This window comes from Diorhabda carinulata, chromosome 4 (genome assembly GCF_026250575.1).
Source record: "Diorhabda carinulata isolate Delta chromosome 4, icDioCari1.1, whole genome shotgun sequence".
Classification (NCBI taxonomy): domain Eukaryota; kingdom Metazoa; phylum Arthropoda; class Insecta; order Coleoptera; family Chrysomelidae; genus Diorhabda; species Diorhabda carinulata.
Window position 1 is genome coordinate 32,465,184 of NC_079463.1, and position 226,234 is coordinate 32,691,417.

At 30.9% G+C, this 226,234-nt stretch overlaps 31 protein-coding genes across 55 annotated transcripts; 19 read left to right on the forward strand and 12 right to left on the reverse strand.

Annotated features, from left to right (window-relative positions):
- Positions 1 to 1,731: 1,731 nt before the first annotated feature.
- Positions 1,732 to 10,776, reverse strand: LOC130893144 (GATA zinc finger domain-containing protein 14). 5 transcript variants are annotated; one of them, XM_057799004.1, is made up of 14 exons: positions 10,665 to 10,776; positions 9,341 to 9,499; positions 7,706 to 7,819; positions 7,368 to 7,617; positions 7,130 to 7,306; positions 6,894 to 7,070; positions 6,445 to 6,666; positions 6,053 to 6,382; positions 5,231 to 5,308; positions 4,960 to 5,175; positions 3,561 to 3,965; positions 3,389 to 3,490; positions 3,221 to 3,331; positions 1,732 to 2,147 (listed from the first exon to the last, which is right to left on the reverse strand). In XM_057799004.1, exons 2-14 carry the CDS (start codon positions 9,446 to 9,448, stop codon positions 1,801 to 1,803), a joined length of 2,637 nt encoding a protein of 878 aa, XP_057654987.1. In that variant the 5' UTR covers positions 9,449 to 9,499; positions 10,665 to 10,776; the 3' UTR covers positions 1,732 to 1,800. The 5 variants fall into 5 exon arrangements, with proteins under 5 accessions (XP_057654987.1, XP_057654988.1, XP_057654990.1 ...); XM_057799005.1 differs by having other exon boundaries at positions 10,582 to 10,685; XM_057799007.1 differs by having other exon boundaries at positions 10,468 to 10,679.
- Positions 10,777 to 11,355: 579 nt separating this feature from the next.
- Positions 11,356 to 14,888, reverse strand: LOC130893164 (myotrophin). Its single transcript, XM_057799045.1, has 3 exons — positions 14,653 to 14,888; positions 14,487 to 14,597; positions 11,356 to 14,331 (listed from the first exon to the last, which is right to left on the reverse strand). The coding sequence occupies exons 1-3, from the start codon at positions 14,722 to 14,724 to the stop codon at positions 14,158 to 14,160; spliced, it is 357 nt and encodes a 118-aa protein (XP_057655028.1). The 5' UTR covers positions 14,725 to 14,888; the 3' UTR covers positions 11,356 to 14,157.
- Positions 14,889 to 14,912: 24 nt separating this feature from the next.
- Positions 14,913 to 15,525, forward strand: LOC130893166 (U6 snRNA-associated Sm-like protein LSm8). The gene is made up of 4 exons (XM_057799047.1): positions 14,913 to 15,046; positions 15,139 to 15,179; positions 15,235 to 15,362; positions 15,416 to 15,525. Exons 1-4 carry the CDS (start codon positions 15,016 to 15,018, stop codon positions 15,504 to 15,506), a joined length of 291 nt encoding a protein of 96 aa, XP_057655030.1. The 5' UTR covers positions 14,913 to 15,015; the 3' UTR covers positions 15,507 to 15,525.
- A 712-nt stretch (positions 15,526 to 16,237) lies between these two features.
- On the forward strand, positions 16,238 to 27,189 carry LOC130892853 (histone-lysine N-methyltransferase eggless). Of its 3 annotated transcripts, XM_057798527.1 has the most exons (18): positions 16,361 to 16,377; positions 16,636 to 16,979; positions 17,905 to 18,396; positions 18,451 to 18,612; positions 19,437 to 19,613; positions 19,706 to 20,036; positions 20,716 to 20,912; positions 20,971 to 21,152; positions 21,206 to 21,424; positions 22,179 to 22,533; positions 23,365 to 23,519; positions 23,850 to 23,992; positions 24,050 to 24,227; positions 24,512 to 24,577; positions 24,636 to 24,910; positions 24,974 to 25,173; positions 25,232 to 25,383; positions 25,579 to 27,189. In XM_057798527.1, the coding sequence occupies exons 2-18, from the start codon at positions 16,649 to 16,651 to the stop codon at positions 25,783 to 25,785; spliced, it is 3,822 nt and encodes a 1,273-aa protein (XP_057654510.1). In that variant the 5' UTR covers positions 16,361 to 16,377; positions 16,636 to 16,648; the 3' UTR covers positions 25,786 to 27,189. The 3 variants fall into 3 exon arrangements, with proteins under 3 accessions (XP_057654512.1, XP_057654510.1, XP_057654511.1); XM_057798529.1 differs by lacking the exon at positions 24,512 to 24,577 and having other exon boundaries at positions 16,238 to 16,377; XM_057798528.1 differs by lacking the exons at positions 16,361 to 16,377; positions 24,512 to 24,577 and having other exon boundaries at positions 16,493 to 16,979.
- Positions 27,190 to 27,258: 69 nt separating this feature from the next.
- Positions 27,259 to 39,076, reverse strand: LOC130892248 (uncharacterized). 4 transcript variants are annotated; one of them, XM_057797520.1, is made up of 16 exons: positions 38,774 to 39,076; positions 38,250 to 38,290; positions 36,120 to 36,558; positions 35,961 to 36,060; positions 34,070 to 34,375; positions 33,831 to 34,015; positions 33,620 to 33,773; positions 33,174 to 33,565; positions 32,765 to 32,907; positions 32,520 to 32,704; positions 32,292 to 32,460; positions 31,157 to 32,233; positions 29,942 to 31,101; positions 29,351 to 29,623; positions 28,819 to 28,911; positions 27,259 to 27,695 (listed from the first exon to the last, which is right to left on the reverse strand). In XM_057797520.1, exons 3-16 carry the CDS (start codon positions 36,149 to 36,151, stop codon positions 27,591 to 27,593), a joined length of 4,374 nt encoding a protein of 1,457 aa, XP_057653503.1. In that variant the 5' UTR covers positions 36,152 to 36,558; positions 38,250 to 38,290; positions 38,774 to 39,076; the 3' UTR covers positions 27,259 to 27,590. The 4 variants fall into 4 exon arrangements, with proteins under 4 accessions (XP_057653503.1, XP_057653504.1, XP_057653506.1 ...); XM_057797521.1 differs by lacking the exon at positions 38,250 to 38,290; XM_057797523.1 differs by lacking the exons at positions 38,250 to 38,290; positions 38,774 to 39,076 and having other exon boundaries at positions 28,759 to 28,911; positions 36,120 to 36,513.
- A 106-nt stretch (positions 39,077 to 39,182) lies between these two features.
- On the reverse strand, positions 39,183 to 41,430 carry LOC130892249 (PRA1 family protein 3). The gene is made up of 3 exons (XM_057797525.1): positions 41,083 to 41,430; positions 40,812 to 41,029; positions 39,183 to 40,748 (listed from the first exon to the last, which is right to left on the reverse strand). The coding sequence occupies exons 1-3, from the start codon at positions 41,277 to 41,279 to the stop codon at positions 40,612 to 40,614; spliced, it is 552 nt and encodes a 183-aa protein (XP_057653508.1). The 5' UTR covers positions 41,280 to 41,430; the 3' UTR covers positions 39,183 to 40,611.
- A 173-nt stretch (positions 41,431 to 41,603) lies between these two features.
- On the forward strand, positions 41,604 to 44,348 carry LOC130892599 (uncharacterized). Its single transcript, XM_057798077.1, has 5 exons — positions 41,604 to 42,026; positions 42,422 to 42,616; positions 42,773 to 42,892; positions 43,963 to 44,028; positions 44,085 to 44,348. The coding sequence occupies exons 1-5, from the start codon at positions 41,688 to 41,690 to the stop codon at positions 44,244 to 44,246; spliced, it is 882 nt and encodes a 293-aa protein (XP_057654060.1). The 5' UTR covers positions 41,604 to 41,687; the 3' UTR covers positions 44,247 to 44,348.
- Positions 44,349 to 45,325: 977 nt separating this feature from the next.
- Positions 45,326 to 60,121, forward strand: LOC130892866 (RING finger protein 207-like). Of its 3 annotated transcripts, none has more exons than XM_057798546.1 (16): positions 45,326 to 45,636; positions 45,692 to 45,880; positions 46,153 to 46,301; positions 46,578 to 46,681; positions 46,736 to 46,915; positions 46,968 to 47,172; positions 47,225 to 47,366; positions 47,640 to 47,752; positions 50,010 to 50,286; positions 50,346 to 50,496; positions 50,546 to 50,672; positions 54,561 to 54,747; positions 55,025 to 55,182; positions 57,343 to 57,557; positions 57,838 to 58,108; positions 58,167 to 60,121. In XM_057798546.1, exons 2-16 carry the CDS (start codon positions 45,708 to 45,710, stop codon positions 58,238 to 58,240), a joined length of 2,526 nt encoding a protein of 841 aa, XP_057654529.1. In that variant the 5' UTR covers positions 45,326 to 45,636; positions 45,692 to 45,707; the 3' UTR covers positions 58,241 to 60,121. The 3 variants fall into 3 exon arrangements, with proteins under 3 accessions (XP_057654529.1, XP_057654530.1, XP_057654531.1); XM_057798547.1 differs by having other exon boundaries at positions 50,346 to 50,493; XM_057798548.1 differs by lacking the exon at positions 45,326 to 45,636 and having other exon boundaries at positions 45,865 to 45,880; positions 46,153 to 46,339.
- An 844-nt stretch (positions 60,122 to 60,965) lies between these two features.
- LOC130893272 (calsyntenin-1) lies at positions 60,966 to 106,208 on the reverse strand. Its single transcript, XM_057799232.1, has 12 exons — positions 105,902 to 106,208; positions 88,958 to 89,234; positions 80,983 to 81,201; positions 77,685 to 77,951; positions 69,904 to 70,079; positions 68,618 to 68,767; positions 68,432 to 68,559; positions 68,191 to 68,367; positions 67,801 to 68,133; positions 66,251 to 66,676; positions 65,878 to 66,192; positions 60,966 to 64,906 (listed from the first exon to the last, which is right to left on the reverse strand). Exons 1-12 carry the CDS (start codon positions 105,993 to 105,995, stop codon positions 64,697 to 64,699), a joined length of 2,772 nt encoding a protein of 923 aa, XP_057655215.1. The 5' UTR covers positions 105,996 to 106,208; the 3' UTR covers positions 60,966 to 64,696.
- LOC130893274 (uncharacterized) lies at positions 70,665 to 75,457 on the forward strand. Of its 2 annotated transcripts, none has more exons than XM_057799237.1 (2): positions 70,665 to 70,815; positions 74,244 to 75,457. In XM_057799237.1, exon 2 carries the CDS (start codon positions 74,250 to 74,252, stop codon positions 75,423 to 75,425), a length of 1,176 nt encoding a protein of 391 aa, XP_057655220.1. In that variant the 5' UTR covers positions 70,665 to 70,815; positions 74,244 to 74,249; the 3' UTR covers positions 75,426 to 75,457. The 2 variants fall into 2 exon arrangements, with proteins under 2 accessions (XP_057655220.1, XP_057655219.1); XM_057799236.1 differs by lacking the exon at positions 70,665 to 70,815 and adding an exon at positions 71,475 to 72,271.
- On the forward strand, positions 95,302 to 105,211 carry LOC130893273 (glucose dehydrogenase [FAD, quinone]-like). 2 transcript variants are annotated; one of them, XM_057799233.1, is made up of 3 exons: positions 95,302 to 95,786; positions 96,155 to 96,370; positions 97,317 to 98,840. In XM_057799233.1, the coding sequence occupies exons 1-3, from the start codon at positions 95,594 to 95,596 to the stop codon at positions 98,786 to 98,788; spliced, it is 1,881 nt and encodes a 626-aa protein (XP_057655216.1). In that variant the 5' UTR covers positions 95,302 to 95,593; the 3' UTR covers positions 98,789 to 98,840. The 2 variants fall into 2 exon arrangements, with proteins under 2 accessions (XP_057655216.1, XP_057655217.1); XM_057799234.1 differs by lacking the exon at positions 97,317 to 98,840 and adding an exon at positions 103,078 to 105,211 and having other exon boundaries at positions 95,482 to 95,786.
- A 454-nt stretch (positions 106,209 to 106,662) lies between the features above and the next one.
- Positions 106,663 to 108,359, forward strand: LOC130892397 (60S ribosomal protein L22-like). Its single transcript, XM_057797815.1, has 4 exons — positions 106,663 to 106,731; positions 106,967 to 107,113; positions 107,762 to 107,904; positions 108,172 to 108,359. The coding sequence occupies exons 1-4, from the start codon at positions 106,723 to 106,725 to the stop codon at positions 108,317 to 108,319; spliced, it is 447 nt and encodes a 148-aa protein (XP_057653798.1). The 5' UTR covers positions 106,663 to 106,722; the 3' UTR covers positions 108,320 to 108,359.
- A 1,295-nt stretch (positions 108,360 to 109,654) lies between these two features.
- LOC130892291 (mitochondrial ribonuclease P catalytic subunit) lies at positions 109,655 to 112,365 on the reverse strand. Its single transcript, XM_057797645.1, has 4 exons — positions 111,468 to 112,365; positions 110,281 to 110,544; positions 109,895 to 110,226; positions 109,655 to 109,802 (listed from the first exon to the last, which is right to left on the reverse strand). The coding sequence occupies exons 1-4, from the start codon at positions 112,287 to 112,289 to the stop codon at positions 109,676 to 109,678; spliced, it is 1,545 nt and encodes a 514-aa protein (XP_057653628.1). The 5' UTR covers positions 112,290 to 112,365; the 3' UTR covers positions 109,655 to 109,675.
- A 252-nt stretch (positions 112,366 to 112,617) lies between these two features.
- LOC130893534 (uncharacterized) lies at positions 112,618 to 116,977 on the forward strand. Of its 2 annotated transcripts, XM_057799762.1 has the most exons (7): positions 112,618 to 113,073; positions 113,287 to 113,979; positions 114,065 to 114,328; positions 114,388 to 114,631; positions 114,790 to 115,058; positions 115,201 to 115,590; positions 116,806 to 116,977. In XM_057799762.1, exons 1-6 carry the CDS (start codon positions 112,777 to 112,779, stop codon positions 115,588 to 115,590), a joined length of 2,157 nt encoding a protein of 718 aa, XP_057655745.1. In that variant the 5' UTR covers positions 112,618 to 112,776; the 3' UTR covers positions 116,806 to 116,977. The 2 variants fall into 2 exon arrangements, with proteins under 2 accessions (XP_057655745.1, XP_057655746.1); XM_057799763.1 differs by lacking the exon at positions 115,201 to 115,590.
- A 510-nt stretch (positions 116,978 to 117,487) lies between these two features.
- On the reverse strand, positions 117,488 to 119,042 carry LOC130893538 (uncharacterized). Of its 2 annotated transcripts, none has more exons than XM_057799771.1 (3): positions 118,870 to 119,042; positions 117,972 to 118,745; positions 117,488 to 117,920 (listed from the first exon to the last, which is right to left on the reverse strand). In XM_057799771.1, the coding sequence occupies exons 2-3, from the start codon at positions 118,738 to 118,740 to the stop codon at positions 117,574 to 117,576; spliced, it is 1,116 nt and encodes a 371-aa protein (XP_057655754.1). In that variant the 5' UTR covers positions 118,741 to 118,745; positions 118,870 to 119,042; the 3' UTR covers positions 117,488 to 117,573. The 2 variants fall into 2 exon arrangements, with proteins under 2 accessions (XP_057655754.1, XP_057655753.1); XM_057799770.1 differs by having other exon boundaries at positions 118,878 to 119,032.
- Positions 119,043 to 119,372: 330 nt separating this feature from the next.
- Positions 119,373 to 122,326, forward strand: LOC130893536 (uncharacterized). Of its 4 annotated transcripts, none has more exons than XM_057799766.1 (3): positions 119,373 to 119,698; positions 120,019 to 120,795; positions 120,924 to 122,326. In XM_057799766.1, exons 2-3 carry the CDS (start codon positions 120,024 to 120,026, stop codon positions 121,283 to 121,285), a joined length of 1,134 nt encoding a protein of 377 aa, XP_057655749.1. In that variant the 5' UTR covers positions 119,373 to 119,698; positions 120,019 to 120,023; the 3' UTR covers positions 121,286 to 122,326. The 4 variants fall into 4 exon arrangements, with proteins under 4 accessions (XP_057655749.1, XP_057655750.1, XP_057655751.1 ...); XM_057799767.1 differs by having other exon boundaries at positions 120,022 to 120,795; XM_057799768.1 differs by having other exon boundaries at positions 119,690 to 119,780.
- A 935-nt stretch (positions 122,327 to 123,261) lies between these two features.
- Positions 123,262 to 145,441, reverse strand: LOC130893535 (bicaudal D-related protein homolog). 2 transcript variants are annotated; one of them, XM_057799765.1, is made up of 8 exons: positions 144,634 to 145,441; positions 143,013 to 143,323; positions 128,739 to 129,035; positions 128,400 to 128,649; positions 125,414 to 125,564; positions 125,053 to 125,221; positions 124,734 to 124,991; positions 123,262 to 124,330 (listed from the first exon to the last, which is right to left on the reverse strand). In XM_057799765.1, the coding sequence occupies exons 2-8, from the start codon at positions 143,232 to 143,234 to the stop codon at positions 124,199 to 124,201; spliced, it is 1,479 nt and encodes a 492-aa protein (XP_057655748.1). In that variant the 5' UTR covers positions 143,235 to 143,323; positions 144,634 to 145,441; the 3' UTR covers positions 123,262 to 124,198. The 2 variants fall into 2 exon arrangements, with proteins under 2 accessions (XP_057655748.1, XP_057655747.1); XM_057799764.1 differs by having other exon boundaries at positions 125,414 to 125,591; positions 144,634 to 144,884.
- On the forward strand, positions 133,633 to 135,760 carry LOC130893539 (uncharacterized). Its single transcript, XM_057799773.1, has 3 exons — positions 133,633 to 134,048; positions 134,796 to 135,060; positions 135,491 to 135,760. Exons 1-3 carry the CDS (start codon positions 133,712 to 133,714, stop codon positions 135,753 to 135,755), a joined length of 867 nt encoding a protein of 288 aa, XP_057655756.1. The 5' UTR covers positions 133,633 to 133,711; the 3' UTR covers positions 135,756 to 135,760.
- On the forward strand, positions 145,396 to 149,432 carry LOC130893050 (coiled-coil domain-containing protein 63-like). The gene is made up of 10 exons (XM_057798817.1): positions 145,396 to 145,482; positions 145,642 to 145,908; positions 145,957 to 146,150; positions 146,202 to 146,376; positions 146,924 to 147,106; positions 147,245 to 147,395; positions 147,447 to 147,538; positions 147,785 to 147,905; positions 149,113 to 149,216; positions 149,278 to 149,432. The coding sequence occupies exons 1-10, from the start codon at positions 145,396 to 145,398 to the stop codon at positions 149,332 to 149,334; spliced, it is 1,431 nt and encodes a 476-aa protein (XP_057654800.1). The 3' UTR covers positions 149,335 to 149,432.
- A 226-nt stretch (positions 149,433 to 149,658) lies between these two features.
- Positions 149,659 to 153,871, forward strand: LOC130892611 (coiled-coil domain-containing protein 63-like). Its single transcript, XM_057798093.1, has 9 exons — positions 149,659 to 149,787; positions 150,313 to 150,588; positions 150,646 to 150,824; positions 150,877 to 151,051; positions 151,993 to 152,175; positions 152,229 to 152,379; positions 152,445 to 152,657; positions 153,403 to 153,506; positions 153,568 to 153,871. Exons 1-9 carry the CDS (start codon positions 149,695 to 149,697, stop codon positions 153,859 to 153,861), a joined length of 1,668 nt encoding a protein of 555 aa, XP_057654076.1. The 5' UTR covers positions 149,659 to 149,694; the 3' UTR covers positions 153,862 to 153,871.
- Positions 153,872 to 154,432: 561 nt separating this feature from the next.
- LOC130893332 (60S ribosomal protein L10) lies at positions 154,433 to 155,640 on the forward strand. Its single transcript, XM_057799343.1, has 4 exons — positions 154,433 to 154,537; positions 154,672 to 154,700; positions 154,784 to 155,089; positions 155,271 to 155,640. Exons 2-4 carry the CDS (start codon positions 154,678 to 154,680, stop codon positions 155,596 to 155,598), a joined length of 657 nt encoding a protein of 218 aa, XP_057655326.1. The 5' UTR covers positions 154,433 to 154,537; positions 154,672 to 154,677; the 3' UTR covers positions 155,599 to 155,640.
- Positions 155,641 to 155,684: 44 nt separating this feature from the next.
- Positions 155,685 to 157,754, reverse strand: LOC130893330 (mitochondrial ribonuclease P protein 1 homolog). Its single transcript, XM_057799339.1, has 5 exons — positions 157,580 to 157,754; positions 157,283 to 157,524; positions 156,925 to 157,228; positions 156,100 to 156,332; positions 155,685 to 156,047 (listed from the first exon to the last, which is right to left on the reverse strand). Exons 1-5 carry the CDS (start codon positions 157,680 to 157,682, stop codon positions 155,706 to 155,708), a joined length of 1,224 nt encoding a protein of 407 aa, XP_057655322.1. The 5' UTR covers positions 157,683 to 157,754; the 3' UTR covers positions 155,685 to 155,705.
- Positions 157,755 to 157,992: 238 nt separating this feature from the next.
- On the forward strand, positions 157,993 to 164,551 carry LOC130893331 (CD63 antigen-like). 2 transcript variants are annotated; one of them, XM_057799342.1, is made up of 6 exons: positions 157,993 to 158,180; positions 158,235 to 158,318; positions 158,381 to 158,569; positions 158,625 to 158,795; positions 161,313 to 161,531; positions 162,433 to 164,551. In XM_057799342.1, the coding sequence occupies exons 2-6, from the start codon at positions 158,256 to 158,258 to the stop codon at positions 162,496 to 162,498; spliced, it is 708 nt and encodes a 235-aa protein (XP_057655325.1). In that variant the 5' UTR covers positions 157,993 to 158,180; positions 158,235 to 158,255; the 3' UTR covers positions 162,499 to 164,551. The 2 variants fall into 2 exon arrangements, with proteins under 2 accessions (XP_057655325.1, XP_057655323.1); XM_057799340.1 differs by having other exon boundaries at positions 157,993 to 158,175.
- Positions 164,552 to 165,665: 1,114 nt separating this feature from the next.
- LOC130893446 (ubiquitin-conjugating enzyme E2-24 kDa) lies at positions 165,666 to 172,216 on the reverse strand. 3 transcript variants are annotated; one of them, XM_057799577.1, is made up of 3 exons: positions 171,922 to 172,216; positions 168,010 to 168,480; positions 165,666 to 167,752 (listed from the first exon to the last, which is right to left on the reverse strand). In XM_057799577.1, exons 2-3 carry the CDS (start codon positions 168,470 to 168,472, stop codon positions 167,655 to 167,657), a joined length of 561 nt encoding a protein of 186 aa, XP_057655560.1. In that variant the 5' UTR covers positions 168,473 to 168,480; positions 171,922 to 172,216; the 3' UTR covers positions 165,666 to 167,654. The 3 variants fall into 3 exon arrangements, with proteins under 3 accessions (XP_057655560.1, XP_057655561.1, XP_057655559.1); XM_057799578.1 differs by lacking the exon at positions 171,922 to 172,216 and adding an exon at positions 169,229 to 169,510 and having other exon boundaries at positions 168,010 to 168,501; XM_057799576.1 differs by lacking the exon at positions 171,922 to 172,216 and adding an exon at positions 169,229 to 169,488.
- LOC130893445 (RING-type E3 ubiquitin-protein ligase PPIL2) lies at positions 169,565 to 171,852 on the forward strand. Its single transcript, XM_057799575.1, has 6 exons — positions 169,565 to 170,478; positions 170,861 to 171,009; positions 171,060 to 171,211; positions 171,268 to 171,457; positions 171,518 to 171,657; positions 171,713 to 171,852. The coding sequence occupies exons 1-6, from the start codon at positions 169,638 to 169,640 to the stop codon at positions 171,786 to 171,788; spliced, it is 1,548 nt and encodes a 515-aa protein (XP_057655558.1). The 5' UTR covers positions 169,565 to 169,637; the 3' UTR covers positions 171,789 to 171,852.
- An 848-nt stretch (positions 172,217 to 173,064) lies between the features above and the next one.
- On the forward strand, positions 173,065 to 176,615 carry LOC130892620 (CD63 antigen-like). Its single transcript, XM_057798120.1, has 5 exons — positions 173,065 to 173,297; positions 173,699 to 173,887; positions 174,699 to 174,875; positions 174,932 to 175,153; positions 176,184 to 176,615. Exons 1-5 carry the CDS (start codon positions 173,229 to 173,231, stop codon positions 176,247 to 176,249), a joined length of 723 nt encoding a protein of 240 aa, XP_057654103.1. The 5' UTR covers positions 173,065 to 173,228; the 3' UTR covers positions 176,250 to 176,615.
- An 828-nt stretch (positions 176,616 to 177,443) lies between these two features.
- Positions 177,444 to 186,057, reverse strand: LOC130892861 (tetratricopeptide repeat protein 37). The gene is made up of 3 exons (XM_057798538.1): positions 183,209 to 186,057; positions 178,550 to 178,779; positions 177,444 to 178,493 (listed from the first exon to the last, which is right to left on the reverse strand). Exons 1-3 carry the CDS (start codon positions 185,866 to 185,868, stop codon positions 177,538 to 177,540), a joined length of 3,846 nt encoding a protein of 1,281 aa, XP_057654521.1. The 5' UTR covers positions 185,869 to 186,057; the 3' UTR covers positions 177,444 to 177,537.
- A 293-nt stretch (positions 186,058 to 186,350) lies between these two features.
- Positions 186,351 to 192,420, forward strand: LOC130892223 (CD63 antigen). The gene is made up of 6 exons (XM_057797469.1): positions 186,351 to 186,730; positions 188,648 to 188,836; positions 188,909 to 189,082; positions 189,354 to 189,555; positions 190,451 to 190,590; positions 190,738 to 192,420. The coding sequence occupies exons 1-6, from the start codon at positions 186,665 to 186,667 to the stop codon at positions 190,801 to 190,803; spliced, it is 837 nt and encodes a 278-aa protein (XP_057653452.1). The 5' UTR covers positions 186,351 to 186,664; the 3' UTR covers positions 190,804 to 192,420.
- Positions 192,421 to 192,424: 4 nt separating this feature from the next.
- Positions 192,425 to 195,066, forward strand: LOC130892222 (cilia- and flagella-associated protein 161-like). The gene is made up of 6 exons (XM_057797468.1): positions 192,425 to 192,678; positions 192,751 to 192,975; positions 193,212 to 193,314; positions 193,391 to 193,570; positions 193,631 to 193,790; positions 194,896 to 195,066. Exons 1-6 carry the CDS (start codon positions 192,576 to 192,578, stop codon positions 195,037 to 195,039), a joined length of 915 nt encoding a protein of 304 aa, XP_057653451.1. The 5' UTR covers positions 192,425 to 192,575; the 3' UTR covers positions 195,040 to 195,066.
- Positions 195,067 to 195,552: 486 nt separating this feature from the next.
- LOC130892221 (vacuolar protein sorting-associated protein 54) lies at positions 195,553 to 201,854 on the reverse strand. Its single transcript, XM_057797466.1, has 7 exons — positions 201,352 to 201,854; positions 201,108 to 201,299; positions 200,842 to 201,054; positions 200,178 to 200,556; positions 199,633 to 200,115; positions 197,513 to 198,117; positions 195,553 to 196,811 (listed from the first exon to the last, which is right to left on the reverse strand). Exons 1-7 carry the CDS (start codon positions 201,715 to 201,717, stop codon positions 196,602 to 196,604), a joined length of 2,448 nt encoding a protein of 815 aa, XP_057653449.1. The 5' UTR covers positions 201,718 to 201,854; the 3' UTR covers positions 195,553 to 196,601.
- Positions 201,855 to 202,419: 565 nt separating this feature from the next.
- On the forward strand, positions 202,420 to 225,297 carry LOC130892523 (protein numb). 3 transcript variants are annotated; one of them, XM_057797973.1, is made up of 5 exons: positions 202,420 to 202,673; positions 217,380 to 217,613; positions 217,672 to 217,943; positions 218,016 to 218,249; positions 220,086 to 225,297. In XM_057797973.1, exons 2-5 carry the CDS (start codon positions 217,407 to 217,409, stop codon positions 220,744 to 220,746), a joined length of 1,374 nt encoding a protein of 457 aa, XP_057653956.1. In that variant the 5' UTR covers positions 202,420 to 202,673; positions 217,380 to 217,406; the 3' UTR covers positions 220,747 to 225,297. The 3 variants fall into 3 exon arrangements, with proteins under 3 accessions (XP_057653956.1, XP_057653957.1, XP_057653954.1); XM_057797974.1 differs by lacking the exon at positions 202,420 to 202,673 and adding an exon at positions 202,989 to 203,184; XM_057797971.1 differs by lacking the exon at positions 202,420 to 202,673 and adding an exon at positions 207,329 to 208,010.
- The last annotated feature ends 937 nt before the right edge of the window (positions 225,298 to 226,234 follow it).

The window sequence follows — 226,234 nt, forward strand, 5'->3', positions numbered from 1 at the left end:
AATCCCATGTCGAATTAAATTTTTTTGAACAAACCACTTGCTTTTAGTCCAAAAGAAGAGTTATAAATAACTAACCCACATATAGTTGAAGCTAATAAAAGCGTCATTTCATTGATGTACTTTAAAAGCGAGTTTTTAAAATGATACTACCCCTTCGCTGCTTATAATACCTACATCTCGTCGAAATTTACATTGAGCCGTAACGGCGTAGTTGGTGTAGGGGAAAAAAAGTTCAAACTACGATTTATATATTATATTTAGCTGTTTTTACGTCATATATAATTATATTAGTTTTCATTCCTCGTGTGTAGTTTGTGGCCAAACACTCACAATTCGATTTTACAACAGAATAAAGCTTTGTAGTAATTTTCGAATAAAACATTGTTAAATGAATTGGTATGGGCGATTCTCGCGAATATCTTTTAGCTAATACCCGAAAATTTTAAAAGTATTGCACTAACCGCAGGTAATAAATCTTCCCGTATCATATAAGTTACAACTACGATAATCTGTTAACATACATTTTCTCTATTTGTGCATAAAATTAAAATCTATTTCCACTATTTCACCTTCTCTATTGAAAAGTATGTTCCTTTTACCCGATCTGAACTTCTACACCCAATAATAAAAACGCACTTTTAACTACACTACATTATTTGGGAGTCAAGTGACAAAATTATAATAAATAATGATTAAAATCTGAATTTTTCGAAAAATGATAGTTAATTTGTTCCAATTAATTAGGAACAGCATAGAATCTGATTAATATCCGGCTCGAAGGACCAGATTATGTAATTGAGATGTTGGTTTAGTAGTAACAGATCTAATTCGTTATATTTGGAGTATGAGACATTTGAACTACCAAATTTTACTTTCATAAATTAAAAAATATTTTTTGTTGCATAAATTGCTTCAGAAACGAAATTCAAAATTATATTACTAATTAAAATATGTCGAATAATAATTTTATGCACAAAAACACTCAAAGTTTATCCTGATTTAGAAACTTTTTCAGAAAAATTTTTGCAATCAATTGTGTATTCAATAACGTATTAATAATTTTAAAAGATAACAGTTTTTTTTTTAATATTTAGTTATTTTTTATAATTCAGATCACAGTTGCGTTCTTTTTAATAGTCAAAGTCCAGTTACTTTTATCAGACACTTTCCCATCTCTATACAGACAACTAAAAGTACTTAGTAGTACCCTAAGGACCAATGTCGGTTTGATTTTGAAACAGAAACAGTCTCTAAAGACAAATAACAGTCTTTTTTTTAAGACAGAGAGTCTCTAAAGATAAATGACAGTTTATTTTACAAGGCAACAGTCTTTAGAGAGAAATGACAGTTTATTTTTCAATACAACAGTCTCTAAAGACAAATGTCAGCCTGTTTTTTAAAAAAACTGTCTCTAAGGACAAATGACAGTCTGTTTTTGAAGACAGAGAGTCTCTAAAGACAAATGACAGTTTATTTTACAAGACAACACTCTCTAAAGATAAATGACGGTTATTTTTTGGAAAAAAACAGTCTGTAATAACAATTGACGGTTCCCTTTTGAAATTCAACTATAATTTCCACCCTAATACCTGATCAAAGTGTAAAGTTGGTTTTTGGTAAAATTTATTCGACCCTCAACTGTTATCCTCAAAGTTATTAAATATTATGGAATAAACACAACGAATCTATGATCAAAATTGACACTGTTCAGTTTGAAAATTGAAATAAAAATGAGACCCATACGTTGCGTTTTATTATTATTATTTTTTCATGATAAAAAAAAAACAAAACAAAAATCGCTCAACACTCTTGCTGTTTGGTCGCCGGGTTATTTCTGAATCCGGGTGGACTGGATATTTGTGAATTTAAATCGTTGCTAAACCAATTCAGATTCTGTTGTGAATTCATATGTGAGAAATTATTGAAATTTGGCTGTAACTGTTGCGTAAAATTGGAGAATGCGTTATTTGTATATTCGTATGTTCGCAATGGGGGCGCACTCCCGTTCTGTATCTGTTGTTGTGTACCTATTTGTGATAAATTTGTATAATCTCTAAGTTGAGGCATATTTGCTAAGGGATAATGGCGGCTAGAGGACAAGATCGCCGGATCTAACACCTTCCAATCGTTACACGAGTTGCTTATATCTGAAAAATTTAAAATCATCATTAAATTATTTCCCGCAACAATATTTCAGTTCCATGACAATTTTTTTCCTTTGTCTCTAAAGATAAATCAGTTTTTGAAAAATATAATTTCTAAAGTTAAACAACGGTTCATTTTTGGAAAAAAACAGGCTCTCCAAACAAATGGAGCTTGATTTTTGGAAAAAACAATATCTAAAGACAAATAACAGTTTCCCGCAACAATATTCTAGTTCCATATCACTTTTTCCCTTTGTATTATTTCCTTATTTTCAATAACTAAATCCCTAAGCAACAATATGTGCAGATCAACTAAGATAGTATGATCAGGTTACAAGAATTGGAGGAGAAGAAACAATTAGAGGGTTTAAGAAGCAATAATAGCAAAAAAGAAGACTAAAAAAATACCAAGAAATATATAGAACGAAAAGCAGAGAAAAAAAACATTAAATGGAATTGAATAAGATTAGGAATACTTAATATTGCGTCAATAAGGGCAACAATAAGAATAAGAGGAGACAAAACGGTTAGAAAAGATTACGAAGGAAGAATTGCAAAAAAGAAATATATAGAATGAAAAATATAGCAGCACAAAGCAAAAAAAACAATGGAATGAGTAGGATATAAAAGAATGGAGGATAATTAGGGGGACTGAGGGTAGAAATACTTAATATCAAGTGAATATGAACAACTACAAGAATAAGAGGAAACAAAACGGTTAGAAGAGTATAAGAAGCAAAAACAGTAAAAAAGAATGACCAAGAAATATATAGAACGAAAAGCAGAGAAAAAACATTAAATGGAATAGAATAAGATTAGGAATACTCAATATTGAGTCAATAAGAGCAACAACAAGAATAAGAGGAGACAAAACGGTAAGTATAAGAGTATAAGAAGCAAAAATAGTAAAAAAGATGACAAGAAATATATAGAATGGACAAAGCAAGAAAACAATTCAGTGAGGAAGTTAAGAAAGCAGCACAAAAAAGAAATAGGATAACACAGAAAGTAGTGGATATGAAAGACTGGATAAGTAAGGTTAGAATTGAGTAAATAAGAAAAAAAAAATAACTTACTTTTCTGTTGTTGCGGTTGCGAATTATAATTACTAGGCCAATTATTTTGCGTCGAATTATTTATTTGTTGTTGACTATTAGACATATTTAGGAAAGGTAAAATTTTACTACCTAAAATAATATTCCGACAATAATATTTAAACGTAATTAAAATAAATAAAAACTCACCGAAAGAATTCATATGTGAGGAATTTGTTTGGACAAAACCGGGAGGCGGAGGCGGCACGTGGCCGTTCTGATTGAGATTTACCCCGTTAATTTGACTACGACCTAAAACGAACAAATTTTATTTTTATAAACGTACCCCAAAGGCGTAATCGACATGTAAATTATCGCTTACCTATATTACTATTGTGTGATTTTTGATTCTGTTCGGTGGCCATTAAATCCGCAAACGCTTTCTGTGTTTCTTGGAAAGGATCGAATCCTAATTCATCTTCCGTACTTCTATTATTCTGTTTAATATTTGATGAACTATTAAATAATGGCGGGTGTACGTTTCCGAATCCTCCGTTATCTTCGTTCATATATATTGGTGGATTCACACCGTTTTGATATACCGAATTTGAATTACTACCATACCTTTGTTTTAAACTAAGATTCAATAGTTGTTCTTCTAAATGTTTCTGTTGTAATAACATAACTCTATCCGAACTGTTTTGGATTCCAGAAAAATATCCTTGAATTCCTTGATGGACGCCGTTGAAACCGTTAAACTGATGCTGTTGACCCGCTGTACCTACATCTGTACAAAATAAAAGGGCTAATGGTGTTTACATAGCTATAAATATGAAATTAGAATAGTAAAACGCGTCTCATTACATCCCCGAACCAGTATTTAAAAAATTCACTGCCAAAATAGTTTCCTCCAATAGTAACACAATCACTATAACACTTATCCAACCGATATTTATTTAACGATTTCTATTCAGCTTCCGTTTCAGTATTGGCTTCCTTATTTGATTGATATTTCTCTCTTCGGAACATTTTCCATTGTACTTATTCTTATTTTTTCCTAAACATAATGAATCCAGATCCTTTAGTCACAATTAATCAACCGATTATGTCCTTTTCCATTCAAAAAGGCCTCCACTAGATCCACGATTCTCAGGGACTAAAATCACATCTTTTTCAGGGGTCGAAACAGCAATAATCGCACTGCAACACTCCTCTCAGTTGAACCCAGATCCTGTGGTCACAATTGATCAAAATATTGTGTTCTGTTCCTTCCAGAAAGGCTTTTACCAGGTCCTCTACACTCAAGTGAATCCAGATACTGATCACATTTTTTTCAGGGGTGAAAACAGCAATAGTCGTACTGCATCAGATCTGGAGAATGTTGTTCATCAGTTTTATCAACTTCTTGATTCATTCAGGCAAACTTTAACCAAATGAACTCAGATTCTAGGGTCAAAACTGATTAACCAATTGTGTTTTTGCTCCATTCAGAAGGGCTGTTACCAGATCCATTATTTTCAGATGAATCCAGATCCCATGGTAGCAATTGATGCAAGAAATTCATTTAATTTTGACTAAGCAGCAGTAGAATTGTGAAAAAATATGGCACAAGTATTTTTTTTGGTAATGGGACACATGTAATTAAAAAAAAATTGTTTCTATCCATTTTAAATAATTCTACCCGCCTATGGGGAAAGGAATGAGTTCAAAAATTAACAAACGTCTTTGAAACATAAAAAAAAAGTACAAAAAACGTGATATAAATCTATAATTATCTTCACCTTTATTATTTTTATGGAAATCCATGAAGAACTTTGACATATTTTGATCTAATCCGTTAATACCGTTGTGCGTATGGGCCGGAGGAACTGAAGGTTGTGATGGAGACGTTTTATAGCTTGGGAAAGTAGCGGGTGTTTTGCCTGAAAGCATTTCCAGAATGTTTTCTTGAATTTTCGGCGATATTTCATAAAGACCGTTGTTGTAGGACTCGACTCCTAAAAATAAACATTTTTGTTATCAATAAAAAATGATCAAACAATTTTATATTACCTTTACTGAATGCTGCATCGTTTATTACGCCGAAACTTTTTCTGAACGGATCTAATACATCTTTTTCTTCTAATTTTTCTGTAAACAAAATAAATCCAGTAGTTAGCACCAAGCACTCGTATCACTGAATCAAAATTGTAGCAAATCCCGTAGAAAACTTTATGGAATAGGCAAAAATAACAGATTCTCCTTAATTTGTGTTCCTGATCCTACAGGAACTGAAAGAAATGAAGAGGGTAAGAAATTTTCCAGGAAAAGAGTTTAAATACCCTAAAAAAGATTTGCGGAAGAAGCAAACCAAGCTAAATCACTCCAAAATGTTCCTTCACAACTTTGATATCACTATAACGAAAAGGTATTTAATCTCAGTAAAAATAGGTTACATCCCTCATTAGTTTCCTTAATGGACCCTGCTGTCTCAGAAAGCACCAGATGATTGAGTAGAAAATGTTGTGTACAGTACAGTTTATTTTCAAAGATAACAATCTCTAAAGACAAATGACAATTTATTTTTGAAGATAACAGTCTCTAGAGATAAATGACAGTTTATTTTTCAAGACAACAGTCTCTAAAAACAAATAACAGTCCGCTACAAACCATGAAAGACATCTGTGTAATGATAATATTTAATTTGAAATCATTCTGTTCAAACAGAGGTTATGTTTCCATAATGAAACAAAAACAACATTAAATGCGATTGTTAGAACTAAAAACGGATTTTTTTCAACCATCTAGATTCACCACTACGCATCTGGATCAAAACTACATTCATCCGAATGGACCGGACGTTGTTATGCGATTCAACAACACTAAATAACTCACCTAAATTATTTTCCGAATTTCTAGAGAATCCAAATGCCGCCGCCCAATCTTCAGTTGTATTTATATTTGGCAATGTGTCCGTTAATATACTAGATGGATGAGTTTCGCTTTCCGTTTCAGTTGCTTGTTCCGGCACTGAATTTTGATCAGATTCACTATTACTGGTGTGGGGTAATTTCTGGAAGGAATTTATAGAAAAGAAACTAGTATTATCATCTATTATGGATGCTGGAAGTTTGGAAAACGATATTTGGGGCTCCAGTAACGTCGGCGGTGAAGGTGTTGCCGTCTGTTCACTTAGGTGCGGCGATGAAGGTTTATCCTGTTTTACTAAATAAACAAAAAAAAAAAGTTTATCGTTTTCCTATTAAATTTCGAAATTATTCATTTACCTTCCGTTCTAAATCCACTATCACTTTTACCACTACTAAACGCCTCTTTCCTATCTCCTTTCCTAACACTAGTTTCACCTTTTCCCTTACTCTTTTTGCCTTTTTCTTTATCCTTTTTTTCCTTTTCCGTATTCAGGTGTGGCCAATTTTCTTTATTCGTTCCACTACTATTCGAAGTTGTACTACTACTGCTACTAACACTGCTCGATAGCGCAGTGTTATCTAAAATAGTAATAACAATAAGAAATAGCGATATAACAATTGAAAATACAATTAATAATGAAGAAAACGGAAAGATTGGAAAAAGAATATCAAAATAGAATGATTGAGTACAGAATTAAGAAACAAAAGGAAAATAATTGATGGGAATGTAAAAGAGGAAAAATAAATAGTATTATATAACAAAAAAATTGTGAATGAGTGAAATATGATCAACGTTTTTTACTAACCTTTGGAAGATGATTTAACTGTCGAGTTCGTTGTGGGTATAGGTAAAGAAGGTTTAGAATTTTCGCTGTTGTTATTGTTGGCGGTACGTAAAAGTAGGTTTTCGTGTAATTTCTTTTCATATTCCTGATGTTTACCGGCGTGCATCTGCTCCTTGGTGAAACTGGCCTCAGGATCACCTTCGATTACATAAATTAACTATCAAGACACTTTTTTTTGACATTTGTCAGTCACTTACCAAAATCATGAAGGTACATACAATCTGGCTTGGGACAAGTTTGATTTTTCATAAAATGGGAACAATATTTCGTAGTACCTAAGCTTGATTTTATCACTCTACCGTCTATAGTAATATTATTGACACTTTGAATGGCCCTTAAAGCGTCATCACTTTTCATGTAGGTTACATAGGCACCTAAAAAAAATAAATTTAGTTGTACAATACAATTTCATAAATAAATTCGCGTAATACTTACTTGCACTGGGCCCTTGCGAGCCAGCGTACGAAGTCGATTGGTTTATTACCACCTTATGTATTTTCCCAAATTTACCGAAATACTCATGCCTTTTAAGGACCTCCGGATCCGCCAATCTCATTGGTAGCCCAACGACAAAGACCAAGTTCCGTTGCACTACTCTAACACTAGCCAAATGCTTCCTGCTTTCAGTAAGCTTAGCTTTACGCTGTTGGTCGCGTTGACGTTTTTCAGCTTTTAGCTTAGCCATCTAACCGATAAATACAACAATTAAAAAGTTGTAAAACAATGTCGCCCTGGAATTATATGGAACAAATGTACAAACTTTACTGTCCTACCTGCTCCTGGGACAAAGGGATGAAATCAGCCGGATCCTCGGAGTAAGCCTTACGACAAGCTGGACACAGTCCATTTTCATCTGTTCTAATACGATGCCAGCAAAAACGACATATCTTAAAGAAAGTACATACATAGGAATTTTAAATCTGTTGATTTTAAACAATCATTTTTTATTAATCTCAACATATAATTCAATAAATTCTTGATATGATAAGAATCTAAATTGTAAACATGACTCATTTTTTGCTTATATAAATTATATAGTATTTTTTGAAGATTTAATGATTACAAATATATCAAAAATTTATGTTTCATACTTGTGTTTCGTATTTATTTCGTATTAATGACTTCTATAACGTAGTGGCTTGAAAAAATACCAAAATCAGATAAAATTTCAGTGCAATCTTTCTAAACATTGTATTTTTATAAAATAAAGGAAAAAACAATCGCCATTGTGTTGTTATTATGAATGATATATGAAATTAAACATTTAATAAAAAAAGCAGAGCAAAAATTGACCCATTTTGAAACTAAAACAAAATTTTACAAATCCTCTTCAACACAAACATATTGAATCGATGAGTCAAAATTCATTTGAAATAATACACGAAAAATTACAACTTGGTTACCAAGTCGACCTTTTTCCTACAAACATAGATTTTGGAAATCATGACAAACAATCACAAGTTTTGCATTTCCAAATTTAGGTATTAATAATGATCTTATATCAAAATGGCCCTAAATTCTATAGATTTTGAACAATTTTGAAAGCCCTTGTTCAAATATTTTACTTTCAAAATCATCAACTTTATGAGAATGACTAATACTTACTAATAGAGTCATGGAAATTTTTTGAGCTCACATTTTATTTACTCAAGCCATAGCCCAAACAAATATATTACAAAAAAGTGTTTACAGATACTAAAAGCTTTATAAAATTTGCATCCAAGCAATTACTCAACAGAAAAATGAAATGAAAGCACTTGGAAAATTATTATGATATAGAAAACTTCATAATACTTTCAAATGTACTTACAAAAACTTCTCAAAGACGTTTAAACACCAAAGGCCATTAATCTGTGCAATTTTACTAAAAATATGGTTCGTAGTGTCCCATTGATACGAAAAGATGAGATAAAATTGAAGTTTAATGTGGAACCAGTCAAAGAAACCCCAAAACATCAAACAAGAGAAGAATTATAGATGACAAGAGTTTTGGCATTAAGAGATATTTAATTAATACTTAAAACTAACCATTTTTTACCACCATTTCAATATACAAACAACCCAATAATTATGAGTAATGTTCAAAAAGAAAACAACACTAAAATTCACAAGACAAACACCAATGGACATTAATTTGTGCAGTTTTACTAGAAATATAGTTTGTAATGTCCCCTTGATATTAAAAGAAGAGATAAAATTGAATTTGAATGTTGAACCAGTCAAAGAAACCCCAGAACATCCAATAAGATGAAAATTATAAGATAATAAGGAATATTATATTAATACTTAAAACTAACCATTTTTTACAATTATTTCAAAATACAAACAACACAAACCCGTGTGAAATAAATTTCACAATTTGGGATGAAAAATTAAAAAAAATAACACTGTATATATAATTTTCTTACCTGATAACCACAGGTACAGGGAAAGAATGTAAGATCATCAACCTCGAGTGGTTCCATACAAAGAGGACACTCCACCTGCTCCTCACCACTTTGATTTAATACTGACATCTCGATAGTTTCAGCAGTGATTACTGTTTGAAGTTAAAAAGTTTAGTTTCCCTAAAATTAAATATAAAATCAATAAATAAAAGTAGTTTAAATCATATAAACATACTTTGTGCTTTAAACTAATAGAATCTTGAAATATCTATAGGATTAAGCATAAAATGAACAAGCAATTTTTTTATATTGAAGAAATTATTTTAAAAAAATGAAAATCATTGACATGACTACATCAAAACAGATATGTTATTTACTATCATGATAGATTGAGAAAATGGTCTAAAAATCCACTGAAATCAAATAAACCAAATGACTTGTTTACTAAATAAATTAAAAAAAATTACACTTACAAAATTTCATTAATCTGTGTTCCAAAAAAAGTTATTTAAATAATTAGTGTTAATGATCACATTTGATTCTGATGATAATAATACGTTAATAAAGTTTTATTTCAAGTAAAATTAACAATTTTCGATGTTACAACGTAGAAAACAAACTTTAAAAAATGTTATCAAGATATTTAAAAAATGTAAAACAATATGTTATGTATTGATATTCTGAATATCGTATTTATTGAAATCATATGATAACATAACTGTTAATAAAAAGTAGTATTTTCTCACTAATTAAAATTAACAGAACGATAAATTATAAATGGATAAACGAATTATATATTATATGAAATTAAAATACGGTAATATACAATGTTGATGTATCACCAATACTTCCTGGAATTTTTCTTTGTTACTGATACATCCTTAAAGCTGTCTTATGAAATAGTGACAAATAATATTAATGAATAAAGTAAATTGCAGCTTCTACTTACTTGGGAATTCTAGAGCAAGTCAGTTAACTGTTTCAATTCTATTAAATATTATAAATTAAAATGTCAAAAAAAAATTGGAACATCTGTCAAATAATTTGCCATGTAGCAATTTATATAGTAAAAACGTCCACAATATTTATTAAATCAACAATATTATATTTACGGATCGAATCGAATAAAGTAATAAATTGTTAACTACCTGCTCCAACACAAAAAATTTTTAGTTACTATTTTATGCAACAACTCGAAAGTCTTCAAGTGTTTTCTCTTATTAATTGACACTAATAAATAACTATATTTTACGTTTACTTACAAATAACTCAACGGACGAATAAAATGGGAGATGAAAAATAGGAAAAATTAAGTTAATACGTGGATAATCTTGTATTTACTTACTTAAATTTCCGAATTAGACAGTTACCAATATGGCGACTTTGATCTTAAATCTATGCGCAAAATCAGACGCAGAACAGTCTGATTACGGCAGGTTTACACCACACTAAATAATTGCCGCTTAAAAGTTTATCAATTTAAAAATAGAATGTGCTTTCTAAATTGAAACCTACAAAAAAGTAAATAATCCTACATAAACGTACGTTATTGCAAAATATTTTTATTAGTGTAATTAAATGACGATGTCTTGATGACGAAATGATAATTTTCAACATATTTACTAGAGAAATATTATAATTTAATACGTAAATAATATAAATATTCAGTGTAGGGAATAAATAGGTATACTATACATACATACATGAAATACCGAACAAGAATTCTTTATGAAATTATTAAATAAACGGCAAATCATGTTAAAAATATAAATTTCTTCAATATTGAATCGTTACTTCTCTAGTTTGTACGCAACAAGGATTATAGTGCCGCTAGCTTGGTTGCCTAGCTAGTTTAAATTAATTAATCTTTCTTCAGATATATTGTACGTGGAACTTAGGGGAGGAGCTTTATTCAGGTAATCATTGCCCCCTTATTACGTCCTTGTAACGTAACTTCATCACATCTGGTTTCGTACTTAAACAATGACACATGAGGAATTCCAAAGTTTTCATCAGATTTTTTTGAAATAAAACAATTTCTCTTCATACAAAAAGATTTTTAATAAAATAAATATTACATTTTTAAATCTACTGATCAACCAAAAAATAATTAAGCAGTCTAGCAATTTATGTTAAGTTTGTTCTTTGTAGGACACTAGAACAGCGTAACAGTTCAGATCGATACCTGACATCACGCTAGATCTATGGAATATGCATTCTTTTATGAGAAACAACATACATCACCGTGCAAAATGTGGTTTCAGAGTACACGAAAATCTCACGATTTAGGATCCTGTGCAAAAAAAGAACGTAGCTTGTTTTTAAATTATAACTGCAAAGAACAAACTAAAACATGTATATAATATACTAAGCAATATTTAAGATTTTGAATGACACGTTTCTGTTCCTCGTCTTCACAAGAAAATAAAATTTGGAACAAAAAAATAAGTAAAGTGAAAATTTATGTACGAGTCATACAATTTACATAAAAATCTTCAAAACCAGTTTTAAAATTAATGAAACCCATGGTAAGTAATATAAATTTTAGGTATAATTTTTTATTAACAAATATACAGTGTTGCGCAAAAGTATTTGGCTCCTTTTTGATTATATTTTAATTAAAAACAATTTTATTGTCTTGTCGATGGTCTCAGATGTATTTGGTCGTTAATTCACAAATAAAAAGAAAAATTATGAAAATGTAAAATATTGCCACATAAAATGTGGACTGTATTTGGCCCCTTGGGACCTGATTAGCTTCAGAATTCGCATTGATAAGTCAGTGAGCAAATGTTCTTTACTGTAGGAAGTATGTTTTGACCAAATAACAAATTTTAAAGCCAATTTTTGACGAATTTGGATGTAGAAAATTCATTTTTCAACCAAATTAGAATGTTAAAAGCCAATTTTTCACCAAATGAGACTTAGAAAATGCATTTTTTGGCGATATTAGACTGAGAAGTGGTCAGTTTTTGATAAATTCAGAAAGAAAAAGGAAAATGCCTTCTTTTGATCAAATAAAAAATAAATTAACTAAATTAGAAGGACAAAAACCAATTTTTCACCAAATTAGTCTTAAATAATGCACTTTTTGACCATTTTAGACTTAGAAACTAAACCTAAAGTTGATCCTATCAAATATTCCACATTAATTACCAGTTTCCAAGATAATTTTGAGGGCAGATAGCCTCTAGAAACTTAATTAGGTTAAGGATTCATATTTTAGGGATTCAATGATCCCAAATAAACACCAGGTGTTAAAAAAAGTGACCCGACCTCCATAGTCTTTCGACTAAGATGATATGCGGGTACGAAAATGTAGGAAGCCTTGAGGAATGGCAGAAGACAACAATTGAAAAATTACTAAGCTAAGGAAGGTGTTGTGAATACATAGATGAGTCTAATTTGATCGATAATCAAACTTTGGAAGACCAAATACTTTGTGCAGTAGTATATACAATTTTACCTATGATAAAATTTAGAAAAGACGAGGCAGGAATGTACATAATTCGAATTCCAGATTCCTACTTATTCGATTGGCACAAGTATTCCGGACATTTGTGCGTCTTAAAAATTTTGGACAAACATACATCGTTTATCTATGTTCTAAATACATGTAGAATCCAAAAACTAGAAAATAACCGCTGGAACGTGCAAAAAAATAGATGAAAGGCATCGAGATTGATTAAATAATACCCTACAACCAACACAGGTACATGGTACATTTGAGGTTTGGTATTATACAGAAAAATCTGCTCTTTCTCTAAGTGGTCTGCAACTAAAGACTTTGAAACAGCTAATTTTTGACCAATTAGAATTAAAAATGTCACCTCTTGACCAAATTAGATAGAGAAAAGCCACTTTTTGTCTATTTTTAAACCTATTTGGACGTAAATATGATTTCAAACCAAATTACAATAGGAAAAGCTTATTTTTTACCAAATTAGACTTAAAGAGGCATTCTTGGACCAGAACAGCTAATTTTGGGCCAAATTAGGAAAAGCCATTTTTAGGCAAAGTTAAGCCCATAATGCCAATTTTTAACAATTTTTGAGCCAAATTAGATTTGAAGAGGCATTTTTTGATAAAAAAAACCAATTATTACCCATTCTTGAGCCAAATTAAACCCAGAGAAAGTCTATTTTTGAGCAAATTAAACTAGGAAACGCCATTTTTCGACTAGATTATAGTATTTTTATAACCGTAATAGACTTTAACTATTTCTAGGTTAAGTTAAGCCACTTTTTGACCAAATTACACCAAGAAAAAGCTATTTTATGAACATACTAGACCAAATTCAACATCGAAAAATCCATTTTCACAAAATTGGGCTAAGAAAAGCTATTTTTGACCAAAGAGTCAATTTTTAACAAGAACAGACAAGAACCACCAATTCAAAGAACAAAATGTCAAGTATCAAGCATAGGTTGTAGGAAATCATATTTTTTAAAATTATGTATTATTTTCCATATAAAATTGATGACTTTTAAATTCACATTTTAAAAATATTATTGAGGAAATATCTTGATGCCAGTCATAAATACATATACAATGAAGCATAATCTCAATCCTGATAATAAATTGTGTGCAGCTAGAACATTCTCTTAGGGAAAAATCCAAATATTAAAAAATTTTGTAATAGATCTAGTGATAAACCTATAGCTTTAATTTAAAAATAATGCAAAAAATCTGTTGCAAACAATGATTTGTTGTTTTCTGCTTGTCTGGATAATTTTCAACTGCAAATAACCTATTCAACTCACTAGACTAGGTAATAAATTAAAAAAATAACTGATCTACTGAATTATTTGTCATGTTTGAAAAAATTTGGGAGCGTTTTAAGTTGACAACAGTTGTCGGATTTCACTGTTTTCTGTCGATTCCATATAAGTCTTTCCATCAGGAGCAACACCGTCTTTCCTAGCTCCTTTGTCTAACAGCAGCTTGACGCAATCCTTGTGACCTTCCCATATCGCCGCCAGGATGGCTGTTATACCAAATTTATCTTTAGTCTGGAATATAAAACAACTAAATCATAAATAAACTGGTATTACGAGAAAACAATAATACACAACCTAAATTGTTTCAAAATTAAAAATTATAATAGATGAATATAAATTAATCAAGATTACTAGAAATAAATTTTATATTTTTTATTGTCACTTACATTAACATCGGCTCCAGCTGAAATCAGATATTCTATAACATCTGCTTGTCCATAATCTGCAGCGTACAAAATAAGCGGTCGCCCCTGTACTTCTTCATTTACATTTACAGCCTGGAATAAGGAAAGTTATTGGATTTACATATTTACCACATAAACAACGGCAAACCTTTTTTTCTATTATATCTTTTACTTGTTCCAGATCGCCGTTTTTAATTGCCCATACGAAATCACTGCTCATCTTCAATTTCAATGGCTTATTTTATCGTAAAAAAACTTTTCTTTTGTGGAAACACTAATGACGATGATGACATATGCCGATACCGATCATATGCCGATGGGCGATGTCACGAAATTTTTTATTTCGTCTTCTTTTTCTCATTGTTCATTCGATCGATTTGACGTAAACTGTCATGGCGTTCTTCTTTTTCCCTACAAATTCTTATGCATACATAACCTCGTACTTTGTTTTGCTTGGTTTATATTTTATAATTTTTTAATATAATTATAGTATTCAAATAAATTATATGAAATGGCTTCTGGTTTGGATTCATTCGTTAACCGTATCCTTATAAAAAATATATTGCTTATGTTTTAAATACATATTTTTTCATATATCGTTCGTTACCTCTTTTTTTCCTTATAAAATGAATAGATACTGTTTCTATAATAACCACGGATGGAAGAAATTTCATTGTAAGTATTTTGTTTTAATATATATGTTTAAATATAAACGATAATTTTTTTTCAGGGTACTTTGAAGGGTTTTGATCAAACTATTAATATAATTTTGGATGAATCTCATGAACGAGTATATTCAACTTCAACGGGAGTAGAACAAGTAATGTTAGGATTACATATAATAAGAGGAGATAATGTGTAAGTAAATAATTTAAAATAAATGATTTAAATTATAATGTTTATCGTTTCAGGGCTCTAATCGGTTTAATTGATGAAGACATCGACAATAGACTCAATTTAGCAAACATTAAAGCAGAACCATTAAATCCTGTAGTACATTAAGAATAAAATCAAATTAATATATTGTGTTTTTATTTTAATATAAGTACATCTGAAAAATCATTTTTGGTTTGTTATTATGCAAAAGTATTACTTAAATATTAAATTATATTACTTTTGATTAGAGATGTTTATGCAAAAAAATCGATAATTTTTTCGATATATCCAAGTGTACCATCAATACTTTACGATATATCGTTAGAAACGTATCAGTATATCGAAAAAAAAATGTATGTTTCATATTTTGCTAATCAGTAATATTAATTATTTGACAAGGATCTGGTTGATCTAAGTAACAACAAGAATAGTAAATAAAAATCGACTTAAATTATTTTTAATTCCCAATAAATTTTTTTTAGACCTTGAATAAACAAAATTTTATTCACTCTTTTGGCTTGCAGTCGGCTCCTATAGGTAGTTATATAATAATATAGAGTTTTACATTTTATTTTTACACAAGTTACCAGTAAAAGTATGTTCTTCAATATTCGTTATATCGGATGAAATATATCGATAATATCCATAAATCTTTACTTCATGAACTTTTGATATATATTGTGCATTCCTACTTTTGATATTATGTGAAAATGCTAGGAAATTATCGTACGTCTGGCAACGCGCAGCTAGTAATAATCTCCAATATGGCCGATCTAACTATGGCCTTTTTTCTGAAGGTTATCAATCTCCTATTCAATTTTTTTAATATCAAATGAAGTTGAATAGCGATAGATTACCAATGGTCAAAATTGGTATTATTTGTAAAAGATACGCGGTAAAATAGACTCGTAGATTTATATGCTGGAGCTCAGTATAACTATCCTAAATTGGTTACATACTGATTCGGAATCTATTCTGAATTGACCCGCGAAAAAAGGTATTTATATGTGGTTAAATAAAATTATTAAAATTTTAATCTCCAGCACAATACAATTTTTTATTATATTTTTCCTATAACCTATGATGCTTAGTAGTCTATCCCCATCCCAATTGTTTCATCTATCAAATGTCAATTTATAACAAACACAAGTTGGCTTATAAACAAGTATTTCAATTCTTTTTCAATTTTTTTTTTTTCAAATCTTGATTAAGGTATAAATTTTAATTACGCTAATTCTTCCTTGTTATTGTTCAGAATATTAACGAAAATGGATGTTGACGAAGACGATTTTATGGAAATTGATGATTCAATTCCGGCAGCTCGTATAATCGAACGTAAAGCTGATGAATTCCCTACACCTCTACAACAAATCAACCATATAATAGATCCCAAAGTTTATCCAATCCCACAAAATACGTTAAAACAAAACGACGTTACGACTAAAGAATTAGCAGCTGAGATAATTAGTTCAAATGAGAATATAACAAATAACTTAATTGGTGATACACCGGTAGATAATACAACAGACAAACCAGTAGAGTCTGCCGTTGATGATGTTGTTGTTTTGGATGATGATGAGGAACCTATGAAGAAAGTTGGTAAGAAAAATTTGTTGTTTCAACACTCGATGATAAAAATACTTCAACCTACACCAGTTTCTGATAATTCAGGAAATTTTAAAATTTTTTAACAGTTTAACGTGTAGTAGACACTATACCAAAATTATTGTATGAACAAAAATGAACGAAGAACAATTTGAATTGCAATTTATCTGACAATGAAGTAGTGCCTTTGGTAAATCTTATTGATATTATATTCATCATCAACGTTGTCGTCGAGTTTATCAAATATAAAGTGTAAGTCTTGAATCATTTTCCCCAAAACCCTTTACAATGTGGTAAAAATGTGAACAATTTGAAAAAGTTGGTTTTGGATTCTCCGTTTCATGTTAAGCTGAAGTCTAAACCTCCTCCAGACTGCCAGTAACGTTTAAACAAAGTTTATCAGTAAACGCCGTCTATAAAATGTGATATCAGACATTTGAGGTTTGAACTTCACTTAGGGCCTAGGTCTACATGTCTGTTCCTTTTTGTCCCATATTTTTGATCATTTCTGAAGTTACTTTGATATATCCTGGTTCTTTTCCATTCTTTATGTTCTAATTCATTATTGAGTGATTTTTCTAACCACCTTTATATGATTTCCTCTTTCTTTTATAATAATATTTCTCCATTATGTTTTTCCATTCTCATATTTTTCACTGTTTTTTAGAGGGTTAGAGAACTTGTATTTTTCTAAAAATTTTTGTAATTTTGCTTTCTTCGATGTTTTAATAGTGCTTTGGTTTGCAACCTGGAGTGGTGTTCAAGCAAAAAAGGTTTTTAGAATAGTAACTTTAACCAGACTAAGGGATGGGAAAAATTACTGGATCTAGGGACGTCAAAATACCAAATCCTGCTCTGGATATGAATCATTATTTCACATCTAATAAATTATTTTAGTATTTAGTAATATTTTTTACAGAGGAACCAGTGGCAAACAATACTGCTGAAATAAATCCAGTAGAAGACATAATTGATTTAGTTGATAAACATAATAGCGTCCGGTGTTTGAACAGCAGTTGTGCTGGTACTGATTTCGATTTTATTCTGGCACCAGATTTCTGCTTATCTTATTACAGAGTAAAACGTTCTAAGAGTTTCAAAGAAGAGATTTGTCAAAATTGCTACTTCAAATCCATTCAGGACTTCGATAACCTCTGTACCCAGTTAAAAAATAAGGAATCAGTTCTTAAATGCGATTATCCTCTAATCAACGAAACTTTACAAATCGAAGATAGCGATGACGAGGAGGAAGAAGATAAAGAAAACGTCGAATATATAGATCAAGAAAAATTCGATTTTATCAGCGAAAATATTGATGATATTATTGAAAAGACTCTAGTTAATTACAGAGTTAAAAATCGATATAAAATGGAAACTGATTTTGTGAAATATGAAAACAAAAAATTAGAAAGTAAGTAAATTATTTTGGTTTTTATATTCTTATAAATAATTTTGATTATTTCAGAGGATTATGAGGAAATGTCGAAATCCGTTACCGAAATTAGATACTTCTTAGATCGGATACAATTGGATTTATATAATTACTTCCGGCCTGATTTTAAAATATTGAAAGGTCTTTCAATAACAGACGATCATACAATTTCTCCTAATATGACTATTCGCACTGGTAAGTAGAAATATATTTATTTAAAATTTATAATTTTTCTTTTTATTACTTACAGTAGCATTACTATGATATTTATTACTATAACTCATTACTTTCACTTGAATTTAACTCAATATTTGTTTATAATAAAAAATGAGGGTTCTTTATTCAACTTTAACTTAATCCTGATGCTTTTTTACTTTTTTTGATGCTATTTCTATGATTTTCCATTCCTGTGTCTTGTTTTATTTTCTACCATCTTATTCCTAATTTTTCTTCTGAATTTTTTTATTTCACCTGTGCAGCTCTTCCTGGTTCTTTCTTTTTTATATTTATAAGTTTGTACTTCCAAGAATTGTTTACTTTTCTATTTTTATTAGAAATTTCATTTCTATAATCTGTATTTTGCTTTTTGTTTCTGTACAAGTCAATATTTTTAATCCAAATGTTAACTTGACTACATTTTTCACATATTTCTGATTATTTCGGTATTTCCTTTTTGGTTACAACCGTGTCCTAATTGCATTGAAGAATCATCTGATCCTCTTGTTCCAGTTTTCCATGTTGTGTTAAAGTCACCTCAAGGTATTCAAAACTTTTTACCTTCTCTAATTTGATTTTTCCAATTTTATCTTATGTATCTTCTTCTTTCGGCTTATGATCATAATCTTAGTCTCTGTTTATTATTATATTAATTATCAGTAAACTGTCATTGTATATTTTAAAAATTTAATTGTTTCATCTTGTATCCAGTATATTAGTTTGTTTTCATTAAAATTTATCTGTTTCAACCATTCTCATATATAATAAGGGTTCTTACCTATCATGGTGTAACGATTTTTTAGAAGCAGCAGCTGATTTGAGCCCAAGGAAAAGTACCAGGTCTCACAAACCGGTATCTTATGTAGAATTGGACGATCTGGGGAATTCGAACAGTCCGAAAGTAGCACCACCCCAAGATATCGAAATACCAAAAGACTTACCACCAGCTTTACCAATCGAAAGAGTTGAACCGAAAATTGGTGAGTAATTTTTATTACCATCGATTCAAAAACTGTTTTAAATAGTTCTGATTTCGAAATGGGAAGTCTAAATAAGAAAATAATAATTTCAGGTGATATATTTTACATAGCGAGAGAAAATTCCCAGACTACTTGGGTAAAGGGACGTTTACAAACGATCATATTACCAGGTAGCATTTACAATGGCCAATCATACACGGCTACTTATTATAAATTAATTGAACTGAAACAACAAAAAGAACGTATAGTTAGCGGCAAAAATATAGCTTGGTTGCATTATTGCAAATACCGTTTACCTGTTGGTACAAGGGTAGTTTCGATATTTAAAGAAGTGGGTAATGTAGGAGAGGCTAAGAAACCCAGAAATGATCCTTACTACGCTGGAATCGTGGGAGAACAACCTTTCGAGGGAAATAGATTTAGGTAAGTTAAAATTTATCTTTCTGTATTTACAATGACCTTAGATATCCTCTTTGCTTTATCATCTACCCTCCAGTATCTGAGATCTCTTCAGTAGAACCTACATTCATTCTTACAACCCAACCTATTTAGATGCTTTCGGAAGTGAAAATGACCCAAGAAACTTTGGAGGAACTTTTCCTGGTGATCCAGTCTCTTTCAACTAAATTTGGCCTATCGGTCCCCTTGTTTCCTTTCCAGATTCATTACTAGAAATCTTTCGTTCGCAAGTATTTCTGTCTGAAAGACGTTTACAGAAAATATATAATTTAGTTAATTGTCAATTAAAAATTAGTTTTTGCCCTCAGTGGCAGTAGTTCAAATGTCTCCTTTGAAAAACTGTTTATATGTTGATATCCAACAAAAAACTTCCACTCACAATAGGCTGTTTCAGAACTAACCTCAAACCTTTCAAACTCTTGATATACAGTAAGAAAACTACTACTCACAATAGGATATTTCAGAACATAACCTCAATAGTCTTTCACAATTTATGGTAGTAGTTCAAATGTCTCCTTTGAAAAACTTGTTTTGTGATGATATGCAAAAAGAAAACTACCACACACATTAGGGTATTTTAGAACTAACTTCAATTAAAAAGTAGTTTTGCTTGATTTTCATGCTCAGTTTTACTATTTTTTAGATATTTAATATTTTTCGACATTGGTTATTCTCAATATGTGAGTTATTTGAGTGTAAACCTAGTTTTGGAAGCCAGTCAGAACGTTTGGGAAGACCTACACGTGGAATGTAGACCGTTCATAAAAAAATATTTAGAAAGTCAAGACAGACCTATGGTGAAATTAGCCAAAGATCAAACCGTGAAAGTTGAATATAAAGGTGAGTATTGAAAATTGTTTTTTGATGTTAATTTTTATTTTTAAACCAAAAATTTTAGGTAAATGGTGGTTGTGTACCGTGGTTAATGTGGATTGTTCGTTGGCACAAGTGTTCTTCGATGGTTTAAATAGAACCGAATGGATTTACAGGGGTTCCTCTAGGTTGAGTCCGTTATTTAGAGAAGAACAAGCCGCTACAAACCGACATACCGGAGTTCGAACTTCAAGGAAAATAGGACATGTTAGTAAAACTTACCATTCTAAAAATTTTTCTATATTTATTGTTTGTTGTAGAATGAATCTGCAACTGTTGTGCAATATACCAGAAACGACGACTACGTACCTACCAGTCAGGCTCAAAATCAAGAATCTCCAACGAATAACGTTAGAGCGGTAGCTAGGAAAAGTACCACTAGGCCACAAAATAACATACCGGTACCTAGTGCTGTACCATTCCTTCCACCGGTTAACAATACTCCCGTCAACATGACAGGACCAACCAGCAAAATCATGGTAAGCACGGTAAGATTTGTAGGATACAAAAATGAAAATTTCTAGGTTTAACAATTAATGAGAAGTATCTTTGAAGTTAATATTTTAATGTTAAATTATGAAAAGTTGCTGTATATTGTGAGTATCAAGTTAAATAATGCGTTTAAATTTTAATAATTTATTGGACAAGGTGTTATATGGAAAAAAACACTATACCGTGACCAAAAACACTTCTTTAACAACATTCTGGGAGCTTTGAAACAAAACTTAGTATACAGGATCTATGTTTGATGCAACTAAAGCCTCAAACTCTCAAACTTGTCTCAGTGTAGGAGAATAACTCAGAACGTAACCACAATTAGCTTCTACAGATTATGAAAGTAGTTCAAATGTCTTTTCTGAAACTTTTTACATGATGAACACTACTACTACAATAGGCTATTTCAGAACGTAACCTTCTACACTTGATAGTAGTTCAAATGTCTCCTTTAAAACTTTAGTTATGCACCAAGAAACGTACCTCCAATAAATTATTATAATGAACTATATAAGTTTTTTTTTTGTGAAAAAACACTTTTTTGTATTCTACATATCATACAAACTTTTACATAAATAACAAAAACACTTTTTAATTAATTTAGAATAGATAAGGGTATATGTAGGTATAGAAGAAGATCCCGAGGAGAAGAAAAAGAAGAAGAAGGAGCTCAATAGTACAGGGAATGTAACCTCTCGATACATACAAAATTATTTCAACAAATTATTATTTTTACAGTATTTCACACCACGGGACCAAGTAATAATAAAACGAGAATACAAACCGCACACTTGTTCCGTTAAATGCAAGGAGTTCCTTACACACAACTTTAGTCAACTTCGCGGACATAATCCTCTGTCTAAACCATTATTGTGTGGTTGGGGTCGGATGTCGATGAAAGGGAAAGGTAGAAAAGAGATTGTTTATAAAGCACCTTGCGGAAGACAGCTCAGAAATATAGCAGAAGTTCATTATTACCTTCGAGAGACCAAATGTGAAATGACAGTGGATTTATTCGATTTCAATCACATGGTTAGGTGTTTGGCGGAATTCAGCGTCGATTGTGTACCGGATCCAAAAGATCTATCTAGAGGTGATTATTAATATTTTTAGATTAGTTTATTTTCAACATTTCATGACAGTAGTTCAAATGTCTGATTTTAAAAACTTTTTACTTGATGATATGTAACGCACAGTAGGCTATTTCAGAATTAACCTCTGCAGGTTTCCATACTTTATGGCAGTAGTTCAAATGTCTCCTTTGAAAAACTTTATATAATGATATCCAACAAAAAAACTAATACTCATAATAGGCTATCTCAGAACTAACATTAATAAACTTCACCATTTTATGGCAGTAGTTCAAATTTCTTTTTAAAACTAATCGTAATCTCAAAAGTCATTTCTTTGTGTTTTAAATTTATATAGTTGTTTCTGTCTGTAGCCAACCAACATCACGAACCCCTAATCATAAATAGAAATTGTTAATGTTTATAAATTTAATTTTTTTGTTGATTCCGTTCTTAGTTAATAGTTTATTTCAGAACGTGACCTCAATTAGTTTCCACAGATTGTGAAAGTAGTTCAAATGAACTTTTTTTGTGTTTCAAATTTGTAGAATTGTTTCTTCTTGTTGATTCGATTTTAGTTAATTTGCTATTTCAGAACATAACCTCAATTAGCTTCTACAGATTATGAAAGTAGTTCAAATGTCTCTTATGAAACTTTCTACATGATGAAAAATATTATTTACAATAAGCTATTTCAGAACGTAACCTTGATGGGTTTCTACACTTGATAGTAGTTCAAATGTCTCTTTTAAAAACTTGAATAATTATCTCAAAAAGTTCTTAGGTTTTAAATTTATAAAGTTGTTTATTGTGTAGAGAATAGTTTCAATTTTAAATAAACATTTTTTTTATAGGAATGGAACAAGTCCCCATACCCGTTATCAACGGAATTAATAACGAAATGTTAGATTTCTGTAATTATTCCATAAAAAGAGTTCCCATGGAAGGTGTCCACATGAATTTAGACCAAGACTTTTTGTGCGGTTGTGATTGCGATGACGATTGTATAGTAAGTTTAATCGTATCAACTATATTCCTATTTATAAAGTGTTGATCAATATAATAGTTAAAACAAAATCTATTCACACATTTTGACCAAGGAATGAATTTTTATTAGTTCTACGGTAACCTCTATGATCCAAAGAATAGTTATTTTGAGATACCCCAGATAATTTGATATTTTCATGATGGATAGTAGTTCTAAAGACCCCAAATTTACCAAAAAAAAAAACACTAAAATGTATTCAGACAAAAATCAAACTATAAACTGTTATTTCCTGTCAAATTTGACAATTAATTTTTATTCATAACCCTGAGAATCTTTTTTTATTTTTTTAAGGACAAAACCAAATGTTCTTGTTGGAAATTAACATTGGAAGGTGCCAAATATATTGGTAAAGATATCGATCCAAATTCTGTTGGTTATATATACCGACGTTTACCGGAACAAGTAATTACAGGAATTTATGAATGTAACAGTAGGTACGTAGATAATTTAATTATTAATTGAAGTTTAAAATGAAAAATTTATATTTTCAGGTGTAGCTGTTCTTCTACTTGTCTAAATAGAGTAGTCCAGAATCCGATGAGTTTGAAACTTCAAGTTTTTCGAACTCACAATCGAGGTTGGGGCATTAGATGTTTGAATGACGTTCCGCAGGGTAGCTTCATTTGTATATACGCCGGTACAATCCATACAGAAGCCATGGCAAACGAAGTAAGTTCACAAAACGTTGCATTTCAACCACATCAACCATATTGGAGACTCTAAACACGCAATATTAAATAATGGGGTCACCTGACTTTCACCGTAGCAGGTTCCTACAGAAGACATCCCACAATTCTAATTTACATTTTTTGACAAACCCTGTATACGATTAAAAAAAATTTGATGGTTGTATGTATACTTTTTTCTTGAAAGGTTCCCATATGGTTCTGATTCAACTGGACACATTTTTTTTTAAACCAAAATATCAGTCTCATTTTGTTTTTATTATATAGGATGATGATGATGATAAAGATGATGATGAAAAACTCCCGTGTGGTTCAAAATCAAGTGGACACAATGTATATATGACAGTTTTTTGAAACAAGAATGTCAAGTCTCATTTTTTTTATTATATAGGATGGTATGGCATACGGAGACGAATATTTTGCCGAATTAGATTATATAGAAACAGTTGAAAAATACAAGGAAGATTATGAAGCCGAAGTAATAGAAGAAGAGGAAGAAGAAAGGTACAATCAAAGAAACACACCACCAGAAGACGAAGAAGAAGAAGAATCTTTTACCAGATTCAGTAATGGAAAATATAGGAGATACAACTATTCAGAAGATAACGATTTCACACCTAGTCATCCTGACAGGATAACGGCCAGAATGGCAGAAAATAGTATCAGGTGTGATTATTATTATTTATTTTTTGTGTTTATTTGATTCGATTACAATTTTCTTTTTACTAGGACAAGACTTAGAAGACGGAACGAAGAAGATGCAAAATTGGAAACAGAATCTAAAAAGGATGATAATAAAACCGAAACCAAGCAAGATTCATCGGTAAAAGTGAAACAGGAAATAGTAGAACCTAGAACTGATTTGAAAACAGCATTAGAAGGATTATCCGCAAATATTGAAACTGTTACAATTAGCGACGAAGAAGACGGTACGTTCCTCACATCAATTGGCAAACAATCCCTTATATATTTTTCGTATTTTTCTAGAGGGTAGAGAAGTTTTGAGTTTCAATCCCAAAGCGAGTGGTTTAGATGAAAAAGGACCTAAATACACGTCGGTTAGAGAATTATTTGGAGACGACGAATGCGTATACGTAATGGACGCCAAAAATGCCGGAAATATAGGGAGATTTTTAAATGTAAGTTTATCTAGAATAACACAGTTCAACTCGATTATTTGACTTTTATCTGTCGAATGTCACTAGAATATTCGATAACCGAGGCGCAATATAGTTAAACGGGAAAAGAAGAATAACATAACCCAACATCTTTACAATATGAATATCAATGAACGAATGTAGAGATTAAATTGTCGTTTTTTTTTTTTGTTGCAGCATTCCTGTTCGCCGAACGTATTCGTCCAAAACGTATTCGTCGATACTCACGATCCCCGTTACCCGTGGGTATCGTTCTTTTCGTCTCAGTTCATAAGAGCCGGTACTGAACTGACGTGGAATTATAATTATGATATCGGAAGCGTACCCGGCAGAGTTCTGTACTGCCATTGTGCTTCTTTAGAATGTAAAGGTCGTTTATTGTAGGTTATCATTGAAATTTGTTGAAATAATTAGTTCGATTCGATTAAATCGGTGGCAATGATCGGAATAATAGACACTCGTTTATTTGGCAAACCTTTCTTTCCATTTTATCTATTGTATGTTTCCTAAATGAACAAGAAACAGTTTTCCCATAGATTTCATGACTGTACAGACACAGTTTCCTACAGTATATTCAGATTCTTTTTAGTTTTCTTCTTTTTTGTCAGTTTTTCTTTAATTTTCTTCTTTATGTGTCAGTTTTTCTTTAATTTTCTTCTTTATTTGTCCGTTTTCCCAAGTTTCTTCAGCTTTTTTTATTTGCCATTGTTTGCTTTAGCTTCCTTTCAAGGTTTCTTCTCTATTAGACATTTTTTTATTTTTTATAGTTTTCCCTAGAAGAAATTCAGCGTCTTATTAGTTTTCTTCTCTATCGGTCAGTTTCTTTTCAGTTTTCTTCAGCTTCTCTTCAATTTTTTTCTCAATTAGGAATTTTTTGTAGCTTTTAATTTTTTTATTTTTTACAGTTTTCCCCAGCTTTTCATTATTTGTTAGTTTTTTCAGATTTTCTTCTATATTTGTCAGTTTCTTCCAGTTTCTCTGTAGTTTTCTTTATTTTTCAGTGTTTCCCTCAGTTTCTTTAACTTCTTTTTAGTTTTAGTTTTCTTTGTTTATCATTTTATTCAGCCTTTCTTAATTTTCTTCATTATTAGAAACTTTTTGCAGCTTCTTTATTTGATTTCGTTTCCCCCAGTTTAGTATCCTTCTTCATTTATCAGTTTTCCCCGTTTCTCCAACTTTTCCCCAGTCTTTTTAATACAGTTTCTTCTAGCATCTATTTTCCTTTTGATTTGGTTCAAGACTTCGGTTGTTGTAAAGAAACAAGATCAACCAGTGGGACATGAGATCCGGATGGTGATTTTAAGTCTATTTGGTCATTTTTCTTAGTTTCCTCTCTGATTTTACTACTGAATTCCGATAAAGAAATTGTCATGTTGTTGCTTCAGGTGATATCTGATATACTTGAATCATAATTTGGTACGAAAATACAGCTGAATGCCTCTACGAGGTTACTACGATTCTAATGAAAATGCTTCGGTGATTATGGACTTAACTATCCATTCCTTTATTTGTATTCCGGGATGATTTGTTACATATCTATCAATTGTGTTGCAAGATATTAAACCGAAAACGTGGAGATGCTGGAATTTATTACTGTTTGGAGTAACAGAATGTGTTAGAATGACCCAAACACTCCATTTAATCAGTTGTACCTTATATTTTCTATTAATTATTGTGTTTCGAGTGATTTTTGAAATTTTTTTCAGTTATCACTACTTTTTAATCCCTTTATTTGATTTAATTTTTTTTTTATTTATAAATATGTCTAATAAAAATATATATATATAGTGATATTGCGTTTTTTTTGTATTAAACTCATCGACATAGGGATGAAGGGAACGTATTAAAAGCAAAAGGTGGTTGCGGTGAGAACAATTTAATACTTTCGATATAATTGAAGCTATTTTACAATTCATCGTTTTTACAAGAAACTAAATTGACTAATTAGAATTTTTCTTTATATATACACTTGAAATAAATATCACACACACACTTATATGAAGACAATCATTTATTATCAAGGTCAGAATCGAATATAATAAATCGAATCTTTCTGAAACAAAGACAAGTGTAGTTTTTTTTTATTGAAAAAGTTCCTTTCACCATATTAATAAGGAATTTTGTAAAAAAGCGAATATTACTAAGTTGGAATTCAGTCTTCAAAACAAAATTTTAAAAATTACCTACAACTAGTCATTTTTATCAAATACTTTTCGTTTAACAGGCCTTTTATCAGGCAAAGTACGTTCCAAATCATACAGATGTTCCCGGTGATGCATATCGCTAGCGTACGACTGAAAATATTAAATAAATACATATTAGAACGTGTGTTACAAATTTTAGGAAAATAAATGAAAAAAACAATACGTATTACCTCAACCTACTACTACTAGTGACAGAAAAACAGAGTTGTGAGCCCCAATATTAGTTTATTCGGTCCCCAACAACTACCATCCGATTGATTTAGTCCTAGCCAAACCAAAGTTATAGAAAAATTCATCAACCAAGAAATCTATCATAAACATAGATTAACCAGGGATCTTCATTTGGAGTTCGGTTCCCAAAAATACCCTGAGGATACTCGAAGAGAACAATTCCACTTAAAAGCCATCTAGATTTAACCAGGACAACTTGGTGGCGCGACTCCAAGCGGACTGGAATCGACAAACTCACCAGCGGACCCAAAACCCTTCTACATCTCCAATTAAAAAGGAGCAAAATCTGATTAGTGATTGGACTTGGTCATCACAACCTGAGCATCATGGATTATCCAGAGTGACCCTGGCATATGGAGAATGAAACTGCAGACTCTATTAATTGGTACCATAAAGATAAAGATACGATTAGACATAAACCAGCTGTAGGCTAAGTGGAATTCAAGTACCCCGCAGGAGCAATATCCAGCATAACAGGGGGGAAGACCCTTTTCTTTATTCGTTAACCAATCCTATTACGACTGAGAAATAAATTTTATAAGGAAATATAATTTGTCGTTTAAATAAAAAATTGTTTAAATAAATTTTTTTTACAATTTGAACCAAATATAAACCTAATTATTTGTGGTTTAATATGATGTGTAGCAGGAGTATATTTTAAACAATTTTTTATTATAAAAAAAAAACGTCAACAACTCCATCTATCGCCACCAAAGCCACATCAGATTTTATATTGAAAAAAATATAAATTAAGGTCTACATTTGATCGTTCCATTATATTGAATTTATATCAAAGATTTTTAATCAAAATATTAAGGGGTATAAAAAATTTTCAATATAATGTAACGTATATCAAAAACACTACAAAAATAAAAATGGAATTAACCAAAAAAAAATTTAGTATAAATTTGGATATAATTACTTTAGGGAGATGATGGGGTCATTCGTCCTCTTTGGCTGTGAAATCAGAGCAACTACTCACCAATTTCGACAAAATTCGCTTTGGTATGGTTTCGGTTATACCAAAAATACTATCTTGTTGTAAGTGACACTTAGAATCGTCTTCGAATAAAACCTAAAATAATACAACATAGCTTGTTATTAAAATGAAAAATTTTTATAGGTTAGGTTTTTTATTTCAAACCGGAGAGCCGGTCCTGTTTCATTATTTTAATGGAATATAAAATTTGGCATTTTTGTTTACATTCTAGAAACCGAATTATCGAGAAATCCGTTTTGTATAAATAGGCGTTTATTTATTGGTTGATATGAGGATACCTAAGTCGATTAGGTTCTTTTGGGATGAACATAACTATTAGTGTGGTAAGATTTAACAAAAGTACGATATATAACAGTGCAGATTATGATTCTTCATTCAAAGTAGTACAGTTTCAATGAAAATAGTAGCTTTCGAGCAAATAGTCACCGTTGAGAAACCCTTTACGTAGTGTGGAGCCTCAACAATTATCTAATTACATTTTTATATACAATCGAATAAAAATAAATGAACTCACAGTGAAAATGTAGTTATCTACATTTCCCATGTAATCGGCGTCGTACGAATGCCCGTCTATCCATCTGATTTTCAATCTTTGACCCAAAACTGGATTCGGCATAGTTTCAAAACCGACTACGTCGCTTAATCTAACGTCTTTGGAAAAACTCTGATCTACCGGGAAAAAAACGCACAAGTTCGATTCGCACTTAATGTCTATCACTTTGGCCTGGTAGAATCTTCCATTTTTATGTTTCGCCCAAACTTTTTCGTTCACTTTTATCGGCTTATTCTACAACAACAAAATACAATAATAAACAACATTTATATTCTTAAAAACTCGATTATATAGACAGTGAAACCGGTCCTGTTCTGTTTATAAATAAGCATCAGTTATTAGCAGCTAAAGTCAGTAAACTAAATAGTATATTTAAATAAATTAGTAAATAGTTTAGTGTATTTAATTAGCTACAAGTAGTAGAAAGAGGAAGAGTAAAGGATGAGAAAAAGTGGAAAAAACGTATAAAAGAATAAAAACTGAAATTCCAGTACTATGACGTTCGGAAGGGCGTAAATAGTTCTAGATAAGAAGATATAAATATGAACTTACTTTTGGACCGATTTCGACATCTTTTGGTTCAAAAGATTCCGAATTTGTCAATTTAGAACATTCTTCTATGGGAATAGAACCGACGTTAAACAACGTCAAACCGGATTTCAAATAATCCTGAATGTCCTTACTGAAATTATCCAAAACATCTTTAGTGTCCACGTAACATTCAGCCGGTGTGAAATGAGCTTTTTTGTACATCAAATATTCGCTCAATTCTCCGTCTTTACAATTTTTTTTATTTGAAGGTAAACATTTTTTTTTACATAAATTCCTGAGTACTTGATACCGTATCTGATCGTTCTTTTTCGGCCTACCCTTTTTCTTTACGCCGAAAATAATTTCCGATAAGTACAATCTTGATTTGGAGTTACCCCGTTTTCCCTTCGTTTTACCAAATATTCTTGGAATAGCAGGTTTCTTTACGCGTCTAATTTGACGCGCACCACGTTTGGATTTTAGATTTTCTTTAATATCTTCGTCGGTATTTAAAGGTACTATTTCCTCGGTACTATTCAATTTTTTACATTTCTCGCAATCAGATTCACAATCACTGGAAGAAGAATCATCAGAAGAACCATCTTGATCAGAATACGTATTACCAGAAGATTGGATTTCGATTTCAGTTGCTATTTCATTCGAGATATCATTTTCTTGCACATAAATTCGCTCTTTTTCTTCTTCTTTCTCGATTACATCTTCATTTTCTTCTTCTTCTTCTTCCAGTGCTGTTATATTACTAGTTATTGTAGGAATCGGTTCTACTACTACTTTTTTATTACTATCTGACGGTATGGGAATCCCAGTCATGGGATAAAACCTATCGGCATTATCATAAACAGTTTCGCATCTAAAAGTTGTGTAATACTTGTGATTTGTCCATATTAAATTCGGTTTGAATTTTTTAGGTGGGGAATCTTCTTTTTCCAACGCAGGCGTCGCCGCCGTCTTTTCAATATTCACCGAATACATGTCCAGCAAGCCTTTAACGGCTTCTTCTCTGCGATCTAATTCAGATAGATTCACTTTCGTGGCTACAGCCGGGGATCCCAATTTAGGCATGTCTTCATAATCTGTAAACGATTCTGGAACAGATAACTGAGGCATTTGTTGAGTCAGTACGGGTAGTTCCATTTTTTGCATCGTTTGCAATACTGGACCTGCAATAAAAAACGTATTTTCATTTTATATAATTTTTTTTCAACAAATTTTTACCTGGAGTACTAGCAGGTGGCTCCGATTGGCAAGATTCTTCTGTACCCACATTAACGGTAGTGTTATTTACAGGTTGTACTTCTACCGGTGTGGTTAATGGATGAATATTACTGTTAACAACATTATTAGTCAATACCGGTTTTGAAAGAACCTGCTGATTGACTGACATAGTAGTTTTCACCTGTTGTTGATTATTTGCAACTGTCTTTGCTTGTATAGGGGATTTTAAAATTGTTCCAAGCATATTTGAACCGGATTGAGTTTGATTTAAGTTGTGTACAACACCGTTTGAAGGTAATTGGTGAGCTTGACACTGTTGGTTAAGAGAATTTGTTTGTACCCCGTTTATAGAAGCATGGGTGCTATTGGTGAATTTATTTTGTGGGGAATTTAAGTTTCCTTGCAATTTATTATTGACGGTATTCGATTGGATTGTTGTTGGAATCGAATTACTAGACACCGTAGAAGTTATTCTAATGTCTTTTGGAAGTGATGATATAGTTTTGGAAATATTTGTCTGTAAAACTTTAGGTTTATTGTACCTATCGAAATCGCTTCTTTTCGCTGGGGATTTCTTTGGAGCAATTGCATTATTTGTTTGTTTTTGTAAGAAATCTAAGAAAGCTACTTCATATTTATGAGAAACTGGAGCAAAAGGTTTCATCGTCGATTGTAGGGTATTAGAACTTGATAATGTCGGTTCCAACTTTGGTATTGGTTTAGGTATCACAGATTTCGGTTCGAGTACTGTTATAATACCTTTTGAAGTCCTTATAGTTTCAATTTTATTAGTAACCACCTTCGGCATTTCCTTTGGTCTTCTATAATTTTTCAGAAAACTGTTTGTTGTTGAAATTTGATTAACTTTTGGGGTCGGAGTTAATGGTTGTTCAATTATTGGAATCGGAGCTTCTTTGAGCAGTTTTTGTTCGTGTTCTTCTTCAGCTGCTCGTATAATATCATCAATATTCTTTTGTTCAGGATTTTCTTTTTGAATTGTTTCAACTGATTCGTTTTTGGATATCGATGCCCCTTCGGCTTCTTTATTATGCTCACTTTTTTCTTCGCGATGTTTACCTAAAATTACAAAAAAAAAATCAACATTTTGGTATATGAAATTGTTATTTCAACTTACGCTTCCTGTGTTTTTTATGTTCTGGGTCTTTTTCTTTTTTCTTGTCCTTATGTTTATGTTTTTTCGATTGTTTCATTAGAATTTCAGTTTCCTGTTGAATGAGACTTTTCACTAAATCGTCAGTATCCATTTGTTCATTGTTAATTGGTTTTACTATCTTCCCACAAACCTAAAATTTGAAAAAGAAAGCAATAAAACCGAATAAAAAAATCACAAGGCGGTTTGTACCTTTTTATCTTTGCTGTGACAAGGAGTGTAAAGTCCTGTTAATTCATCTGCTCTATATTCAGGATCTTTCTTTGGTCCCCACGAAGGATCGTCCAACTTTTTTCTACCACGACGTATTTTTTTCTGGAATCTACGTCCTTTCTTCACATTGTACCCGGCGTCACATATAGAAGCATCTTCAGCTTCTAAACGTAAAGAAATATAAGAAATTGATTTTTTTGTCAAATAAAATATTGTAATTTTACCGATTTCGCCTGCTTTCAACCAAATATCTTCCAATGCTTCCAATTGCTGTTCATCGGGTGGTAGTTCATCTGACCCAAACGCAAGATTATCTTCTTCCATCAATTCCAATTGTAACGCAGCAGGGAAATCCGCCATACTGAAACTTTTCATAGTAAAAATCTTAAAAAACCACCGATGATTCAAATGGGATGAGAAAAATAAAAAAAAATGATTTCTTGATAGAAAATTTGGAATTTGACAAAAAAATAGGTTACCACATCATAAATCGCAGTCATAAAATTCCAAACTTCTTCCTTTTTCATTATCTAACACATGATAACATTTATTTCGACCAACAAACAAAATTATCACCTAATTAAGTAATTAACGATAACAATGCGCTGAAATAAAAAAGTAAAAAATACTTACGGATTATAATTGGCCATCATTCTTCCTTTCTTCGATCCTTTCTGATGTTCCAAATAACTCTGGGGTAAAGTAGGATTATTTTTGTTACATAAAATATCCTGAGGCATAGGCAACGGTGCTGGAACCTTCTTATCTGGTTCTTCTGGATGTGGACCGATATCTTCACCTTTCAACCACATTTCATACCTATCCGGTTGGAATCTCTTGACGAATGTATCCATGGAAATTTTAACCATGTCTTTGCTGCAGGTGCATTGTGACGCGCGTTTCCCGTATTCAATCCACCTTTCCTGAGCAAAATTTGTAGATTCAGCACAATTGAAACCGTGGTTAAACCCAGCATGGTATCCATACGGAAATGTTATCATTATTTCACCAGCTTCTTGAGTTATCTGAGAAAAGTAATATTTTAAATCTAATATTTAACAATAAATGTTAAATAATACCTTGTTATATGGAATGGAGTACTGTTTTAAGATTTGAGGGGAAATCAACGTCATTTTGTGTCTCAGGAAAGCCTGACATGTCTTGTACGAACTTGGAAAAAATCCGTTTGCAAGTCTTTCCAATCTTCTACCATGTTCCGGTGGAATAGAGTACCTAAAACATTTTAATGTTAATGAAACAATCATTTTTATCATTAATTGAATCAATTACCAAGTTTTTGGTGCTCCGAAATGTAAATAGTTGATTGAGTAAAGGTCCATATCTTCTGTGTGCCAAGCAAATGTAGTTTTCCACATGCCGAAATATAAGTAAGCGGTATTAACACCTTCAATTGAAATACCATAATCTTCATTAACATAATCCAAAATGGTTCCCAATCGGTTTATATTCCATTCCTTTGAAAAATTGATATGTAGAAATATAAATTTGAGTACAAATGTTATACTCACATTAACATCTTCATCTGTTAAGCTACCAGAAACATCTGCACCATATATCGGGGCAACGTAAGTGATATTTTTCCAATATTTCCTTTCTAAGTCTTCATAATCAAAATGTTTTGGAGTGGCATATCTTTCAGATTCAGCCAGTTCTTTATATTGTTTCACGGTCATCGATTTTTTCTGTATATTAATTTGTTGGTAGAGTCCTTGTTTACCAGTGACTACTTGACAAATTGGAGCTGGGATTGTTAGATTTACGTCCTCGATTTTGTAGCCATTTTTGCGTGGTACCCACTCAGCAGGGGGTATAACCTAAATTCATAAACAATTGTACCGAATCCACAATTGAAGGAGCATTTTTATATAAATATGAGATAAAAATATAAAATATATATTACCAATTCAAAAATGATTGTTATTTTTTCACACAATGCAAGTGTGAATATTTGTAAATACAAAAATGGGGATTATGCTGATAATTTTCTAAGGAAATAATAAAGTAATTATTGAAATCCTTTCATGAGATGAAATGAATGCATTGGAAAACTAATATACTCATAAATAAATTAGAAAAATTATATTTTTTCACGAGAAATTAATTTGAATCAAACACAAAGAAGACAATTTTGAAATATTTTCCTGATAAGATTAGATTGCCGAAGTGTACATAATAAATTTTAAAAGAGAAATATGTACAAAAATGATTATATTTAAAACCTACACTACCAGTCAAAAGTTTTTGCCCACCATAGTTTACATGCCTTTCTTCAAAATACCTTCAATTTTTACCAGGTTTCCAGTCGCCCTACTCCCAAATATCCCCAAACCATCACTGAGCCTCTGCCATGTTTTACAGTTGGGATTACAATCATCCATTCTTCCTTTGTCCTGTGCACAAACAATCTTCTTTTAAACCCCATAAAATTGACTCATCACTCTTTATGGGTTCAATTTTTCTGTTCTTTAGTTCACTGCAACTGCTTAATTTTATTTTGACATCTTAAAAGTGGTTTCTTCATTGCCACCATCCAAAAAGGCCAGCTTCTTTCAATCTGTTTTTCACTGAACAAATACTCAAAGGCAGATCTCTAAATTCATTGACCTCAGCTATTATATCTTGGAGGTGAGCTCACTGATCAATGCAATACATTTATCATCAATGGTTGTGGTTTTTCGAGACCACCCTGAACATTTTCTGTTGCCAAAGCTCCTGGTGGATGCATATTTTTTTAGTGTAGTCCACAGTACGTCGAGGTATTTTTAATTCAGTAGCAATGGTACGGTTACTTTTGCCTAGACTATGAAGATTTGCGATTAACGCACGATATTTCATTGGTTTCACTCATTTTAAAGCCTACAAGTCTGAATTTGCGAGAACGAATTATTCGTACCAATAAGAATACCAAAAAATATGGTCAAAAAAGAATAAATCACAAGGTAATCTTTCATCTCACAAGGTTAATTATTATAAAATTTAATGAATGGATAATAAGGTGGGCAAAAATTTTAAACAGTAGTGTATATACTTATAAATAAATGAAAAAAATATATACTTCCATGAGGAATTAATTTAAATCGAATATAAAGAAGGTAGATTTGAAATATTCCCCGATTAAGTTATCAAAATGTAAAAATTAAATTTCAAAAGAGAAAAAATGAAAGCAATGTTCATAAATTTAAAAATTTTCTAATTCATATTTTAAAAAAGTTGTAAAATATAAAACTAACGCATTCTGTACATGAATGAACTAACTTCAATCAATTATAGAATATTATAATAAATATTTAATAGATAAATTGTCCTATTTTGCAAAAAAATTTCAAACACTACGAAAAACAAAATGGCTTGACAGGATTTGACCTTTGAAGTAAACAAATATAAAAATTCGTAACTTACCTTCGCTAAACCAGCTTTGTGTGCCATTTTCGACTCCATGTGTTGAATATATTTGGAAAAATCCTTAAATTCATCCCACGTCGGTCGGAAAACCATAATTCTGAAAGTGTGAAAGTGATACATATATATATGTAATTATAAAATATAAATTTGCCTTACTTTGGTATCCTTGGAGTATTTGGCTCTGCCATTTTCTTGAAAATCTATCAAACAACGATCTAATTGAACAAATGAAGCACACTAACTTATATTTTATTTATTTCATAATGTTGATCTTCAAATTTTTCGGTCGGCCATTATTGACACACTAACAATCACGTATAGATATTTTATTCATGTTCAGTTGAAAATTGATATTTTTGAAATAAATCGGGATGAAATTGTACACTAATCACTTCACTATGCACATTGATACTATTCCAGAAAGAATTGTTCGATATTTTTACATACTTTCACTATAAAAACATTTACTTGCTACTACAACGTCCCTTAACACATCCACAAAAATACATGCGCACAAGCACACCTTAAGTCAAATGTCAAATATCACTCAGCCTACTTTTGAAAAATAAACTTTCAAAATAGTATCGACTTGGAACTAGTCGGCGATTGGGCAGTGTAACAAAACTCAAATAAATCAAAGAATAATAAATATTAAAAGTTAAAGTACAAAAACAAATCTTTCAACTCATTTGAATTAAACGGCTTACAATACTTTTATTTAAATCAAATATACTTCTATTAATAAATGACTATATTAAATGTGATGATTTAGTAAAAAGTTTTTTGTATTTCGCGTTTTGTACAAGTCGGCGATTAGGCAGTGTATAAAAACTGGAATTAATCACAGAATGATATATACTAAAAGTTCAATTGGGGAAAACTTATTTGTATAATTATTGCTTAAAATATTAATTCAATTATACTTTGATTAAATCCATGGCAGCGACTATTTTAAACGTAAATTCCGTCGTTTTAGAGAAACAAATTATGATTTAGTGATAACTTTTTGTGTTTACGTGTATTGGATATTACATATCGTGTAAGTATTCACAAAAAATCATATTTCTAATTAGTAACGCCTGGTTGGCCCACACTATATGAGTTGACACTCGCTCTCCTACCGACCTGATGTAAACAGATCGACGAATCGAGTCGTTAAAACCCGTCAATTTTAAGAGGGGTCGAGTGATTTAGTTGGGTAATGAGGTGCTCGGCCCTGAAGCTTTTTCTCCACCACAATTTGCCTCAACGAAACGTCAGTTTTCTGTCCAGTTTCGAGGTTAGGTTTATAGAGTTCGTCATGCAGTTCATTTTTTGTCGGGTTTTCGATTTATTTAAGTAGAAACTAACAATGAAGTGGATTGGAGAAGAGACCATGAAATTTGTAGGTTTATACCTAAACAGAAAAGTCTGGAGGCATTAATTGCGGGCATGGAAAAAGAAGGGTTTGGATTAGGCGAAAGCAAACAAAAAATCAAATACCTAAGATCAGTTTACAACAAGAACTGGTGAACAACAAAAAGTCAAAAAAAGATCTCGGCTAATTGATGTTTATGAGATTAAACTGCAAAGGTTCAATACTTTTATGTCCTAAGAGTGTTTTCCTCAAAAAATTTCATCTATTTATTCTAATATAACCTTTTAAACACTTACTAACATGGGTCTTAAACTATTGGCGAGCCATTATACAGGGTATTCTGTTTAAGAATTTTTCTTGGGAAATAATTGTTGCCCCTGCTCATCAGGCCTCATTAAATGTGATTACTTTCATTGGGAGGCGTTAAAAGAGCGGGAAAAAAATTATTGTTGAATATACGTCTCTAGTAATTCGACTTTTCCTTGAAAATAACAAGGTTTTATAAAAAATTGAAATAGTAAAAAAAGTTTTAGAATTGTATTATCTATAGTGTAAAAATTAAATGAAATTTTAAGGTTAGGTCACCCCTAATCGTTCTATCACCTTCTACTTACCATTACGTAAGTCTGATACAAATGTGTAACAAATTTGGTAATTTTAATTTGAATAGCTGCAAAAAAAATAATTTTTTCCCAATTTTTGTGACTTGGTATAGAGATAGATTGTCCCGAAAAAGCTGTTTGTCAGCAATCACGGTCTGAAATGTAATGCGTGTAGATTTCTGATCGAGACTGAGGCAAATTAAAACAACTAGGACAGTAACTAGCATTCCAGTAAAAAACGACTTTATAGATTTACGAATTTTTTCCGTGAAAACTATGGTTTTCACAAAAAAGTTTAAGAAACCTTTTTAATAGAGAAAAACTTACCCTACAACCTGGTATTTTTTATTTTCTTCTATCTTCGCAGACTGAAATAATGGGAAATTAGTATACTTTTAAGGACTTGTTAATAAAATCAATCTTTTTGTTTATAATTGGGCACTGACTGGGCTATTAACAGTAATAAATCTTGGTTTATGCAGCGATAATTAAAAATTACCATTAAACTAACAAACTAAATTACTAAATGGTATTTGTAGTTCATGCAGAAAATTAACATTTAATATAAATTAAATAAAGAGTTCGTCAACTTTTTAGTTTAATCTTTAATTTTCTAAGGTTATAAGCGCAGAATACATCCTTGTTCTTTGTTTATGGGAATATTATTTACGTTATTGCGCAGTGGTGTTTTATTTTTAAACTGATATCAAAAAATAGGGAAAAGATGTGTCTGCAAGTCAGATATGTGATTTAGACGATGAAAAACTGATAAGACAATGTCAGAAGCTTTCCACATACATAACCAGTAATTTATCATTAACCTTAATGTACCCCATAAGTCAAAAAATTACCATCAACAAAGTTTAGTTTAATGTTACAATTTTTGCTGCATAAATCAAGCTAAACACTCGTTCCCGCCGACATTTTCTACGTTTTTCTTTACACGGCAATAACTATTTAAAAACACATGTTTTACTTTTCCCACAACGGAAACTGCACTGGGTCCATAACCTATTGTTAATCCACTAAAACGACCGGTTAATGAAAGAGTTTTTATTGTTGCAAAACAGACTTAAATAACAAAAAAAAGACTCGTTGAGAGTTGTACATAACCATCAAATCACAGTACTTAGTTGACAGTACATGAGTCTGTTCACAAAATATGGATTGCCAGTATTATCAACTGTAAACTGTAATTTAAAATAAAACATTTTTTTATTCCAAATATCTTTATTAAATTGAATAATACTAATATATATATGAGCAAAAAAATATCTATTTATATATAAATTTATAAAAACAATAATATCTATAAAATAATATACATAACGTTTTATAAAGTAGAGCAATCTGAACAAATTATGTTGATTTACAAGATGGGGAAATCGAAAACCATCAAATTATACTGATTATGCAATTAGATAGTTTTGGAGATGCGAAAAGGGTCTAAATGGAAAAAAACTGTAAATCTTGATGGATAAAATGATCTTAGCGTGCACAAACCACAAATATTCCGTATACCATTGGAAGGGTTACCAGTACAGGACAAACAAACAGAATTAGGGGTGAAATTTCCCCAAATTAAAACTGGCAACAATCAAATGACGTGGAAATCTATTTTGAAATATATCTATTTGTGAGGTCGCCTATTTGGTGAAAAAATGTTTGTAAATGAAATATTATTGAACCAAATTGGAAATTTTTTATTCGAATTAATACACGATGCAATGGAAGTTTATCCATCTAATATACATTAATAAAAAATCTAAAAGCAAAACAAATTTTCAAAAATTTCATTCTCATGTTGTCTTGGAGTGATGAAATGAGTTGTGATGATTACTGAAGATATTTTGTATGTTTCCTACTGAATATAATATTCTGTTTACGTCCAATTTCATAACATACCCTCTTTTGTAAAAAATGGGCTCCATACAGTTGCTTGGCATAATAGCAAAACAGTCTCATTTGAAATGAGGGACTATGAAATTTTAAAATGCCTGCAATTTAACCCCTATCCCTCTGCGGAGATGGATAGAGACACCTGGTATAAGACAAGCGAAAGAACACATAGATGGACCCTCTGCTTCTCTTACCAAACAACTGCTCCAACTAAATAAGCGCGAAATTCAACTAGTGATCAGACTTGGTCACCTCCTGGGCATCATGGATGATCCGGAGTGCCGCTAGTACATGGAAGAGAATGAAACTGCAGACGATGTCATGTGTGAGTGCGGTTCAAATACTTGGACAAGCCTCACACCTACCTAATGACATCAGAAGGTTCTCAGAGGACATCGACATTTGGTAATGTAAAGTGAGGCATGAGTTTAGACAGTGTATGGTCTACAGAAGACGTCACCTATCCAATTTGATGTTAAAAAACCAAGTAAAACAAAAATAAAAGGAATATGTATTCATTATAAGAAGCAACATTCACAAAATAACTTTTATCAAGTTTTCATACTGCACTTTGTAGTTGGAATACGCTCTAAATACATTGAATGTTACAAAAACTAAAATAGTATACAAATTGTTTAAATCATGATTATCCAGTAAAGCTACATACATATCACTAAATGTGTCATTTTTTTCAAACCCTCTTTAAATTTTTTTAAAAATAGCAAATAGAACAATTATTCAGTACTAATTATGACCTTTTGAGGATATATCAAGTAAATTAGACAGATTTTCAGAATAACTCACTTTCCAGACCCATTTCTTCAAGAAAAAATCCCATAGGAGTTGTTCTAAGACCCAAGCTCTCTACTTTATTAGCAATTTTATTTTTCATGTTTCTCAATCTCAAAGAAGCGTGAATGAAAATTGCTAAAATAAATAGCAAACTTTCTATAAGCATCAAATATTGTTAATGATCAAATTAGTACTTACCTGCCACAGGTAATAAAACACCAAGAAGGAAAACCATGAGGGATTGTAACATGTATGCGAGGAAATAAGCACAGGCAAAAATGACGAAAATCGAAACAATTGGATGTCTTTTTTTAAATCTAGCAGCACTTGCCTTTTCGTTTGTAATATAAACAAAAATCATGAAAAGTACAGCTGTTGCTAATATCCCACAAGCCATTTTAATAGGATGTATTATACTAGAAATGATGAAATTATTGTTGTTTAATACTGAATTGATTTGGATACTTACCCCACTATTATAAATATCAGAATGGACATCAAGAAATAATTCGTTTGGTAGTATAACAAATTTTGTGTAACTCTATTACCCCATCTTTCGAAATCTTTTACATTTGGTATTTGAAAACGGGCGGCTTCTAAAAGAAAATCGCCCAAAGATCTTAGAGGTGCAATCTCAAAATCTGAAGAGGTTTGTTTTTTATGCATCTTCGAAGTAATTCTCGATACAAATTATTTTTAAACAATGAAATTCAATACTTATTTATAAATACTGACATCACCTAATAATATTTATTATTAGTACGTGGTTTTCTTTTTATCATAATATATGTAACACCATAGATAAATTTGAATATTATCAATTATAAATGTACACAAAAAAACGTATCTTTACGGTTTAAATATCTACTCCGTTGTCCAAATATAGAAAGTTCTATGGCACATACAAAAAGTACTGAAAAAAGAAGAATATGTCAAGGCACATTTTCGCGTTAAACTCCTTATTAATTGACATTTGTAAGTGATGTTTGGCATTTTAATGCTTCGGTTCGTATTTCTAGGTTAGAAATTAAGTATAAAACAACTCAGGATGAAACTATTGTTATAGTTAGAACCATGTCATCGTTAAAAGAATGTTTGAAAATAGCTAACTCGAAATTCTGTGCTTTTCATAGTTGTACAAATAACAGTTATCGTTGCAGTGATTTAAAATTTTTTCGGTTTCCTAGAGCTTGTACCCGTGTAGCATTTAATATTATAGAATCCAGTAATAAACACATAAAAAGCTGTCTCAAATGTAAACGATGTCAGAAGTGGAGTATTAGTTGTAAAATTTCGTCAGATCTTGGTTTTAAAGCTCATCGACTTTATATTTGCGGAAAACATTTCATTGATGGTCATCCCTCGAACAAGTATCCAGATCCAATGCCAGCGGAAATAATTAACAGAATGAGGGTAAATATTAATTATTTCAATGTACTACATAATTTTATATACAAAAAATTTAATTATATGTTTTTATTATTTGATGAGTTATAACCTTATTTTTTATTTTGTCAGAGTCGTGTAGTTTTAGGAAGGGTAAATAAAAATCATTTTAAACAAAACTTTATTACTAAGAAATTTTTATAGTTGATAACGCTCGTGCGTTAAAATATTCTCTATTAGCATTTTTTATTTATTTATTAAGTAATGAAAAAGTTGTTAATTGAAAGTGAATAAGAAAAAACTAAAATCAATAGTATTTGTCAAGAAAATCGTATTCAAAAGTCTAAGAAGTAAAAAGTTGAAGAAATATGATTCATTTTTATCGATTACTATTTTTGGAACTTGATTTTTATTTTTTTTAGAAGTTAAAAAAAATTGAACATTTGGCACTGAACAATGGGAAATTTTCAAAAGATTTATCCAGTTTAACGACAGATTTGTCTTTCATAAATAGTAAACTATCATCTCTTCATGATATCCGTGATATAGTATCAACAACAACCGCAATTTTAGATGAAGTATATTCAAGAGTAGTGGCAGAAGGGCGAAGGTGTCATGTAGGTAAAATTCAAAGTAATTCATAGATAGTGCTTGTTATTTTTTTATGTGCAGCATTTTTTAAAAATTTCTATACTGTCTGTTTATAAAAAAATATCTTCGAATAAATATCAAAAATAACAAGGAAACGATTAGGAGTTGATTAAACTTTTCAGGTAGCCACAAATGCGTTGAAAAAATTAAGCAAAAAGACCAGAGAAAAGGAAATATTTGATAAATTGAAGGTATTGGAAAGTACCATAACAGTTTTGGACTACAGGCTAACAACTTCTTTTGTAAGTGATACTTGCACCGTAATTAAAATTTATTAGTGAATATTCTGAAAAAATAAGAACTAGGTGAAGTTTGTAAGGGAATTGGAAACATTTTACTTATTTACAAGCTATTTGAGCTGTACGTCACTATTTTTTCAAGTGTAAAGTTGAGTCATTTTTTTCTTTCATATCTAGTTCTATCTATTTTTGCCCAATATCTTCCAATTTCTCAAATTTTTTCTCAATTTTAGTTCCATATTAGTATTCTTATAATTTCTTTCATTGTCCTAACGTAGTTCTATTCTTTAATTTTAATAGTTTATCAGATCTGTTGGAAATTTTGGTGATTTTTCCAATATGAACTGTTTCTCTGCCTTTGATCTGCCCATTGCCATTGAGGCAACAGATAACAAACTATCTGTTTCATGGTACATTTGAACTACTGAAATTACAAAATTATAAGAAACTGAGAGTTTATTGACAATTCAATGCTTCGATGGTCCTAGTACTAATGTGTTATTGTAATCAAGTTGTTTTTTTCACGTGGTACTTGTAAAGGATTGTTTAAAAAGGGTTAAAACGGTAGTAATTGATTTGTTTTCGTTCTGACTAACGAAATTTGTTAAATATTGATCTTTCATGTATGTCCTTGGTATAATATTTTTTTGTTCTGGTTCAAGTCTTATTTAATAATTAAAATTTCATATAATTTCTCCTATTTTTAATACTTGAAAGTTTATTTTCTGCAATTCTTAGTTTTGTTTTATTTTTATCATATATTTTTATGTTAAAGTGTAAAATTGAATGATTTATTATTAACACCCGAAATATTCTTCGACAACACTTCAAGAATCTAAATACGCACGCCACTGTGATTTTACTAATTTTATTTAAACTATAAATAGCATTTTAAAAACCCGATTTACACCACTATAAATCACTAATAACTAGATTAATAGCGATGACATATATGACATTGACGTTTGATATACATAGATTAAATAATTGTATAGTGTCGATGTTTTACGAAAGGGATAACGTTATAAAACTATAGAGTTTATTATAACTCTATGAATAAAACTCATTTTTAGGTTATCACTTCTGAAGATAGAGCTGTATTCAAAGAAACGAATTTATCACAAGCTACCAGACTTGAAGTAAGTATAAAGTTTATTCTAGAAAAAAATTGTGGATGAAATTTTGAATATTACAGGAAAAAAATAAGCGACTAATAGAAAAAAAGGCGGATCTGATTAAGGAAATTGAAGCTAAAAAAAATATTTTAGCTGCAGAAGAGAACACGATTCAAAATTTGTTTTATTCTAATGATTCTTCAACTATTATATTAATTGTAGACGACGACGATCATAAGTGAAATAAATTATTTTTTTATCGTTAATTTTATATTTTTTTAATATCGTGTATAAAGCAGAAAACGTTTATATTCGTTAAAACCAAATAAAATTATTCACATTTTCCTGTTTTTATTTCATTTCAACAATTTCAAATAGACATCATTTAACGGTCATGGTAGTTCTAACCATTGAATTTTTTTATTATCACGTACTAGGTCTATGGATTTGCCCATAGACATACTAATATGCTTATGGTTCTGATCATAAACCTAGTAATACGTTAATTAATCTGACCATAGACTAACAAAAATAAGTTCTGACCATAGACTTATTACTTCATTTATAGCTATGATCATAGGTAAGACAAAAATCTATGGTTCTGACCATACACATAGCTGTGCTAGAGAACTCGAATCATATACTTTCTATATTGAAAAGTTGTGCTTACTAAAGAAAGAAACAGACTGGTCTAAGTATAGCTATTTTTGTTTCAATGTGCATTAATGGATGGAATGATATAAGGGAATAAAGAAATAGATCGGTGGAAAGAGTACGATACAAGATATTTGACAGAGATAACTATACTGCACTCAAACATGCTATTTACACCACCACTACACCGACAAACATAATTACACTATCTGGCCAGCCTTATGATAACGAAATTATCTTTTTCGGTCGTGAAAACGATATTCGCGTGTTCCAGGATAAATATTATCAATTATAACTTAGTAAGTAACTTATATTAATTTCGTTGTAACAGTGAAATAAGAATTTCATTGAATACGCTATCTGGTATCAGTATGTCTATGGTTTGACCAAATTGAAGTTAGTTGGGATGTAAACTTCAACTAGTAATGTCATATTTGTCAGAAAAATTTTAAATTTTATTACGGACGCGAAATTTAAAGGTCATTTTGCGATATTAAATACTATTACCTTAAAAGCTAGAAAATCTTTTCAAAATTATTTTCCCACTTAAAATAACCTGTCTACACTACAAAAAAGACATTGTATTATATTACTACGTTAAACTAACTTGATTCGGTCGATATTCTAACCTTTTTAAAGCATTTTATTATTCTTATAATATTGAAAATATGTGTGAACTTTTTCCAAATAATTTCACTTATTCATTTTTTATAAATATCATAGTATGATTAAAAATGCCTTAATACTAATAGTGCACGAATCGCTTGCGCGTTAAAATTGTTTTTGGGAAAACTTATACAAAAAACTAAGCGCGCATGCTATTAGCGATAAAACTGATGGTAACTGGGGAGTGGCAAGAAAAAAGAAGAATAACATCTATACCAACAAATAACCTGACAATTCCATTAAATAAATAATATTTATTTACATACACACAGGAATTTTAAATTTATTTGTCGGAATTATTTATTTTGCCAGGTAAATAATAATAATAATATTCTTTCAATTCAAATTAATTAATATCATGTTTTAGTTATTGTAACTTTGAAATGGAACCACCAGGAATGGATAGTGGTCTAGAATTTCCAAAAAATCCTTTGCTGTGTCCTATATGCCATGATTATTTTACAGAACCTTGTATTCTTAGTTGTTATCATACATTTTGTGCTAGGTGCTTGAGAGGGAAAGAACAAGATAGACGCCTAATTTGTCCATTCTGCAGGTATTTTTTAAAACAATTCTATATATTCAATAGTCAATTTGTACTATACAGTCAAAATCGAAAATTGGGTCAACAAAGTACAGGGTGGCACTAGTTAATGCATGAAATTTTTATTGATAACATTGGGAAAATACGAAAGTGGTTTATTGTATTTTAAATATTTATTTAGTTTAATAAGAAATTAGATACAATTAATTGTGTCTTATACAATTTGTATTATTGCAAAACAATAAATTAACTATTAAATGTTTATATTTTCAACTTTTACACAGACAAGCAACGATGCTGAAAGACGGATCAACACTGCCCCCGCCGGATTTATTAATGCGACAATTGATTGATATTGCTAATAGTGAAAACCCACCTTGTTCAAATTGTGACAAACGTGATCGATCAAATATGTATTATTGCAACACTTGTGGTAATACTTGATATATCTTTGCGTTTTATTTTCTTTAGGTTTGTTTTATTGTTTCATTTTTATTTTGGGCTTTAAAGCAATTAGTCGATATCCGATACATGCCTACAACTCTTAAATTTGATAAAAGAACCAGAAATATATGAAGTAAAGTTATTTTAATAAGAGATAATGATCTGTTTAAGTGTGGTTATGTGTTGCTAATGAAATAGAGTTGGAGGTACATAACGGATGTAAACTAACCAATCTATTGACTGTATGGGTACTGATATATTTTAGGGCAAGCTTTATGTCTTCACTGCCGAGAAAATACTCATAGAGCTAAAATGTTTTCTACTCATGACGTTGTACACATGAGTAAATGTACAAAGGAAGCTAAAAAGGTAAAGTTTGCTAATAAAAAAAATGATAATATCTTATTTAAAATTTTGTTATAGTGTCCTCAACACGGTGAACATTATATAATGTTTTCTCCATTACAAAATACGATGTTGTGCGTTAATTGTTTCCGTGATTTGCCCAACGAAATTCGTACTCAATGCGTTGATATCGATACTGCCCATACTCAAGCAGCAAAACGTCTAGAGAGGGGTCAGAACGCTATTATGGATCTACAAGTATGTCAATATTTAAAAAATTAAATTAATATTATTAATTTATTCCATTTAGACTTCTGTTCGAGACGGTATAATCGCTCTTAAAGGTTTAATGGACGAGTTGCGAAGGAATATGGATAGTGAAAAACATACCATAAACACTTTTTGTCACGGTATGCAAGAAGCCATGGCCAAAACTCACGCTACGATGATAATGGAAGTACAAAGACAGTATGAGAGTAAAGAAAGGATTTACAGAAGTCAACTTGTAGTGTTAGGTTATGTATCGTTGTAAATGTTAATTTGCATTATTTAATTTTGATTTTACAGGTACTGTGATGCCGGTTCTTCAGTTACATTTAGTTTTGTGTACGACTTTTACGGCGGCTGCGAATAAATATCAATTTTTGGAATTGTGTCCTTCGCTTATCGAAAGATTATCTGCTGTAGGAAACTTGAGCCAACCGGTTAGGTATGTACTTTTCCAGATAAATTATTTTCTTGACTTTAGACCTCTTTTGATTAAAAATTTTCTAAAATTTGATAATATCAACGTTTGTTTAACACGTTTACTGCCAACCACTCCAAATAGATCCTAATTAACTTCCCCGAAGAGATTTTTCTAATAATAAAACTGTTTTTTTGGAGAACATACTTGATGAGACCTAAAATGAAGACGGTTTATTTCCTGATAATGTTAATTAGTGTCATAATTTATTTTTAATTAATAATTTTTATTAATCAGGTCTCTGCAGTCTTCTCAGATAAAAACTAATTATAGAAGTGAGTTTGCGCAAAGTCTAGAGCCCTGGATAGGTCAAGCAGCGGTTAGTCAACATCAATCTGAATTAGCTGCTAGTAAGTACATTTTATTTTATAAAATTTTGAAAATTCTTTGTTATCGTGGTCCCCTAGTTTTTTTTTTTGGCTCTGGAAAATGTTAATAAATTCTCCTATTTCTAATAAACAAAAATGAGAACAAATATTAGTTTTAGTGCTTTAATTAAAAATTAATTATGTCTTATTCTCATTTTCAACTGTGCTTTTTGGAATTAATAATTTTGAAATTTTATAAAAAAATTTATTTCCCTGATGATTTGATTGCCACAGTCCCACAATAACAAATTAGAGCCTTTTTAATTAGACATGTCATTATATGTCATGTATCAACATTCAATTTTATTCTATTGAAAATAATATGAAAAAAGTTCTAAATGCTGAAATTTATCTATTATATATTATATAAGTGTATAAGACAAGTAAAATTGAAAATGGGTCAATTGTAAACGTTGCAGGTTGCTTACGAGGGTTATAAGAGATTTGGAATTGAATATGAGTCAGTTAAGAACGATTTTAAACCTTACATACTGTTTGCGAGGGGTGTAAGACAAGTAAAATTGAAAATGGGTCAATTGTAAACGTTGCAGGTTGCTTACGAGGGTTATAAGAGATTTGGAATTGAATATGAGTCGGTTAAGAACGATTTTAAACCTTACATACTGTTTACGAGGGGTGTAAGACAAGTAAAATTGAAAATGGGTCAATTGTAAACGTTGCAGGTTGCTTACGAGGGTTATAAGAGATTTGGAATTGAATATGAGTCAGTTAAGAACGATTTTAAACCCTACATACTGTTTACGAGGGGTGTAAGACAAGTAAAATTGAAAATGGGTCAATTGTAAACGTTGCAGGTTGCTTACGAGGGTTATAAGAGATTTGGAATTGAATATGAGTCAGTTAAGAACGATTTTAAACCTTACATACTGTTTACGAGGGGTGTGAGACAAGTAAAATTGAAAATGGGTCAATTGTAAACGTTGCAGGTTGCTTACGAGGGTTATAAGAGATTTGGAATTGAATATGAGTCAGTTAAGAACGATTTTAAACCTTACATACTGTTTACGAGGGGTGTAAGACAAGTAAAATTGAAAATGGGTCAATTGTAAACGTTGCAGGTTGCTTACGAGGGTTATAAGAGATTTGGAATTGAATATGAGTCAGTTAAGAACGATTTTAAACCTTACATACTGTTTACGAGGGGTGTAAGACAAGTAAAATTGAAAATGGGTCAATTGTAAACGTTGCAGGTTGCTTACGAGGGTTATAAGAGATTTGGAATTGAATATGAGTCAGTTAAGAACGATTTTAAACCCTACATACTGTTTACGAGGGGTGTAAGACAAGTAAAATTGAAAATGGGTCAATTGTAAACGTTGCAGGTTGCTTACGAGGGTTATAAGAGATTTGGAATTGAATATGAGTCAGTTAAGAACGATTTTAAACCTCACATACTGTTTACGAGGGGTGTAAGACAAGTAAAATTGAAAATGGGTCAATTGTAAACGTTGCAGGTTGCTTACGAGGGTTATAAGAGATTTGGAATTGAATATGAGTCGGTTAAGAACGATTTTAAACCTTACATACTGTTTACGAGGGGTATAAGACAAGTAAAATTGAAAATGGGTCAATTGTAATCGTTGCAGGTTGCTTACGAGGGTTATAAGAGATTTGGAATTGAATATGAGTCAGTTAAGAACGATTTTAAACCTTACATACTGTTTACGAGGGGTGTAAGACAAGTAAAATTGAAAATGGGTCAATTGTAAACGTTGCAGGTTGCTTACGAGGGTTATAAGAGATTTGGAATTGAATATGAGTCGGTTAAGAACGATTTTAAACCTTACATACTGTTTACGAGGGGTGTAAGACAAGTAAAATTGAAAATGAGTCAATTGTAAACTTTGTAGACTGTTTACGAGGGGTATGAGACAAGTAGGATTGAAAATGAGTCAATTGTAAACTTTGTAGACTGTTTACGAGGGGTATGAGACAAGTAGAATTGAAAATGAGTCAATTGTAAACTTTGTAGACTGTTTACGAGGGATATAAGATAAGTAGAAATGAAAAAGAGTCGAAAATATTAAAATTAATTAACAAACAAACGTTTTCAAATAATTTTTTTTTCAAAATTTTCGTTTTTCTCATAAATCAGCGGGAAAAACGAAAGTTTAAAACAAATTCATCGAAGACTTATGATTTTTCCACCTCCCAGAGCCAAAAAAAAACGAGGGGTAAGCGATATAATCGATTTTTTTCGTTGCGAACATTCTTTCAGCTTCGAGAATGTACGACAGCGTCCCGCCGGCTACTAAAAAACAACAAACGGCCCTAAAAAATAAACTTCTGGAAGGCGACAGCTCGTTTTCAACACATTGTCGTTCGTTCGAGTCCCAAATACGCGACCTCAATCAACAATTCAATACGATCAAAGAAAAAGTCGGCGAATTGCACAAGGACATTAGCGCTTTGAGGAAAGCGCAGACGCCGCCGCTAACAGCTCGCTACGAAATGCTCATCAGGGAATGTTTGCATCTCGACCAAAGTTTAGAAAGGTGAAAAACCGACCGAATTACATTGGATTCAATCGGAAAAAAATTCAAATTTGTTTCAGGCAGCAGAAGGAGCTCGACAGGATGTCCTCGACGTTCGACGCTTCCTGGGAGGAGCAACTGTGGAGATTGAGAGTCGAACAGGAAGTTTTCAGTTGTCAAAGGGCGGATGTTAATGCGTTGAGGAACGAATTGAAACACCTAAGTCAGGTAGTTGGTCGATAACGTCGTTTACGAGGGCGTGACACGGCGTGTGTTTTAGGTGGCGGCCCAATTGGAACCTTTCATTAGGAGTTTGGTGAATCAACAGCCTAGTCAGGGTGAACAAAGTCAGGGTGGTACTTCGAACGAACAAGCACAACATCTGGCGTCCCTTCTCGAACACATCGGTAAATTATTTATATTTGTATTCGATATAATATCGCGGTGCCCTCGTATCGTCGCTGGAAGATCGAAAAATCACAAATTTCGATGATGTTCGGGGAGAAAATGTGAAAAATAAAGTCAATTGGCGATTCGATGTCGTTTTTCGATTTTATTTTTCATTATAAATGAATTTCTTTCGATATAATCGTTCGTAACTTTTTCGCAAAGCGCCAAACGGCGTTTGTATATTTTTTTTTCTTAATCTACACGAAAAAACGAACATTTTGAAAAAAAAATCATGCAAAAATGTTGGTTTATCGGTTTTTAAAATATTTTTATATATTAATGTTTCTTAAATTGTTGGTTCTGCTCTAATAATCACATATGTCATTGATACATTTTGTTTTAAACCTAATTTGAACTTAACCTAACCTAATTGTACTTATTTTGAGCCGAAACTAATCTAACCCTTCTAATTTTAAACCTAACCTAACTCTTCTCAATTTGAACCTAACCTAATCTAATTCTACTTGTTTTAAACTTAGGCTAACCTCATTCTCATTTTGAGAGAGTTTCTAGTGGAGGTACATTTGAACTACTTACTTATTTTTAACCTAAACTAACCTAATTCTTCTCATTTTTAACTTAATCTAACCCTTCTTGTTCCAAACTTGAATTAACCCCACATATTTTAAATTTAAAATATCCTAAACCTTCTTTTTTGACCCTAATATGACCTTATTTATTTCAAACTTGAACTAACCCTACTTATTTTGTACCTAACCTAATCTAACTCTTCTTAATTTGAACCTAACCTAATCTAATTCTATTTGTTTTAATCCTAGGCTAATCTTATTCTTCTTATTTTGAGAGAGTTTCTAGTTGAGGTACATTTGAACTACTTGAACAATTTACTAATACATTCATGTACCATAACTGTACTTATTTTGAATCTAACTCAATTTAACTCCTATTAATTGTGAACCTAACTTGATTCTACTTATTTTCAACCTAAATTAACCTAATCCTTCTCATTTTTAACTTAATCTAACCTTTCTTGTTCCAAACTTGAATTAACCCTACATATTTTAAATTTAAAATATCCTAAACCTTCTTTTTTGACCCTAATATGACCTTATTTATTTCAAACTTGAACTAACCCTACTTATTTTGTACCTAACCTAATCTAACTCTTCTTAATTTGAACCTAACCTAATCTAATTCTATTTGTTTTAATCCTAGGCTAATCTTATTCTTCTCATTTTCAGAGAGTTTCTAGTTGAGGTACATTTGAACTACTTAAACAATTTACTAATACATTCATGTACCATAACTGTACTTATTTTGAATCTAACTCAATTTAACTCCTATTAATTGTGAACCTAACTTGATTCTACTTATTTTCAACCTAAATTAACCTAATCCTTCTCGTTTTAAACTTAATCTAACCCTTCTTGTTCCAAACTTGAATTATCCCCACATATTTTAAATTTAAAATATCCTAACCCTTCTTTTTTGACCCTAATATGACCTTATTTATTTCAAACTTGAACTAACCCTACTTATTTTGTACCTAACCTAATCTAACTCTTCTTAATTTGAACCTAACCTAATCTAATTCTATTTGTTTTAATCCTAGGCGAATCTTATTCTTCTCATTTTTAGAGAGTTTCTAGTTGAGGTACATTTGAACTACTTGAACAATTTACTAATACATTCATGTACCATAACTGTACTTATTTTGAATCTAACTCAATTTAACTCCTATTAATTGTGAACCTAACTTGATTCTACTTATTTTCAACCTAAATTAACCTAATCCTTCTCATTTTTAACTTAATCTAACCTTTCTTGTTCCAAACTTGAATTAACCCTACATATTTTAAATTTAAAATATCCTAAACCTTCTTTTTTGACCCTAATATGACCTTATTTATTTCAAACTTGAACTAACCCTACTTATTTTGTACCTAACCTAATCTAACTCTTCTTAATTTGAACCTAACCTAATCTAATTCTATTTGTTTTAATCCTAGGCTAATCTTATTCTTCTCATTTTCAGAGAGTTTCTAGTTGAGGTACATTTGAACTACTTAAACAATTTACTAATACATTCATGTACCATAACTGTACTTATTTTGAATCTAACTCAATTTAACTCCTATTAATTGTGAACCTAACTTGATTCTACTTATTTTCAACCTAAATTAACCTAATCCTTCTCGTTTTAAACTTAATCTAACCCTTCTTGTTCCAAACTTGAATTATCCCCACATATTTTAAATTTAAAATATCCTAACCCTTCTTTTTTGACCCTAATATGACCTTATTTATTTCAAACTTGAACTAACCCTACTTATTTTGTACCTAACCTAATCTAACTCTTCTTAATTTGAACCTAACCTAATCTAATTCTATTTGTTTTAATCCTAGGCGAATCTTATTCTTCTCATTTTTAGAGAGTTTCTAGTTGAGGTACATTTGAACTACTTGAACAATTTACTAATACATTCATGTACCATAACTGTACTTATTTTGAATCTAACTCAATTTAACTCCTATTAATTGTGAACCTAACTTGATTCTACTTATTTTCAACCTAAATTAACCTAATCCTTCTCGTTTTTAACTTAATCTAACCCTTCTTGTTCCAAACTTGAATTAACCCCACATATTTTAAATTTAAAATATCCTAAACCTTCTTTTTTGACCCTAATATGACCTTATTTATTTCAAACTTGAACTAACCCTACTTATTTTGTACCTAACCTAATCTAACTCTTCTTAATTTGAACCTAACCTAATCTAATTCTATTTGTTTTAATCCTAGGCTAATCTTATTCTTCTTATTTTGAGAGAGTTTCTAGTTGAGGTACATTTGAACTACTTGAACAATTTACTAATACATTCATGTACCATAACTGTACTTATTTTGAATCTAACTCAATTTAACTCCTATTAATTGTGAACCTAACTTGATTCTACTTATTTTCAACCTAAATTAACCTAATCCTTCTCATTTTTAACTTAATCTAACCTTTCTTGTTCCAAACTTGAATCAACCCTACATATTTTAAATCTAATATACCCTAACCCTTCTTTTTTGACCCTAATATGACCTTATTTATTTCAAACTTGAACTAACCCTACTTATTATGAACCTAACTTAATCTAACTCTATTTATTGTGGACCTAACATAATTCTACTTATTTTAAACTTAAACTAACCTAATCCTTCTCGTTTCAAACTTAATCTAACCCTTCTTGTCCCAAACTTGAATTATCCCCACATATTTTAAATTTAAAATATCCTAACCCTTCTTTTTTGACCCTAATATGACCTTATTTATTTCAAACTTGAACTAACCCTACTTATTATGAACCTAACTTAATCTAACTCTATTTATTGTGAACCTAACTTAATTCTACTTATTTTGAACCTAACATAACCTTACTAATTTTAAACATGAACTAACCCGATTTATTTCGAACCTAACCCATCAGATTAGGTTCTTAACTAACCCATTTTCAATTATAATTGTATTATACCCTTCGTAAACAGTCTGCGAAGTTTACTATCGTTCCTAATTGACACATTTTCAATTCTAAATCTTTCGTGCCCCTCGAAAACAGTTTTTAAAGTCCACAAATGTTTTTATAGCTCAATTTCAATTCTAAATCTTTCATAGCTACTCGTAAACAGTCAAGGTTACTATTTTATGTCATTAGATAGATTTTAATATTTTGGAACTTTTTGTGGCAGTTTTCATTTCATATTCCAGTTCTATATTTGTTAACATATAATACAGGGGCTATAGCAACAGACTGTCAAGCCGAAAAGGTTTCAATATTGTATTATTTGAACTTACCTCGTATATAATTGTTTATATATAAATATTTATGTGTTTTAGGTATTTTACAACAATCCGATGCATCTTTAGGTAAAATTCCACGTTCACGTAGTAGAGTACTTGGTCAATTACTCGAAAAAGTCCGTCCTAATATACAAGAAAGAGAACGTAGTAAATCTGCGGGTCAAAGCGACAAACCGATAACCGTTTCACAGAAAGCTACACCGAAAAAACAGTTCTTAATAAGGTAGGATTTTTTTTTTAATAATAATAACTAAAATATCCGCGAATTAATGTAATGAATAATTTTTTAAAATAGGAAATTTTAGATGAATTGGAAAAAAAATCAACAGGTGTGTTTATATTTTGTCGTAGATGCTGTTCGGCTTTGAAGGATATCGTGAAGAAATTATTTAATTCGAGAAAATAATTAAATAAATAAATATTAAATATAATCAGCTTCGTTTTGTTATTCGAAAAATTTCAAAATGGCAAAAATATTTTAAAATTCATTTAAATTTTAGTCAGCAAATGAGCATTGATCGTTTAGAAGCGCAAATAAAAGAAAAAATTCAAGACATCTTGAGTAGGAGGCAAAGTCAACCGTCTTCTAAATCCGATACAGAGACCGATAGAAAATTGGCCAAAGATGATAGAAAAATGAGTAGCACCGACTCCATAGGTAAATTAAATACCCAAAACATTTTATTTCATCAAAAATATTCAAATATCTCATTTTATAGGTTATTTTTTATATACACGAGGTGTAATCAAAAAATATTTCATATGAATTCCAATATTGAAGCATGGTAGTAACAATTTGAATCCATTCCGGTTCATTAGAACTATTTAAGTCAGATACGAGACCAGAAGGATAAGAAAATAAACAGAAGTGATTTAAAAAATGAAGCCAGGATAAGACAGCACGATTGAGGACCTACTGGATGACTTGGCGGTACTGTTTTTGTGAGTGGTAGTGTATTTAATGTGAATATCACCAACGGTTCCAGTTTTGTGAGTGTGAATATCACCAACAGTTCAAGAAATCCACTTGATGACTGTCTAAGAACAAATAGATTGACATAATTGATCCAATATACAAGGGGAATGAAAAAAATTATGGAATTGAACTAAGAAATACAACTATTTACAAGGATAATGGAAGAAAAGGTAGAATCAGTGATGAATTAAAGAAGATACAAGTAGTAGCACACTTGGGAATATCAAATATACCTTCCTGGTAAAGAAAGAGATACCTAAAGGTACGAAAACAAATTTTTGAAAAAGTATACTCAGTTTCCGAACAAGATACTGGTACCATAACACAAATCCAAATAAATTAGATGCAGAACATGGAAATTGGATATCTAAGGAAGATAGAAGTGTAGAAACTAAAATAAAAGAAAGGCAGATAAGTTGATTTGAATATGAGAGTGGATAAAATGGTTAGAAGTGTATACGAAGCAAGAACAGTAAAAAGAAACACCGAGAAAAATGAAGAACTAAAACTAACGAAATAGAAAAGATAAAAAATAAACAAAAAGTGATGGTTAGAAGAAAATTTAGGATATTTTAAAGAAGTATTCAAATAATTGTATTTAAAGATGGAAGTTAAATCTGTTTTTACAAATTTTTTTCATTGGAAGTTCATATAGTGCAATCAGAATTTGTTCCAGATGAAGCAATTGGGACTCTAGAGTGTTTTAGAAATAAAAAGAGATCTAAACAAAGCGGACCAATGGTTTTATTCCGTACAAATCTTCCTGGTTTATCCTGCCAATAAAAAATGTGTTGAAAAACACAATATTCCTGACATTGGAAAGGATAAGACCAAACAGATGGAAACCATTTTGGAAAAAAACCTTTCAGCTAGAGCTTTAAAGCTTGTAGAATGACGTTGTTACCCAAAAGGAGTATTTTTAGAGAAATTGATTCAGTTTATGAGAGGTTTTTACTTAAAAAATTGATTTACTCTATTTTTGAGCACACCTCGTACATTTTTTCCCAAAATATCTCGTTTATTAATCACCTGAAGCATCTCTAGACTCAGTATAGTTCCAATGCTACCCAAGATCAGTATTTTTAAGAAAATTAATTCATTTTATGAGGGATTTTTATTATGTTTTGAAAATTTAATTTTTTGGTCACACGTCGTACATTTTTTCCCCAAAATATCTCGTATTATTAATCTCCTAACGCATCTCTAGACTCAGTATAGTTCCAATGCTACCCAAGATCAGTATTTTTAAGAAAATTAATTCATTTTATGAGGGATTTTTATTATGTTTTGAAAATTTAATTTTTTGATCACACCTCGTACATTTTTTCTCAAAATATCTCGTTTATTTATCACCTGACGCATCTCTAGACTCAGTATAGTTCCACTGCTACCCAAGATCAGTATTTTTAAGAAAATTAATTCATTTTATGAGGGATTTTTATTATGTTTTGAAAATTTAATTTTTTGGTCACACGTCGTACATTTTTTCCCCAAAATATCTCGTATTATTAATCTCCTAACGCATCTCTAGACTCAGTATAGTTCCAATGCTACCCAAGATCAGTATTTTTAAGAAAATTAATTCATTTTATGAGGGATTTTTATTATGTTTTGAAAATTTAATTTTTTGATCACACCTCGTACATTTTTTCTCAAAATATCTCGTATATTAATCTCCTGTCGCATCTCTAGACTCAGTATAGTTCCACTGCTACCCAAGAGCAGTATTTTTAAAAAAATTAATTCATTTTATGAGTGATACTTAATTTTGTTAATTCATATAATTTTTTGACCGCACCTTGTACAATTTTTTTAAATAATTCATGTAATAAATTGTTTCAGGTAAAATGAATTCGAAGCAAAGAATAATGTATAAAAAAATAACGAAAAGCTGTGATAAAATTAATACTGGCAGTAAATCTGATACTGAAACTAGAAAACCAAGATCGGAACCAGGATATCAGAGGATATCTGAAGCTACAAGTAGATCGAGTCCTAGTAGTCCGAAATGTAAAAACAAAGGAATTTTACCGCCTGCAAAACCCCAAAAAAAGAAGGTATTACTATTTAATTATACAGGGTATTAAAAAAAATTTAAAAATTGAAAATTATAGATTTCTAACCTAAAAAAAATACCTTTATCACTTATAGTTGTTCAGTTTATTATAAAAATAATTTTCTATTCCAATGTACACTGAAAAAACTGTTATAAATCACATTTAGTATGTATAGTTTTACATTTCGTATAATAGTTTTCGACTATCCTGTATATTAAAAGGATTTATGCTTCTAGTAGGACCAAATTGGTATAATTGATGTATTAATTATTTTTTTTAGGTGTATCCTTATAGTGACGGTGAAGATAACGTTTTTTACTCGATGCACGATTCCGCTGACTCTTTGAGCACCTCAAGCAGAAGGTCCAGTTTCGAAGGGCCGGATAAAACTTTGGTTGTCGTTATAAATAGGAGGAATAAGAATATGTCGATGGCGCAGAAACAGAGGAGTTGGGAGACTTTTCCTCCTAAACGTAAACATCACGTTTGCCAACAGAAATTGTCTGTACCTACACCGATGGCTCCCCTAAGGAAAGCTGATAGTTTCGAAGGTGAAGATATCAGTGTAACTCCACGTTGTTTGTGGTGATTTGTCTTTTTGAATTTCAGGTCATGAAGAAGCGGTTAAAAGCCTCGTGGCCGCGGTTCAGGAAACTAGACGGAAACCTAGGGGAGGTAATTAACCGATAGAGAAGAGGGATTGTTATGAGTATACGGGAATTTTGGTCTACGAGGTCTATACAGATAATGGGAAATGAATGGTACCAGAAGGAATTTCGTTTATATTCATAATTTTAATTGGGATTTTTTTTTGACGAAAACAGTCATAATAAAAATCCATTGTTTTGGTTGTATGTGCTATCAGAAAAATTAATTCTTCATTTTAAAACCTTGGTAATCGAAAAAGAATGGTACAGGGTCTTTACACTGAGAAAAAGTTATTTTATACGCTAATACTTCTACTTTAGATCTTTACACTAAGAAAAAGTAATTTCATACACTAATGCTATTACTTTGGGTCTTTACACTGAGAAATATAACAGAATTTCATCGATTATTCTACTTTTTGACTTAACACTAAGAAAAAATAATGTTTACTTTGAGTTTTGGTCTTTACAACATGAGAAAAATAATTTATTTTAATAAATATACAAACTTTAAAGTTTATACTGAGAAAAGGGAATTTTTAAACACTAATGCTTCTACTATGGGTCTTTACACTAAGAAAAATAACGAAATTTCATCTATTATTCTACTTTTTGACTTTACACTAAGAAAAAATAAAGTTTACTTGGAGTTTTGGTCTTTACATCATGAGAAAAATGATTTATTTTAATAAATATACAAATTTTAAAGTTTACACTGGGAAAATATAATTTAATATACTAATGCTTCTACTTTACACTGAGAAAACTAACGAAATTTCATCAATTAGCCTACTTTTCGTCTTTACACTAAGAAAAAATGATAATTACTTCAAATTACTTATCTGAGATGCTTAGATTTCTTCCATATCAACTTATTTTTAAATAACAAATGAAATAATTGTTCAATAATGGAATTTTATATTGATATTTATAAGAATAATGTTTTTTGCCAATTTGAAACACTAACATTTACATTAAGAAGTTTTGTAAATCTTTTTATAATTTTTTTTTGATAATACTTGAATATAAAAGTTTCTGTTACGATTATTTGATCCTCGCGTATGTTTTCTTCCTCCACTATATAAGATATTATGGCACATAACGATAAAATTATAGCAGTCTGTAAGATATAATTTAAAATGAAAACTTGAACAGCAATTCGATTCAATTAATTAAAAAATCGTACTTTACAACCTTCAGTAAGTATATAGACACCAGCCGTCAGGAAGAAGAGGTATCGAAAGACACTAACAGAAATTAAGAAGTTAAAACGAAGGAGAAAGAAGAGATACCAACAGAAAGTAACAGAAAACAATAGAACTCCAGTGTACACTAGCAAATACCAATAAGAAGATGAAATACCAACAGTAGACAAGAAGAAGAGATACTAATAGGCATTGAAAGACACCGGAAATTGATTAACAGCAACGGAACTTCAACAGACACAAACAGAACTTACTCTAGCAGTTATTAATTAGCAGGAAATAAAGATATCAACAGAAAGCAATTCACTACCATTATACACTAGCAGTTACTACTACAAACACCAAATGACATGCAAATCTACAGAAGGCATTTATTAAAATTTTATTTAAAAAAAAATTGTTCATAATTGTATCAAGTTTTTATAGTAAATGGCTCTTACTACTGCTGTATCAAATAATTTATTTTTCCTGTTATTCTGTATATAAAAAATATATTTGTTTGTGGATATTTACTGTAATCTACATTCCCTCTTTTAAAATTTTAGGTAGCCAATTTGTAGTCATCAAATATCCATATTGTATAAGAAAATTTTAAATATATTCAATATTGTTGTTAAAGTGCAATTTAGATAAATGATCGGTAGTTAATGAACACAATTTGTTTATAAATCGTAATTTGTTATAATTAAAATATATCGATTTACAAACGTTACTAATATTTATTTTCTAACCTATACCTTTATATTCTTCTTCTACATTTCCATCATGGTACATTTGAACTACTCGACCAATTTAATAATATATTTATGTACCATAAAGTTAGTTATCTAGAGTTTGTCCACCAGCTCAAGTTAAATGATGCTAGAGTGTACATCATACATTCTAAAACTGATTTTAGTGAACCACCTTCAGCTACATTTCCACCATATTCCCAACTATAGTAAAACAATTGAAATATTCAGATATAACGGTGGATCATGGAGTTTTTCCTGGAGGTACATTTGACCTACTCGAACAATTTGTTATTATTTGGAGTCCTCTATCTAGATGTGGTGCACCATCACAAGTTGAATTATGCTAGAATGTACATCAGTGGCTCTAAAACTAATTTCGTTTAACCACCTTCAGCTACATATCCACCATGTTCCCAAATTTAGTAAAATAATCGAGATATTTAGGTTTAACTATGGAAAATGGGGTTTCTTCTAGAGATACATTTGAACTACTTGTACAATTTATTAATACATTCATGTAACATGAAATAACCCTCGACAAAAGTATTTGATTAATTGGTGCATAGACCTTTTCGAAGATTTCTATGTAGAGGTGGTCCTGCAGCACAAGCTAAAGGAGCTAGAGGTTCTAAAACTGATTTCAATGAACTACCTTCTGCCTTATTCCCAAAACTAGTAGTTTCAGATTTAACAGTGGAAGCTTCTCGTAGGGGTACATTTGAACTACTTCGTGAATTGCTCCATAATCTTCACATGCTCGTTCAATTTTGTGCAATTCTGCTGTAGTTTGTGTGTTGTAGTGGGTACAAGAATGAAAAAATATTTAATTTGTTATTATTTATTATACATTCATGTATTACATAATTATTGTGGTTTTCAACACCTAAAGACATTCGAATTATTTGATTCTGTTTGTTTTTTTTTAACACACCAAAAAAGCCATTTATCAATAAGATATAACTTTGACATACAAATAATATTACGATTATTGGAATGTAAACAGTTTCTTTATTGTTGTTACGTATTTTGTCAAAAATAGTGTCATTTTATTTGAAGTAGATTAGTTAGTACATTTTACAAGTTTTTTTCAAACTTTTTAGGTTAGGTCTCTCGTTATTACATTTTATTTCTTCTTTCATAGAATATGCAAACAAAACTTAATGATAATGATGAAGAAGAAGCAGAATCTCAACAATTTATAAAATCGAATACAAAATTTATCAAAAATAATCTATCTACAGTTATATACAAATATAATTGAATACTAAATAATTTTTGAACACCCTGTTAGTATATTTCACTATGTTAACGTTAGATAGGATTCGCGGACCTAACCTTCTACAACAAAAGAAAAACTTGTAAAATGGGTTCGGAAAAATATCGAAATGAAAGCGTAGGGAAATTAGTGCTCGGTTTATTTCTAACCCTAAATAGATTTTCTTCTTATTTTTGACATCACAGCTACTAAATCCTAAACTGCGACACTTTTACCAAAAAAAAAAAAACGTAATTTACACTAAATATTGCATATTATGATATATCTTCTTCTTTATTTAATCTACTATATAAATATTGCCGAATATTTCGAAAAAAAAAAATAATAAATAATTTTTTTTATTTCAATTTTTTTTAAATCTTGTATACTTTTATTTTCTATTAAGTACCATTAACTACTTACAAAAAAATATTATTTTAGCTGCAAAACCTTATTATATATACAATCCTTTTTAGAATACTACTCCAAATAATACCGAAAATAATGTGCTAGGGAAATGAGAAACACCAAAAGTCTAAGTAGAAAATTTTAATACTTCATTGTTCCAAATAAAATCACAAATTTATTCACCACTCCCAGTTTAACATTCAAAACACCTCGTATATACCCCAGAAAAAAAAAATAAAAATAAGGCACTCGAAAATATAATATCAAAACGGATTATAAAATAATTAAAGGGGGTACTGGGTATCGAATATGATTTAAATCAAAAAACAATTAACCGAATATATGTATATATATATATAAACCCTAAAAAAGCTTGTGGTCGAGTACTTAATGATGGGTCAATAACGATCGAAATCTGAATTGAAGATTTATAAATCGTAAAAAAGCTTTTGGTTCAGTAATTGAGAATACTGACCACTAATCGAACGAAATGCATAAACGGTTCGAAGCCAGTACAAACAACTTTGGACGAAAAACTTCCATATCAGAAGGAAAATCAATGAGGAAGACAGGAAAGTTGAAACGATTCCATATTTTGGAGCCCTAGATCATAGGATGTCACATCGGCAACGAATAGATTGAGTGTTCGTGTAGAATCAGTTCAGGGGTAAGAGAATCCATGGTCACTTTTTCCAGTGTAAAAACAGCAATTTGATAGTTATTTTCTCAGTGTAAAACTAAAAAGTTAGATGATCGATTGAAATTTTCCTTTTTATTAGTGTACAGATCGAAAGTTGAGTGATTAGTACATTTTTCTCAGTCTCATTACAAAAAGTTGAAAAATTGATGAAAATTGTTGTTTTTACACAAAAAAAATGTCAAAAATTCACCGACCATTCCACTTTGGGTCATTATAGTAAGAAAAACAACAATTTTCATAAATTAATAAACTTTTTGTAATTACACTAAGAAAAAATAAGTTTCATTCAAACATAATTTGTTTTTACACTGATGAAACAACATTCACTAGTAAAACTAAAATTTTGGAATATACACTGAAAAAAAAAGCAACATTCACTAATTATTTTAATTTTTACACATTTTATTGTTAGTTTAGGGGTAAAAACCCTTTTCAAACAATAATTTTCTACTTTTTTTGAATATACTCAATGGGTTTACTTAACATACCGAATTAATCGACTTTTTCTATTGAATTAGACTGAGCTAGATAAAAATTTGATCTACAAAAGTTTCAGTTGTTCCAAAAAAAAATTGAGGTTAAAAGTCCTTAATATGGATACCGGTGTATTTGTGATATTGTTTGAAACAACAAAATAATCGAGCACGGTAAAAAATTGATATGAATGTTACATTTCCATATTTTTTTTAAACAAATGTGCAACACGAGGAGAAAAACTTAACCTAAAACGAAAAGTAAGTACAAAAAAGCGCGTAACTATATAAAATCTATATATATATATATAAAAAGTTAGTCAAAAAATTACTTTTTTAAAAAAAACTAATACAATGTCATTATTAGTAGGATAAAAATAAATTCAACAAGATTATTCCCAAATAGGATGCGATAGGCCTTCGATTAGGCTGTAAAACAAAAATACTGATATTCAATTTCATTCGAATAAATAAAAACATATATGACATCCTATATTTAACAAAACGTCTTCACCTGTCATCATTATAAATAGTAACCGAATAGTATACTCACAGATAACTGTGTTATATTTGAACCCGAAAGCATTTCCAAAAAACAAAAATTGCTCGTATAAAGTTTGTGCCTTGTTAACTTTGAAAAAAAAAATGAAAATAGGCAAAATACAAGCGGGAAAGGGTGTAAACAGCATCGTCAAATATATATTACTAGCTAAAAAGAGAGTGTATCGATATACATATACAACAACCTGTATATATATCTCTAACAAATATGGACGATTAATTTATTGATATTCAAACGCCGTACAGTACAAAGCAAACCGATAGGCGTTCAAAGCGTAGCATTTTATTTGCAAATATAAACGGTCTCTGTACAAAAAACGGGATGAATTTGTGTCTTTAGGCTATTTTTTCAAATTTCAGGCAAAAAAATTCAAAATAAACCCCATCGGTGGTAGAATTAGAAGTTAGACGTTCAAGTTTGTTGTCTTTGAGAAGGAGAGTTTGAAATAAGGTGAAAATTGATGAAAACATTGTTTTGACTCGACAAAAACAAGTGGATGTATGTTTTTATGGACCGAAACAAACATATTCAAAATTATTTTCCTATTTAAGGTACAATATTCAAAATACACTTCATCGGTGACACAATGGGAAGTGGGTCATTCAGTTTTTCAATTTTTTTGGAAAAATACTTTGAAATAAAGTAAAAATAGATGAAAACAATGTTTTGGTTCGATAAAAACAAGTGAATGTTTGTTTTTATGGACCGAAACAATTTCATCGGCGATATAATCTGTAGTTAGATATTTAATTTTGTTGTTTTGGAGAAGAAGAATTTGAAATATGGTGAAAATAGATTGTTTTGACTGGACAAATACAAGTGGATGTATGTCGTTGTTATTTAGTTGATCGATCGAACAAAATCTGTTAACGATTCGTAATTTTTGTACAAAGTCCTAAGCTGATTTTATTTTTTAGGCAAAAATTTGCTTTGCGGTATGTACGGCGTCGCTAGTGCACGTTATGGCACTTTATGCATCTTTGTGATGCGTTTCGCACCATTATATGAACTAAAGCGGATGAATGTCCAAATTTTCAATGATCTAATGATTGAATTCAACGAAACTATATCAGATTCAGTTTTTGAAAGCATATTTAGACATTTTCATCCGCGTAAGAACATTTCTCTACATTTTTTTTCTTTCGATTAATAATTTTACATGGTGGAATTATCCCACTCTAGTTGACTGATATTCTGGTAGTCGTGTTTTCTGATACGACTCGGTTGTTCGTGTTCTTCATCAGACGAATCGATAATTCTACAAGGACCGTCCATATTTTCATCATCTGAGGAACTTTCGGAATCTGATTGTTCGCTGTCACTGTACTCCAATACGTGACCACCTTCTAATTTCCTTTCCGCATTCTAAAAAATCAAATTTAATCAATCAAAAATAGAAAAATTTGAAAGTAATGGAGATCTGGGTACTTTCCATTGAGGTACCAGATGTGGTAAACGGTAAATAGTTACCGTAATACATTAACATTGTTCATATTGTTGCAAGTTGGAAAAAGTACCAATAAAGGTCAGAATATGTTGAAAATCAGCTAAGGTGATACTTAAATAACTTTGGGTATAGTTTACAAGCATAATTTGGTCGGTTAAAATTAAAGATCGATATCGTTTGATCTCATAAAACCAATAAAAATATTCAAAAAGTGATTTCCTCACTTACAGAGCACTACTGCTATTTCAGGAATGGAACTACAAAACCAGTAGATTCAAAAAGTATTTGGATATTAGCAAAAACAAGCTACAAGCACCTCATTGGGTTCTTAACAGGACATTACTGCCTCTGGAAGGGAACTTTGGCACGACAAGATCAAAAAAATATTTAAATACAAGCCACTGCTCCTCATTGGGTTCTAAACAGGACATTACTGCCGCAGGAAGGGAGTTTTGGTACCACTAGTTCCAAATAGTATTTCAATTTGAGCAAAAAACAAGCTGTGGCTCCTCTTTGGCTCCCTTATAGAGAACTACTGCCTCAGAAAGGGAGCTTTGGGTTCTTTACAGGACAGTACTGCCTCTGGAAAGGACTTTTGACACCAGTACGTCTAAAAAGTATTTAAATGTAATTAATAACTGGCCATTGCTCCTCGCTTATAAGGTACTTATGCCCCAGGAATGGAACTTTGGAACTATAAGATCCAAAAAGTATTTGGAAAGGTCTTTTGGTACCAGTAGGTCTAAATCGGGTTCCTTCACTGTCTAGTGAAAGGGATAAAAATCAAATTCTGGTTGTATTGGAAGGATAAGTAAAAAATATGACCAAATATGGAACCAAACAAATATTTCTGTGTATCTGTAGAATTAACCGGTTGTATTCTACTAACCTCCATGGGATTTACGGTAATGGTAAGCGCAGAATCGTCCCATGTCATTTCACCGTCTTGCGCTTCTTCGTTAGACGTTTTTTGATGAGCGGCTCGAATTCTGATTATACCCAATACGATCATGAACAACAGGAAACCGACGCAGACTACAACAATTATTGTTACGGCGTGGGAACCACCGGAAGCGACAAGATTCGTATGATCAGATGGGACGTAATCGTGAGATATAACGGAAGCCGGGCGGATTTCAACGCTGTGTTTATTAATGGTGGCGTGAGCGATGGTTTCCTTGGGTTGCGGGTGGATTACGATTAACTAAAAATAAGAAAATTATATTTTTATATTGAATATGTAAAAATTTGCGGTTATTTACAGTTTGAACGTATTCGTTTGAAGTGAATCTTCCGTTTAATTCGGAACAAGTTAATTTGAAAACCCTATTGAGGTAATAGGCTGGTTTGCGATTGGTATAGACGATTTGTCGTAGAAGTTGCTGGTAGTTGTAGACCATATCCGAACCGGTTATAGTTACACCGTCCTTCGATATTCTAGCCGCCATTCCCAATCTTTTGAGCATTTCCTCGGAAACGCTCAGACTTTCGTGATCTGGATTCAGGTTCGGGTATATAGTTAATTGGCATTTGTCCAATTTTTGTTCGCCGGTTATGTGCACGTCAGCCAATACTCTTACTCCCATTCTGAAGTCTTCGTACTTCCTCGCCATGTTTCCTGTACCGTTGAGCATAATGCTCGGAGTCTGGGGTCTTAGAACCATTACGTAAGTTTGTGCATCAGGAACCTAAAAAAAATTATCATTTAGTATGAAAATAATAATTTTTTACACGAAATGAAAAAGCTGTGCAGACATTACACGGTCGACATCATCATTATCTCCACCTAACCTAACCTCAAACAGCCCCATATTGACAAATAAGCTTCAAATAGATGACTTAGTACCGGAACCTTCGTTATAAAGACCGAAGGTGTCATAATAGCTATACAGGATCGAATACAGAGACTGAAAGTGCATTGATGGCTATCCAGGATCAAATTACAAACAAAAGTTAGTAGTATATTAGAGTTAGTACACTTTGGTGTTTAATTTACAATCCCACAAGGTAAAAGCGTTGGAATTTTGACTTCTTCTTACCAAAATTGCGGCGAACATATGTGATTATGACCAATCAAACTTCTTACGAACGAATAACCACCCCATCCCCACTCTTTCCTTGATAATGGCTTCAAACTGGAAGCCGAAACGTCGAAAATTATCAAAATTCCAATTCCGGTTATTTTTTTCATAATCCTGACCGCGGAAACCTTTCTGAACATTTCATAGTGGGATTGTGGCAAAATTAAACACCAAAGTGTACTAATTCTAATATATTTCCGAGCTTTCGTTTCCTTACGGATTTATCGTTCGGGAAATGATGAATTTTCAAAATTCCAGCGAGTTTTTATAGTGGGATAAAGTGTACTAATTCTAATATATTTCCGAGCTCTCAAATACTTACGGATTCACCGTCTGGAAATGAATTAGTTCAAAATTTAGTCTGATCTGAAGATAACCGAGAGAAAATAAACTGAGAACTGTACCCGGACCAAATATTACAGGAGATGGAGCAAGGAGATTAGCAGAAGAAGTGGGAGAAGAAGATAAAACCAAATTGGGACACATTACGAGGAGGAAATGGCGGGGAGGATAACACAATGGATACATCCATGGCCGAGAGGTAGTGGCAGACCAGGAAATACCCGGAGGAACCAAATTGAAGAAGATACCAGAATCTTCTGGAAAGCAACATGCAAAAACATGGAAGAATGGAAAAAGCTGACACAAATGTAGGACTAAAATAAAGACTGAGGGGAGTAATACGCCATAATAAAGGGATTTGTGGGTGTACAAACCGGTGAGGTTCTTACTTTTATTTGTTTTCCGTTATCGCATGTAACTGTGGTGGTTAAACGTAAATTTCTACGACCCGGTGTTGGAAATTCCCTGGTATTGGCGTAACCTATTTTCCTCACTAGAGTTTCCAAATTCGTTCGGTTATCGCCTTCTACGGTTACTTCGGTTAAATCGGAATTGGTCAAAAGTTCCATTCCGGGTTGGAGGAGTTCCATGGCAGGAACCTGAAGACTTTCTTTGCATTGATGAAGACAACTCAGGACTTCCGGTTTTTCGTTATCGCCCAAAAGGATACTCAGTCCGGCTAAATATCCTTTCAAATGGTGTCTCATTTTATTATCCGAACCCTGCAAATCAAATTTTTTATCGAATAACCGATTAATACTTTCGTTTGGTAAACTTACTTGCCAACAAGCGCCTACAGTAAGGGTGGTGTTGATGCCCTTAGTTGGATGTAAAGGCCAATCGTCGATTACTTCCGGATTCTTCTTTTCGGCTCTGAATAATTGGCCATCGATGTAGAGTTGAATATCAGGGAAACGGACGTTGATTGCGAAATGATGCCATTGGTCGTCGCAGACCTGTAAATTCGGATAAAACAAATGATATTAAACTCGAATATTGTTTTATTTCGGGTTTACTTACTTGGGAAACCTTCCATCTCCATTCCGCCGGTCTGAATATGTTCAAGTCTCCTTCGGAAAAATCTCTCCGCAACAAAAGTATCAATCTGCAGTTTCTAACGAATAGGGCGTAATGGTGTCTGTTCATTTCTGTAAGAAAAACATTTTAGAATAGAATAAATTGTTAATACCGGGCGTGTTTACTCACTGTGATCGTCAGCGGTGCAAAAAATATGTTCTTTCATATGTTTGTCTTGAGTTGGATGTTGACCGTGTCTCATCCACGTTGATATGGTGAAAGTACTGGGCAACTGATGTTCCAAAACTGTCGTTGGTATAGTAACGGCAGTAGTCGCACCTAAACATAGATTTAACAAAAAAAAAAACGTTAAAATTGTTATATTTATAAATACAGAACAAAATTTCATCTAAACTGAAGAAAAATGATGGAATTTACCATGGCCAAAAACCGAATTCAATGAAAATATATTGTTTAATTGAATTATTTTGTTTTTTATTTCATAATTCTCATAAAAATTCATTCCACGTATTTTTCGAACACACCTCGTATCTATTAATTCGTCATATAAATCATAGGGACGCCATATTGAGTCCCTCGATTAAAATTATAAGAAATAATCATATTTCAATGAAAATTTATTATTTAATTGAATTAATTTGTTTTTGTTTTTCATATTTCTCTCATAAATTGTCTAATTATATTGTTAATTTAAAAATAAATAGCGAAATCAATAAAATATGGTGAATTATTTGATTAAAAACCAAAACTACAAACTAAAATTTGGTCAAAATGGCCACAACACATAAAAATTCATTCCACGTATTTTTCGAACGCACCTCGTATCTATTGATTCGTCATATAAATCATAGGGGCGCCATATTGAGTCCCTCGATTAAAATTATAAGAAATAATCAAATTTTAATAACAACATATTATTTAATTGAGTAATTTGTTTTTGTTTTTCATATTTCTCTCATGAATTGTCTAATTATATTGTTAATTTAAAAATAAATAGCGAATCAATAAAATAAGGTGAATTATTTGATTAAAAAACCAAAACTATAAACTAAAATTTGTTAAAAACGGTCACAACACATAAAAATTCATTCCACGTATTTTTCGAACACACCTCGTATCTACTAATTCATCGTATAAATCAAACGGACGCCATATTCAATCGATCGATTAAAATTATAAGAAATAATGGAATTTCAATGAAATTATATCAATTAAATTAATGTTTTTTCATAAATTATTTGATAAGGATAATAATTATTTAGTTAAATGTATAGAAAATTATCACAACACATAATAAATCATTCACGTATTTTTCGAACATACCTTGTATACACAAATTCATTCGATAAATAACAAGGACGCCATATTGCATATGTCGATTAAAATTGATATAAAAAGGAATTCAACAAGAAAATTATTGAAAATCTCGTCAATTGAAATTGATAACGGCTTACCATCAAATTCGAACATTTGATCGCTTTCATGACCCTCGTCTGAAATGAGTGGTTTAGTCCATTCGGATCCAACACCGGGGTTCGGTAAAAGATCGATGGCGGACGGCGAAGCTCCACATAATTTCCTCTGTGATTGCACTGAATAAGTGTCCCTGTCACATCCTTTTCCGATGTGTCTTCAACAATGTTATCAGTAATAAATATATATTTCCATAGAAAGCACATTTTTAATTTAAATTACACGATTAGACATTAGACATAGAAATAGAAAAAAGGTAGAATGAGATTAAACGTATGATTTTAATTGGACACTACTAATGCCGCCATATTCTACGACCAATATTTCAATCAAATCTATACATTGTTGCCAGATGATATATGATTATCAGATTGTTACCGATAAAAAGTGAAAATATGTAACTTTGAGTCGATTTTTTAATTTAGTCTTGTGTATTTTTTATTCAAAATACATACTATTTTTCTTTCTTCACGTCAAATATTATTAAATCTTTAATTCATAAAAAACGAAATTTTTCTCGAAAGAAATATTTTAACATCATTTTATGTAAAATCTGACACTTTTGGCAACACCGCACCATAATTTCATCAAAGGCAGTTGGCAACGCTAGATCTAAGACAGACAAGTTGTTTATATGCCGTTGTTGTGATTTGTTTTGAACAAGTGACTGTCTACAATGATAAATTAGATTTTATATATTAATATTGTGAACAATATGTATTTAATTGAAGTGAGTGAAGATTATTTGTGAGATATTTTTTAAATTTATTTAAATAACGTCTATAAAACACGAGTTTTTTGCTATATCATGACCTACTGTATAAAAATCTGTGAAAATCGAGAAAATACAAATAGTTTTCACGTGTGTTTATGTTATAGGTTAATTAATCAAGGTCAGTATAATGCTAATTACATTCAGGTTTCTGTAAATACCTATATTCGTACAGATTTAACATTTTATTCCAAAAACGGCTTTCTCGTACTAAAAACTTGAAATTATTCTTCTAAATATGTGACTAAGATTCAAATTTTGAATTTTATATAAAAAGAGATCTAAATTCTAGACGATTTATCAAAAAAAAAGCATTAAAAAGGACCAAGAAGTTAAAATATTCACATTTTTGTTAACTCCTGTATAATTTGAATAGAATATGGTCGACTTCCTACGACCCATTGCGCTGGTTTTGAATTAAAAACCTGAAATTATTCATCCTTATATGTGACTACGATTTAAATCAATTATGGTTTAAATATTGTTGATTTACGTCTGTGTAAAATTTCTTGATTTTATGTGTCTTTAGATAGATAGATAGAAAATCAGTTCAAAATAGATTTTCTATAAAAAATTACCTAAAATTTAGACAATTCATATAAAACAGTTTCAGAAATAAACAGTTGCAGAAAGTTATAAATAAATATTTTTGTTAACCCTTGTATAAATTAAATAGAATATGGCCGACTTCCTATAACGAAATGTGAACCCATTGCGCAGGCTAATACTAATTTGCGCCTTATTTTTCTATTTCTACGTCTTTAGAAAACAATTGAGAGTAGTTGTCATAAATCATAACCTCAAAAATAACAATCTCGTTTTATAACATTTCTTTATTAAAAATATCCTTTACGGTGTTCAACAAGTAAATATTTAAATACGTGCTTTAGTTAATGAAATCCAAAATAGCTACCTAATTCACGTGATCCCGAAAGGGGAGCTTAGTTATCAGTAAATGACTGTTGATAGTCCCCTACGTAATTTGTGATAAAATTAATTATTCTCGGTTTATATCTCCCAGTTATGTGTCTCCTCGTGGGACAAATGACTCGATTTAACGTTGATTTCGTGCACAACACCGGTTGACGACAATAAATTATCTGTTTAAATTAAATATCGAAATTTGTTTGTTCACTCGAAAATGTTGTGTTTATATTTTGGTGGGTGTAATAAAATAAACATTACCGCTTAACCCTGTTGCGGAACACGTGATCGAACAAAGCTATTTAGGTGATTGTTTCGGGACATATGATCGAACGAAGCTATTTAGGTTATCAATATTTATATTACAGACACGTTAATTTTAATATTCATCAGTTTATCTGAAGTATACCTAATAGGAGGATAGACTTAACGTCTATCATCGAAGTATATATGGCGTATTTTTATAAGATAGAAGTGATTGTAATTACCTTGAAACCAATGTCAATATCAACGACATGGTACAAGGTTACAGATTTTGTTTTTCTGTGACAATAACTAGGAAGTTGTAACGTGGAGTCCGAGACAGAAATGTAATAGATAAGTGCCAAGTGTGTTTTGTTGATTCAGTTTTGGTTCTATTTTTGGATATTTAGGTGAGTTTAGTATCTTTCATTCATCAAAATAGCGCAAGTCACGTATGTACCACGTGTTTAATGTAATTGTTACAATTGGAGTGTTTAGCGTTGAAAATAGTCGAATTTTTTTTTCTAATGTGTACAAAAAAATATTTGAATAAACATATGGAATAAATTCGTTAATAAATAAATGAAGACGTGTTGGGAAAAACGCTTAAAACACGTCGATTTATATTTTTAAACGTTGCCAATACAAACTCCCAGTATATTATTTAATTTTTGTATTCATCAGAAAATTTCGGACATATTTCATATACCGGGTGGGCATATATTGAATCGATTTTTGATCGCCATCCCTATATTAAAGCTTTGGGTTAAAAATGATAACCAAAATAACAGGCTATCTTTACAAATGACAGATGGGGGAGAGTGGAAACTTTTTTTATGAAAAAATGCCTATAACTCCGGTTCCGCTTAGCCGATTTTTATAAACTTGATGTTTGAAAGAGAATCGGACCAGCAATACAAAATATAAGAAATCAAAGCAATTTATGAATTCTTGTGGGATACAGGTGACCCAACATCAATGCCGTTGGTCTGTAGATGTGTGGCGCGTCATACAGGGTGGACAAATAATTGAGCCATTTTAATGATACAGCTAATTTAGACTTTTTAAGCCATTCGTCGTGATATGTTCTTACAAAATGATATCTGCTCATTATTCCATATATGTTCGGTATTTTTTCGATCAAACACACTCTAATAGGTGGATGGGGCGTCGTGGAAGTTTATTTATTTGGCCACCCGTATCTCCAGATTTAACTCGCTTAGATTTTTATCTATCAAATGATCTAGTTCACACCAATAGACCAACGACAAGAGATGATATGATTGAAAGAATAAGACGGGCATAACAACGACGCCATCTAGCGGCGATAACGAGATTATTATGAGTTTATTTCCCTACGGGTAGTTCAATGTAAGAATTTTCAGTTTTAAATAAAATTTTGATTTTCGTTTGGGCGAATCAGTTTATCAGACGTTTAAAAAAAATTCGCGCCGTTTACACATTTTTTGAAATATCTCGGAACAGAAAAAAGATATCGACATGCAGCTTTCGGTATTTTAATGTTAATTTAGTTTACTTTTGAAGAATATACTCAAACTTTTATGATTTTTTTTTTAAATTCGTCAAATTACAATATTTAAAATATATGAAACAACGCCCTCTAGGTTTCACGTTCCTAATTAAATTACTAGGTATTTATATATTTTGTATTGTTGGGCGAAAGGTCTTTCGAATAATATCAATTTTGTGAAAATCGACGAAACAGAACCGGACTTATAGAATTTTGTTTCGTAACAAGGTTCCCGCTCTCCCCTACCTCTCATTTGAAATGATAGACTAAAACTTGTGGAATGAAAAAAATGCAGAAATTGTTGAAGAATTTGATTATTCATGAAATTTTTTTTGAAAAAAGACCGTTCTTAGTTGTCCACTCGGTATATTTTTCAATTATCGATTATAAAAACTTGGAATTATGACGATTGCGGTTATATTAACTAAATAATTCTTGTACGAGTACGGTTCCGGAAGTAATTGGTCCGTAAAACAAAAATTTTGGTCTGAGAACAGAAAATAATCCGAGGGGGCTGAATCTGGCGAATGAAATAGCGATTCGAACTTTAATCCATCGATTTTGACAGTTCAAAGATTGACGTTTGAGCTGGTGGATTGTCTTGATGGAAACAACACTTTCGTCTTAGCCAAATGCGTCCTTTTTCATGAAAATTATCCAGCGCGCATCTCGAAAAACCCCGATTTTGCCTTCTCCGGAGCCGGTTCTCCCTTTTCGGTCCACGTTTCAAGGAAATTGTGGACAAACGCGACACCCATTCGAGGCAAATTGTCTCACGACCTCTAGATCAGACCAGGTACTTCCGGGAACCATTCTCGTATGCAAATTCATTGTTTATTATTTATTTCCAGGAAATAATGACGTCTCGCAATGTCTTTTTGCCAACAGAAACAATCAACAAACTGAAATGCGATCTATGCCGCGGATACCTTTCAGTACCCCCGATATACTCGTGCAAAGACAAATACGCTTGCGGAAGATGCAACCCGGAATGGGAACGAAACGTCATCTACGAAGAATTGGCCCAATACATGATATTCCCTTGCGTTTTCTGCGAAGTGGGTTATCCTTGGGGCGCTGTCCAATACCACGAAGAAAAATGCCGGAGGTACAGGTTGATATGTCCGCCGATTAATTCGAAACGGGGCCCGAACCGGGGGCAGTACCACCAGAAATGTTGGAAACAAAATGTCCGTTGCCCTTTCGATCTTTGTCTCGACAACATCGACGTCAACGATATCCTAAAACATTTCGACAAACACCATCCGGATTACGTTTTCGCCGATACCGTGCGAGCTAGGAAAATTTTCAAAGAGGAAAAAGTGTGGAATTTCAATCCGGAAACCAACGTTTGTTTATTGGTATCGAACAACATACCGCTGTTGCTTTTCATCCACAACGAATGCCATTTCGACGAAACCACGGGGGACATTCTACATTACAATTATTATTTCGCGCTGTTCACTTTTTGCACGGAAAAATTTGATTTGAAATATTCGGTTAACGTCGAATTGTACTCGCGAGGCGCCTTGGATTACAGCAAAACGTTGAAAAATCAAGACATCAAGAGTTTCAACGGCAAAATCCACTGCGCGAGTTTCTTCCGTCAGGATCTGTTCAAATTGAACAGCTTCGATTTCGCCACGACGAAATTTACTAAATTGGAACGAAAAGACGGACTGGTACTGACTTATTCGGTGAACGTGACGGATGGCGCCGTACAAATGTCGCCGGAAAAACGATCGGACCAATCGAAAGGCATAGAAAAATATATAGAGTGTCCCATTTGTAAGGAGTACATGTGCGCGCCTATTTACAATTGTTCCGCCGGTCATACGATTTGTAAACAGTGCAGAAACAAATTGAGTTTGTGTCCTTATTGTCAAGCGGTGTTGGGAAATTCGAGGAATTACGTTTTGGAAGATATATCGGAAACGGTGACCTTGAAATGTCATAACGAACATAAAGGTTGCGTATTTACAAGTAAAGTGCGCGAAATTAAATTGCACGAAGTTAGTTGTACGTTTAATTGATGTCGGTGTTGTATTAAATTGTTGGAATATTTTGTTGTTGGTTTTATTTTTCCATGTCCATTTCTCCGAAACAAATTCCCTCGATAAAACGATAATCCGTTCACATCTGAATTGCCTATACTTGGAAATTCCAACTTCCAACTTTATCCTCTCCGATATGCCTTGGATACGTTTTATGAAAAACCGATATACTTGCATCCTTCTACCTTCTTTTCGTTTCAAACTTCGCGAAGACGCCTAGATATCAACGGAGCTACACAACTCCCAGAGATTCGGCACGCGCGACTTAATTTCTCCGAAAAACTTCCCCAAGGAATTCCAAAATACCTTTTTTACGGAATTCGAAGTCACCTTTCTTTTATAACATTCCTAATGTCCTAATAGTATGCAAATCAACTTTATCCTTTCCGATATGCCTTGGACACGTTTTATGAAAAACCGATATACCTAAATACCTCTACCTTCTCTTTGTTTCAAACTTCCACGAACTTGTTTTGAATCTAAGAGACAGCGAAGACGCCTAGATATCAACGGAGCTACACATCTCCCAGAGATTCGGCACGCGCGACTTAATTTCTCCGAAAAACTTCCCCAAGGAATTCCAAAATACCTTTTTTACGGAATTCGAAGTCACCTTTCTTTTATAACCTTCTGAATGTCCTAATAGTATGCAAATCAACTTTATCCTTTCCGATATGCCTTGGACACGTTTTATGAAAAACCGATATACCTAAATACCTCTACCTTCTCTTTGTTTCAAACTTCCACGAACTTGTTTTGAATCTAAGAGACAGCGAAGACGCCTAGATATCAACGGAGCTACACATCTCCCAGAGATTCGGCACGCGCGACTTAATTTCTCCGAAAAACTTCCCCAAGGAATTCCAAAATACCTTTTTTACGGAATTCGAAGTCACCTTTCTTTTATAACCTTCTGAATGTCCTAATAGTATGCAAATCAACTTTATCCTTTCCGATATGCCTTGGACACGTTTTATGAAAAACCGATATACCTAAATACCTCTACCTTCTCTTTGTTTCAAACTTCCACGAACTTGTTTTGAATCTAAGAGACAGCGAAGACGCCTAGATATCAACGGAGCTACACATCTCCCAGAGATTCGGCACGCGCGACTTAATTTCTCCGAAAAACTTCCCCAAGGAATTCCAAAATACCTTTTTTACGGAATTCGAAGTCACCTTTCTTTTATAACCTTCCTAATGTCCTAATAGTATGCAAATCAACTTTATCCTTTCCTTTATTCCTTGGACACGTTTTATGAAAAACCAATATACCTAAATCCCTCTACGTTTTTTTTGTTCTTTACGTCCACGAACCCAGGCGAATTAAACTTACTATGAATTTATATATAGATAAATACCAAACAAACCAATATAGAAAACGAAAAACTAAACGCAAAAGTCGAGCGAGCCGAATCTTTAGAAGCTGCGTAGTTTCGTTGAGATCTAGGCGTTCCGAGATATGATCGCTTCGCTGTCTTTTCGATTTAAAACGGGTTCGTGGAAGTTTGAAACGAAAAGAAGGTAGAAGGATGCAGGTATATTGGTTTTTCCTAAAACGAATACCAGTATATCGGAGAGGATAAAGAAATGGGTACCTCTATTAAGGATTTTTTAATGCAAAGGCAGATGTAAAGAAAATACAATCCTAAATACGTCGAAATAACGTTTTATTCGAAATTGACCCATCAATATTTTAGCGTTCCCTACCCTGGTCCTAAAAACTGTCCATTTCGACATCGTAATCACCGTCGTACGTAACTTGCGGTATGTGGACGGGCATTAACTTGCATTACTAGCGTTGGAAACGACGTGATTCACTAAAATTTCTTCTACGCCATTAATCCTAGCTTGCACCTTCCAAGAACATCCTCCGAAAGCCTTTTGTAGACTGGTCCTCTACATGCAGGCACATTCTGCTTTCTTCTGAGAAGAGAACGTAACCAAATGGGGCTGGGGTTGATTTGGGTCCCCATTTGGCTCAATGTTAGTGTAGTTCTTCTAACTGTTCATCCACTAGTCGCGTTTTTCTGGGCTCTTGTTGGACTTTAGGCTGACGATGACTTCTCCAAGCAGTCCAATGGCCGCGGCACACTTTTCGGGAGTAAACACGTGCGTTATGTATCGAAAACGATTTCGCGCATTTCATCAAGATTAAAAACTGTGTATTCGAGCTATGAATATACAAAGGGGAACTGTATTTATCCCCAAACCCTTCCTCTTTGAGAAAAAACTTACCTCGTGGCCAGATCGACTCTAGTCCTCAATTCCCTGATGTTGCAAGGGACGTCGCACAATTCCAAATTGGCGGAAGGGAATAATTCCTGTTTGCCGGTCATCGGAGCGTAGTCGACTCGTTCGGGTAATCCCCTCCAACCGAGTCTACACACCCTGTTGACTTTGATGGTGACAAGTGCCGGGAAACTTTGACGCATCCCGCAATCGTAAGCGATGACGGATAAAATGTGATTGTGCGAACGTTCGTAATCCAAGGGTTCGGTGTTCCTAGTTTTAAAATAATTTTTTATTGAACCTGGTAGATCGGTCGTTACACAATATGTGAAATACGTGAAAAAATTTGAAATTAAATGTATTTTTTTGGACAATTCCGGTTATTTTTGGGTCCTTGTCAACTACTTAACCTAAAAATCTAGTGTCATCTGTCAAATCGGTCGCCATCTTATCTGATTCTTTTTCGATTTAATTAAATCACTTCGTAGATAATCGAGCGATTCAATCACTTCTTTTCGAAATTACTCTACCGACTGCTCTTTCAATTTAGCTCTCGATCTTTACGTACCATCCAGTTTGTCGTCTCGTGTAACATTTTTTCTCGGAAGGACGACAAAAACTAAATGAAAAAAGGATTTATTGAGAAGGTCCCGATCCTTTAGCTTGGATATATACGGGTCGTAAAAATCAACTCGGAGCTTCAGAAGGCTTTATTGAAATATATAATATTTTTTTTGGGATACGTGGAGTTATTTTTGACGGGAATAATACGGGGAACGGTCAGAAAATGAGTGAGTGTTAAATGAAACACTATTTTTCGAAAAAAAAATTATTTAATTTTTTTGTACTTTTGTAGGTTTAGAAACACGAAATTGTTACTCGATGCTAAATTTGGAAAATAGAACGAATGCGGGAGCAATTCGGGGACTTTTGGCCGAATAGGGATTAAATTCGTTGAGTTTTTGCCGAATAAGTGAGCAATTCGTGGGTTTTTGGCCGAATAAAGGAGCAATTCTTAGGTTTTTGGTAGAATGAGGAAACATCATTGGGTTTTTGACCGAATGAATGAACAATTTGTGGATTTTTGGCCGAATAAAGGAGCAATTCTTGGGTTTTTGGCCGAATAAGGAGGCAATTCGTAGGTTTGGCGCTAATAAGTGTGCAATTCGTCGGTTTTTGGCCGAATAAAGGAGCAATTCTTAGGTTTTTGGTAGAATGAGGAAACATCAGTGGGTTTTTGACCGAATGAGTGAACAATTTGTGGGTTTTTGGCCGAATAAAGGAGCAATTCTTAGGTTTTTGGTAGAATGAGGAAACATCAGTGGGTTTTTGACCGAATGAGTGAACAATTTGTGGGTTTTTGGCCGAATAAAGGAGCAATTCTTGGGTTTTTGGCCGAATAAGGAGGCAATTCGTAGGTTTGGCGCAAATAAAGGAGCAATTCGTGAGTTTTTGGCCGAATAAGGAAGCAATTCGCAGGTTTGGCGCAAATAAAGGAGCAATTCGTGGATTTTTGGTCGAATAAGAGCAATTTGTGAATTTTTGGTCGAATAAAAGAGCAATTCGTGAGTTTTTGGCCGAATGAGGAAATATAAGTGGGTTTTTGACTTATTGAGTGAACAAATCGTGGGTTTTTGGCCGATTAAAGGAGCAATTCGTGGGTTTTTGGCCGAATGAGGAAATATAAGTGGGTTTTTGACTTATTGAGTGAACAAATCGTGGGTTTTTGGCCGAATAAAGGAGCAATTCGTGGGTTTTTGGCCGAATGAGGAGACAATTCGTAGGTTTGGCGCAAATAAAGGAGCAATTCGTGGATTTTTGGTCGAATAAGAGCAATTTGTGAATTTTTGGTCGAGTAAAAGAGCAATTCGTGATTTTTTGGCCGAATGAGGAAATATATGTGGGTTTTTGACTGAATGAGTGAACAATTCGTGAGTTTTTGGCCGATTAAAGGAGCAATTCGTGGGTTTTTGGCCGAATGAGGAGACAATTTGTAGGTTTGGCGCAAATAAAGGAGCAATTCGTGGATTTTTGGTCGAATGAGGGAACAACTCGTCGGTTTTTAGCCGTGTGAGGGAACAATTCGTGAGTGTTTGGCCGAATGAGGAAGCGATTCATGAGTTTTTGGCCAAATGAGGTAACATTGAGTGAGCAATTCGTAGGTTTTAGGTCGAATAAAGGGGCGATTCTTCAGTTTTTGGCTTAATAAAGGAGCAATTCATGAGTTTTTGGCCAAATAATGGAGCAATTCGTGGAATTTTGGCCGAATTAGATAGCAATTCTAGAGTTTTTAGCCGAAAGAAGGAGCAACTCATGGATTTTGAAAGATTGAATTTTTATTTGAAAATTTGAAGTACCCTGTATAAAAAAATTCAGTTGCAGTTATCAATCCCGAACTACACTGTATGAAAATTTTCATATTGCATGCAATTATAACTTTTAAATTATCCTGTATATAAAATATCTTAATACAAACAATCATCACTTTTGAATTACCCTATATATTGTTTCGGTTGCAGTTATCACTCCCGAATTACCCTGTATAAAAAGTTTCATAATGCGTGCAATTGTAATTCTTGAATAACCCTGTATAAAAATATTCATAATGCATGTGATTATCACTTTTGAATTACCCCGTACAAAAAGTTTCATAATGCGTGCAATTGTAATTCTTGCAAACCCTGTATAAAAATATTCATAATGCATGTGATTATCACTTTTGAATTACCCTGTATATAAAGTTTCATAATGCGAGCATTTGTAATTCTTGAATAACCCTGTATAAAAATATTCATAATGCATGTGATTATCACTTTTTAATTACCCTGTATATAAACATTCATAATGCGTGCAATTGTAATTCTTGAATAACCCTGTATAAAAACATTCATAATGTATGTGATTATCAGTTTTGAATTACCCTGTATAAAAATTTTCGTAATGCATGCAATTAGCAATCTTGTATTACTCTGTATAAAAATATTCATAATGCATCCAATTATGACTTTAGAATTACCCTGTATAGACTTTCATAACTCATGCAATTATCATTCTTAAGTTACCCCGTACACAAAGTTTCATAACAATATATAAAAAAATGGCTGACCAATTGAGAAATCTGTCAATTTTTTTAGGTTACAAAAATGGCTGACCAATCGAGAAAACGTCAATTTTTTTTTTAGGTTAAATACCCTTTCTAAACCCGTAACAAAGTTATCAGGACGCTATGTATATAAAACTTTTATTCATTAATTCGTATTGGCAAACCAAAATTTCATATCGCTCGAAACTGAATCGAACTTACTTAATAACCCCGTCCATGTCAATAACGAAAGGTTGGTCCGACGTGAGGATTTCGTATTTGCAGACATCTCCAAACTTCGGTGTACAGTCCCTATCGGTCGCTTCCACTCGGACGATTTCGTTATAAATTCTACCCTCGTCCACTTGACGAACGTAACTCGGTTCGGAAAAAGTCGGAGCGTACTCGTTTACGTCAGAAACGGTGATATGTACGGTGGCACTGAAACAAAACAACTTTTATTAATAATGTTTAAGGTTATGAACAGGGGGACAGGTATTATACTCATAAATCACTGCAATTCAATTACAGAGTTGTAGCTTCACAGCTAGATAATATAAGTGCGTCGATAAACTCAAATTACACAATGTTGCATTTGAGGTTATGTTCGATTTAAAGTTACAGTAAACCTACAAATAGTTAATTCAAAGTATTAAACCGCATTTAAAACACTTCGAAGCAAATTAATAATTTATTAATGAACTAAAGCTTGCTAATTTCTTTTTTAGCTTGTTAGAGTTCAATATCGACATTGTTACGTCAACGCAAATCTATTTTTAAATTCGTGAAAATCATTGAAATTTGCGCATCACAAAAATTTGCATATTCATCAACAGTTCGCTGTACAAGAGATCTAATTTTGAAAATTTTCCTTTGATGTTCTGTTTTAACTCTATTAGTGCGTTGTTGGGATCGCTAAATATTATAATTATAAACGAAGCTAGAAAAACAAGCTACGTCGTATCAATTTAAAATAAAATAATTATAGTATCATACAAAAATTATTTCGTATATATTTATAACCTTAAAATATTTATATTAATTCTGTTTACGATTCCATACTCTATAAAAATAATTGAGATTCACAACAAACTTTAAAGTTTAAAACAATGTAACGACTAGTTTTTTTTTGTTTCCAGCCCGAACTATTAAAAATGGCGACGTTACTAGTAATGTAGCGTATTCTGTATTAAATATCAACACAGTGTTGCCGTGTCATATCAAATGTAGTTACCGATACGATAAAATATCCAACAAAAAAAATTAAATGAATTTTATAATAAAATAAAGGTCAAGTTTGTAATACTAGCTTGATTAATGGTGTTTTCAATTTTTTTAAGCAATTAATCAATGAAAAGGGTCATTTTTTGCTTATATATGAAATGTGTACGTCAAACATAAATCCAATATTTCCAAAATTTATAATTCCAATTACCAAAAGAACATACAAACAACACTTTCAGATTTTTTTTTAAGATAGAAATAATAATTTATTATTTTTGTAAAACAATTGCCACTTTCTCCGCCAAAATAGTAACATTCATATTCGGATAAAAATTTGGTTAAAAAAGCTTCTTATTCTTTAATTGTGGCAACACTGTTAAATCTACCAGTCACCAGATAGTATTTGTTTGAGTCAGGCTCGGTGTTGCCAGATGATACATAATTATATGAATTTGATACAACGTAATCGTTTTTAAATTTCAACATAGATCTGTAGCTTTTAAGCAATTTTGGATATATTTTTTCTTCCTTTATTATATCGTATTTAATTCATAAAAACCTTATTTTTTATCGAATAAAATATTTCAACATAATTTTAAATCAAATCTGATAATTGTGACAACACCGCGCTATGATTTACGCAGACAACAAAGCTGGTCAGACAACTACTATTCCGACTAGAGAGTGAGTGGATTTTTGACGACAAGGAGGTCAATAAAATATGCTTAACCTATATTTATATTTGGTTGTGATAAAACGAAAATTAAATACTAGTTTTAGCATCTGACTTAATAATCTATTGACATTTAATATTATTCGGAATTATTACGTAATACTTTACCGTAAAAGAAAAGTAATAAATTAGTTTTAAATTATTATTATTTAGTTTCGAAAACGGAAGTAGAATGTAAATCGATTATTTAATATAAATCGATGATTATTAAACCGATTTTATTAGACGTTTGACACAAAATGGTGTTAAAAATATTTTTTGAGTACTTTTTTGGCGTGGTATCTAGGTCATATTGTTGAAATTATTTAACAAGGTCGATATGATATAATCTGTTTTATTTCGTACATGCAGCGTATTCATAAATTATGAATTATTTATTTTCAGTTCAACGATCGTTTCTGTAAAAAAATAAAATTAATCTGGTAGCGATTTCACGGTTCTCTAGATAAGGGACTAAATCGATGTTTTCAAACAAACATTTGCATCATTCCCCTATTACCAAGAACGAAATTTCGCAATTAACTTTGAAGGGTGTATTATTTCAACGGCTCGGGTGGCCTTATTATTTTGTTGTTCTCTACTCACGTTTTGATTTTCTCTGTTTCGCCTGTTCCGCTTTTCGCCATTATGCATTGTGTCGTCGAGAGACAAAGGCCGAAAGCTACATTTCAGTAAAGAAATTAAAGCGATAAGAAAATGGGACGATTTCAGGGAAATGTAGATCGTGCTGCTTTTGCAGAATACTCGATGATTGTGAATTACACATCAAGAGATCTTTGAACAAAGAAAGAATAATCATTTTTATAACTTATTATTCCAATACTTGATAAAAATTATCGTTATTTTTAAAACGATCGAACAGATAGGGGAGAGAAGGGCTTGCTGTAACAGTTTTAGTATTTTCGTTTGTTTTGATATCGAAGCACCAAAATTTTCTCAAATTTTCTTTGACTATTGCTAAGGATATTCAATATGGAGCCTATTGACTAAAAATCGTGACAAAAGTATTTTTTATAACGCCAAAAAAAATTCATAAAGTTTAATTTCGAGCGCTGACGCGCATCGACCGTTTTGAAATCGAAGCCCCTAAATTTTTTCAAATTTTCTTCAACTATTACAAAGGATATTGGACGAAGAGCCTATTGACTAAAAATCGTGACAAAAGTATTTTTTATAACGCCAAAAAAAATTCATAAAGTTTAATTTCGAGCGCTGACGCGCATCGACCGTTTTGAAATCGAAGCTCCTAAAATTTTCCAAATTTTCTTCAACTATTACAAAGGATATTGGACGAAGAGCCTATTGACTAAAAATCGTGACAAAAGTATTTTTTATAACGCCAGAAAAAATTCATAAAGTTTAATTTCGAGCGCTGACGCGCATCGACCGTTTAGAAATCGAAGCCCCTAAAATTTTCCAAATTTTCTTCAACTATTACAAAGGATATTGAACGAAAAGCCTATTGGCTAAAAATCGTGACAAAAGTATTTTTTATAACGCCAGAAAAAATTCATAAAGTTTAATTTCGAGCGTTGACGCGCATCGACCGTTTTGAAATCGAAGCTCCTAAAATTTTCCAAATTTTCTTCAACTATTACAAAGGATATTGGACGAAGAGCCTATTGACTAAAAATCGTGACAAAAGTATTTTTTATAACGCCAAAAAAAATTCATAAAGTTTAATTTCGAGCGTTGACGCGCATCGACCGTTTAGAAATCGAAGCCCCTAAAATTTTCCAAATTTTCTTCAACTATTACAAAGGATATTGGACGAAGAGCCTATTGAGTAAAAATCGTGACAAAAGTATTTTTTATAACGCCAGAAAAAATTCATAAAGTTTAATTTCGAGCGTTGACGCGCATCGACCGTTTAGAAATCGAAGCCCCTAAAATTTTCCAAATTTTCTTCAACTATTACAAAGGATATTGAACGAAAAGCCTATTGGCTAAAAATCGTGACAAAAGTATTTTTTATAACGCCAGAAAAAATTCATAAAGTTTAATTTCGAGCGTTGACGCGCATCGACCGTTTTGAAATCGAAGCTCCTAAAATTTTCCAAATTTTCTTCAACTATTACAAAGGATATTGGACGAAGAGCCTATTGACTAAAAATCGTGACAAAAGTATTTTTTATAACGCCAAAAAAAATTCATAAAGTTTAATTTCGAGCGTTGACGCGCATCGACCGTTTAGAAATCGAAGCCCCTAAAATTTTCCAAATTTTCTTCAACTATTACAAAGGATATTGGACGAAGAGCCTATTGAGTAAAAATCGTGACAAAAGTATTTTTTATAACGCCAGAAAAAATTCATAAAGTTTAATTTCGAGCGTTGACGCGCATCGACCGTTTAGAAATCGAAGCCCCTAAAATTTTCCAAATTTTCTTCAACTATTACAAAGGATATTGAACGAAAAGCCTATTGGCTAAAAATCGTGACAAAAGTATTTTTTATAACGCCAGAAAAAATTCATAAAGTTTAATTTCGAGCGCTGACGCGCATCGACCGTTTTGAAATCGAAGCTCCTAAAATTTTCCAAATTTTCTTCAACTATTACAAAGGATATTGGACGAAGAGCCTATTGACTAAAAATCGTGACAAAAGTATTTTTTATAACGCCAGAAAAAATTCATAAAGTTTAGTTTTTTGTGTTTTCTCTGTTGGGTTATTTACTTGTGTTTTCACCCTCGTATAAAACGAGATACGAGAAGTTAATATTTACTGCAGACAGACATATGAAACACTGTAATCATAATAAAATGTTGAGCAGAACTAACATTGTGATTAATTTGATACTGGGTGTAATTATTGTTAATTATAACTGTATTATCGATTAATAAAATTTCATTACTTTAGTTCAAAACCGTTAAATTTTCAATTTCTCATTATTGAACGAACTGCTTAATAAAAAAAAACAATTATGGGTTATACACTTATATTCAATTGAATGTTTTATATACAATTCCAGGAATTTGTCGAAATAACAAAAATACAGGGTCGTCTATTATCACTATGAATGTTTTCTAATACGAGGCGTGTTTTTAGAGTGTGCACAGTTTTTAAATTACGAGGGTTATTTGATAAGATTCCGATTTATCAACGGAACAAAAATTTTTGATTAATCAGTTTTATTTTTTGTTATTATTGTCTTATATTATATCTATAAACTTTTTATAACGATAATCTAGTATTTTTAATCCCTACAAATAATAGTTTTTGCTGAAAATAGGCGTTGCATCTTTTTGAGGTTAGTCGATGGAAAAAAATCCTTTTTTTCCTCAGTTTTCCTCATTTTTTTTCAAAAAAAAAGAACGTGGAGTTTCATTTTGGACGAAACACCTTCCCTTTCCACTTTTTTCCAACTTTTTTAACGACTTTTCCAACAGAGAACGTGGAGTTTCATAAATGACGAAACAAATGCCTCGTAACTTTTCAATTTCCTCAAATTTTTTCAAGAATTCTTCCAAAAGAGAACGTGGAGTTTCATTTTGGACGAAACACCTTCCCTTTCCACTTTTTTCCAACTTTTTTAACGACTTTTCCAACAGAGAACGTGGAGTTTCATAAATGACGAAACAAATACCTCGTAACTTTTCAATTTCCTCAAATTTTTTCAAGAATTCTTCCAAAAGAGAACGTGGAGTTTCATTTTGGACGAAACACCTTCCCTTTCCACTTTTTTCCAACTTTTTTAACGACTTTTCCAACAGAGAACGTGGAGTTTCATAAATGACGAAACAAATGCCTCGTAACTTTTCAATTTCCTCAAATTTTTTCAAGAATTCTTCCAAAAGAGAACGTGGAGTTTCATTTTGGACGAAACACCTTCCCTTTCCACTTTTTTCCAACTTTTTTAACGACTTTTCCAACAGAGAACGTGGAGTTTCATAAATGACGAAACAAATGCCTCGTAACTTTTCAATTTCCTCAAATTTTTTCAAGAATTCTTCCAAAAGAGAACGTGGAGTTTCATTTTGGACGAAACACCTTCCCTTTCCACTTTTTTCCAACTTTTTTAACGACTTTTCCAACAGAGAACGTGGAGTTTCATAAATGACGAAACAAATGCCTCGTAACTTTTCAATTTCCTCAAATTTTTTCAAGAATTCTTCCAAAAGAGAACGTGGAGTTTCATTTTGGACGAAACACCTTCCCTTTCCACTTTTTTCCAACTTTTTTAACGACTTTTCCAACAGAGAACGTGGAGTTTCATAAATGACGAAACAAATGCCTCGTAACTTTTCAATTTCCTCAAATTTTTTCAAGAATTCTTCCAAAAGAGAACGTGGAGTTTCATTTTGGACGAAACACCTTCCCTTTCCACTTTTTACCAACTTTTTTAACGACTTTTCCAACAGAGAACGTGGAGTTTCATAAATGACGAAACAAATGCCTCGTAACTTTTCAATTTCCTCAAATTTTTTCAAGAATTCTTCCAAAAGAGAACGTGGAGTTTCATTTTGGACGAAACACCTTCCCTTTCCACTTTTTTCCAACTTTTTTAACGACTTTTCCAACAGAGAACGTGGAGTTTCATAAATGACGAAACAAATGCCTCGTAACTTTTCAATTTCCTCAAATTTTTTCAAGAATTCTTCCAAAAGAGAACGTGGAGTTTCATTTTGGACGAAACACCTTCCCTTTCCACTTTTTTTCAACTTTTTTAACGACTTTTCCAACAGAGAACGTGGAGTTTCATAAATGACGAAACAAATGCCTCGTAACTTTTCAATTTCCTCAAATTTTTTCAAGAATTCTTCCAAAAGAGAACGTGGAGTTTCATTTTGGACGAAACACCTTCCCTTTCCACTTTTTTCCAACTTTTTTAACGACTTTTCCAACAGAGAACGTGGAGTTTCATAAATGACGAAACAAATGCCTCGTAACTTTTCAATTTCCTCAAATTTTTTCAAGAATTCTTCCAAAAGAGAACGTGGAGTTTCATTTTGGACGAAACACGTTCCCTTTCCACTTTTTACCAACTTTTTTAACGACTTTTCCAACAGAGAACGTGGAGTTTCATAAATGACGAAACAAATGCCTCGTAACTTTTCAATTTCCTCAAATTTTTTCAAGAATTCTTCCAAAAGAGAACGTGGAGTTTCATTTTGGACGAAACACCTTCCCTTTCCACTTTTTTCCAACTTTTTTATTGATTTTTCCAATAGTTTTCATTCAGAAAGAAGGAAAATCCATTCACATGAGTTTTTCATATTTTTAATCACGCCAAGTTTGTAAAACAAAAGATTCGCCCTCGTATATTCCATCCGTCGTCGTCATACAACCCTCGACGGTCATCGCGATTACATGCACACAAAGTAAAAGCGTTGCCTGACCTCACAAATTACCCAGAAATTCATTTCAATGATTCACTCTTGGCACGAATCATCTCGACATTCAACTTGGGCCAATAAGAGAATTAGCTCCGTGTCATTTTCTTGTTAAACGGATATTTTCGTTTCGAAATGCTAATCGCTAATCAAAACTTTTAAATTCCTATTAAATTGCCAAGAAAACTTGTGCTTGAGATACAGGGTGTTCCGGGAAAAGATTCGAGATTCAATAGTACTCATTTTGTACGGTTTGACCCTCGTATATCCACTTTTTATCGCGAAAAGTCACTTCTGGTTCTAGATCGTCTACATTTTTACGAAAATAACTTATTTGCAGAGGTGATTAATAATCGATTTTACGTAAAAAAGTCCGTAGCGAGGGACGTGTCTCCGGCGAATCCATATTGTGATAGAAAATTCGTTTTTCTCGGAAAATAAGGCAGATTTCCAATTTCGAAGCAATCAATTTAACGAATTTTCAATATATCTGCATACTCATTAAAAGTAATTTGATATTTCATCGTAAATTGTTTGTTTATAAGAAAAACCGAATTCGTTTAGGTAATGATCATTAATTTTCGGAGCCCCCTTGTAACACTCGACTTTAGAAACGAGACGGAAATCGCACAGTGTTATAGTCCGTTCATTTTTCTGTGAAACGAGTCACGAATTTCTCGCCATGAATGTGTTTGTGCCGCCATCTTTGAGCCGCACCGTTTAACCACCGCGCACAACTTAAAATTTCACTTTTGATAAAACGAGGTTAAGATCGCACACTAAAAACGCCTAATAACACTATTCGGAAGGGTGAAAAGGGTTAAATCCGTTCAAGGATCATCGCCAGCTGAGATAAAAACGAAAAATCTAATTTAGGGGATGAACTAAATTCGATAAAAAATGACTAACCTGACACTTTGTTTGCCGTTACAACCGACGGCGGCGATGTCGAACTTGTAGTTCTTCCTCTTCTCGCAGTTTAAGACCCTTTTGGCACGCAGTTCGGCGTAATTTTCATCTTTGAGGACGATATCGAAGGGAGCTTCCCCGTGGTGCTTGTTGACTATACGGAAACGACAAACCTCCCCTTCGGCCTTTATTACTGGGGTTACTTCGACGACGGTCTCGTTTTCTTTCACGATACCGTGATAACCATTTTCTAAATTATCGATGGCTAATTTTGGTGCTGAAAAAATAATTATTTTAGAAGAAAAAACGGCAATTTTATAAAAATTTACATGTTTGAGACTCAAAATATTAAATTTCCTACCACTATACAGCCCCGATTTAGCGCTCAAGTGGTACTTCTTTTTTATTTTCGAATAACACCCTGTATACTGTCATTGAATATTGTGTGTCATATAAGATAACTTGGGACAACCTGTATCTACAAATATTGAAAATTTTTTCAATTGATAACCATTAAATAGGTTTTATTTCACCACATTGTATATTTTCTGTTTTGAAATTAATCCGAAAAAGTTTTAATCAACTGAAATATAAAAAAAAAACTCGTTTACGATGTTGGCAGTTCATTAAGGTTTAAGACTGACAACCACTCTCGTACCTACCGACAGTTTTCTGTTTTAACTACCAAATTAAAACCATAAAAGCGAAGTTAAATAAACGTAAATACCCATAAGCTCGGAGACGACTTAAAAAATGAACAGAACCGTATCCAAAATATCATTTTGTATTTAAAACAAAATTTAATTCAGATTCCAGATGTTGTAATCAGTTTCCGCTATGTTTCAAATGTCATCTGTCAAAAGTCAATATAAATCTGACAGCTAGATTCGGTTTTATTAGATTTTGAACTACTAGAGAATTGAAAATGTACTTTTAATCTTTTATATACAAAAAGTTAATAGTAAATATAATGAAATGTGTTTCAAATATATCTTCGATAAAAAAGTAATGCTATACGCCTTTTTTTAAAGAGGTTATCTCGTAATAGTGATTTAAGGCGTTCAAAACTGAGCTATACACATAATTCATTCAATTTGAAAAGTTTTAATACCATTAATTTGTTTTTCCGAAGAAATAAGACCCTTATAATTATATTAATCTCAACTTAATTTAAAATTATGTCGTCTAACAGCCGTTAAATCTAATTTTAGATCCGAAACTTGCGTCTATTTTTAGAAAACACCTCGACATTTTAAAATTTAGTCAAGCGCGCGGCGGGTGGACATTTCCGAACGTTTTCTTTTTCATTTTTTACGTATTTGTTCGTATATAATACAGGATGTTAAAAAAAAGTTGAATAATTGTCATACTTTCAGTGCATAAATTTCGTTAAAAGTATAACAAAATACAAATGAAATTAATCAGCTACAAAATCAATTTACCAGGTATATCCACAAAGTAAGATCAGTTAAATTTATATATAAAAAAACCGTTCGAAACATCAATTTTTACCCGTTGTTACACACCAATTTTTTATTAAAAGGACTTAAAACTAAATTTTCGAAATTTTGTACCTCGTAGAAGCTTAAAGCTTGGATTTACGACATGTCCTTTCAGGACGTGATCATCGTTGAAGTATTCTCCACCAAGGAAGGATTTTAGATGTAATTCAGGATGAAAATCACTAGGAGTTTTGATGTTATGTTCATAGTGTAAGGACAGACATTATCGTGGAAAATACAACAATTCTCGACGCTTTTGAGTACCAAAAAACGGTGCAAATAAGTGTCATAGTTCATATCGAATCACAGATTATTCGGTAAACATCTAACAAACCGTCAGTCCACGTGGACTTATCATCTCCACTGTTTATCAACGAAAACATCGAATCGTAAATATAAATGCATTTCTATTGGCTGTCGGAAGGCGTATGCACACAATTACTTCGAAAAATTCCTCCAAGATAAGCAGTGGCGTCGCTTGGTTAGATTTATTTAATTCATGAGTTAACTAGAGTGGATAAATTTTCCATTTATCGAATAGTCACGAAAGGGGTTGCTGTGAATCGTTCACATAACCGAAAAACACGTGAAAAAATTATACCAGTTTAAAAAATTGTTTCTCAGTCCACGTCTGGTACCCTGTTTAAACCAAACGCCTTTACAGGAAGGTACATTCTACTCGTCATTTTACGTTTTATAATTTAATATCGAGTTGTAGCAAGTCAACGAAGTATAATGATTTTTCACTACTTCAGACGATTCTGACTACCGCGATTATTTATAAAAATACTTTCGAATCGTAATATTTTTTTTTGTTTTATTTACAAAAAAATTATTTTCCTTTATGGTTTATGATTTGAAATTTCGTTTTCCAGAAAAAAAAAGCGATTGGGGTACAAAAAGATCTCAGTCCACGTCTGGTACCTTGTTTAAACCAAACGCCTTTACAGGCAGGTACATTCTACTCGTCATTTTACGTTTTGTAATTTAATATCGAGTTGTAGCAAGTCAACAAAGTATAATGATTTTTCACTACTTCAGACGATTCTGACTACCGCGATTATTTATAAAAATACTTTCGAATCGTAATATTTTTTTTTGTTTTATTTACAAAAAAATTATTTTCCTTTATGGTTTATGATTTGAAATTTCGTTTTCCAGAAAAAAAAAGCGATTGGGGTACAAAAAGATCTCAGTCCACGTCTGGTACCTTGTTTAAACCAAACGCCTTTACAGGCAGGTACATTCTACTCGTCATTTTACGTTTTATAATTTGTTTTTGCTTTGAAATTTCGTTTTACAGAAAAAAAACGATTGGGGTACAAAAAGATCTCAGTCCACGTCTGGTACCCTGTTTAAACCAAACGCCTTTACAGGCAGGTACATTCTACACGTCATTTTACGTTTTATAATTTGTTTTTGCTTTGAAATTTCGTTTTACAGAAAAAAAAACGATTGGGATACAAAAAGATCCCAGTCCACGTCTGGTACCTTGTTTAAACCAAACGCCTTTACAGGCAGGTACATTCTACTCGTCATTTTACGTTTTATAATTTGTTTTTGCTTTGAAATTTCGTTTTACAGAAAAAAAAACGATTGGGATACAAAAAGATCTCAGTCCACGTCTGGTACCTTGTTTAAACCAAACGCCTTTACAGGCAGGTACATTCTACTCGTCATTTTACGTTTTGTAATTTAATATCGAGTTGTAGCAAGTCAACGAAGTATAATGATTTTTCACTACTTCAGACGATTCTGACTACCGCGATTATTTATAAAAATACTTTCGAATCGTAATATTTTTTTTTGTTTTATTTACAAAAAAATTATTTTCCTTTATGGTTTATGATTTGAAATTTCGTTTTCCAGAAAAAAAAAGCGATTGGGGTACAAAAAGATCTCAGTCCACGTCTGGTACCTTGTTTAAACCAAACGCCTTTACAGGCAGGTACATTCTACTCGTCATTTTACGTTTTATAATTTGTTTTTGCTTTGAAATTTCGTTTTACAGAAAAAAAAACGATTGGGATACAAAAAGATCTCAGTCCACGTCTGGTACCTTGTTTAAACCAAACGCCTTTACAGGCAGGTACATTCTACTCGTCATTTTACGTTTTATAATTTGTTTTTGCTTTGAAATTTCGTTTTACAGAAAAAAAACGATTGGGATACAAAAAGATCTCAGTCCACGTCTGGTACCTTGTTTAAACCAAACGCCTTTACAGGCAGGTACATTCTACTCGTCATTTTACGTTTTGTAATTTAATATCGAGTTGTAGCAAGTCAACGAAGTATAATGATTTTTCACTACTTCAGACGATTCTGACTACCGCGATTATTTATAAAAATACTTTCGAATCGTAATATTTTTTTTTGTTTTATTTACAAAAAAATTATTTTCCTTTATGGTTTATGATTTGAAATTTCGTTTTCCAGAAAAAAAAAGCGATTGGGGTACAAAAAGATCTCAGTCCACGTCTGGTACCTTGTTTAAACCAAACGCCTTTACAGGCAGGTACATTCTACTCGTCATTTTACGTTTTATAATTTGTTTTTGCTTTGAAATTTCGTTTTACAGAAAAAAAAAACGATTGGGATACAAAAAGATCTCAGTCCACGTCTGGTACCTTGTTTAAACCAAACGCCTTTACAGGCAGGTACATTCTACTCGTCATTTTACGTTTTATAATTTGTTTTTGCTTTGAAATTTCGTTTTACAGAAAAAAAAACGATTGGGATACAAAAAGATCTCAGTCCACGTCTGGTACCTTGTTTAAACCAAACGCCTTTACAGGCAGGTACATTCTACTCGTCATTTTACGTTTTGTAATTTAATATCGAGTTGTAGCAAGTCAACGAAGTATAATGATTTTTCACTACTTCAGACGATTCTGACTACCGCGATTATTTATAAAAATACTTTCGAATCGTAATATTTTTTTTTTGTTTTATTTACAAAAAAATTATTTTCCTTTATGGTTTATGATTTGAAATTTCGTTTTCCAGAAAAAAAAAGCGATTGGGGTACAAAAAGATCTCAGTCCACGTCTGGTACCTTGTTTAAACCAAACGCCTTTACAGGCAGGTACATTCTACTCGTCATTTTACGTTTTATAATTTGTTTTTGCTTTGAAATTTCGTTTTACAGAAAAAAAAAACGATTGGGATACAAAAAGATCTCAGTCCACGTCTGGTACCTTGTTTAAACCAAACGCCTTTACAGGCAGGTACATTCTACTCGTCATTTTACGTTTTATAATTTGTTTTTGCTTTGAAATTTCGTTTTACAGAAAAAAAAACGATTGGGATACAAAAAGATCTCAGTCCACGTCTGGTACCTTGTTTAAACCAAACGCCTTTACAGGCAGGTACATTCTACTCGTCATTTTACGTTTTGTAATTTAATATCGAGTTGTAGCAAGTCAACGAAGTATAATGATTTTTCACTACTTCAGACGATTCTGACTACCGCGATTATTTATAAAAATACTTTCGAATCGTAATATTTTTTTTTGTTTTATTTACAAAAAAATTATTTTCCTTTATGGTTTATGATTTGAAATTTCGTTTTCCAGAAAAAAAAAGCGATTGGGGTACAAAAAGATCTCAGTCCACGTCTGGTACCTTGTTTAAACCAAACGCCTTTACAGGCAGGTACATTCTACTCTTCATTTTACGTTTTATAATTTGTTTTTGCTTTGAAATTTCGTTTTACAGAAAAAAAAGCGAATGGGATACAAAAAGAGCACAGTCCACGTCTGGTACCCTGTTTAAACCAAACGCCTTTACAGGCAGGTACATTCTACACGTCATTTTACGTTTTATAATTTGTTTTTGCTTTGAAATTTCGTTTTACAGAAAAAAAAAACGATTGGGATACAAAAAGATCTCAGTCCACGTCTGGTACCTTGTTTAAACCAAACGCCTTTACAGGCAGGTACATTCTACTCGTCATTTTACGTTTTATAATTTGTTTTTGCTTTGAAATTTCGTTTTACAGAAAAAAAAACGATTGGGATACAAAAAGATCTCAGTCCACGTCTGGTACCTTGTTTAAACCAAACGCCTTTACAGGCAGGTACATTCTACTCGTCATTTTACGTTTTGTAATTTAATATCGAGTTGTAGCAAGTCAACGAAGTATAATGATTTTTCACTACTTCAGACGATTCTGACTACCGCGATTATTTATAAAAATACTTTCGAATCGTAATATTTTTTTTTGTTTTATTTACAAAAAAATTATTTTCCTTTATGGTTTATGATTTGAAATTTCGTTTTCCAGAAAAAAAAAGCGATTGGGGTACAAAAAGATCTCAGTCCACGTCTGGTACCTTGTTTAAACCAAACGCCTTTACAGGCAGGTACATTCTACTCGTCATTTTACGTTTTATAATTTGTTTTTGCTTTGAAATTTCGTTTTACAGAAAAAAAAACGATTGGGATACAAAAAGATCTCAGTCCACGTCTGGTACCTTGTTTAAACCAAACGCCTTTACAGGCAGGTACATTCTACTCGTCATTTCAAGTTTTGTAATTTGTTTTTGCTTTGAAATTTCGTTTTACAGAAAAAAAACGATTGGGGTACAAAAAGATCTCAGTCCACGTCTGGTACCCTGTTTAAACCAAACGCCTTTACAGGCAGGTACATTCTACACGTCATTTTACGTTTTATAATTTGTTTTTGCTTTGAAATTTCGTTTTACAGAAAAAAAAAACGATTGGGATACAAAAAGATCTCAGTCCACGTCTGGTACCCTGTTTAAACCAAACGCCTTTACAAGCACATACATTCTACTCGTCATTTTACGTTTTATAATTGATATTGGCGAACTATAACCGTGATTTAAGCGCTGCTTCTGGTAGATACAGAACGGAAACTTACATTGCGGATATACCTCGTATAATTTATTGTGTCACGTCGTCTAATCTAGTAAATACGAGGTTATCAATTAGAATATGACAAAAAAAAAATAAGTAATCAAAAACAATGTTGCTGTGTGTGTGAGTAAATACCTTGATATATTTATTTAAATAAAATCTAGAACTGGCTTTTCTTATCGCTTCATTAAACCGAATTCTCGAGGACAGAAATCGAGTTGTTTAGTTTGGATAAGGTAATTAGCAAACTAAGATGGTGTTTCGAACCAAACGGATTTATTCGGTTGTTTTTGTGGTATTCGTTTTTGTTTACGACGCGGCTGGCGTGGCTGAAGAAGAAATTAGTTACTACGAAAATCTGATAAACGAGGAATTGGAAAAGGCAGAGAAGTTTGAGTTACCAACAAACGCCAATATCCACCGGCCGTTGGACGAAACTATAAGAGGTAAAAAAATTTCATTATTCTTTTTATCAATCAAATTCCGAGGTAATCAAAGATAAAATATGTCGGTGCATACCGAGATTGTTCGAGAAGTTTCCGATCTTGACCCGAAGATGTCAGCATTTAAATACATTTGCCGCTTTAAATCATGAAAATTGGATTGAATGGAACACCCTGTATATTAATACATTTTTGAAATCTACGTAAATTTGATATGAAAATGGTTTCTGTTCGGTTGCTGTCCACAAGGTCAAACGTATTCGAATCAATATTGAAATATTTTTCATTTTATACAGGGTGTGTATAAAAAGTGTTCAAATTTGAGCACTTTTTGACATTTTTTCGGTAGTTTAAGTTCAAATTTTTTTCAGATTTTGGTACTTTCGATTTCGTTATAATTGGAGCCGGTTCCACCGGTTCGGTTATAGCTAGTAGATTATCGGAAATAGCCGAATGGAGGATATTACTTTTAGAAGCCGGGGGTTACCCCAACAATTTCACAATGATCCCAGCTATGTTCGCAATACAAGCTTTAACCAATTACAATTGGGGTTTCTTGAGTACGCCACAAAAAACAGCTTGTTTGGGTGAGTAACAAATTCGTAGGTGATTTTTTAATCGGATCGAATTGCACGTTTTTGATTTAGCGTTGCCTACAATTAACCTTACTTCTGATTTAATAACCAACACGTTACGTAGTTGTATGAAATTTTTAAACAAAAAATGAAGGATTGGTGACAGTTTTGACATTTCTGGGTGCATAGAAACATCTAATACAATTATAATCCATGAAAACGTGTTATCAAACCAAGAAAGATAAGCTACGATCACGATTTTGATATTTTTCGACTTTTGGACAAGCAGAAAAAATGATAGATATAATTGTAAATCATTTTTCGAAACGCAAACTTTTGAATAGCCCTCGTAGAGTATTTTGCATCAATTCGCACGTACAAACGAATTTCCTGTCGAAGTACTATTCTCGAATATAAATTTTTTCGTTGTATAAATTTACATTTGAATGACAATTCATTAATTTTTTTTTTATTATGTCATATTGGGAATTTATTTAATATAAATATAAAAAGACATTACCTGTCATTTTGATAGCTATTTTTATAGGGTGTAACCCATCTGATCTAATATAAGCAATATTTGATACATCTCACCCCCCTTAAAACAATTTCAATCCTTCGGACGTTTCATTTTATGGAAATACAAAGTTTTTAAAAATTGATAAATTTCGACGAGCAGAACACATTAATGATAAATTCCACGGCGACAACATCATCCAAAAATCGAGTTTAATACTAAAAAAACCACTAACAACACGCCACGCCACGCCATACGACGTCCGTTTACGTAATACATTGTCGTGTGGGATGGCGTGGGGTGGCGTGGCGTGGGTTTCGGACTACGCTAGGATCTAAGAACGAATTCGCGTATGGGGTATTGCCTACACTTTATTTAGACATTATTCTATGGCGAATTTAACGGTTTTTTAGTAGTTGGTTTATTGAAACATTTTTCTAGGCACCATAGACAAAAGATGCGTGATACCTAGAGGAAAAGGAATGGGCGGAACATCTCTGATCAATCAAAGCATCTACAGCCGCGGCAATCCGATAGATTACAACAGATGGGCTCAACTAATAAACGATCCCACATGGAAATACGAAAACGTAATAAAATATTTCAAAAAATCGGAAGATTTCCATAAAACCAACCCGGACGCTCCCGTCGATTGGGAATTTCACGGCAAAAACGGATATCTATATACCAATTACCAAATACCGCCGTCGAATTGTACGAAAATTTTTTTACGGGCAAATCGAGAACTCGGAAAAAATATTACGGACTACAACGGTAAACGGGAATTGGGAGCTACCGTTCTCCAAATAAACACCAAAGATGGTAAACGTTTCGATCAAGCGACGGCCTTCATCGGACCGATAAAAAATCGTAACAACTTGATTATATCCACTGGGAGTTACGCGATTAAGATAGAGGTGGTACAAAAGAGAGCCGTAAGCGTTATTTTTACCAAAAATAAAAGGATGTATCGCGCCGCGGCATCACGTGAAATAATCCTATCGGCCGGAGCCGTTTCCTCGCCTCAAATTTTAATGCTTTCCGGTATAGGTCCTAAGAAACATCTGAAAGATCTGAATATACCCGTAATTCAAGATCTACCCGTGGGAAATCGATTACGAGACCACGTCTTTTGCGGAATACAATTTTCTTCGAAATTCGACGCGAAACGGAAAAATATCACGGAAAATATTAGAGAATATTTACGAGGATACGGCGATTTGACAACTGGTAACACCATAGACGCTGCTGGTTTCTATAAAAGTTCCATTGAAAGAATTTCCAGTTACCCCGATTTGGAAATCGTAGTTTCGTCGTCATACCCGAATGATTTCGGGAGGAAATACCTGAGATGGAATGAAGAAACTTGGGACATCCTGTTTAGAAATAATTCATCTTTTATGCCTCTCACGTTGACGCCCGTTTTACTGCATAGTAAATCTTTCGGAAATATTAGATTGGTGAATAAAAATCCTTACAACTATCCCGATATAAACGTAAATATTTTGAGCGATATCGAGGATGAGGATGTTGATACCATGTACGAAGGGATTCAATTGGTTTTGAATATATCGAAAACTGCGATTTTTCGCGAAATAGGAACGAAATTGGAGGTGAAACATTTGCCCGCGTGCGCCGGATACGAATTTCTATCGAAAGGTTTTTGGATTTGTTTTATAAGGCAAACGGCGTTTCCGGCTTTTCATCCAGTTGGTACTTGCCAGAGCGGAAGGAATCCTAAAAGGGGTGCAGTTGTCGATAAGGATTTGAACGTTTTCGGGTTGAAACGATTAAAAGTTGCCGACGCCAGCGTATTGCCTTTCACTTTCTCCGGTCATCCGAATGCCATTTGCACCATGATAGGAGAAAAAATATCCGACGTTATCAAACAACAAAATTTCAAAAAAGCTTAATGAGAATTTCAAGTGTATTTAAAGTTTTGTAATAAAGCAATTTGAAAATTTAGTGTTTTGTTGGCATTATATTAATATACGAGGTGTACGACAAAAGTAATAAACACTAAAAACGATTTGGCAACTCTATAAACTATTTTTGGTAAAAATATGGAACTGCGAGTGTAGAAATTTGAAAATTTAGTGTTTTGTTCGCATTATAACAATATACGAGGTGTACGACAAAAGTAATAAACACTTAAAACGATTTGGCAACTCTATAAACAAGCTAATAAACTATTTTTGATAAAAATATGGAACTGCGAGTGTAGAAATTTGAAAATTTCGTGTTTTGTTCGCATTATAACAATATACGAGGTGTACGACAAAAGTAATAAACACTAAAAACGATTTGGCAACTCTATAAACAAGCTAATAAACTATTTTTGGTAAAAATATGGAACTGCGAGTGTAGAAATTTGAAAATTTAGTGTTTTGTTCGCATTATAACAATATACGAGGTGTACGACAAAAGTAATAAACACTAAAAACGATTTGGCAACTCTATTAACAAGCTAATAAACTATTTTTGGTAAAAATATGGAACTGCGAGTGTAGAAATTTGAAAATTTAGTGTTTTGTTCGCATTATAACAATATACGAGGTGTACGACAAAAGTAATAAACACTTAAAACGATTTGGCAACTCTATAAACAAGCTAATAAACTATTTTTGATAAAAATATGGAACTGCGAGTGTAGAAATTTGAAAATTTCGTGTTTTGTTCGCATTATAACAATATACGAGGTGTACGACAAAAGTAATAAACACTAAAAACGATTTGGCAACTCTATAAACTATTTTTGGTAAAAATATGGAACTGCGAGTGTAGAAATTTGAAAGTTTCGTGTTTTGTTCGCATTATAACAATATACGAGGTGTACGACAAAAGTAATAAACACTAAAAACGATTTGGCAACTCTATAAACTATTTTTGGTAAAAATATGGAACTGCGAGTGTAGAAATTTGAAAATTTAGTGTTTTGTTCGCATTATAACAATATACGAGGTGTACGACAAAAGTAATAAACACTTAAAACGATTTGGCAACTCTATAAACAAGCTAATAAACTATTTTTGATAAAAATATGGAACTGCGAGTGTAGAAATTTGAAAATTTCGTGTTTTGTTCGCATTATAACAATATACGAGGTGTACGACAAAAGTAATAAACACTAAAAACGATTTGGCAACTCTATAAACAAGCTAATAAACTATTTTTGGTAAAAATATGGAACTGCGAGTGTAGAAATTTGAAAATTTAGTGTTTTGTTCGCATTATAACAATATACGAGGTGTACGACAAAAGTAATAAACACTAAAAACGATTTGGCAACTCTATTAACAAGCTAATAAACTATTTTTGGTAAAAATATGGAACTGCGAGTGTAGAAATTTGAAAATTTAGTGTTTTGTTCGCATTATAACAATATACGAGGTGTACGACAAAAGTAATAAACACTAAAAACGATTTGGCAACTCTATAAACAAGCTAATAAACTATTTTTGGTAAAAATATGGAACTGCGAGTGTAGAAATTTGAAAATTTAGTGTTTTGTTCGCATTATAACAATATACGAGGTGTACGACAAAAGTAATAAACACTAAAAACGATTTGGCAACTCTATTAACAAGCTAATAAACTATTTTTGGTAAAAATATGGAACTGCGAGTGTAGAAATTTGAAAATTTCGTGTTTTGTTCGTATTATATCAATATACGAGGTGTACGACAAAAGTAATAAACACTAAAAACGATTTGGCAACTCTATTAACAAGCTAATAAACTATTTTTGATAAAAATATGGAACTGCGAGTGTAGAAATTTGAAAATTTAGTGTTTTGTTCGCATTATAACAATATACGAGGTGTACGACAAAAGTAATAAACACTAAAAACGATTTGGCAACTCTATAAACAAGCTAATAAACTATTTTTGGTAAAAATATGGAACTGCGAGTGTAGAAATTTGAAAATTTAGTGTTTTGTTCGCATTATAACAATATACGAGGTGTACGACAAAAGTAATAAACACTAAAAACGATTTGGCAACTCTATAAACAAGCTAATAAACTATTTTTGGTAAAAATATGGAACTGCGAGTGTAGAAATTTGAAAATTTAGTGTTTTGTTCGCATTATAACAATATACGAGGTGTACGACAAAAGTAATAAACACTAAAAACGATTTGGCAACTCTATTAACAAGCTAATAAACTATTTTTGGTAAAAATATGGAACTGCGAGTGTAGAAATTTGAAAATTTCGTGTTTTGTTCGTATTATATCAATATACGAGGTGTACGACAAAAGTAATAAACACTAAAAACGATTTGGCAACTCTATAAACAAGCTAATAAACTATTTTTGGTAAAAATATGGAACTGCGAGTGTAGAAATTTGAAAATTTCGTGTTTTGTTCGTATTATAACAATATACGAGGTGTACGACAAAAGTAATAAACACTAAAAACGATTTGGCAACTCTATAAACAAGCTAATAAACTATTTTTGGTAAAAATATGGAACTGCGAGTGTAGAAATTTGAAAATTTAGTGTTTTGTTCGCATTATAACAATATACGAGGTGTACGACAAAAGTAATAAACACTAAAAACGATTTGGCAACTCTATAAACAAGCTAATAAACTATTTTTGGTAAAAATATGGAACTGCGAGTGTAGAAATTTGAAAATTTCGTGTTTTGTTCGCATTATAACAATATACGAGGTGTACGACAAAAGTAATAAACACTAAAAACGATTTGGCAACTCTATAAACAAGCTAATAAACTATTTTTGGTAAAAATATGGAACTGCGAGTGTAGAAATTTGAAAATTTAGTGTTTTGTTCGCATTATAACAATATACGAGGTGTACGACAAAAGTAATAAACACTAAAAACGATTTGGCAACTCTATTAACAAGCTAATAAACTATTTTTGGTAAAAATATGGAACTGCGAGTGTAGAAATTTGAAAATTTCGTGTTTTGTTCGTATTATATCAATATACGAGGTGTACGACAAAAGTAATAAACACTAAAAACGATTTGGCAACTCTATTAACAAGCTAATAAACTATTTTTGATAAAAATATGGAACTGCGAGTGTAGAAATTTGAAAATTTCGTGTTTTGTTCGTATTATAACAATATACGAGGTGTACGACAAAAGTAATAAACACTAAAAACGATTTGGCAACTCTATAAACAAGCTAATAAACTATTTTTGGTAAAAATATGGAACTGCGAGTGTAGAAATTTGAAAATTTAGTGTTTTGTTCGCATTATAACAATATACGAGGTGTACGACAAAAGTAATAAACACTAAAAACGATTTGGCAACTCTATAAACAAGCTAATAAACTATTTTTGATAAAAATATGGAACTGCGAGTGTAGAAATTTAAAAATTGCTTATCAAGAACTCAAAAAAACGTCGTAGAACGTATGACGGTAACGGCGAAATCAAATTAACTAAATTTGAACACTAACATCGAACATCCAAGTTTTTCCTGACGATACTGACAAGATTTTGTAACAAAATTGCGAACAAACTAACGAGCTAAAAGGATATTTGAAAAATAAAATAAAACTTTTATTTAATGAACTATTCTAGAGTGAAAAAATTGATAAATTACTTTCCCAAAGAATTTCCATCGTTATTTACTATTCCCAAATGCTTTCCTCTATTTTTGTGCCCAAATCCTTTCGATTTCTTATTTCTTCTTCTACCTCTATCATTTTCATAATTGTATCAACAATATTTTCAAATCGATCGATAATTATTAAGAAAACTTCCTCCAAAATTGACCCCATAATCAATGTCCCAACTCTTTCCCCAGCTCCGTGTACAACTCAACAATTTTTCTCAGTGTTTATTGTAGCTGCGCGTCTTTTTAAATCTCAATCATCATTTTTTCCGCCTTAATCAAATCAAATCGACACCTTGTTCAACATCACCCACGTCTAACAACAGAATTTGGAGGAACTCAACTGAAAATTTGAAATTTGACGTACCAGATCGGAATTTACCAAAATACAGTTAAGTTTTATGAACGCAATCAATCAAATCTTTTTTAAACCGATATTAAAGCCATAAAAAGTCCAATGACCCGCAGAAAAACTACCCAACAAAAAACACGATACTACAACTGTAAAATTACGAGGGCTGTTCAAAATTTCGGTTCGATTTTATACCATAACCTCGAAATTCGTTTCCCCTCGCAAAAATATTTTATTTTATTCAATTTTCTAGGCACGGTGAAGAAGCAATGCAGAGCCTTATCGGGAAAAGGACTTGGAGGAACCTCCTTAATAAACGAACTGGTTTACGCCCGCGGAAACAAAAAAGATTTCAACCATTGGTCTCGATTACTACAAGACGATACCTGGAATTACGAAAACATCCTCGATATATTCAAATACTCCGAGGATTTCCACAAAACGAATCCGGACGCAATAGTAGATTGGAATTACCACGGAGAAGGCGGTTTACTCTATACCAACCACCACGTACCCCCTTCGAACTATACGAAATTATTCCTCGAAGCTAACGGGGAATTAGGCGTCGATATCACCGATTACAACGGTAAGGATCAGGAAGGCGCCACGATTTTACAAATACACACGAAAAACGGGAGGAGATTCGATCAAGCGACGGCGTTTCTGAAACCCGCGGCTACTAGACGAAACCTATCGGTATCGTTGCACAGCTACGTAACCAAAATAGAAATTAACGACGACGCTAGACGCGCCACCGGAGTAATTTTTACCAAAAATAAGAAAAAATACAGAGTAACGGCCAAAAACGAAATCGTATTATCCGCCGGAGTGTTTTCGTCGCCGCAAATATTGATGCTTTCGGGCATAGGACCCGAAAACCACCTCAAGACCTTTGGTATACCCTCAGTACAAGATTTACAAGTCGGCGGTAAACTACGGGAAACCGTTTATTGCGGAATACCATTTTCCTCGAATTATACACCTCCGATTAAAGATCTCCGAGAAAAAATCGAAGATTATCTAAATGGCGTTGGGGATTTAACGGCCGCTAATCGTATTGACGGTTTAGGTTTCTACGACACTCGAAAAACTCGTTATCCCGATATAGAAATAGTTATATCGTCGTCTAATCAATCCTCGATCGGACAAAGGTTTCAAAATGTGGACTACGATACTTGGAACGCTCTTTATAACAAAACCATAGTCGGTCCTTTGACTTTTACCGTCCTCTTGTTGCGTAGTCGTTCGACCGGTACGTTAAGATTGAAAAGCGACAGTCCTTACGAATATCCTTCGATCGATTTCAATTTGTTGAGCGATCCCGATGGCAAAGATATAGATACCGTATTTGAAGGTATCCAAATGGTTCTGAATCTCACTAAAACCGAAGCTTTTCGTCGGATTTCCGCGAAATTGGAGGTCGAACAGATACCGGGTTGTTCTAACCACGAATTCCTCGGCAAAGATTTTTGGTATTGTTATATAAGGCATTTGGGTTTGGCCGCTTATCACCCTGTCGGTACTTGCCCCATGGGGAGGGATCCCGGCGAAGGCGCTGTGGTGGATTCCAATTTTAAAGTGTTCGGGGTGGAGGGGTTGAGGGTGGCTGATGCTAGTGTGTTTCCCTTAATTCCCGCCGGGCATCCTAACGCCGTTTGTACATTGGTAGGAGAAATTATTTCAGAGTTATTGAAGAAAGACCACTTATGAGGTTTTATAGTTTTTTATTTTCGTTGTTAATCGGTTATCGACCTATCAATATTTAGTATTACCACCCCTGGACCTAACAACAATCCAATTTCTCTACTCCATCTTCGGTGACCCCCAGTATGTTAACAAACATCTTGTTCACCGTTAACCCCACCGCTGAAATCATCCAAAAACCTCCTCCGAAAGCCACAAATATTTCTCCGGGTCTTCTGTAGGTCTTTCCGGGTCTTTCGTTTGAAAAGAAATTAATCCTCAGTCTAATTAAGGTTTCGGGGTTAATTTAAGACCAGTAGCTGGCCTTTTTGGCTCAAGGTTAGTTGCCTAAAGTCTTCTTCAACACACACTCACATTTCTCTGAACCCTTGTTAGACTGCTAACAATTAATCGGTCAATCTCTCTCTTATGTGCACCTTTTTCTTCCAGAACAGTGTCTCTTGGTAATCACTTTACCACTTGTTGTGTCCATTTTAAGGTAGAATTCTTGTTTGTTGTCTTGGAGTTGTGAATTGGTAAACAACTGATAGTGGTGAACCAGGTATAACCTTTCATAAGGGGTAGTAACCCCTAATTAGAACATATTGTTGAACTGTTAGGACAAGAAACATTTTTTAACTCACGAATGTAGTTTTTACTAAAGTTTAGTATTTTTTTTATAAAATAAACAATATCCAAGAAAATATCTTGTTTTTATTTATTTATAATAGAATAATAATAATTTCAACCACCCATTCCATAATTAATAATATTGCCAAAAACTTTTTACTTCAGAAAATTTAGATTTTTTAACAAATTTTGATATATAAACAAATTTGTATGAATTTATACACAAATTTTGAATTATTTCATTATTTACAACAAAATCACAATTAAAAATATTTAATTAACAAGGTTCCTGACATGGTATGACAGATTTTTTTAAATTGTATAATCAGGGATTGGTCTAATTCATCTTGTACTAAATACCCATATGAAAATTTTTCTTTTCTAAATGAATACAGACTTAATCAATATTAGACTAAACAATTCAATAATTGTTATTAGATATAATAAAATTGAACAGACACGGCATTTATTCCTATCTATTTTAAAATATCTAAACCTAACTACACCCAGGTACCTACTACAGGTAACTCGACGACGGTCTCTATTTTCTCATAAAACTGGAAAGTATACCTTCGCCATTTTGTTTAATGTACACCTGACTGAAGATATCAATTTATTTATTCAACTTAATAACGAATTTTTTATCGTGACAACAGATTTACTTTTCAAATAATTGCATATTAGTCGTCTTTTAACTAAAGTTTAAATATAAATAATTTGTTTGTTATTATAAAATGTCACAGGTAATTCGATATATAACTTACCTGCATAATCGAAAGAATCCGACGCAAAGGAGATTCCCAATAAGAATATAACACTGAACAATCTTAGTACTAACATGTTTATATAGTTTTTCATAAAAAAATATTCACCCAAAAACTATTCAGGATAAATCGACAATTTCATATCGCGGATCGCGACCACGAAACTAGTCTTCATATACGGACGGCAATTTCTTAGTCTGCCCAATGATTAGTTCGTGCCAACTCCGTTAGAGCTAAACACAAAAATCAATTGGTGAACGCTTATTTGTGCTTATAAAAAAAATCTCTAATTAACATAAAAAATTTAACAAAAAATACTGTTAGGTAATAAATAAATAAAAACCGTTCTACAACAATAATTATTATATTTCTATATTTATATTCCTATAATTGATTACAAATTCAAATAACATTTAATAATTTACTATTCTCAAGTAAATGATGATTATTTAGTTTATTTTTATATATATTATCGGTTAAACAAACAAAAATTGAGATAACTAAATAAATTCATCGATTTAATATTAATTATCAAATTGAAAAAGTTAATTTAAAGGAATGAGTTTTATATATTATTGAATGGATATTTCTATTTTTCTTTTCACTTAACGGTATATTAAAACTAATTTTTATTTAAAAAAAATATAGAAAAAGTAATTTAATGACGTCATATCGCATAAAGCATAGTTATATCAACACTCGCTAATGAAACAAATATTTTTCATAGTTGGTATAGCTGACAAATGACAATTTACTTTTATCCAAATTTTACATGTACTGTCTTTCATTTTCCAACAGTTGGTTAGAAAGGTTGTATAGATATGGCTCCCGTAAGTAATTTTATAAATATCTTTTAATTTAATAATCATCGGTGGTAACTATTAGTTACAACTTGTTGTAATAGTGTTTAATTACAGGAATTTAATTATATTTCCGAGAAAAATTGTTTATTTTACAATTTATATGGGATATTTTTAATTTTTATTCTGCTGTAGATCATCATGTGTGTTTCGTCAAAGATTTCTAGTCTGGTCGAAACACAACTAATTCTGTTGTGGATTCCAGACAAAAGCGGCCGTTCCAGCTACCAAACCCCAAGGAAAGAAACCCCAAATTAGAGGGAAAGGTCTTAAAAAGAAGAAAGTTGCTTTAAAATTTGTTATCGACTGTACCCACCCCAGCGAAGACAGTATTCTCGATGTCGCCAATTTCGTAAGTAGATTAATATTTATTCAATCCACAGTCCCAGCTCCACATGGTTAAAAATTAATTTACAGAGTGGCGTTTCTATAACTGTGGAAATTGAAAGCTATGCTCGCTATGTTGACTAGAAACCTTTCTGTCTAGTACAATACAAAGTATAGCGACATGTTATTTAATTTTTATTCCTGTGTCGTGGAATCAAAAGACTTTTTTGCTAGTAATGTTTCATGTAGTTGGTAGTAGATTTGAAGGTTTTCTTCTATGCTTTATATCTCATAAATTACAGTGAAGTGGTAGTGTAAACAGTGTAGTTATTGCATTTCTGGAGATAACTTTGTTCTCGAAACGGGTAATAGACTGGAATAGTGAGTGTTTAGTAATACTCAACATGTGCTGTATCGTCAACGGTCCTAGAAATTTCAACTTGTGTATTAAACTTAGCTTTTCAACGTGTTAACTTATCTTTTTCATAATCTATAGCCGCTATATGACTACATTCACTTCCATCATCTTCTGGGATTTGCATTGTTTTAAGATATTTCCATTGTTGAATCAATTCGTATCGTGCGGGATACTCCACTGTTCTGTCGATGGGTTATCCTCATAATGGTGAATTATAGTTCAAATTTTTAGTTTTACATGTGAAATTTCTTTTAGGAGAGTTATTTGAAAGAAAGGATAAAGATAAATGGTAAAACTGGAAACTTTGCTGCAGGAAAAGGTGGTCAACACGCTGTCACTTTAAGTAGAGATAAGAATGTTAAAATTGTACTGAATTCAGAGATTCCGTTTTCAAAAAGGTTTGTATATTTTGTGATTGTAAAACATTTTTTTTTATGTTAAGATAAACTCAATTTGAAATATCCACAGATCCAGCTCCGTACAACAAATTTGTTGGTTGTAATGGCGTATTCTTCTGTGGAGATTATCTGCATTGCTCGCTATGTTCATCAATTTAATTCAAAAATTGATTAACACAAAGTACTGCAACACATTTTTTCTCTAAAATTTCATCGATTTTTATTTCTCAAACAGGTCTGCAATTATTTATATTCTTTATCTTCCAGGTATCTTAAATATCTTACTAAAAAGTATTTGAAGAAAAACAATCTCCGTGATTGGTTGAGAGTAGTTGCATCAGGTAAAGATTCCTATGAACTAAGGTACTTCCAGATCAATAGTCAAGAAGACGATGACGAGGAAGACAATGAATAAACCGTTAATTTTTTATGAATTAAACCATTTAAATTAATAATGCGTTTTCTTTAATCATTCGACAAAAAATTATTTACTTAAACAGCTATAAATGTTCTGGTACGTTTGAAAAGGAATCCGCCATTTTGTGCGTTAATTGTCGTGTGTTCTGTGACATCAGGTGTTTTTTTGCCACCTGTCAACTGTTCTGTCATGAATGAAATCTGTCTATTAACATGTCTGGTTTGGAACGGAAGTACGTCATAAGACACTGGTGTCTGACATATAAAATATCAACTGTGTTTTAAACCGTTTTGTCGTTGCTCCATCTGTTTATACAAATTATGCCGGCCCTCCAACGGAAGTACGTCAAAAATTCATGTCCGCCATCTAGGATATCAACTGTCATGTCATTTGTCGTTTCCTTCATCTATTTATACCACTGCTTTACATACAAGTCTAGAACGAAGGTAGAGGTGTGAATTTCTTTCACGGTCACTAAATCTACTAATCGGGAGATGTCAAATTGTGTGTATTAGTTCTAAGAATGCTTCACGTCAAAATTTTCATCTCTGTCTCAACCAACAGTCATAAATATAACCACGTCCATATCTAGATAGCAGCGCTGCCCCATGGCTATTTCCAAAATGTATATGAGACCGTGATTAATACCAATTATGCCGGCAACGGATGTACGTCACAAATGGCAAGTGTATCTGATATCTTTCATATTCTGTGTCATCTGTCGTTTTCGCCACCTTCTAATTGTTCTGTCAAGTCTGACATCTTTATCAACTATGCCAGCCATGGAACGGAAGTATGTGCCCGCTATCAACTGTCTCGTATTTTGTGTTAACTATCATTTCTGCCATCTGTCACCAGTGATTTGATTTGTTTAGGGGATTCTTCGTAAACTATGATCGGGTTAACTCGAACATTCAGATCATGATCGAAATGTTCAGAAACTAACGAGGATTACGTTCGTTATTGTTCGGGATAATCGGATCTTGGGTAAATTCCACGAACCGACTAACAGATTGCTTCATTTGTCTATGGTTTTTTAAACTTTATAAATTATCTATTTCCTTTTAAAGGCTGTCTGCTATTAATTCATAGGTTATTGAATCCCAGGTAGGGCAGGAAATTGACATAAAAGGATCAGAAATGAAATAACTACTACGTTTCGAGAAAAAAATTGACGAGATATTTTTGGATTATGGTGAATTCTCTCTTTTAACAAACTTCCATCTATACTGGGAGGAAAAAAATAGTTTCATTGCTTTATGTGCGATTGGATAAGGACCTTATGAGAGGGGAGATGGATTCTGCACGGCTGGTAGGAAATTAAACACGAACTAACAGTATTATTATTATTATTTATGTTGTCAAATTCAAACACAGCCATTGAATGTTATTGTCACTTTCTTTAGATATGTTCGGTTTAATGGGAATATGCCAATAACTACCATTCTTCTGAGCGGTAACACTATATCGCAAAGGATGCCTGAAATATATAAATTCTGTAACCCCAGTCCAATAAAATTGTATTCAAAAACAAAAATAAGGAAAATAATCTGCACTCAAACATATATTCACCTAAAAATCGGTTTTCCTTCTCCCACAACTTTAACCAATTGGTACTGCCTCAACGACAACCACCTATTAAATAATATCCTGAGTCTTAGATCGTTTAATAAAAATTTATGGCTTCGCATTAAATCCCTTGTGACTATTATTGTGTCCTTTCCCGAATTTAGAGCACAATAAAGTAAATAAGGATCGTCTTGGGAGATATTTTGAGCTAAAAACACCGTTGCCTGTTCAGTTATGTAGCTCCAATTATCTCTGGGCCATTTAGTCATATGGCGTCTTCCTACTACCAATACTTCCTTATTTTTTTCGGCAAAATGCGATACGACTGATGCCAGCTATAAATTGAAAACGTAATTAAATAAAAATATAAATGAAATTTATTTGTTTACCAATGTTGCAAGTACACGAGGCGGTTGTCTTGTACCTGCAGAATAAGCGATATTTAAACCGTCGAGAACCACGTCGAAACGTTTACTATTAGACATAAATGCTTCGAATAATTTCAGTTCTTGTGGATTCGTTTTCACAAAAACATCTCTGCCCAAAATAACTTTTTCGAATATCTTAGTTTTAAGTTCCTCAAATTCTTCGTTGTTTATATCGAATTTAGTCAAATGATTAGAGCAATTTTGACAGACACCTTTTTGTATGTGCTACAACAAATATAGTACATAGAAAAATACATGATTCAAATATATGTTGAACCAACTTTCATTTAGCTTAAATCTGTAAATAAATGTGGAATTACAATGAAATTAACAATAAGTGAGCAATAGAAGTCAGCAAAATCGAAATACTAAATTGGAATTTTTCGGTGTGGTATGTTAAGTTTTTTTTCCAAGCATTTGAAGCTTGACTCTTATATTTGACGCTGCGTTAATTAAGATGTCGCTCCATCTGAAATTATATCACGTGACCTAATTTGAAACGAGCGAGCGTCAACATGAAATTGTCTTTATCAAAATTTGACTTGTTGGCACACATCCCAAACTTGATTTCAAGTATTTGACTTGTTACCAAACATCCGAAGCTCATTAATTGAGAATTTTGTCAACTTTCTACTTCTTGGACATTTTTATCTGTTTTTCCTGATAAATCGTCTTTATTTTAGGTCTCTTTTGATAGAAATTAGTTTCAAAAAACAGGTAAAAATTGACTTTCTTCGACCTATCACAGTATTTATCAAAATGTAATAAATCACAACTTGACATCATTTCCCTAAAACAGATTGGTTTGTCGAGGAAATTCAAAATTATATTAAATGTGTTCAACAAGTATCTCTTATTTGGGAAAAAATAATTTCAAGATATTTTTCTCAAAAAGCCTAGCAGATTTTTTGTTGCCCACACTATAAACAATTATAGCAAAATCCATTGGCAAAAAAATTCAAATTTTTCATTTTTCTGGTGTAATCTTTAAAATAATCAAAGTTTAAGCCTGAGAAATCATCGGAACAATAAAATTCATTCAATTTTGCTATCTTCTCACAAATTAATTTTATAATTGTAGAAAAATTTGAACTAATGAAATTTTGGATCAAAAATAATTGAATTATATATAGAATAAGAGAACTAACTGTAATATTGCCTTTCGAACTGAAGTTTATAATGTTTTCAATAACTTCCAACTCACATAAAAGATCTCTGCTTTGTAAAAATAAAAACATTTGTTCTAATTTGGCTATAGTGTTTTTTCGATTTTTGAAGGTTCTCAACCAACTGAAATAAGAAAAAAACACAATGTTTTCAACATTTCGACCGTGTTGGACAATTTCTTCCAATAATTCCCATGCCAGTTGTTCTTCGTTATTTAAAAAAGCTGCAGCTACTGTACAACTATATGCATGTGAATTTGGAATGTTAGTAAATTCAATTTCTTTCAATAATTCAATACATTTTTTCCATTCGCTGGTCAATGATATGGCTGGAATTATATTTTCTAAAGAAAAAGAATCCAGTACGGGAAAATCTTTTCTTAAATCGCTGTATATTTGTAAAATAAGTTTTTCTTCAGCTTTTTCGCATCCCTCGCCGTTAATAAACCGTTTTTCTTTGTTTACTTCATATAAAAACTTTAAATGTTTACCAATAAATGCTAGCGTCGGTGAAATATTTTCTTCTTTCACAAAATTTATATAGTGCGAACCCAAATCGAATTTGTTTTCTTTTATACAATATCCTAAAATTAGTGAATCTACATTGTTTTTCGTATACTGTCCTCGATTATCAACATTATCGATAATGTCTTGACGAACTAACTTCCAATCTCTTTGAGTTATTATTTTATTTTCAATTGCTTTTGCCAAATAATTTTGAGTTACTTGTTTCTTCTGTGGTAGTATATTCTTCTTAAATGAATAATTTCTCACATACAATCTATTTAACTGTTTAAGAATCATTCTTTTAGATTTATTTATTAAGGTATTAATTTAAAAACTAAATTCTTCTTCCAATTACAATGGCCTCGTGCCAAACAGCATTAACCAAAAATTTTAAAAATACCATCGAACTAAAACAAATTTAAAAAGAGACTGAAAAGAAATTTTGGTAGTATAATTAAATATATTTATTCAAATATGTTCCTTCATTACTTTATTATAAATTTATGTTCATTTATCTATAAAATATTTGAAAAAATAAAAATATTACTTCTAGGCATTTTTTCGAGGTAAACAAAATTATCATGCGAGATAAATCAATACGCGGAGTAAAAAGAAAACCTACACTAGGGATTTGTGACGTTTGGCGTTTTACCAACCTCTCCTCCATTTTACCGCCGGTGCTTGGATATATGTAAAAATACAAAATCATTAATTTTAAAAGTAAAGTTATTAATAAAATTAGTGAAATTATTTGAAGTATATCGTAAAAGCTGTAACGATAAAAATGGAAACCGCCGAAGAGGTTAAAAATACTGCTGAGACAAGTAATAATTTCGTGCTCACCCCCGAAATGGCAAAACCTTTAAAATGCTCGTTTTGCAACTTATATCTTTCGTATCCTCCTGTTTACATGACAACCCAAGATGATGTAAGGTACAAATGTGGTAGGTGTATAGTTAAAACGCGATTTAATTTTCGAGATGTAATGTACGAAGATTTAGCCAAGAACATGAAATTTCCCTGTATCTACAAAGATTGTAAGGAAGCTCTAGCTTGGAATGATGTGCGAGATCACGAAACGGTATGGACCATTAATTTTACACATTTTCTAATATAAAGAATAATTGAATCAATTAAAAGCTTTGTATTACCCTTAGTGATTATAAATTTGCGGTTTTTGTTTCCTTTAGTTTTTATGCTAATTTATACTTGAATCTAATAATAATAATACAGCGAAATTTTGTTTTTTAAGTTAATTATATCGCCTTTTAAATATTATTTTTTTCCCTTTAAGAATTGTGAATATCGTACATTACCATGTATTGCATCTAATTGTCAAGAAGCAGTATTGGAATCCAACTTTGCTTCCCATTTTAAAGAGAAGCACAAAAACTTGTATCATTCCAATAAGATTGTTCTAGATACGCTCCATAGTAGTGGTGGAGTGTGTGTTTTAGAAAAAGACGGTAAATGTTACGTCTTTTTTTATGATACCAATATTGATAAATTGAGGATGTGTTTAACCGGAATTGATGGCATAGATAAACAATTTGAGCTCATTTTTAAATCTAAAGATAGCAAGAATTCTATTGTGATAACTGAACACAATATAATCCAGTACAATAGCCGCGTGCATTGTTACAAGTGTCTCAAAGGAGAGTGCAAACTTGCATATCACTTGTATTGCACTTATAGAAAGGGGCTTTTGAAATATGCCAATGGACAAATAAACAAAGATATACTGAAACGTACGTTTGGAAATGAATATTCTTGTGTAGTTAACGTAGTTGATGAAAAAATGGAAGCCGAGAATGATGATGAGTTGGATGAACTGCTTATGGGTAAAGATGTCGTTATTGATGAAGTTACTGAAGATGATGATGAAGCTGAAGCCGAGAAACAATCTCATCCTATTAAAACTGATGTTATTAAGGAACAATTGAATTGTCCAGGCTGCAATCAACAACTTTCTGCTCCTATTTTCCAGGTTAGTTTATTATATTGTAATTATTATACTGTTATATTTCAATATAACTATAATTAACTTTTAAGTAAATATATTTATTTTTCAGTGTCTATCAGGTCATGTTGTTTGCAAAGAATGTAAGACTAAAGCTGAAGATTCCAAATGCTTAACTTGCGAATCGAAAATAGAAAACACTAGAAACTATATAATTGAAGAAGCAATAACGAATTTGAAGTTGTGTCCGATAATAAATGATGTGGAAGAAAAAGAAATAATGTGTCCAACTTCTAAATGTCAAGAGATGTTGAAACCATCCGCCATCAGCACTCATTTCAAGGAGAGCCATCTTGAAAATTTCCATTTCAACAAGGTAAATATCAAGTGTAACAGTTATTTTGATATATATATCAATTTTTATTTATATTTTAGGTAATTCTGAAGAACATTTATGGTTATTACAATGTAGATGTATTGGTGAAAAATGAAAAAACTTATCTTCTGTTTTTCGATTTTGATGATTTTAATTTCGGCATCAGCGTATGTACATTGGAGGCCGAAGATGAAACCTACGAAATCAAACTGTTATCTGATAATAAGAAAGCTTATATAATCGCCAGTGACCAAAAAGTTGTAAAGTTTAATCATAAGGAGCATTGTTTCAAGTGTTCAATAGGTAAGCAGATTATTTTTATTAAATTGCCAACAAGTCATATTTTTATAAAGACTAAAATAGGTCTGTTTTTTTATTAAACTAGATAGGATTTCATCAAGAAAAATATATAAAAAGGTCTATTTAAGTAAAAAGTTGAAGAAATTAAAATTTGTTTGTAGGTACCTGCGGTAATACCGACCATACTTTCAAACATAAACACAAGGAAGTATTCCGCCATCTCACCACGAAAATAAACAGAGACTGTGTGAAAAAAGCTTTCAAATCGAGCACTTTCAGCTACCAGATCCAAATTTCCGAACCGAAAACTAACAAAACCGATAAAATAATCAGACAGTTATTCGAGTGCTTCATTTGCAAGGACTACATGGTACCCCCCATCTATCAGTGCGTCGCAGGACATTCCCTGTGTAATGATTGCAAATCAAAGGTAAGGATATCAATTTTTCCACACAAATATTTCCTAATTGAATGATCTATCTCCATCAACCGATACAGATTTAAAATCGTGTACCGACCGTTCCAAAATCGTTGATCATTATATATACGGAATGTTTAAATCCATCTTTTAGGTAGAAAAATGTCCTTCGTGCGAAAGTAAAATTGAAGAAACAAGAAACATCATATTGGAAAATATATCGGAGACTGTCGAATTGCCTTGCAGTTTCGAATCTAAAAATTGCACGTTCAGAGCTGGTGTTAAAAGAGTGGCGTCCCACGAACAGGAGTGTCCTTTAAATACTAAAAAGCAGCGTATGGAAAATTCTAAGGAAACTACTACTAATGGTGATGGAGCTACGGTGAAAACCGAAGATACTAAGGATACCGGTACTTCTATTCCTCCAGAAGAAGGCGTTAACTCCAATGAAACGGTAAAGGAAGAAGCAATGGAAACTACAACTGATCAAACAGGGGAAAATAAAAATGAATCTGCAGATGTTAAAGTAGAAGAGGCTATTTAAGTAAGTAGAATCGACCGGGAATTTGAAAATTGGTGAATTTCGAGGTTATCGAATGATTTAGTGTTTTTCATACTACCGCCTGCTGTTTTAAAATTGAAAATTTCCTTTTTTAAGATAATTTTTTTTATAATTTATGCGATTTTTATTAAATTTGGAATTTATGAGTGTAGGATTCGCGATTACGGTATTGTCAATAGTTTGACAAATTAATTAATATACTAAAAATATATGTAATATTAATTAGTGTCATCTTTTGGTTAATTTATTTATCTTTTCATTTTTTTTTATATTTTTTCTTATATCGGTAATAAAGAAATATTTAATCAACTCAATTCTAATCTATTAGTGAAAGTATATTGTAATAAATTTAACTGTTCGGTTGGATTTTCACTTTGTTTACCAGATTATATAGGAAACCATGAGTTTTATGGAAAAATTTGTTTTTTAAGTTTTTACTTGGAAGGGGACGGCCTAAGACTAAGGCTATTGGCCTTTCTTACATTAACTTCTTACTTTTTAGATTATTTCATGTTTTACATAATGATTTTTCTAGGTTTTATCCCTGGAAAATGTGTAAAACTATATAAAGAGTGTTTTTGCTCATTTTGGTACTAAGTGGAAAATATTTTCATGTTTAAATGGTCATACAAGTTGCATTTCTTCGATTGAATTGCCATTAAACACTTTTTGAGTACTCTACTTGGTGTCGATCACCAAAAATGGTCATTTTTTAACAATACTTCAATAAATTACAAATCTTACACCATTTTTGGTGATCGATACCAAGTAGGATACTCAAAAAGTGGTTCATGGAAATTTAATGGAAGAAATGCAAATTTTATGATCATTTAAAAATGAAAATATTTTCCGTAAAGTACCACAATATGTAAAAACATTGTTGAATATACCAATAAGTGTCAGATTTACAAATATATTTCCAAATGAATTTATTTTCATGTAGTTTCTGCCATTTTTTCAGAAATTTATCTATTCCTTCTTCGATTATTCCTTATTCTAATTATTTTTTCGATAAAATCATTTTTGGTTAGGTACTCAAAAAGTTATTAATGGAAATTTACCCTTAAATTCCATAGAATTCCCACTAGTAGATTCAAATTGAGTTTATTAAACTTTCTTACATCGTTTTTTGTGTATTTTCCAAAACCTTACTTTGATGTACTCAATTTTTGACATGTAAATTTTTTTTCTTTTCAGGTATGGCAGTTTCGTGCATTATTCAAATTACTCCTGTACGAATGATTTTTAATAAAACATCTGTAGTTTGCACAATATCCTTTTTTTCGATAATTTTAAGTTGCTTTAAAATCATTTTATATTATAATCACTTTTTTGTTAGATATTCCAATAAACCATCATCTAAGAATTATTAGTTTGTTTATTATAATCCTGAATAAAAACTTTTACAAAGGACACCAACTACATTATTAGAATCCTTTTAAAGGAAGAAGACGTCGGAATAATCACCTACATACAAAGTGAAATTTTTTCGTTTCTGTTGAATTCCTATGAAGGTAGCTCAAAAAAGTCACTAAGTACCAAATAAAGGTCATATGGTGGATATCCCTTTGATTTAACTTTCTGGTTAGTCAAGACTTTTTGAAACAATTATTCTGAAGAAAAAAAATGTGCACGATAAAAATCGGTAGGTACCAGATCAAGGGTATATGATGGATATCCAAATGATTTAACTTTCTGGCCTTTTTTTTTAATGTTGGAACTTTTTGATTAACTTTTTTCTGTGTTCCTACCACAAACAACTTTTTTTGGATTCGAGTAGTTTTTCATTCATGAAATTAATTAAAAAACAAAAGGAATACTATTAAGTTCCTACTGCCTAAATGGCATTTATATAAAAATAAATAATACGCTCATTATTATCAAATAGATTTTAATACAATCTTGTTATTAAAAAAAAATCATCGAAAGCACACGATAAGTCCTTTGATTGTGTTGTCAAAAAACTTAATTTTTTTGAGCTTTCATAGGAGGATCTTCTGCATCAGTATCTCCGTTTTTCTCATAGTTTCTTTTGGAGTTTAATTTTTTTTCGTCTGGTAATTCGACTTTCAACGACAATTCTTCCAACGTGAAGTTACGAGTGTTCTGAATTGACTCTTGACATGTAGGACATTCAATTTTTATTGTTTTACATGAATTGCAAATTGTGTGACCACTTAAGCATTGAAAAATAGGTGGAGACATGTATATTTTGCAAATTGGACATTCCAAAAGTTGCAGAAAGATTTTTTTGGCTTTCCTTATGATAACGTCTTTAATTTCATGCTTTACTTCTTCTTTTGGTTTATCTCCTAAAAAAACAAGCTTTGAAAACACAATTTTTCCCATAAATTTAAACTTACCATCAATAATGTTAATATTGTAGGTTATCAAGCCCGATCCTAATAATCTCTTTACGCTTTCTTTATTGATTTTAGTAGATAATCTTTTGGATATTTCTTTACGATTGTCTTTATAAACGTGGTATTTTAATTTGCAAATGTTACTAATACATTTGAAGCAATGTTGTCTTTCATTAAATGAAACTAACGATTGATTAGATACTGTAATACCATAATGGCTTTTTTCACTTTTCAATGTTACTTCGTATTTATAATTATCATTCGGATCTACAGCACATACATTAATACCAAAATTAACGTCATCAAAATCAAAAAGACTAATATAAGTCTTTCCATTTTTTTCCAATACATCAATATTGTAATAAGCATGAACGTTTTTAATATTGAACGAATTAGAATGATACGTTTCAATATGTTTTTCTTTAAAATGAGCGCCTATCTTTAGCAACTTTATAATATCGTTACAATTAGCCTTAGGACAGATCACGGAACGGTGCTCGCAAATCTTTTCATGGTCCTTTACATCAGCAAATGGAATTTTTATATTACAGTCAGGATAATTACAAGGAAATAACATAATATTCGCAAGTAGTTCGTATATAATAGCAGGATTACTAACAACAGTTTTAATTAAGTAACATCTCCCACATTTATACTTATCCCCATCTTCTGATATTACCATTATTGGGGGAACTGATAAATACCCTTCGCATAGAGAGCATTTTAATTGTGCAAGAATATTGTCTGGAATTACACACTGAGACTCCATTAACACTAAAAATTAGTCATTTTGTAAATATACACCAAAGACTTTTCGATATAATGATATAATGAAATTATTTTTCATTCCCATTGGAGCTCTAATAATAAATAAAATTCCTATTATACATATACTTACAAATGTACCTTAGTTATCTTTAGTAAAATAAACAATTTATTCTTAGGGGTTAGAATATTTTCCGGTAAGTGACTATGGCTCGGTTTACACCTACCGGTTTATTAAATTATAGGTAATTTCGAGTGACGGGATTTAAGACGTCGGCCATATTGTCGTGGTGGACAAACAAAGACTATATTTCATTAATGTACAATGAATTGTTTCGAATACTTTTTTGATTAAAATGAATATCTTTGGTCAAAAACACAAAAATAAAACACCTATATCACCATAATTTTAATTTAAATAATATTTGTTCACCACGTCAATATGGCGGCTGGTTATGACGTAATTGATTTGTACATCCACTTTGTAAATTTATACTTCAAAATCAAAGTACACATTATACATATGTATTGAATTCAAGTTAACATAAAAAATATGTTTAAAAAACATAATATGAATATTCCATAATGATTCGAGATATACTACATTTCTGATTGCACGTAAACATCAACTTATCTTATATGTATCCTAAATCATTCTAAGATTTACAAATTGAAGAATTGAATGATTCTGATCTTGTTCATATACGATTATTTCATGTAAATCTCCGTTAATTTCATAATGAAACGGAATCGAATCGTAGGATGTAAACTGAGCTTATGAATACGATGGCGGGACTAACAAACAATACATAGCATTGTCAATTCTGTGACGTTACATCTGTCATCTGTCTACTTGTCAATTGACAACTAGGCTGATTAATTAGTGCATAGGAAGCGCCGTATAGGTTAAATAGAAGTGATAAATAACTAGTTAAATTTGTGCAGGTTTTTATATTACGAAAGTAAGTAATTAATTTATATTTAGAAAAAATTTAGTGTTCATTTAGAGACTCAAAAGACAGTATTACTATCGATAAATTCCTTGTAAGTATAACATCAAATTAAAATCGATATTTTTCAATCCATTATAGTCATTAAAATATTGAACTTGGTAGTATATTTTATTTATCGAATTAACTAAATTATTTTGCAGTTTGTTGTAGGACTATTGCGATGCAAGTTTGTATGGATAAATAATTTACTTCACACCTGCTGTACCTGATTTTTTCACCCCTTTTAATTGATACACATCTGTTGTCTTTGATACTATATTTATTTTTAGCAGTCATGGATAGTTTATCTGTAGTTCCGGCCGACGTAGTGGGAAAATTAAAGTGTTGTTTTTGTGATGGTCCATTATCAGTTTCCCCGATCACTTTAATATCGCAAGACGGAAATCAATATAAGTGTGGACGATGTGTTTCAATAAAATCTGTTTCAAACATACGGGCTGTAATCTACGAATATTTGGCCAAACTTATGTTGTTTCCATGCACTTATAAAAACTGTTCGAAAACAATACCCTTCGATGATGTACAAGAGCACGAAAAAATATGTGAATACAGAACTACCATTTGTCCTAAAGTGAATTGTAATGAATCTATGAAAGTATCGATGCTGTCTGATCATTTCAAGGAAAAACATAGTGACACATATCACACTAATTCTTTTATAATAAAAAATGTCTATGCCTACAATAATATCGATCTATTGGAAAAGAATGGAAAAATTTTCCTCAGTATTTTTGATTCTGATGAAAATTACTTCGCATTAAGCATATGTGCTCTTGATCCCACTGATACGAGTCAATACGAAGTCAATTTAAAGTCTGAGAAGAATCATTTTGGTATTGTAATATTGAACCAAAATACAATGACTTTTAATGATAGAATACATTGTCTTAAATGTGCTAATGGCTCTTGTAAACTGAAATTTCATGCTTACAAAGATAATAGAAAGGATCTCCTCAAGAAGATGACTACTAAGATCAACAGAGACTGTGTCAAAAGGATGTTCGGAGGTGGATTGTTAACTTACACAATCGATATCATTGAAGAAGGTAAGTTTTTTCTACTACCCCATCACTGAACCACTTAAATACTTAAACAAGAGTCCAACGCCCCCATTTTCTCAAGTTAAAATATATTATTTCAATATTTTCCATATATTGTTATATTTTTGTTTCAGATCGGAAGATTAAGGAAGAAACTAAACCAGAAGTTAAAGACGCCATCATCAGAAAAGCTAAAAAGATATTCCTGCAACTTCTGGAATGCCCTCTTTGCAAAGAATACATGTCTGCTCCGATTTATCAATGTCTAAACGGCCACACCATTTGCAACATTTGCAAACCTACCTTGGAGAAATGCCCTACGTGCGAAGAACGCATTGAAAAAACCCGCAACTTTACTCTGGAGGAACTATCCAATAAAGTGGAATTACCCATAGCTGATGAGAAGAAAGTGAAAGTTGAAGCTGGTACAAAGAGATCTAATGAAGAACTGAATAACACCAACGGGGATGTTCCAGCCAAAATTAAAAAAAATTGAGATGTTTGTGAATAGCAGCGAGAAATTGTTGATGTGACCAAATATATAGATGTGTCTTTAAGAATGTGGACCAAAGGTGTAGAAACTGAAGAAGCAAAACGATCCGCAAACTAAAAAGATTTATGAAAAGGATAGAAGATAAAATTTGAACAAACTACAGTATTAACTTCATGACAAAACTTTTTTGTTGATTCTGAATTAATTAGGAGAAGGAATTTATTCAGGGGAAACAAAAATTAATAGGGGAAATAGAAAATGTAAGAAATGAAGTTGAAAAACCATGAAATTACACTAAATGGAGAATAAAAACCAAAGAAATGACAAAAAGAACTATATAAAGATTTTTACTAGAAAGTGATGAACCTAAACAATAGACAATAAATATATTGTAAAAACATGAAAGATATTATAAAAAAAACAAGAAAATGATCATCTGATTCCTAGTACAAATACGAAGACTCAACGATGGTTTCTATTGTCTCAACCAAGAACAAGAATTCGAATGTATTAGAAGAAGACTTTATTGAAATTAGAAGCATAATGTGAAAAATATTGCAAATGCCTTAAGAAACAAACAAATTTGAATCAAATGATCATCAGATCTCGTATAAACGAAGATCACTACCACCATAAAGTTTCTACATTGGTCGCCATCAATTTCTAAAAATTCACAACCAGGACAACGGATTCCAGTATATTAGAAGTGGAATTTTTAGTTTTTAAGGCTTGAATAATCACGGTATTGAATAATAAAGAATTTAAATCGTCATTTGGTTATTACAAATCCAGATTGTATTGAAATTGGAAGCATTTTGTGAAAAATATTGCGAATGCCTTGAGAAACAAACAAATTTGAATCAAATGATCATCAGATCCCGTATAAACGAAGATCACCACCACCATAAAGTTTCTACATTGGTCGCCATCAATTTCTACCAATTCACAACCAGGACAACGGATTCCAGTATATTAGAAGTGGAATTTTTAGTTTTTAAGGCTTGAATAATCACAGAATTGAATAATAAAAATTTTAAATCGTCATTTGGTTATTGCAACTGTCCACCTTGAGAATGGACTAATTTTATTTACACCCAAGAGGACAAAATACCGAAACAAAATTTTTAGAAGGTTAAAACTGCGTTTAAAACATCAATCAGATGGTTCTTATTGGATAAACAAATTAATTCACCCTGTAGATAAACGCAATTGAAAATTTCGACATCTCATAAGAATCTTGTTTTTCGGATAATACACAGCGTTTGAAAATTTCTACAATTAAAATTTGTCGAAAAGATTGTGGATTTTCAAAAAAAGATCCAGAATTAGAAATATGGATAAATTAGAGATTTTATTAGGACTTTCGGATCATTTTTAAAAGACATCAGCACTGAAGTAACTTCAACAAAGGACGTTATCAAATGTTCTGCAAAAGTACATTCAGAAATTTTATATGGGTATATATTATAATTGCATTGCCCAATTAATCAGTTGTTATGGTAAATATTGGTGAGGGTGCTTCAAAAACTTTTTGGAAAAGAACCAAAGTATAAAAATAATACACTAGATAAATTGGTTGAGAAGAAAAAGAAATTCTCCATAGTTGTTTCAAGATTTCAAGAGCCAAAGCTGGGAGATGTTGCTAATTTGTAGTTTTTACCTTCGCTTACTCTCAAAAAGTCACTACGGAAGTTTTTTCAAACTATTACAATACTTACAATGAATGGTTATAGTTGGACAAAAATTTTTGTTCTATTACCTCTATTTTCCAATTAAAAGTAAAAGGAACCTCTGGAATTTCTCCTTTGGATACATTTTCAGTCTAGAAACTAAATATTTGTGTCAACTTTGATTTCACTGCTATTTTCTTAAATAATCAGTGTTGAATAATTGTCATTAGCAATAAAATATTTATTCTTTTATTTTATTAAACGTCGCGGTTGAAGGATATGAATTGAGAGGGTAAATTATATAACTGAGACATATTAATGGAATTTTATTAATTAAAATATCTTACAATATATTTAAATAAGTGCCGGTGTATAGCCTTTCGTATTAAAATCACAGTTTTTAAGTTAATTAATTAAAACTTGAATAAAGTTAATGAATTAATTGAATGAATAAATAAGAGTACGTAAAATGAGTAAAATAACTAGTATAACATAAATATACGATACAAAACGAATAAATTGAGAATATAAGTTACTTTACCTTATTAATTAAATTCAATGCTGATTATTTTGTTGTTTATACATAATTTTGAAAAAAAAAATTCCTAATCAAAAATCATTTTCAATATAACCTTATGTCAGTTATTCGTTAGGAAGTTTTGACAGCCAAATTGCTGCGTTGCCAAACGTATTTAAAAATTATTTGAGATTTTTATTCTCGTTCCGCATTAGATTTCCTTCTATTCATCATGAATATAAACAAATAATTTCCAAATTTATGAATAATTAGATTTTAATAAATTTCCATTCAAAGATAAAAAAAAGAAATATTAGATTTTTATTTACTAGTTTATTATACTATTTTATTTAATCTGGCAACACCGTCGTAGATTTATATTACACCAGTTATAGCACGGACGCTAAGTATAAATTATTAGTACGGGCGCAAAACGATAAATTGATGAAAATATACTAAAAAATGCATAATTCATTAACTTTTTCGAATACTCACTTTTTGTTTATAAAAATTTACTACAAAGGTACAGATTCTTAGTAAAATATGTAGATTTAATAAACATCTATTTATTTATTTATCTATGAATAAAGGTGAGAGGTAAAGGATTAGTAATTGCACGAAATATAAACGAAAAAGGGATTTTTGGGAAATTTAGGGACTGGATTACGGGTATGTGCTCACAATATTTCTACCTATATACACATTTTTGTTTTTTGAACACTAATTTTGCTATCGATTGAAGAGCCTCAACAGAAGTCTTCTTCTTGGCGGCGCTACAGGCTCACTGGGTATTTTCATTTTGATTTCCTGATTTGAAAGTTTATTTTTGAGCTGCTCGTCTAAAAGTTCATGCATATCCATCTGGAGCATAGATAAATTATATTCCATCAATAAACATCCCGATACAATATATTTTTCTAATGTCTCTCACCACCAAAACAACAAACGTTTGGCAACAGCGCAATCTCCATAACACAGAACAAGCACACATGAAAATAACAGTGTTGCCAAACGTAATTATTTCCCCCCAAAACTGGTGAAATAGTAAACTTGATAATAATTATTATACGTTTGGCAACAGGGACACGGAACCACAATTATTTTGACAGTTTAAATGAACATATAAAAATCGCGGTGTTGCCAAACGTATCCATATTTCCCCAAATCTAGTGAAATAATAAACTCGATGAAAATTATTTTGAGAAATTATTTTTTAGAGTAAACAAAAAGAAAATACTGATCTAGAAATTAGGTAATCTCTCACCTGCCACTGTTCGAGCTGTTGACTCAATTCGACTTTCTGTTGTACGGTTTCCAGCAACTGACTGTTGGCTTGCATCAGTTCAACTCTAGTTTTCGCTAATTCAACTTCGACTTTAATCCGTCTCTGCACCGCCACGTCCCTATCGTCTCTGGCTTTAGCTACGACTTCATCTTGAGCTAACGACGAATCGGAAGCGTCGTGAATGGCTCTATCTCGTTGCTCCAAAGCCGAAGCCAACTCCACCTCGCAAACCGAAACCTGTAACAACGAAACGATGAATAAATATTGTGGTCCTTCGAGCCGGATAACATCTGCTTACTCTAGTATTTAGTTCCATAATCCTTTCCGCTCTTCGAGCCAATTCCTCGTCCCTTTCCTGTATTTCCCTTCTAGCTTGTTCGAGCCTTTCCAATATTCTAACTACGTCCGTGTCTAACACTAATCCAACCAACTCCTGAGCAACTTCTGTGAGCAATCCTGGAGCAAATCTAGAAGAAATTCATTAAGTACGTTCTGAATATACAAAAAGTTCGTTTCAAACGACAAAACCGCTCAAAAGAACGCGCCTACGAAACGTCGGCGTCAGTTTTTGAACCACGGAATGAAAGAGAAGAAAAGATCAGTTCCGGTGTAGTACCAGTACTGTTCTGGTGTTGTTCCGGATTAAGAAACGAACTTACCTAGACGAATCTTCCATGGACGTTGTGGAGCAATCGGAATGTAGACCGCTATCGTCATCCGAATGTGATTTGAGTTGTAGAACGAGGGATCGAAGTTGTCGATAGACTGACATACACTCCTGAGATAATGTCGGTTCGGATATGTCCATTTCTGATAAGAGAGATCGTTCTTCACCAGCTGATCAGACATAATTACATTCAGTAGTTAGTAAATTGGGTTAGTAGCGACACGACACAAATGTATATGGCAACACTGTAATTTTTAGTAATAAAAAGTATTCAACATAACCTCATTGTTTCCTTTAAAACCTTCATTTTTTTATGCTTGACGACGTTGCTTATAACGTTTTTTATTGTATGACGCGTTCTTGGATTAGATATACAGGGTGTCCGAATTATTTAATGGTTATTGTAAACAGATAATCTTGAAAATTGTGTAAAAAATCGAACATAAAATCACACTTATTAGAAAATTGTAATTTTCTGCATAAAAATAATCTCATCGATCGAAATCTGGCGAAATAAGTGGCCGTTTAATACCAAATCGTAGTAATTCCGCAAAAAGGACTAGAACTCGTTCTGGTTTGGAAAATAAATGATGAAAATTTCATTTTACAACTTTTTTTGATAAAAAATCAACTCATTGATAGAAATCTGGCGAAAAAAGTGGCCGTTTAGTACCAAAACTTCTACCAAATTGTATTAATTCCGCAAAAAGGACTAGAACTCGATCTGGTTTGAAAATAATTGAAAAAAAAATCCATTTTACAACTTTTTTTGGTAAAAATCATTTCATCGATCAAAATCTGGCGAAAAAAGTGGCCGTTTAGTACCAAAACTTCTACCAAATTGTATTAATTCCGCAAAAAGGACTAGAACTCGATCTGGTTTGGAAATAATTGAAAAAAAATTCCATTTTACAACTTTTTTTGATAAAAATCATTTCATCGATCAAAATCTGGCGAAAAAAGTGGCCGTTTAGTACCAAAACTTCTACCAAATTGTATTAATTCCGCAAAAAGGACTAGAACTCGATCTGGTTTGGAAATAATTGAAAAAAAATTCCATTTTACAACTTTTTTTGATAAAAATCATCTCATCGATCGAAATCTGGCGAAAAAAGTGGCCGTTTAGTACCAAAACTTCTACCAAATTGTATTAATTCCGCAAAAAGGACTAGAGCTCGTTCAGGTTTGGAGAATAATTGAAAAAAAATTCCATTTTACAACTTTTTTTGATAAAAATCATTTCATCGATCAAAATCTGGCGAAAAAAGTGGCCGTTTAGTACCAAAACTTCTACCAAATTGTATTAATTCCGCAAAAAGGACTAGAACTCGATCTGGTTTGAAAATAATTGAAAAAAAATTCCATTTTACAACTTTTTTTGATAAAAATCATTTCATCGATCAAAATCTGGCGAAAAAAGTGGCCGTTTAGTACCAAAACTTCTACCAAATTGTATTAATTCCGCAAAAAGGACTAGAGCTCGTTCAGGTTTGGAGAATAATTGAAAAAAAATTCCATTTTACAACTTTTTTTGATAAAAATCATTTCATCGATCAAAATCTGGCGAAAAAAGTGGCCGTTTAGTACCAAAACTTCTACCAAATTGTATTAATTCCGCAAAAAGGACTAGAACTCGATCTGGTTTGGAAATAATTGAAAAAAAAATTCCATTTTACAACTTTTTTTGATAAAAATCATTTCATCGATCAAAATCTGGCGAAAAAAGAGGCCGTTTAGTACCAAAACTTCTACCAAATTGTATTAATTCCGCAAAAAGGACTAGAACTCGATCTGGTTTGAAAATAATTGAAAAAAAATTCCATTTTACAACTTTTTTTGATAAAAATCATTTCATCGATCAAAATCTGGCGAAAAAAGTGGCCGTTTAGTACCAAAACTTCTACCAAATTGTATTAATTCCGCAAAAAGGACTAGAACTCGATCTGGTTTGAAAATAATTGAAAAAAAATTCCATTTTACAACTTTTTTTGATAAAAATCATTTCATCGATCAAAATCTGGCGAAAAAAGTGGCCGTTTAGTACCAAAACTTCTACCAAATTGTATTAATTCCGCAAAAAGGACTAGAACTCGATCTGGTTTGGAAATAATTGAAAAAAAATTCCATTTTACAACTTTTTTTGATAAAAATCATTTCATCGATCAAAATCTGGCGAAAAAAGTGGCCGTTTAGTACCAAAACTTCTACCAAATTGTATTAATTCCGCAAAAAGGACTAGAGCTCGTTCAGGTTTGGAGAATAATTGAAAAAAAATTCCATTTTACAACTTTTTTTTGATAAAAATCATTTCATCGATCAAAATCTGGCGAAAAAAGTGGCCGTTTAGTACCAAAACTTCTACCAAATTGTATTAATTCCGCAAAAAGGACTAGAACTCGATCTGGTTTGAAAATAATTGAAAAAAAATTCCATTTTACAACTTTTTTTGATAAAAATCATTTCATCGATCAAAATCTGGCGAAAAAAGTGGCCGTTTAGTACCAAAACTTCTACCAAATTGTATTAATTCCGCAAAAAGGACTAGAACTCGATCTGGTTTGGAAATAATTGAAAAAAAATTCCATTTTACAACTTTTTTTGATAAAAATCATTTCATCGATCAAAATCTGGCGAAAAAAGTGGCCGTTTAGTACCAAAACTTCTACCAAATTGTATTAATTCCGCAAAAAGGACTAGAGCTCGTTCAGGTTTGGAAATAATTGAAAAAAAATTCCATTTTACAACTTTTTTTGATAAAAATCATCTCATCGATCGAAATCTGGCGAAAAAAGTGGCCGTTTAATACTACTCCGTGAATAGGCGGATTTTATGAAGTATTTCCGCAAAGTTATTGGTCGGTAATTCGTAAAATTTGACGTCAACTCATAAGAAATCGTAAAACCAAAAATTATACGATGGACAAAAAACAATCAGGCGCATGCGTAACATCACAATCTTAATACAAAACAAACGCTTACCGCTCAACCTATCCTCAATGGAGAATTTCTCTTGCGGCAAACTGTATTCCTTCAAATTTTGTTGATATCGAATGTCTTGCTCCCTAGCGTGACGTTCCAGCATCAATATTCTATCGGAAGCTTCTTCCAACGCCAACGCTATACTATCCCTCTCGGCCGCCGCCATATGAAGCCGCCTCTCCAATTCTTGGTTCTTCTCGACCGTCAATTCCAATTCGTCCCGAAGTCCAGTGACGCTACTCATGTGTTCCTAGATAATTCCGATGTTCAATGGAGAAGACGAACGTCAACAATTTGTACAAGTGAGGTTATGTATAAAAGAAAAAAAAAACATTTTACCTGCAAGCTATTTTTCCCCAAGGTCAATCTCTCTTTGTACTCATCGATCTCCCTCCTCAATTGCTGTTCCTTTTGAGCGGCCTCTTTGAGCTGCGCGGTTAACCTCGTATTTTGGGCGGTTAATTCGGCGACCAATGAGCTTTTGTCGCGTTCCCATTGTTTCAGGAGGTTGTCTTTGGTTTGAAGTTTCGACGTTAATTCGGCAACGTCGTTTTGCAATTCGATTATCTTCGCATCGAGTTCGGATTCTTTCGAATGTAGTTTACGTCGAAGTAAGTGACGATCTTGTTCGATGGACTGAAATTAGTAATATAAATGCGATGTGCTACTTTTTTTAAAACGAAAATAATGGAAAACTACACGTTCGGCAACACCCATCCATTACAATTGGAAAAATTTTGTTATATACGTGGCAACACTGTAAAACATGTACACAGAAACATCGTCCGTTGAAATACCCATCGATTCAAAATTAGAATTGAAAAAGAAGATTTTTTTGTATACGTGGCAACACTGTAAAATATGTACACAGAAAGAGCGTCCGTTGAAATACCCATCCATTCAAAATTAGAATTGAAAGAGAAGATTTTTTTGTACACGTGGCAACACTGTTACACATGTATGCAGAAATAGAGTCTGTTGAAATACATTCAATAATAATTTATGAAATTTCTAAAGTTAATTATGCATTCCATGTTTACCTACACCACTGGTCACGCGAAAAACATAACCTTTCTTTTTCTCTTACTTAAAATATTGTTTTTCGTTTTTATCTTGTTACGAAACTAGGTTTAAATACAATGTTTTTAAATATTTATTTTTTTTTAACATTTGAGACATTCTGTATACAACAAGGGTGAAAAAGAATCTACAATACACGTACGTTTATATCGTTGAATGTTCCGTTACAGACAGTAAGTGGGTGGGTGGCCGGAAGTGGTACAAAAGTTTCGATTTCGTAAAGGGCCATTACATCACACTGTAACAACGAATGTTTCCTCCCTGCCCTTTGTTCGAAAATAACAGATTGTGTGATGTGATTAACAACGTCAGTTAAAGTGTTTTCATTTCTTTATTAACTAATGTAAATTGTAATGTCTTAATAAACGTAAAATTTTAATTTCTGCATATATGCCACATCAAAATTATGAATGACAAAAAATAAGTCAACTTCCTTCCTCTTCTTTTTCTACATTGTGCCTCAGCATAGATAAACAAAAAGCTTAGAGCAAACTTAATAATTGAATCCTCATGATTCTAGTTAATTCATTTTAGTATTACTAAATTATATTAAAATGAAAATATATATTTGAGTTTATATTGAAACAATCATTTAATATCTCTATAATCAATAAAAATGCTCATAAATTCTTACGTATATTGTCTACAATACCGCCATTTTGTATTGATAAATGACAGTTAGCAGCTGCGCTTTGGATTCATAATTCGATCTATCCATAGTTTCGGCCATCAGATTTGCAATTAAATCTATTCCAACGTTTAAAAAAATATCCATCAATTGTAGCTTAGCCTTCATTTTAAACCGCAAAATCACGACTTCCTTAGAAATAGGTAAATATTGCAAATCTATCTCGAATTATTTGACCTAATTACATATATCTGTGAGTAAGTAATCTTAATCCGATTGAAAAAATAATTAACCGGTTTTCGTATAAACAGTACCGGACTAGTTTATCCCGCAAATAATTCGAACTAGGTCGAATGATATGTAGATATTAACTAAATTTAGCACGAATCACAACACGATTATTAAACTGTTTTGAGGTCTGTTTATTATTGGTAGTAATTAAATTAAACACTGAATATTAATTGTGTTAAATGTCCTTCAAACAAGGTTTTAAAACATAATTTTTTGATAGTATCAATTTACTACTATCTTCTTTTTCCTTATTGTTGTGGTCATGTACTACTTATCAACAAGTTAAGTTCCATGAAATTTAGTGTCTAAAGATACAACTCTCTATTGTAGTTTATCTATGATCTACCCAAATACAAAGTGTACGCAGAATTAATATTGACCATCACAAAATGAACATCCTGCTATTTATAATAATTTGCATTTTTTTAAATTTGTTCTGTAACATAATACGATATAAAATATTCAAATTTTTATCAAACTAGTTATTTGAAGCCACCGGGCGTTAATGTTGTTTGGAGCCGCACGGCAACAGACCTTCAATAAATACGAGGTGCGTTGTGAAAATATTATCACATTAAATATTTTCGATTAAACATTGAATAATATCGAAATAAATACAGGGTGGAAAACGTTTTTATTTATTTTTGTTTATAATTAATAAATAATCATCATTTATTAAAACATTGTTTGGACAATCCGGTTCTGAATCGAAAGTAAATTCATGCTCGATTGCGTGTAATTTTCTATTATTTAACAATTGCGTAAGAACCATTACTCTACTCTTTGACTGTTAGTTACCTCTTTTGACATAAATACTTTCTCTAAAAATGCCAAATTTGATGATTATCAGGTTGCGGATGTCTATGGTCTAAATATTACCAGGTAGTTTTAACAATAAAAGGGTAACGTAAATTTTATGAAACTCTCTTGATTAAATTTAATTACGGATTTTTTTGCAGTATGATATTCCAATTTAATGAAGGAATTTTAAAATAATAATTATTTTGTACATCACATAGCGTTATTTTTTTTATATTGACCCTCACGTATAGTTGTCAATACATGGTTACGCAATTACAACTTTTGTTAAGGGTAACGCAATTGTTCAAGATACCCTGAAGTGTAGCTCTAAAAAATCACGTTAAAAGGTAACGCACTCGAAGATTTTATAAAATTGTCTCAATTAAATTTAATTACAGTTTTTTTATACAGGATGATATTTCAATTGATTGAAGGCATTCTGAAACGACAATTATTTTATTAATCAAATAGTTATCCTTTTTTATTTGACCATCGCAATTTCAACTTTTGTTAAGGGTAACGCAGTTGTTCAAGGTACCCTGAAGTGTAGTTCTAAAAAATCACGTTAAAAGGTAACGCATTCGAAGATTTTATAAAACTGTCTCAATTAAATTTAATTACAGTTTTTTTATACAGGATGATATTCCAATTGATTGAAGGAATTCTGAAACGACAATTATTTTATTAATCAAATAGTTATTCTTGTTTATTTGACCATCAGGTATAGTCGTAAATATATGGTTACGCAATTACAACTTTTGTTAAGGGTAACGCAGTTGTTCAAGATACCCTGTAGTTCTAAATATTATGTTAAAAGGTAACGCAAAACAGATGTTGAACGTTTCATCTCGTGTCAACAACTACTTAATGTTTTTAATGTCAACAATTATTTCATTGTATGCATAGTACTAACCTACTTTATCTAAATTTTGTAACAGATTATACATTGTTTTATTATATTTTCAGTAATTTTTCTTCTATTTTCCATTGAATAAGTCTTTATTTACTATTATAAACATTATTATTGGTGCGTGAATCTTTGTTAAAACTTTCACACATACTATTGTTTGCTTATAGCGAGTCAGGTAATTATACAGAACGTCCCATAGATAAGTAACGAGATATATGTAAAAAGTATACTGTAACCTATAAAAACCATATTTATTTTTATTTCGTGCGTTTTAAATATGAATTTAATAAAACGTCTCATTTCTACGATTTATTCAAACGTTTTTCTGTCAAGGTAAAAGTCGGTGAACGTTTTGTGGTCGATAGTATAATTAGTTCGATAGTTGAGACCTTGAATTTGAACGAAAAGTGATATAATTCTTTGTTTTTCAAAGACCAATGACTAATATACACATTGGTGTATAAACAAGTTTCCAAAACGGATAATTTACTGACGAATAACAATTTTAAGAAAACGCAATGACTCGATTTACATCATACGTTACACGTGTCTGCCAGACGATGCAAAATTAACCCTCGGAAGGGATATCAATATACGATAATAATTATTAATAATTAATAATTGAAAAACTATGTCATACACTTTCTCGTGAGAATGCTTACAAGGAAGAGACATTTGCTATAAATCAAACAAAATATGAAACATTTGTGAAACAACAATTACGTAACTTGTGTTAATAATAAATAGTTATACAGGCCGTTCTATTGTTAGAATGTTAAAAACATTCGGTATCTTAATAAATTACACATTTCACAACGTATTTTTAATAAAACAAAACCTATTAACTTCGTTTCCTGCATCAATTAATCTTCTTCTATTTACGAAACTAGGACTTAGTTACTAAGTTAGCCAACTGTCAAATTGAACGAGGCCAATAATAAAAGATGTTCGGTCAGAACCATAGACAGTTAAAAATCATAGAGTACGTTGTGTTATGTCAAGAAAAGGTGGTTGCTATTTCAACTTACGTTGAAATCTTAAAAAAAAAATAGTTACTAAGTATTATGTTATTGACTTTATCGATTCGTGATTAATTACATAAACAAAAATCACGTCTGGTCGAATTATATCACTATTAGAACACACGTATTCAATTAGTATACAATGGTGATAAAAAATACCGTTTAGTAATATACAAAATCGAATATGGTTGTTATTCGAAGATATGATTTAAATTTTTAAAAGAAAGCGAACTCGTTGTAGGATGTTATCGATCAACGTCTTCCTTTAACGTTCTACCGATTACAGAAAGGCAAAAGTAGAACTCGGTCAAGGAGGTTTCTTCTCATAAACACATAAAAAAATCTACAGCTTGCATACGTCACATAAATTACGAGGGGCGAAAAGAAAGTTTATTAGTTATTGTTTTAAATTAATAAATATTCAATTTGTTTTAATTTTTTTTGTATACAATTTTCGTAATCTATAAATTGGAATATTTATTTATAACATTGACGTTTTAAATCATCTACAAGTATTGTCATAGCTGTCATTTCAATCCATCCTCATACAAAACTTAAAATTTTTAGTAATACGTCGGGAATGGGTTCGAAATTATATTGTGTTTTAAGAAATGTCTTAATGAAACGACGATACGATGTCGAATTTGTGAATTCCGGTGCTGCCGATATACAAACTCCGTTAGTACAAGAAAAAAGATTGTTTGCAAATGCGAAAAAGGGGTTTTATAATAGCACAGATACGAAATCTAAACATCCAACTGAAAAAGCAATGCAGCAAACGCACCCGAATATATGTCCAGTGAAGAAAAAGAAGATTAAAAAAGAGAAGAAGAGAATATGGAGTCGGTTCACCGCTGAAGAAATTGAAAAAAAACGAAAAGCTGCTACTGAATGCGGAAAACAATGCGAAGAATTCAGTAAGTACAAAATTAAATATTTCATATCGATATAACTGAAAGAAAAGAAAATTTGAGGAATTTTGTTTATACTGCCCATTAAATTACACCATTTCGTCCATCGATTACAGCAAACCGCATTTCGAAATTGTTAATAATAATGAAGTTAGCAGCAATTGAAAAAAATTTATATAAATTCAATTTACGCGGACGCCATTTTGAATTTTTAAAATTCACAAACACCAAATTAATTAGAAACATTCTCTCTATATTTTCCAATAATATATATTCGATTTCTTTATTTTTCCTGTACTATACCGTATGAATTAACTAATTTTCGAAAAATTTGACGGTTATTTTTTTTGAAAACTAGTTTTATTACGTTATATAGCATAAAATTTTCTACAAATTTGATGCATAAAATTTTTTTTATCAAAAATAAAAGGGATATGAGTGAAGTAAATTTTTCGAACTAATTTTACCGTACTATATTTTGGTACGAGTCACTGAAGCACTTAAACATAGACATTTCATTTCCCACCTCAATTTAGACGCTCCGTATATATATATATATTTTTGTTCAACTCAAGAATTAAATAATCACAAAAATGATATCATTACTATTTTTGAAGTATTACTAAACTAATAATATATATGAGACTTGTCAACGCCGCATTCCATCATCAATACATATCCTAAGGCACATCATCTAGATTTGTGAATCATCCATCGATATATAGTTTTTAAAGTTACACATCGTTATTTTAGATCGAATTCAAGAAGGTCCGGACCTGGATTTATGCCATTTAGGCGATAGGGTATTCCGAACATGCGGTACTGCTTACGTCATACAAAAAAATATGATATGCGAAACGAAAATTCCCGAATGGTTACGTCGAGAAAATGCGTTGGTCGATAGAATGGAGGTTAAACAAAAATTGAAAGATTTCAAAGATCCATTACCTGAATTTAAAAGTGTAGCACAACGCTTGGTGGATTTGGCAGACAAAAAGCTCCATCCACTATATAAAAAGTGAGGTTATTTTGAAAATAATTCAACGTATTACTTGTTTAACTTTTATTTACGTTAAGAAAACAAGATGGAATCTTGCAGGGTTGTCATGTTGCATTTTTTTTCTTTATCTTGAACCTTTGTGCAAGACAGCTGTTATTTTTAATACTTAATCTAACTTTTGATATATTTATATCTAAATTCTAAGGTAGATAATAATATAATTAGATATCTAAGAGGTTTAAAACAAGAAAATACTTCTGACAAATTTTAAAAATGATGATTTGACAACATCTATTTATTTACGCCTATATTAATAATATTGAAATATGACGAAATAATCAAAGACGTACGTATAGCTCAACAACACAAGGATGACGTAATAGTTATTATACAGGGATTGTCATTAGAGTTGTAGTTCATTTTTCTAGATTTTTGAAAATATTTTCAGATATTTGTTCACTACGCAAAAATCAGATATGTGTGGGACACCAGAACCAATCGACAAATCAAAATTTGGTTACGTCAAAGGAAAAAAAACTTTCCTCAAATGTAGGTTTAATAAAGAAATTTTGGAAAGAAAAAATATTTACGTCGATTTCAAGAGAATAGAAGCCCCAGGTCACGTTTTAGCGAAATTTTTTGATAATCAAATGGACAAAAAACATATTACGGAAACAAAAAATCCTCCAGTACATGCAAATTCGACCAAATAAATTTTTTTTCAATATACTTTGTGTTTTAATTCATTTTCATCAGTAAAAAGTTGTCACAGACATATACCAGGTTGTAATTTAGTGAAAACCGGCAACACTGCCTCACTTCATCCACATCTACGTAAATAAACATCAGTTTGAACCTTAGTTTCTAGAAAGACGTTCCAGAAACTATTTTTTTATTGGTAGCTACCGTAAAAAATTAAATTCTTACACCATATCCTTTAGTTTTTTCTTTATACTTATAAATTACCGTCCAATACCACGAAACAATACGTTTAATTAGTTAAAACAAGTGAACAGGCTATAAAATATGAACAATCCCCATTAAACAACCTCAAGGTTGTCCTTTACGACATTTTCAAGCTTTCGTTAACCGTATTTCGAAACGTTACGAATTAATAGTTGGCACATTGTTCGGTTTATATAAATGACCGAACAATTAAATCGAATTACCCATACCGATGATAATTTATTTGAAAATTTTCAGATTTCATCTAGTTTATTTATCTACTTCATCTATTTCGCTTTCGGTACGTAATTAAATACAAATACACAGTTGGTATTGCGCATCTGAATTGCGCAAGTCGTTCAATTTCAGTCGATAAAGAAGAAAGCGTGGAGATGGATTCAATAGATTACAATAAAAAACAAAAATCAATTATTATGATGAATAAAGCAATATTAACACACCCTGTATAATTATATGAACTAGGAAGAGAATAATTTTTTTGAACCCCGTATAAAATAAGTTTACATTTACAAGTTTTTGACGATTTTCCATTACCTCTATCATTTCTAATTTGTCTATGGTTGCTTACGTTATAGATTGATTGACATGTCATAGCACTCTAATCAAAAAGTTGTTATTTCTTTAATTATAATCTATCAGAAAATTACGATTTATCACCAAATGAATGGAAATCAATTTAAAAGTCGATTAAGAATAATAAATTAGATGTGTGTCATAAAATAATTAGAAATTTCAAATGAAATAATGTATGGAATTGTTTTGAAGGTCATGTGTAGGACGAAAATGTCGGAAAGAAAAATTTTAATTTTTGATATTTCCCCAATATCCGTACTATTTTTAAAGCGTGGCAACGTTCAAATATGATCTCATACTCGCTCCACGTTGGACGGAAAAAAGACATTAAATAAAGAAATTTCAACTTTTCTTATAGTTTCCGGAGAAATGAATACCGTTTCCTGTTTCGCTTTCAAGTTAATTTACGATCTATTTTCGTATGTTTGATATTTTAACAAGATGATAAAATAACAGACATCCAGTAGTGTTACAAAAATAGTTTATTAAACTGATGACTATTTCAGAATAAAAAATAGTTTCACCGTGTATAATCCCTTTTGCATTATTGCATTTCAGATGTTGAAAATTTGTAGTGAAAATACGTGAGCCCCTGCGGTGTTTCAAGGTTTTCTACTATTACTTATAACCTGGTATTCATGCAAAACTACTTCGTTTCAAAAAATCATAATTTATTAATAAAAAAAATTCAGTATTTAACCCTATTCGCTATTACAGTAAAGTTACTAACACATTTTTATCTAGTAATTCAATTTTAGGTTGATATACTGTAGTAAATAATATGTTTTATTAATAAATATGGCAACGTGGCTTTATTTATATTACGTATATTAGTACAATTGCCCCTAAGATCCGCCATCTTGATGACTAATTAAAAGTGATAAACGTGGATTTCATTAATCAACCTAAGTATTTGTATCTCTTTGTAGATCAGGTGTTTATTACATTCCTTTTTTGATAACAGTAAAGTAGATACTTTTAAAAATTGATAAAATTTAAAATCGTATCGATATCTGCACAATTCTAGTCTTCGTTTCGATATTACTTCAAGGTCATAAGTAAGAGTTTCTACAGCATGTATTCTCGTAACGTTGAACATTGCATAAAGCCCATTTTCGTTCGAAAGCAGTTCTTCCGGATTTTTTTATAGCGTTGTACATAAATAGACAATGGAAGGAAGGAAACGTAAATATAGTCTTTACAACTACAATAAGGCAGTACAGCATCGACTGCTTGTAAAAAATTGAAACTCTATGTAAAACGTGCTCGTAACATTCAGAAGTTCATTATACATAGACAAACATATAGTACGGAGGAAAAACGAAGATTCGTACTTTTTTATATATAATCTTTTTTACCCTGTATAATTTTTTTAATGTAATTTAATCAAAATAGAACGATATTCTCACTATATAAATACGAAAAAGTCGGAATATTTTCAATAAGACTATTTTTGACATTAGCTTTTACATTCGCACGATCGTTTCTAATTTATCTATGGTTAGATTGACATATCACGCACTCTAATCAATGAGATCAAATTTAATGGTTGATATAGGCGTTAAAAATAGAAACTGTGATTGAAACACTGTTGTAACGCTACTGGTGTTTTCGTTTCGTCATACAGAAAGCGATTTGTAAGAAGCTATGGAATTTATTTTTTTTTCTTTAGATAATTATTACTTAACGTCATCTAGTTATTAACCTCCCGTAGAGGGTTTGGTCTGCTACGTTAAAAGTAATTACATACGAGATAATAATTATAAATTACATTTAATAAATAAGCATGTAGAATAAAATATTTGTAACCTAACCTTAAATTATTTGGGCCGTCTAGTATTTAACGTGCATTATATTGGTTACTATGTATACAAAAATAGATTGAAGGGCGTCATTATTGATTATTTTTCAAGGCGAATGATATCTTTTTCATTATTTTTTATCAGTAAAATACATATTAAAAAAAAATGTTGTAAATGAATCATCCCACTAATCCGAATTAGTGATATTTGTTCGAAATTCATATTTCAAATCTGTAAATTGGATTTTGTTTTTGCATCTACGAACATTCAAGTATACACATACGTTTATTTACATTAGAACGTCAGACATATAAAGTAAACGTTGCCAAATTTATTAATAAGTAAGACCAATGTTTTTATGTTTTCCATAACTTAGATAAAGAAAGACAGAAGATATTGTGTAGTGTATTCTTTATACGTTTAAATATGAGATACAACAACAGTTGTTTGGAGTAATGGGGCAATACCATATGTTATACAGGGTGGATTAATACTCATTTATTATTTAAAATTGTTTTGGGTTTGCTTATGTAATTATATCAGAGACGAATCTCGGCCATCGATCTAAGATTCGCTTTTTTGCTATTATGAATCGCGTTTATTATAATAAAATAAAAACAAAAATAACTTTCTCGTCACGGCCTTTGGCATTTACAATAATTCTTGAATTTTTTATCTCGTACCGGATTTCAATACTCGTTTTATTATATGACCCTGTCTGGCGAAAGAACTTGAAAACCATGACGTCATCTTTAAAATAACCATCTAATAATACAGGATGTACTACAAAAGATTTTACGAGCCGTTACGACTAAATTTTTTGTTTATATATCTAATATATAGTGTGAAAAAAGGAATTTAAATGCACTTTATAATTTATTAGAAAACAATCAAGAAAATCACTGGGTGTTTAGAAAGCGCGTCCAATAGTTTATATCGACCTTGGATTTATAATTTATTTCACGACCTTTTGCGATACAGGTGTTAACATTTTCGGTAGCGGATGATGAGTAATTCCTATTTAATTAGGGAACAAAGCGTCATTGCACCTTGTAAAACGTTTAAATCGCTAATTAAATGAAATATTCTATTTTAATGAGTAATTTCTAAACTACTAAAAAGATATGTGACCGGTTATAAGGATCAAACGCGCGAAATTCAAACATCGGCCGCATTTTTTTACTTCTCTTCAAACTATAAACATATTAGTACAGTGCCGCATTAAGCAGGAGTGAAAAATTTTACTCGCGACAATTTTAAAAACAGAGTCGAAGTCACGTGAACGATCCATGTATAATCCAGACAACGCCAACCGCTAAATGTGAACTTTTAGAGCCTAGAGCTGCAGTTTTAACTTAAAAACGTGGTCCCAATAAGGTCATTTCAAGCTAAGGTAAGATCAACTAGCCTAACAGAAGACTCGATTTTAGTCCGCTTGACTTTTTCGAAAGGGGATATTTCGAAAGTAATGTTTATGAGGATAACGCGATATGAATTATCAGGACAGGAATTGCGGAAATATCGATGGGTAAGCGATGTAGCTGATACTTTTTTTGTACACTTTGTATAAATAAATATACAGAAAACAAATTATCTTGCCTCGTAAACTGAAGAAGAAGTTAATAATAGTGTCAAACAATTTGATTTTTTTTTTCGGAATATTTTCTCCGGTACGGACCTGGATATAACGCGGCTAGCAGTTCCCCAGCAACGGCCATGTCTCGTTCTGTTAACCGTTGGTATTTAAATGCCTTTTAACACGAAACTTACTTCAAACGATGTTAAAACAAACACAGTATTCTGGATAAAACAGATATTTCAAGAGGATTTAGTTGAAATGCAATAAATTGGTAACCGATTTCATCCAACGTGGGTCAATAGACGCCTGGTTTTCAAGTTGATTTTTTGTTTAGATGTTGAAATTTATTAAAAAACTATCCGAAATTTATATATAAATAAATTGTAGAGCGTTCAATAACGTACGATAGACATTACAGTGGCGTCGTATCTATATTAAGGGATATTAAATTTGTTTTTTTTATTTTGGGTTGGAATTATCGATAAAAAATTGTGAAATACACATTTTTTATGATGTACAGGGTAGCCTGTTAGTGAATATAATCTCTGTTAACATTGTTAGTCCAGTAAAATAAGGATTTTTTTGATTATAAGTTGTTTTAAAGTTTAATTTTATTTGAGGGCACAAAACTTAACACAAAAAACCAAATATTTGAAATTTTCCACTTTTCTTTTAATCATATATACAAAATATGAAAAATTAATATCAGAGTTATAATTTTTTCTATTAGTTTCTTTAAAATATATGTAAAAAAATGTTTTTGTAAATATCTTAATTTCTATTGCAAATTTGTAAAAAGTGATCGGATACAATTTTATAGAAAATTTTAATCTCTATATTTTTTGTTGGAAGATTTTTTTCGTAACTTTTCAAATTTTTGAGATATTTTTAAAAAAATAACTTTCTATATGAAATTCAACATTAAAAATATGCTAAAAACCATTTACATTGAAAAACAGATGCTGGCTGTTCATTTTATCAGTCTATATACCGGGTGAGGTCGTTTAGGATTTTATAAATTTGAAAAATTTCATTTAATATCGTATTTAAACCTTTACATATACGTGTTTATCAACTATACATCTAGGAATTAATGTAAAAAAACCGTTAGGTGTAACCAGTGAGTATTATCAATTAATAAAACAGACAATCGCATGAAAAAACGTGAGAAATAATAATAAACTGTTATTATTTTATTTTAAGAGTAAGTAGAGTGTACAATATAATAATTAATTAAAGAAATTAGCTTAAAAAAGGAAAGTTACATCTATTTATAAAATATGTAACGAAAACATCCAATAAATCAGCAAAATAAGAAGCTTATGAGAATAATTTTTGAATTTAAAACACTGTATCTCAAGAACCATCATTTGTATGTCAAAATTTGGATAGTTCGTGAGGTAACCTTACCTCAATCGACGAAATTAGAACATTAATAATTAAAAAAGAGTGTGGTAGATATGAGCAAAATTGAGTCAACTTAAAAGCTCTATATCTCAAAAACAAATCATAATTTGATATTGAAATTTCACCAGTTTATATAGTAATCTGTCCTGAATCGATTAATTTAGAATTTAAATTATTATACGGAAGAAATCGAAAGATATGGAGTTAGTTAAAAGATCGTGTCATTGGGGTTTTTAAAAAAAATTAAAGTGAACTTTGTGGCTCTATATAACAAAAACAAATCATAATTTGATATTGAAATTTCACCAGTTTATAAAATAATCTGTCCTAAATCGATTAAGTTATAATTTCAATTATTAACTTACATAAATCGAAAGTTATAGACAGTTTGAAGAGAGAAATAGAAAACTCACCTTTAGGACACTGTACCTCAAAAATTAATCCTAATATTAAATTGATATTTCATCAATGTATACAGTAATCATTTCTCTATCGATCAAGGTACAATACAAGTTATTATATACGAAAAATCCGAAAATAAGAGCAAATTTAGAGTTTCATGACCTATTCGCAACTGATGAATCAAAAAAATTTTCATAAAATCATTGTATAATATAGAAATCGATAAGTATTTCTTCAAGTCTCCCTGTATATTTTATTATTGTATGTAAAAGACAAATCAAAAGGTCAGAATATTCGAAAACAAATATATTGACCCATATGGTAGACGACTATATCAGTTGGAACAAAAATGGCCGATGTAAAACAAACCGCCATATTGGAATTGACGTTTCTATGTGAACGGTTAAAATTATTTAATTATTCGCTAAATCAACAACTTAATTATATTCAATTCACGATTTTCCGTATAATACCGTGTTGGAATCGCTCATTTTTTGTTTCACAAAACGACCTCTTCAGACTTAATCGATGCGAAACTAATTCAAATTCATAACATAACCTATAAACGAATATACAGACAACGTGTATACAACGGAAAGTATGCTGTACCCAGAAAGAGATTCAAGGACCGTATTTAATTCGTTTATAAAAAAAATAAGAAAATAAATATTTTAAGATAGATAAAGAGAGATATATCTCAAATGTATTTTTGAAATTCATGTATTATTATAATTGGCTTGAGAAAAACCATAATTTTATCCCCATATATACAGATCATTTAATTGAATTAGTGGAAGCCATATTTGCGAAGTTGGCTTCATCGACACACATATTTCAACCGACAAAAATTAAGGTTATACACCCCTACACCAGGTGGTTATGGAATATACGAGGGTAATGTTGTTTTAAAAAAAAAATATTGTACGTAATTAAAACAATCTGAAAATAAACTTTTTTCTTAATGCACAATGAGATTTGACCTAAAAACACACAATGGCGACATACTCGGCTAATTCACATGATGATATTGAAGATTGTTAAAATCAACGAGATTTTTGTAGATAGGAATTTACACTAGTAAAACAGATTCGTGGGAATATGGAACGAAAAGATTTGAAAAACATGAAAATAGCATTGAACTTCGAAATAAATAATCAAATCTGTCAACAATGTAAATACAATTATAAAATCGGCCATATTGAAAAACTTTTACGTGTGTGTATGAATATCAAAGTACTCACCTCTATTTTTTTCGAAAATTCCTCCTCCAACGCATCCTTCTGTTTTTTCAATTCTTCGTTTTTTTCTAAAAGGGCTTTACCCAATTCGGCTGCTAGTACTAAATCGTTTTCTTTTTGTTGTAATTGGGTCCAAACGTCTTCGTTGACATTACCAACGAGAGATTGGTCTATGGCACTACGATTTTCCATTTCTACTATATATTCTTCTAACGACTGTAGCATGTTTTAAATTTTATTCGGTAATTTCCGGTAACGGAAAAGGGAAAACAACCGTAGGGATAACGACGACATTTTGAATAACTTAAACTAAACTGTAACAATGAAAACATCCTGTTCAATAAACGATTTAATTGTATCTTCGTCTATAATTAAACCCCCCACAATAACTTTTTCATCACAAAATTATTAAAAATCCTCAACACAACGTCCGATTTGTTCTTGGAACGATGTATTGCAAGTGTCTACGATTTTTCACGGCACCTAATAATATCGCGATGATGCCATATATTCGCCAAAAGTTACCGGGCTATATCGGCCAATAAAGTATTTAATAATTATTTTTATAATATGTTAATGAGAATTAAGAACACTAACTGCTAACTTAAAAATGTTTGTAATTAATTTTCAGGGCGATTTATTTCAATAAGAGACTGAATATAATGTTTTAGAACACAAAAGATCGCCTAAAGTTCCCGCGTTATTTCGGTCGATAAAGTAGTTTTCATCATCGAAATGTCATGGAATCTTCACGTGAAAGATCAGAAACTTAGATAATAATTTTTTATAACAATATGGTTTCTAAAAGTAAACTTTTATTATTCTTTACCGTATACGTAAGCGTGAGTAAGAAACCGGATTTCTGGTAATAGGTATCCAGTTGACTCACATTGTTTGCAAACTTTATTTATAACAAGTCTACCAACATTTTTCGTAACAGGATTTTTACATCCCACTATTAAAGTTTTAAAATAAGTTGATTTAAATCATCCACCTTCAGATACTAACCACAAGTACATGTAATTCAAAGGTTTTTGGGCCAATGACCTCGGATGCTGTTCTTTCTTTGTTAAATTTTACATTGCATGAACGTATCGTTATCCAACAATATTTTTTTTTGAATTTTGATATACGGGGCGAGTCCCATTTCGCATAAACAATAAATTGAACATAATACCGAATGGTAAAAAGCTACGGGAAAGAACTAATTAAAATTTGATTTTTTATAAAAAAACGTTGCCACGTTATCATTTTTGCGACGTCAAACTACAACACGACCATATTTATTCGAGATAAACTGTCAAAATGACAGATAATGTTTATATGTTTCAATTTCAAATCAAATATTGCTTAAAATCAAGTGAGTATTTATAAATATGGTGTAATTTGGGATAATTTAATATTTAAGTGTCGATATGAACCAGATTTTTGATAAAAAATCTCGTATTCCAATAGGAAAATCATAATGACAACCATCACTATAGTTGCAATACAAACAAAGCAAAAATTTTACTAAAATTATAAGAAATAAATGTAACAATACGTTTAAAACAATTAATATAATATATAAATATTCCTGGAAATACCAAATGAAGTACAATTATATAAAAATAACAAAATTTACCTGTTAAAATTAAAAAACAATAATCCTTCAAATGACACGAACGTATTCCAAAATAAAAAAAGTACACACAAATAAAATCACTATTAATTAGATAAACATCACACTACAAGTTTTTTTCTTCATTAAAATTACCACATCAGAATTAAACTAACAAAAAACAATGTTCGCGATACCGAGACACCAAGTCAACCTGTCTAGTGCATAATCTACGGTTGGATACGTACAATCAACACCAAGACCGGTGTTCGTTTGTTTTCAAATTCATTCGCGATTGTTACCTGGAGATACAACGTTGCCACATCCACTTTTTAATAATACCTTTACTGTTTCTCCAAAATATTCTGACAGAAATTATTAAATAATTAATTATTACTAATCGACAATTATATTTGTTTAGATTTAGTGAAGAACCACATCTCCATATATAATATATCCATATTTTTAATACGTTACATGTGTATTAGTTCCAAAAAATTCCGCGTAAGATAGAGCACCACTATATAACCAATTTTCAAGTTTATCTATGGTTTTATTTACTTTTACTAACTGCAATTAAATACATAAATAAATACATCTCCAAAACGATCAAATTCTCTTGTTTGACTTTATATTAGTTTAATAGTAAAAGGAATTAGAGCGTTTGGCATCTATGGAATTTACACCATTATGTCTCTAGGCAACCAATAAACAGTAATAAAAAACATTGAGTGTGGATGATTGTTTTATTTCTCTAAAGATAGAATAGTGAAAGAAGTAAAAAAAATGAATCAGACAAGAATAGGTAATACTAGCAATGACAAAGAAATGCTTACTATGGCCGAGGAAGAATTAGCTCGATTACAGAGGCAGGTAATAACACACTCTTGAATATACAGGATGCGTCACGCTTAATAGTACATACGAGGGGGAAATTAATAGTAATGATAAAAATTATTTTCGAGTTATTTTATTATTTTTATTTTTAATTAGTTTTTGTTTATTCATTTATCTGATGACTGGCGTTTCAAGTTGCGTATCATGGAGGAAGATCGAATGGCGTTTTTGGAAGAAACAGGTTCAAAATTGAGAAAACAACGAACTATTATCGGAAGACTAAGGAAAGAAAAAGAGAAAATTTATGAGGAAATTAACGTGGCAACGTGTTTGAATCAAAAACGAAACGATGAAAAGTTGATTAAGAAAATGAGTAAATTACTTGAAGATTACGAGAGGTACGACAAATTGGTTAGAAAAGAAAAAGAAGAACTTAGAGAATTGGAAATACAAATAAAAAAGGTAAAAATCTTCTTTTTTATATAAAATGTCATTAATTTTATCGTGTAGATGGAAGCAGACAGTCAACGTTTTCGGCCCAAATCGGTTATAACAGACCAAGACTACGAAAATCGCTTAAAAATGGGAGAACAATCAATACAAATATTGAAAGATAGGTTAGAAAACGCCGTTAAAAAATTTTGTGGTATATTAACGAAAAATAAAGAGCTCAGAGAAGAAATCGATCATCTATTGAAAGAAAGGTATAGATGCTTCTTTAAATCGATGCTTGCATATAAAATAAAATGTTTCAGAGCAGGTTATAATATAATATGGGAATCATTACTGAAGGAAATGCAAAACAGAAAAAAATACATGGTTGAATTAATTGAACAGGCCTCGGTTGCCTTCGATCAAAGAGAAGAATGGTGTACAAAACTTGCCGCTCTAAAAAAACGAGCACAAAGCGACTATTTAGCACATACAGAGGTATAAACTTTCGAAAATCCCCTCGTAACAATCACTTTTAATACGGAATATAATATTACTACTATTGAATACTCCCCTGTAATATAGATTACAAAATTTCATTTACGATTAATGTATAACTACTTCTGAATGTCCCCCTGTAACATACTCATTTGTTCCAAGGTTTTTCCAAAGTCACTAAAACTATGACAGCCAATACAACCAACATTCAAGAAATCCCTTTGATGAATATTGTTACATGAAATTACAGTAAGCGGCAATGAGATGGCGCTACTAGATGCAGAAATTTTGTTGTCTAAATACCGTATTTAAATAAGAATACGTGTATAATATTGTATCAAATATTATTATAAATAATACTATTTATTACACACTTAATAAAAGATGATTTTGTAAAAAGTAACCGAATGAATAAGAATAAAGTGATAAGCGCCACCTAGGGAAAATCAACGGATGTTTACTATTTATACACACTTATCTAATTTGCTAATTGTCGCCTAACTTAATGTCGATGCTGCACGATTTTCTGTATTAATGACGTTTTAAGGAAATGAGAGAAATTCAAAGGAAACTAGATCATGACGTCACTTTGCGAGAATTTTTGAGTGTAAAAGGACAAAAAAGAATCTTGAAAGATTTGGAGGAGAAAGAACGTAAAAAAAGAGATCTGCAGACTCAAAACCAACAAAATCAACTGATAATGTTAGAAAATACAATGAAACAAATACAGGTAATTATATGTACATCCTTTTATAGGTTATCTCTTTCTATATTACGAGATTTGTATGTGTTAAAGGGAGATAGAGTTGTGATTAAGTGATGATTTCTTTCCTATCTTGATCTTGACTAGTTTATTATGACTTTTTAGACATTTTGTGGTGAAAACGATGTTAATAAAATGGCTTCTCTATATCTGAAACAAGAAGAAGAGAATTTCGCTTTATTTAATTATGTAAATGAATTAAATCACGAGATTGAATTGTTACAAGTTACTCTGAATGAAATACAAGCGAAAATAGGTTAGAGTTTATAAATAAAATTAATTAATTTTGAAAAAGTTAATTTTTCAGATGAACAAATTGAAATAAGTCAATCGAAAGAAAAAGAGCGTATGCATAATTTGGAATTTTTACGAAAACAACTAGAAGCGGCTATTAAAGAGGTAAGATTTCATTCTAGCTGCGATTTTAGGAATTTTTTGAAGAAAACCGCACTGGTAACTCTTTTTCTATCAAGGTCGATGAACTTACGTAGTTTTACCTGTGTTTTGTCTGCCTTTTTTATTATCTAGTCCGGTCACTGCGGCTGTTGAAAGCGGAAAGAAATATGACACAAGAAAATAATAACATTGTAATCAAATAACTAAATTTGGCATCACTGTATGCTTTGAATAAAAGATATTTTCTAGGCTAATGATAATGAGGAAAATGTTAAGAAAGTGGAATTTAAACTTAAATCGATATTGGAAGGTATTGAAGAAATTTTTGATTTGTTATCCTGTGATAGAGGACCGATTCTTGGTTTACTGGGTAAGTAAAATAATTAAAACAAATTGGGTTAGAATTTTTTATTGAAATTATGCCGCTTTATGAAATTTTATTTAGCTCTTACATCTATATGTAATGAATAAATCGTAAAATCATGTATTCTGGATATTTTTCACCGAATTTAATAATAATAGTAGCTTTATGAATATTATGAAATCTGTTGTCGAAAATTACCGCCAAAGTATATTCTAGCGCCACCTGTACTATGCGAACTTTACTACTGTCGTGGTTTGATGTGAGAACGAGCAAATATTTACTCCCACCAAAACTCTCTAATTATTGCACATTTGCCGGCTTTAACTGTATGTAAAAATAATTAGGAAAACTTCTTTATAAAAAGTTGACTTTTATACATCCCATAACAAGGGTTTTTTATACTATATACAGAAAAAATGCGTTTTCAATCAATTTTTTTTCAATTTCCGATATAAGTCAAACTCTTATTGAAAACTAATTTAATATATATTAACATTTTAATGTATGATTAAATACGGCAACGTGGCAATCGAATTTAAAACTGTATCTACTGTTGTCAATAGAATGCAATTATCGCAGCGTTGCCAGTCATCCATTTTGGGTATCTACAATTTGTTTTATTATTTATTAGTTTATGAATTTTTGTGAAAATTTCAAAAAATTATAATAAATACGTTATAGTATGTCAAAAATTAGGTCAAATTAATCCATCTTTATCTTTTTATCAAGATTTTCAGCGTTGTATTGTTTATATTTGGAACCAGTTTCTAAAGAGATAGTACCTATTACTTTTATAAATGATTCTTAAAGTGTGTGTTTACAAGCAATTAAAAATATATCTGAAAACTAAAATGCGCGTGCTACATCGTTGTTTGTGTTCTGGAAAAAACTGTTAAATTTCAAATTGGTCGAATTCGGCAATCATATAAACAACGTCTACAACGTTGCCACCTAGTCCGAAAAGACTTATTTCTTTCTCCCAATAACAATAGCTGTTTACAATTTAATAGAATGAAAAATTTGTCATATGTTTTGAAAGAGAAGAATTAGTATATACACCACTAAGTGATTATTAATTTTTAATTCTTTATTTATTAATTAATTGCACTTATATTTACCAACCTAACCAAACTTCCCAAAATTATCAAGGTGTCGGATTCAATATTTTTTGTGACCAGTGGCGGCGTGTTAAATATTTTTCTGGATATTTCAGGAGCAGATTCGTCAATGAATTTATTCAACGTGAAAATTTATTTGGGAACCATTGAAAAGAAAATAACAGAATTAATAACGAGACTTTATTTTGCAGAAAAAGTAGTAAGTTCACTGAAAAGTGACGTAAAACATAAATATACGTAAGATATTTTGATTTTTTCAGATGTTGACGCAATTCAAAAAATTTCATAGAGCTAATATCGTTCCTGCGATTAATTAGATCATTAATGATACGTCAGTTGTCATAATTGCATCATTTTACAACAATTTTTGTATGTCCATATTTAAAATTTAATAAAAAATATTTAACAACGATAATCAGTTGTTTTAGTTGAATACAAACATATTTTTAATAAAAAAATATTTTCGGAAATTATCAAAAACCGACTCCAAATTGCTTGTTTTTGAAATAACCCTGTATATAGAAGTGTTCGTATTTTGCCGATTTGGCTCATACTTAACAAAACTCTGCTTAGTAACACTTCTCGTCGTATATATCTTTTGGTAGTGTCAGTTAAAGCACGAATCTAGCCATATATGACAACCAAATGTCAATTTATTGTCAAATATATATTTAAAAATGGTCTTAGATAAAAATAAAGAGCTCACTGAAGATGAGAAATTTGAACTACAGTTGCAAGCTGAACAGGAATTGGGGAGATTAGCCCGAACCGTAAGTAAAACGATTTGGGACAATCTGTACATACCTTTAACTAGATCAGTAAAATTTTGCCAGTTTATATCATCCACAGTTTATTCAATATAATTGATTAATATCAAAAAATGATAAACTTATTAGGAATACTGTTTTTATATTTTTACTTTCATATTCATAGATATAATTGTCGTTTCTAGCTATTGTCTTTAACATCTACGGTCAAGGTTATACAGAGTTGCCAGATCTTGTATAATTTACGATTTATTTTTAGAAAATATAAAACTGGTTTAACAAAATTTGTTAAACATTTAATGAAACAAGTAAAGCAAATCTTGGCTATCTTTTATAAATAATTATTTAAATATTACAGAAGTTTTATTTAATATTATATCTTATACTTATAATATAATAATACTTATAATACATCTGGCAACATTGTTGTATGAAAAGTCATTCCATTAACGAATTTTATTATTATAGATATGAATTATTAATAAATAAGTTCTTGATGTTTTTGTGGGACATTTTCTTTATTTGTAGTATACTATCCTAGAAAGAAATAGGGCACAAAAATGCGATACGGGAGGAAAATTATTGAAACAACGTAAAGTTTTGGACATATTCAAAAGAGAACAAAAAAACATTCTGACTGACCTAGCAGTTGCCTCAGCTGATGCTAGGAAACTAGAAGATGAAAAGAAATCCAAAGAACTGAAATTTTTACTTAATGAGTATGACGAATTCGACGCCGAAATTAATCAAAACAAATCTCACATAAACGAGATAGACGGGCAAATAAAGATGGTTAAAAAAAAGGTGGAATTATAATAATCATTCAAAAATTATCATAATCCCATCGATATTTATTATTAGGTACTCGATTTGAGATCGAAACAAATAACAGATGAAATGTACCAACAAAGGGTAATAACCGGAGAAAAAACCGTTCAAACATTAGAAAATAAACTCGAGGTCCAAATAAAGAAATTCTGTCAAATTTCGTCCGATAATATAAAGCTAAGAGAAGAAATTAATCATTTGTTAATGGAAAGGTGAGAATTCTATAACTAAATCTTCTTCTTTTTTATAAGTGGATTATTACAGGAATGATTTTAATAAAATATGGGATACGTTGATTAACAATTTAGCGGTTGGAAAAAAATTCATGCTCGATTTGATTGAACAAGCAACTATTGCTTACGATCAAAGAGAAGAATGGGTTTCAAAATTACAAATTCTAAGAACGAAAGCCCATAATGATCTTATAAGTCACATACAGGTAATAAAACGCCATTTTACATTAAATATATTAGTATCTACTTTGGTACCCAGTTGTGCCATCTACCGTTCATCATGTGAACAGCATCAAATTCTTTTACAGATTTCTGTAACTAGATGTAAATACACAACGTTGCTAAATTTAAATTTTTCATGGTTTTTTAATACATTAAATGAAGATTTAATTATGTTACTGGCTGTTACAGACGTAAAGTAAAAATTTACGTATTGACTGCTTTTCTTTTGAGTATTTTTTAAGAGTAATAAATCATGTAAGGAAAAATTTATTATCTAGGGAGATTTAAAAATATGGAATATTATAATTATTGGCATAACCGAAAGTTAGACTCTTTTACTATTAGAATGTTGACTCCTTTGCCGTTTGAACGAATAATTCTGGTAAAATTAACAATTAGAACTAACGTTGGAGATAATATTACGAATTATATATTTTGAAAATCATGAATTTCATTATTTTAAAGATCAAATTCCAAAATATAGGTTTAATCTATGATTGTTCAGCTCATTATTATATTTTTAAATAATTCTGCTCCATTTTTTTATAATCTACTTGGTTAATAGACGTATAATAAATGTTAAAATAATATTATATTCGTTTTTCAAGAAAAGTTATTTACAAAGACAGGCAACACTGTAAAAATATCGTTAAACAACACAACAGCTGGTTTGAAACAACGGAAAAACCAGTAGCGGTGCTTCTAGGGGATATTTAATCCATAAATAAATGAAAAAAAGTATATAGAAGATATATTATTATTAAATTAAACCATTCATTATTAATACAGTTATGTTGGAGGAATTTAATAAAAAACTGTTGAAATTCATTATAGAATCTCATTTGAAAAGATTTGTAGATAAATCAAAGGAAAATAATTTTTGTTTTGATGGAAAATTTTATTTATGGTTATCGTGTTCATTTAGGACATGAGAGTGATGCAAAGGAAAATGGACGACGATGCAAAGCTACAAGAGTTTTTTTCGATAAAATGTCAAAAAAGGATAATGAAAGATTTGGAAGAAAAAGAGCGACAAAAACGATTACAGAATAAAGAAAATATGGAGAAGAAATTGGAACGGTATCTTCAAATTCTAATTACCATAAAAGTAAGTATGAAATGGCTACTATTGTATCATTAATTAAAATAGTTGTTTTTTAGGAATTCACCGGTGAGGAGAGGGTACACACTATCGCTAATAACTTTGTCACTCAAGAAGAAGAAAATTTCGCCATGTTCAAATACATCAATCACTTGAACAAAGAAATGGAGGATTTGACAGATAGTTTAGCGAAAGTACAGATCAAAATAGGTACGTATGTGTTTAATGAATACATAAAATCTGAATTTTATTAAATCTACGCCTATGATTTGCAGACGAACAACGAGCTTTGAATGATTTTCGACGTCAACAACAAGAAACTCGACTGGAAGATTTGAATAACCAATTCGAAGAAGCAAAGAAAGCAGCGGCGCAGAAAGCAGACGAATTAAAAAATGTCGATCAAAAATTAAAGACAGTTCTCAACGGAATCGGACAATTATTTAAGATGTTTAGATGCAAAAACGATCCATTGATTAAGATGCTCGGTATGAACGTTATTTTTTTTTTAATTTGTTAATATATATATATATTTATTTTCACTTTACCGAATTTTTAGTTATTCTGCCAAGCTATAACCCCTATATAAATTTGCGAGTGCTACGCCTATGTAATAACTTTATATTTAGTTGTTCATGATCATAGACACAGAAGTTAGGCAACCGGTATCACGTTCATTAATATTATTTTCTTTCGTTTACAACGATTTTATTTCAACGAAAGAAATAACATACTTCGGTATTAGTTATAAATGAAAATTATTGTTTCATTTACTCATTGTTTTTCTATATATTAACTATATATTAAATTATTTTTTATTTGTTTACTAAATTTTTTTGTTAGCTTTTCTGAGTTCACAGACAGATGTTTAACATTGTTGCCAAGATGTTGTTTTATTCCAGTTGTTGGTATAAAATAATATTTGTTCTGTTTTCATCTAAAACTTTTTACTTCTTACTTCTTAAAATAGGTTCCAACTTTTAGAAAATAATTTCCCTAATACATAAGCAAATATTCCATTTACATTTTGGATATTTAGATTTTATACGATGGCAGCAGTAGCTACTAATGTTACAAAAAAATACCAATGTCAAGATTGCAAAGTTCATGATGTGTTCTATAAACAGAGTGTGTCGAAATCGACGTGGTGTGCCACTATTTACAGCTGTCACGAGAATTCTCTTGAAAACGTTGTTGTACAAAGAGAACAATAACTAATTGAAATAATTCCAGGAGGAAATCAAATTATACATAATCACAACGTTTTGCTTTACCTGGAAATACTCGAGAGAAATATTGAAGAAGCTATGGTCACCGTGTTTTACAAAGAAAAAAATGTGAGTAACATTACTTGTTATTACGATATTTTAGTTTAATGTTTTTTTTTTGTTTTATTAGCTGACAGAAAAGAAGAAAGGTAAACAGGAAGCAATGACTTTGAAACATATAAAATGTCCGCCTGTAATTGAACCAATAGAAAGAATAGTTCTGACCAATCCGTGTCCATTGTGTGTTGAACATGAACAAGTTAGTGACGTCATAGACACTCTGCAATTTGCGCTCACCAAAGAAGAAATACAGGCTAAGCTGAATTTGAAGATAGAACAAGAAGGGGCCAACGATAAATTACATAACGTATCCGCTTGTCATTTACCTAAATCGAGACAGATTATTCAAAAAAGATACCAATAAATAAATATAATTCGAAAATTAGTATAATTTTTTTTAATAATATTTCAATTTACAATGACATTTGTAACTTCATAGCATTTCCCAATCCAAGAAATGTCAGTATAGGAGAAATTAGCTTTATTCGCGTTTGATCCCAAATGCGTAGTTAGGTCAGTTCTGAATGTTCAGTTACAGTTACGCGTTCGTGGTTCAATCGATTCCGATAATTATCGATTACGAATCAGTTAAAGCAATTAATTGGTTTTTGTTGAAGGTTTTTTTGGGGAAAAGTATGATCCTGAATAGGTAATATAAAAATAAATTGTTTATCGAATAGTTCGGAATGATTATCGATTTTACATAGCTATTACATGATTAGTTAGTTCTATGATCACTGTCATTAAACAATATGTAGTTCATAACCATAGACAACCATAATTGTTATTAAAATCGATGTTTTATTATCATTTTCAACTGTTTTTCTATTGTATTAAAAAGTATTATTACTTTTATTAGGTATTATCATTGAAAATAAATTGTTTTTTATATATAAAACGCAAAAACCTGACTGTTTTTTAATAATTTGTTCAATATTTTGACGTTTACACAATAAAAAAGAAGACGAATGCATGAATGTATTTGTGATTGGTACAACTGTTCTTCACTATCTTGTTGAGGCCTAGTTAAGTATACAAAGGTAAGTTTCTTGAAATATCTACAATCATCTATTAGTTTTATTCCTATTTGTTATATTTTTTCTTAATTATTATTAACAAATATTATAGTCCAGTATTTATTTTATTAATAAATACGTTTGTTGTTTTATTTCAGGCCAAAATGGGTAGGAGACCTGCGAGGTGGTAAGTAACATACGATTGAATATTTGTCAATAATGTAAATTAACTTTTTATATGATTTACAAATTAAAATATTTTCGTTTCAGTTATCGATATTGTAAAAACAAGCCTTACCCGAAATCTCGTTTCTGTAGAGGAGTCCCAGACCCAAAAATCCGTATTTTTGACTTGGGGAAGAAAAAGGCTACAGTAGAAGATTTTCCTCTATGCGTACATTTAGTTTCCGACGAATATGAACAACTCAGTTCTGAAGCGCTGGAAGCAGGACGTATTTGTTGTAACAAATACTTGGTTAAAAATTGTGGTAAAGATCAATTCCATATTCGTATGAGACTTCATCCTTTCCACGTTATTAGAATCAATAAGATGTTGTCCTGTGCTGGAGCTGATAGGTAAGTTTTACATTTTTAACCTCACTTTCGCTCAAATAAAGTGATAAATTTAATTTTAGTCAATTACATTGTAATTATTATCACTATTTCATTAATTTAGAGGTTAAACTGTAAAATTAATCATTTATTTAGTTTTTCCTATTTTTTTTTTCATATATTTGATAAGTATATGAATTTATAGGCTCCAGACTGGAATGAGAGGTGCTTTTGGTAAACCCCAAGGTACTGTCGCTCGTGTACGTATCGGTCAACCTATTATGAGTGTGCGTTCGAGCGACCGTTTCAAGGCTGCAGTAATAGAAGCTCTCCGTCGTGCTAAATTCAAGTTCCCAGGGCGTCAAAAGATCTACGTTTCTAAAAAATGGGGTTTCACTAAATACGATCGTGAACAGTACGAAAATTTGAAACAACAAGGTAGATTAGCACCAGATGGTTGTAATGTACAGTACAGGCCTGAACACGGTCCATTAGCAGCTTGGAAGAAAGTGCAAGAAGACATATACGCATAGTGAAATTGTTTTCTATTGGTGTCAATAAATTTATTAAATAAACGGGTTTTTTTAAATATTTCACCCATATTTTTAAATAAAACGACTTTTTTAAATAGATTTTCCATTTATTCATTAAAAATATTATGAATGTTAACATTTTTTTTCATTCTGTTATATCCTAATTTATCAAAATCAACTTTATGAGATGGCGTCCATTTTTTTATTTCTTTGTTTCTATTTGAATCCCCATATCCACTAGATTCCATTAACTTTCGCCTAGGGACGTGTCTTAAGGAAAACTCCCAATTTTCGCTTAGTTTTTGGTCCAATAAGATTGCGATCATTTGATTTAAAGTAAGGCTTTTACCGGAACCAGCGCCCCAATGCAAATACCTATCCAAAGGTAATTTTGCCATTTTTAAACCTTCTCGTTTCGCTTTGGCTAAAGACAACGGTTCTTGGTTCATCTGCAATGCAAAATTTATTAACTTCCTATCAACAGTGTTATTTAAAACTTACTTTATCTACTATAGCACCGATAATGTAAATAGCATCATGGTCGAATTCTTGGACTTCTTCTCTACAATGGGGGGTTAGATATACTAATTGATTTTTGGGGTACATATCTAAATAACTGCATTCGTGGATGTTTAAAGGGAACCAAGGCTCGTACATTGTCGGAATATATTTGTGGAAGGCTTTTATTAAAGTGCTTTCTTTATTTGCGTTACAGTAGTGTACGTCGAAAGGATCTGAAAAGTAAATACTGAAAATTTGATATGTAAGGGGGTTAGTGGAAAAAAAAATGGGGTAATTATTGCATCAAGTTGAGGTTGTAGGACCTATTAGTTAACATATCTTTGAAAATTATTATGAATTTTGTTTTTCTCTTTACTGGTTAAAAATGTTTTTTTTTTCGCTTCAAAAATGATTGAAAAAACTATAATTATAAATAAAATTAAACTAATATAATTAAAGACTCTTATTAACAAAAATAGACTAATGTATCTACTAGACAGTGTACCTTGGGATAAGTATATGAATCAAACTTGAAAAGTGAAAAAAATTAGTATAAATGTTACATCAAAAACTCATAAAACAAGATCTTTTTGAACACTATGTTAGCTCCGAACATTATGAAGTAAATAAGTTGTTTATAAGTTAAAAATGCTAAATTTCACTTATTCACCGAAAATATTGGGCATGAAGGGCCTGTCTGAAGGCCTATGTGCTCAAGGACCCCTTGGCCGCCCATGATGAAATATTGTAAATGGCAAAAAATTCAAAACGAACATAAAAGTAAATAATGAAAACACCACAGATGGATAATAAAATGTTACGTACCATCATGCATCCTATTTTCTGCGAACAACAACATAAGTTGCTTAGCACAATTAATATTTTCTCTTCTAGTCATATTAATGTCGTATCCACAATCTACTACCAGTTTTTGTCCGAATTGTAATGCTTGTATCAACCTATTATTATACATTTGGTTCATTGTTGTTTCATAAAATCTTAAAAACATGTTATTGTGCTGTAGATCATATTTTAAGGCGAATTCTTCGAGTGTTTCTTCCGCTTTGGGTTGTTGCTGTTTCTCGTTTAGAAAATTTTCGTAAGCAATCCGTTTTTCCTCTTTTTTCGCCTAAAATCGATTACTGCAAACATTTTATAAAGTATTAATATTATATTGACAAACCTTTATATTTTCTTTCTTTTTAGAAACTTTGAATAAATGTTCTAGATATTTTTGCCTCGAAGATCTTGAAGGTAAACTGAGTACTTCTTTCCAATGTGCAGCTTTAAGAAAGTCATGGTCGGGTACTGCTTTTCCTTCTTGACGCATTACTTCCGCTTCTAACATTAATACTTTTAGTTTATGCTCTGCTTCTTTATTTCCGTTAGTAATTTCATCATAATTTACTTCAGTTTTTTGATTAACTATAAAATTTATTATATAAAATTGATATTACATAAAAATCCTTTGGTATCTTACATTGCGAACAGGATCTTTTATTAAAATTTCTTGATACGGCTAAACAAGTACTCTCATTTATTTTTCTAAAAATTGTATTAAAGCGTATATTAATCAAAAACATTTTATTTTAAATATTTTTAATGTCTGTATAAGAAAAACATAACCTATAACTAACCAATTTTCTTCTTTTATTAAAATTTCCGATATTTATAACAATATATAAACTTGAATTACTTTAAATATATATCAAATTTCTATTAGATGAGTATCTAATTTATAATAAAAAAGCTAAAAAAAGTATAGACTATTTTATATGATCAAAGTATATCAAATAAATTATGATATAGGAACTATATGCTCTAGTTAATAGAGATCGATAAAATAGAAGAATATTTTGATATGTCAAATTTGCAGGCTAAAAAAATTAAAATAAGGGGGGGTAAATTTGTATGGAGTGGGAACCACTGCGCAAAGGAGATATTCTGGTAAACATTTACAGTTTAGTATTGTCAATAAAGAGTTGCAGGTAGAATCGTATTTTATATATACGTTCATCAATACATAAATTTCTAACGATTATCTTGTCTGATAATTTACTTAATTCGAGTCAGAAGGTTTGGTAATACAAATATTAGTATCTATGGTAACTTATTGATTAAAATCTTATTTTTAGGTTTTCCATTCGTTAATAAAAATGGTGTCTGGAGGGATGTCTTGTATAAAATATTTATTATTCGCTTTTAATTTGCTTTTTGCCGTAAGTACAAATCTTATTTAATCATAAATTATATAAAAGAACGTTGTTATTATTAATTTTAGATATCTGGTATTGCTATATTAACTATAGGAACAATAGTACACATTCTTTATACCCAATATTCACATTTTTTATATACTGGATATCATTTTGTACCTTTGGTGCTTATTGTTGTTGGTGTAGTCATTTTTATAATCGCGTTTTTTGGTTGTTGCGGAGCCGTCAAGGAAAATCACTGTATGATAGTAACAGTAAGTTTCAACTTATTATTATATTTTGATAATGTAAACAATGTTTTTTTTTCAGTTTTCTGTTTTTTTGCTGATTATCTTGGTGTTGGAAATTGTTATTGGAGTTTGGGGGTACATTAAGAAAGATGACGTTGGAACTATGTTGGAAAATCAGTTAAATGATACAATGCCGGAATATTACACTAACCCCGATATAAAAGATTCTTGGAACATTGTTCAACACGAGGTAAGTTTCAAACTCATTTTTTCTGTATATTTATTTACGTTTCTAAATCAAATTTTTTGTATATCGAAAAAAATAACAAACTTGCTATTTATATCTATGTATTGCTTATATCTCATCTGAATCATTTACATAATTTCGTAAAAACTATTGAATCATTTTTCTTTGTTTATCAATCGAAAATTTCGGATAAATTTCAGTTTTATAGGTCATTAACCAGGTCATCTGTCCTCTATATATAATTTTTTATTGAAACTTGGAAACAAAAAAATTGAAAAAAAATGAATAAAATAAAATTTTTTTCCCTCCTTATTTCTATACATATTTTCCTTTATTCACCTCACATTCCCCTTTTCCCTTTCTTCAACTACCAATTTCTTTCTCCTCCCTTCCTATTTCATCCACGTTTCCCCACTCTCTTTCTTCCTACCTTTTACCTGTCCTCTCCGCTCTCTTAATTCCTCTTTACCTAATTTCTTCATTTCCTATTTTATCATCCCTTCTGTTCCTTTTATTTCTCCTATTCGACATTCCTTTATTGCCTATTTCTCCCCTTTCACTCTCTTCATTCCCTTCCTAATACTATTTTTATCTCCCTCTCACCACTCTCTCCATTCTCCTCCCACCACTTTCATTTTATTTATTACCCTATATCACTTTCTTTATTCCCCTCTTTCTCCCTCTCAAAGCTGTATTCCCCTCTTAACACTTTTCTCTATCCCCCTCTTGTCCCTTCACGCCATTTTCTTTATTCCCCTCTTATAACTGTCACAAATCCATTCTACTTATGTCTCACCCTTCTCTTATTTGAAAAATTAGAGGTTAAATTGTCACTTTTATATCAAGACGTTGTTTTAAATAATATGAAAGAATACTCCGTATGATTGTTTTATACTTTGTTTATTATAAATTATTAAATTTTTCAATACATCCTGTATCAATTCTCAATTATTTATAGCCAAAAAGTAAAAATTGTTAACTTTTAGTGCTCGCCTGTATTAAATTCGTGAAAAAATTCTTTGCTAGTTCTTGAATGTTTTTCTTCAAGTTGATCATAGTTTACCACAACAAAAACTATTTTTAAAATTTGATTCTTATCTATTTATATCGAATTTATTTCTGTTTTGACTAGATTCGAAAGAGAATTAATTAGAAAATATTTTTCATATTTCATTTTAAGCGATATGTCGATGACATCCAAACATTTTACGAGCTGTAGACGATTGCGTTTTAAATTACTGAGTAATGATGATAAAATTTTTAAAATAGCTTCTGCAAAAGTGTTTATTATTCGAACGCCACTGTTGAAAATATAAATGACATGAAAATACTTACGTTAATTATTCTTAACAGCCACTTAAAGCAGTATACGGAGTCGTGTGGGTGTCAACAATAAACTAAGTAAATTGGTTTATAAAAGAATTATAATAAAGGTGTTTTTATCTATGTCCTAACCTAGAAATTAGAAATTGACAGATTTTCACCTACCCTAACATCCTTTAGTATTTAAACCGTTCTTCCGTGTATGTTCACACGAATTATCTTCACCCTTCTCAACTGTGCAAATTATAAACAAGCCCTTTTTATTTCTATGTAAATTAAAGAGATTTTTAATATCCTTTCATACATTTTTAAATCTAAATATAGTTGTAATAATAAATTTAAAAAGTTGCTGATTTGACTAACTGTCTTTCTACTTTATTAAACCTAATTAAACTTTTCGTTTCATTATAAATAATAATTTGTATCATAATTATTTTTACACTGGTAAAAAAACTCGTCGTTGCAACTAAAAGTGTATGATAAGCTGATAAAATGCAGGTAGAACAATTATTTTCAAGGTTACAACTTTTAGGTCAGGTGCGTATACCACTTCTGCGCAGATAGCAGTTATTTCTAATTTAGACGTGATTCATTAAAATATTTTAATGGCTAACACAACGAGCGACAAAAACTATTTAGTAATAAACTATTTTATACGAGGAATATTGAAAATTTCTATTTGATTTTAAATAGTATTAATGAATATAATATGGCGGTCACTAACGCCATAACTTCAACTCACGTCATTCTCGCGTATTTTCTAACCTTTTGAAAATGTCCCAGTTTCAAGGGATGAATGTTGTAATTGGTTTATTACAAACAAACGCTTTAATCAATAATAGCATTAAAAATATATAAATTATGCTGTTTCTCGTCTTTATCTATAATCAATAGTGACTTGACATAGTTTTTACCGAAATATACATACGAGGTGTATACAGAAAATCGTCATATTAACAAATAATAACATATCTTCATCTATTACCGGGATTAGAGTCGAAACAGTAACAAAAATGAATTCTTATAGTTTTATATCGTTTAAAAGAAATAATTAAAGTGTGGGAATAGAATTTATATATTTTGAGGTTAAGTTATATCAATGTTTTCGGTTTATATTTGTATTATATGACGTAATGTACGCGGTATATGTAATTTGTATCTCGATGGTGACGTATCGTGTATTTATATTCATTTCAGGCCGAATGTTGTGGGGTAAAAGGACCGAAAGATTGGCCTAAAATAACTCACAACGAAACGTTACCTTATACATGCTGTCCTAATACACCCGATGACGGTTCGTGTAAAATTGATTCCGAAAATGTTTATAACGATTCGTGCGTCGATAAATTGAAACAGATATTTATTAAATATGGTTCGATTATTGGGGGTGTAGGTCTAGGTGTCGCGGGACTGCAGGTAAGTTGACAATTTTTGTTATTTATTTACATTTTTCGCTATTTTATATTTTCAATTCACAATTAATTGACTTGTATTCGAGTTCTGGTCATTATTTAAGCATTTCACAGTGTTATGTTGGACAGGGGCGGCTTCAAGGGGTATGATTTCGTAATATTGTATCCTCCTTAATACGAAGGTCCTTCCGGGGCTCTCGAGAAGCTTATATCGGATCTCCTTGTCCAATAATTTCTATAAAATTGGTTTTATTTGGATTATTCGGGAGTGGCTACATTTTTTGACTTATTTCCCGGACTATAAAGATAATAGTCACGTCGAATATCATACTGTTAGCCTGGGTTTTGTCTTTTAATGATATTGTTGAATTTTCTAACTCATTTCCTGGACTATAAAGACCATAGACACGTCGAGTGTTGAATATCTGAAGCCGATACTGAGAATTCTCTTATATTTGTGTGTATAAAATGAATTTTATGATAATTATTCGCGAGTGTTTGTCTTTTTTGACTACAAAGACCATAGACAAATCGAGTAACATACTCACAGACTGGGCATTGTCTTTTATCGATATTTTGCTGCCTTTTTTGGTCATTTCCTGGACTATAAAGACCATAGACAAAGCGAGTAACATACTCATAGACTGGGTTTTGTGTTTTATTGATATTTTGCTGCCTTTTTTGGTCCATTTCATGCACTATGAAGACCATAGACAAATCGAATATTGCAGCTTTGTTTGACTAATTTCCTGGACTATAAAGACCATAGACAAATCGAATATCATACTCATAGACTGGGTATTGGCTTTTATTGATATTCCAGCTTTTTTGGCTGATTTCCTGGACTATAAAGATGATAATCGCGTCGAGTGTCGAACTATATTTAAGTGTATGACATTTTTCAGCTTATTGGGATAGTTTTCGCTTGCTGCTTGGCCTGTTCAATCCGCAAAGAATACGAGACAGTATAAACTTTCAACAATTTTTTGTGCACCGATATAATATAAGTATTTTTAATTATATAGTAATTTATCCACTGTTTTCATTTTAATAATTGTAATTCGATTAGAATCTACAAAGTTGACATTAATTTTATTGGTATTTTGAATTTTCCCGCTAAAACGCGAGAAACTGCCATGGCTTCTCAATTGAGGTTATGTCAACAAACTTTATAATTTAGTCAAATTTTTGCAAATTCTTTTGATTTGGTATTTGGAAGGCAAAAAGTGTCCGAACAAATTCACTCACAAACATTGACACAAGTCTGATATACTTTTTTTAATTTCATAGACAAAGTACAATTTTTAGTAGAGGTTAGACGTCACAAAAAGTAGTTTTTTGCTTATGAAAATTTGTATAAAGTGGACAATTTAGATCTTGAAAATGATTCTGCGAGTCTACTATGAATTTTTGAAAAAAAAATTAATGAAACTGCTCAAAAATTAGGAAGTTTTCACAAAAAACTTCAAAATACGATTATATTTGGAACTTTTCCATTCGGAGGCTGTCACATAATCGTCCTACACTACTTTTTGTGCGTTATTCGCAGACTGATTTATCATTTTTGTTCATAAAAGGATTTTTTTAATTTGTATTACATCTAGATGTTAAGATTTTGGTTTTTTTACTTCGATAAAAATTAAAATTTTAAGGCAAAGTACAAAACATTTCCAAAATACGTCTGAAATAATTAATATCACAAAGATGAAAAAACATAAATGCAGAATCCTATATACGTTAATTTTGATATAAAATAGTTCACTACCACATAAACGGAAACATAGTGTGAAGTGATGAATTGTGAAATTTATTCTAATCATCCATCTAGTTTGGTAGAGAACTTGTTATTTGGACCATTATTTTTGACTCATCCTGTATAAGAGCCTCAAGAAAATTTTGATCAAAATTCATACTAACTTCAGTATACATTCTTCTCATTATTACGATAAATATTGATATAACTCTTACATATTTATTCAAAATTATATTTTTTTCAGCAAGTTTATTATACTTATATCGAATAATTGACAGTCCATTTTATTTAACTCTAGACTCTTTCCTAAGGAATTCACAGCCATTTCGTTGCCTCTACCAATTATTTAGGAATTATTTGTTTACGTTGGCAAATCTGTAGATTCTTGATTGGTCAGATTTATTTTGACATTTAGATAATGGCGTAATTTGTAAACAAACATTTTGATATATCTTGTCGTCTTGTTATTATTCTTATCGGATTGATTTAAGTGAACTATTCCAAATTTGAACAGACTTTATAACCAAAGAATTTATTTCTCAAATAAATAATTACTTTTTGGCCATTTTTCATTATTTGTTCTAATAATTAGTGTTATAAGGGGAGTTCTAAAAGTGGTTTGTGTTGAATTTTCTAATTTGGTGTTATTCAAACGTATTTTGATTTAAATTGTACTCGAAGAGCCAAAGCTATTTTACAATTTAACGTGAGTCTTATAAGGTAATTTTTATATGAGGAAATAATTATTTTTTAAAATTGTATACCCAGTATTTATACTCGAATGAAAATTAACGATTTTTCAGTATTTTTAAATAAATGTTAATTATTTATCAATTAGGTAATAATGTTATTCAGAAAAATAAACTGTTAAATATTTGTAATTAATAATTATACGGGTAAAATTCCTGCATTATTAAAAATTAACATTTAGCAGAATTTCAATTATTATAAATAAATTTTTTTCTGGGTAACATCAATACGAGTAACTTCAATACATTTACTTATAAAAGAGTCGCAATCTCCATATGCCAATTGATTGATGTAATTGAATGACATTTATACCGGTTTGACATGAGGTCATATGTCACAAATTCTGGTGAATGTATTTTAGATACTACTTTGTGTAAGTGCTGTAGATGTTTTAATATTTTTGGAAAATTTCCCCAACGTGGTTTTGTACAGGTATGTGTATAATTACATATCCTGTCGTATTTTGGCTACATAATGTATATTGATGTTATTATAAACAATAAATATTACTACAGTAAAAATAATGTTCGTGTTTCAATTTTGTGTGTATGCGAGGGTCTTACGTAATTTTATATTGAAAATTATTGCTCCCACCAAAACTTTGTGAATTATTGCTAAAATTCCTTTGAAAAAAAAATAAATTTCTTAAAGATGTAGTATATAAAAAAGTAATTATTAATCAAATTCAAACATTTAATGGTAAATATTTTTAGGTTAGAATTATATATACAGGATCTTTCGTAAAAATCTAACACTGCTTAGTTGTTTTATTGAAATCACTCAAATTTATTTATTCTCCCCTATAAACCACCGGCTATATATACACACTATAGGAGTTTATTTACAATTTTGTGATAATTGAAAATGAATTGATTTTCTAAATTTTGACGATTAGTAAAGAGATACGACAAAAATTGATTATTGTTTTTGTATACCTTCTCGATTATACAGGGCGTTGAACTTGTTACGACGTTACAGCTGTTTCCAACGTTGCCAAAGTGATTGCCTTTTCTCGAACTTACCAATAATAGTCATTTAGTCATTTGTTGATGAAACTTTTTGTTTTTACCATGATAATACCTTCATAATTCAATTATTAAATGGATTATGGATAGGTAAAGAAAAGATACAAATCTATATACTAAATTTTATTATTACAATACCAACTAAAACAATACTTACTAGAAGAATAGTCCATATTCTCTTAAACTTTAGTAAAAAAAAGGATACTTTACACAAGCCATTTGGAAGTAATTGTTTTTTTTTAATTTCATTACGCTTCCATAGGAAAAAAATAAATATACCTATCACATCAAAAAGAACAAAATAATAAAAATGTTGGTTATATATCGGTCTTAAAACGAGACTTTATGTAAACATTGTGTTTTGGACAATAAGAAATGTTCAATAACGGGAGGTTTTTGGTGCCAAAACTATTGCGACAGTTTTTTTTTATCTATGGTCGACCAATTTTTACAAAAACTACTTTTAACTATAGTTTTTTATCTATGATCCACGTCGAACTATTCGCCAGCACAACATGGCGTCAATTTATGACGTAATTTCCTCCAGCCAGGGCGCTATTGTATGTTTTGAAGAATAAATGTAACATTTGACCTTTTTTTTCAAGCGGAATTGAATTTATTAAACAAAAAGTTATAATTAGACATTTTTATTAATGATTTTAAGACTGTATAAGTGTAAAGATAAACATTTAGCACCGTTGCCACGTTGTATGTATTATATCAGTTTATATAGAATTTAAAGTGACAAATCTTGCATCAACGACTACCAACGTTTAAAATTCAATTTCCTCAACACATTTTATCAAGTTACAAATTGCTTTGTAAAAACAATAAATCTGCAACACCGATTCCACCACTGCTACCAACGGTTAGAATGCAATTTCCCTAAATTGTCACAACAGCAAATAAAACTAACCTAAAAAAATTCTATAAGCAACAAAAACGTCTAATTACATTAGTTTCTGTGGTCACCTGAACAGACAAGGATAGAAATAATCACACAGGGTGATCCAAAACTATTGTAGCATGATATTTGTCCCACAAATTCAAAACCAACTTATTTCCAAAGTCATGTTTTAAGAGACCTTATATTTCGAACAAGAAGCAATCTACGGAGATAAATTGCACGAAGAGAAGTCACAAGTAGGTGAAGCTAGACAAATAAAATGAACCTTTTTTCTACCACAAAACTATTTAAACAAAAATCTCGACAGTAATTTCAATATTTCGGTCCAATTTATTTGTTAAGCTCGGGTGTGTAGTCGACACGGAGTTTAATGCAAAAGTATAAAATTTTTACTGAAAAAAAAATGGAGATGAGCTGCCGTTTGTTAAAAACATTTTTTCTGAAAAAAAAATTGTTTTATTATATTAGAAACGTGTCCAGAAAAATGAATTATACTCAGTCCGATAGCGTATTAGATCTAAAAGATACTTTGTATACCATAATTCGAAAGTTAATTTCTAAATCGCCCTGTATTCGTGATTGGATCGAGTTTAAATATATTTATCAAAATTTGCTATCATCATGAAAAAATGTTTTAGGTTAGATTTTTTATGGTGTCCTTTTTTGGTCCAATAAGTTTAGAATAAATATCCGGGGAGGAATTTTCTTGTAGCCTCGCTAATTGAACTAAATTTGAAAGATAGATTAAAAAAGAAAAACGATGGGAGAGAGAATAAGCAATAATTTCGTAATAATGAAAAAAAATGGTACCGAAACACTTAAAAAAGGAAAAGAGAAGTTCCCCTCAATGGATATGTGCTTTTCTATACGTACGAATGGACTATACCATCGTAATACATAATTTATAATCACAGATTTTTTGTTCAATACGTAAACATTTTTCCGGACACTCGAACAAAAAGAAAACGACAAGACTATACTATATAATTTAGTTATTAAAAAAAATATATTTTATTCACATAAATTTGCATTTAAATCTACTCCGTTATAAACTAAAAATATTATGAACAAACTTAAAGGATGTGAAACATGGAGACAGACTAATTAGGTCAGCCTGTAGATTTCCCTTTAAAAAATAAATCGCGTAGAAATTGTTCAAATTGCTCCGTTCAGGGGGTTGTACAATTCAGTCTTTACAAAAAGTTTTGCTAATAAATAACAAAGTAAAAAATTCACGTTTTCCTTTTAGATTCGTATCGATAGAGACACTAAATTAACTTTTCCTACCAGAAAACTTAAAAACCAAATCAGGAAATGATATTTTCTACGTTGAGTAAACAATGACATTACAATGGATAATTTTAAGCAAATTATAACAATTTGGCACATTATCTCTCAATTTTTTTCAAAAAACGTAACAATACAAATGTTTCAGAAAAAAAAAAACGAAAATCGATCACTTTGTGATGTTCGTCGCAACATATATGGACCATCTCCTATAAACGAATCAACTTAAACAAATTAAACGTACAAATTTTGTTTTAATATGAATTCCTTTCATTTCTACTCACACAGACTGACCTAAATGACAAATGATAAAGATGAAGAATAAATTTTATGCCATTTGATTTGGCAAAGGGAGTGACCTCGAAATATGGAAGTGTGAAGCTGTATTTTGAGAGCATAATTGAATCACGTGGCATAACGTTTAGTCCATAATCGTGCGATACGATCGTGTTCTTCTCGATTTTGCAGGTATTGCGTCGCTATACTGCCTACAAGAGGATCAGCTGGAAAAAAAAAATTTATCGATACTCTCCTTGACATAAATTAGAAACATTACAATCATAAAACAAACAACATCCACTAATTAACGTGAGATCCATACCATTTTTCTTATGTATGAACTAAATCAGTTGACTAAGAATCAGAAAATCACTTATTTTAAAAATTTCAATTATTTTTTGATAAGATACGTTCAATCAATATAAAATTGTATTTAAAAACTAAACATTCAAAACATTATGAAACATTTTTTCAAACTTACCTGGATTGCAATCGGTAAGCAGGGAACAGATTGACAATAAGACCTTAGATATAGTTAAGGCTGGTGACCAATTATCCTTCAAAATATCTAAACAAATAACCCCTTGGCTGTTGATATTGCAATGGTAAATTCTAGTGCGGAAAGTCACCTTGGGAGGCTTAAATGGATATTCTGGTGAAAAGTGTATATCCAAGAAAAAAACTCCTCCTTCGTAAACGGATCCTGGGGGGCCCAAAATAGTCGATACCCATTCGTAGAAGTTCTCCCCCTTTGGTCCAGCACTACAATTTGGAGGTGGATCTAGAGTGATTTCTGCTAATTCTTTTTGAATCCTTTTCGCAGAAGTTCCAAGAGCTTTGGACATTTTCGGATTAGGTTTACTTTCTTTTGCTTCTTTTTGATCCCCAACAGCTGCCTGACTACCTCTCCCACGCCCTGATCCACTCGAACCAGCTGAAGACATTCTAAAATCTGTTAACAAAATTCAGGAACCTAAGAGAAATACAGCTACTTTACAATAAAATAAACCAATATATCTATATAATAATCAATAATACGTGTTATATAAATGCATTAATAAAAAACGTTATTGATAAATATCACCAACAATGAAGAATTATCAATATTCTATAAATACCCTGAAATTCAATATTAAAAAGACATAGTTTGGATATTAACGTATCTAAGTCCTAGAAATAATTTCTTGAGACAACATAACTGCGCAAATTAATGGAAATCCAAGTTATTGTGTACTATTTATATGCAAAAAAAATAACAAGTTCTTTGTCCAAAATCGAAGATGTTAAAACACCGGTTTTCTAAGAAAAATACGCTACAAATTGCAAGGTCAGTTGAAAGCGTATAAAGTTCTATTGATATTAATCGTGAATGCAGGTAGTTCTTATCGGAATGTGACCCTTTTCAAAATTTAAAATTGATTCTTGTCACTAGTCGGCCATTTTGAGACTTGACCAGATACAATTTCTATAAATATGTATTTAGCATCGGGTATATCGAGAGAAAAACGTTAATTGCATTATATTCACTAATATAATTAATATTAAATATGACAAGTACAAAATTATTAAACAATAATATCTTTTGAAACGATTTTTTTATATCTGCTTGCAACTTCTTATACTTATCCTACATTATGTTATAATGCTTTTGAAATAATTGTGGATGTTTATATACGAGTGTTACGTTTAAAATGACTTACCTTTAATCGGTTTTTATATTTAAAACACAAAACAAATTACACTCCCTTTTCACAAATCTTGGCTCATGGCGTACTTGTAAGTTATGAAGGGAGCCGGGACATGTCTACCAACAGTGTTTCGAAAAATCACCAATTTTTAATTAGTGAAAAAATGTACTAAACAATCACAAAATTGTCTTATTCAAGATTAATTAGATATATCAAGATAAAATGGTGTAATAAATGCGTTGTCCAGCATCGCTGAGGTATTATTTTGTATCAAAAATATTACCGACGATTTTTGTTTCAAAGAAATAGTGTATTTTATTTTTTGCATGTTACCAGAAATTTTGTTTTGACAGATGTAAATACTAACATAACCTAAATACTAATTTCTGAGTTTTTAGTTGTTTGTTTATAATAAATAAAAATGGGGAAGAGGCAGCATCAAAAAGATAAGATGTATGTAACATACACAGAATGGACTACTTTGTACGGTGGCAAAAAGAGCGGTCATTCGAGTAAAGAAGGAGAAAATTTCCGAAGACTACCATTTGATCATTGTTGCCTATCCCTACAACCTTACGAGATACCTTATTGTGATTTGGATGGTAATATATTCGATTTAGAAGCTCTAATACCGTTTCTAAAGAAATTCAAAGTGAATCCAGTAACTGGTAAACCTTTGGATTTTAAATCTTTGATACAACTTAATTTTCACAGAAAAAGTGAAAACACTTTTGAGTGTCCTGTTCTGTTTAAACCATTCACCAATAGTTCACACATAGCCGCTATAGCTACAACAGGAAATGTTTTCCTAATGGAGGCTATTGAACAATTAAACATAAAAAACCGTAACTGGAAGGATTTATTAAATGATCAACCATTCGAAAGAAAAGACATTATTATCCTTCAGGATCCTAGTAATCTAGCCAAATTCGATATTTCGAAATTCCATCACGTGAAACAAAAATTACGGATAGAAACAGAAGAGGAGATTGCTGATAAATCTGATCCTCAAGCCAAGTTGAAAAAAATTAACCCAGAAACAAAGTATACGTTAGATGAGTTGAATCGAGACTATAAACCTTCTACATTGGAAATCAACAAGAAAACTACTTCAGAAAAAGCTGATAAATTTAATGCTGCTCATTATTCTACAGGCGCTGTAGCTGCTAGCTTCACCTCTACAACTATGGTACCCCAACTTGAAGGTGAAGCTGCACTTTTGCATGAAGATGAGGTTAGGTATCAACGAGTAAAGAAAAAAGGTAAATAACAATCAAGATGAATAAAATTTTGTATTACAATCTTTTTCTATCCCTATTTTTAAATAAAATTGTTTTTTATCTTTTTATTTACAAAATTATATACAGGGTTTTCAATTAGTGCTGTAAATATCACAAAGTTGTAAATTTTGTGATACAAACATTTGATTTGTATTAGAAATGAATAATTTGGACAAGAATATATAATATGGAAGTTAATTTTTACTTTGCCTCGTATTTAGAAGGCAATACTTTTTTTTTCATGAGTTTTTTTGCTTACATCCCATTTTTTGTATACAGTTTTATGTTTAATGAGTCTACTTATATCTACTTATACTTATAATTGCAAAAAATCGATGAATCGAAATATTTCGATGTATTATAGGTTACGTGAGGCTTGTAACTAATCTGGGCATGTTGAATATGGAATTACATTGTGATATGGTACCAAAAACATGCGAAAATTTCATAAAACATTGCGAAAATGGATATTACAACGGCACGAAATTTCATAGATCCATAAGAAATTTTATGGTAGGTTTTCGGCGTATTTTCGTTGGAGATATTGAATGTCTTTTATTTAGATTCAAGGAGGTGATCCAACAAATACTGGTTCTGGAGGAAAATCCATTTGGAATAATAAATTCGAGGACGAAATTAGACCTAATTTATCTCATACAGGTCGGGGTATATTATCTATGGCAAATTCTGGTAAAAATACCAACGGTTCTCAATTGTATGTAGTTGATTTTTGTTTAAACAACTATAGTTTTTTGTTAACATTGTTTTTAGTTTTATTACGTATCGTTCCTGTAAGCACCTCGATCAGAAACACACGATTTTTGGTCGCGTCGTAGGGGGCATAGAAACACTCAACGAAATGGAAAAAATTGAAGTCGACAATCAAGACAGGCCTATAGAAGACATTATTTTAGTCAAAGCACAAGTTTTTGTTAACCCATATGATGAAGCTGATGAACAGGTACCTAAAGTTTTGTCGGTTGTTTAAACTCCATAATTTTGTTTTTTTTTTCTGTTTCAGTTGGCGAATGAAAGGCGAGAAGAATTGGAAAGGTTAAAGGAGGAAGAGGCGAAAACTAGGGCGAAAATAAATGCGCAGAAGGAATTGAAAGTGTTTAGAAGCGGTGTCGGGAAGTATATCAACCCTAATGCAAATAAAGGGCAAGAAAAACAGCTTTTTGATGATTTTTACATAATTTAAATACTTTATTTTCAGGACAGACAACGTCAGTGCAGAAGTTGCCACAAAAAAGAAAAAAAATATCAATACATTTAATTTTAATAATTGGTGAAATTATTTTATGTGTTTTAATATAAAATATTTGTTATTATATTAAATAATATACTAAATTATCATTATTTCGAGTTTTATTAAATGAATTTGTTCTCAAAATTTACTCTAATTTAATATGTGCAAATTTTTACCTAGAGCCTTTATTATGTATCCTTTGTTCACTGATAAGGAATCAATCTTTAAAAGCCGAAATTTTCGTTTTTAAATTGTCTTCATTACAAAGTTTTTATAACTTCTGTTCAAATTTTCAATTCGTCACTCAAAAATAGCTCTTGAAAGATTTTTTTCTCTAAAAATCACAATTAAAGATCTCCCACCCAAAAATTAACTTTCTATCTGCCATATCTTAGTCTAAGTGATTTAGACAATACAATTACGTGGGATGCTAATAATATTCTCCTACAACAGTTAAGTGGTAAATGAACTATTGAGACAAATGTCAACTAGTGATAATTCCCGATTCGCTATCATAAAATCGAGAACTCGATTTTTCAAATATCGATTTCAATTCATTCATTTTTATTCAGATTATTGAAACAAAATACAAACATACTTTCTGATTTACTTTATTTTCATACACTATAATTATTAATCGATCTCAATTGCTTGAAAATAATTATTTCTGATTTTTATGCAGCTGGTTTTCTTGTAAAAGAATCGAAAACAATTCACTAATGCTTATCGATTGTTTTGGACTCATTTAGGGAATGTAGAATCGTTATTGGTCATGAAAGATTATTTTGACGTTAGTCCTTCTAGATATTTCGGTATTTATGGCAATGAGAATCAACTATTGCTGGTTATGTTGAAAAACTTGTACATATACTTTTTAATTTGGTAATTTCGAAAATATACTCATTGTGTAACTTGAATGCCAAAATCATAGTGAAACATTATTGTGTATGAAATGAAATAAATAAAATCAATAAATATGACACAAACTTTATTAAACAAAAAAGCAAGGAAATTTTACATATATCACTATGCTAATAAACAGGTTCAAAAGTATCAAAAACACTAAAATAAGCAATAACGTCAAAAAACATAACCTCTAATTGAGTAATTCTTCTTATATATTCAACACTCTCAAGTTAATTGATTCTTGATATTTTCTAAAAGTTTGTACTATTTGTGTGATTGCAAATCCAAAATTCCTGAAATTTGCTTACTTATAATTTTATATGAAATCTTTACCTTCTTACGTCATATTCTGGTGGAGATGTCGATTCAGATAGGTCAACCTTTGTCGTATCAATCTTTAGCTGTTGTTCATATGAACTTCAAATGACGTCATAACAATCTTGTCAAGTCGATCACTGTTTCCAGTTTTTGTTATCAGATAGTGTTAAGGTGTCAACAAGTCAAAGCGTAATTTACAACGTAAAATATCAAATAATCGTTCTTCTAATTTGAAATTAGTAAAAGAATCCATATAAAAATGGATTTGGCTACGTTTATGCGAGGTTATTCTCGTTATATGCTCATTATTTTTAATTTGATTTTCGTGGTAAGTTTTTTTTGTACACACTTATCTGATTACTTCGTTAATAAAGCGGTTTACAAGTTTTAATTTATAATATTCCTTTATTAATTCTATAAAAATAATCATTCGAATATTACGATTATTGAGAAAATATATACTTTTTGAAATATTAAATTGAATTTTGAGATAAAGGATGACTAAGGCTTATTATATATCAATTACATTGTTGTGCAATCCCGTAAATACATATATTTTCAATATAATAACATTGAAGTGGAACTGATTTTTTATTTCGTAGTATTTAAAATTTTCGTTAAAAATGTGATTTATCAGTTAACTAGCGTTTCATAAAAATATAATTATCTTCGAATTAGATTATTTATTAAATTTTTTATAGACAAAAACGTTTTTTTTTTTCATTTTAGATAACCGGTGTTGTTATCATTTCTGTTGGTATTAGTTCTAAAGCTTATTTTCATGAATTTGATAAACTTATGGATAACAAATACTTTTATATTTCTGACTTACTTATCGTTATTGGTGTTGTGATATTCTTAATTGCTTTCTTTGGATGCTGTGGAGCAATAAAAGAAAATGCTTGTATGACAACTACGGTAAGAACTATTATGTTATTAACTTTTTTATTTTCTTCTTTTAATGGTAACAATTATTTTTTTATGTTCAAAAACAGCCGATGAAATTGACAAAAACGTACTTTGAAGCAAAATATTCATCAAAATATGTCATAATTTTATTTTAAGTGATATTAATATAAATAACTAATTATAATTGTTTTATATTATAACTATATTATTTATTTAGGAAATGAAGTTAACAACTTTTTATTTGAAATTTTTACTATAATTCTATTTTAACATTTTTGAACACTCGAGAATATTCAATAACCGCAGAATTATATAAGTAGAGGCCAATTTCACCTGCGAAATTCCAAGGGCCCTGCAAGAGCAGGGACCATCCTCCTCTTCCCTTTCGAAAGATTTGAGTGAAAAGGGACCACTACTGATGTCGAAACTCTGACTGATGCTTTTGACAATGTCTGGCTCAAATGCTGCAACATCAGTGGTTTAGAGAGAAAAAAAGAAAGTTGAGGCTATCAAGATAACTCAGGGTTTTGAGGTCCAAGTAAAGCCTGTTATGCATTGAATAAGTTGACTCCAAAAGCTTTGGAGGGATAATCGGTTTTGCAGAAGAATGGCTGTTGGATTTGATTGGTACAGTCACCGGGGCTGTTTCCAGCAGTGGAACTATGCCCCTTAAATTGCCAAAGCCACTGATGGATTTTTCAAAGTACATCGGTCCTTGGTTATTCCATGTAGGGTAAAATAGGCCTATCAGAAGACCCTTGGCCCACGAACATATTTAGTTTTCTTACAATATTTCTTGTTATTTATATTTTTTTCTTAGTATTCAACTTTATTGGTTATCATATTCGTTCTGGAATTGACTGTCGGTATTGTTGCTGTGGTTCTGAAAGGGGATGTTGAACAATTTTTGGATAATCGTTTACATGAAACCATGAAACAATACGGCAACAAAACTTTTAATGAAACTACTGCAATATGGGATGCTGTCCAAAATCAAGTGAGTTCTACGGACATTTTTATCTTAAATTCTACTGTTTACTTTTGGGATTTTAGTTCAAATGTTGCGGTGTAGACAATTATACGGATTGGTACAATATTTTACATAACAATATTGATTTACCATTGTCGTGCTGTAAAATTCCTCCTGGTTCAACATCTTTTACCTGCAATTCAAACAATACTTACAAAGTGGGATGTTTACAAGAATTCGGCGATTTTGTTTCTTACAATATATCGTATGTAGAAGGAATTGGAATCGGACTAGCTGTAATTCAGGTAAGTACCATTTGAATTCATAAAATATTGATTATTGAAATCGATGGACAATAAGTTGACCGTAGACTAGATTGAAGTCATTCAAAATCATCATAAACTAATGCAAGAAGGTGAAATTTTAGGAAATATGACACAAAAATGTAACAAACGGGACATCAAGGGTGATATGGTTTGATATAAAACATAAAATATGAAGCAGTACTGCAAATTCTGATTATATTAAGCTGGGAAGTCGATTTTTTTTAACAAATATTTGTATATCACCACTTAACCTTGATTTTATTTACTTTTAGTGATTTATTTCAAAAGATTTTATACAAAAAACTTGTTTTTAAATTGAAAGGTTATGGCAAAAGATACATTTGACCTTTGAGATGTTTTTCAAATCTACATATAGAATTCTTTATGCCCTTTTGAGCATTACTATATTGGGGTTTTAGTATACATTCTCCTTATATCCTTTTTTTCCACTCTTTTTGATCCTTCTGAATTTTTCCCCATTTTTTACTTCCTGTGCTATTTGTTGTAGACAGGCTTTCCTCGGACTTCCTTCCCTTTTTTTCTCATGTTTTTTTTTTTAGTAATTAAACTCCTTATGTCTTTTCCAGTGTTAGAGAATCGGGGTTTTAGTTTTCATTCTCCTTTTATCCATTTTTTTCACTCTTCCGATTCTTTTTCCCTTTCTTTCTCCTTCCTTTGCTACTTGTGGTAGCCAAGTTTTCTTCAGTCTTCCTTCCCTTCTTTTTTTGATCCTTTGCTACTTTGATCATCTGCTGAATTGTTTTTTCCTGTCTTTCTCTGCTACTTGTAACCAAATTTTTTTGGGACTGGACAAAAATAAAACTTTTATGAACATATAGGAATCATTAATAGTTTTATGAGATGAATGTGGTTTATTCAGCAGTGAACGTGTTCATAATTAAATAAAATTTTATCTGCTGTCTAATCTAATTTTTATCCATGGATAGAGTGACATACATGTGTGATCTGTATCGCGTTTCCAAGCCTATTTACCATATTTTTTTTTCAGTTGCTGGGAATAATTTTCTCTTGTTGCTTATCAAAGTTCATCAGGAGCGATTATGAGACTGTATAAAAGGGTTAATACTCATTTAACAGCAATATTATATGATATAACTTTATTGTATGTAGTATAACAGCTTATATGAATCTATATAGTGTTTATTTTGTTTGGAATATAAACTTATTTTTAACTTTTTAATGTTCTTATATAGGAATTAACTTTTATATTAGATGTTTGTGATATATGTTGGAGTGAAAAAAAAAACTCGAAAACTTTTCATATTTCGTCAATATTTGTAATGTCGAGCAAAAAATCGTAATATTTCGAGGAAATACGACGTTTTTGAAAGTTTCTTCAACTCTATATATAAAATTAGAGATTACTAAATAATTAATGTTATAAATTTTATAAAGGAACTGAATAAAGATTTTAAAATGAGCTGTTTAACCTAGTTTTCTTGACTAATGCCTTTTTGACCTCCCGAAATTTCGAATTTCCTAAAACTTGATTAAATTCGACATAAAAAAATACCTGAAATGATAATTCTAGTTTATGTGCAACTATGTTTGTAAACGAACTATAAAAATTTGGGGCTCACTACAGTTGTAACCAAATATAATAAAATAAAATAACACTGTACTTTACTCAAAAACAATCAATCAACTGACTACAATTCTGTAATTAGTTTGAAATTTTATCAATTGTCAAAAATTTCTTCTTTTTTAAATCTTTTAGTGTCTGATATGTTACTAAAAATATTTTAAGGAATATGATCTCGGTAATCAGAACATGATTTGAATCGGGTCATTCCGTATAATAGGACATTTCTACTTTAATATATCATGGTAAATACGATGAACTAACCGGTTTAGTTTGAAATTTCAACTGAAAACTTATCGCGACATTCGAAATACTGAAAAATATCGTTCCAAACTAGGATCCGCAATCAGTTTTTAGGTGATCGGATTAATAGGAGCCCTCTATTTACCAATATTTGTCTATGTTTGACAGATTAAGGAATTAATTTTGATGATTCATCAGATTTATGAATTATTTTGTCAATAAAATTGATCTAAGGTAATTTTTAACAAAATATAGTGACGAATAAAATGTTTTTAATTGTGTAGATTAATAGAAAAGTTGTTTTCATGAAATAAAATAGAAATTTGGAAGGTTAGTCTCATAAACGAATCATAAATTATTAGTGAATGCAGTTTATTACCTTGTTTTTAACTAAAACGGTGGGATTCGATTAAAAAGTTGGTATTTAGATAAAAAAATTTTATTTTTCAGTTGTTATTTTGATAAAAAGAATTTAAAACATACATAATACATGGAAGTTAATGTCACAGCCAAACTATTACAAATCCATATTTTTTTTCAATTTCTTCAGCCAATTTGCGAGCAACTCCGACATATTCAAACTTTCCATGTAGTTAAATATACCGGAAACAAAATCTAGTGAATAACTTTCTTTATTTTGAGTTAAAGATGCCAACAGAGCCGCCCAACCGTCAGCCAATGTAGGATAACAATGAATTGACTTTTGAGCAGACACCAAAACGTTTTTAACATCTCCAGCTAATAAATAACCAAGGGAAATATAAGCCGATACTTTCGTCACGTCCATGCTGGATCGACCTATTTTTAGAGCCGTTTGAGCACATTTAACAGCAGATAGTGCTCTTTTATGCTCACTTTTAACTCTCAAGATGGTTACAGCTAAATTTAACCAAACAGAAGCGTCGTCGGGGTGTCTGTGAACCAATTTGGAAAGTTCCTTAATGGCTCTATCTGGTTGTTCTTGCCTTATAAGTTTCGAACAAAGCAAAAGCGCGTAGTGAGGTAGAGATTTTTCGTCATCTTTCAAAGTTTCCAATTCTTTTAATACCAATTCGGCCAATTCGAAATCTTTGTGTAACAATCCTAGTGAGAAAGTGGCATAAAGACCCCAAGGGGACGGTGGTTTGAGTTGTATACTCTGGAAAAGGAGAGTTTTAGCTCCTTCCAATCCTTGGAACATGTAAGCCATCGAGGCTAAAGCCACTAATAATTCGGATTGATGAGACTGTTCTTCTGTTAACCAATGTAATGCTTGTTCGTATGCAGAGTAAGATTCTTCGTAATGTTGGCTTTTGAATAGGGCCAGAGCTAAACCGCTTCCCGAACTAAACGTAGCTTCTTGCACTTCTTGGTAAATGTTTATGGCTTGAACGTATTTTTCGTGTTTCGATAAAAGTCTTCCGTAATTGATTCTGGCTAAATCTCTTTTGTCCGGTGATAACTCGTAGGATTTCTTGAAGGATTCCAAGCTTCCTGTACAGATATACATCACGAAATAAAAAAACTTTTGTATATATAACTATAAATACCTAAATATAATTTCATTCTTTCTTTCAACATTCCCAACATGTTCCAAGCGCATCCGTCTTTGGAATTTTTTTCCGTGTACCAAGTGATGGCATCACAAGCTACCGGAATGGCATGCATATCTTCTATGGAATAACTTATGGTTTTTTGTGGTGCTTCTAATAAAGTTTGGCATACCCAATGACCGTAACCGATAGCTCCTTCTTGATGGTGACCTAATTGGACGCTGTGTCTGGATGGAAAAGTTTTTTTTCATTAGATATATTGTTACATTTCAATACGTATGAAAATTTATCGAATTTTATGGAAAATATTTTAGAGCGAGAAAGAAATTTTAAAGTAAAAAATTTTAGGTAGAAATTTTCGTTTTGAGGTTAAGTGGGGTAAAAATATTTCTTTCTTTTGTCTGTAATATGATTATTTAAACATCAAAAACAGATTTCCGACATTTTTCGAAAATTTTAAGGTTATGTGTATAAAGTATCCGGAAATTTGTGCATTTTCCGAAAATTTTGAGGTTAGGTGTGTAAAATTTCGAACATATATCGTAGAATTTTCAATTCCCTACAACTTTTATACCATATATTTCTCGATAAAAGGTTCGGTTTTGTCGTAAATCGCACTTAAACATCGTAAACAAATATTTTTTGCATTTTTTCCAAAATTTTGAGGTTAGATGTGTAAAGCACCTAACATATTATAGTTTTTTTTTGATTCCCTATAACTTTCATAAGATCTATTTCTGAAAAGGAAGTCTCGTTTTTCCATAATTCACACTAGAACATTAAAACCGGAGTTTTTTACATTTTACTGAAAATTTTGAGGTTATTTGAGTAAAATTTCGAACATATATTATAGAATTTTCAATTTCCTACAACTTTTATTGGACATATTTTTCGATTTAAAGTCTCGTTTTGCCGTAATACGCACTAGAATATCTCAAACCGGAGATTTTTACATTTTTTCTAAAATTTTGAGGTTAGGTTTGTAAAAATTCGAACATATATTATAGAAATTTCAATTTCCTACAAATTTAATCAGACTTATTTCTCCATAGGAAGTATCGATTTGCCACAAATCATGCTAGAACATCAAAAGCAGAAACTTGTGCATTTTTTTTTAATTTTGAGGTTAGGTGTGTAAAATTTCGGACATATATTGTAGAATTTCCAATTCTCTACAACTTTTATACCATATATTTCTCGATAAAAGGTTCGGTTTTGTCGTAAATTGCACTTGAACATTAAAAACGAAGATTTTTTCATTTTTTTCAAAATTTTGAGGTTAGATGTGTAAAGCACCTAACATATTATAGTTTTTTTTGATTCCCTATAACTTTCATAAGATCTATTTCTCAAAAGGAAGTCTCGTTTTTCCATAATTCACACTAGCACAATAAAACCGGAGATTTTTACATTTTACTGAAAATTTTGAGGTTATTTGAGTAAAATTTCGAACATATATTATAGAATTTTCAATTCCCTACAACTTTTATTGGACATATTTTTCGATTTAAAGTATCGTTTTGCCGTAATACGCCCTAGAATATCTCAAACCGGAGATTTTTACATTTTTTCTAAAATTTTGAGGTTAGGTGTGTAAAATTTCTGACATATATTGTAGAATTTCCAATTCTCTACAACTTTTATACGATATATTTCTCGATAAAAGGTTCGGTTTTGTCGTAAATTGCACTTGAACATTAAAAACGAAGATTTTTTCATTTTTTTCAAAATTTTGAGGTTAGATGTGTAAAGCACCTAACATATTATAGTTTTTTTTGATTCCCTATAACTTTCATAAGATCTATTTCTCAAAAGGAAGTCTCGTTTTTCCATAATTCACACTAGCACAATAAAACCGGAGATTTTTACATTTTACTGAAAATTTTGAGGTTATTTGAGTAAAATTTCGAACATATATTATAGAATTTTCAATTCCCTACAACTTTTATTGGACATATTTTTCGATTTAAAGTATCGTTTTGCCGTAATACGCCCTAGAATATCTCAAACCGGAGATTTTTACATTTTTTCTAAAATTTTGAGGTTAGGTGTGTAAAATTTCTGACATATATTGTAGAATTTCCAATTCTCTACAACTTTTATACGATATATTTCTCGATAAAAGGTTCGGTTTTGTCGTAAATTGCATTTGAACATTAAAAACGAAGATTTTTTCATTTTTTCAAAATTTTGAGGTTAGATGTGTAAAGCACCTAACATATTATAGTTTTTTTTGATTCCCTATAACTTTCATAAGATCTATTTCTCAAAAGGAAGTCTCGTTTTTCCATAATTCACACTAGCACAATAAAACCGGAGATTTTTACATTTTACTGAAAATTTTGAGGTTATTTGAGTAAAATTTCGAACATATATTATAGAATTTTCAATTCCCTACATCTTTTATTGGACATATTTTTCGATTTAAAGTATCGTTTTGCCGTAATACGCCCTAGAATATCTCAAACCGGAGATTTTTACATTTTTTCTAAAATTTTGAGGTTAGGTGTGTAAAATTTCTGACATATATTGTAGAATTTCCAATTCTCTACAACTTTTATACGATATATTTCTCGATAAAAGGTTCGGTTTTGTCGTAAATTGCATTTGAACATTAAAAACGAAGATTTTTTCATTTTTTCAAAATTTTGAGGTTAGATGTGTAAAGCACCTAACATATTATAGTTTTTTTTGATTCCCTATAACTTTCATAAGATCTATTTCTCAAAAGGAAGTCTCGTTTTTCCATAATTCACACTAGCACAATAAAACCGGAGATTTTTACATTTTACTGAAAATTTTGAGGTTATTTGAGTAAAATTTCGAACATATATTATAGAATTTTCAATTCCCTACATCTTTTATTGGACATATTTTTCGATTTAAAGTATCGTTTTGCCGTAATACGCCCTAGAATATCTCAAACCGGAGATTTTTACATTTTTTCTAAAATTTTGAGGTTAGGTGTGTAAAATTTCTGACATATATTGTAGAATTTCCAATTCTCTACAACTTTTATACGATATATTTCTCGATAAAAGGTTCGGTTTTGTCGTAAATTGCATTTGAACATTAAAAACGAAGATTTTTTCATTTTTTCAAAATTTTGAGGTTAGATGTGTAAAGCACCTAACATATTATAGTTTTTTTTGATTCCCTATAACTTTCATAAGATCTATTTCTCAAAAGGAAGTCTCGTTTTTCCATAATTCACACTAGCACAATAAAACCGGAGATTTTTACATTTTACTGAAAATTTTGAGGTTATTTGAGTAAAATTTCGAACATATATTATAGAATTTTCAATTCCCTACATCTTTTATTGGACATATTTTTCGATTTAAAGTATCGTTTTGCCGTAATACGCCCTAGAATATCTCAAACCGGAGATTTTTACATTTTTTCTAAAATTTTGAGGTTAGGTGTGTAAAATTTCTGACATATATTGTAGAATTTCCAATTCTCTACAACTTTTATACGATATATTTCTCGATAAAAGGTTCGGTTTTGTCGTAAATTGCATTTGAACATTAAAAACGAAGATTTTTTCATTTTTTCAAAATTTTGAGGTTAGATGTGTAAAGCACCTAACATATTATAGTTTTTTTGGATTCCCTATAACTTTCATAAGATCTATTTCTCAAAAGGAAGTCTCGTTTTTCCATAATTCACACTAGCACAATAAAACCGGAGATTTTTACATTTTACTGAAAATTTTGAGGTTATTTGAGTAAAATTTCGAACATATATTATAGAATTTTCAATTCCCTACAACTTTTATTGGACATATTTTTCGATTTAAAGTATCGTTTTGCCGTAATACGCCCTAGAATATCTCAAACCGGAGATTTTTACATTTTTTCTAAAATTTTGAGGTTAGGTGTGTAAAATTTCTGACATATATTGTAGAATTTCCAATTCTCTACAACTTTTATACGATATATTTCTCGATAAAAGGTTCGGTTTTGTCGTAAATTGCATTTGAACATTAAAAACGAAGATTTTTTCATTTTTTTCAAAATTTTGGGGTTAGATGTGTAAAGCACCTAACATATTATAGTTTTTTTTGATTCCCTATAACTTTCATAAGATCTATTTCTCAAAAGGAAGTCTCGTTTTTCCATAATTCACACTAGAACATTAAAACCGGAGATTTTTACATTTTACTGAAAATTTTGAGGTTATTTGAGTAAAATTTCGAACATATATTATAGAATTTTCAATTCCCTACAACTTTTATACCATATATTTCTCGATAAAAGGTTCGGTTTTGTCGTAAATTGCACTTGAACATTAAAAACGAAGATTTTTGCATTTTTTCCAAAATTTTTAAGTCAAGTGTGTAGAGCTTTTAACATATACTATTTAATTTTCAAATCTCTACAATTTTCACATTTTATATTTCTCAAAAGGAAGTCTCGTTTTTCCATAATTCACACTAGCACAATAAAACCGGAGATTTTTACATTTTACTGAAAATTTTGAGGTTAGGTGCGAAAAGCATCGAATACAACTTGCAGATTTTGTAATAATCTGGTAAAAATTTTAATAAAATATCTATATTCGCATAAAATAAAAGATTTTGAAAGTAAATTTCATTCCATATTTTCTGTATTAAAAATCCTTATTATAGCATAACATTTTTGATCAACTCACCTAAATAAATCCATGGCTTCATCCACTCCCATAGTTTCCGCTATTAGGGCCTGTCCTATCCAATTATTAACATAATTAGGATCAGATCTTTGTCCTTGTGCGAAAGCTTTATTCGCCAATTTCACATCCCCCATAATAAAATATAAAACCCCCAAATTGCTCCAAGCAATAGGATTATTATTTTCCACTGTTACAGCCTTAATGAAATAATGTTGAGCCAAAGCGTAATTAGGGGGTATCTGTTCCATGGCAATAATACCCAGAAGATTCCAATGTTGCCAGTATTTCGGATTCGAACTAACACAATGTTTGGCGGATTGTGTAGCGTAAGATAAAAGTGTGTCTCTCTTTTCCCTATCATTCACACTTAGAGCGTGTTTTAAATAACAGTTGGATAAATCGTGCCACAATAAAATGTCTTCCATTAAACCGATAGCTTTACAATAACAACTTGTCGCTAAAACAAACATTTCTTCCTTATCTATAACAGATTTACCTTCCACTAAATCTTCAGTCACTTTTAAGGAACAATAATTTTCTGGTAAATCCGAAACGAATAAACAAACGTCTGCGATTAATTTCCACAAACAAGAGAAGTTATTTTTATGTCCTAAAGCCGTCGATAGATAATTTAAAGCTTTCTGAGCGTGTGTTTGAGCCGAGCCTAATCGTTGGTCTCTATAACATTCCTTCGCTTGGTATATACAAGTTTCCGCTAATCCTTTTAGAGCTGGAAGATACTGTTCGTTTTTCAATATGATATCCAGAAAATCTGCTTTAGCTTCGTCGTATAAACCCAAGGTTTTTTTGATGTTGGCTATTTGTAATGAAGGATATAAAATATTTTCGGTGTAATCTAGAGATTTGGTATAACATTTTAAAGCCGAAGTATATGAACCTCTGGAATAATAAGCGTCCGCTAAACATTGCCAATTGTATGTATTCTCCTTATCGATTCGTACTACAAACTGTAATTTTTCTATAGCTTTTGTATAATTTTCCTGTTCTAAATAACTCAAACCTAATTGTAACCAAGCCCATGCGGTTTTTTCATTTATGGTACCATCCGTTATGTTTTCTAGTAAATTGTGAGCGGTTTCCCAGTTTTTTAATTTACAATACATTTTACTTAGTTCCGTTGCTATTTTTTGGGAATTTGTGTTTAGATGAAAAGCTTTTTCATAACATCTTCTAGCTTTCTCGAAATCCTCAAATTTTTGATAATAGTTTCCCAAGTTGTAAAAAACTGAATAATTATTCGGATTACACTTTGCAGCTTTTAAAAATGGTACCAATGATTTTTTATAACTTCCAATACTCCAATATATTGAGCCTATTTCCATCCACCAATCCGAATTATCCGGAGTATTGTTTTCTAGAATTTGTAAAGCTGCTTCATATCTTTGTTGTTTCTTCAATAATTTCGCTTCTAAATAACAAGCTTTTAATTCATTTTTCGTTTTTAAAAATGCTATTTGTGATTCAGCTTCAGATATATTATTTAAATTAATATTAACGGTTATTATGTCCTCTAAACTGTCTAATTTCACTTTTTCGTCATTAATCGAATTGTAAATATCATTAGCTCGTTCCCAATCACTTTCCAAAGTTGATTTTGATAATATACTCAAATGAAGACTAGTTATAATTTTAGTTAAACAAGGATTTGAATAATTATTAGAATTTAATAATTTATTTGCAGTTAAAAACGATTCTAATGCATCTTCATTTAAATTTAACATCACGTTAATTTTCGTTAAAAAAACCCATGCATGTACTAGTCTTGGCCTTAAAATACACACTTCCTTTAAAATATCTTTACTTTCCCTTAATTTATCCATTAAAAATGTTCGTATACCTTTTGTAAATAATCCAATGCCATTGTCTGGTTCTTTATTCAACAATTTAATATAATAATCGTCAATATTTGTAGTAAATATATCAGATAATTCAAAATCTTCAGTGTAAAGCTGATTATAAACTTTACACATCCACGTAAGGGATACCGTATCGCTATCAAAACATTTATGCATGTTTTCTGCATTTTTAAATACTTCTTCGTATTTATTTTGTTTATAAAGCAAATTTAAGTATGATGAATAATATTCGACTCGCTTAAATTCCCTTTTATCCAATATTTTACGAAAACATTCCTCAAATATCGACAACAACTCTTTTGGTACATTACCGACACTTTGGTACAATTTTACTAAAACTTCCAGTATATCACCAGATTCATTTTTAGCACAACATTTGTATATACACTCAGTAATTTTTACGATATTTTCCTGTGTATATAACTTACATAACTTTTCGCAATATTCCACAATTTTCTTCGGATTCGTTTCAAATTCGAGTGCGGAAATATAAGTATCCACGAGTTTCTTTTTAGCTTCGTCAGTTTCTAATTTTTCATAATAATTTATTAGTCCATTCCAAGCGAGGGGATTCGTCGGATTATTGTCTATTGCTTTCTGAAACGCTTTATAAGCTTGATCAACAGGGCCTATTTCTTGTAAAGTTAAACCCAAAAAGACCAAAGCCATGTAATTACTTCTGTCTTCCTTTAAAATAGTCTTAGAAAGTTTTAATGATAAATCGTAATTTTTATTTTTGATAGCCTCTCGGGCTTCTTTCAAGAGAGCTTTAACGTCTTTCATTTTCTAAATATATTTTTATTTTCTCAATTGTATTTAAAAGTCTAACCTTCAATATTCTTCTCTATTGGCCTTTTATCTAACGACAAACAGCCAAAATAGGTGTTTACTTATTACCAACTTGCTTGAAGAATTGACCGTGTGGTAGGTCTGAAAACCTTCTTCATGCCCTTCAAAAGTAGGAATATAACCTTTAATATAGCTGTCAAATGATAGATACTTCTTTTTGTATCTTTTTTTTTGACATATATTGTGTAAGCCTTCCAGCTCATATGTTGATAATATTATTAGTTCATGTAAATACGAAATAAAATAATTGTTGTAGATTAACTCTAATTTTCGTCACATCGTAAATAATTAATATGATTAAATATTTGAGAATTATATTATTCGTTATATTAGGCAACCAATTATACACATCAAAATATGTGTTATATGTATGCAACATACAAAACGAAAGTTTGTTTAAATGGTGGTGGTAAGTAAAGAGTGTCAAATCGATTTCCCATTCCACGTTTTTAGAACGAGCTCAAATTTTCAAAGTTGTGATCGTATGTAACTCGTAAATACAAGCACTTGGTAGAACTGTCACGTTGTTCGGTTTATTATTATCACATTATCATTTTTTATCTTTCTTATCAAATAATCATTGTGTATCTAAGGTTCGTTCAATAATGGATTAAAATAGTAGCTATAAGTAAATGGTATAAAAGTTGAACAAGTGCCGCGACAGCAGGTATACGAAGTAAAAGTGAAACAAAACCAGTTGACGAACGTTTATTAAAAATATTTTACAATAATGAATCTTAGTTGTGGTTCTAGGACTATAAAATATTTAATTTTCACCTTTAATTTTTTCTTTGTGGTAAGTAGATTTAAAAAATAATTATTCATTCTAATTACCATCATTTCTACTGTCGAATTATTATGTAAACAATATTATTTAAATAGCCTTGCAAAAAAGTGTGTTACAGTACAGTTCGTGTTTTTTTTTAATTTTTATTTCGTTATGTAGAACTAAACAATTTATTAACATTTTTAGTAAATAAGTAACAATATTTTTATCAAAAAGTAATTTAAATATGCATTAAACTTTAATACTTATTATTTTCTATAATTTATTTGGAATTTTTTGTATAATTCGAAGCAGCAGTGGGGGGAGTTACACGTATTTGTTTTTCTTATCATTAGCGTATCATTGGGAAAGTATGAAATTAGATAAAGGTATTATAATTAGCAAAATTTCTTAATGGTTCCACCAATAATGAATAGATAGAAATATAATGATGCGTTTTATGAATTGGTATGACTATTAATATAGATGCGTTTTCATTTCAATTCCCATGAAAACAATTCTCCTCGCTAATCTATTTATTTGAAAGAAGCATTATAAGTGGAAAATCGATTTTAACGTGCAAAACACGAAAGAAACCTAGCAATGACTATGTTTTAAAGTATTGTTAGGTACATCCCTCTTCATGTACCACGATTTATGCTATTTATAGAAGCAACGTTAGACTAAAGCCACGTTATATTATCATTTATTATTTAGACACTCTATACACGCTAACCGAGCGTGACCAACTTTTTTTCATCGTTAAACTAGCATTAGATTTTTATTTACATACACATTCAGTGTTTCCAGGGCTACCTGACCTGGAAATACGCACAATTTTTCCGAAAATTACACAAAATATCAATAATCCCAAATATACATCAATTATACAAACCATTGGGAATGAAATCACGATTTCAATGTCAAGTTTTATAAACAATATGGAGGGTAGAGAAAATGAGAACAATATGTGCATATGAAAAAGATGGCGCCACATTAGCATTTTGTATTTCGTTTACAATTGTTATATTCATACGCCTTGTGAACAGCGCCATCATGGAAAGTTATTTATCGTATACAGCTCGACGCTTTTTCAACTTCTCTCCCTCCTCTTTATGTAAATAAAACTTCTTTCATAACATTTTCCTCGTATAAATTCATAATCAGTGTTTAATTTCGTCTTATGTTAGCAGTAGATTTCTGTCGTAAAGTCCTTGACTTTACAAATAAATGAATTATAAAAAATATTTTAATTTTATTGGTTTCCATGCTATTTTTAGATATAGGCACTTTAGTCCGGTCGTTACACATATCCATATACACAAATCAGACGATGAAACGTATCTATAGAATGTAATACACTTGATGAATCATTTTTGACCACGTAATTAATACATATTCTTTATGTAAACTTTCTAGAGAGAAATTTTTGTTGTAAAAAAAGCATTTCATGGTTAAAAAAAATAGCGTTGCATCATTTTATTTTATATCGAATCGTTTTAAGAGTTGGTTGGGCAGCGTTGCCAAATCAGACCGAAAATATTTCCTAGTATTCTTATACCTGACAAATCGTCTTTAAAAAACTATGGTTTTAATTTTTTTTCTCATAAAAATACTTTGTTGTTGAATTAATTTTCGTTATCAATCTTTACTTACATCAATACAAATATGCTAATATGATTTATTATATTTATGTTTTATTATAAATAAGTTGAGAAAATATTTAAAGATCGTTATCTGATGTTATACTTCATCGTGGAAACTCCAGTTTTCTATACCTGTCAATTTAATGATTACACTATATACAGTGTGTATAAAAACTATGTTTTATAACACATATTACACCAGGATATAATATGTATTTTATTATTGCGTAATATTTCGTCACAATTTTGATTAATTAATATACAAGGGAATCGAAATTTTGTTCACTTATTAATATTTCAGATAACTGGTATAATTTTAATAGCAGTTGGAGCATCCATACACGCTTATTATACGCAATATAACTTTTTCCTAAATAGTGAATATTTTTCACTACCGAATCTTTTGATCGCGACTGGAACATTGATATTCATAATATGTTTCCTTGGGTGCTATGGCGCTATTAAAAACAGCTGGATTATGCTTATGGGAGTGAGTATTATAACTAATATTAAATATTTACTACGTTTTTCTTAATTATTCGATCGTGGTTGTTATTTTCAGTTTTCTGTTTTACTGGGTATAATATTCATATTCGAATTTTCCGCCGGAATCGCCGGTTATGTACTTAGAAACAAAACCGGAAGGTATTTAGAAGAAGCAATGTCAAATTCTATGAAAGATTACAGCGTTGACAGTTCTGCATCTTCTTTTATGTGGGATCTCATACAAAGAGAGGTAAGTGAAATTATTTATTATCGCATTTATTCGAATATATTTGAGAGACCGTGGACAGTAATTTATAAATAAAGGTCACTTCAGTTCGATATGTTAATAAAATTTCCTACGCGTACAAAAAGAAAATCGGCAACACTGTTTATATAAAATGAAATTGGCGCGTATATAGAGGAATGTTATTTATATTAGTTTGTACGGAACGGTGAAGCAGTTCTAATTTTTTTTTTTACAAAGTGATGTTTGTATAATTAATTTTGGTGGTTTTTCTTAGTACGAGTGCTGTGGTATAACAAATTATAATGATTGGAGATCAATTATGAACAACACGGATCTTCCCATATCGTGTTGTCCCGCGAAACAAGGTCAGTCTGCAGAATTTTATTGTAACTCAGACACTGGGACGACTTCCACGACTACAGCTTCTACTATTACCACAACTACCCCTACTAATAGTTCTACAGACACTACTGAGGGTAATTATTATTTTTTAAATAATTAGCTAAATATCTTCAAACAGCTGATCTTGACATTCCGCCATTTTACCTAGAAGACGTTATTCAATTGTTGTGTTACTGATGTTGATTTAATTGGGTTTTTGATTTCGAGAAATAATGAAATTTGAAAGTAACCAAGGAATAATCGTATATAAATAATTTACCTTCAGCGTGTTAAAATTTATTACATTCCTTTTTTAACCTTTGTTTAGTTATTTGTGAGTGAATCCGCGATTAAAAATGGATTTATTTCTTGTTCCTAATATTCTATTTTGATTTAAAAAATTGACTTTAACCACAATTAATATAATAAATATAATTTTCTCGTGAAAAGTGAGATATTTCGCACTAATAATGCAGAATTAATACTAATATAGAAAAAAATGTTTTGTCGGAACATTTGATATTCGTTTCAACGATTTTTTATAAAACGCGTTGACAGATTTTTCGGTTATTATACGGAAATAAAAAAGTTGCTTATTGTACACTGAGAAAAAGTGGAGTTTTTACGATGAAATCCGTCAATGTAAAGACCAATTGTCCTAGATTAAATTTTACGCAGCCCGTTGGTAAATCCACGTCATAAAATACAAAAAGATATACGAGGATGGTTCAAGAAGTACCTGGAAAATAATCCAAGGGGGTTAAATCTGGCGAATACGGTGCTTTAGGTATCAAATTAAACTTTTATTCGTTAATTTTGACCATTGCAACAACGGAAATGTGAGCTGGTGCTTTTTCTTGGCCGAATGAGGTCTTTACGTCAGACCAGGTACTTCTGGGACCATTTTCGTATATCGTTTAATCTATTAAGGAATTATTTTGTGATATAATCTATTGAAAGCAGAATTTGTATTGAAATTCAATAATTCAGGTCGCAGTAGAAGGGATGTTGTACAAAAACCCTCAACAACTCCACCATATTCGATTGGATGTGAAGCGGCGTTTGGTAAATGGGTTAGATCCCACGCAGTTGACATTGGAGTTGTCTGTTTTACCCTAGCCGTCTTACAAGTGAGTATTTTTTAGTCGAAATTTGTGAAATATAAAAAAAATTACGGAATTTCGTCGACGATGTTAATGGGCCCACGGACTATAATAACTTAGCCCATAGAAAATAGTTTCGAGTCCGTAGTGTGACTTCTATTGTTTTTGTTTCAGCTGATTGGAATCGGTTTCGCTTGTCATTTGTCCAAACAACTTAAAAATTCGTACTACAGCACTTAAACAATTTATATATGGCTATTTTTTGACACACAAACCAATAAAAGTTGATTTTTTTTGTTATATTGAATAAAATTTACTCATAGTATAGTTGCGTCACGTTTTGATTGAAATATTCGTACACCTGGTATATTTTTACTCTTAAGTAGAGATTAAAAATCTATATTCACTTTTTAAACTTGAAAAAATGTTACCTGTATGCCTTTATAAATAATTTGAAATCGTTAAGAAATAACTTTTATTAGTGTAGAATTTACTACTAGAAACATGCCGTATGTCAGTTTACATACAATCAGATGATGTGTGTTAATAAAAATAAATTTAAGCTAACCGAGATACAAATCTATTGATAAAAATCCTTTTTTTTATCCAGTGTCTTTAGGATCGTACGTATTTTTAAACAAAAAAATTTTGCGTGTACGTAAATAACATTCTTACTGCGACTTTTTATGTCAGGTTCGTTCCAACCTATCAAAGGGGGCGGAGAATGCTTCAAACGGTCCAGATTAGTAGGTTGGAACAAACCTGTCATAAAACACAGTATTCCGATTCACACAGTGTTGCCAGAATGTGAGGGATTTCTTTAAATATGAATGAGGCTGAATAAAAAATTTCAATAGTGAATGATTGCTGGTTTTTATAGGGAAAAGAAAATTTTAACAGCAATTTTCATTTAACTTAACATTAGTTACATATCTTGAACAAAACAAAAAAAACGCTTTGTTTAAATCACTATAATAAGTTACGAGATGCATCGTTCGTATATTTAATTTTTATAATATATATATATATATATATATATATATATATATATATATATATATACTTACTTATTTTACCATTTTTATTATGGTAACATCTTGTACTGATCACCCATCACAGTTTTGAAGAAAATATTTTTTCACTCGATTAATAGAAAATTGTTAAAAAAATCTGGCAGCACTGGATTTCCTTCATGCTGTTAATTTATTCGAATGCCATCTATTCTAGATGTTAGGTTAGATTCGACATTCTTTAACGAACTTTAAACTGTAGAATATTTATAATCGGTAGTTCTTTTTATTATTTTATTTCTATCGATACCATTTTAGTACTCACCCTAGTGTGTATCTTCTTTTAATTTTTATTTCTAGTGACAGTTGGTTTATGTGTTTGTTCATTTTATTATATTTAGACCGTCCTTACTTGGTAAGAATGAACTTTTTTTTCTAATTATTACGTGCCATCGAATTTAATGTATTCAGTTGAACATATACAAGATTTAAATATGTTTGGTAGCTATAAACAGTGGTGAAATTTGTACTATACACAAAAAAAAACTTTCCTACTATTTGTATTAAAGATATTTGATGAGAATTTTTCATAATTTCCCGAATTTTCAAATATAAATCGTTCACAGCAGTACTTTTATCATCGTTACCAATTGGAGTATGTTTCATTTTATATTTTGTTGATGTAGGAATGTGTGAAAAAAATCTGTTTTTATTTGATTTCTACTCTACAAGTTTATTTAAACTTTTCAACTTTTTGTGTAAATACGTTGTATATTAAAACTATACAGTATGTTGTTTGATGTAATAGATTTATAATTTGTTGATTTCCAATAAAATAAAATCGAAATTGTTTTAATTATTAATATCCTTATGAAATATTTTGAATACCCCTCGTAAAATTAGTATGAAAACGTTTTCGACACAAACGATCTGTCAAATTTTACATATTAGAACGTCAGTTATCAACGGCAAATTTTCAAAGTCAAATATATTTAAAAATTTATGATGAATTGCCGTTGTAAAAAGAAACTTCCTGAAAACTACGAGGAAAATCGAGAAAATGTTTTCCAAAATAGAATTATGTACAGTGTCCCTGTTCATATCGGTATGTATAGGATACACGACTGATTCAGAACCGAAAAAGTGAGGTTATGATTACATTATATCGTCTCGTTAGGTATGTGGGACGAGGAAATGGCTTTGAGGGAAGATAAAATGCGTATAACGGCTTACAAGAGAGATCGCTGTCAGTTGCTTATACAAAAAAATAAAAAAATGTTCCGTAACGTACTGAAATCGACGGTACTAGCAATCGAATCACCTTTTGTATTATTTGGTCAAAACTACCAAGTACGAGCTAGTGATTTTACCACTAAAGATTCATCTGGATTTTGTCTATCAGGTTTCTAGTATCAAAAATTAATAAATATATCTTTCTATCTTGAAACGAATATATAAGTTATGGTAATTTAAAAAAAAAGACATCAGTTTTGTTATTTTTTTTAATATTCAATGCGATTTAAAACTTCACAAACCAACATCAATTCATCGTATTTTAGTGGGGTTAGAGTTTACGGGGTTGATTCAAAGTGTACTCATATTTTTAAACCTAACACTTTCGTTAATACTACATTTTAGGCGTAATTAACGAACGGGATATTGATTATATACAACATTTTAAACATGGTTGTGGTTTATCTGCTTCACCTTTAAAACAACCCTGCGTAAGAAACACTTTTAAGTGAGTACGTCATAAACAATTGTTATGAAAAAAAAACTCAGTTGAAAATTTATGTTTGTTATAATCTTTCCTCCAGGATAATGGGAACGCGGTCGAATAAAGAAGGTCAACAAGTGTTTTTTGGGGAGGACGTCTTGCTACAAATTTGTGAAAGTTCCGGCCCTCCCCTGTATATACAATGCGAAAATTCTACTATGGATTCTTTCGGTGGTCATTTATCTGTAAGATTATCCGAATGTCCAGATATATATTGTAGGTACTACGTGCTATTTTAATAATTTATTATAATAGTTATTACAAATAAAACAATATTTAGGTTTAAATTTTATCATTGGAATCCTCAAAAACGTACTAAAACAAACGGTACTACCTTTAAACCAGATACGAGGGTTATTATTCAGCATACAGCGTCTGGTAGAAATTTAGCCTTTGAGCCTGGTCAATGGATGCCAACTTTTTATGGACCGGAACTACAGGTTAGTTTAATATGATAATTAAATCTCTCTATTTGATTACAAATATATAATTTTAAATTAGATATATCAAGTGTGCTTTAATTATAAACTAGTGTTTATATATTTATCTTAATACTACCCACGCTAAACGAACGACAATACTGCTAAATGTCAAAATTTGACAACATGACAGTTCGACCTTGACGTATGTTATTTTAGAAAACCATGGCTGTCAGTAAATTATGAATATATATATTTTTATTTTAAAAATTCATTTTTCTAAACAAAATTCACATTATTTTAAACTTTTATTATACGTAATGCTATTTCAACATATAAATATGGTATAAAAAAATCATCAAATTGATAGATCCATTATATTTAGATAGGTTACGATTGTTCTGACTAAATTGGCGCCATCTAAAAGTGTAAAATTGAGGTACTAAATAGAAAAGTTTTAGATTTTTAAACAAAAATAATGACATTTTGAGACTTAAATTGAAAAAATATGATATTAGAAATGTTTTAATTGCAAATGAAAGTATTATATTTATGGATTTACTTATATTCATACCATTATAATAATCGATAAAATGATCGATATTCTCAATGAGTGCTCGTCTATATAATGGTTAGTCTATGATCTAGATGTCAACCATTTGACGTAAAAACTTTCTAACCTAATTTTATATCTCGATCAGGTGTTTCCAGATAATTTTCACGAATACTTTACTGATTTAGATATTTTTGAAATTTATGTACAATTTTCATAGATTTGTAAAATATTTTAATTTATCCAGTTAAGTATCATTTTAGTTTTATGTGATAATTGATCCACAAAATGTTATATTATCTATTTATATTCGATTTTCTTAGTCCACTATAATAGTTCTAATGATAATTTGAGGATATTCTTTATGTTGAAGCGCTCTAAACAATTGATTAGAATAGAAAATTAACTACGTGCGGAATAAAAATTTGATAATAAAGGTTTTCAATGGTATTTATACCTTATATTAATCCTTTGTAAGTAGTTGTTGTTGTTGTTTTCATCTACAGGTAAAATACTGAAAATCAAATATTTTTTTAACGTTGCAGCTTTATTAAAAGTGTGAATTATTTATAGGTAAGCTGTCATACTTATAGAGACAGTCACAAAATGGAAACCATTGAAAATTTTTGGAAAATCGTTACGAGACCTTTATCAGACGCAGCTTTATTAGTTCGGGCTGCCAAAGGTGAAAATATCCCCATGGATTTATTTGAATAAATAAATTTTTCACGCATACATCTATAACTTTGTTTAAAATGAGGTTTTGTTGGGGTTGAAAAAAATTAGGCATTATTTCATAGAATAAAACATTTTTCTAAGATTTAAGGGTATTAAAATCTTTTATTTACAATAAATTTTTGTAATATAACCAAAGGTGTTCAAATACTTGATTCATTTTCATAAATTTTCAATTTTAGTCATTATTTTGGATTTATTTAAAGTCTTCGTCTTTGGTAATCGCATGGGTACCTTGTTTATAATGTTATCAGTTGGTATACGCACTAATAACTGATAGATTCTTGTTTTATAACTGGTTAATTCTTGTTTTATAACCTGGTGATTCTTGTATTATAACCAGTAAAATACACGAAAGGGTTTAGAGAATCACTACAACTTATCGATTATTTACAGTAAGGTTGTGGTGTGTAAGGTATTAGAAAAGAAACCAGTTAGTTTAAATAATAGTTTATTGGCTTAATGGTATAACAACTTTTAGAAAATAAGTTAAAATTATGTACAATATATTCATTTATTCACAAAAAAATTCTCATAAAAAACAACGAATCTCTTGGTTAAGATGGTTTAAGGGGATAGTGACTTTTGCAAACATTTTTATATTAAAAAAAAATCTGTAATTGGAGTGTGAGATCGAAAGAAGTTGATTTTGGAAATTTACACTTTAAATAGTGAGTATTTTCGGGGTTTTTTTCACTTTTCCATCAAACCATCATAGTTAGACTTAAAATTTGAGGAAAAACAGTTGGATTTTGTAATGGGTGATTGAATCGAATAGTTGCTTAAACCTACCACTTCTTACTATTCACTGTACACTCTCAATTAACAATTTGAATGATTATTTTCCTTTTTTGTCGTCAGTCTTCTTATTATGAACCTTCTTCAATTCCGCTCGGTTCTAAATTACAAGAAAAAGTCAAAGATTTCTATTTGGAGAAAACTTCTAGGTACATTTGAACTACTAAAAACAGATTCAATAGGTGTATCTAGAAGAAGAATGGGATTTTAAGGACATTTGAACTACCAAAAGCAAATTCGATAATGGATCTAGAAAGAAATCGAATGCTTGGGGCATTTGAACTACCGGAAACATATTCAATAAGTGTATGTCGAAGAAAAATGGGACATTTGAACTACCAAAAGTAGCAGATGCAGTAACTGGGTCTAGAGAAAAATCGGATTTTAGGGACATTTGAACTACCGAACCAAATTCTAACCGATAAATTCCAACTGTTGGTCCTTCTATAATACATTTTAATTATACAGGTAGTAACAAAAGTAAGTAAATATTCCTTTGCCTAGTTTAAAATATTTTGTTTTGTTTTGAACACAATTTTATCGAATAAATCAACTTGAAGATAAAAATCGAAAGTTTTTTTTGTCGTGGCGCCATCTACTTACCTTATAGAATCGAATCGATGCGTTTTATTAAAAATTCTGGAGGTTAATTAGAAGATATCACAACTTGATAACCGAAATAATAATCGTTTCCACAAATGAATGTTTCTAACCTCAAACTAGATTAAATTAATTTTGGTTTTTGTCTACTTTGTCCATATATCGTCCATGGCACTGTCCGATAAATATTTTTCGGGTAGGACTTTCAAAGTTTTCATCGTTTCGAGATAGAATATCGTTTCAGTGGTGACGACGCCGTGTTGGGGCCCGCCGTTATTTTGAATATTCAGTTTGGTCAGTTGGTCCCTCAATCGGTTCTTGAAATTTTTATGAATCACCTCGTATATGTCAGTCACCTATAAATAATTGGGGATCAAAAAATGTCGTTTAAATAGCGTATAATGAAAAATTTTATTGTTTCACTGTGTATATAATTGTGTGAGCAACAAAGATGCAAAAGAAAATAAAAAAAAAATAGTTGGAATTTTGATAAAAAAGAGGATCTACATTAATTAAATTAGAAAAAATGGTGTAATGAAGAATTTTAATGAGTCACCGTGTATATATTTGTGTTATTATTCAAAATAGAACAAAAAATTGTTAAAATTTGAATAAAAAAGGGGGTTCATTAATAAAATTGATGAAAATAAATTAGAAAATTACATTTGAGTAACGGGTAATGAGGAATTTTAATGAATCACCGTGTATATTTGGGTTATTCAAAATAGAAAAAAAAAATTGTTAAAATTTGGATAAAATAATAGATTTATCAATTAAATTGGAAAATTGATGGATATAAATCTAAAAATTACATTTTATTAACGTGTAATAAATAATTTTTATGAATCACTGTGTATATATTTAGGTCGCCAATAAAAATAAAACAAAAAATTGTCGAAAAGCGAATTAATGAATAAAATTGGAAAATTGATAGCAAAAATTACATTTGATTACATCATATAAAGGTGTAATGCACAATTTTAATGAATCACCGTGTATATATTTGAGTAGCGAATAAAAAAGAACACAAAAATTGTTTAAAAATGAATAATCTTACTTGTTCTTGTGGCAAAACGGCGCTGACAGCCTCGTGTAATTTGGTCAAATGCCTGGAAATGTTACGGAACTGTTTGGAGGGTACTGGAGGTTTGGCGTCCCATTCGTTCAACTGTTCCCCCAACAAAGTATTCATTATCGATAAAACTTTGGTCTCTAAATGTCTGATGTGATGCGCTATATCTTTTTCCACCAAATCGAAACCGTTCGACACTTCGTTGGTCAAATATTTGAAATGAGCCCTAAGCAGAGGTATCAACCATATGAGGAATTGCAGGGATCTAGATCCCAAAGCTAAATTCGTCGACGTTATGGTTTTGAGTCCGGCGGTTCTTAGGGCGCCGGCTCCCAAGACCAATTGACACGAACGGGAATTGTAAGTTTTCAATAATTCCGTTAAATTTCTTGCTACGACAGGAGCTAAAAGCTGGAGATCATACGAACAGACGCAGTACTCGCTGATTAATCTGATAAGTATCAGAAGGGCCCCTACTGTATAGAACTTCTGGGTACCTACTTTGAGGTAAGGCGATGGTTTTGTTGTATAACGGTCTGTTGATATGTCTTCTTCCGTGGGAGAACACGGTAGAGATTTTATAGGATCACCTATGTGAAAATAAAATAATAATAAATAAAAATTTTACCCCTCGGCCACGCCATGTTTGTCTTATCCCCTAAGAAAGACTGTAAACTACTTATTTTTGGTATATATAGGGTGATACATGAAAATTTAATTAAACTTAAACTAAATATGTTTCTAGTTTTCGTAAGGGCTTTTGTTAAGTTGCAGGTCTATAAGAAAAAATCACAAACCCTTTAAAAACCAACATAACCTTTGATATTCTATCTAATTTAGCCTAATTTATGTACCATTATCATTAGGTTTCGGTTAGGGCATTTGTCGTTTGATCCTAGTACAGTTTTTTCAAGTTCAAAGTCTATTTTGATAAGCCGCAAACTACAACTGCCCTTAAAACTAACATAACCTATACCATAGATCAAATTTACCATAGATTTATGTACCATCATCAATAGGTTATGGTTAGGGCATTTGTCATTTGATCCTGGTAGAATTTTCTAAAATTGCAGGTCCTTACAAATACATCAAAAACCCCAACAGCCCTTAAAATCCCAAAAAACCAAGTCAACAACCAAATTTGGATCAAATTTAAATGCAATTTTCATTGAATACCTGTAATTTTGCCAAATTAGGGTTTTTTCAAATTTTGGGTTTATATGAATAAGTCTATGAGCCCTTAAGATCAACATAACCCATGTTATCGGTCAAGTTTAGCATGATTCATGTACATTGTCATTGAATTTCGCTAAGGGCCTTCGTAATTTGACCGTAGTAATTTTTTCTGAAGTGAGTTTCAGTAAGGGCTTGTGTAATTAGAGCTGGTTAGGGTTTTCTTAAGTTACAGATCTATAAAAACTAAACTAAAATCCCTAATGGTCCTTAGAATCAACATAACCCCTACAAATGTCCAATTTTCATTGAGTTTCAGGAAGGGCATGAGTAATCAGATCCCGTTAGCCCTCAATATCCAAAAAATTTAAGTCATCCAAAGATGCAGGTCTAATTAATCCCAATGGTCAACATAACTCAAGCTGTCAGTCAAATTTGGCCCGATTTAAGTGAAGTTTTCATTGACTATCAGTAAGGGCTTTCGATTTGACCCTTGAAATTCAAAAAATTTTGGTTATCAACCAAATTTAAGGGCCATTTTCATTGAGTTATATAAAGGACCTATGTAATAAGATTCTGTTAGGGTTTTCCAAAGATACAGGTCCATATGAATAAATCACAAGCCCCAATGGTGTTTATGGTCAACATAACACAAGTCATTAGTCAAATTCGACCCAATTTATGTGCCATGGAGACCATAAATTTTAGTACCCCATCCATGAAAGCCACAGAGGTCGTTATAAATGAGTAGTCTTCAATTTTAATAGCACAGGTAGTTTTTTTAAACCATATAAAAATATCTGATTCAAATTTGGGTTCATATAAATTCAAATATAGAAATTTTTAGTGGAAACACCCTATATACACTACAATAACATTGTAAACGAGTCGAATTAGTTCAATTTTTCGATATAATAGTCGCTGATACTTACCAGAAGCTAATTTATCTACCAGCATCTGAATTTCCAACGGTACTTCTGCAACTTTCCAACTTTCCGCGTCCAACAACATCTGCAATTTATTTTTCCTCTGCGTGTGGAATTTGTGTACATAATTACCGGCTTGGATTTTAAATGCCGCTTTGAGAGCGGCGCTCTGTCGCCCCCCGCACGTCCTTTCGCACATTTCCGTAAACCCCTCAACTACACTAGATAATTCGTTAACTTGTACGGCGGTCACAGTCTGTTTATCCGATCTGGTGCTAACTAACGAAGCGATTCTTTCGTTACAATAATCGCACACGGAACCGAGTAAATCGCGCAATTTCAATTCGACGCGGTTGTTTTCTTCCAAGGTGAGAAAATGTTCAGTCGATGCTGAAGTTATACTAGATTCGGATACGGATAGACCGGCGCTAGATGCCGCTGTTTCCTTTATAACATCACACACTGCTTTGACGCGTTCGATGATTTTCGCTGTAAAAATAAATCGCTTAGATAATTTAAAAAACCGTAATGGGGGGGTTGGTTGTATTTACTTAAGGCTTCGCTGGCCGATCTGATAACTTTTAACCAATTGGCGGCGTCCATCGCAGGAGCGATTTCTCCGGATCCTGTCAATTCGTTTAGTTCGTCTTCCGCGTCTGCCAGTTGTTCGATCATGAGTTGTTTGAGGAGGGCTTGCGCAGCGGTTACCGCTTCTTGTTTGTACACTTCTAGAAATTGTAGATGGTTTTGTCGCAGAAGACCCGCCACTAGACTAACTAATCTTTCCGGTTCTAATACTCCGATTATTTCGATATCGAGCGGTCGATGTAGATCGGCGGCGGCGTACCGTTCGAATTCCGTACTCAACATTTTGTCTATTAGTTTTTGCATTTCTTTTAGTTGTGATGGGAGGTGTCTCAGGCTTGTCACCTACGTTTATTTATTATCGGAAATGCGTTAAATTAAATTCTTACCAATGAAAAATAATAGTTGGATGTTTTTTTCGATTTTTACCAAAACTACAATTCCCATTAAACCATTTTTCACCCTTAAAAACTCTCCCCCTTCCCTTTCCCGACCTTAAATCGAGGGTAAATTATTTTTACTTTCATTTTTATTATATTATCCTCCTTTTACAATCGAATTCATCCAACTATTATTATTTTTTTCATGTTTTATCACAAGTAGTAGAAATATAAATTATTCAACACATACCCCTGCTAATTCTTTGGCAAGAACTTCTTGAGTCCCAGAAATTAATTCTAAAGCTCCAACATAGTCTGAGGAACTGAGCAAAAGCTGCAATGTAGGTTGAGTTTGTAAAACTGTAGCCATTAATTTTAATTTATCTAATAAAGCCACATGATTAGTTTTCGACCTAGATAATCCAATCAGTCTTAAAGATTCTCTCGCTAATGCTTTATCAACCTGAAGTAATAAAAAAAATCTAGAAAGGAAAAATTCTGTCAATTTTCACTAACCCTATGGACTTTCGAACGTAAAATTTTCACTTCTTCCAAAGCAATACCCATTTGTTCCATAATACTATCGTGGGATGTCATTGCATGAAAAAATGCGCCTGATTTTTGAGATACCTGTTGAGCTATCTGTTCTTCTACAACGTCTAAGTGAAAGCTGAGTTCGTCTTGTAATTCATGTTCTGTTTTCTTGGTCTAATAAATATATTTTTATAATAAAAACTATATAAAAATATTTAATACCTACCTGGAATACTTCTTGAAAAACTTTGGGATCGTGTAGATTGAGACTAGGCCTTAAATATATTTCAGGAATGCCTTCAGTATTTACAGTATGGGTCTGAATTTTCTTATGGTTGTTTTCACATTTAATCTCTTTTAATCTTGAATGTATCTTGTATCTCCTCCCGTATTTCTTAAGATAATTATCGAAGTGAGCCCAAGTTATTTCGGGTAAAAAGGGGCTTTTTTCTATTGTTGTTTTTTCTACAAAAGTATCCCCCCAAGTCTTCGTAAAAAAATTAGCTTGTTTTCCTTTATTAGGATCGGTGAGAACGGCGGGTAAATGTTGTGACGCTGAATAAATGGACCAGCGTTCATCGTTACCGTTCATTTTTGACTTTTTGGTATCACTACCTTACTTTGAACTTTTTTACTATAGTAGTCATTGCGAAAAATATTGAGAAACTTAATGAGGTGACGCAGGTGACAGTTCACGTCTGGTGTTGTCACAAACGTCATTGATAATGTGTCAGTCACACCGGGTGCCATTTTATAATTAAAAAGACTAGAATACAGAAATCTGCAATATATTTCTAAATACGAATATATATTATCACACAAACATGTATCAATAGATATTGATTTAATTATAAATATAAAACTATATCTATAATTATATTGATGAAAAATTTAATCTTGTATAGTCATGTAGTACGATTGGTTGTAAATAGATGTCGCTGCTTCAAAATTGAATAATTGTTTAATAAATAATATTTAATAAAATGTATTTACACTAATTTATGATGAATTTAATCTTTAATAGTGTTGTAATAGCGTGATAAAATATAGTTTGTTACAAATATGTTTTTAAAGTTCAAAAGTATTATCATAGATGTCGCTAGGGTAGCTAATTTGTTTTTTGCTACCAGTAAAGAAGTAATTCACCGTATGGAAAGGAAAAGGATAGAGATAATCTAAATATCCGTGTGAGCAGCAGCGAATATTTGTATTGATTTGACTTTGCGTCAAATCTCTTTCCTCCATTGTACTTGTGTAGCCAGATAAGATCATCTCTTACTAATTGGTGGGATATTCTCAAAATGGGGAAAATCTTGAGTGAAAATATTCGATATCTAGTTCACATTAAATCGCGGTTGCGGAAATCCTTTTAATCGTAAATTTCAGTATTCTTAGTAAAGAAATTAATAATCAGTATTTCTAAATATTATTTATACAATCAGTATTATGCGAGTTTCTAAAAAACGTCGATTAAAGTGTGTGTCCGATCTTTAAAATGCCTTATCATCCTCAAATGTTATGACATTTATACAGTCTTGCGAAATTTAGGTAAGCTAAAATACAGGTGTTTATGATTTTGATATTTGTCAATCAAATATTATTATATAGGGTTATCTAGAACGATTATCATTTATGAAAGGTGAGGCTATTTAGACGGAAGTTGAGAAATTCGAAAACGGTGATGTACGAATATTCTTTGTTATTAAACTATTGTAAAAGTTTGTTATGAGAACAAGGCCACGTACAATATGCGAAACAACACCTTCTATAAAACGCCCAAACAACAATATTATAAAGAAATACCAACTATTGATATTTATTTCTTAGTATCGAATCGTTTTGCCTGCCGGGAAGTAGACGAGTCTGACGTAATGACAGATAGGGCTTGTTTTAAATGATCATTGTATTGATTAGAAAGTAGCGTCGTCTCTGTCTGACTCGAAGGGTTACTGAAAGGGGTGACTCCCATCCACGTGGTTTTATGTGGCGTATGGATTTTGATAAAATCGTATTATGTGATAAAAGTGATTGCTAAATGGAATAATAATTCATTTACAAGGTAGGACTATTTTTTTGATGTTCATAATACTATTTTTTATTAAAGTGAGATTGTTTAGCCACGTTAGCGAATTTTTTATTTCATATAAACATTGCGTCAACAATTACAAATACACGACATACTGGGTCATTACCGAAATAGGTAAGCTATTTTGGTAAGGTTTCTAATAGTTTTAGAGAAATTGTTCTGATTTGTATTATTAGAAAATGTCCATTAATTATATAGAGTGTCTCTTTTATAATATTAATACGATATACGGGGTCATTCCCGAAATAAGTAACCTTTTTAGGAGAGATTTCTAATAGTTCATTTCCAGAGAAATTGTTTTAATTTTTTTTATTGGAAAATTCTCATTAATTATACAGAGTGTCTCATCTATAATATTAATACGATATACGGGGTAACTTCCGAAATAAGTAACATTTTTAGGAGAGATTTCTAATAGTTAATTTCCAGAAAAATTGTTTCAATTTGTATTATTGGAAAATTCTCATTAATTATACAGAGTGTCTCGTTCATAATTTTAAATACGTTATACAGGGTCATTACCGAAATAGTTTATATATTTAGGAAAGATCTCTAATAGTTCATTTCCAGACAAATTGTTTCAATTTGTATTATTGGAAAATTCTCATTAATTATACAGAGTGTCTCGTTCATAATTTTAAATACGTTATTTAGGGTCATTCCCGAAATAGTTTATATATTTAGGAAAGATTTCTAATAGTTCATTTCCAGACAAATTGTTTCAATTTGTATTATTGGAAAATTCTCCTTAATTATACAGAGTGTCTCTTCTATAATATTAATACGATATACGGGGTAATTTCCGAAATAAGTAACCTTTTTAGGAGAGATTTCTAATAGTTCATTTCCAGAGAAATTGTTTTAATTTTTTTTATTGGAAAATTCTCATTAATTATACAGAGTGTCTCATCTATAATATTAATACGATATACGGGGTAACTTCCGAAATAAGTAACATTTTTAGGAGAGATTTCTAATAGTTCATTTTCAGAAAATTTGTTTCAATTTGTATTATTGGAAAATTCTCCTTAATTATACAGAGTGTCTCTTCTATAATATTAATACGATATACGGGGTAATTTCCGAAATAAGTAACCTTTTTAGGAGAGATTTCTAATAGTTCATTTCCAGAAAAATTGTTTTAATTTGTATTATTAGAAAATGTCCATTAATTATACAGAGTGTCCCTTTTATAATATTAAATACGTTATACGGGGTCATTCCCGAAATAGTTAATATATTTAGGAAAGATTTCTAATAGTTCCAGATAAATTATTTTAATTTGTATTATTTTATTAATTATACAGCGTGTCTCTTCTATAAATTTAAATAAATGATATAATTAGTTTATTTTTTAATAAATATCAATAAAAAAACATTGGGTTCCATAAAAGATGTACTGCAACGGCATTTATACAGGGAAATGTCGTGATAAGAATGGGATATAGAGTATAGTGGTTAAAAAAAATATGGGTCACTCGGTACAATTGATATATCGCAATACTAAATGCTTGGGAGGTAATTATTGAACAAATAAAACGTTATGTATATATTCAAGGTTTTAATTGAATAAAAAAATATTCATAAATCGACAAACATATGAAACAAGGCGAGATTGTGAAATTATAAACATATTTTCACAACATGGCGCGTGATATAATGAGAAATTACTTTAATTCTATGTACAACGTGTATTATTATGAGCAGAGTTCCATACTGGGTGAATAAATAACAGCTTCGTTACAATCCTGTTGTTTGATCGTTTAAACTTCCAGTATTGCTTCAGGAATTCAATTACATAGGTACTATTTTAAATGTTATAACCCACTAGAGTGTTATAATTTTTATACAAACCTCGTATATACGGTAAAAACTGGTGATAACTCTCGGTACGTCCTGTATATAGTATAAATAATGACAAAGTGTGAATTTTGATGTTTTATTCGATATTATTTGCGATTAGGGAAATATTTTTAAAACTGGCAACATTGGGAAAAATAATTATGGTGAAATATAAAGAGGACGTCATGTCGATACGATTTTTCCTCCTCGTTGACGAATTAGAAAATGATTTGAATGTGAATTTGATAAAGGAATGCATTGTATTTTGAAATATATCGTAAAAATGATGACTAACGCTTTTGGTTTGGTTTTTTGGGGGAGAGTGGGGTAATTTCTTCAAACCGGATATTCTTCTTTTATTAATTATTTCGTCAGGTGAACGACCAGTGTTGGATATTTACATTGAAAACAATTTTTTGTTATTTAGACGATTTTTTACATCGTTTAGGAAGTTAATAGGGGCATATTCGAATATATAACGTCGGCCATATTATAAAAATACGTTTTCAATTTTTTATGCTTCTATTCATCAATACGATACTTGCAAATTATTTTAATTTCGATAATTTCATTATTAAATAATACGTTGTTCGTTACCCCGATCTGCCCTACGGTTTTTGTCCCCCCTCGTCAACAGGTATTGTAGTCGTTACATTTTTACCTAGTGGGGTTAGACCGTGGGATTATTTAAGAGAGTTCGCTTCCATATAAACATTTTCCCTTCGCGTCATTTTTATTTTGTAACGGACCTGCTCGATATTTCCCATCATCTACATATATGGGAGACCCCAACGGTCCTTTTCTGGACGACACAAAAGTAGGACAATGCAGTCACTTTTTTTTCTCATAAGATTTATGATAACCTCGAGAAGATTTAGTTTTCGAAACTCTTCCTATTTAATTCTAATATAGTACGCGAGATAATTTTAATTTTTTCCACTAAAGTTATGGTACACCCTGTATGCTCGTCATTTGCAATTTTTTACGTAATTAATTCAAATTCAAAGCAGTTTATTTTTTATAGGTTAGGAATCGAATGTTTGTTCTAAATCATTTTTAATTTTCAACATTTTTAGCAGTGTATTAATTCTTCATTCAATGACCTCAATGACATTTCACAGTGGTGACGTAACCTATATGATGAGATATACGAATTTGAAAAAAAAAATATCAAAATTATATATGATACGTTGAATTTTTGTTTTGTTTTTATTTGAAAAATAAAATTGGAATTCACGAAGTTGCAAAACGTTTTATAGTTTTGCTAACAAACTGGATTTTCGTATTGGAATCCTCTTGTTAAAGCGCTGTTGTCAGATTTAGTTACGAAACATCAAAATAATTTTAACAAAGTGTATATCTAGATTGGATGACATAAAATATTAGTCATTAACTAAATACGAATACGAAAAAAAAAAATAAAACGCGGGGTGGCGTGGCGTGGGGTGGAAAAATGTTTAAACATTTAAAAACATAATAAATCGTTTTGATTTTCGTTTTTTTTTATAGAAAATTCATTTAAAAGAAGTTGACATTTCGATCTAGATAGATCTTTATCAAAATATCGATTATTTTATAAGTTATCTGAATGAATATGTATTTCAATTTCATGTGATAATTTCTCAAATGTATTATTAAGGTCTTCGTAGTGTAGTGGCTAGAATACGAGGCTCACATGCGGTTGGTTCCAGGTTCAAGTCGCCTTGGATGCCATTTTTTATTTTTCTTCGTTTTTACGAGAAAAAATTATGGTAATAAAAAAAATGAAAACTTATATTGGTTTCAGGGCTTTAAACGTTCATGAAAATGCACTCATTCACCATAAAACCATATAAAATCTCCAGGTGAGATATTTCCCATATTTTTTTTTCCATAAATCCGACCTAAAAACCAAGATTTAAAAAAAAATCATCGAAATCGAATGTATTCTGATAAAATTTTCGCTAGTAGAAAAAATATAGTACGCAACTCGCGTGTAAAAGCTTTTTTCGACTCGTGTAATTGTCAATAAAACATAACATAATTAACTATTTAAAAAAATTATTTACTGTGTAACCAATTTAATTTTTTATATGTATTTTAATCTAAATACAATAATTTTATTTATTTTCTCACTATTTTTAATAATAATCTTTTAGTTATATGTTATATATAATTAAATAAAAATTTGTTATTTCGTATGAATATGAATATTCGTCTTATAATATTATGATATTTAACGCAACGTGGCAACGTGGTAATAGGTGCGTTTACCTGTGCCGACATTTTCAGAACCGATAATATAGCTCGGTGTGGGGATAACCGACATACCTTAACCGTCATTCCGGAGACCGTCCGGTGGTTTGGTTTTCGTATCTATCGGTGTAGGTCGCGTCGTGCTTCGTCGTTTATCCATCTAACTTGATTTTTCGGTTTTGTTCGACGGTTTTTCTCCTTCTATGAGTTTTTCCGCTGTTTTTCGAACACTTTTCGAGGTTAAAATCGCCGATCGAAGTTTAAACAGGGTATAAACGTGTAAAAACAATATTTATAAAAATGAAATGTGTTTTTATTTGTTAGATTATTTAGTTTTTTGTTGTTTTCAAGGCCAACTAGTTCCGAGAGGTTACGGTAATGTGTCTTTTTTTGTGAATACTTAAAGGTATTGATACGCCATCGTTTATCGTGTATCTGAATGCAACAGCATTCTTGCGAAGGCTTCAGTCGACCAGTGGAATAGTGGTAACTACTCTTAGAGAGGATTGTTTTAAATAGTTCGTTTGGTTAATAAGTTTCCTAAGCATCTGTTCGACGGACCGCATCTGCTCTCAGTGAAGGGTGTTATTTGTTAATGAACGTATGAAGTGTATAGGGTGATTCCATTTAATTTTTCGTGGATAACTACAAGAATGGGTAATCATCCTTCTAATCACGTGCCTTTGGAGAGAAATTTGAGTAAATTTGGAGATGTTAACGCGGTACGTACGTTTCTTTTAATAGTTCATTTTAATGTTATTATAATTGAAAATAAAATACGTTCCACCGTATTTACTTTTAATTGTTTCGTAACCTCGATTTGTATAAAAATGAAAGTGACGAAAAGGCAGTGGCGTTACAATTTTTTTTTTCGACACTAAGATAATAAGTACGTTTTCTCGTATTATAATTTAAATATATACAGGTACAAGTCGAAACTATTGTCCTTTTTATTAGTCATCGTAAATTTTGTTGAATTGAAGTCAATGACATTGTTAATGTTCCCACGTTAAATTCTTTGTTTAAATCACTTCATCCATTAAAAAAAAACATTAGAGGAGTTCAATGGTACAAATTTAGATTTTTATCTGGCATTTCATAATTATTTTCTATAAAATAAGTTGAAAATAATTTGTTTTACGTATACAATAATTTTTAATACGATTTGTATCGAAAATTAAAATTAAAATCAACTTTAATTTAAATAGGAAATGATATATTGATTGCTGGGGGTAATTAGACTCGATTATAGGAAATAACAACCACAAGTGACAATAAATTAATACGTTTATTGACCTACTGCTATTTCTTGTGATTGTATCTAGGCTTATATTAGATTAACAACATATTTTTGTTATTTAATTATCCATACGGTACCCCAGAGGCAGGGCCGGATTAAGTTAGCGGATTGGGAAGGCTATAGCCTCAGGTCCAAGAAGGCCCCATCATTTGGAAATCATTCTGTATTTTTTTATGTGTTGATACCACAAATCTAACGTATTGATTTTATTTTTTTAATTTTCTCGGATTTCCAAATTCCTTTATATAATATAAATCTTAATCCGGCCCTGTTCAGAGGTTCCTTTGGTCATGATTAAACCCGCAACATCAAATATAGAAAAAAACATGAAACACCAGAAATGCATTGATCTAAACCAGTTTTTGATTATAGGATTTGAATATTTGAAAGCGATTCAGATATCTTTTTTATTTCTTGTATTGTACTTAATTTTTACTAAATACAATATTGAATGATTTCAATTCTCAAAAAATAATATTTTTTGAACTGTTAGTGTACGTTATGAATAAAAATAAAGTTAAAGCGTTGTGAGTCCTGTCAAAAACATTAGACGATCGAGTGGACGATAATAGATTTAACCAGACGGTAACAGCGTTGCCAGTTCTCAATAAAAACACGAAATCGACAAGTTTATATTCGGTTTATTTGTAAATTTGTAAGTATCTATATTACCGACGTGAATCATGTCGATGGTACCCAAATTCGTATTTCGTAATAGAATAAATTATTCTGAGTCATAAATAAATGATCGTGGATATCGGAATTTCATATTTTTTCATGCATGTTTTTATTAAATTCGCTATTATAATGAATCAGAAGGTAATTTATTTTTAGTACGTTATACATAAGATGAGTCATTTATTAGGACGATTAATTAATGAAAATGAAAGAAGAAAATTTTGTTGAACTGAATTTCTATTTTATGTGAATAGCGTCTGCACATCAACCACATCGCGTCGTGAATATTAAGTCTGATGATTTCTTGTCTAGTTTATTATTAGCTATTATTTCAAGAATTCCAAACGTTTGAGATACTAAAGAAATTTCAAATCACGTGTGATTACAGGGTGGAAAACTCTTAAAGTAACAATTTTTTTCGCTGCAATAAATAATATATATACAGGGTGTTTAAAAGTTATGTATATTGAATTATTATGAACAGAATTAATAATGTTTCCATCATGTAATACAGGGGGAATAAAAACTAAATAGAAATATTGCATTGCACGTTGTTTAAAAAATTTTTTGACGTGACGTTTCAAATAGCAATCGTATGAGTACGTTCACCATTAAAAATGACAAAATTTATGATCGCATTGTCATATTTGACATATTCATATCATTATTGCGATATCTCAAAATTTAAAGCAGCAACCCTCGTACATTTGCTTACAGTTCATGCGTAGAAGTAAGAGAAAGTCACACGGGACCGCGTCAGGCGAGTAAGGTGGATGGGGCATTGCAATCACGCTATTTCAATTACGTTGGAGGGTTTGAAAGATGAAAACCGGCCTCATTTAAAAAAAATTTGCGACCTTGAACTCGTTACAATTAGTTATATAACTTTCGAAATACCATGTACAATATATTACAATCTCTCATTGTTCTATAATATATTTTTGAGTAGTTTTCAATATATTGTTGCTGTTCCTTTCCCTTACGTATGCAATCCCTTTGGCTACTGTAAACAAATCAGTATAACTGTGCCTTTTATTTTTGTTTAAAAGTGTATTATTTCGAAATGAAATATTTATATTAATTAAGTACGCGTTTTATATTATACTGTTTACATAATATTACGGTCTATTATTTAAATTATTTAAATAAAGTGGTAGATTTTATATTCGAAATAAATCCTTGATTTAATAACGTTATAAAATAATAAATCTTTGTAATAATTTTATTATTTCTGTATAATTTACGTCACAAGTCTCATGATATGTGTTAACACTAAGAGATGTCAATGATTATAATTATTATTTGATAGACCTTGAATAGATATCGATTGCTTTAAATCGATTCGGATTATGATTTTTTCGAGAAAACGTTTTGAAAAATATCAATTTTCTAAATAATCGACAAATAAATGCGATGTCGAAATTTTTGATACAGTTTGGAATACTTCGAATACGAGGGTTGTTCCAGAAGTACCAGACCTGACTTGGAGATTATTTTTGATTGGAAATGACGGAAAACAGAATTTGGTTGAAAATTGTTGAGGGGGAGAAAAAAAAAACACGAACCTCGTAATTTTTTGATCGCCTCTCGTAAATTCGACATATATTTTTTTAAGACGTTTGCAACTAATCAGAATTGAAATAAAATGAATATTAATAAAAATATTATAATGAACGTTATAATTTTATGGTCGGCAATTAATTTATGATAAAGATAAGAAACTATTATCTCAAATTTTTCGCTAATTGCAATGTCATAATATTTAATTTTGTCATTTATTTTTACATCTGCTAACATCATCTGTATACAATGTGTCCATTTAAATTCGTACTGTATGTGCTAATAAACAGATTTGGAGGTTAGGTTAGGTCTAATTGTCATTGAAATGACATTTTTTGTTTATAATGATTTCAATTAGGCGATTAATGATAATACCAAAAAATCAATTAAAAATTACGAGTCGTTAAAAAATTAATATTAATTCGTATTTTTTATTTTGATTTTTTTTTTCAAATTCTAACATGAAAAACTTTTCAAAATTCATAAAAAAAACTTTGAGGATCTATTTTGTTGAACTATTAGTCGGATCTAATATACAGGGTGTTCCGGAACTTACGTGAAAATGCTGTGACGTATTTTTTCTAAATTATACATTCGAACATTATAAATTTTCAAGAAATATTACAATTTTGTTCAGAACGGTTTCCAACGATCTAAAAATCTATTCTTTAGATTGTACAGATTGTCCCTGTAAAAGTTACGGATTGTTAACCATTGGGTATGAGCCGCCCCTGGCTTTCAGATAGTCAAGGACACTAGAAGGACATCGTAATCATCCATTGTAAATTCTGTGAAGGCATATAACTCAAAAACGAGTTGTCTTATAAGAACATTCTTTTGTATTTGAATTTTTTGCATCAATTCCGCCCTATATATTGTAAATTTCGCTTTTGCGATGTTGCCAAATTTAAAATTTCGTTATTATAAATTACCATAGTACCATTTTTTTTGTTTTTTGTATTTTATTTTTAATATAGAAATAATTAAATAAAATGATAATTTGTATCATACGTATTGGCAACGCTGTAACTTAATGTTGTCAAAAATATATTTCTTCTTCTTTTTTAACTAGATTATTATGTTTTCCACTTCTTTTTTTTCTAATTCTGTTATTTCTTCGAGGAAATTTAGTGCTTCCTCTGCCGGTAACTAAATTTTTATTTACCGGAAATAGATTTACATTTTTTTTTCGGATATTTTCAATGAAAAGGTTTATCACGAGATAACTTATATATACTGTTCATTAAGGAAGTTCTGACGTTGATCCTTGATAAACAAATTCTTGAAACTTATAAATAGTATTAATTAGGACGACCTTCGATCGAAAAAAAAAATAATATTTGAATCGTTTAATCTTGTGAGCACTGTAAACAAGTTTTATATTAAAAAACATTTAATTCTATTTAGTAAAATGAATATTTTGGTCTAATTTAGTTGAAAATCACCCTAAAAATTAAGCTTCCTTAAAAATTTTCTATTTTATATTAATATACAGGGTGGTACTTTTATAATTAATATCGTATATATAAAAATGTCTTCGATATTTATTTATATTAAATATTTTGAGACATGCTATGGTTTAGATTGAATTTCAACATGGAACAGATAATGAAATGATGGTTTTGCATCGTTGAATAAATTTGATACGTGGGCGTGTTCATTAATTAATTTTTTGTTTTGCTGCGAATATTTTCCGTTTGAAACTGGTTTTATATTTTGGGTTTGAATCAGGTTTTTCAGGTGTACGTCTGTTGCTAACTCGTCTTTGTTGTTTGTAATTTACTTTATTTATTAATAATTATCAAATATGTTATCGCTGTATTCTATAAATATGTAAAATATCGTTTTGCTTACTTATTAGATAAAAAAAATTATGAAATTTACTATTTTTACGTGTTACATAATTTTTATTTGAAAAACTTGTGACGTGTTTTTTGAATTTATGTTTAAATATTCGCAATAAAATTTGATATATATGGAGTTTTTTCAACTTAACCTCAAACATTTTCACGTATTAAAATCTTTGCTAATTTTTCAACAATCAGCAAATATTATTTTGATTGGAATGCGTTAAAAAAGATTTTTTTATACTAGAAGTCGAAAGAAACTTTTTCGTTCGTGATTTGTAGCTTTTTTGGACATAACCTCAAAAAATTTTCACGTACTGTAACCATCTCTAACTCTTATCAACAAATTTCGAATAATTTTTTTATCAAAATGACTTCAAAAAGGTATTTTTTTTACAAAATTACATCTGAACCTTCATCGTTCTTAATTTGGGACTTTTAGGACATAACCTTAAAAAAATTTTCACGTACTACAATCATTGTTTTCAATATAATGTCTTAAAAAAAGAGTTTTTTTCAAAAAATGTAGCTTGGAACCTTTTTCTGTTTGTAATTTGTAGCTTTTTTGAACATAACCTCAAAAATAATCACGTACTGTAACCATCTCTAACTCTTATCAACAAATTTCGAATAATTTTTTTATCAAAATGACTTCAAAAAGGTATTTTTTTTACAAAATTACATCTGAACCTTCATCGTTCTTAATTTGGGACTTTTAGGACATAACCTTAAAAAAATTTTCACGTACTACAATCATTGTTTTCAATATAATGTCTTAAAAAAAGAGTTTTTTTCAAAAAATGTAGCTTGGAACCTTTTTCTGTTTGTAATTTGTAGCTTTTTTGAACATAACCTCAAAAATAATCACGTACTGTAACCATCTCTAACTCTTATCAACAAATTTCGAATAATTTTTTTATCAAAATGACTTCAAAAAGGTATTTTTTTTACAAAATTACATCTGAACCTTCATCGTTCTTAATTTGGGACTTTTAGGACATAACCTTAAAAAAATTTTCACGTACTACAATCATTGTTTTCAATATAATGTCTTAAAAAAAGAGTTTTTTTCAAAAAATGTAGCTTGGAACCTTTTTCTGTTTGTAATTTGTAGCTTTTTTGAACATAACCTCAAAAATAATCACGTACTGTAACCATCTCTAACTCTTATCAACAAATTTCGAATAATTTTTTTATCAAAATGACTTCAAAAAGGTATTTTTTTTACAAAATTACATCTGAACCTTCATCGTTCTTAATTTGGGACTTTTAGGACATAACCTTAAAAAAATTTTCACGTACTACAATCATTGTTTTCAATATAATGTCTTAAAAAAAGAGTTTTTTTCAAAAAATGTAGCTTGGAACCTTTTTCTGTTTGTAATTTGTAGCTTTTTTGAACATAACCTCAAAAATAATCACGTACTGTAACCATCTCTAACTCTTATCAACAAATTTCGAATAATTTTTTTATCAAAATGACTTCAAAAAGGTATTTTTTTTACAAAATTACATCTGAACCTTCATCGTTCTTAATTTGGGACTTTTAGGACATAACCTTAAAAAAATTTTCACGTACTACAATCATTGTTTTCAATATAATGTCTTAAAAAAAGAGTTTTTTTCAAAAAATGTAGCTTGGAACCTTTTTCTGTTTGTAATTTGTAGCTTTTTTGAACATAACCTCAAAAATAATCACGTACTGTAACCATCTCTAACTCTTATCAACAAATTTCGAATAATTTTTTTATCAAAATGACTTCAAAAAGGTATTTTTTTTACAAAATTACATCTGAACCTTCATCGTTCTTAATTTGGGACTTTTAGGACATAACCTTAAAAAAATTTTCACGTACTACAATCATTGTTTTCAATATAATGTCTTAAAAAAAGAGTTTTTTTCAAAAAATGTAGCTTGGAACCTTTTTCTGTTTGTAATTTGTAGCTTTTTTGAACATAACCTCAAAAATAATCACGTACTGTAACCATCTCTAACTCTTATCAACAAATTTCGAATAATTTTTTTATCAAAATGACTTCAAAAAGGTATTTTTTTTACAAAATTACATCTGAACCTTCATCGTTCTTAATTTGGGACTTTTAGGACATAACCTTAAAAAAATTTTCACGTACTACAATCATTGTTTTCAATATAATGTCTTAAAAAAAGAGTTTTTTTCAAAAAATGTAGCTTGGAACCTTTTTCTGTTTGTAATTTGTAGCTTTTTTGAACATAACCTCAAAAATAATCACGTACTGTAACCATCTCTAACTCTTATCAACAAATTTCGAATATTTTTTTTATCAAAATGTCTTCAAAAAGGTATTTTTTTTACAAAATTACATCTGAACCTTCATCGTTCTTAATTTGGGACTTTTAGGACATAACCTTAAAAAAATTTTCACGTACTACAACCTTCTACAATTATTGTTTCCATTATAATGTGTCGAAAATAGTTTTTTTTTTTCAAAAAATGCAGCTTGAAACCTTTTTTTGTTTGTAATTTGTAGCTTTTTTGAACATAACCTCAAAAATAATCACGTACTGTAACCATCTCTAACTCTTATCAACAAATTTCGAATAATTTTTTTATCAAAATGACTTCAAAAAGGTATTTTTTTTACAAAATTACATCTGAACCTTCATCGTTCTTAATTTGGGACTTTTAGGACATAACCTTAAAAAAATTTTCACGTACTACAATCATTGTTTTCAATATAATGTCTTAAAAAAAGAGTTTTTTTCAAAAAATGTAGCTTGGAACCTTTTTCTGTTTGTAATTTGTAGCTTTTTTGAACATAACCTCAAAAATAATCACGTACTGTAACCATCTCTAACTCTTATCAACAAATTTCGAATAATTTTTTTATCAAAATGACTTCAAAAAGGTATTTTTTTTACAAAATTACATCTGAACCTTCATCGTTCTTAATTTGGGACTTTTAGGACATAACCTTAAAAAAATTTTCACGTACTACAATCATTGTTTTCAATATAATGTCTTAAAAAAAGAGTTTTTTTCAAAAAATGTAGCTTGGAACCTTTTTCTGTTTGTAATTTGTAGCTTTTTTGAACATAACCTCAAAAATAATCACGTACTGTAACCATCTCTAACTCTTATCAACAAATTTCGAATATTTTTTTTATCAAAATGTCTTCAAAAAGGTATTTTTTTTACAAAATTACATCTGAACCTTCATCGTTCTTAATTTGGGACTTTTAGGACATAACCTTAAAAAAATTTTCACGTACTACAACCTTCTACAATTATTGTTTCCATTATAATGTGTCGAAAATAGTTTTTTTTTTTCAAAAAATGCAGCTTGAAACCTTTTTTTGTTTGTAATTTGTAGCTTTTTTGAACATAACCTCAAAAATAATCACGTACTGTAACCATCTCTAACTCTTATCAACAAATTTCGAATAATTTTTTTATCAAAATGACTTCAAAAAGGTATTTTTTTTACAAAATTACATCTGAACCTTCATCGTTCTTAATTTGGGACTTTTAGGACATAACCTTAAAAAAATTTTCACGTACTACAATCATTGTTTTCAATATAATGTCTTAAAAAAAGAGTTTTTTTCAAAAAATGTAGCTTGGAACCTTTTTCTGTTTGTAATTTGTAGCTTTTTTGAACATAACCTCAAAAATAATCACGTACTGTAACCATCTCTAACTCTTATCAACAAATTTCGAATAATTTTTTTATCAAAATGACTTCAAAAAGGTATTTTTTTTACAAAATTACATCTGAACCTTCATCGTTCTTAATTTGGGACTTTTAGGACATAACCTTAAAAAAATTTTCACGTACTACAACCTTCTACAATTATTGTTTCCATTATAATGTGTCGAAAATAGTTTTTTTTTTCAAAAAATGCAGCTTGAAACCTTTTTTTGTTTGTAATTTGTAGCTTTTTTGAACATAACCTCAAAAATAATCACGTATTATAACCATCTGTAACTCTATCGAAAAATTTCGAATATTTTTTTATCAAAATGTCTTCAAAAAAGTATTTTTTTACAAAATTTAGTTTTTTTGTTCTTAATTTAGGACTTTTTGGACATAACCTTAGAAATTTTCACGTACTACAACCTTCTACAATTATTGTTTTCATTATAATGTGTCGAAAATATTTTTTTTTTTTCGAAAAATGCAGCTTGAAACCTTTTTTGTTTGTAATTTGTAGCTTTTTTGAACATAACCTTAAAAATAATCACGTATTATAACCATCTGTAACTCTATCGAAAAATTTCGAATATTTTTTTTTATCAAAATATCCTCAAAAAAGTATTTTTTTTTTCACAAAATTTCGTCTAAACCCCCTTTCTTCTTAATTTGGGACTTTTTGGACATTTTCACGTACCACAACCATTTACAATTATTTTTTACAAAGAATTTCGCTTGAGATAAAAAAACAAAAAAAATCGTTGTCGGAAAAACTTAACGTTGAACATTATACCATACGTAAATAATTTACACAAAATGTCCAATTTCTAATTTTTTTTTGTTAATTATTTTTTTATACATTGTATACACGAACAAACCTTTCATACTTTATTGATAAATAAGCGCATTGTTCCGTTTAAACTAGGTCATTCGACTGCAATTAACACCTACCCGACGATTAGTTATAGTCCGTTCATACATAAAATCACCAAGTAGAATTCTAAGTTTACCGTTAATTAATTTTGTTACAGAGGCGGAGTCTCCGCTCCCCCCGTAAAATGGACCGACTTCGAAGGTCTTTCAGGGACTCCTTCAGAAGACGGAAGGATCGTATACCTGAAAGTTCGAAACCTCACCAATGGCAAGCGGACGAAACAGCCGTTCGATCTGGCACGTGCACTTTCGCCGTTAAATATATGGGTTGTGTGGAAGTTTTCGATTCGAGGGGGATGCAAGTCTGCGAAGAAGCCCTCAAAGTTTTAAGGGTAGGTATAAATAAATATTATGGTGTGTTGTATATAGCGTATTATATCGTCGTTGTAGGGTTCCAGGAGAAGACCCGTGAGAGCGGTCTTGCACGTAAGCGGCGACGGACTTAGAGTTGTCGAAGAAGAAACCAAAGGCTTAATAGTCGATCAAACAATAGAGAAAGTTTCGTTTTGCGCACCCGATAGAAATCACGAACGAGGTTTTAGTTACATTTGCAGGGACGGTACGACGAGGAGGTGGATGTGTCATGGGTTTCTGGCTATGAGGGAGAGCGGAGAAAGACTGTCGCACGCTGTCGGATGCGCTTTTGCCGTTTGTTTGGAAAGGTTCGCATCAAATCGATAATTTTACGAAATAAATTCGTTTCCGAATGGTATTTTATAATTTTATTTTCGCAGGAAACAAAAAAGAGACAAAGAATGCGGAGTTACGATGATGTTCGATACCAAAAATAATACTTTCACTCGGAGCGGTTCGTTTAGACAACAAAGTTTAACGGAACGATTAGAAAGGGAAAGGGGGATTGACGTTGGTCCTACGAATTCGAAACCGCCGCCTCCAGTTAATCCATTCGCTATCGAACGACCCCACGCGACGCCCAGTATGTTACAGAGACAAGGCAGTTGTAGAGGGTAAGATTTACTCGTAATAATCGTCATCGTAATGGAGAACGCTTTTTAAATTTATGCAATTTGTAATATTTTTATCAGTATTATTAACGAAATTTATTTTTTAGGCATTTTTTTTTAAAGTCCAGTGATTTCTCACACTTTTTCGTCACTACAAATTTTTGACTCGTCCTCGTATAACATTGACAATTTTCTTTTTATTCTATTGACTTTTCCTTCGAATTTCCTTCTACTTTTTTAGTTAATACAAATTTTTGACTCGTCCTCGTATAACATTGACAATTTTCTTTTCGTTCCATTGACTTTTCCTTCGAATTTCCTTCTACTTTTTTGGTCAATACAAATTTTTGACTCGTCCTCGTATAACATTGACAATTTTCTTTTTATTCTATTGACTTTTCCTTCGAATTTCCTTCTACTTTTTTGGTCAATACAAATTTTTGACTCGTCCTCGTATAACATTGACAATTTTCTTTTTATTCTATTGACTTTTCCTTCGAATTTCCTTCTACTTTTTTGGTCAATACAAATTTTTGACTCGTCCTCGTATAACATTGACAATTTTCTTTTTATTCTATTGACTTTTCCTTCGAATTTCCTTCTACTTTTTTGGTCAATACAAATTTTTGACTCGTCCTCGTATAACATTGACAATTTTCTTTTTATTCTATTGACTTTTCCTTCGAATTTCCTTCTACTTTTTTCGTCAATACACATTTTTGACTCGTCCTCGTATAACATTGACAATTTTCTTTTTATTCTATTGACTTTTCCTTCGAATTTCCTTCTACTTTTTTCGTCAATACACATTTTGGACTCGTCCTCGTATAACATTGATAATTTTCTTTTTATTCTATTCACTTTTCCTTCGAATTTCCTTCTACTTTTTTAGTTAATACAAATTTTTGACTCGTCCTCGTATAACATTGATAATTTTCTTTTTATTCTATTGACTTTTCCTTCGAATTTCCTTCTACTTTTTTGGTCAATACAAATTTTTGACTCGTCCTCGTATAACATTGACAATTTTCTTTTCGTTCCATTGATTTTTCCTTCGAATTTCCTTCTACTTTTTTAGTTCATACAAATTTTTGACTCGTCCTCGTATAACATTGACAATTTTCTTTTCGTTCCATTGACTTTTCCTTCGAATTTCCTTTTACTTTTTTGGTCAATACAAATTTTTGACTCGTCCTCGTATATTATTGACAGTTTTCTTTTCATTCCATTGATTTCCACATTTATTTCTTTCACTTTTGGGTCAATTTTTTGATTATTCCCCTTGAAACATTTTTTGTCTCTTATTATCACAACACTTTTTGACTTATCCTCGTAAAGTACTGACTATTGATCTCTTCTTTTGGCCATTGACTGTCATTTCATTTCACGTTGCTCCATTTTTTGAATCGCCCTCGTAAAATATCGACCATTAGTTGACTCTTGATTGTCGTTTCACACCTTTTTGACTCATCCTCGTAATACACTGGTCATTGGTTGTACCTTTTCAGCCATTCCACTACTAATATCCACTTAATTCAAGTCACAACACCTTTTTAAATCTCCCTCGTAAAATATCGACTATCGGTTGTCTCTTTTTAGTTTCGACTGTCATTATTTCTCTAATTTGCCACCATTCTTTTTAACTCGTCCCCGTATAAGGTTAACTATAATTACGTCACTACATATTTTTGACTCGTCCTCGTATAATACTGACTCTCGGACTTTGATACATATTATTGAATCGTCCCCGTATACTAACGATCGGTTGTTTTTTATTTTTAATCTCATTTTTATTTTATTTGAACACCCCGTATATTTCTATATCCATTTTTTTTTTAGTTTCAGTACTCTGGGTGAAAGTTCTCCGTTCAAACGACAGATGTCGCTGCGCGTCAACGATCTCCCGAGTAATACCGCCCGTTTGAATTCCTACAAATCGCCGACATCTCCAACGGCGAACGGTAAACCGCAGGTATCGCCGATACCCGAAATATCACCGGGAGATTCCGTAACTGCGCTCTGCCAACAGCTGAGCCAGGGATTAAGTCAATTGACGCACAGCGGATCCGACGATTTCAATTTCAACAATCAAAGTTCCGTTAACCAGAATACGCTGAACGCGACCGCGATAAACAACAGCTACAGAACGTCTCCGAACGTTTTCGCTCCCGTCACTTTGAATTTGAGTCCTAAGAACGAGGTTAACACTACAACGAGTTCGACGTCGACGCTTCCCAAACCGGAACAATGGTTGGAAATGGTCAAGTCTTCCTCTCCTACTTTGGGGAAAATGGACGGGTCCACGCCTAGACGTACACCGTCCTTTAAGACACAATCGAGAGCGGTGTCTTTAGATACAGGATCGGACTCGTTCCAAAGTACCAAAGCGGATCCTTTCGATGCCGAATGGGCCGAACTGGCAGCTAGACAAGCGACTAACAGTACTAACCCCTTTTTGTCAACCAGTACTACTCCTAAAGCGTTTCAGATACAACTTTAGTCTTTGGATTTTTTTTTGTTACGGTGGATCTTGGAAGTATTTTCTAGATCTGTGTGTTTTGTTAAATGGTGAATTTTTTTTGTTGATTTTTACGTATATATCTTTTTTTATTTATATCGTGTCATAGAAAAAATATAGTTCGGTGAAATTATACTTAACGAAACAGTTGATTGTTCCGAAAAGTATAATTTCTACTGTATCTTTCAAAGATGTGATTCATTCCAATATCGAGGGGTACCGAAAAGGGAAATGGTATAAGGGTGGTTGGAAATTTTTGCCAGGACTAGTCTGTGCAATGTGTACATAGTGAGGGGGTGAGTTAAAACGAAATGCTTCTGGAACAGTTTTTTTTATTTGAAATTATTTGTTCAAAATTATATTTTGGTCCATTTTTCAGTTCGGTGGTTAGGAAAAAAAATTAGAAAGTCTCTACTTTATCAATTGAGGTTACATCGACATTATATTTGTGAAAATTCGTTTATTAATTGAAAAGTACTTCGAATTACAGTAGTACCACCTTTCAAACGCTAATTATTTTTTATTTAAAGATCATAATTTCGAAACTGTTACTTATTATGTTCGTAACCGTGATAAATAGGTTTAAATACTTCATTTTTTTATTGAAAAGCACCTGGTACTCCCAAAATCATAGCAGTACCACTTGACAACATATATTTTTTCATTGTAGCATCTTCAACTTCACTTTCTTAAAAGGAAATGACAAACTGTCACTTGCCAATTTTATAACAGGGATTATAGTCCATATTTTCCACTTTTTTACTTCAAAGTACCACGTTTTATCAAAATTACAGTAGTACTACTACTTAAAATTCTATTACTTCAATAAAAATTTTCATCTTTACAATTTTTATAAACAAAAGATAAACTGTTACTTACAAATTTGGTAACTGTGATAAATGGGGTCGTATACTTAATTTTTTCATTAAAAAGTACCAAGCAACCTTGAAATTACACTAGTACCACTCAACGTACTCCAATTCTTTACAAATTCCTATGAAAATGACAAAATGTCAGTCATTACGTCGGTAGCAGTGATAAATGAGATTATATAATTCGATGTTTCATTGAAAGTACCACGTATCCTTTAAATAACAGTAGTACCATATCATAAAGACTAATTATTTAATTTGCATGTGCTAATCTTAACATATCTGAAAGGAACATACGAAATTTCGTTGGCAACAATAGTGAATGAGGTTATGTACTTAATTTTTTCATTTAAAAGTACAGTTTTTCAAACTATTACACTAGTACCGCTTATCGAAGTCCTATTCTTATATTTGAAGATGAAATTTTCACAGATTTCAATGAAAATGGCAAATTGTCACTTAATATGAAAGTAAAAGTGATACACGAGTTTATATACCTCATCTTTTTCATTAATAAGTACCACGTTCTATCAGTATTATAGTAGTACCACTTTTCGAAGTACGATTTAATCATTTGAGAAGACTAATCGCTACAAATTTGGAAAAAAATGACTTTTTACATTCACTTAATTAAATACAAAATAACTTAATCCTTCAACATTCCAGTAGTACCACACCATATTGCCCAATGTTAGAGAAAAACTAATTAAGTTGGCAACAGTGCTTAATGAGGTTATGTACTCCATTTTTTCATTGAAAAGTACCACGTGATCATGAAAACTGTGATGAAAATAAATTTATTCACAAATATAAGTCGATGTATAGTGAATTCAAGTTTTTTTTGCAAGATTTAGTTTTGAATATTTTTAATGTACTTAAAAATTATTTTTTTTTGCTTGAAAGGTTGTAAATCTCAGGATACATACAACATCAAAAAATGACTTAATCTACGCTTAAACTAGATCCTTTTTTATAAAATAAATTTATAAAATTGAAAAAAAAATAACTATATTCACTCATATATAATCTCACACCTACGATTTTTTGAAAAATGCACAATTACTATACTAAGTACTTAAAACGAATTAAGTAGAGCTCTAAAAAAACCGACCCTGACCTGGTCAATTTATATAAATAGATTTTTACAGTGTGATACATTTAAAAACAAAGTAATAACATTTAAATTTTGTTTAAATAATTATTTTTTCATGGAAATTATTGTACACTAAGAAAAATACAATATCAACAAACAAATCAACACAAAAAGTACAATTTCAACGTGTGACGTCACTTGAAATACAAAATTTTACTCTTTTATTTCTTAAACCGACCCTGCACACCACAAAAAATTAATTTTTGACGAAAATTATTGTATAATAAAAAACATAGAATATCCACAAACAAATCAAGACAAAGAAGTACAATTCCAACATGTTAAATCAGTTGAATTACAAAATTTTAATTTCTCTTTTCTTAAACCGACCCTGTTCACCACAAATAATTATTTTTTTATGAAAATTATTCTACAATGAGAAAAATGCAATATTAACGAACAAATTTAAACAAAAAAATATAATTCCAACGTGTTATGTCATTTGAAATCCAAAATTTTAGACTCTTATTTCTTAAACCGACCCTGCCACACACGTGACATTTGTCTACTAACTGTAGTTTGAGCAGTGGTTAGGAGACGAAATTGATGACCGGAAAATTGAATGTGAGTTTATAGGAATGATCTTATGTGTTTTCTTATTCTCTTTGAATTTTTTTTTACTTTAACAACTTAACGAAATGATAAACACCATTCAAATTGAAAGATTTATTTTTAGAGTAACTATTCAGGAAATGTTGATATTACATTCCATTTTAAATGCATCACACTGTATTTAGTACAAGGCTGACGAAATTATATCATTGTAGCACTTCTACTTAAAAATGTACACCAGTTACTTAATTTACAATTTTTTGGTTATATCATATTTTAAAATTTTCGGTTTTATTTTCTTCTTCAGTTTTCCTATCAATGTTTGAAAAAAAAATGTTCATGCATATCTGACTTTTTTATAAATAATATATAGTGAAAGAAAAATTAACGCTGTTTATAGTATACAGGTTGTCCCAAGTTATCATAAAAAGGCAATATCTCGTTTATCTGATAAGATAATTAAAAAATGAAAAAACTTATTTTTAAAATTATCAATCCAGAATATTTGAGAGAATGTTTTTTTTAAAATTATGCATTTATAATCATTCCATTTTTTTATATTTTTATATAATAGTAATCATGTACGAAGTTTTTGAAAGAAAATTAAATTTATTCAATATATACAGGTATAGGTAATGAAACAGTAAGTTTTTCTTGAACAAATTAATAAATAAAAACAAAAATTTTCATTTTTTGTTAATTATATCCACAAAATGGCGTCTATTCTATTACCAACCCCCTGTAGATGTTATTTAACTAAAGTTTTCAAAAAGTACGAAACAAAATCTATGGATACACTTGAAAAATAAAAAGTCACTAGTATGTGTATGGTGGAAATAAATCAAAGTGAATTAGTTAGCAGTAAACTGGTAAATTATGCTACTTCATCTGATATCTGGTCTTTTTATTTCAATTTTCACCTTTTTATCTCATTGAGTTTTGTTCTACCTCATCCTCAACCTTTTTTATGGTTTCCAACCCCTCTTTATCTTTCTACTTCTCCTCTAAAGATGTCTCTGGCCTTGTATTATCAATTTTCAACTCCCTTTCTATTAAGGCCTTGTTCTACCCCATCTAATCACTTTTCCTTGGGGTTTTTAATCACTCTTTTTCTCTCCACTTCTCCTCAATAGATCGTTGTTGCTTTTTCTTCATTAATTCGACCCAGATTACCTCTGGAATTGTTTCTCCAATGTTTGATCTCTTTAGATCTTGTTCTATTCCATCCTAATCAGATTTTCTGGAGCTTCTGAAGCTTTCAGTTTCCGTTTACCCTTCCTCGTTGCTCTTTATTTATTCATTCACACTAGATGTTATTGATTAATTGCCAACAGTCAGCATCCTCTTATCTCTTTAATATTTATCATATTTTAGTTAAAAAATGCAAAAAACTAGATTTTACCTAAACCTACATTGGTACATAGGAAATTTTTTTTACCTACCAGATATTTCTTAGTTTCCTCATATAGTCAATTCCTTCTGAATTAATTCTTTGTTTTATAACAAAATAGTAATTTATACCTTGAATATATACAGGGTTAACTATTGAAAGTGGCATTAAATCTATTATTTCCATTACTTTGTATGTTATAAGGAACAAAGTTTATAATTTTGTTACTAAAATTTGTTATTAACTGTATTAGAAAAAATTGTTTTACTTTTTGGAAGATGTTTAAAAAGGATAAATATTACCATCAAAAAGCGAGAATTCGAAGTGTTACATTATAAGAGAAATTTATATTAGTTCTAGAGATTCTTTTGCAAATGTTGAAGAAATAACGAAAGCTATTTTATTGTATTTATTATGATTTATATGTATTAGAGCACGGCTATTGCTCTACATATGGCACATGTACTTATATATATATACATATTATACACACATCTGTATTATACAATTTCTTAATATTTTTTTCCTGTAATATAGTAATAAATAAGTATTGTCTGTTAGAAAAATGTAGTTTTATTTCAACTATACACAACCAAAAAGTGATTTCAAGCTATAAATTAAAAGAAACCCTGATATATACCATCAAATCCGTTAAAAATGAGTTTGTAAATGATTATTGTTATATTGAACACATTCTAATTAAGCAAACAATAGTGTTTTGATTAAAATCAATGTATATGTTAAAAAAATTGATTGAAGACTTACTTGATTTCATATACCAAGGAATTCCTAATAAACTGATAAGTATTTATCCTTTACCACATTCTTTGTTTTTGAATCCGAAAACTCGCGACACAGTTTTGTTTGTAATATTTTCCAAAACACTCACATAGAATGATTGGTATTCACTTTTGATTAAAAAACTTACTTTAACCTCACAATGATTAATTGAAATAAACGCTATAATTCTCACGTGAAAATTAATATTTTTTTGCACTAATACATACATTTAAAGCTCGATATTAAACCTTTTATATTTCACATTCAATATATATCATGTTTAGGATTAATTTCACTTTGAGTGGAATCTAATTTAATTAACTAACGTATTAAGAGAAAAGAAAGTTTAAAAATTTTAATATGGCGTTATTTACCGTACCACTACTTCTAAAACAATTGAACTCGCTAAGGATAGAACTATGTATCGAATATAAAATAAACAAAGACACTCTAGTATTTTACAGGACTCTACTATACCTTTTTAGTCAAATCCGCAACTGTTAATATCATATAATTAATTATATTTAAATAAATAAAACTTCGATGGAATTGTTTAAAAAAAAATTACAATTTTTAGTTGTTTAATAATAATATAAACTCAATTATAAAATTATATACGTATTAATAATCTTATAATAGTTGTTAATTTGACTAGTTAACTATATACGAAAACTAGCGATTGCTTTTGAATTCAAAATGTCCGTCGTGTTTAAAAACCACCGT

Bases quoted from the DNA above. Each gene is read 5' to 3' on its own strand.
- LOC130893144 (XM_057799004.1), bottom strand. From the start codon at position 9,448: ATGTCAGTATTAAATCAAAGTGGTGAGGAGCAGGTGGAGTGTCCTCTT. The intron at 6,667-6,893 runs GTTAGTAAAAAA...TTACTATTTTAG, and splicing joins AGTTAAATCATCTTCCAAAG to ATAACACTGCGCTATCGAGC. The intron at 3,966-4,959 runs GTGAAGATAATT...TATTTTGTACAG, and splicing joins TTTCCATAAAAATAATAAAG to ATGTAGGTACAGCGGGTCAA.
- LOC130893164 (XM_057799045.1), bottom strand. From the start codon at position 14,724: ATGAGCAGTGATTTCGTATGGGCAATTAAAAACGGCGATCTGGAACAA. The intron at 14,598-14,652 runs GTTTGCCGTTGT...TCCTTATTCCAG, and splicing joins AAGATATAATAGAAAAAAAG to GCTGTAAATGTAAATGAAGA. The intron at 14,332-14,486 runs GTAAGTGACAAT...TTTATATTCCAG, and splicing joins CAGCTGGAGCCGATGTTAAT to ACTAAAGATAAATTTGGTAT.
- LOC130893166 (XM_057799047.1), top strand. From the start codon at position 15,016: ATGGCTTCTGGTTTGGATTCATTCGTTAACC. The intron at 15,180-15,234 runs GTAAGTATTTTG...ATTTTTTTTCAG, and splicing joins CGGATGGAAGAAATTTCATT to GGTACTTTGAAGGGTTTTGA. The intron at 15,363-15,415 runs GTAAGTAAATAA...TTATCGTTTCAG, and splicing joins ATAATAAGAGGAGATAATGT to GGCTCTAATCGGTTTAATTG.
- LOC130892853 (XM_057798527.1), top strand. From the start codon at position 16,649: ATGGATGTTGACGAAGACGATTTTATGGAAATTGATGATTCAATTCCG. The intron at 20,037-20,715 runs GTAAGTTAAAAT...ACTATTTTTTAG, and splicing joins TTCGAGGGAAATAGATTTAG to ATATTTAATATTTTTCGACA. The intron at 20,913-20,970 runs GTGAGTATTGAA...CAAAAATTTTAG, and splicing joins CGTGAAAGTTGAATATAAAG to GTAAATGGTGGTTGTGTACC.
- LOC130892248 (XM_057797521.1), bottom strand. From the start codon at position 36,151: ATGGCAGAGCCAAATACTCCAAGGATACCAAA. The intron at 34,016-34,069 runs GTGAGTATAACA...AATTTTTCAAAG, and splicing joins TAACAGATGAAGATGTTAAT to GAATGGAATATAAACCGATT. The intron at 28,912-29,350 runs GTGAGTTCATTT...GTATTATTTTAG, and splicing joins TAGATAACTACATTTTCACT to GTTTTATTCGAAGACGATTC.
- LOC130892249 (XM_057797525.1), bottom strand. From the start codon at position 41,279: ATGCATAAAAAACAAACCTCTTCAGATTTTGAGATTGCACCTCTAAGA. The intron at 41,030-41,082 runs GTAAGTATCCAA...CATCATTTCTAG, and splicing joins CTGATATTTATAATAGTGGG to TATAATACATCCTATTAAAA. The intron at 40,749-40,811 runs GTAAGTACTAAT...TATTTATTTTAG, and splicing joins TGTTTTATTACCTGTGGCAG to CAATTTTCATTCACGCTTCT.
- LOC130892599 (XM_057798077.1), top strand. From the start codon at position 41,688: ATGTCATCGTTAAAAGAATGTTTGAAAATAGCTAACTCGAAATTCTGT. The intron at 42,027-42,421 runs GTAAATATTAAT...TATTTTTTTTAG, and splicing joins AAATAATTAACAGAATGAGG to AAGTTAAAAAAAATTGAACA. The intron at 44,029-44,084 runs GTAAGTATAAAG...TGAATATTACAG, and splicing joins CACAAGCTACCAGACTTGAA to GAAAAAAATAAGCGACTAAT.
- LOC130892866 (XM_057798546.1), top strand. From the start codon at position 45,708: ATGGAACCACCAGGAATGGATAGTGGTCTAGAATTTCCAAAAAATCCT. The intron at 50,673-54,560 runs GTAAATTATTTA...TATGTGTTTTAG, and splicing joins GTCCCTTCTCGAACACATCG to GTATTTTACAACAATCCGAT. The intron at 58,109-58,166 runs GTGAAGATATCA...TTTGAATTTCAG, and splicing joins GAAAGCTGATAGTTTCGAAG to GTCATGAAGAAGCGGTTAAA.
- LOC130893274 (XM_057799237.1), top strand. From the start codon at position 74,250: ATGACGTCTCGCAATGTCTTTTTGCCAACAGAAACAATCAACAAACTG.
- LOC130893273 (XM_057799233.1), top strand. From the start codon at position 95,594: ATGGTGTTTCGAACCAAACGGATTTATTCGGTTGTTTTTGTGGTATTC. The intron at 95,787-96,154 runs GTAAAAAAATTT...AATTTTTTTCAG, and splicing joins GTTGGACGAAACTATAAGAG to ATTTTGGTACTTTCGATTTC. The intron at 96,371-97,316 runs GTGAGTAACAAA...ACATTTTTCTAG, and splicing joins ACAAAAAACAGCTTGTTTGG to GCACCATAGACAAAAGATGC.
- LOC130893272 (XM_057799232.1), bottom strand. From the start codon at position 105,995: ATGAAAAACTATATAAACATGTTAGTACTAAGATTGTTCAGTGTTATA. The intron at 81,202-88,957 runs GTTAGTCATTTT...GTTTTGTTTCAG, and splicing joins AACGGCAAACAAAGTGTCAG to TGCCACCGTACATATCACCG. The intron at 77,952-80,982 runs GTAAGTTCGATT...TTTTAAAACTAG, and splicing joins GACATGGACGGGGTTATTAA to GAACACCGAACCCTTGGATT.
- LOC130892397 (XM_057797815.1), top strand. The intron at 107,114-107,761 runs GTAAGTAGATTA...AATTTCTTTTAG, and splicing joins TTCTCGATGTCGCCAATTTC to GAGAGTTATTTGAAAGAAAG. The intron at 107,905-108,171 runs GTTTGTATATTT...TTTATCTTCCAG, and splicing joins GAGATTCCGTTTTCAAAAAG to GTATCTTAAATATCTTACTA.
- LOC130892291 (XM_057797645.1), bottom strand. From the start codon at position 112,289: ATGATTCTTAAACAGTTAAATAGATTGTATGTGAGAAATTATTCATTT. The intron at 110,227-110,280 runs GTAAACAAATAA...TTCAATTTATAG, and splicing joins CTCGTGTACTTGCAACATTG to CTGGCATCAGTCGTATCGCA. The intron at 109,803-109,894 runs GTGAATATATGT...TATATATTTCAG, and splicing joins GAAGGAAAACCGATTTTTAG to GCATCCTTTGCGATATAGTG.
- LOC130893534 (XM_057799762.1), top strand. From the start codon at position 112,777: ATGGAAACCGCCGAAGAGGTTAAAAATACTGCTGAGACAAGTAATAAT. The intron at 113,980-114,064 runs GTTAGTTTATTA...TTTATTTTTCAG, and splicing joins TTTCTGCTCCTATTTTCCAG to TGTCTATCAGGTCATGTTGT. The intron at 114,632-114,789 runs GTAAGCAGATTA...ATTTGTTTGTAG, and splicing joins TTGTTTCAAGTGTTCAATAG to GTACCTGCGGTAATACCGAC.
- LOC130893538 (XM_057799771.1), bottom strand. From the start codon at position 118,740: ATGGAGTCTCAGTGTGTAATTCCAGACAATATTCTTGCACAATTAAAA. The intron at 117,921-117,971 runs GTAAGTTTAAAT...TTGTTTTTTTAG, and splicing joins CAATATTAACATTATTGATG to GAGATAAACCAAAAGAAGAA.
- LOC130893536 (XM_057799766.1), top strand. From the start codon at position 120,024: ATGGATAGTTTATCTGTAGTTCCGGCCGACGTAGTGGGAAAATTAAAG. The intron at 120,796-120,923 runs GTAAGTTTTTTC...TTTTTGTTTCAG, and splicing joins AATCGATATCATTGAAGAAG to ATCGGAAGATTAAGGAAGAA.
- LOC130893539 (XM_057799773.1), top strand. From the start codon at position 133,712: ATGGGTTCGAAATTATATTGTGTTTTAAGAAATGTCTTAATGAAACGA. The intron at 134,049-134,795 runs GTAAGTACAAAA...TCGTTATTTTAG, and splicing joins AAAACAATGCGAAGAATTCA to ATCGAATTCAAGAAGGTCCG. The intron at 135,061-135,490 runs GTGAGGTTATTT...AAATATTTTCAG, and splicing joins CTCCATCCACTATATAAAAA to ATATTTGTTCACTACGCAAA.
- LOC130893535 (XM_057799764.1), bottom strand. From the start codon at position 143,234: ATGCTACAGTCGTTAGAAGAATATATAGTAGAAATGGAAAATCGTAGT. The intron at 125,592-128,399 runs GTAAGCGTTTGT...ATGTCTGATCAG, and splicing joins CATTGAGGATAGGTTGAGCG to CTGGTGAAGAACGATCTCTC. The intron at 125,222-125,413 runs GTAAGTTCGTTT...AATTTCTTCTAG, and splicing joins TCCATGGAAGATTCGTCTAG to ATTTGCTCCAGGATTGCTCA.
- LOC130893050 (XM_057798817.1), top strand. From the start codon at position 145,396: ATGAATCAGACAAGAATAGGTAATACTAGCAATGACAAAGAAATGCTT. The intron at 145,909-145,956 runs GTAAAAATCTTC...TTTATCGTGTAG, and splicing joins TGGAAATACAAATAAAAAAG to ATGGAAGCAGACAGTCAACG. The intron at 147,906-149,112 runs GTAAGTAAAATA...TGGATATTTCAG, and splicing joins ACCGATTCTTGGTTTACTGG to GAGCAGATTCGTCAATGAAT.
- LOC130892611 (XM_057798093.1), top strand. From the start codon at position 149,695: ATGGTCTTAGATAAAAATAAAGAGCTCACTGAAGATGAGAAATTTGAA. The intron at 152,176-152,228 runs GTAAGTATGAAA...GTTGTTTTTTAG, and splicing joins AAATTCTAATTACCATAAAA to GAATTCACCGGTGAGGAGAG. The intron at 152,658-153,402 runs GTATGAACGTTA...AAATAATTCCAG, and splicing joins TCCATTGATTAAGATGCTCG to GAGGAAATCAAATTATACAT.
- LOC130893332 (XM_057799343.1), top strand. From the start codon at position 154,678: ATGGGTAGGAGACCTGCGAGGTG. The intron at 154,701-154,783 runs GTAAGTAACATA...TTTTCGTTTCAG, and splicing joins GGTAGGAGACCTGCGAGGTG to TTATCGATATTGTAAAAACA. The intron at 155,090-155,270 runs GTAAGTTTTACA...ATGAATTTATAG, and splicing joins TCCTGTGCTGGAGCTGATAG to GCTCCAGACTGGAATGAGAG.
- LOC130893330 (XM_057799339.1), bottom strand. From the start codon at position 157,682: ATGTTTTTGATTAATATACGCTTTAATACAATTTTTAGAAAAATAAAT. The intron at 157,229-157,282 runs GTTTGTCAATAT...AATCGATTTTAG, and splicing joins AAAAGAAAGAAAATATAAAG to GCGAAAAAAGAGGAAAAACG. The intron at 156,048-156,099 runs GTAAGTTTTAAA...TTTGCATTGCAG, and splicing joins TCGGTGCTATAGTAGATAAA to ATGAACCAAGAACCGTTGTC.
- LOC130893331 (XM_057799342.1), top strand. From the start codon at position 158,256: ATGGTGTCTGGAGGGATGTCTTGTATAAAATATTTATTATTCGCTTTT. The intron at 158,570-158,624 runs GTAAGTTTCAAC...TTTTTTTTTCAG, and splicing joins ATCACTGTATGATAGTAACA to TTTTCTGTTTTTTTGCTGAT. The intron at 158,796-161,312 runs GTAAGTTTCAAA...TATTCATTTCAG, and splicing joins GGAACATTGTTCAACACGAG to GCCGAATGTTGTGGGGTAAA.
- LOC130893446 (XM_057799577.1), bottom strand. From the start codon at position 168,472: ATGTCTTCAGCTGGTTCGAGTGGATCAGGGCGTGGGAGAGGTAGTCAG. The intron at 167,753-168,009 runs GTAAGTTTGAAA...TTTTTTTTCCAG, and splicing joins GCTTACCGATTGCAATCCAG to CTGATCCTCTTGTAGGCAGT.
- LOC130893445 (XM_057799575.1), top strand. From the start codon at position 169,638: ATGGGGAAGAGGCAGCATCAAAAAGATAAGATGTATGTAACATACACA. The intron at 170,479-170,860 runs GTAAATAACAAT...GATGTATTATAG, and splicing joins TCAACGAGTAAAGAAAAAAG to GTTACGTGAGGCTTGTAACT. The intron at 171,658-171,712 runs GCAAGAAAAACA...CTTTATTTTCAG, and splicing joins AACCCTAATGCAAATAAAGG to GACAGACAACGTCAGTGCAG.
- LOC130892620 (XM_057798120.1), top strand. From the start codon at position 173,229: ATGGATTTGGCTACGTTTATGCGAGGTTATTCTCGTTATATGCTCATT. The intron at 173,298-173,698 runs GTAAGTTTTTTT...TTTTCATTTTAG, and splicing joins TTTTTAATTTGATTTTCGTG to ATAACCGGTGTTGTTATCAT. The intron at 174,876-174,931 runs GTGAGTTCTACG...TTGGGATTTTAG, and splicing joins GGGATGCTGTCCAAAATCAA to TTCAAATGTTGCGGTGTAGA.
- LOC130892861 (XM_057798538.1), bottom strand. From the start codon at position 185,868: ATGAAAGACGTTAAAGCTCTCTTGAAAGAAGCCCGAGAGGCTATCAAA. The intron at 178,780-183,208 runs GTGAGTTGATCA...TTTTCCATCCAG, and splicing joins GAAGCCATGGATTTATTTAG to ACACAGCGTCCAATTAGGTC. The intron at 178,494-178,549 runs GTATTTATAGTT...ATATCTGTACAG, and splicing joins AAGAATGAAATTATATTTAG to GAAGCTTGGAATCCTTCAAG.
- LOC130892223 (XM_057797469.1), top strand. From the start codon at position 186,665: ATGAATCTTAGTTGTGGTTCTAGGACTATAAAATATTTAATTTTCACC. The intron at 186,731-188,647 runs GTAAGTAGATTT...TTAATATTTCAG, and splicing joins CCTTTAATTTTTTCTTTGTG to ATAACTGGTATAATTTTAAT. The intron at 190,591-190,737 runs GTGAGTATTTTT...TTTTTGTTTCAG, and splicing joins TTACCCTAGCCGTCTTACAA to CTGATTGGAATCGGTTTCGC.
- LOC130892222 (XM_057797468.1), top strand. From the start codon at position 192,576: ATGATGAATTGCCGTTGTAAAAAGAAACTTCCTGAAAACTACGAGGAA. The intron at 193,571-193,630 runs GTACTACGTGCT...AACAATATTTAG, and splicing joins TGTCCAGATATATATTGTAG to GTTTAAATTTTATCATTGGA. The intron at 193,791-194,895 runs GTTAGTTTAATA...AATTATTTATAG, and splicing joins TTTATGGACCGGAACTACAG to GTAAGCTGTCATACTTATAG.
- LOC130892221 (XM_057797466.1), bottom strand. From the start codon at position 201,717: ATGAACGGTAACGATGAACGCTGGTCCATTTATTCAGCGTCACAACAT. The intron at 201,055-201,107 runs GTTAGTGAAAAT...TTATTACTTCAG, and splicing joins TACGTTCGAAAGTCCATAGG to GTTGATAAAGCATTAGCGAG. The intron at 196,812-197,512 runs GTAAGATTATTC...AATTATTTATAG, and splicing joins CCGTTTTGCCACAAGAACAA to GTGACTGACATATACGAGGT.
- LOC130892523 (XM_057797971.1), top strand. From the start codon at position 207,942: ATGGGTAATCATCCTTCTAATCACGTGCCTTTGGAGAGAAATTTGAGT. The intron at 208,011-217,379 runs GTACGTACGTTT...ATTTTGTTACAG, and splicing joins AATTTGGAGATGTTAACGCG to AGGCGGAGTCTCCGCTCCCC. The intron at 217,614-217,671 runs GTAGGTATAAAT...TCGTCGTTGTAG, and splicing joins AAGCCCTCAAAGTTTTAAGG to GGTTCCAGGAGAAGACCCGT.